The following is a 279418-nucleotide window of genomic DNA, read 5'->3' as shown; positions in this document are numbered from 1 at the left end:
AAAAACAAAAGCCGGGCCCCCTTCTGCGGGGAGAGGTGGGAGCCGGCAGCAGCCCGCACCGGGCGGGTCCCGCAGGGGGACGGAGTTTGGGGGGGGGGGGGGCGGGCGGGCAAACATTCCCAGAACTCGAGCATCCTCCCGGCGCCGGCTCGGGCGGGGGCAGCCGCGGCCGCGGCCCAAGTTCGGGGCAACACTGCCCCCCAGGGGCCGCCGGCGGAGGTGCAGCCGGCCGGCCAGGGGCCTTGAGGTTCGCCTAGTCCTGGACTGAGTGCCTGATGGGTCGGTGGGAGGTTGCAGTGACCGGTGGCCCACGGGATGGGGGGCTTCCAGGCGTCAGTAACGGGGGTGGGGGGGTGGATGTGGGGTGGTGGATGTGGGGTGGGGATTGCATCTTAGCTCAGAATGTGAAACTTTAGCAGGCAGTGGGTGCATCCTACAGGCTCCCCATGGAGGGGGCTCTTAAGGTCACTGGATCTAGTTGTCTCAGTGTGCAGTTGGGGAAACTGAGGCCCAAAGAGGGGTGCGACTTGCCCAGGGCAAAGACCTGAGGTTTGAGCCCAGTCCTCCTGGGGTCCTGTGGCTTTTTGGGTTCACAAAGCCCTTTTCCATCCCTGACCTCAGTGGCTCCTTGTCTGAGAGGCGTACTCGGGCATTTTACACCTGGAAACCGAGCGGTCTTGACTCGCGCAGTCACACCGCTGAGTGAGAGCTCGCTGCACCTCTCAGTCCAGCCTCTGTCCCATGGGGACTGGGGGGCTGGAACCTCAGGCCGAGCCAGTCTGCCCTTCCACTCGGGGCCCCTGAGCCTGGGGTGGAAGTGCCTGCTCTAGGCTGAGGGGTCCAAGCGAAGGGTATGGGCCTACTGAAACCTGCATGCTGGGCCCCTAAATTGCTGCCTCAGTTTCCCCATCTCTACAATGGGGGGTGGGGGTGGGCAAGAGAAGGGGAAGGCGTCTGGCCTCTGCACAGCTCGGGGACACTTAGGCTCCTCCTCCTCTTTTGTCTGTCACGCCCTTTCTTCAGCGCCTCCCCGCTCCTCGGTGGGGGTCGGCCAAGCAGTTTCCGCCACCCGCCCTTCCTCCCTCCCCGCAGGGCTCCTGCGGCCGCCCCTCCCCTGCCCTTCTGGCGAGCGCCGAGCTGGCGGCGGGAGGGAGCGGTGGGCCCGGAGCCAGCCGAGCGTCAAGTCCACCCCTTGGGAAAACTGGGTGGGTGGGGGCTGCTGCAGAGGCTGCAGCTTGGCGCTGGTGGGGGAAGGGCCCATGGGGGTTGTGTCCAAGGGAACTGGTGTTGGAGCTGGCTGCTGGCCGCCTCCCCCTCTCCCTAGAGACCAGGGGAGCTGCACCGGGAGCCCTTTCGCTCCTTCCTCCTTCCTCTTCCTTACCACCCACGAACAGCCAGGCACAAAGTCTGGTCCTTTCTTCTCTTCAGTCTCTCTGCAGTCATTCCCTGCTCCCCCTCCCTCAGCCACCACCCTCATCTGCAGGTCTCCCAGGGCTGTGCCTTCCTCCACAGGGTCCCTCACACTGAGCTTTCACAATCACACCACCCCCCTCCTCTGCTTCAGGCCCTGCCCTGCCTTCCATCGCCCTCAGGGTCACCCTACCTCTCCCCCTCATTTCGGGCCTTCCTCTGACACATCCTTTGTGTCCTAGGGACCCTGCCTGTGACTCCCCGAGCCTGCCCTGCTCCCTGGGCTCCCACAGCTCATCACTCTGAGATGCTGCCAGGCCTTGGGGATACGAAGGCGAACTAGACCACCCATCTCTGCAGAAAGCCCACAGACCAGGGCAGAGACTACCGGCAGGGTAATAGGAAGATGGTTGGTATTATGGGGTCTTGAGAGGACCCTCACCCAACCTGGGGAGAAATCAGGGAAGACTCTCTGAAGCAGGTGATACTTGTGCTGAGTCCCAAGGGAGGAGTAGGAACTGGGCAGAGGTAAAGGGGGGGAAGACAGTCCAGGGAGCGGGAATGATGTGGATAACACCGTGGGCAGGCACAAGTCATGAGAGAGCATGAGTCTTAATGAAACCGGAAGACAGAGCAGCTGAAGTGTAAGGGCAGGCTGGAGAGGGAGCCAGATAGAGGTGGTCCTTGTGTGCTGACTGAGGAGCTGGGATTGCCATGTGCTGGCCTCAGGGAGCCATGGGAGGGCTCTGAGCTCTGGGCTGAATTCACTTTGGGAGATCCTCCCTCCCTCTTGCAACCAGGTTCTGGGAATGCAGAAATGACTATTTTAATTTACCCAACCTATCCTTTTCCCATAAAGGATCTGAAAGGCTCTAGAGCGAACTCAGATATGGTTCTTGCCTTCAAGGAGCCGGTACACTGAGGTACATGAAGAATACACTGGGTCAAGCAGGATGAAAAAAGCACAGCAAGAACCTTCTAAAGTGCACAGCAAATGGACCTGTTCATTCCTGCTGTAAACCTCTTCATTGGCTCTGTGGTGCCCTCAGAGCAAGCCCATCTCCTTTCTGTGGCATTCAAGGCCCTTGTGGTCTGCCCTGTTGGCCTTGCCAACTCATCTCTGCCGAACCCCACACCCTCCCTTTACTCCAGTAGCTGTTACTTACAGTTCCCCAGCTACACCACGTTCCCTCCAACCATCAGATCTGTGCCCATACTGTTTGCTTTGCCTGAAATCTTATCTCCTAGCACCCGGCCTCTTGCCCTTTCTTCATTCAGCAGTTGGCTTTTTGAAGATGCTGCTCAGGCGTCACCCCCTTGAGGAAGCTCTCTTTGATCCTCAAAGCTGGGCTGGGTTCCTTTTTTGAACTCCTGTTGTCCCTTGTGTTTTCTTTTATCACAAAACCCATCACAGCACAGTTTAATAATTCAAAGGATGCCCGGCCAGCATGGCAGTGGTTGAGTGTCGACTTATGATCCAGGAGGTCATGGTTTGATTCTGGTCAGGGCACATGCCTAGGTTGTGGGCTTGATCCCCAGTGGGAGGCATGCAGGAAGCAGCCAATCAATGATTCTCATCATTCAATGATTCTCATCATTGATGTTTCTATCTCTCCCTCTCCCTTCCTCTCTGAAATCAATAAAAATATATTTTTAAAAAATCCAAAGGAGACTGGCAGCCTTCATTTCTGATTTACCCTTTGGTCTCCTGCAGGTCATAAGTGAGTAGATGCTCATTTAAGTTTTTGTTGTTGAAGACTGTGTGCAAGCAGCTTGTGAGGAGTGATAGTGGTAGACATTCATGAGTGCCTGCTGTGTGCCAGGCACTGTGCTAGCCACTTGTAATACTTTGCTCTCTTGCAACAACCCTATAAGGTTGACATTATCCCAGTTGGTAGATGGGGAAACTGACTCAGAGAGGGGAGATGACTATCACAATGACTAAGGTATTTGTCAAAACATTGAATTCCTTGAAGTTAAGATCTGTGCATGCAAGTTATACTTCAATAAAAAAAAAAAAAAGGCACGAAAACTACCATAGCATAATATTCCTTATGTCTGAAAGAACTTGGACAAATAGTTTTCTGTTATTACCAAAGAAAAAGAGAAGGCACAGTTAGTGAGAGGTAGGGCAGCCCCTTGACCCATGTGGTCTGTCTCTAAAAGCCTTTGCTGATTTGAAATCACTCTAGTCCACTGAGCCATCTGGAGGGCCCCAAGCGCTTCCCAGGAGAAGGTGGTCTTTCAGGATTTGAGGGTCCCATTGGCAGAGGAGGGCCGAGGAAGGCGTTCAAGGTGGTGTGCAGGTCCATGGCATGGCAAGTACCAGCATCAGAAGTATGTAGGGGAGTAATGGGAGATGAGGCTTCCCAGATCAGCTGGGCCCAAGTGTGGAGGGCATTGAACACCGGATGGAGTTGGACTTAGTGTATAGGTGGTGGCAGCCATCAGCTCCTAGAGGGCACTGACCTGAACTTCTCTTGGAGGGACACATTCTTGGGGGAGGGGAAGGGTTGCTGGCTAGTGTGGGGCTGGATTTGAAGGGGACAGAGCTGGGGGAGGGGGAAATCCCAGGGCATGGATGAGGCAGAGTCTAAAGAGGTTTGAATGCCAGCAGCTAGTGGACACCCCAAAGCCAAGCCAGACAGAGAAGCGAGGCCAGGCTCCTGGAGCCACATTCAGAGTTCAGCTGAGCTGGGATTGGGGTGACGACAGACAGGGCAGGAAGGAGGTGACCGCCATGGCCAAGGCCTGGGGTGGAAGCCTGGCACTTGTACTCACTGCCACAGTGATGTGACCTTGGATAATAGAATGATGTCTCCTAGCCTCAGCTGTCTCAGCTGAAAAATGGCGATATTAATAGTGCCTACTTCGGCCATGGCCGGTTTGGCTCAGTGGATGGAGTGTCGGCCTATGGACTCAAGGGTCCTGGGTTCGATTCCCGTAAAGGGAATGTACCTTGGTTGCGGACACAGCCCCGGTGGGGAGTGTGCAGGGCTTGGCTGATCGATGTTTCTCTCTCATCGATGTTTCTAGCTCTCTACCCCTCTCCCTTCCTCTCTGTAAAAAATCAATAAAATATATTAAAAAAAAAATAGTGCCTACTTCATAGAATATTCCAAAGATTAAATGAGATGATACATACAAAGCTCTGAACACTGTGCCTTTTCTTCTTCTTCCTAATCCTCCACCCGACTCACGTTCAGTTTTCTCTCTCAGTCTCTTCTTTCCATGAGCACCCCCTCCAGTGAATTCCATACATGACCTTAAATGTGTTTGTAAAACGCGCGCGTTGTTTTGGGTGGGAGAGGTCTCATTTTGTAGCTTCACTACCGCCTCCCCCGATCAACACTGCATGTTTGAAGGCCTCTCTAGGCTGCTTCCAGTTGCTGTCCAGTTTTCTGATCACACATCCACCATCTTTTACTGATCCATTCACCCGGTGATGGACATCTACATTGCCGCGAATTTCTTCCTCTCACCAATAATTCCTTGACAGATCAGCCTTGTACACGTCATGGACATGTCCCCCTGAACCTGGGTGAGAATTTCCTTGGCATACCCCGGGGTCAATGGCTATGTTATGGGACATACACCTACTGAATTTTACTAAATGTTGTTTGGTTGCTTTCTAGCATGACTGAAGCACTTGGCAGCCCACCAGCAGTATGCTCCCGCCCCCCCCCCCCCCACGCGCCTGCCAGCACCCGGTATTATCCACCACTCTAGTTTTTGCCTTTGTGATGGATGTAAAGTGCCAACACGTTAATTTGGATTATTGCTTGGATTGTTGGTGAGTATAAGCAGCTCTCTATGTACTTGTTAGTCATCTGGGCTTCTCCTTCTGTGACTTGTTTGTGCCCTTTGCATACTTTTCTGCTGAGTTTCCTGATCTGTCTTCCTGTTGGGTGCTCCACAGTCAGCAATGAGGACAGCCTACAGCAACGGTCTCAGAGCAGGTCTGTCCTCTGGGGAGGGATGGGTAGGTTGGCTCCAGTGAATTGCATATAGGACCCTAAACAGGGCCTGACTTCCGGCTCAGTGCCATTTGAAGTGCTGTCATCTCAGAAACCTGGCCTGTGTGCTTACCCTGTGTGGGCTCCAACACCCAAACGACTTAGGCTGCTCCGGCTGCTAAGGACTCCTAGTGCAGTGAGGGGAGGCAGAGGAGAGTTTTTCCAAAGATGAAGCGATAGGACACACATAAAGCCCTTCCCCGTTATAGCCCCTGTCCCATTTGATGGTCCTGGCTTGGGAATGGAAGAAAAATCCATGGCTGCATCAAGGAATCCAGGCCAATCTTCTCTCCTCGCACCCAGGCCTCTTCAAGGAGGGTGGCTCTGAACTTGGAAAGCCTTAAGCTTCCAAATGAATGCCCGGGGCCACGTTTATGGCAAGGGGTCTGTCCAGGAGAACTGCTCAGCTGACAAAAATGTGGGTGAGTGGTGGAGTTGAGAGGAAGGGGTGAGGAAGAGAGAGGAGGGCAGAAGAGGAGAGCGGGCAGAGGGTGAGGTGTGCGGAGTGAAGAGGCCCAGAATAAGCCTCCATTACAAGCAGGGATGTCTACTACCCATTTGCAAGTCACGGGAGTTGCTCCTCTGCCTCCTTAAATCTTCAGCAGGGCCCACGGCGTCCTCATTTGCCTTAGGTGATGGCTTCGTGGAAACTGAGGCAGGGGCTGCGTTTCTGTCGAAGTCTTATGGCTTGTGACAAAATTAACACCCGCAGGCCAGTGGGATAGTCCAAAAATTGATCAAATGCAGCTGAAGCAGGAACTTAGAATCAGGGGTGATTATGGGAATGTAAATCAGCGCCTGGGGAATTTGCAGAAATGTGAAATGTGGAGGAGTTAACTTCCAAGGGTGAATGGAGCATTTGAGGCGATCTTATTTAAATCTAAGTGGGTTTTGTAACAGACTGTATTTTCTAAAAATGGCTGCCATAATATCTCCCATCCCATATGTTCCTCTTTCAATGTGACTCGAACACTCCTACCATCAAATCAAGAGACGGGGTCTCAATGTCTTCTTTTTGAGCCTACGTGGACCTTTACAACTGCCTTAACCTGCAGAGCGATGGGAGTGACACTATTTTTATGACTCGGGCTAGGCTAGGTCATAGAAACGCCAAGACTGTCTGCTTTGTTCTCTTGGAGAATTCATTGTGGTGGAAGCCAGCTGCCATGACTGCCCTCAAACCGCCATGCTGCGAGGAAGCCCAAGCTCATTTACATGGAGCGATCCTGTGGAGAAGTCCTGAGTCTAAAGGAAGAGAGGGATGCTCAGTCGTCCAGCTGCTCAGCCCTCTGCTATTCCATCTCCAGATGCTGTCTGACTGTGGGACTCTGAGCCAGAGCCACCCAGCTGTCCCAGTTCCGAATTCCTTGCCCACAGAAATAGTTGGAGGGAAGAAAGTGATGGTTGCTGTTTTTAAGCCATGAAGGTTTGATATGATTTGTTGCACAGTAGTAAATATTCGAAGCAGATTTATACATACGTTATTACTAGAGGCCCGGTGCATGAATTCATGCACCAGTGGGGTCCCTTGGCCTGGCCTGCAGATCAGGCTGAAACTGGCTCTCCAACATCCCCCAAGGTGTCCTGGATTGCGAGAGGGCGCACACCAGGCCGAGGGACCCCACTGGTGCACAATTGGGGCCAGGAAGGGATGCGGGAGGTTGGCCAGCCGGGAAGGGACTGTGGGAGGGCTCCAGGACATGTCTGGTCAGTCTCACTCAGTCCCTGATCAGCTGGACCTCAGCAGCAAGCTAACCTACCGGTTGGAGCGTCTGCCCCCTAGTGGTCAGTGCATGTCATAGTGAGTGGTTGAGGGGCCTTAGCATATCATTAGCATATTACACTTTGATTGGTTGAATGGCTGGCCAGACGACTGGACACTTAGCATACTAGGCTTTTGTTATATAGGATCAGTCTTCCCTGATAAACTGCGACTATTTTGTTTTTAGCTCCATTCCCAGCATTTAGCCTGAAACATACTATGTTCCACAGATGTTTGTTGTCTAAATGGATGAAAGTAAACAGACCAGATAAGCATGGTGTTGTGGGAGCCCGGAGGAGGCCCCTAACTGGGCCTGGGAGACGCAGGCAGGCTTCCCCGGGGGAAGTGATGCTGGGCAGGGCTAGACCCACAAGACTATCGATTCCTCGTCTCTGGGTGCTGCTTGTTTGTTCTTGGCCTAAGTGAGGCTTCTTGGCTTGATGTGTGTCCAGTGGGCCCATCCCATGTCCATTTGGGGTTCCCCCTTCCCTTTCCCTGTTCCAGCTCTCTTTTGTCCCTCCCTCCCTGGGCCTGCAGGCTCACTCTTCTGGCCTCCTCTGACTCTGGGTTTGTGGGAGAAAATTAAGTCAATGGGGAGGGAGGAGTTGACAAATAGATGGTCTGGTAATTGAATTTTCTCTCTCTAGCCTCTCTCCACCCCCCAGAGAGCAGGAGGAATTAGTTCTCTATACGGTGGTTTTCCCTGCTAAGGAGCTCTGGTATCGCACCCCTTCCCTGCCTAGGCCAGCGAAGGGTGGTGGGTGGTGGTAAGCAGGACCTTCTTAGGATCCTCTGGGCTAAGCCTTGTACAGAGGAGGAAACTGAGACCGAGGGCGGGGGGCTTCGCTGCAGGCACCCAGTGGTTAGCAGCTGAGCCAGGACTAGATGGGAAAGGCTGAGGGGCCAGGTCTTGCACTGCCCAGGAAAGTGGGGAGGAGGGACTAGGAAGGATTTGGAAGGGAGAAGGGACATAGGAGTGGCAGGCTGCTGGGAAGCTGGGGCTCCTGGGTCCTGGCAGGAGGGAGCCTCTTTACTATTGGTTGGGGTTTCCTTGGCTGGGGTGGGAGGTAGAGTCGGTAGGGCGACCAGCCCCCCGGGCACCCAAGAGGTAAGCCTATTACTCTGCAGGTCTAGCTATCCCCTAGGACAGTGGTTCTCAACCTTCCTAATGCCACAACCCTTCAATACAGTTCCTCATGTTGTGGTGACCCCCAACCATAAAATTATTTTCGTTGCTACTTCATAACTGTAATTTTGCTACTGTTATGAATCATAATGTAAATATCTGATATGCAGGATGTATTTTCATTGTTTGCGACCTACAGGTTGAGAACCGCTACTCTAGGACCTGGCCACCCTGCACAGTACCCTCTGAGATGGAGGCAAGGCCAAGGATTGGTAGTGACCTTGGGCAGAGGGTCGGCAGGGCTGGAAATAACCAGCTACATGCTCTAACTCTCACCATTCTGAACAGTGGGAAGGCCGCATCATGGGAAAGGCTGTGGTGAGCTGTGAGGGCACTGGCTCTCTAGCCCTCCATCAGCAGTGTCTGTATTGCTTCATTGTAGAGATGAGATGTTGAGGCTCCCAGGAGGCCCTCATGCTAGGTCACAGGCTAGCAAGTGGCAGCACCGGGATTCAAACCCTGGCTGGTCTGAGCTCCCAAGGCCTCTCCACAGGCTTCTTAGTACCATGGGGGGGCGGCCACAGGGAGGGTGTGCAAGCCTGGCCCCTTGAGGTTAGGGGCGCACGCCTGACTCTGAGGAGTGGGGGTGCAAGCCTGGCTCCACAGGGTAGGAGGGGCGGTGCATCCCCTGGCATTCTGAGCTCCTGGCCCCTCCAGGCCCAGCAGGGGTGGGCGCCGAGCCCCTCCTCCCAGAGCAGCCTGGCTGCAGGGCCCCAGGAGCGCTTGATTTATTAAGCTAATGTTCTAGCACATTTTCCCCATCCCATAATGAGCTGTTTCCACTAGGGGGTGTCTGCAGAGCGACTTCCGGCAGCTCCAGGAGGCAGGCAGGGCTGGCTGGCAGCTGTGGGGGGTCAGGAGTGTCTGGCTGCCTGGGAGAGGTGAGGTTGGAAAGTCTGGGTTGAAAAATCACCCCATGATGTGTGTGTGCAGGGGGAGTGGGGAGAGGGGGTGGATGGGAGGGGGACTGCTGAGAGGAGAGGGGAGGTGTTCAGCCCATGCAGCCTGGGGAGATTGCACATTTCCCACCAACCCCAAAGGCCTGAGGCGGGGATTCTGGCCTGGCTCCTCCCCATCCCACCCAAACTTCTGAGCTCAGCCTGCCTACTGCCTGCTTGTTATTCCCCAGAGCCTCAGTTTCCCATTTTAAGAAGCCATGTTTGTGAGGTTGTCCTGAGGGTCAGTGGTGATGCGTGTAGAGCTCTGTACAGAGTGATAACCCCTGCCTTGACCTTGGGGCAGACCTGCTTGCCACCTGGGTATCGCTGGTCTGTCAGAAGCTATGCTTTCTTCACATGGAACAAAGACAGTGCTTGGTGTTTTGACTTAAACCCAGTTCATCTTTTTCCTCACCAAACTCGAATCCCTGAGAGCCTGGACTCTGTGCCGGCTTGGGTGACCTGCTCAGTAGCAACACTGTCCTGCTGGATGCTCATTCTTTGTGGTTTTAGTCTGTTGCTATTTTTTTGTTTGTATGTTTCTTTTTAAGTATTTTTATTGATGTTGAGAGAGAAGGGAAGGGAGAGGGAGAAAGAAACATCATCCATCGCTGCCTCCTGCACACCCCCCTCCTGAGGACCAAGCCTGCAACTTGGGCATGTGCCCTGACCGGGAATCAAACCAGCAACTTTTTGGTGCATGGGTTGACGCTCAACCAACTGAGGCACACCGGCCAGAGGCCCTGTTGCCATTTTTCTTTGGCATGAGCTTGGCGCCTGGAAGGCATTCATCCGGAGGTACCTGTCTCTGCTCTTCACATCGGAGATGATGCTGTCCCACTGGCCCCAGACCTAGGAGGGCAAAAGGGACAGCTGGTGTCTCTGGAGATTGATAGCCCCTGATGTGGCGCGAGCAAAGCCCAGTCACCTTCTCTAGAACCAGAGCCCGTTTCACAGAGCAGGGCAGCTGAGTGGCTTGCCCAGGAATCTGGGACTAAGTGGCAGAGGGAGGACTGAAACCCAGTCTGCTGACTCCCAAACCAGAGCTCCGTCCTCTCCTCACTAGTGCTCACTGAGGGAGCCCCTGGTCGTTGGCAGGTCCTGGGGACAAAGGGGAGTTCTCTCGGCCTCTTTAGGGCTGCGGGCTAGTCAGCCTGGGCTCTGGGGGAACCTGGGAGTCGGTGGAGCCCTGTAGGAAGGGCTAAGTTTAGAGGAAGAGAGGCCGGGGGGCCTGGCCCACTGGGTACCTGCGCCTGTTGTCTTGGTTTTTGTTCCTCACTGAATTCAGATCCTCCCTGCACCCCCCCCCCAAGAGAACCAGCCACCCCAAAACATGAATGAGCACTGGGATGAGCTGCAGGTTAGATCAGACGCCACTGCCGTTCAATGCTTCCTAGCAAAGAACCTACCAGAATCTATGGGGGAGGTCTGCTCGCCCATGACCCGGCTCGCTGCTGCCCTGGGGGTCCCCCTCTCCTGCCCTCTCACATGCTGCTTCCCGCCTTGGTGGCATCCGCCCCGCCCACCCCGTCACCAGCCCTGTACATGCTGTTCTCTCCTTGGCTTCCCTGCACGTGGCTGGTGCTTGAGCGGTTAGTCCTCCCAGTCACCGCCTCAGAGAGGCCGTCCCTGACCACCTGCCCAGAGAAGCCCTCCAGCCACCCCTCGCCTTCCCGGCTTCTGTTGTCTGTGCGTCGTCATCTGAAAGGACCCTGTTTCTTGCCTGCTCCCCGCCAGAACAGCAGCTCTGTGAGGGCAGGGACTCCACTGCCTCCTGCCCAGAATGCAGTGCTGAATGGTCCACTCCAGTTCCTTTCTTCTCGGATTCCCCTGGGCCCAGCTCCTGGCTTCAAATGTGCACACCTGCACTTACCTCAGGACGCTGGTACCGGGACTTCATGTCAACGGCAGCCGCTTTGCTAACACTTGCGGATGTTTGCCCTTACCAGGCGCTACTCTGTGCTTCCTACATATTAATGCACTGAATCCTCCCAATCACCCGCCGAGGCAGTACTGTTATCAGCATACCCCTTTCACAGACCAGGACACTGAGGCCGGAGATCAGTGGTCCAGTCAGTGAGGGGCAGGGCTGCGGTTGAAACGGGTGGTTGGTTCTCTGGAATCCCTACTCCAGGGTGCTGCTAGAAGCAGCGTGACACTCTTGTCTGCCTCTCAGAGGGCAGCTTCCTGCCCCCTTGTGGAATGTGGACCAGCCCTGGGAACGTGTGCCCCCACATCCCTACTGCTCCCAAGTGGTTTTACAGAGTATTTCTTCCAAACACATATGATGCTTGTTTCGAATTATACATGCGAAGGGGAGCAGAACAGGCCTTCCCAGAAGGTGCCACTGTGGCATGTGGACTGAGTCGAAGGCAATCAAGACCCAGGCGATTCAAGAAAAACTTTAACCCCTCCCTCAACTACCTAAAGGAACTTAGATAGGGGGTCTGGCCCAGAAAGCGAGCTATTACAGAGGTAATTTTTAGCTGAGTGACCTATGTGCACGGCAGGGCAAACATCTAGCTACAAACATCTGCCCTTCTTATTGTTGTGTGCCTCACCCCAGCCCTCTGACGCCCCAGGCTCCTGTCCCACTCCTTAGCCCAGGCTGGTACATAAGCCTCATCATGCCCAACTTGCCCTTGAGTCTCATATCTTTGGGTTTGTACAAAATTAAATTTTTTCTCTTGTTAATTTGCTTTATGCCAATTTGATTATCAGACCAATCAAAAGAACCTAGAAGTAGAGGGAAAATTTTCCTCTTCTACTTGTTTGGATGAGCAAAATTTCCTCCATCTTTTTATACATTTATTTATTTATTTGGTTAATCCTCACTCAAGGATATTTTTTCCATTGATTTTTAGAGAGAGTGGAAGAGACACAGGGAGATAAACATTGATGTGAGAAAGACACATCGATTGGTTGCCTCCAATTGAGGCTGGAAATGGAGCCTGCAACTGAGGTATGTGCCCTTGACCAGAATTGAACCTGGGACCTTTCAGTCTGAGGGCCGACGCTCTAGCCCAGCCGTGGGCAAACTACGGCCCGCGGGCCTGATCCGGCCCGTTTGAAATGAATAAAACTGTTGAAATAAAAGACCGTACCCTTTTATGTAATGATGTTTACTTTGAATTTATATTAGTTCACACAAACACTCCATCCATGCTTTTGTTCCGGCCCTCTGGTCCAGTTTAAGAACCCATTGTGGCCCTCGAGTCAAAAAGTTTGCCCACCCCTGGTCTAGCCACTGAGCCAAACTGGCCAGCCTCTTTGTACACATAGAGCAGAAAGCAGAAGACAGAAAGGACATTTAGAGGAGACAGGAGCCTCACCTGACGCCAGAAGGACAGGGTCTGGAATCTTTCTATACCTCTGCGGCCCTCTTCTTTCCCTTCCTCATGCTTGTCCCTTCATTTGTCCTCCCCAAGTGGACGGAGCCTCCCCATGGCTCCTGAGCACTTATACACCTCCCAGTTCCACATCCGGAAGCCCACTTCCCAGGGGCAGAGAGAACATCTAATTGGCTGAGCTTGGACCAGGTAGGTCCAGCTGAGGCCCATCACCTGTGAGCTACGTGCATGGCTATTGTGGCCTTGGCCTGTGTGTGGTCGGGCGCTGTGCAGGCAGCAGTCAACGTGCCTGCTGTGGTCACGAAGAGCCTGGAACACTAGGAACGTATCCCCCAGGGGGTGAGGGCTTTGTGCCAAGGAACAGCAGAACCCGACTCAGTGTTCAGTTTGGAAGCTTGTTTTGGCTGCTGCAGGTGGAGGTGGGCTGCAGGGAGACCAGTGAGGGGCCATTACTCCATGTAAGGTGGGGAGGGCCTGGATGGGGGCACAGGGTCCCTCCAAGGACGAAACAGTGGCTCATGTTGCCTTCTTCTCTGGGCCACTTTAATGTCCTTCCTCCTGAGTCGGCTCTCAGACCTGGCGCTGAATCCACGCCAGGCCCCGTGGTGAGTGCGAGGCCCTGCCCTTAGAAACTCACGGCTGTGGGAGAGGCAGGACATGGCCACTGGGAGTGGTGTGAGAACGGAAGGTCACATGAAGTGCTATGGGAGGTCCCAGGAGGCCAAAGTCACTTGGAGGTGGGGCGTGTGGGCGGGAGAAAGGATCTTGGTCACCCCCTCCTCCCCTTTTTTTTCTGTAAAGCTAGCACTTGGTGTAGGCCTGGAGGACCCAGTAGGAATTGTGTGCATGGAGCTACGGGTGAAGAAGGGGGCAGCCTGGGCAAGGGCATGGGGTGGGGAAAGTCTGAGGCGTGGCTGGGACAGCAGGCAGCTGTGTTGCTGGGGTGTGTGGAGCTGAGTGATGGGAGCTGAAACTAGAGGCCGGCAGGCACCTTCCTCTGGGCGTTCCCTCGTGGAACATTCAAATGCTCACCTAAGGTGTTTAGCCTTCACGCTGGGCAGTGGGGAGCCACTGACAGTGCCCATAAGCAGTGTGGTCCGTGTTTCCCTTCAGGACTGAGGCATGGGTTCTACACGTCAAACCAGAGGCAAGTACTCAGGCCTTCGGAGCGCCAGGGCCTGGGGGACACGCTGGTGCTTCATCATCCCCCACGAAGGGCCCTTCCCGTATCCCAGGGCCTTTGGGAGCTCAGTAGGTGGTCGATGAGGCCAGAGGAGGTATGTGCAGGCACGGGGTGGCCCGGCAGCTGCCACATGGCGGAGGGCCTGCAGGAGCCGCTGATGGCTGGAAGGTAATTAACAATTCCATTGTAATCACTCCTGTCATGACATCATTAAACTCCGATTGCACTGGCTGGGTGGCTGACGGATGAGCCCGGGAGTCACAGCTTGTGGCTGGAAGGCAGGATCATTTGTCAGCAGGCGGAAGACCAGCAGTGGGGACCCAGATCTCTACATGTGGGGTGCTGGTGGGTCTGAGGTGCTGGCTGCCATCCTGGGCCAGGTCATGGCAGGCGAGGCTGAGCCCGGACCCAGAGCAGGTCCAGACGCTGGCGTTTGACGGTAGGTCTGAGCTGGAAGGTCTTGAGAGATCGATCATTCCCTGGAGGTGGCCCAGAAGGCAGAGGGGGCACAGCGGTTGTGGGGCTCCAGGCACCCCCCACCTTACTTCAAACCCCCATTTTCTCTCTAAATGGAAATCATATATGATTATACATGATTGTTGAGAAAGAAATCCAAACAATGTATGGGAGAAGCGTAAGTGCTCCATGATCCCACCCCTAGATGTAATCATTAAAAGTTTGGCTTATGTTCCAGTTGTCAAGGCCCCTGGCACCGCCACCCGGGTTCCTGCCAAGATTCTTCCTGTTCTGTGGGCTATCCCAGTGACCTCCCCAGAAATCCCCTTTTTGGCTTAAAAATAGTTTAATGTCTTTCCTTTTAGGAATAGGACATTCCTAGCCCCCGACCCTGTCCCCACTCCCACCCTGGGCTGGTTTCTCGGTGGCCGGCCACCGTCGCTCAGTTAGCTCGGAACAAGCTGTACCTTCCAGCTCTGCGGAGTCTTTGTGTTCCTCAGAGCGGAGGCTGGACTAGAAGTCTCTGTGTTTAGCCAGGCCCTGTGTTTGTACAGATGCTGGCTAGAGGCCCGGGGGCGGGGGGGGGGGGGCGAGGAGGGGAGAGGAGGAAGAGCTAAGAGCTTGAAAAAGCAACAGCAATGGGGAAGGGTGTGTGTGTGCACAGGAGGCTGGGCAGAGGGGTGGAGACCAGGCACAGGTGGGGGTGTGGGCTGTTAGCATCTCCTCCTGTCTGCGTTCCCCTTGCTGGCCGGCTGGAGTTGATGTGTTGGAATGAAGGACATTCTTGGCCCCTCTCTCTGCTCCTCTCGCTTGTTCTCCATGGGGGTGAGGAGGTGAAGGCGGAGGGGGAGAGGGAGGCGGAGAAGTAGTGACCCATTTGACTGATAATCGCAGGGAGCCTGACAGCCCGGGGCAGACTCACCGCTGTAAAATGCAGTGTATGTGGAGACAGCGGGTGTTTGATGGTTTACTAATGCATATCAAGTTAACCCCAAAGAAGTGGCATCAAACAATCCTGTATTCCCCTCACAGATTCTGGGGATCACACATTCGGGGAACTTCTGGCAGGGCTGGTCTTGTTCGAGGTCCCCTTAGGTGAAGTGCAGGAAGCCTCTAGCGCTGTTGGGATGGGGGAGACCATCACCTTACAGTGCCTGATGACATCTGGGTTAGGTGGAAGACCCCCACCCCATTCCCCAATCTCCCCTCACCAGCAATGAAACTGATTCTTCCATCTGCCCTTCCTGGGGCTTCTGACCCCGTAGGGCAGTCGGTGGTGGTGGGGCTCCCCTCCCTGCCCACCTGGCAGCCGCGTGAGGGGGTCTCCTGAGACGTGGATCCCCAGGCTGGTGAAGCCTTCAGATGACTCCAGCCCTGGCCAACACCTGACTGCCCCCATGGAGAGACCCCACATGAGAGCTGCCCAGCTTCCTGAAATCCTGGCCCAGAACTTGTGAGCAAATAAATGGTTGTGCTCTGTCACTAAGCTTTGATGTGATTCGTTGCACAGCATTTGCTAGCTGGTATTCCCTAGCTCCAAAGACTCCGCAGGAACATGGGAAGGTGAGCCTTGAGAGGGAGGGGGAGGAGGCAGATAAAGGGAGACAGCAAGGTAGACTGACCTCTGACATTCCTCGTGAAGCAGGGGGAAACCAGGCCGCGAGCAGTCTGGGGCCCTGACACATGGCACTCTGCCACGGAGGGTTATAAGAGGGTTTTGGCCCTGGCGGGTGGCTCAGTTGGTTAGAGCTTCTCCCAGTATGCTAAGGTCGCGGGTTTGATCCCTGGTCAGGGCACATACAAGAAGCAACCAATGAATGCGTAAATAAATGGAATAACAATTACCTCTCTCTTACTCTAAAATCAATACTTTTTTTTTTTTAAAGGGAGTTTTGTAAAGTTTCCACAGTGAGAGGGGCTGAGAGCTCTAATAGCATAATTAGGCCAAAGTTACATTATCAGAGAGAATATGTAGACATATGAGAGTTCAATAGGAAACAAATTTTTGAGGTGTGGGATGTGTCTGTTTTTATTTACTTTTATTATTTTTAAAAAATATTTTTATTGATTTCAGAGAGGAAGGGAGAGGAAGATGGAAACATCAATGATGAGAGAGAATCATCATTGGCTGCCTCCTGCACGCCCCCTACTGGGGATCGAGCCTTCAATCTGGGCATGTGCCCTGACTGGGAATCAAACCATGACCTCCCGGTTCATAGGTCAATGCTCAACCTCTGAGCCCTGCTGGCGGGTGGGATGTGTCTGTTTTTAGAAGCTTGGGGAAGGAGCACACTACATCCAATTCCACAACCCACTCCCTCCCTCACCAAGGGACCAAAAGTTTCCCTCTCCCCTTAGCACACAACCTGGTGGAGAATAAAATGGCGTTGGTTTAGAAGATGCCAGGGACTGAGGAATTCACAAGACTCAAAAGGGGTTGTGGAATATCAGGGACTCAATGGGTGACAGGGAGGGAGGGAAGGATGAGGCCTGGATTTCCGGAGGGCAGGGGGTTGAAAGCCAGACAGAGAAGAAGAGTCTTTGAAAAAAGCATTCTACTAGAACAACGGTTCTCAATCTGTGGGTCGCGACCCCTTTGGCGGTCGAAGGACCCTTTCACAGGGGTCGCCTAAGACCATCCTGCATATCAGATATTTACATTACGATTCATAACAGTAGCAACATTACAGTTATGAAGTAGCAACGAAAGTAATTTTATGGTTGGGTCACACCATGAGGAACTGTATTTAAAGGGCCAGAAGGTTGAGAACCACTGTACTAGAAAAAGACTTGAAAATTATGGCTCTATTGAGCCCTCTCCAGCTTCCTCTCCCTCCTTTTAGAGAAGAGTAGGGGGGAGTATCTTACATTGTGTTTTTCCCTAAGCAGATCCCAGGCAAGGACTGGAAACCAAGCCTGGGCAAGAGTGATCCCAGGAAGCAGGGAAAAGAGGGGAGTGAGACAGGGCAGGGAAGGCAGCCAGCAAAGGGTGTGTTAGCAGGCCAGTTACTCCTGTGGGCGACGGGGCAGAACAGGCCCCGCCTCGTCATGCCACCCTCAGGACAGGAAGCTGGTGTGTATCCTCCAATTCCCATTGGTGGTGGCAGGGCTGCTCCTGGGCCCTCTGGGCCGGCCCCTCTCCATACCTGGGCAGAGAGAGCCTGGGGAGAGTTGTGTTGCAGGTTTTCGGCTTTTTCCTGGAGTGAGCACAAAGGGCTATGGGTGGGGCTGTGGTGCGATGTAGACAGAGCAGGCTGGCTTTCCCAGAGTCCCCAGGCTGGGAGGCCTTTCCCAGGGAGCCAGGAGGCCCTGCTGGCCCAGGCTCCTGATTGGTGAACAGCAAGGCCTGAGGAAGGTGGTTCGTTCCTGATTGATGCCTAGAGAGTGCTGCCGGATACTTGTTTTAAGGGAAAGACTCAAGGTGGAAAGGAAGAGGAATTGGTTCAAACTCTGCCTCAATCCCTTACTTACTGTGTAATTTTTATTAGGCGTATCTCCTTTCTCAGCCTCAGTTTCCTTAGCTGCAAAATGGGGCTGATATTCCCTACTCTGCCTGCCTTGAATGCTTAGAACGTTGTAGTGGGTATTGGTAGCTTGCCTTCCCATCCTCGGCCATCCCCCCTCTTTGACAAGTCCTCTCAGTCCAAGTGGTTTCAATGAAACTCTCCCCTTTGATCCAGCCAATCTGAGCAGGGCATTCCCATGGCCATGCTGATTGGTCCAGAGATGAGCCTGTGCCCTGAGCTCAACTAACCAGAGTGAATCCCAATGCTTCTGGAGCTCTTGGAAAGAGCCACCTCTTTCCTGGTGGCCTTGAATTTGGTGCAGCTTTAGACTGAAGTCAAGACGTGGAGAGGGAGGAATGAGAAAGAAAAAGGCAGGTCCCAATGACTGCGCGAGTCCCTGAATCAAGCTGTGCCTGAAGCTGCCTGGTACCTCTCGACTTCTCAGTTATGTGAGCCAATACATTCCCTCTGCTGAAACTTGTTTGTGTTGGATTTTCTGTCATTTGCAACAGGACGCTTTTTAAATGATAAAAGTACTGGACAGCATGTTGATGTGAACTGGGGGTTGAGCTGCAATTTATTTATTTATTTATTTATTTATTTTTTGCTTAGAATAGTGTTTGGGACCATCCATCCAGTTCTAGCCCAGAGGAATGCTCTGGAGTTTATTGAATAGATGAGTAAACGAATCTCCTAACCTGTGGTCCCCCATTATCCCTTTGACAAATGGGCATGGGGGGAGGTGAAAGGAGAGGCTGGAAGAGGGGTGTCAGAATTTTCTTTGTATCCCTTAAATTGGGGGAAATTTCATTCTTGTTTTGTGGGGCAGGCCAAACCCTGTGGTCATTATGGGGTGAGGGAGGGTGTGCCGGTCCGGGATGGGATTCCAAGGGGAAGGACCGATTGAAGAAGCCGGAGAGGAGTGGGGAAATCTTAGGCTTTGGAGCCAGCCTCTCTTGAGGGCAGGAAGACAGAGGGAGCATGGGACATGAGAAAGCGTGGGCGCCCCATCCAGTCAGCTTAAATGCTTGCTCGTCTGGTGACAGCCTGTTACAGCCTCTGTCTCACTTGGCTGTGAGCTCAGACCTCATTCACCGTGTGTCCCGAGTGTTGGGCCTAGCGGAGCGGACTCATGGGAGGAAGCTGAGGCTGATCCCGTCCCCGTTGAAAATGACATTTGTGATAGAGTCTCCAGTGTGTGTCTCTCTCCTCACATCAGTCCTCTTTCCCATGTGTTCAATTTTCTTCTCATCCCTGTGGCCCAAGCCGGTGAGCAGCCCATTTTCACCCCGTAAGCAGTTGGTCCCCTCACCCACAAAGAGCTATTTTCCCAAAAGCCCACCAACTGCAAGCAGATAAAAACCCAGCCGTGTGGCCTTGGGCAAGTGTCTTGGCTCATCTGATCTTCAGTTTCCTGATCTGTAAAGTGAATATAATTCAGCCCTGGTTGGGTAGCTTAGTTGGTTAGAGCATCATCACGATATACCAAGTTTTCAGGTTCGATCCTCGGGGTACATACTACAATCAATCAATGGATACATAACTAAATGGAACAAAAAATCAATGTTTCTCTCTCTCTCTCTTTCTAAAATCAATTTAAAAATGAATATAATTCATTCTTTGTGGGTTAGATGAAGATTAAACGAAGTAATGTATGTGGAAGGGCTAAGCACTGTGCTTGGCGCAACGTTGGATGCAGTAAAAGAGAATTCCCTTTGTCCTGCCTCCACCTAAGGTAGAACTTGGTTAAGAAAATTTCTGTGACTTGACTTTGGGTGATGAACACACAAAACAATACACAGATGATGTATTATAGAATTGTACACTTGAAACATGTAATTTTATTGACCAACTAGAGGCCTGGTGCACAGATTCATGCACCAGTGGGGTCCCTTGGCCTGGCCTGCGCCATCTCTCAAACGGGACCCTTCAGTGAATGTCGGAGAGCTGGTTTCGGCCTGATCCCCGCAGGCCAGGCTGAGGGACCCTACTTTGCACAAATCTATGCACCAGGCCTCTAGTATGCATATAAGATCTTTGGTTAATCTCTTCCCACCCTCCCCCTTCCCCTTTCCCTCTGAGATTCATTAGTCTGTTCCATGTTTCCATGCCTGTGCATTGAATGTCTGCCCCCTGGTGGTCATGTGCATCATAGCTACTGGTCAAACGGTTGAACGACCAAACAGTCGCTTAGGCTTTTATATATATAGATGTTACCCCCAATAAATTAAAAAAAAATTTTTTTTTAAAGAAAAAGAAATGATAGGTAGTATCCATTTTGGGAACAGTAATGGTCAGGGAGTGGTTTCACCTTGAGCTTGAAGTATAAGCCTTAGTCATTTCTTTTCAGGTACATTTCTTCACCCCCATGTTAAATATCCAACCAGAAATACCCTTCTTTCAAAGAACATCTACAATAGATGCTTAACTTAATCATTGAAAAAACAATTTCTGTGGATTGATTCCTCATGACCCCAAGATGTCCACATATATGTATGAGTGTCTATCTGTGTGCGTGTGCATGTGAGCTGTGCTTATGGGTATGTGCATGCTATGTTTGCAAGCTAACAGAGTTGTGTTTTTGTGCATGTGTGCTTGTCTGTGCCCACGCCTGCGTGTTTTCCCAGTGCCATTAGTGGAAAGCTGTAATTCTATTTTATGGCTGCAGCAGCCTAGCCATTAAGCCTCCTCCCCGCACCCATCTGGGGGTGGGGAGGAGCTGCAGCCACCGTGCCTCCCCTGTCCCTGAGTGCTGCATGAGCACCCAGCCACCCCCTCCCGCACCATATGCCTGTCTTTTACAGTTCTTTGGTGCGTGGTGCTCACTGAGTGGCTAATTAGCTAAATGAATTAATTGACATCCATACATGTAATTAGCAAATGGTTATAAGCAGCTATTCTCCTTGGGATGTCTGAAATTTCTCAGGGTCAGATACTGCAGGGGTGTTTTAGGGAGTAAATGAGAATGGGCAGTGTGAGTGCCAAGCACCGGCCTGGGGGACCCTGAGAGCTTGAGGGCCTGGCTGCGGGGAGGGGTGGCAGTGGGAGGAAGGGAGGAGGTGCCCTGAGTCTGGTAGGGGGCAACCCACTCCGAACATACTGGGAGTTGGGAGGCCTGGGATCTGGCTGCCTTCATGCAGGTTTCTGTGACCTTGGTGAAGCCCCCCCTCTCGCTGGGACATGGGCTCCACTTCTAGGAGGGATGGATGGCCCTACCTTAAGCTAAACCTTAACAATAAATAGGACAAAGTGGGGTGATGTGCCCCACTTCTTTGTTCCACAGCGTGGCATCATTGTGGTCTCTCATACCTGTAGGGTTTGGTACAAGCTATGCCCTCTGCCCCAAATACCCTTGTCCATCATCTCTGCCTTTAAGGTCATCCAGGGGGGAGGGTTTCTGAATGATGCACGGAGCTTTCTAAGTCAGGTGAAGATGTGGCTCATTTTAAAAATTTTTTATTTTAATATATTTTTGTTGATTTCAGAGGGAGGGAGGGAGAGAGAGAGAGAGAAACAGCAATGATGAGAATCATTAATTGGCTGCCTCCTGCATGTCCTCAACTGGGGATCAAGCCCAAATAAAGCTGGGCCAAATGTGGCTCATCTTAACCTGCAGATGTGAACTGGAGAAATGACAATATGGTTCCTGCTGCTCTCCCACTTCCAACATAATGGTGGAACTGGAAGATGGTAATTATGATAAACACTGTTATTCTGAAAGGAAAGAGTGGGAGACACACAGTAGTTGATAGTGGCTCCTGGCGATTCTGAAATTCCACTAGGCAGACATGTTTAGGGCCCCCTGCCATGGAGATGGAAACTATCTTTGGGTACCGGCTCCTTTATGCACTGTTCTCTGTGGTCTCTGCAGCGCTCTGTAGGAGGTCCTTCCTTTTTCATCCCCCTCCTTGGCCACATCTCAAAAGAATGTTGGGGAATATACCTAAATCGGTGATTGAGTCATTTCTCAGTCATTTTCTTATAGATGGCTAGGGACCCAAGGGACATTTTATTACTTGAACAGTTACAATCTTTTAGCTCAAGTTGGTAGTTGTTTTGAGACTACAACTCTTTTAAAAACGTAGTTGACTTCTTATCTGGAACTATTTAAAGTTTATGTTTTGCCCTGGTTGGGTAGCTAGGTTGGTTGGAGTGTCATCCTGATGCACCAAGGTTTCAGGTTCAATTCCCGATCAGGGCACATACAAGAGTGAACCAATGAATGCATAATAAGTGGAACAACACATTGATGTTTCTCTCTCTCTCTCTCTCTCTCTCTCTCTCTCTCTCTCTCTCTCTCCTCTCTCTCAAATCAATAAGTTAATAAAAGAAAAACAGAAGAGTTTTATAAAAATAAAAAAAAAATTTATGTTTTAATTATAGTTGACATATAGTTTCAGGCATACAACATAGTGGTCAAAATTTATATAGCTTACATATCTCCTTGATTTACATGTATCTTGGGCCAGCATGCGTTGTTGGGTGTCTGTTGTTTTCCTATGGTCTCTCAGCTCCAAGCTCACCCTTAAATATGTTGGTCTGTGTTGATGGAACTCGGCAAACCACCGTTCCCCAGATGTCCTTGCCTGTTGGCTTCCTGCTAGGTTCTTCCAATGGGAGGAATTGGCAGGAGATGAGAAGGTGGCTGAAGGGGAAGCAGGACTTCCTTCCAACTCCAGCACCTACCAGCATCCCCGAGGAGCAAAAGGCCAGCTATGGCTTCAGCCTCCAGCCTCTTTTGGCCTTTCCTTCCCTTCCCTTCCCTTCCCTTCCCTTCCCTTCCCTTCCCTTCCCTTCCCTTCCCTTCCCTTCCCTTCCCTTCCCTTCCCTTCCCTTCCCTTCCCTTCCCTTCCCTTCCCTTCCCTTCCCTTCCCTTCCCTTCCCTTCCCTTCCCTTCCCTTCCCTTCCCTTCCCTTCCCTTTCCTTTCCTTTCCTTTCCTTTCCTTTCCTTTCCTTTTATTTTTTCTTTCCTTCTCTCTCTCTCTCTCTCTCTCTCTCTCTCTCTCTCTCTCTCTCTCTCTCTCTCTCTTCTTTTTTTCATTTGAAATTGAGGAGGGAACTGGGGAAGATTACATGGAGGTAGGAAAAGCAAGGTGGGGATTGGATTATAGGGTAGTTCACAAGATTATGTGCTTGAGTGTGGTTACAGCTTATTTCAAAGGTGTGTTAACCTAAATACACAGAAACTAAGGACAGGCCTTACTTAAGGCAAGGATAAGCCTTTTCCTAAGAAGTTGTATGCCTGGGGCGTGACTGCCCACCATGACCGGCCCAGATAGGAATCTATGATCAGATCATCCTCGGAGGTTACTTTCCATAGTATTCCTTTTTTCCCATCCACAGATCCCCTTTCTGGTCATAAGTCAGTCTGAAGGTCAGGCAGTGTTCTTTTGGCATTTCCCCAGCCACTCAGAAGTTTGTGGTGTGAAGTGGTGTGAAGACCAGTCCCCATTACTAGCTACTTGGTATCCCCCTTAAGTGTCCACATGTCAGCCATGTGGTACCCCCTCAGAGGTCTGAGTGGCAGCCAAGTGGGCCCTCCCTCCAAACACTTAGGTCTGGTATCCACACCACTTCCTTTTCATTCCTCAGTTCTGAACAGAGTAGCTGCTTTTGGCAGTTACTAGTCACTGACTGCCTCAGCCCTGGGAGCAGTAGCTGCTTCCTGAAGTCATTAGTATCCGGGTTATACCAGCATCCTCTTTCTGTTCTTCCAGACTTCCAACACTGCAACACCGATTCTCTAAATGAAATCCCTCATGGCTTGTCCCTCTAACTGGACCTGCTATGGTGGGAGAGCCCTATCTCTAGTTCCCTTTCCCTCAGTTATTTTGTCCAATTTTCTGGGTGCCATGACCTTTACTGTGAGAGACCATAATGCAGTTAGAGGTTTTAAATGTAAATGCTGTGTGTTGAGGGCAATACCTCTGTTTTCACTCAAAATTCTCAGTTTCATCTTTTATACATTGGGATTGAGAAGCAATCCTGCAAGTCCTTGAATGTTTTGACTGTTTCTCTATTTCTTTTTTTTTAATTAAATCTTTATTGTTCAGATTATTACATTTGTTCCTCTTCCCCCCCCCCCCCGTAACTCCCCTCCTCCCAGTTCCCGCCCCACCCTCCGCCCTCACTCCCCACCCACTGTCCTCATCCATAGGTGCACGATTTTTGTCCAGTCTCTTCCCCATCTCCCACACCCCTTTCCCCCCCAAGAATAGTCAGTCCATTCCCTTTCTATGTCCCTGATTCTATTATGATCACCAGATTATTTATTCACTTGATTCTTAGATTCACTTGTTGATAGATGCATGTTTGTTGTTCATAATTTGTATCTTTACCTTTTTCTTCTTCTTCCTCTTCTTAAAGGATACCTTTCAGCATTTCATATAATACTGGTTTGGTGGTGATGAACTCCTTTAGCTTTTCCTTATCTGTGAAGCTCTTTATCTGACCTTCAGTTCTGAATGATAGCTTTGCTGGATAAAGTAATCTTAGTTGTAGGTTCTTGGTATTCATCACTTTGAATATTTCTTGCCATTCACTTCTGGCCTGCAAAGTTTCTGTTGAGAAATCAGCTGACAATCGTATGGGTATTCCCTTGTAGGTAACTGAGTTTCTTTCTCTTGCTGCTTTTAAGATTCTCTCTTTGTCTTTTGCTCTTGGCATTTTAATTATGATGTGTCTTGGTGTGGTCCTCTTTGGATTCCTTTTGTTTGGGGTTCTCTGTGCTTCCTGGACTGTAAGTCTATTTCTTTCACCAGGTGGGGGAAGTTTTCTGTCATTATTTCTTCAAAGAGGTTTTCAATATCTTGCTCTCTCTCATCTTCTGGCACCCCTATAATTCTGATGTTGGTACGCCTGAAGCTGTCCCAGAGGCTCCTTCCACTATCTTCGTATTTTCGGATTCTTTTTTCATTTTGCTTTTCCAGTTGGGTGTTTTTTGCTTCTTCGCATTTCGAATCTTTGACTTGATTCTTGCACTCCTCTGGTCTGCTGTTGGGTGTCTGTATAATATTCTTTATTTCAGTCCGTGTATGCTTAATTTCTAGTTGGTTCTTTATCACAACATCGAGGGTCTCATTAGATTTCTTGAGGATCTCACTACATTTATTGGCAGCTTCTAGACAGTTCTTGAGAGACCTTAAAAGTGTGGTTCTGAACTCTATATCCTCCATGGACAATTTTGTCCTGTTTCTTTGTCTCTGCATTTTTTATGCTTCCTTGGTGCACCCCCTAGTGGTCTTTGTGCGCAGTCTTGTTGTAGTTAAGCCTTGATTGTTGTTGGCAATACCGGGGGTGATTTGACCTCCAGGCTAACTGGCTATGAGAGTCCGCTGTGTCTGCAGTGGGAGAGCTTCTGTGCTGGATCTCTAGGGCAGTGCTAATCTAGCGTTTGCCTGAGGCTATCCGGCAAATGGCTCTGTGCAGGGCTTGGGTGGGGCGGGTCTCCGGGGATCTACAGGGCGGGCCGGAGCAAGCAGTTATGGCTGCTCTCAGTTCCATCCCTAGGGGCTCTGCCTCACAGAGTCCCAGCAACCGCTGCAAACCTCGGAGAGAAACTGCCTTCGAGTTACGACCGAAGCCAGACAGTCCCGCTTCTCCCGTTTGAGTCTGGGTCCCTAGAGACTCGCCCGGATTTGGAGCTCAGAGTCTGAAACTCCCTCCCGATTGAAAACAACAACCGCGCCCTCTGCCACCAGCCCGCTCCGCGTGCACTTCGCACCTGAGTATTTCACTTCAGCACTGCGCCTCCTCTGAGTTTGGGTATGATATTCTCTTTCCTCCTAGTTGTAGAATTTCCACTCAGCCAGCCTTCCTGTGGTTCTGGATGATGTCTGTTCCGTCTTTTAGTTGTTTTTTGAAGTGGTTGTTCGAGGAAGCAATCTCCGGTGTTAACCTATGCTGCCATCTTGGTTTCTCCTCTCTATTTCATTTTAACTTGCAAACTGGCCAATTCTTTTCTTTTCTTTTTTTATAAACATATTTTTGTTGATTTTAGAGAGGAAGGGAGAGAGATAGACACATCAATCATAAGAGAGAGAAGCATTGATTGGCCACCCCCTGCAAGCCCCCCACTGGGCATGGAGCCCACAACCCGGGCATGTGCTCTTGACTGGAATTGAACCTGGGACCCCTTCAGTCCACAGGCGGATGCTCTGTCCACCGAGTGCCTTGCTAAATACAGCCAACAGCAACCAATGCACATTCCCCATGTTCTATTTCCATCCTCTCTCGTTGAGCTTAAAGTTTATTAGGTCTGTGACCTGTCTTCCCATGCACTGCAGGAATAGTTGTACCAAATGTTTCACCATTACCTCCAATAACAATTTCTTTGCTCCTCCCTGCATGAACTCAAGTCAATGTCACATATTTTAGGTTTTGTTATGGCAACAGTGTACTTCCAGTACCAATTTCCATGTCAGTGGGAGATTCCTAGCATGGCTTGTCTCTCTAACTGGACCTGCTACAGTGGGAGAACCATATCTCTAGTTCCCCTTCCCTCAGTTATTTTGTCCAATTTACTGGGTGCCATGACCTTTACTGTGAGAGACCATAATGCAGTTAGAGGAGTTTGGAGAGGCTAGGTTATGTCGAGGAAACAAACACCCCCAGAGTCCAGTGGCCTAACACAACAAGGGCTTATTTCTTGCTCACATCAATGTGCCCATTTTGAGCCAGCTAGGGACTCGGCTCCATGTTCTCATTCAAGCTGCTATAGTGAAGGTTGCCCCTCAGCCTAAAGAGAAGAGATAAATCATGCACTGACTTAAAGCTCCCAACTAGAAGAAACCATGTAACTTGGTAGAAGCAGTCACATGGCCAACCTAACAATGAAGGAGGCAGGAACATGGGATTCTACCATACATCTAGGCAGAGAACCAGAATCTCTGTGAACCGCACTAATGATCATACTAGTAAACCTATTGAGCAACCGGTCAACTTAGAACAGGAGGATGGGGGGGCTCTGTGCAGAAAAAAAGTGGATCTGTAGACCACCTGATATAATAGAGTGGTGACAGAGATAGCCACAGTGTGTAAAAGCACAGGGCGTTGCAACGGCCCAGATCTAATGGATGAGGATAAATGAAGGAAAACAGTACAAGAAAAAACAAAAATACTTAGAAACTCCAGGAAAAACAAACAGCTCTATAAGAAAGGAAATGTGGCAGAACCCAGTTGGCTCTGATGTAACTAACATTCCCCTAGTCCAGTGGTCGGCAAACTCATTAGTCAACAGAGCCAAATATCAACAGTACAACGATTGAAATTTCTTTTGAGAGCCAAATTTTTTAAAGTTAAACTATATAGGTAGGTACATTGTTATTAACTTAATTAGGATACTCCTAAGGCTTAGGAAGAGCCACACTCAAGGGGCCAAAGAGCCGCATGTGGCTCGTGAGCCGCAGTTTGCCGACCATGGCCCTAGTTGATAATAATGTAAAGACTGTACATTGAAATCAATCTATAGTCAAAGCTTTGAAGATTTAATTATGGTTACAGAACACAATTTAGTGTCAACAACCTTGACAGTTTAAAAATTCAGATAGGGAAGCTGAGAGGTAGAAGCTAAAGGGGGCAGTAAAGGCCCTCATATCCTTATTTTACAAAGTGCAGAGTCAGGCACTGCTGTCTGTGGAGTATGGAACAATGGAAAAAAGTGTATGTGTATTGCTTAACGTTACAAAAGTAATCATGGAGGAGTTGAAAACATTGGCAGGACACTGTTGGGGTGTGGGGAGAGAAGAGTGATGATGGTGGTATATGTTATCACCTATCATGGAAGAATGGCTATAGGTAATGTTTAAAACTGATAAAGCAAGAAATTGCCATATAATCTCATTATTTGTAAAGATGTAGATACCAACCAGAAGAAATAGCTAAAAGAGTTAAGAAGTGTTGCTTCTAGGGAGCTGGACTGGCAGTTAAGAGAAGAGGGATAGAGTACAGTGGCTTTTTAGTATAAATCTTTCCAAATTAAAACTGCTTAATTTTGAAACCATATGCATATATTTCTTTGGTAAAAAAGTCATTAAAGCCCTGGCTGGTTTCGCTCAGTGGATAGAGCGTTGACCTGAGGACTGAAAGGTCCTGGGTTCGTTTCCTGGTCAGGGCACATGCCCGGGTTGTGGGCTAGATCCCCGGTAGGGGGCATGCAGGAGGTAGCCGATCAATAATTCTCTCTCATCATTGATGTTTTTATCTCTCTCTCCCTCTCCTTTCCTCTCTGAAATCATAAAACTATATTTTAAAAAAGTCTTTAAACTAAAATTATGTTTTAGAAAAGGCTGATATAAACAAATGAAGAAACTGAATACCAAAGAAATTAAGTGACATGCTCAAGGTCTGAGAGCTTATCAGTGGCAGAGCTGGATTCAAACACAGGCTCTTTAATGTTAGTCTAGGGCAGGGGTGGGCAAACTTTTTGACTCGAGGGCCACAATGGGTTCTTAAACGGGACCGGAGGGCCGGAACAAAAGCATGGATGGAGTGTTTGTGTGAACTAATATAAATTCAAAGTAAACATCATTACATAAAAGGGTACAGTCTTTTTTTTCAATAGTTTTATTCATTTCAAACAGGCCGGATCCGGCCCGCGGGCTGTAGTTTGCCCACGGCTGGTCTAGGGGCAGTGGTTCTCAACCTTCCTAATGCCGCGACCCTTTAATACAGTTCCTCATGTTGTGGTGACCCCCAATTTCATTGTTACAAATTGAACATAATTAAAGCATAGTGATGAATCACAAAAACAATATGTAATTATATATGTGTTTTCCAATGGTCTTAGGTGACCCCTGTGAAAAGGTTGTTTGACCCCCAAAGGGGTCACGACCCACAGGTTGAGAACCGCTGGTCTAGGGTTTATTTCGCATGCTCACACAAACCATTCAACAAAATTCATTGAGCATCTACTTTGGCTGGATGTGATGTCAGGTGCTAGGGTCAAGATGAGTAAGTCCTCACACTTCATAGTCTAGTGCAGAAGGGCTGACCCTTTAACCAGTCCTTATAATGCAGTGTGGTTTCATGATCATGTGATCATGTAGAATTTGGAAAAGTAAGCTACTTTAACCACAATCAGTTGAGATTGCTGTCTCTTTCCACTTTGACTTCTTCATAAATCTTCCACTTGTGCTGGGTGGTGTTGGAATGGCTGTGGGTTTTTGTGAGGTGCCAAAAGGAAAATTGTGTTGGAAATGCATTTAGTGTGGGTTTAGTGCTATATACTTATGTGGTTCTCAGTCATTTCTGTGTATAGTTATGTTATCACTAATTATGCTAGCATTGGAATAAAGTAATAATTAATGCCCTCTCCCTAAGATCAAGAATAAAGAAAGGATGTTGGGATCTTACTACTACTATTTAACGTTGTGCTGGAGTTTGTAGTCAGGGCAATCAGGCAAGGCAAAAAAATAAAAGGTCTATAGATTGGAAATGAAAACGTAAAACTGTCTTGCCCAGCTGGTGTGCTCAGTGGTTGAGCACCGACCCATGCACCAAGAGGTCACTGGTTCGATTTCCAGTCAGGGGTCATGCCCCGTTGTGGGCTCGATCCTCAGTACGGGGCATGCAGGAGGCAGCCAGCCTATCGCTATTTCTCTCTCATCGATGTTTCTATCTCTCTCATCCTCTCCCTTCCTCTCCCTCTAATAATCAATAAAAACTTAAAAAAATAGCAAAAAACTGTCTTAATTTTCAAATATGATCATCTATGAAAAAATTCTAAGGAATTTACAAAATGCTACTAAAACTGAGTTTAGTAAGTTTCAAGAGATATACTTAATATACAAAAAGCAATTGTATTCCTATATACTAGCAACATTCTGATTGAAATAGAAAAACTTTATTTTTAGTTTTAGAAATTGACAAGCTGATTCCAAAATTGAAAAGAAATTCCACTTATACAGAATTCTAGGAAATACAAACTAATTTAGAGTGACAGAGGTGGCCTGTTGTTTGCCTAGGGATGAGGAGAAGGCGTGTGTGGGACAGAGGGGAGAGATTACAAAGGGCCATAAGGAAACTTTGGGGGTGAAGAATCTGTTCATTACCTTGATTGTGGTGATGTTTTTATGGATATATCCATCTACACTAATAAAAGAGAAAAATGGTAATTGGCGTACAACGCTACCCTTTTCATTGGCTAATCAGGGCAATATGCAAATTAACTGCCAACTAAGATTGGCAATTAACTGCCAAGAAGATGGCGGTTAATTTGCATATGTAGGCACAATGCAGGGAGGCGAAAGGGAAAGCAGGAAGAAGCCCCCTGCCACTGACAGTGATCGGAAACCCAGGGGGGAGCTAAGAGCTGGGGGGCAGCCATGATCGGAGAATCAGGTGCCTTTTCCGCCCTGGCCAGTGATCGCAGGAGGTAGGGGTGGAGCCAGCGATGGGAGCTGGGCACGGTCGAAGCTGGCAGTCCCGGGAGCTAGGGGTCCCTTGCCTGGGCCTAAAGCGGAGCCCACGATCACAGGGCCGCTGCAGCTGTGGGTCCCCACTGCCCGAGCCGGACGCCTCAGCCAGAAGTGTTAGGCCTGGGCAGGGGCGGAGCCTGCAACCGCAGGGAGCTGGGGATCCCCTGCCGGAGGCCTCAGGCCTGGTCAAGGGGCCGATCGGTGATTGGTGATCAGAGGGTGATGAGGGTCAACTCCTCTGGCTGAGGCATCAGGCCTGGGTGGGGGGCGGAGCCGGGGATTGGGGGGATATGATGGTCTCCTTGCCCAGGCCTGAAGCCTGGGTGGGAGGCGTCAGGCTTGGGCGGGGGGTGGAGCAAGCGATCAGAGGGAGATGGGGGTCCCCTGCCCAGGCATGATTCCTGGGCCAGAGGCCTCAGGCCTGGGCGGGGGTCAGAGCCAGTGTTCGGGGGGAGATGGGGGTCCCCTGTCCAAGCCTGACACCTCTGGTGGAGGCGTCAGGCCTGGGCAAGGGGCCGATCAGGCGATCGGAGGGTGATGGGGGTCTACGCCTCTGGCCGAGGCATCAGGCCTGGGCAAGGGGCAGAGCCAGCAATCGGAGGGGTCTGGGGGTCCCCTGCCCAGGCCTGATACCTGGGCCAGAGGCATCAGGCCTGGGCTGGGGGCAGAACCAGTGATGGGGGGAAATGAGGGTCCCCTGCCCAGGCCTGACGCCTCTGTCAGAGGCATCAGGCCTGGGCAAGGGGCCGATCCTGCGATTGGAGGGTGATGGGGGTCAATGCCTGAGGGCTCCCAGTATGTGAGAGGGGGCAGGCTGGGCTGAGGGACTCTCCCCCCCGCCCCCACACACACCCAGTGCACGAATTTCATGCACCGGGCCCCTAGTATCTAAAATAAATGTCAAAACTCATCAAATTATGTGTTTTAAATATATGCATTTTATTGTATGTAATCTCAATAAAGACATAAAAGCAAAAAGAAAGATTGGTTAAATAAATTTGAGTAGATTCATAAGGAGAGATATATGTAGCAATGAAAATTATGGAAAGGAAGGAGAACACCATGTGAATACTCCAGCCGGGTGCCCTGGGCCTTTGTGAACAGCAGGCTCAGCAGCCCGCGGCGGGGGGGGGGGGGGGGGGGGGGGGGGAGGGAGGAGGGGGATGCTCCACCCGCTCCGGTGAGGGGGAGGAGAGGGGACAGGGCTCCTCCAGGAACTCACCCAGCGCCCCGCCCCGCCCCTCCCGTGCCTCTGCCCGACTGCTTCCTGTGCCTCCTTCCAGCCTCCTGCAGCCGCCCCCATGAGACTCTGCTCTGGGACTTCGGATGCCTGTTTCAGAGCCTCCCCAGGGACCGCTTCTCTGTTGTTCCCATTCGGCTCCTCCTGCAAGCTGTGGCACTAGAGTGTCCCACCACTTGGGTAAGGGCCCAACCACCGCAGTGGCTCCCCACCTCCCTGCCTCAGAAGAGCCACCTTCCCTGGGATCCTCCTGCTGCGGGCTCCTGCTCCGTCCCAGCACCCTCCCTAGCGCATCTGCCTCTGCGGGGTCCTGGGCTCCAGGGAGTGCCTGGTGCCGGTGTGCTGGGCGGGCTGGGGCAGCGACATCTGGGGTTTGAGCTGGGAGGGCAGGCTTCTCACTAGGATGGAGGAGGCTAGCCCTGGGGAGGGCCTATGGGCACAAGGCTCAGAGTCCAGAGTGTGTGAAGCCACTGCTGACTCACTGGGCCGTGTGTGTGTGTGTGTGTGTGTGTGTGTGTGTGTGTGTGTGTGTGTGTGTTGGGGAGCACTAGCCCGTGTTGTGAGTAACTTTCCTGCAAGGACCCAATGGAGGAAGTTGGGCTTGGCCCAGACCCCCAGCAGCTGGGCCAAGGAGGGGGTTCAGCCTCCACGGGAGGGGAGGACGTGGTGAGAGAAGGGGAAGGAGGGCGTGTTTGAGCCTGCCGGGCAGCAGGGAGTTCAGGGCTGGCTGGACAGCATCCTGCCTCTGGCCTCCAGGCGTTGCTAGCATTCCCTCCTCCCAATCCTCACCCCTCTGTGTCTTCTTGCCCTGGCATCATTGGACAGGTTGCTCACTGCTCCCCTTGCCCAGCTTCTCCTGAAAGTGCAGTGTGTGGTCTGAGAGAGGCCTGCCTTGCAGCAATGTTTAGGTCACCTCCACTTCCTATCTCGCTGGTATCACTACCTCCTTCCTCTGTTCCTCCCTTCTGTCCTCCTCCCCATTTATCCCACAACTTCCTTTATTGTGTCATGTCATGCCCACGGCCCCCCAGAAAGAACTGGGAGTCTTTAGCTTGGAAAATAGGAGAGGGTGACAACATACCAGCATTCTTTCATTCATTCGTGTATTCATTCATTCATTCATTCATTCATGTATTTACTTCCATTCACTCACACATTCCCTTGTTCTTTCCCATCCAATTACTCATTCCTTCATTCTTTGGACACTGAACATCTACTATTGATCAAGGCCCTGAATATTTAGTAGGAGGGGGGCAGGATACCCTGATGAATCAACACTGCTAGCTTGCTCATGGTCAAGGAGAAATTAACATAAACCAGCCCAATCTAAGAGAAAAAACAGCATGAGTGAGAAAGAAAGGGCTGTGAGGTGTATGTGTGTTTGTGTGAGGGGATTGAGGGCACCAAGGGAGGGGATGTCATTTCCACTTAGGAGGGGCCCAAAAGACTTCTCGGAGGTGGTGCCACTTGAGCGGGCCTTGTTGGGGGCAGGGTTGGGATGTAGAGTTAATAGAATGGAGAGAACAGCAGGAGCCGAGGAAACCCCAGGTGTGGGAGGCACCATGGGGAGCCCTGCTCATGGCTTGAGAAGACTAGAAGTCAGTCTGAACAGGGAGGCCAGGGCCAGGCAGAGGGCAGGGCATGTGCTCCCACATCTCTGCCAGCGTCACAGGCCAGGGAGCAGCTTTGTTCTGGGTGACCTAGAGCCACTTGCCTATGAGAACTCCTTAACTGTACAGGCAGCCTTAGACGGAGTGAGCTCTTCAATCTGGGAGGTATGCAAGTGGAGGTTGGGTACTAGGGGTATGTGTGTGGTGGGTAGAGCTATAGGTTCTGGCTCATGGACGGGTTCAGCTAGGACAGAGCCGAAAGAGAGATGGAGTGGATGATGTCAGAAATCCCCTCCTACCTAGAAAGTCTGTAGTCCTATCTGGGAAAACTAAAAGGCCCAGCAGAGGGAATTCCTTCCTGCGAGTTTATTTATTCACTAGTTCATTTCTTCATTTGCTTCTACACCCCTCCCTCCCTCCCTCCCTCCCTCCCTCCCTCCCTCCCTCCCTCCCTCCCTCCCTCCCTTCCTTCCTTCCTTCCTTCCTTCCTTCCTTCCTTCCTTCCTTCCTTCCTTCCTTCCTTCCTTCCTTCCTTCCTTCCTTCCTTCCTTATCATTTACCTTCCTTATCATTTAGTCACTAAACCCTTGCTCCTGGCAGGCCCTGTGCTGAGAACTCATGACTCAGATGAGGTCCCTGCCCTTGTGCATTCCTAGTCTGATGGTGGAGACAGACTGGTGCCTGATGGTGACCCAATGCAGTATCACCATGGAATATAGATGGAGATTGTTTTCATTGTGTTTTGTCATTGTATGGGGAAGGGGAGTTGGGATATGGAACTGAAGAATTAACGCAAACATTTGTCCTCTAGCCAGGAAGGCCCATTGGTGGGGCCTGATGAAGGATGTAATGTGGGAAAAGAAGTATTTGTGGGAGAAAATACTCTGGGCTCACTGGGCTTAAGAGGCAGGCTTTCTGAAGATGCAGGGCGCCTGAGGACCAGGCCTTTGGGCTGAGTGCCCCACAGCTCATCCCACACCAGAAATGAACCAACTGGAATTGGGAACCTCTAGAGCAGCGGTTCTCAACCTATGGGTCGCGACCCCTTTGGGGGTCGAACGACCCTTTCACAGGGGTCGCCTAAGACCATCGGAAAACACATATGTAATTACATATTGTTTTTGTGATTAATCACTCTGCTTTAATTATGTTCAATCTGTAACAATGAAAATACATCCTGCATATCAGATATTTACATGACGATTCATAACAGTAGCAAAATTACAATTATGAAGTAGCAACGAAAATAATTTTATGGTTGGGGGTCACCACAACATGAGGAACTGTATTAAAGGGTCCCGGCATGAGGAAGGTTGAGAACCGCTGCTCTAGAGAATTCCTTGACCAGTGTTAGCTGTAAGCAGACTGTGTAGAGTGGTGGTTGAACTCGTGGGCTCCAGATACAGATCAGGGTTCTTCAACTGTGTGACTTTGGACAAATGACTGTGCCTTCATTTTCTCCTGTCAGAGGATAATCACAGTACCTTCCTCGCAGGGCGAGGCCCGCGGGTGGTGAGGTTCATGGAGTGCGTGCACAGTGCTGGGCGGGTCAGCAGGGCTGTGGTGACGATGACAGTGCTGCTGCTGCTGCTGCTGCTGCTGATGATGATGATGTTGATATGCTGCCAGGAGCTGCCTTTGAAATCTCTGGGCCTCATTGCCCCGGCTGTAAAAAGGGAGGGCTGACCTAGCTCACTGGATCTCAAAGTAGAGTCCCGGTGCCAGCAAAACAAGCATCCCGTGGGATCTTGTTAGAAATGCCGCTCCTCAGGCTCTCCTGGAGACGGCCCAGCAGGCTGTGTTTAACAAGTCCTGATTCTGATGCTGAAGTTTGAGGAGCATTGACCTAGCTATGGCTTGTGGTCTCTTCTCCGCCTGCCTTCCCAAGGCTGTGGTTCGTGCAGGTGTGTTTCATGTTTCCGGCATTTAGGGCCCTGGTCTGGGGGCTGGTGGGGAGGGGGCACATCCCTCAGGGGGCTCCCAGGTGAGCTGGGAAAGGGAGGCAGACATCCATGGAAATAGCCACTGGGGTGCCACCCTGGACAGAACTGCTGACGAGACACAGGAGTCGGTTTTGTAATAAAGAGCAGAGAGGAGAGAGTCCTTTGTGGGTGGGCGGGGCCTCTGTTCCTCATTCCTGATAATAACACTGATTGCACCTTGGGGGACACCCTCTCAGGAGTCTCCCTGCAGCCTCTCTCACTTGATGCCTTGTCGTGGGAGGGGGTGGATAGGACTCCACATCTGAGGTCAGGAGTGGTGCTTCTGGACGCCCACCTCCCTGGGTGACTTTGGGGCTCACGTTTCATTTCTGGGCCTTCATGTTCCGTCTGTAAGGTGAGGGGACTAGACTGAGACCGGGGAGTCTGAGCCATGACAGTTCCCTGGAGAGGGTAGGGAGGCGGCCAGAGGCTCCCTGGGCTCCCATTCCCTCATCTGCATAGCGAGAGCCTGAGCTTGTCCTGCTGCCTGCCCGAACCCTGTGAGGTTGAAGGACATGAACTGTCCCCTCTCCGTGCTGGTTTCCTCTCCAGTCCAGGGAGGCTCACGACACCTGTCCTGTTCACCTCACATGGCTTTTATCACGTGAGCATGTCTGTCATTCTCAGAGGCTTCTTGCTGCCTAAATCCTGTTGCCTGGCATTCGAGGCCCCCCCCCACCCCCCCCCCCCCCGGGCAGATTCCCCACTTTTTTCTGCAAAACGAGCACCCTCACTGCCTATGACAGCACCCTCTTCAGTTCCTGGTAAGCCTTCCCTCACCCCTCTTCTCAGCCTAGCCAGTCTTTCAATGGAGAATATTCAATGGAGAATATTTTTTCATTGATTTTTATTTATTTATTAAAAATTTTTTTTGAAATATATTTTTATTGATTTCAGAGAGGAAGGAAGAGGGAGAGAAAGATAAAAACATCCATGATGAGAGAGAATAATTGATTGGCTGCTTCCTGCACGCCCCCCACTGGGGATCAAACCTGCAACCCAGGCATGTGCCCTGATCAAATATCGACGTGAGAGAGACACATTGATTGGTTGCCTCCTGAACGTGCCCGGCCCAGGACTGGGGATGGAACCTGCCACTGAGGTACATGCCCTTGACTGGGAATCAAACCTGGGACCCTCTGGTTTGAAGGCCAATGCTTTAATCACTGAGAAAAGCTGGCCAGGGCCCCATCCAGTCTTTAGACCAGCTCTAGCCCTGCCTCCTCCAGGAAGCCTCTTGGCTTGCCCCACCCCAAGTGCCATCCTCGGACCATCTTGCAGTCTTTAAGGTGTGACTTTACTTTCTCATCTGTAGACACTAAGCTGCTGACAGACCATAAACAATTTGAGAGCAAGGCCTGAGCTCATAGGGGTGGACATTGGGGGGTGGACACTGGGGTCCTTGACTCCTAGCGCAGGGAGGCTCCGAGGGAGGAGGGAGCATGCCCATGGTCACATCGTGTGTAGGTGAAAGAACCACGCCCAGAACCCGGGTGCCTCAGGCCTGGGGGAGGCTGGCTTCGATATGTGGTGAATGAAATGGAGGGGCACAGGGAAGGGCAGAGGTCTCAGAATCAGGTGACCTCTGTGCCAGCACAGCTCCGCACTCGGTAGCTGTGCCACCTGAGACACATCGCCCACCTTCCCCAAGGTACCTGTGGTGGGGTTAGAGCGAGGACCACGGTGAGGCCTGGTACACAGAGGTGCTCAGTTATCATAAGGTGTTCATTGTCCATCCAGCTCCCCTGCCTGGATCGCCACCCCTCTTTATCCCTGAACCGCTGAGCACTGTATTTCATTGCCCCGTCATAAGCAGTCCACCATGAGCTTCAAGGCCTCCTCCTCAAGCCTCTTGCAGGAGTGAGAGGGAGAAGGGCAAGTGCTGGTAGTCTCTCAGTTGGTAGTGGCTACAGAGGGGCTAGGATGGGTGCCTAGGGGCTGAGTTCTGTGGAGCCAATGGGGTGGGATGTGGCAGGTGCCACTTTTAGAAAAGTCATGCCACCTATTTTAAGGCAGTGAGGGGTGTGCCCCGCCCCTGGCCAGCAGTGGCTGGAAGCCAGCCGCCTGGAGCAGCGGGGCAGGGGAGCAGCACTCCCAAGGGTGAAGAGTCCTAGCAGGTGGCTCTGGTATCTCTCTGGGACTTGCTGGCAGCTCCCTGGCCTCCTGCCACCTCCCCACCTGATCCCTCTCGCAGGGAGGGAAGCCTGCAGCTGGGTGGTTCACCGTCTGCCAGCCTGGGCCCGGGGATCTGGAGCTTCCAGGCCCCTGGGAGCGACCCCAGAGCCAGGAGACCCCGTGGGGAGGATTCAGGGGCTGGAACCGGGGTGACTAAGTTTGGCTGGAAGCAAAGCAAGTGTGCGGCTAGGAGCCCAGTGGGCGGGCACCGGGCCCCCTGAGGTGGCTGTGCCCCAGCTGGCAGCCTCTTTCCTTCCTGTCCTCGGGGCAGGCACAGGAGCTGCTGTGCGGGGGCTCTAGGAGAAGGGGGGCAGAGGGCAGTCTGCGCGAGGCTGGGGCCTGGGCTCAGCGGGGGCGGGCGCTTGGGAGGAGGAGCGGGAGGAGACTGACTGCCCACAGGCTTCATATGGAGCCGGAGCGACTGTTGCTCAGGTGACTCGCGGCTCTTGGAGGGTGCTGCCACCCGTGTGCCACCGGCTAGCTAGCGGGGTCTCAGCCACCATGATGCAGAATGTTGGATCTCAACTGCGAAAGGTATGGAGTGGGGGCCGGGCGGGTTGGCGGCAAAGGGGAGGGGATGATCTGGGGATCCCGAAAGAGAAGTGAAGTTTCCATTTTAAGTCAGAAGTTCTACGTCTCCTCTCTCATTTTCCACGGGCCGTTTTCTAACTCTCTTTTGGAAGGAGAAATCGCAGGACCCTGGGCTGCTTTATTATAAGCAACACTTCCCACACAAGCCCCAGGGCGGTCAGCTCCCCAGGGCAGGCTGTGCTGACAGCAATCATGCTCCGCTGCTCCGCATGTTCTTTGTGTCTGCGATTCTATGGTGTGTGTGTGTGTGTGTGTGTGTGTGTGTGTGTGTTTCTCCCGGCAGAGGTCTGTGTGGGTTTCTGCAGGACACATGAGCTCTGTGGCTGTGTGGTCTCAGAGTTCAGGGCTCAAAGGCAACGTTACAGGGTTTGGGTGTGTGGGCCAGTGCGACAGGGTGAAGCCAGAGTTTTGGGGAGCTAAAAGCTCTTGGGAGAGCAAGTGTAGGACCAAGTGAGGGCTGGTGACACGCGTCCTGCAAGGTGACCTCGCAAACGTTTCCCCGGGAACCTCTTAACAGGGACTTTGGAGCTGAGATTAGATGCGGAGGCACGAGACAGACCCAGTGCTCAGCGGGCGTTTGATCTGGGGAACAGAGGAGGGGTTCAGGACACACTGGCAAAGGTTGTGCTGGGCGTGGAGTGGGTGGCCCCCGAGGATGTTTTCAGGAAGAGCCTTTTTAAAAGGGGCGGGTGCAAGTAAAGAAATCTCTCATCCACCCCCTCCCTCCATCCGCATGATCACCACTGAGCTCGGACTCCGTGCAGCCTCCTCCCTGGTTCCCCTGTCTCACATCCAGCCCCCTCCAACCCACCTGCCCCTGGAGGGATGCTTCTACAAAGTAAATATGATTATTCCTCACCTTCTCAGATGGCTGCCGTCAGCATAATGTTCACATTCCTCACTTGATACCAAAGGATTGGGCAATGTGCTCTGCCCACCTCTCCCTCCTCCTTTCACCCTGCCCTCCCCTCTGCATCTAGTATGGTGGCCACCCTGCACTGCTTGCCCTGCCTCTGTATACCAACTTAGTTCTCTCCTCGCTCTGTCGTACATACTGTACTTTCTGCTAGAGTGACCCCAGCCTCCCCTCACCCCCTGCTAACTTGTTTCCCGGGAAAGGTGCTTTTGAGCCCTCAGATCTCAGCTCAGATGCTGCCTCCTCCGAAAAGCCTTCCCAGATTTCTCTCAGCACAGTGAGCCTCTGTGTTAGTCCCTTCTCACCCTGGACTGTGTGGTGGACTTGCATGTAAATCTCTTCCATCAGCCAGTGAGTTCTCGGTGAGCCTGGCACAGTGTTGGGCAGGGCCAAAGCCCCAGGGCAGAGAGCACAGGGCAGAGAGCATCTTCCAGGTGGGTGGGGCTGTCTGTGTTTATGTTCCATCATCTTTAACTCTTCTCCCATTGATTTGACTCTTTCCCCATTACCCTTATCAGTAACCGGGGAGAAGGCAGCCGGGGAGGGACGTATCACTGCGACCATTTTGCGAAGATAACAATATCCTATTCTAGCACAATTCCTTACCTAGTGCTGACCATGCTAGGCACCCGACCATGCATACATTAACCCATTCAGCTCTTTGGGAGGCTGGTAAAGCTGTCATCCCCATATCCCAGGTGAGGAAACGGGCGCAGGGAAGTTGAGTGACTTGCCCAGGATCACACTGGTAGGAAGGGGCAGAGCTGAGTTTGAGCTCTTAAGAACCTGAGGCTCAGCCCGATGAAAGCCCAGCGTGGAATTCCAACCCACACATCCTGACTCGGCGCCCCAGGACATTCCTCTTCTTCACAGTCCGCACCCACACTGAGTTGGGGAGTGGAGCTGGCTGTGGGGCGTGGAAGTTGGACCTGCAAGGTGACACGGGTGACCTCGTGCCAGCCGAGAACACTCTGGCCTGGATTGCCACCTTTGAACCATTGCCTACATGGCAGATCTCCTTGGACTCCCTTATTCCCTCCTGAATTCCCTAAGTTCCCTAGGAATACAGGAGAGTTGGGGACTGTTTTCTGGGCTGTTATCAAAGCCATCCTATATAATAAAAGGCTAATATGCAAATAGACCGAATGGCGGAACAACCAAACAACTGAACAACTGGTCACTATGACGTGTGCTGACCACCGGGGGGCGTACGCGGAACATGGTGGGTGTCGGCTGCGGCAGGATGGTGGAGCCGGTGAGTGGGGGTGCCAGATCAAGGCGGGGTGCTGGTTGTTGTCATTGGAGCGAGCCTCTAGTGGTTACTGAAAATTCTTTGCTCCTGAGCGTCACAGTCCCACCTGGCACTTGCACCTGCTGCTGGTGCTGGCCCTGCTTGCACCTGTTGCTGGCGCTGGAGCCACCTCTTGCACCTGCTGCCAGTGCCTGGCACCGGTCCTGATTGCCCCTCAGGGCTTCTCCACCTCCCCCTGCTCCTGAGAGGTGATCAGGGCAGCAGCCGCTGCTCCTACTCGCTGACAGCGCTGTCCCCACTTGCACCCACTACTGGTTCCAGCCCCAGTCACTCTGCACCATCAGCAGATGCGAGTGGGGTGGCAGTGGAAGCGGGGCTACAGGCAGACAGGGGACGGGGCCACAGTGGGAGGGGCCAAGATCTGCCCCCTGTGCTCACTGCAGCCTCACAGCCCACAGTTCGTTTCAAGGTGCACGAATTCGTGCACTGGGCCCCTAGTTTTTAATGAAAAGCAAGCAAACCAACCCCTCCTCCCTGCCCAGCTCTCTTCACTGGGGACTAAAGAAAGCCATGTTAAATTGCGAATAAAAGGGAGGCTTCACATCACAGGGGTGGTGACCCTTGTCAGTATCTTGCGGCTCTGCAGATAGCGGGCATTGTGGAGTTGGAATGTTCTGGCTCGTACCCACCACTGGGTACTCAGCAAGCACTCTGCACGGTGAAGGAGGGAAGAAGGGAGAGAGGGCGTTAGGGAGGGAGTGACTGAATGAGGGAGGTGGTGAGTCTGCTGCCGAGCCAGGGCAGGGTCTGGAGGAGCACTGAGTGTCTGTCCAGTGGAAAGGTCCCTCTGTCCTCCTGTCTCCCATCCAGGGGTCAAGGGTCAGTCTACACTGGACACTGGGCTGGTAGGGACCTGCTGGCAGCTCAGTGGGAGGCTGGGTATCCCTGCTCCGCATGAGTTCTAGCCTGACTCAGGCGGGGCCCAGGAACTTTATTTACTGTCGAAACAGCTCCGCTGTTTGTCCAGTTCCTCTGAGAAGCCCTGTGCTGGTGGTGCTGCTGACATGAACCCACAGATCTACATGCTGTTCCCCATACCCCGTGGCGACCCACTGCTTCACCTTGAACCCGAGGAAGCTGGAGGTGCGCCTCCCCACTCCCAAACTCCAGCCGCATTAGGGGATCTAGTTCGGATATGGGGAGGTTTAGGGTACAACATTTGATCACCCTGGATTAGTTTATCTTCACCCCGTTGCTCTCATATCACCTTGGACCAGGTGTTCCCCATCTCTGGGTGTCCCTGAGGTCCCCACCAGCCTTGACATCCTAGGGGTCTGGATGTTTGTGAAGGGTTTGTGCATCCCCTTGAGGTTGGTCCTGACAATGAATGGCAGGGGTCATCTGATTGAGGAAGCTCCCCCCCCCCCCCGCTGCCCCGTGTGGGGTTGGAAGGGAGAACGATAGACATAAAATGACATGCCCATTATATGTAGGAGTGCAAAAACTACTGAAAGAATGAGTGACAGTGGGAGCTCAGAAGCAGGCTGAAGTGGTCCCAGAAGGCTTCCTGGAGGAAGAGGCAAGGCTCAGACACAGCTTCAGCCTGTTTAGGAGCCACATTTGAACCTCAGTCTCAGCCATGGGCAGATACCCTTAGCGTTCTTAGTCTATCCTGGAGGACTCTTTATCTTTTAAAACCCAGCTTGGCCATCATTTCCCATTCCAATTCCCATCCTGCCTGCTCCCAGAATTAATGGCATTTCCTTAGGATGTTTTCCTGACTTCAGTTGTTCCCTCCACAGGATTAGCATGTGTCAGGTGCTGAGTACACTGGGATGAACCCAGGCTGTCGTGTGGAGCTACAGCTAATGAGGGAGACCAAGTGAAACGGTAGTCAAAGAAATACAGAAGGAAAATCTGTGAATAATAACAGTAGGATGAGTGTCACATAAGTGCTAGCTATGTGCCAAGCATGCCTGAGCTCAGTAATTCCTTATAACAGCTCGGCAGTAGGTAATAGCTTTGTGCCAGTATTAAAGATGAAACTGAGACAGAGAGGTTAAGTAACTTGCCCAAGGTCACACAGCCAGTAAGTGGCACTGCTGAGATTAAACTTGGGCTGTCTGGAGAACAGAGAACAGGAGAGAATAATGAGAGAGGGCAGGAGTTCTCTGAGCAGGTGATAACTGGGTGAAACCTTGCAGTTGAGAGGCAGCTGTGGGAGGAACTGGGGGAAGAGCATTCCAGGCAGAGGGAACAGCATTCATCTGCAGGCTCCAAGTGGGGAGCGGGGGATGGAGCTTGGTGCATCTGAGCAGCTGAATGAGGCCAGTGAGGCTTGGAGTGGAGTGAGTGAGGGCAGCGCAGCTGGAGGGGCTGAGACGCGGCTGCCACGTAGCAGGCTTGGGGGCTAGGCCCTGTTTTGAGTCTGGAATACCCTGAGTTGTATAGTCCTGCCCACCAGACCGTGCGCTCCTTGAGGACTCCCTGGCCCCCCAGGCTTGGTGCCACGGTACGCAGTCCTTGCACACCAAGCTCAGGGACCAAGGCAGCCCATCCTCATGGTTCTTCCCTGAATGGCCAGCACCCTGAAGGTCCCAGCCGCTGTCCCATCCACCCCTGCTGCTCACAATACGGGCAAGAAGTGAGATGATGTGCCCGGGCTTGCATGGCTGGCGAGGGACTCAGAACCTCTACCAATGAGGCTGGGACCCTTTTCCAGCCCCTGTCTTGACCAGAGAGGCATCTGGGACCTCTGCACCCAAAATGTGGTTTCACTGCCTGTCATCCTCAGACCCACCCACCATCCTAGCCTCCTCTGCCACCTTCACACACTGACAGTGCAGATCCAGGCTGCCCACCTTCCCCTACCTCGCGCACACCAGGCCCAGGGAGGCGCTCCACTGCCTTCACCTGTGCCTGATCTGGCGGGGCCCAGCTGGCATCCCTGGTGCCCCTGGGTGGCGGGGCTCACCACCACTCTGCTCACAATGCAAGCGCCCAGAGACCTGCCTTGGAGACACTAACGCACTTCACTCTGGGCCTCCGTTTCCTCATCTGTGAGCCGGTCTTCCTGCAGATCTTGCTAGGTCATTGGTGACATGACAGACTTTGGAGGATTGTAGAACTTGGCACATAATGGGCCCGGTGAACACTGTATTGGCTCTTTTCATCTCATTGGGACCAGTTTCCTCAGTGGGTGGATAACAGGGTCGGCTGGTCAGCTGAGAAGGGAAGAGCTACCTCTTGTGGAGTACCTGCTGAGTGTCAGGCATGTTTAAAACTTCCCACTGCTCTGCCCGCCTGCTGGTATTTTTTTTTCTTATTAATACAGTATTTATATGTCTTCCTTCTGTCAAACCCTGAGCCAGCCACTTTCCCCAGGCTGCCTGGGGAGGTACAGGAAAAGGAGCATACAGGGCAGACAAGACACGGGAGAAAGAACTATGGGAGGTGGAGACAGCTCCTTCACATGGCGAAGAGGAGGAGAAAGGCCACCATCAGGCAGAAGAGCCCCATGGCCTCTGAGAGGGCGAAGCCCAGATGGCGTAGGAGAAGAGCTGTTGCTTCAGAGAAGGGTTCCTGGCATAGCCAATGATGAGGCTCCCAAACACAGGCCCAATTCCAGCCCGAGAGCCTGCCACCCCTACTGTGGCAGCCCCAGCCCCAATGAACTTGGCTGCTGTGTCGCTGTCCCTTGAAATGGCACTGGTTTGGAAGCGGCGGCTAGAAATAAGCGAGGTCAGGGGCCGTGGGGCTGCCAAGCCGCTGAAGCTCTCATCTGTCAGTGTCTCTGGTCGTTCCAGCACCACTGCAGACAGTGACCGGCTCAGCCGAGAGGTGCCCCGGACCAAGGAGCGGGTGGAGACAAACTTGGTGCGGGCATACATTTTCAGGGGATGAGGGGAGCTGCTCCCAGTGCAGAGAAGGCAGAGACCCGCCTGCTGGTATTCATCTGGCTGTACAGACAAGAGCACCAAGGCCCTGGCATGGAGTCGCTTTGAGCCAGTTAGAGAATCCCAGGTCTGACCCCGAGCTGCCGCTGAGCGGGGCGCCGGGGCTGTGGCTCTTGACCTGGGCTGACCTGGCTGGGCGGAGGCACGACAGTGCTGCCCTGTGGCCACCGTGTCCTGTGGCTCCAGGGGCAGATGGTGCTGGCGGGCGACTCGCCTGAAGCTCCCTGGCTGTGGGCCTGTGTGCTCCTCGCGGGTCGGAGGTGGCACCAGGGCAGCGATGGAAAGAACCAGAGTCTGGTGCTTTGGGGACGCAGGGATGAGTCAGAGTGGACCTGTCCTCAGGGGCCCCCATGGATCTTTCCACGGGGAGACAGAGAGGAACAGACTGATGACGACAGCACAGTGTGGCCAGGCTGGGACAGGGGAGGCCCAGAGGTGGCCCCTCACAGCCTCGGGGACAGGCCGGGCTCCCTGGAGGAGAGACAGCTGTGCGAGGAGAGAATGCGGCAGTGACCCCTCAGCCGTGTGATACGTATATCCCGCCTGGGGCTTCTGGAATAGTAATAATTTTCCCTCAGCAAGTCAGACCTTAACTAGTTCATGTCAGATTTAAGCACCTTTTGATTGTGGCAATCATTTCACAATGTATATGTATATCTGGTCCTCAACCTTCCTAATGCCTCGACCCTTTAATACAGTTCCTCATGTTGTGGTGACCTCCAACCATAAAATTATTTTCGTTGCTACTTCATAACTGTAATTTTGCTACTGTTATGAATTGTCATGTAAATATCTGATATGCAGGATGTATTTTTATTGTTACAGATTGAACATAATTAAAGCAGAGTGATGAATCACAAAAACAACATGTAATTATATATGTGTTTTCCGATGGTCTTAGGCGACCCCTGTGAAAGGGTCGTTTGACCTCCAAAGGGGTCGAGATCCACAGGTTGAGAAGCGCTGATGTATATTAAAACATCACACTGTGCAACCTAAATAATACGTATAATTTTTATTTGTCAACTACATCGCAGTAAAGCTGGGAAATTGTAACGAGACATTGGGACTCCGCAGGGACATGGGACTTGCCCCCTGTCCTCAAGGAGCTTCCTGTCTCCTCGTTGGGGCACCACTTACAGCACAGGAAGCAGGTGTACACGCTTTACCTGGTCTGCTTGCTCCTGCCCTGGGGCCGTCACTCAGGATGGGATGCTGGGGTGAGGCATCCACGGGCGGGGCTCAGGGGTCCGCCCCTTGCCCGCTGGGGTGAGGGTGCCCTCAGGGCCGGGGGAGTCTTCTCCAAGCAGGGAACCTGTTGCTCACGGTGGGTGGCACTGCCGAGCCCCAGATCTCCCCACTCCTTGGCCTTGCCCTACTTGTGACCTCTAGAGCAGGCTGTGATCCGCCCCTGGGGGTGTGGCCCTGCTCCCAGGCCTGAATGATTAGAGGTCGGAAGGGTGCGGCCCTGGAGCCTTCCTAGAGTAGCCTCAGGTGCCAGCACACTCCAGGCTGAGCTCCACCAGGTGGGTCTCAATTTCCTTGATTCCTTGGGGAGGGAGGGTGTGGAGAGACTTGCTTCTCTCCTTCTTTACCCCAGTGAGCAGTGGGGGGCACAGATGGGTGGTCTGGAGTCGGAAGACTCCTGCTGGATTGGTGAGTCTTGATTAGTGAGTAGCAGCCTGCCTTTCACAGCCTTTCCTAGCCCATTTCCTCACCTGTAACTTGGGGACTCGGGGCTAATAATGGTCTTTGTCATTTGAGCCTGTTTAGTGCCAAGCAGGTCTATTCCATGCTGGCAGTTACACAGATGAGTTTTATGAGATTAAATGGTGTGCCTACAGGCCTTGAGAGCAGTGGGGTGCGTGGGGATGGGTGGGGGAGAAGAAGGGGCTGAGGGTTAAATGACTTTAGGTCAAGGGGAGGGATTCCCCCCCCCCAAGAAAATGGGGAGGGGACAAGCACAGAATTGCTTCCCCGCTCCCTCCACCGCACCCTGAGGGCCTCCTGAGACTGAGTGTACCGGCTCCACAGGCCACACCTGGCTTCTGAAGATAGAGAGCTTCCGGCAGCCAGGCTCAGGTGTGTCTCGCTGCACAAACCTGATCTCAGCTAGGCAGGTAGGAGGCTGGGAGGCACTTCCAAGCCTGCTCCGCCTGTGGCTAGCCCGCGGTGGGATGACGATGTGGGGGTGCTGCCCAGGGGGGATGGACAGGTCAGAGACCACTCCTTCCAGTTTTTCTCCATACCACCTGGGAGTCAGGGACGCTGGGAGGCAACTCATGCAGGGTCTCCAGAGTGCCAGGCTCTGTCTCAGAAGTCCCCGGGCTGGTGACTGGGTTTCCCTCCAACTGGCATCCCCCTCCGGAGTCAGAGAACACAAGTTCAATCTCGCCCTGTCTTTTCCTGGCCTTGTGTCCTTGGGTGGATCTTTCCATGATCCCTGAGTTGTTGTTTTTTTCCAACTATAAAGTGAGGACTCCTGCTTCAGAGTGGAGCTGAGAATTAAAGGACCCCCAAGGACTAGGCCTGGCACACAGTAGGCACAATGAATGGCTGCCATCGATATCTGAAAAGGGATCTTTGAGCTTCTTCGAGGGCAGTTCTTGGGCAGCCCCTGTAATGTAGGCAGCTCTCCGGCTCAGGGGGACCCCTCTCCTACTTGCTCTGTTCCATTAGCAGGCAAATGAGCTCTAATAGCTCCCAGGTAACAACATCCCTCCCCTGTCCCCATGTCCCCTTCCAACTATTATTTTGTTTCTTTACTCCCCTTCCTCACAAAAATCTCTGAAAGTTTTCTGTGGTCCCTGCTTCCACTTCTTTACCTCTCCGCCTTTCTCTAACTCACTCTGATTGGACTCCTCTCTCTCTCCACCCTCCCTCCTTCTGCTCCCTCATAGCTTTTCTCCCCATCTGCCTTGACTGCCTCTGGACCAGCAGCCCCCTCCTTTGGAACACCCCCCCCCCCCCCCGCCCCTGCTAGGGCTCCTCCCACCTCACCCAGTGCCCCTTCTCAGTCTCCTTCGCAGAGTCCTCCTCCCACCCTACCTCTAAATAGCTCTGTCTTGGCTCTCTCTTCAGACGATGTCTGTCCTGGTTGCTATGTTGTGTGACAAGCTACCCCCAAAACTTAGTGGCTTAAAAACAAGAACCCTTTTATTGTATTTTGAGATTTTGTTAGGAATTGGGTGGGGCTTAGCTGGGTGACTGTTCTGCTCTATCTGGTGTTGATGGAGATGACGCCATCCAAGATTACTTGCGGGTGTTCAACTGGTGGGTGGGCTGGACTAGGGAGTCCAAGATGGCATCGCGGGTATCTGGCTGCTTGGCATGGCCGGAAGGCTGGGCCTCGCTGGGACTGTCATTCCCAGCACCAACGTGGGGCCTTTTTCGTATGACGGTCTCAGCGTGGTCAGACTTCCCACCTGGCAGCCGCTGCATGAGAGCAAGGGCTCCGAGAGGCCTGAGTGGAAGCTGCCAGGCTTCTCATGATCCAGCCTCAGAAGTCACCAGGTGAAATGTCACAACCTGTGACATAGATTCAAGGCGAGGAGGGCTAGCCTTGACCTGTCCCAGGGAATAGCGGCAAAGGATTAGCAGCCATATTTGACCGGCCACAGGGTGCAGAGTCCTGTGGATCTTAAATGCCCAAATACTCTCATGTCTCCAGCTGCAGTTCTTCCCCAGTGGCCTCCAATCTTGAACGTTGTTGCCTCCCTGACATCTATCTCTCTTGAAGTGTTCAATAGGATATCAAAAATTATTGATTGCATCCTCTACTTATTTCTCCCCAGTCACCCCCAGCTCAGTAACCAGCACCGTCACTCACCAGCCATGTGTCAGAACCTGGGTCCTGCCTGTACCCTCCCTTTCTCTCATGCTCAGGTGTGGAATCCGTCAGCACTGCTGGCTCCACCTCCCAGTACTCCCTGGGGCCATCATCTGTCTGCATCTCTAGTGTTACTAGTCCAGCCTGGGCTCCATCACCTCCCCCTGGACGGCACTGGCCCATGAGGAGGCTCCCTGCTTTCTCTCTCAGCCCCTAATCCACCCCCACACAACAGCAGGGTGATCTTAATGCAGGTCAGGCCACCTCCCTCCCCACTTACAGCTTCCAGTTCTTCCCGTCACACTTGGAGTGAAATCCAAATCCCACTGGAACCGACGAGGCTTTGGGTGACAATGGCCTACTTGTCTGTTCCCCTGGCTGCATTTCCCACTTGCCCCTCCCTGACACCACGCCAGAGCCCTGGCCACCCTGCTATTCCCCTGGCAGCCAAGCCCGTCCTTGTCCCAACTTGGGATCTTTGTACCCTCTGTCCCCCTGACCCAACCTTGTGTCCCCAGAGCCTTGCAAAATCACTCCTTTTTGTCATTCATTCAGATCTGGATTACCCAACCCAAATTAGCTCCTCCCATCCACCATCTTCTCTCTTTGTCACATCCGCCATTTTTATTATCTTTTTGGGTAGCACTTTTCACTCTCTAAAATTATTTTATTCCTTTATTTGTTTACTAGAGACCTAATGCACAGATTTGTACATGGGTGGGGTCCGGCCTGATTGAGGCCGATCAATGAGTCTCTCTCATCCTTGATGTTTCTATCTCTCTCTCTCCCTCTCCCTTTCTCTCTGAAATCAATAAAAATATCCTATATAATAAAAGCCTAATATGCTAAGTGTCCAGTCATCCCGTCAACTGTTCAACCAATCAAAGCTTAATATGCTAATGATATGCTAAGGCCACTCAATTGCTCACTATGATGTGCACTGACCACCAGGGGGCAGACAGTTGACCGGTTGACCAGTTGCTATGATGTGCACTGACCACCAGGGGGCAGACTCTCAGACCGGTAGGTTAGTTTGCTGCTGGTGTCCAGCTGATCGGGACTGAGCAAGATGGGCCAGACACACCCTGGAGCCCTCCCGCAGTCCCTCCCTGGCTGGCCAACCTCCCATATCCCTCCCCTCCCTGGCCCGATTGTGCATTGGTGAGGTCCCTCGGCCTGGCCTGCGCCCTCTCACAATCCAGGACCCCTCAGGGGATGCTGGAGAGCTGGTTTTGGCCCAACGGCAGGAGGACCGGTCGCTATGACACACACTGACCATCAGGGGGCAGACGCTCAACGCAGGAGCTGCCTCCTCATGGTCAGTGCACTCTCACAAGGGGAGTGACGCTCAGCCAGAAGCCAGGCTCACAGCTGGTAAGCGCAGTGGCGGTGGCAGGAGCCTCTCCCGCCTCTGCAGCAGTGGGATATACCCCGAGGGCTCCCGGACTGTGAGAGGTTGCAAGTCGTGCTGAGGGACACCCCCCCCCCCCAGTGCACGAGTTTTGTGCACAGGGCCTCTAGTATATGTATAAAAGAAGGATCTGTGTTGATGCCCAGCCAGAATTGGCCTCTCTCTAACCTTGTCCATCCCTGTCTGGTCTTGGTTTTATACCTTACTAAGACCCTTCCTGTCCTCTGACCCAGCCAGACCTTAGATTTACAGCGAGAGGCCTGTCCCCCAGGTCAAATGTAGCCCAGCCCCCTCACTGTCCCTCCTGGGGCATGGTTGTCCTTTTCCACTCCCTGTTCCCTCACAGGGCTGGGCCACACCCCAGTGGGGGGCTGTCTTCTCCCGGCCACTAACCCTTTCCTGCCCTAAACATGCCCCCACCGCTCATGACAGCAGACGCTGCAGCAGCCACAGGGTGCTCCTTTACTCACAGCAGGAGTTGTCACTGTTGAGCTGTGGACAGATGAAGTCATGTGGCTGTTTTTGCATAAACAACCATTAAGTTTGAGCCACCCAGCATGCATATAACTTAAAGCAAAGGGATGGCAATAGAAAAAAATGTAAATGCGCAGGCTGATACCGTAAATCTTGTTTGTTTTCATCTGCTCGGTGTGAGTTTCCTGTTAGGTTTCAGGTGGCCATCAATGTGTCTTTATTCAAGCCATTTGATCCAGTGTTGAACAGAGCAGACAAATGTGCTAGTCCCCAGGAGACACCTCCCAGGGTCTATCGAACACACGTACTGAGCCCTTCACCATGCTCTGGGTCTATGCAAACACAAACGATGTCTACTCCCGCCCCGTGACCTCTACCCTTGTGCCTGGAGGCCTGTTCCCAATGAACCTGAGCTGGTTTCTAGTGGTTGTCTCCTTCCTTCCCAAGAAGCCATTTCCACGGTGAGGCGTCTTAGGGCTCCCTGAGTTGGTTCGGTTGTGTGGACGTCTGTGTGGGAAGCCTCCGTGGAAAGCCACAGACTCCGTCCTGTTCGATGTCTGGATCGGTGGCTGCAGCGAAGCCCTGGTGCTAACAGACTGCACGGTCACCTGGCAGGGTTGTCACAGAGTGGGGATGACAGGCCTGCGCACCCCACCGCTGCCGGAAGCTCCCTCAGCTCTCCCATCGACCCGGAGGTGGGCTTCATCCTCAAGTGGGGCGAGGGCTCAGTCACAGGGGGCTGTGCAGGCTCTTCCTGGCTCCGACGATTTCCTGCGTCGCTCAATAATGCCTTGCTTTTAAAAAAAATGTTTTTATAGATTTTTAGAGAGAGAGGAAGTTAGAGGGATAGAGAGATGGAAACATCGATGAGAGAGAAATGTCATTGATTGTCTGCCTTCCACATGCCCCCTACTGGGGCTCAAGTCCGCAGCCCGGGCATGTGCCCTGACTGGGAATCGAACGGTGACCTCCTGGTTCATGGGTAAACGCTCAACCACTGAGCCACACCGACCAGGCAATGCCTTGCCTTTTATTTTATTGATTATTTATTTTAAAAAATATATTATTATTGATTTCAGAGAGGAAGGGAGAGGGAGAGAGAGATAGAAACATTAATGATGAGAGAGAATCATTGGTCAGCTGCCTCCTGCATGCCCCCTACTGGGGACAGAGCCTGCAACCCAGGCATGTGCCCTTGACTGGAATTGAACCTGGGACCCTTCAGTTCGAAGGCTGACGCTCTATCCACTGAGTCAAACCAGCTAGGGCAGTGGTTCTCAACCTTGGCTGCACATTAGAATCACCTGGGAATCTTTTTAAAATCCTGATTTCTGGGCCTCACCCTCTGGAAATTCTGTTTCTTTGTTATGGGGTGGGGCCACAACATTAGTAACAAAGAAACAATTTCCGGAGGATGAGGCCCAGAAATCAGGATTTGAGAAAGATTCCCAGGTGATTCTAATGCAGCGGTTCGCAACCTGTGGGTCGCGACCCCTTTGGGGGTCTAACGACCCTTTCACAGGGGTCGCCTAAGACCATCAGAAAACATATATAATTACATATTGTTTTTGTGGTTAATCACTATGCTTTAATTATGTTCAATTTGTAACAATGAAATTGGGGGTCACCACAACATGAGGAACTGTATTAAAGGGCTGCGGCATTAGGAAAGTTGAGAACCACTGTTCTAATGTGCAGCCAAGGTTGAGAACCACTGAGCTAGGGCCATGCCTTGCTTTTTAACATGAAGTGCTAACACTTTCCAAGCACTTTCGATGTGTCAGACCTTATTCCAAGCAACTTGCACATAAAATCTCATTGAATCCTCTCTATGAACATTATTGCCACTTTATAGGTCTGAAAAGCGAGGGTCAGCGTGTCTTACATAAATGCTTAAGGTCATTCAGAGAGACAGGGGCGGGACCAGGATGCCCACGCAGCCTGGGTCAGGGGAGCCTGCTTGCCAGTCCCCCGGGCCTTCCTGTTTTTTTCTTTCTTCTCTCTGTGCCCTGCTTATCATTTCTTCAACAAACCTTGACTGTGGCTGAGAGTCCTCAGACAGCATAGGGCACCCATAGGGTGTGATGGGGGGTGGGAGGGGGTTGGGACCAGCACACGTGTCTTGCAGCCAGAGCTGGAGGTCAGGGAAAGACTTGGAGCACGGTAAGTGCCGGTGGAGAGCTTGTGGTGCACCCGCCTCAGAGCGCAGCAGCCCCTGCCACAAATGGTGGGCAGCTGTGGGCCTCACCCTGAGACCTGGTGACTCAGGGCCCCAGAAGCAGCCCTTCCAGGGTTGGTGTCTCCTTGCAAGGCTCATTCTGAGGCCTGGTCTGCTCCTTACTGGTGTAAAGGAATGCGTTCCGCGCACGAAGTCACAGCCCCTGCACTTGCCACTTGGCCCTGCTTAGAAAGGTTTCTTGAACACTTTGTATTTATTTGATTTTTTAAATCCTCACCCGAGGATATTTTCCCATTGATTTTTAGAGAGAGAGGAAGAGAGAGGGGAAGACAGAGAGAAATATCGATGTGAGAGAAACATATCGATTGGTTGCCTCCTGTATGTGCCCTGACCAGGGCCCAGGGCCAGGGAGGAGCCTGCAACCAAGGTACTTGCCCTGGACCGGAATTGAACCGTGGACCCTTGGGTCCGCAGGCTGACATTCTATCCACTGAGCCAAACCAGCGAGGGCCTTGAACACTTTGGGGGCAAAGTCAGTGTGTTGTGTGAGGGGAAGCTGGGAAAGAAGATGAGGACTGAAGACTGGGTAGTCAGGAGAGCTGGGACATCTGGGGCCTCAGGGAGTATAGGGGAGGCCAGTCTGAAGGTGCTGCCTGAGGGGCTGGGGAAGTGGCCTCACCTGCTGGGCTGGGGGTGGGGGTGGGGGTGGGGGTGGGGGTGGGGGTGGGGGGCCCCATGCCTCAGAAGGAGGGGCCTGCAGTGGCTGGAGGAGCAGCTGGGCCTGGAAGGGGCCACCCAACATGTTGCTAGCTTCCTGGGGCAGGAAGTCCCAGCTGCAGCCAGAATCCTATAGGGCTGAGAGGAGCAGCTCAGGCCTGAGGAATGTGTGCAGCCTGGGAGGGAAGAGGGGGCCCCTTTCCTGCTTCCCTTACTTCCCTCTGGAGAGAGAGAAAGGGAGAGATTGATTTTCTTCCACTTGCTCTCTTCTCTCCCAGCTCCTATTCTTGGACCTCATGGATTTTCTGTTCTCTGTTTCAAGTCTTTCTCTGTGTCTCTGTCACCTCTCTCTTCTCCTCCCCTCTTTCCCTCTTCTTGGTCTCTCTCCCTCTCCCTTGCCCTCCTGGAGGGGATTTATGGTACCTGTAGCTGGTGTGCTCATCTTCAAGGTTAAACAGGGTTGTTGTCAGGATGGCCACCTGTTGCCATGGTGACCCAGAGGCGGTGTCCAGCAGCAGCCTTGGCTGTCTACTGGGAGGACCTCGCAGGCGCTGGCACTTGAGCATCCAGCAGGACAAGTGCCTTGACTCTGGACTGTGCTGGGAGGAGGTACTGATAGCGGAGCACGTGGGGGTGGGCAGGGAGGGGAGAATCCCTGTACGGGTCCCGGCCTGGCCTGTGGGGTGAGGAAGGGCTGTGCCTGGCCCAATGCCTGGGATGATGAAGTAACTACCTTGCCCATCAAATGAGAAAGCAGTTATTTATGGCAAAGTGGCCAAGCAGCCTCAGCCTTTGAGTTAAATAGACTTGGTTCAAGTCCCATCTCTGTCCTTTACTGACTTTGTGATTGTGTGTGTGTGCGTGTGCGTGTGTAAGCTACTTTCCCTTTCTGAGCCTCTGTTTTCCCATCTATAAAATGGGAATACTAACAGCATTCAACTAGTAGGACCGTGTGAAGATTGAATGAGATAATGCATAGAAAATGCTTAGCACAGTGCCTGGCACATATTAACTATTTAAGAAGGGAGAACAATTGTTCTCAATCTCACCTACACACCCACCCTTTCAATTTTATAAATGAGGAAGCTGGGGCCGGAGACATGAAAGAACTTGCTCATGCCCCATTGATCATTAGTTATGGGGCATACCGCTGGGACAGCACCCAAGCAATACAGAGAAGTGGCAGTGAGGATGTTGGCTAAGGTTAATTGAACCCCCTGCCCCACAGGCCAGTTCCTCCCCCTGCAGTCTCCGCACACACTCCCACAGGCTCCTGCCTCCCCTCAGTGTAACAGCACCCCCTAGGCAACCCCAGCTCTCCCACTCAGGCTTGTCCCTCTGGCAGGCTCTGCTCAGATGCTCCGGAATAAAAGGAGGGCAGAACCATTGCAGTCGACCTAGCACTTTCCATATGCCCCCTCTCTTTGCACTCTGGACAGAGTACCTATGATCTCATTGTACAGACGAGGAAACTGGCCTGTGGGGGGTGCTCACCTGGGGAACATATGAATCACTGGGTGGAAGGGGGTGGAGGGGCGAAGCAAGTCACCTGTGCCCCCGTGTTTCTGAGGGTAGGTCTGGGTTCCCATGCAGCCTACCTGGCTCTGGAACCCCCGGTCCCATGGTGCATCCTCCCCCACATTTTCATTTTCCCAAAGCTGAGAAGCGAGGGCTACTGGAGTCTCGCGTGGTTTAGGAAAGACAAGGCCCTGTCCAGCCCAACTGCTCTATCCTCTCCAGCCCCTCAAACGGTGCTCCCTAACACGGGCACTCCCTTCATTAGCCGTGCCTCTCCCAGGTCCTCACAGTGCTCTTGGAGGAGATGGGGTGGGTAAGCCCTCCTCAGCTTCTCAGTAACCTTGGACAGAGCTCCCAGTGCCTCAGTTTCCCTAGGCATACGAGCAGGCCGTTGTAATCGACCTCCGACACCCTCCTCACTCTCATGGTGGAGGAAGGGGCTGCAGGGTAGGTGGAGGCAGCAGGCCTGCACTTAAGCTTGAGCCTGGTTCTGTGGTTCAGAACCGGGGGACCTTGGACAGGGCTTGGGACTTCTCTGGGCTTGGGTCCCCTGTGTACCTCGCCAGTGACAACCCCTCCAGTATGTGTCCCCGGGTCAGATGGGACAGGAATGGAAAAGCATTCAGGAAATGCCCTCTCAGCCCCTGCTGCCCCCTGCAGGCTCTTTGTGGGGCAGGGGGAGTTCTCCTGAGGACAGGTGAGGGTAGGTGTAAGATTTCGGACAAGGTTATTTTTACCCTGGGGGTGGAGGCAGGCAGGTGATGCCCAGGCTCTGTTCTAGAATGGGGTGAAGGGGCAGGGAGAAGAGATGGACCTGCAGCGGGGAACCTCGCCTGACCGCATGGCCTGTGTTCTCCCTGCCTTCGTGGGGAGACACTAGTGGGAATCGGGGACCCGCTGAGCAAACTCGTTCATTTGTTCCTCAACGGGCCAGGCTCTGTGGGCCCTGTGGGCACCAGGAGTAGAAGGAGAAGGCTCCTGCCTGGCCGATCTTCTGGTCCAGTGCCAACCAAATGCGGCCATTAAATAAACGCTGTCATTCATTACAGGGAGAGCATTTAAGAGGCGAGGTACAGGTGCCAGGAGCCTGAGGATGCGGGGAGAGAGAATGGAGCTGAGGGGTGAGTAGGCACTGCAGAAATGGAGAGGAGAGGGAAGAGCGCTCTAGCAGAGGGCATGGCACGGCACAGGCTCTGTGGTGGGCAGTGGCATGATGAGTGTGTGGAAATGACAGAGCCGGGGAGGCTGGGGGCACATGGTGTGAGCAGGAGATGTGGCGGGCTGTCTGTGAGGGGCCTTGGGGGCCTTGCTGAGGGCTTCTTCCTGGAAGCCAAGTCTTGGAGACTGTAGGTAAATGCCCCATTTGGCAGATGAGGAAACTGAGGCCTAGAGAGCTAATAATAAAAGCTGCCCACCATTTTTACTATGTGCCAGGTACCATGCTAAACAGTCTGCTTCCAACATCATTTTTTGCTAATGTAATTGGCATTTTACATTTAATTTCATTTAGGAGGCTTACCTGATACTTATCTAAAATGTTTTTCTGAACAGTTAAACATCTTTTTCAAGGTGAAATATAACATACAATTACCCATTTTATTTATTTATTTTATCCTCATCCGAGGAGATACATACATGTGTGTACACACACACACACACACACACACACACACACGTATCTCCTCTCTCTCTCTCTCTCTCTCTCTCTCTCTCTCTCTCTCTCTATATATATATATATATATATATATATATATATATATATATATATATCAATTGGTTGCCTCCTGTATGTGTCCCAACCAGGGATTGAACCCACAACCTAGGCATGCGCCCTGACTGGGAATCAAACCCGAAACCTTTTGGCATATGGGACAATGCTCTAACCAACTGAGCCACCCTTCCAGGGCACAATGACCCATTTTAAAGTGTATAATTCAGTGACATTTAGTACATTCATCATCTTGTACAACCATCACCTCTATCCAGTCCCAAAACATTTCTGTCACTCCAAAGTAAAAGTCCTTCCCTATAAAGCAGTTTCCCCCAAGGATTGGAGGTCAGAAGGGGAGCCCACCGCGTGATCGTCTGTATCAGACTCTGGGCTCTGGACAGGGACTCAGGTCCATGGCCTCTGTTTTCTCCTCGGCCGTTGACTGGGGTAGTTTGCTCCCCTCTCTGAGGCTCAGATGGGAAGAATTCCTTCTGTCTTCCCCATCTCTAAGGCTTATGGAAGTGCTACAGAGATGTAAATGTGGACTATGGCTGGTGGGTCTGGGAGTGTCTTAAATTCTACCATTTCCCAGGTGCTCAGAAGCAATGTACCTGCTTTTCTGTCAGCCTTGGTTTGCTCATCAGTGCAATGGGTAGAGTAACAATGCCTCACAGGGTAAATATGAGAATTACTGAGATAATACATCTGAAAGCTCTTAACATAGAACTTGATACATACTAGGTATTCAATAAATGAGTGATGGCAAACCTTTTGAGCTCGGCGTGTCAGCATTTTGAAAAGCCCTAACTTAACTCTGGTGCCGTGTCACATATAGAAATTTTTTGATATTTGCAACCATAGTAAAACAAAGACTTATATTTTTGATATTTATTTTATATATTTAAATGCCATTTAACAAAGAAAAATCAACCAAAAAAATGAGTTCGCGTGTCACCTCTGACATGCGTGTCATAGGTTCGCCATCACTGCAATAAATGTTAACCAAATGCATAGCATATAGGAGGTCGTAATGAAAATTACTGCTTTTCTCTACCTTTTTCACCCCCAAATTTTGAAAAGTGTCAAATGCCAATTCACCCTGTGGCTAGAAGTAAAACGAGGATGTTTGTGTAGGGCACTGGGGACCATTGTTTATCTTCTAGAATGAAGATCTGACCTGATATTATATGGGAATTAGAAGCCTGGAGCAGCCCACTGGTGCCCCCCCAGCCCTCAGGCTGGCTTCATGGATGGCTGCTCCCTCTTTTCACCCGAGTTTGGAATCCACTGCTACCCGTTTTTGCTTTGTCTGCTGGGACTCTCAAGGCCAAATGCAATTCTCTATGGCAGTATATTTGTGCAGCTGGATTCCTAACATAATTGCGTCTCCCTTATTTGGTTTCTTAGCTCTGTTTGCATCTCGGCTCCCAGTGCACTGTGTCCTGTGTGTGCAGGCTGCCTCAGAGCCTTTTTGGGAGAGAGGTAGGGACCCCGAAGGGGAATTTAGGATGTTGACAAATGTGCCTGCCTTGCTGGGGGGAATCCACCAGAGGCCATCCTGGTCTCTGAGAGGCGGAGCCACCCCTTGGGGACGGGGCAGCTCCCTCGGACAGCTCAGAGTGGTCTCACTCAGACAGCCAGGCCTTTCATGGGGCTGGCCCCCGGCTCTGAGGGCGTGGGTCAAAGTCTGCTTCTCGCTGCCCCCTCAAACCTGCATTTTAGTCCCATGCCTCTAGCGGGAGGGAGGGAGAGTGGGAGGAACAGGGGCTCTCAGTCTCACACCCTGGGCTTGAGTCCAGGCTCCAACATCAATGGCTGTTTGAATTCTCACAGAACCTCACAGATGGGCTAATAATCTTGCCCATTAACAGTCTTGCCCCATGAAGTTCTGGTCAGCCCAGAGGTGAGAAAAGGCTGCGCAAAGTCCAGTGTGGATTATATTTGGGCCTTTCCCAGCTATGTTTCTGTAGGAAGTCAGAACTCAGCTTTAAATACTGACAGTACATGTTCAACAAATGTTAGCCATATGGCGACATGTCCGAGGAACTTTAAACCCCTGATCTCATTTAGTTTCATTTAGGATGACCCCTGGAAGTAGGAACTATTACCCCATTTTTTACAGATGAAACTAAGGCCCACAGAGCAGCTTGCCCTGAGGTCATACAAGTTCCTTGCGGAACCAGATTTGAACCCTGGCCAGGTCAGCTTCAAGGCCTCCCCTGCCCTGGCCTGCTGTTCCTGGTGGTTCCTGCAGCACCAAGCTCTCTCCTCTCTCCTCTGCTGTCCCTGCAGCACTGAGCTCTCTCCTCTCTCCCCTGCTGTCCCTGCAGCACTGAGCTCTCTCCTCCGCTGTCCCTGCAGCACTGAGCTCTCTGCTGGCTGTTGCCTTTTCTGGGCAGTCGCTGTAGGGACTCCCTGGCCCCTTTCCCTCTGTCTCTACCCACACAAGTACCTAGTACTTGGCCCCAGGCTTTCCTTTGCCACGCAGTTCCCATCACCCGAGGCACCACTGTTCCTGCTTGCCCTTTGTGCTGTCTGCACGTCCTCTCTGCACCTGCGGCCTTCCTGTCTTCAAGTCTCAGCCCCTGTCACCAGCCTCTTCCGTAGGTGTTTATTCGGCACCTGCTCTGTGAGGCTGAATTGTCCCTGTCTGGCGGGAATGACTGGCGGGAGAAGCGTCTAGGAATACAGTGACTGCACAGCTTCACTGTGATGGAGGCAGGCGAGGCTGTGGGGGCTGGGGGGACCTAACTCCCTGGGGAAGAGGCAGGGATGGGGGAACTTGAAGAAGGAGGAGGAAGGACTCACCTGGGAGATAGGGCAGATAGAGGGAACCTAGGCAGGAGCAGCCCCGCGTGGCAGAGGATGGAGGAGGATGAGGGTGGTGCTCTGAGGAACCTCCTGGGGTTGTTCTGGGAGGGCAGGTGCTGGAGGCCAGAAGGAGGTGGAGACGGGAGGCCTGTGAACAGGCTCTGGAAACATCCATCAAGCCCCAGTGCGGGGCCCCAAGCCCGAGGGCGGTGGGGTAGGCTGAGAGCGTCCGGGGTTGGATCCCCGTTACTTGGCTCCGTGGGGGAGGGAGGAAATCCAGGTCAGGTGTGTGAGCGTGGGGCTGCGGTCGAACTGCCTTGAAGGAGCCCCTGCGCATCCCAGGAAGGCTCTTGCTGGCTCCCCAGCTGGGTGACCCCGGACCAGCCTTTCTCTCCCTGTGCCTCAGTGTCCCCATCAATGAAGGGATTGGACGAGGGGGCCTCTCCTGCTCTGACCAGCAGGTCTGTGACATGGATGGCCCAGGAGGAGGGACACAGAACCCTGGTGTAGCCAGCTGAGGCCTAGCCTGGCAGTATCAAACCTGGCCGGTCCTGCTGTGTGTGGGGCCAGAGCCTGGCACGGCTGCCTTCTGAGAGGGCACGTCTCTGACCCCATGACCCCATCTGTGGAGTGGGCTCTGCCTCCCTGTCAGCTGTCTTGGCTCAGCCAGCCTGGCCGCCCCAGGACCTGCTCCATCCAGGGCCTCTGTGCTCTCTGTGACTGGCCCTGGGAGGAGTGTCCCAGCTCTAGAGCCCCATTGGCCAAGCCTCCTGTACCCCGGCTGGCTGCCTGCCCACCCTGGGACAAGAAGGAGGCCTGGCCTGGCCGGGCCTGACGTGAGCAGGCTGTCTTAGAGCCAAGGAAGGAGTTGGAGTCTGAGAGGCCATGTCCTGGGCCACTGCTGCTCTGTCCCTTTTGCTGGTGCCACGGACCAGGGCTCTGCACGCCTCTCTCTGAGGGGCGTGGGGAGATATAGCCATAGTGGGGCTTGTCCCACAGCCTGCAGGGGTGGGGAGGTAGGAGCTCAGCCCTGCTGGGAGGAGCTCAGTATTTCCTGTCTGACAGGTCACCGGGCTCCTTAGCTGCCTCACTGGAAATCTCAGCTCAGCACGCCAGAGCCCTGCAGGGTTAAACCCCAGAATCCTGGAACCAGGCCTGGGGATACCTTGGGGGTTGGCAATCTCCCACTGCCCCTGCCCACCTTGTGAGTGAGAGATGAGGTTCAGGAGGAGGGGGGCTTGCTCAGGATCACATAGCACCTGAGGGACAGGGCTAGGATTTAAACTCAGGTCCGGCCCTAGCTGGTTTGGCTCAGTGGGTAAAGAGTTGGCCTGCAGACTGAGGAGTCCCAAGTTTGATTCCAGTCAAGGGCACATGCCTGGGTTGTGGGCTCAATCCCCAGTAGGGGGCGTGCAAGAGGCAGCCGATCAATGATTCTCCTCATTGATGTTTCTATCTCAGTCTCCCTCTCCTTTCCTCTCTGACATCAATATATATATATAGTTAAACTCCAGTCTGTCTCTGCTTGTCCCTCCCCAAACCTTTGATGAGGTCCTACTGCGTGCCAGGCCCTTCTAGACACGAGCACTAGAGCTGAGCTTCTCAAAGGGATTGGCCTGACTTACCTTTGCATTCTCAGTGTTTGGCCCAGGGCCTAGTGCAGAGAAAGGAGATGCTTGGTGAATGAATGAATGAATGAATGAATGAATGAGGCAAAGCTCCTGCCTTCAGGCATGAAGAGTCCATTGGGAAGGTAGGGACTCCTTTACATAGAACAGGAAATAGGAGGCTGGTGGGGGTGGGGATTGACCAGGTGAGAAGCAGAGAGAAGATTAGAACTCAGGTGTCCTGGTCTAGATCTTTTCCCGTCCTCACTTTCCTCAGCTGTAAAAATGGGGTCTGCCTTCCTTGTGAGGATCCAGGGAGGCGGTGGGTGTGAGAATAGGCTTGTGAAGCTGGGACATTGTGTGTGCATGCCCGGAACCGCTCAGAAACCCACGCGTCTGCCCCCTTTCTTCCCGCTTACCCTGTGCATCTTGGCCCCGCCCCCCCCTCCATTTCCCTAGCTTTCTCCAGGCTTCTTGCTGGAATGTTCTGGCCAGGACCCCTGGCTGAGGGAGGGGGTTGGGGAGATTAGGTGAACAGTCTGCCTGCTTCCTCCCTCTCCCGTCTCCCACACCCAGAAAGGCAGCCACCCGCATCCACATCCATGCAGGCCCCCAGTGCACACTAGGCTGGAAGTGCCTTGGCAGTGGTTACCATGGTGATAGCCCTGCTTAGACCACAAGGCCTGTGAGATGCCTGCAAGATTCTGCAAGCCTGGCAGCCTGGCACCTCGAAGGCTTCCGCCCGCACTGAGAGCTCCTGGATCGGCTGCCCTCCTCTCTCTCCCCTCCGGTGCCCAGCACTGTATGTGGTACCCAGGGCCGCTCTGGGGACCTACAAGCTGTTTTGGTTTAGACAGGCCCTGTTCAAATCCCAGATGTCCCATTTACGAGTCAGCGACCTTGAATCAGTCACATCGGTGTGTTTTGAATGTAGTGAATTAGCTACAGAGCCTCATGGGGGGAACTATCCAAGGAGTGCCCCTACCCCTGCACGAGGGCCATCACTGCCCTGAGATGTCGCTGTCCCCATCTGAGCAGTGGCAGGGTCAGCCTTGGGGTCGTATCACCCTTTGCTGCTGAATTCAGGCCAAGAGCTCTGGCTTCCTTCTCATCTGGGCCCAGGAGCCCCTGCAGGCAGTGCAGTGTGATGGGTGGGGCCTCAGACTGCAGCCAGACCTCTGGAGTCACAGCTAAGCTTTGCCACTTACTTGGGCCTCAGTTTCCCCCACTGTGAAGTGAGGATAATCTTGAACCTACCTCAGAGTTTTGTTGTGTGGGTACACTTTAATTAGCACAGGGACGTGCTTAGAAGCACGCTTGATGTCTAATAAGTGCTATGTATATGTTGGCACCAGCTGTTACCCCGCAGTTGGCATTGGCCATGAGAACTGGAACTCCTCCTGCCCCTCCTGTCAGTTTTCTCACACACGCAGGTGTGCCCGGCTCTTGTTCACAGTCCGATTAGGGAGAGAAGGGATGGCGGGTCGACTCCACCTCCTCCGTCCCACCCCAACCAAGGGACTGTACTCGCCACCTCTTCTGCCGGGGACTAAGAAAAGCTGGGCCCTGGGCAGAAACTCCACCTCTAATTCATGAGTTTGAGGGTTTTCTCAGCTGGTTCTCCAGCTGGCAGCTGCCTGGTTCACACAGCTGCTCAGGCCCTGCCCAGAGCCCTCCGGCCAGGAGAGAGAGCTAAGTGCTAAAGACAAATGAGCACCCAGCAGAGGTGTCAACTGCAGAGCAAGAAGCCCGGGGACAAATCCCCAGGCTTGCCTGCGAGGGGCTCTCGGGGCCTCTGCACAGAGAGGGGACATCTTTCGGGCATGAAGGCCAATCAGAAGCAAAACTTTAAAAAGCAAACCCTCAAACTGAAGCTCGGAGAACTGAGTTCTCTGCACGATTCCTTTCTCCCCTCCCCATTCCTCAGGTCCCAGGCCATGTTAACATGGAGATATTGGCTAAAAGGAACCTGAGCCAGAGTGACATCCTGGGTCTGAGCTCTGGGCTGGAGGGCGGTGACCACTCTTGGAGTTGGGGTCTGGAGGGAGGTGCCCCTGGGGCGCTCTCTCCTCTCCCTCTAGTCCTCAGGTCTCAGGGATGGGCAGACTCAGGGGACCCTGCAGTGAGCTGACCTCTCTGGTCCCACCTGTTCCCCAGGGCTTCGCCTCCGTGTTCTCGGGCCGTCAGTCCCGGAAGTCAACCTCCCGCACAGAGAAAACCATGGCAGATGGCGAGGAGTACCGGAACCCCACCGAGGTGCAGATGAGCCAGCTGGTGCTGCCCTGCCACACCAATCAGCGTGGCGAGCTGAGCGTCGGGCAGCTGCTCAAGTGGATTGACACCACGGCCTGCCTGTCTGGTGAGACTGCCATCCTCCCACCCCCTGGCCCACCCCTGGGGGAGAGGCCTCAGTTATGCTGAGACGTCGCTGTTCCCTGAGTGCTACACTCGTCCCTCATCCCAGCCGGCCTGCCTGCAATGCCCTCCAATTTCCTGATGCTCAGCTCTGGCCCACCCTCTCCCCAGAGGTCCCAGTTCTAAGTGCCGTTAGGTCCCTGCTCCAACACAGAGCTGCCTTCAACGCGGCTGCTCCAGGGCTGGCTCAGGAGTGCTGTGAGCAAGCACCGTGCTGTCTGCCTTACAGGGTTCCCTACATTAAGTTGAGGAGTTGAGTTGACTTTTCGTCATTCCTTTGATGTCCCAGTATTCTCCAACCCACAGGAAGCTCACAGTCTGATGGGGGGGGGGGCAGGGGGGAGACAGGTGACCCAACTGCCCCAGCACTGTTTTGTGGGGACTGGGAAAGGGAGGGAGAACAGACCAGAGGCCGTCACCCAGCCCTGGGGACAGAGAAGGGACTCTAGAGGCACTAAGGCAGTGAGCAGGGTCCTGAAGGAAAGACTCAGCAAACAAAGATGCATGAAGTAGACTGGGCAGACCTAAGGGCACTTTACAAGGCCAGGAGCTAGCATAGTATGGTGTGACCATTCATTTATTCAATAGCTGCTTGTTGAGTGTCTACTATGTGCCAGACACTCTTCTGGGACTGGGATACGCCTATGAGCTAGGCAGGCAAAAATCCTCGCCCTCAAGCAACTTGCAGTTGAACAGAAGAGAGAGATACTAGACAGACAAAACTCCGATATATGAAGCAGGGGGCGGCAACTTTGAGGAAAAATAAAGAAGGCCGTGGGTGAGGAGGCACGGCCTGAGCTCGGAGGTCTGACATTTGATCAGAGGCCTGCGTAACGTGGGAGGCTGCTAACGCACGGCTTTCTTCTCCCGGTGCCAGCGGAGAGGCATGCTGGCTGTCCCTGCGTCACGGCCTCCATGGATGACATCTATTTTGAGCACACCATTAGGTGAGTGGCCCCAGCTGCCGCTAGGTCCTTCTGGGCTCCCCACCAAGGCCTGGGGACCCCTCCCCTGCCTCTCCTGCCTGGAACCTGCCAGCCTTGGCAGGTGGAGTGGGGGAAGCCCCCCAGAAGCAGTGACCCGTCTGCAGTGTCTCTGGACAGCGCTGGGCTGGGAGCTGGCTTGCTGCTAGTTGCCGTGGGGTGGGTGCCCTCAGCCAGTGTGGAGCCAAGGAAGTTGCTTCAAGTTTGGAGTTGGATGTTGCCCAGGCAACACCATGGGGTGCAATGTGACTTTGGGGAAGTCAGACATTTTCTCTGGGCCTCAGTTTCCTTATCTGCAGATGGGAGGGATTAGACGTAATCAATGAATGCCTTTTGGAACTTGAACATTCTCTGTGGGTCATGGGTTGCTGGTTGTTGGGGGGTCCCTAGTTAAGGTACCTTGGCAAAGCCTGAGCCAGAATCTTGGGTCATTCAGTCTCTGCTCACATACCTCCAGAGATGAGGCGCTCACTACCTCACAGTGAGCTGTACTGGTTAGAAAGTCTTCATTACACTGTGTTGGGCTTTGTTTCTGCAGAGCTTTGCTGGGACCCAAGGGCCATACCAGGCCCCCAGCTCAGGCCAGGCTGTAGGGACTGCGCGCAGTGCTCTGGCCTGTGGGCCTGCTCCTGAACTCTCCGCCATCGCCCAGGACAGTGGTCGGCAAACTCATTAGTCAACAGAGCCAAATATCAATAGTACAACGATTGAAATTTCTTTTGAGAGCCAAATTTTTTAAACTTAAACTATATAGGTAGGTACATTGTTATTAACTTAATTAGGGTACTGCTAAGGCTTAGGAAGAGCCACACTCAAGGGGCCAAAGAGCCGCATGTGGCTCGCGAGCCGCAGTTTGCCGACCACGGGCCTGGGACATCGAGTGCCAAGGGCTTTCTCAGGGCTTCCTTGGCGCCCAGAGTGCTGTGGTTAAGGAAGAAGTTCGGCCAGTTGCTGTATTCATTGTTCAGTCATTCATCACTACTGGCACTTTTCTGGGCCGGGGCCCATGCTGGGTTTGTGGCACAAAAGGTCCCAGCGCCCAGTAGCTCCCAGACTGCAGGGAGGCCGATTGTAGATTAGTTTTTGATGTACACTCTGGTTGTAGAGAGTACAGAGAGTCCCCATATACCCCACATCCAGTTCCTCCATTAACATTTTACATTCATGTGGGGGTACCTTTGTCACAATTGATGAACCGATACTAATGCAATAAATGCGGAACGGATTCATTTAGTAGGCCACTAATTGTGGAGGAGGAGGAGCTGCCCGGTACCCTGTGCCAAGCCTTGCCCCAGTGGAGCTTATAGGTTGTGAGGTCGACCTGCTGGAAGAAGTGATAGGAAGGTGGACCTTACAGAGCGACAGGGTGCAGGGAGGGCTCCCTGGAGAGGGGACCGGTCAACAGGAGCAAAAAGAAGCTTGAGCCTTCACTGGACAAGGAGGAGTGGGGGAGGGTGGCAGATAAATGCAATCATCCCACTTCTCTCAGCCTCCTGGGAAAGGGGTGCTAGCACTATCTTGCTGGCTTGCTTTGAGGACTCGGTTGACATCCATATGTGAATACGCGCTGTAAAGTAACATTCTCCTAACAGCTCCCCTCAGTAGAGGCTCCCCAAGTGTCTGGGGCCCCTGCTCCCTCCCTCTGTCCCCTCTGAAAGGCTCACCTCTGGCTTTTCTCTCCCAGAGTCGGACAAGTGGTGAATATCAAGGCCAAGGTGAACCGGGCCTTCAACACCAGCATGGAGGTGTGTGGGGCAGGTGCTGCCTGGGGATGCGTGGGTGCTGGGTGGGTTTTCTGCCTCCTCTCCATCTCCGCCCTCAGCCCAGGCATACTCACACTCGCAAAGCCCTGCTTGAGGCGGCAGAGATCTGGACCAGCTGGCAGGGCTGGGCAGAGCCTAAGGATCTTCCGGTTCAACACCCCATAACACAGAAGGGAAAACTGAGGCCCAGGGAGGAAAAGGGATTTGCACCAGGTCACCAAGCCACATAGATCCCAACGTGGGACTTAACTTCTGGCCTCCTGGGTCTTCATGCCGAGACTCAGACCCTGACTTCAGCAGCCTGGTGGCTGTGCAAATTTGAGGATGACAGCCACCTGGAGGCAGTGGGGCTGGAGCCGGGATAGCACTGGACTTCAGTCCTGTAGCTTACCTGCCATGACTCTGTCTTCCCATCTGTAAAGTGGGAGCATGATTTCTGTGCCTCAGGGCTGTTGAAGGACTCGTGGTGATGCACAGGCTCCGTGAGCTCTGGGGGAGGGACTCTATTTGCCACCAATGGACGTAGGATGGAGACAACTTCCACCCAGTGGTTGCTGAGGGACTACTGAGGCTGAGATAGCGGCACCCCATAAATGCACAGGGTCCCTGGGCACCCTCACATGTCTACCCTTTCAATTTAGCCAGCACTTTACTTACACAGTCTCATGTTAATTCTCTCAATAGCCCTTCGAGGGTGGGTTTGGTCATCCCCACTTTACAGATGAGAAAACTGAGGCCCAGAGAAGGGAAGTGACTTGCCTAAAGTTTCCCAGGGAACCAGGGGCAAAATCAGAACCTACCCCAGGGCTCTAGCCTCCTAGACTTGGTGGGTGATACTGGAAGAGCAGAGGGGGACTTCCTATGTCACTAGGCCATGGGCCTCGGGTTTGTGAGCTCTATTTCTTCCTTCCTCACTCCTCCTCCTACTCTTCCCCTCCAGGTGGGCATCCAGGTGGCCTCCGAGGACACTTGCTCTGAGAAGCAGTGGAGCGTGTGCAAGGCCTTGGCCACCTTTGTGGCCCACCGTGAGCTCTCCAAGGTAGGTGGCCACACCTGGCTGCCAGTCACGATGGGCCGAGACCAGGGTGGTGAGGCTGGGGTTAGGCAGGGGAGTGGAGGTGGGGTGTGGCAGGGAATCATAGCCCCTAGAGCAGCTGTGGGCAAACTACAGCCTGCGGGCCGGATCTGGCCCGTTTGAAATGAATAAAACTAAAAAAAAAAAAAAAGACCGTACCCTTTTATGTAATGACTAGGGGCCCGGTGCACGAAATTCATGCACTGGGTGTGTGTGTGGGGGAGTGTCCCTCAGCCCAGCCTGCCCCCTCTCACATACTGGGAGCCCTCAGGCGTTGACCCCCATCACCCTCCAATCACAGGATCGGCCCCTTGCCCAGGCCTGACGCCTCTGGCCTAGGCGTCCGGCCCGGGCAGCGGGGACCTGCAGTGGCAGCAGGGGGTGCCGCGATCGCGCAGGCTCCACCCCTGCCCCTGCAGGATGCCTCTGGCTGAGGCGTCCGGCCGGGCAGCGGGGACCCGCAGCTGCAGCGGCCCCACGATCGTGGGCTTCGCTTTAGGCCCAGGCAAGGGACCCCTAGCTCCCGGGACTGCCAGCTTCGACCGTGTCCAGCTCCCATCGCTGGCTCCACCCCTACTTCCTGCTATCACTGGCCAGGGCGGAAAAGGCGCCTGATTCTCCGATCATGGCTGGGGGTTTCCGATCACTGTCAGTGGCGGGGGCTTCTTCCTGCTTTCCCTTTTGCCTCCCTGCATTGTGCCTACATATGCAAATTAACCGCCATCTTGTTGGCAGCTAACTGCCAATCTTAGTTGGCAGTTAATTTGCATATAGCCCTGATTAGCCAATGAAAAGGGTAGCTCGTACGCCAATTACCATTTTTCTCTTTTATTAGTGTTGATGTTTACTTTGAATTTATATTAGTTCACACAAACACTCCATCCATGCTTTTGTTTCCACCCTCCGGTCCAGTTTAAGAACCCATTGTGGCCCTCGAGTCAAAAAGTTTGCCCACCCCTGCTCTAGAGGAAGGCCCATCCCTCACTGCCACCAGGCCCCAGGCGCCCTCCCTCTCTCCTTTCCCCACCTCTCCCTGTGCTTCTCACATGGGGAGTCTTCAGGTCTCACCATCCTTTCACGCCCTGCAGTGACCCTTACCCCCATCCGCTGTGCCTTTGCCCCAGAAGGGAGCCTAGGGTTACTGGAGGATGAAGATGATGGATCAGTCAACATGGAGACAGGAAAATGTGGGCAAAGAGGGACACAGACTTATAACCATCCAGCAGCCCCGGGTGTGCGACGGCAGCTGGGGGGACAGGCCCTGGCACTATTTCAGGGAACCCCACCCCTGCCCACAGGTGAAGCTGAAGCAGATCTCGCCACGGACGGAGGAGGAGAAGACTGAGCACAGTGTGGCCGCCGAGCGCCGACGCATGCGGCTGGTCTACGCGGACACCATCAAGGACCTCCTGGCCAACTGGGCCATTCAGTATGGTGAGAGGCTGGGGACAGGAGGGCAGCAGGTGCCCCCCTTGTGCCCTGGGCCCCACTGGGTAGAGGGAGGAGAGGCATTTCCTTGGGATGTCTACCCACTGGTGGCCGCAGGCCTGGCTGGCCCTCTTGCCTCAAGGCCTCCTTCAGGGACAAGGGCGTGCCTCTTGCCCAGCTCCCAGCAGCCGGAGGAAAACGCTTTGTTAGCCACAAACTGTGTTTGGGTCTCTAGGACTTAAGGTATTTGGGAAGGTAGTATTGAGCTTGGCCTTGAAGACTCTTGGATTTAAAAAATATATATTTTTAGCCCTAACCGGTTTTGGCTCAGTGGATAGAACATTGGCCTGCAGACTCAAGGGTCCCAGGTTTGATTCCAGCCAAGGGCATATATCTTGGTTGCGGGCACATAACCAGTAGGGAGTGTGCAGGAGGCAGCTGATCGATGTTTCTAACTCTCTATCCCTCTCCCTTTCTCCCTGTAAAGAAATCAATAAAGTATATTTTAAAAAAAGACTACAAGTGTTTAAAAAATATATTTTTATTGATTTCAGAGAGGAAGGGAGAGGGAAAGAGAGATAGAAACATAAATGATGAGAGAGAATCATTAATCAGCTGCCTCCTGCACGCCCTCTACTGGGGACAGAGCCTGCAACCCGGGCACGTGCCCTTGACAGGAATTGAACCCAGGACCCTTCAGTCCCCAGGCCTATGCTCTATCCACTGAGCCAAACCGGCTAGGACATGACTCTGGGGTTTTTAAAAAGCATATAGGTAGGTAGGTTGGTAGGTAGATATAGATGTAGGCATCGGTGTAGGCATAGATCTAGAGCTAGAGATAAAAACAAGACCCGCCTGCCCAGAACCCAGGTCCCCTCCGGAGGCACCTCCTGTGCCTCATTTTTTGGGCATCTTTCCAGAAGCATTCCCTGCACATCCCCCGTGTCTAATTTTGCCCCCCTTTTTTTACCTAAACGGGAAGACACAGTACATACTGTTCTGTATCTTGCTTCTTCCCCTTAAAGTGCATCTGCAGCTTGTTCTGTACCAGGGCCTCACATCTCCTGTGGACTGGCAGGGCTTATCAGGGGGAGATAAGGAAAGGGACTCCTGGTGGAGGGCATGGTCTGGGCAAAGGGTCAGAGGGGTGACCTTGGATTTGCTCACTGATCTGCAGAACATTAGGATGTGGAGCCTTCCTTGAAACTTCAAGGAGGCGATTTTAGGACAAGTCGAAAATAGTTCAGCTGCCAGAGTGGGGAGGGGTGCAGGCGGAACTAGCCACCCCCCTGTGAAAGCAGCTGGCTGTGCTTCGAATTCCGTGCACCCTATTTACTCTGGGCCTGGGGGCTGTGGCTGGGCAGGTCCAGCTCTCCCTCCTGTAGCCAAGGCCCCCTGGAGCCATCCATCCCACTGCAGCCCTCCGAAATCCCTCCTGCCCAAGGGTCAGTCCAGATGCCCTAGGCGGCATCCAGGCCCTTGGCTGACCGCTCAGCCTTGTCTGGCGCTGTCCCGTACTTGCCCTCGGCTCCAGCTGAGCCAAGGCCTGATTCTCCCCGTGACTGTGACTGTCTGCCTCCAGACCGTGGCTCAGGCCTGTAACCTCCCCTACCCGTGTCTGTGGCATCTGAGCAGCCTGCAAGCCATGCAAATTGTTGCCTATTTGATGGGTCCTCCCCGGTGAGGTCTTTCTCCCTGGGAGATGGCGCTTCCTTGGGTTGGGTGGGCATGTCAGCATCCGATTCCCTGACCTCTCTGGCCTCCCCTACTGAGGCTATCCTTATGCCATTGCCCCTGAGGCACAGCGCATGCCAGGCAGCGGGAGGGAAGAACTCTCCTTCTTGAGAGTGTGCCTCCTGAGTTTGGCGCCAGGCACTCTAGAACGGAGATCGCATTTCATCTTCACTGTCCTTTCCGGATGAGTTTGACATCTGCCCTTTACACATGGGAAATTGGGGTTCAGAAAGGGCACTGACTTGCCCAAGGAAATACAGCCTGTATGGGGTGGAGCTGAGTTGTAGACCCAGGTGTATGTTGTCTCAAAGCTAGTGTTCTGCCCTTTGCTCGGTGCCAGCCTCATCTCTCTCATCCAGTTTCCCCCCATTCCTCGTGTAGGTCCAGCACACTAGGTGCTGAGTAAATAAAAGAATGTGGGTGGGGCAGAGAGGCGGTGGAGGGGTCCTGGGCTGCCCTTGGAAAGCCTCTCACCTCCCCCCTCCCTCCCTCTGCCCCTCCTTGGTCAGATCTGGAGAGCAGAGACTGCAGCCATGTGGTGCCGGCCGAGAAGACGCGGGTGGAGAGTGTGGAGCTGGTCCTGCCTCCCCACGCCAATCACCAGGGCAATACCTTCGGGGGCCAGATCATGGCCTGGATGGAGAATGTGGCCACCATTGCAGCCAGGTGAGGGGAGAGTGTCCTGCTTGTGCCTCCCTTCCTTTCTCCCCTCCGTCCCTTAGCCACAATATATCAGCAGTGCCCTATGAGTGCAATAAGATCTCAGAGAAAAGTCAGAGTCTGGATAGTTCGGGAAGGCTTCCTGGAGGAAGAGCACTTCAACTGGGCCTTGAATGACAAGTAGCTTTGGGTAAGGGGAGGACTTCCAGGTAGTAGGGACAGCAGGTGCTAAGATACAAAGGTTGGAAGGGCTTGGTTGGATTGCCCCAAGCCCTGCCCTAGGCTTTCTTCTGTCACCTCAGACTCAGCTGCTCCCTAGCCATGCACATAGACCTCAGTACTCGAAGCTCTGAAATGGGACTCAGTTCTGTTCCTCTGGGCAGGACTGTCACTGAGTGGAGTGGATGGGCCTGAAGGTGGTGCGTGTGGTTTTGGCTAGGTCTGGGGATGGGGGTAGGGGTAGAGGCTGGTTTAAGCCAGTGGCTAAAGCACTAGGGGCATTTCTCCTGTCCCCAACCCCTGGCCTCCTCCAGCCGGCTGTGTCGTGCCCACCCTACGCTGAAGGCCATTGAGATGTTTCACTTCCGGGGACCCTCCCAGGTTGGGGACCGCCTGGTGCTCAAGGCCATTGTGAACAACGCCTTCAAACATAGGTGAGGGGCTGGGATGGGCAGGATCGGGGTTCCTGGGGGCTGAGGGCTCTTCCTGACCTGAGAACGGACTCTATGGCAAACCTGCTCAGTCCTTTCACCTTCATCAAGATTCAGCTCTGATGTTCCCTGCTCTGGGCGCCCCCAGCCCTGTGTCTCCTGCTGTCTCAGATAGTACCACGTGATCATTCTGTCTCTCTCTCCCTGCCTCCTGCCTCCAGGCCTGCACACTGTGGATCACAGACCACCTTTTGCCAGTATTCTGTTGTCATCATACCTTTTCCCACCCTTTGCCTAAAACGAAACTTAGTCCCCAGAGCCCTTACCTTTGAAATGAATCCTGACATCTACACCCATGAAAGCTTATTTTAAATATCTTTTTTGGTGATTCCAAAGATCATATAGTATAGTCGATAAAAGCAAAGGATCTGGAGCCAGGCTGCCTAGGTTCAAGTTTGGCTCACCTCTTACTAGCTGTGTGACTTTGGGCAAGTTACTTAACCTCTCTGAGCCTCAGTTCATGTAAAATGGGGCTCACCACAACTATCTTATAGTTTTAAGGATTCAGTGACCTGTTACTAGTAGAACGCCACAGAACATGTTTAGTGAAGGTCAGCCATTGCTGCTGATGCTATTATTATTATTATTATTATTATTATTCACAGCCTGACCAGCACATATTCTGCTGCCATGCAGGGGGAAAGCTGTGAGGCCTGGTTTCCAGCCCAGATTCTCTCCTGACTGTTGTGTGACTTTACTTACTACCCTGTTCTAGGTCTTAGTGTCCCCCTCTGTATGATGCCTACATTATGGGGTCAAGACCTTCTTAACTGAGGGGGAGGGCGGTGGCTGCTATTTTATAATTATTAAAGACAGTCAGATATAGAGAAACAGCAGCCACTGAGCTGTTATAAAGTGCTGACGATTGGGTGTATAATGAACACTATTTCTAATTGGGCTCAGCGCCTCCCTCTCTGCCTGTATTCTTCCATAACATAGTTTCATAACATACTATCATCATATGTATATATTGTGGCTGCAACCCCCAGCTATTAGTCCATGAGAACATGGATCGGACAGGTTTGTTCATTTCTGAGTCCCCAGTGACTGGCATAGGCCGAGCACGCAGTAGGTGCTCTGCAGACACTGACCAAAGGGAGCAGCTCTGGGTTTCCTGCCAGAGGGGCTCTGACCCAGGAGGAACTGCAGGAGTGCATGTGTGTGCCTGCACATGCGCGTGTGCATGTGTGTTGGGAGGGGCGAGGCCGTGGGAAGGTCTGCCCAGCATGAGAGCAGCCCTCCCTCGCCCTCAGCATGGAGGTGGGCGTGTGCGTGGAGGCCTACCGCCAGGAGGCCGAGGCCCATCGGCGGCACATCAACAGCGCCTTCATGACCTTTGTGGTCCTGGACCCAAATGACCAGCCCCAGATGCTGCCCTGGATTCGGCCCCAGCCTGGGGTGAGTGGGTGCAGCACCCTGCCCTCCCCCCAGCTGCCTTCCCCCCTCTCTGCCCAGGGTGGGGGTGCCTGCCAGCTCCTGATAGGCCCGAGAGCAACAAGCCCCGCTTTGCCCGTCGGCTGGGTGCCCTTGTGTGGCCCCTGGAAATGCCCCTTGTGCCAGGTGGAAACCTTGTTCTGCCTGAAAGAATTCAGACCGTGCATGCGGGCCTGGCTCATCGTGGGTGTTAACAGCGTTGGAAGAGCGCTGGCTTTGGGGCGATGTGTGTTGGAACCAGCTCTGCTACATTCTAGTGGGTGCCTCTGTGAGCTCTGGGTCCTCCAGGTGCGCCTGCAGCCCAGTCCTCACGGGGCTGTGGGGTCTATGGGATATTGACCCCGTGCCTGGGTCAGGCCTGCAGACACTCAGGAAGTGCTGACAGTGATGATGATGGTGACGGGAGAGTAAGGAGGCAGGAAGGAGAATCAGGGCCTGGATTCAAAGGCTGTCCCTTCAAGTCATGCTCCCTTGTGCCTCCACTGGGCTAGGCCTGGCTTTCTCTGGAGGATCAGGGAGTGAGCTCTCACTGGGAAGGTCCCTGTCCTGCCTGCCTCACACGGCTGAGCCTGGCTGTGACATTCCCTGCTCGTAGCTGGGTATTGGCCAGTCGAGGGTGGGCGGTCCGTGGAGGAGTGGGAGCCTAGGAGATGGGCGATGCAGTGCACAGGCCCGCAGATGCTTTCAGGCCTTTGCCGTTTAATGCTCCCGGCTGAGGACACCTTAGAAGTAGAAGTTAAGAGCCAGGCTCTGAGTCAGCCTGTCAGTGCTTGTTCCTGTGTCCTTGGGCAAGTCCCCTAATCTTTCTGTGCCTCAGTTTCCCCCTCTGTAAAGTGGGATTATACTAGTCCCAACCTCAGAGGGTTGCTGTAAGGGTTAAATGAAATTTTGCATGGAAAGCACTTTAGCTGAATGCCTGGCATGTAGTAAGTGCTCAATAAATATGTGTTCTTATTACCATTGTAAGTGCCCTTAGGGATCCCATTCTACTGGGGAGGAAACTGAGGTCTGGTGAGGGCAGTGGTTCCCAGGGTCACTCGGAGAACTTGAGGGGAAGCTGGGGCTCAGTGACCTGGCATGTTCCTGTTCAGGTTGCTTTGACTCTGGCGGCCCCAGTGGGGCCAGAACACCTCAGGGCTGCAGGACCTCCTTGGGCCCTTGGGAGGGGTGGGGGTGGTCAGACAGTAACAGGGACGGGGGGCAAGTTGTTTTCCCATCTGTCCAATAGTCTGTCCCTGCTTCTCTCCCCAGGACGGTGAGCGGCGGTACCGAGAGGCCAGTGCCAGGAGGAAGATCCGCCTGGACAGGCAAGTTGGGGCTGGGTGGTGGGAGGGGACACAGGGTGCAGGGCTGTCCACCTGCTCCCCGGCCTCAGGGACTTGCATTTCTTCGATGCGGCCCCTGTGCTGGGCACTAGCTGGGCCCTTTACATCCGTGACACCTCATTCCACCTCCCATGTCTGACTGGCCCATTGTACAGGCGAGGACACCGAGAACAGAGGAATTGTGGCCACGGGCACACAGGAGTGATTGGCAGAGTGAGAATTTGAACCTGGCCGGGTCTGGCCAATTTAAAATCTTTTGTTCCTTCCATGGACTCTGATGTCCATTTGGCACATGAAGAAAGAAAGGCCCAGAGAGGAGAAGCGATGGCTCAAGGAAGCACTGTATCATCATTTGTTGTTAGTAAGAAAAGTGTGTGTTTATGGAGCATTTATATGCCAAGGCCGTTCTTGTGATGAGCCTCTGAGGCAGGGGTGACTGCAGATCCCATTTCACAGATGAGGACACCGAGGCATAGTGGCGAAGTCGCTTGAGCTCAGCCAGGGTGTGGCGCACTGAGCCTTCACTAGGCACCGGCACCGGCACTGGCACCGGCACCCCTCCCCTCATCCTGTCCTACCTCTGACTGAGTTTGTATGTTCTCGCTGCTGTGTTCTGTGTGCCCATCCCGTCTCCCTGGCCAGACACTGGTCTCTCCTGCCCTCTGGGCTGAGCACAGGGCCTGGCACACAGTTGGCATGCGGTGAAGCCTGTTCAAAGAGATGGGCTCCCGAGGGATCAAGGTTGTCACCTTTCCTCTCTCCCAGGAAGTACATTGTGTCCTGCAAGCAGGAGGAGATGCCTCTCTCTGTGCCCTGGGACCCAAGCAACCAGGTAAGTCCCCAGCTCTGAGGGGAGAGTCCTCAGGCCCACCCGTCCCCGTTGTCAGAGTGGGGTTGGAGGTAGGCCTGAAGGGGACAGGATGCTAATGCCTCAAGATGCATAGTTAGCAAAGGGCTCTCCTGATGTCCCCTGCTTGGCAGGAGGGAGCTGAGGCCCTGAGAGGAGGAGTGGCTTGTCCAGGGTTGCTGGTCGAGTCTGGCGCCCACCCTCCTTCACCACCAAAGCCCAGCGCCCACCCTCCTTCACCACCCCAGCTCCTCCCCCACCCCAGCATGGCCTCGGCACTGAGCCTGCAGGAGGGGAGAAGGCGAGGTTTCTCTGTGTGCCCTGTCCAGGTGTATCTGAGCTACAACAACATCTCCTCCCTGAAGATGCTTGCGGCCAAGGACAACTGGGCGCTGTCCTCGGAGATCAACCAGGTAGCTGACCGCACCCACCCACCATTCTCTTCTGAGCAACCAGAGGTGGCAGACTGCAAGCAACAGAAAGTCTCTCAACTCAGTCCTGTCAGAAGGGCATTTCTTTTTTTGCTTTTTGTTTTTGTTAATCCTCACCCGAGGATATTTTTTTCATTGAGAGAGAGTGGAAGGAATGAGGGAGAGAGAGAAACATTGATGTAAGAGAGACACACTAATTGGTTGCCTCCTGGACATGCTAGGACTGGGGCCAGGGAGGGAACCCACAACTGAGACATGTGCCCTTGACTGGGAATTGAACCTAAGGCCCTTCGGTTCGCAGGGCGACACTCTGACCACTGAGAAACACCGGCCAGGGCAGAAGGGGATTTAAAATATATATATATATATATATATATATATATATATATATATATATATATATATATATATAATATTATATTTATTGATTTTATTTATTGACCCCCACTGGGGGTCAAGCCTGCAACCTGGACATGTGGCCTGACCGGGAATCGAACCGTGACCTCTTGGTTCATAGGTTGAAGCTCAACCACTGAGTCATGCTGGCTAGGCAAATCACTGCTTCTTAAAACACCTTTCTGTCCACTTGTGCTGAATTATCTCAACAGCCACTTTCATAGGGATGTGACTGAGGCTCACAGAGCTTGAGTCACTTAATTGCAGTCACACAGCAAGTCAGAGGCAGTGCTGAGCTTCTAGCCCTGGCCTCCAGCATCCCAGTCAGCCCATCCCACTCCCAGCATAGTCTGGGGAGGGGATACACGAATGAGGCCACCCTCTGTCCCACGCAGGTCGGCCTGTACACCCTGGAGGATGACAAGTACCTCTCCTTCCACATGGAGATGTTGGTGAATGTGGATGCGGCCCACGCCTTCCTGCTGCTCTCAGACCTGCGTCGGAGGCCTGAGTGGGACAAGCATTACCGGTGAGGGCCAGGGCCCAGGTGGGGCCAGTTCCCGTCTCAGGCCTGGTGGGGAGGGCGGGTCCTCAGGTGTCCTTTGGCTGAGCTATTCCTTATTATGCTCAGCCCGGCTGGCCTTTAGTGGGGTTGGGGTTTGGGTGGTGGAGTGGGCATGGAGGTGGAGGGGGTAGGGGACTGTAGTCATGGGTTAGGTGGGAGTCAGGGTTAGGGTCATTCTGAGCCTTCAGAGAAGGACTGAGCCTGGAATTGAAGTTGAGGGCCTGGTCCTGTTTCTGGTCCAACTAGCTGTGTGACCTTGGGCAAGTCATTTCCATTTCATTCCTGGGCTTAGTTTTCTTAAAATGTGTGCTTCAGAGGTGAGTCTTAGCTTTACCCTCAGGGATAGATCAGTGATTTTCAATCTGTGTTCTCAGGAGTTTTCTGTTCCCAAGAGAGTTCCAGATACTGCTTGGGGTGGGGGATGGAAGGCTGAAAGTCTGGCTGGGACCCCCTCCCCGATTCAGGCCAACTAGGAGAGTGGCCAATTTGCTGAATTTACCATGTGTTAGCTCTACATCTGGGTATGGATATAAATAGCCAGGATTTCAGTGTTTAGTATGAATGTTAAATTGAAAGTGGTTTTGTCAAGTGCCTGTGAAATCATTGTCTGTTATGCCAACACCCTGCTTTGGGGGGCGCCCCTTTGATCATTTCTCCACTGGCTTGTTACGAGGAGCCTCTATTCCCGAGTCTGTCCACAAGGAGGACCTGTGCTCTTAGAAATCCAGTGAGCAGGCCGTCTGATTTTCGATAAATTGGCCTTACACACGGGCTTTCTGCTTAAGATTTCTTTGCAAAAAGGGAGGTGCTGCTTTAAAAAAAGCCTGGTCTAGGTGACCCGAGGCCTGCTGGCAGTGCCATTCGAGAAGCCGGAGAGGTGATTTGCTGGTGGGCACTGGGGAAGCTGGCTGTATGGTAGGAAGTGGGCTGGGGTGGGCCTTGAAGGCCAGGTCAGATCTCGCTGTTTGATGGGATTTGGGGGAAGTAGCTTGAGGGGAAAGAGAGCCCCACACTGCTTCTCCCCACCCTGCTCCTGAGACAGCCTCTGTGGAGGGCAGAGGAGCAGGGGAGAAGGTGACAGGTTTGGACATGGTCATGTGTACCTCTGTGTATGTCCTCGTGTGTGTGTGTGTGTGTGTGTGTGTGTGTGCATGCATATGTGTGAGTATGTGTGCATGTGTTGGTATAAGCCAGGGGTGGGGAACATCGGGCCTCTGGGCTGTATAAGGTCCACGAAATTATTTGGTCTGGCCCTGCCAAGGCATTAGGGGTGAGTTAATGAAATGTCTGACCAAATAGAGCAGGCTAATTTTTAAGTTGATAGTTTTGTGTGGCTTGTGAATGATGCCATAAATATCCGCATGGTCCTTGGCGGAAGAAAGGTTCCCCACCCCTGGTAGCCTACATGTATGTACAGGCACACGGGTACAGTGTACCCGACGGCCTGGGCACATTCCAGCTCTGCTTCTCTATTAGCTCTGTGGCTGTGGACAGGTTGTTTCCCCTATGAAGAGGGGCTGCTAAGAGTACCTGCCACCTGGGCTGAAATGCACCGTACACCTGCAGCCCTTAGAGTGGTGCCTGGCACACAGTGGGTACTCACTAAATGTTCAGTACAACCAGGAAATCAGCACACCTCTGAGTCAGCACGTGCACCTGCCCTGCACAGACTGTCCAGACACGCATGGGTCTGTGTGTGTGCGGTAGGTGTCTATCCATGTGTCTGAGCATGCAGCTATGCCCACAGGTTTGTGTCTGTGCAGGTATATTTGTGTGCGTGTGTGGGCGCGCACCCACGTGTGTGTGCATACGTGTGTGTGCGTGCATGCATCTTGGCCGGGCCTTTCTGCCCACCTGTGGGCCCTGCTGAGTGTGTAGGGGCTGAAGTGTCCCCCAAGCATTGGCTCAGGGAGGCCAGACCTGCTTTCCTACAAGGAGCTGGTGTGACCCTCTTGGGCCCTGTGGTCTGGGCCTCCTCACAGGAACGTGGAACTAGTGCAGCAGGTGGATGAGGACGATGCCATCTACCATGTCATCAGCCCCACTCTCGGCACTGACCCCAAGCCCCAGGACTTCGTGATCCTGGCCTCTCGGCGGAAGCCTTGCGACCACGGGTGGGTGCCTGCCTGCTGGGTGGGAGGTGGGCAGGGCAGGGAGGGGACATCAGCTAGAGTCGGCTCTCTGCCGTCTCCTGGCTTTTCAGAGCTGCCATGGAGGACAGGGAACACCCTCCCCTCTGGTTGCTCCCTCTAAAGCAGGGTAATCCCTGACCCGGAGGTGGCAAGGCCATTTCTCACAAGGCGCCGCCTTGGCCGCCATCTCTGACAGCCCTGGTGAGGATGCCGGACAGACGGCTCACTTCTGCTGGACAGGCACAGAAAGAGGAAGCGGACAAATCCCAAAGCCCACACTGCTTCCTCAGGGGCTTTTCCAGAAAATCTGCAGTGAGTCCCGCTGGCTCCTGGCAAATGCAGGGCTAACGTACAGGTGCCTCCTCTCCAGCCTGGCCTGGAGCCAGACATGGGCCCTCTAAGAGTTTACATGACTTTAGACTGGTGTCAGTGCCTAGGGGAGCTCCAGAGGCTGGGTCAGAGCCAGAGGGGGTTCCAGAGCCTGGGCTGGCAAGACAACCCTCATCTTCTTCTGTGCTCCCCTCCCTTCACTGCAGGGACCCCTATGTCATTGCACTACGGTCAGTTACGCTGCCCACCCACCCCGAGACGCCAGAGTACAGGCGTGGGGAGACCCTCTGCTCAGGCTTCTGCATCTGGCGCGAAGGGGACCAGATGACCAAGGTGAGGCCAAGTGACTCCTTCCCCCACCCAAGCCACCCCAACCCACATGCACGGAGCTCAGCACTGCCCGGCTCACAGTTGCCAGCTGTGGGCTCCCACCCCTTGCTCGACAGTGGGCTCTTACAGCTGGGGGGGGGGAGGGGGGGCTAAGCATGTCAGGGGCTAGAAGTGAGCCTTCATTAAAATCTAATCTGTGCGGAAAAGTCCGAGGCCCCTGCAGGGACTTGGGAAAAGCTCTGCCTGCTGAGGGCAGAAGCCTGGTTCTCATCTAACGTTCATTTAGCATATGCTTTCTTGTCTGGGAAGGCTTTCTCTGGTTCTCAGGGCCCACCTGACTCAGCAGGGCAGTCGGTGTTGGAAATGCGGGGGAGGGGCTGAGAGCGAGGAGGGAGGGTCTGCGCAGCTGCCCTCCTTGGCCCAGAGCCGTGGGGGGTGGGGGTGTGTGTGGGGGGGGTGGCCGGTGGAGGTGGGGAGGGGGCCCCTGAGACTTGCCTGGTAACACATTTCCCTGATGAGCTTCTCAGGACAATCTCTGGGCGTAATTGTCATTCATCTCTAAGACCCTAATAGACCTTCACTGAAACAGGATTCTGTTTTGGGCTCTGCTCCTTGTCTCACAGGGCCTCCCTGCTGGCAGGGAGCCACCCGATGACAGGACAGTGTGTGGTGGCAGAGACCCTAGGGTTGTCAGTACCCAGAGGGAGGGGCCAGGGGAACTGCCTGAGGAGGCCACGCCTGCCAGCCACGTAGCCTTTGAAGACCCCAGGCTGCTGCCCTCCCGCTCCGGGCCCAGCGCCCCTGAGTGTGGCTTCCTGTCCTGCAGGTGTCCTACTACAACCAGGCCACCTCGGGCTTTCTCAATTATGTGACCACCAACGTGGCCGGCCTCTCTTTGGAGTTCTACAACACCTTCAAGGCCTGTGAGAAGTTCCTTTTGGACAACCGAAATGATCTGGCGCCCAGCCTCCAGACCCTCTAGGCACCGCAGCAGCTACCACACGCCCACACCACCCCGCCCAGGACACATGTGCAGCGCGCTGAGGAAGGCAGGGCGTTTATTTCTCCCTCCTCCCCCACGGGAAGCCTGGCCCCAGGGACCTCCTGTCCAGCACCACTGGGTGGTCAGTTTCTGCCAACATCTGCCAGCAGGTCTTCGCGATAACTCCGGGGCAGCATGTAGTAGGCCCGGGTCTTGTCCACAGCCCTGGCCGCCAGCAGCCCTTCCCACACAGATGTATAGCTGCCCGCCCAAGGGCTGTGCTGCACTGTGACCGTGGCCCTGGGGGAGGCTGCCAGTAACCTGGCCACCACCCCGGCCGTGCTCTGGCCCAGAGACCTAGCCTGGAGTTGGAAGGACACAGGCTGCCAGAGGCCCTTGCTCAGCTCCAGCATATCCGTGAGCAGCTGCTCCTCGTAGCCATTGCCCAGTACCTCCTCAGGCCAGCCCAGGGCCACTGTCACGTGGGGGAAAACCTCAGCCACAGCGGTGAGCAGCTCCTTGCCGGGCACGTAGCCAGGCACTGCAAAGCTCCCATGGGAGACTGTGGCCCCCACCCACACAGGCAGAGAGAGGCGATTGAGGTTGGAGAGGTGGGCCAGCACGGCCAGGGCTGGCCGAAGGGCCGTGGGCTCTACTATGTGCAAATAGACTCCCCAGCGTCCAGGGTGTGTGGCGAGCTGCAGCAGGCACGACTCCAGCGCCAGGACAGAGTCACTCGAGGCATGCACGATGGGCACGGCATCTCCAGCGCCAGACTCCTGGAGGCTGACGTTCAGCAGGATCATGCCTTCTTTTCCTGGGAGAGGCGGCGGAGGCCACAATGACTGTGTCTGCCTCTCTCATAGCTCAGTGTGGCTAAGGGCTCAAGGGTGCTGGTCCGAAGGCCAGGAACCCCATCCCCTTGGCAACACTGTCCTCCCCCACCTCCTAGCTGCTATGTTCCAAGGTAACAGAGTCCCTGCCCCAAGCAAAGGAAAGCCCCTACAGGTTAGCTGGGAGCACAGGGGCTGCAGCCCTCACCTGAGAGTTGAACTGTTGCTCCTGTTGCATTGCCCCGGATGTCAGGAACCTGCCACTCCACGCTCAGAGCGTCGCCCCCGGGGAGCTGGAGAAGGGGGATCAGGCTGCCTCCTGTATAGTAACTTTGCTTCCGCGTGGCGTTCACTGTGGGACCCCAAATTGTCATAATGAAGCGCTGCCGTTCACAGAGCGCCTTCTGTGTGCCACAGCTAGCCACACTTCTATCCTACAGCCAATGGCAGAGTTGCTGGGATTGGAACCGGTTGGAGCCAGGTTTGTCTGGTTCCCCTTCACCTGGGTGGCTCCCAGGAGAGGAATGTTGAATCTGATGGGTCCATGGCCCAACTGCAGGCTCTCCTAGGTTTGGAGTCAGGGAATGAGGGGTTTGAACAAGGGAACAGGCAGCATCTGGATCATTGGTGAGTGGGTGCAGCAGAGGGGCCGCTCTCTGAAGTGTTAGCGTAACCCACAGAGAAGCTAGGCTGCCAGGGCAGGCACATGGGTTTGGAATTTTCTGGGTTCCAATCTGAGCTGTGCCACGGGCAAGCTGGATGGCTGTATAAGTTCCTTCACTGCTCTGAACCTCCGTTTTCCCGCGTACGGAAATGCAACCTCTGCTCCATGGACAGATGCAGCTTAGGTAGCACGCGGCACCAGGACTGGCACACGATCGGTGCTGAGTGGTTCCTTCTCCCTACTCCACCCAGGACTTCCCCTTCCGATGCCCCTGCAGAATCCAGCCCACCCTCCAGACCACTCCCTACTTGCAAGCTGCTTGAACTGCGACAGGACAGGCTCGAAGAGGTCATAGTAGATTTGGTGGTTGGCACAGTTGTCCCGGATGTAGAGGAGATCGTCCACTGACACGGGGTCCGTGACACCCTGCCACAGTGTCAGGCTGTACCTGGGGCCCAGAGAGCAGGCTCAACGTCGGCCTAGGCCCACCTGGGTCCTCAGACCCTGTGCTCGGAATTGGACCCTAGCTGGGTAGGGGTGGGGCCTCGGACTTCCCACCAGCCCCTTCTTCCAGAGCTACCCCCTTCCTGGGGGCAGAAGAAGCCACAGAGGCTTTGGGGAGGATACCTGGAAGCAGAAGCCCAGAAGGAGGGAGAGGGTGCCTCTTTTCTGTTTTAGGAAAGGGGACGGGCACAGGGGAGAGGGGAGCAGTGTGGATGAAGGGGGAAGCCTCAGGACTCCTGTGGGGAGCTGCTGAAGGTGGGGCTGGGTAGCTGGGGCAGAGGTTGCAGGGACAATCTGTGCAGCCCACAGCTGGCTCCCCTGGGCGGAAGCTGTGGGGAGGCAAGTTATGTCTTAGTGTAAACTCAACAGGCAGGAAGTCAGTTATCCACCAATGGATGGGCTGCCCATCACCAGAAGTATACAAGCAGAAAGGGACGCTCTATAGGATGTGAGTGCCCGTGGGGGTTAGACTAGAATCTTTAAGACCAGCCATGAGCATCTGGGATCTTCCTGGGGGCATCAGTGCCTCGGGGTGGGTTGAGCAGGAGCAGGGGCTGGGCCAGGGGCGGGGCGCTCTCACCTGTCCGACTGGCCCAGCAGCCAGCTGAAATGGGGCCAGGCAGCGCGCGCCATGACAGCCCGCACGGGGAAGGTGACCCTCTGCGGCAGCGCTCCCACCAGCTCCTGCATCTTCTCTATCATGGCTCGGGTGTATGTGCTTTTCGGGAACAGGGGCAGGTAGAGGGTGGTCCAGCCTGGAGACAGGGTGGCCTCAGGATACTTCTCCTGGACCAAGGCCAGGAACCTGCAGCGAATCAGAGACACGTCTTTCAGAGCCTTGCTGGCCCCGTCCTCACCTCCTGGGTTCCCATTGCTGTGCTGGAACGTGGCAGGGCCTGTTGAGTCTATGATGTAAAGGCAGAAGCAGAGTCCTGAAGAGCGGGAGTGGCTTGTTCAAGGCCCCACAAATAGGCATGGATTTTAGAGTCAGGGGGTCTGGGTTCAGGTCCTGACTGTGACCTTGGGCCGCTTTGATTCTCAGAGATGGCATCCCTGGGGGCAGGGCCTCTTCAGCATCCCCTTATAGACAGAGGCAATGAAACCCAGAGCCCCAGGGGTCTGGGCTCTGCCTTCTGTGAGAGTCTCTGAAGCTTCAGATTTTATTTTAAAATTTCACTCGGATTTTGCCCTGATGCAAATTTTAATAGGCAAATAATGTTCCCTTCTCTCTCCTCAACTACTGAGTAAAATCAATACTCCAAGAAGAGAAAGATATATTTCTCTTGTGCCACTGACTACAATTTTCAAACTACTGCTTTCCAAATGCACCTCAGTTTGAGACTCACAAATACTGGATGAATGGATTGTTGGCTGGTTGGCTGGACAGATGGATGGAGAGATGGATGATAAGGAGTGTGGGGCTTAGACTCCAAGGCCTGGCTTTGAATCTTCGCTCTGCCAAGTGCTAGACTTAGGCAGGTCCTTTCACTTTGATGAGATAGTTCCTATACTAATAAAATGAAAATAGTACCTACCTCATTCTCATTGTAAGAGTTAAATGGGCCCTGGCCGGTTGCTCAGTGGTCGGAGCATGAGCTTTAGCCTGCACACCAAAGGGTTGCAGGTTTGATTCCCAGTCAAGGGCATGTACCTTGGTTGCAGGCAGGATTCCCTGCCCTGTAGGTGCGCATGCAAAAGGCAACCAATTCCCCCCCCCCCCCCCCGGCCCCACCTCCCTTCCACTCTATCAAAAAGCAATGAAAAATCCTCCGGTGAGGATTTAAAAAGAATTAAAGTGTATTCTTCAACTAAAGTGCCTGGGGCACATAATAAACATTCAATAAATTAAGCCTCAATTGCTGTCAGCTTTCTTATCTGTAAAATGAGGGGGAATACTCCTAGCCTAGTGATGCTGCATAGGAATTAAATCAGTAATATCCTATCCTTTTATGGGACCCTCTTTTGTGAGCTGTAGAGTAGCATGCAGTGGTGTGAAGGCTGTTGGTGGCAGTGCTGGGATTTCATGGGGGCTGGGCAAGGAGTCAGCAGACTTTCCTAGCAGGTCAAGCCCTGTCCCGGTCACTGGGGATACAGAGCATACCCAGAGGAATCAGGGCTGTGGGAGGAGGAGGTGTGCTTTCAGCCTGGGTGTTGGGGCTCTTTTGGAGGAGGTAATGACTGGGCAAAGGTTCATCAGGAAATGGGAGAAAAGCATTCGAGGCAAAGGGAACAGCCTGTGTGAAGGCTCAGAGGTCAGACTGTATGGTATTTCTGGAGGCAAAGGCAGGAAAGGCCCCCTGAGCACTTCCTGTGCCAAATGTGGAAGGAAGGGGGCTGGGTACAGTTGGGGCAGAGATGGGAACACTCACTGTGTGGCATTGACTTGGATGGAGATGGGCACGTTGGGGCCCTTCAGGATGTCGGCGTTGATCCATACAGGCCTCCGGACTTTCCCAGCATCTGTCAGTCTCCGCAGGAGGTCCAGGGAGGGGCCCACAGCCTTGATACTCTTAAAGTCTAGCTTGATACCTGCGGGAGGAGGCCGAGGGCTTGGGGAACTGGCTTCTCATGCCCAGAGCAGAAGGAACTGGAAGACATGACTTCCTGGGGCTGAAAGAGCAGGTATGGTGTGTGTGTGTGTGTGTGGGGGGGGGGGGGTGGGGGGGGTGGGGAGGGGATTGGGGGGGGGGGAGGGTGAGGATGGGGGAAGAAAGAAAGGGACCGGATTCTGGCTGAGTGTGAAGAAGGGCTTTCAAACAGGCAGAACTAACCCAGGGGGTAAGGACCCCTGCAGGAGGGAGCAACATCCTCCATCTCCCCTGTGTCCAAGAGGTAACACCCAGATCACACCCAGGATGTACCCTTTCACATCCCCATCTCGCCTGGAATTCCCTCGGCCTGGGCCTCTGGAAGTCCGGGCTGGAAAACCAAGGCAATGAGCAGCTCATGACAGCAACTGGACTTGCCTCCCAGGGGAGCGGTCCCTGCTGCCGCTGTCTGAGGACCAGAGGGCTGGGAGCTGGGGAGGGGCGGAGAGGTGCTCACCCTTCTGGGAAGAGGCCAGCACAGCATCCAGCCACTGCTCCAGGGTGTTGTCACTATAGATGAGTGGGGGGTGCGCCATGATGGGGACCCCTGTCTCGTTGGCCGTGTTGAGCCCTTCTAGGTTGACATCCGCCTCCAGGACCATGACGTCGCCTGGATAAGACACAGAACTCAATCAGTTCTTGGTAGTTTTTAAACAGTTGTTTCTCATCATAAAACCTATTGCATGTTTATGATGGAACACTCGGAAAATACAGAAAAGCAGGACGAAGGGAACTGTCCATCCACATTTCCACCATAGTTCACGTTTTGATATATTTTCTTTCGTTTTTGCCACTGTATAGTTTTTACACAGTTGAGACCACACTGCATGTCTAATGTTTAATCTCTTTCAACAATATGACACATTTTCACAAACTTTTATATGCTTCGTTAAAGAAAAAAAGGAGACATAGTTACCCCCTCGATTTAGTTACCCCCTCCTATTCCTGAGACATTCCTATAGTTTCTAATTTTTTCTACTAATAAATAATGATGCAACATTTGGGGACTTTTTACACAGGAATGGCTGTAGGCCATCTGCCACAATGAGCCCTTTCTCCTGCGGGCTCAATATCCACGCCCTGCTCTCTGGGCTGCCTGGTTCTTGGGCAGCAGGGTTCCTGGCTGTCCGCTGCCACTTCAAGGACATGATTCTCGACCTCCTCTGTGCTCCAGGAGGCACTCCCTACACCTCGGATGCCCAGTGACACCCCAGCTGGGATGGGTCTGAGAGCACCAGGGCTAAGTGAAAAAAGTCAGATGGAAAAGGACAAGAACCATTTGATTTCACTCCTCTGTAGGATACAAAATGAAAAGCAACACGTGAACGAAGAGAACAAACTCATAGATACAGACAACACAAGTCTTTATCAGAGGAGAGGCGCTTGAGGGGAGGACAAAGGGTAACGGGGTCAAATATAGGGTGATGGAAGGAGGCTAGCCTGGGATGCTCAGACACAGCAGGGTACACGGATGTTGTATTGCAAAGTTTTACACCTGAAATTCACATAATAGTATTTATGAACCAACATTATCCCAATCAATTTAATTTTTTTTGGAAAAATATTTTTGTTGATTTCAGAGAAGAAGGGAGTGGGAGAGAGAGATAGAAACATCAATGATGAGAGAGACTCATTGATCAGCTGCCTCCTTCACACCCCACAATGGGGATCAAGTGCACAAACTAGGCATGTGACCTGACTGGGAATGGAACTGTGACCTCCTGGTTCATAGGTTGATGCACAACTATTGAGCCATGCCAGCTGGGCTCAATTTAATTTTTTTTTTTTAAAGAAAGAGACTAAAAAAAGTTTGTTGAATGAATGAATGATTAAATAGCCCAGGTCCAGAAAAATGAAAGACTGCCCAAAGTCACAGAGAATTTTCAGATTTCTCTAAAATCTGGTGTCTACAGATTTTAGGGCAAGAGAGACTAAGGAGAAAATAAACAAATGGGACTACATCAAAATTAAAAGCTTCTGCACAGCAAAAGAAACCATCAACAAAACAAGAAAGCCCACTGCTTGGGAGAACATATTTGCCAATGTTATCACTGATAAGAGTTTAATCTCCAACATTTACAGGAAACTCATACAACAAAAGGAAGATAATCCAATCAAAAAATGGGCAAAGAACCTAACTAGATACTTTTCGAAAGAGGAAATTCAGAAAGCCAAGAGACACATGAAAACATGCTCAAAGTCACTAAGCATCTGAGAGATGCAAATCAAAACAACAATCAGGTACCACCTCACACTGGTCAGGATGGCTATCATCAACAAATCAACAAATGACAAGTGCTGGAGAGGAGGCGGAGAAAAAGGCACTGCTGGTGGGAATGCAGACTGGTGCAGCCACTGTGGAAAACAGTATGGTGTTTCCTCAAAAATTTAAAAATGGAACTGCTATTTGACCTAGTGATCCCACTTCTAGGAATATATCCCAAGAAAACAGAAACACCAATCAGAAAGGATATATGCACCCCTATGTTCATAGCAGCACAATTCACCATAGCTAAGATTTGGAAACAGCCTAAGTGCTCATCAGCAGATGAATGGATTAGAAAACTGTGGTAGTCTACACGATGGAATACTATGCTGCAATAAAAAAGAAGGAATTCTTACCATTTGCAGTAGGATGGATGGAACTGGAAAGCATTATGCTAAGTGAAATAAGCCAGGCAGAGAAAGAAAAATACCACATGATCTCACTCATTCATGGATAATAAAGAAATTATAACCTAATGAACAAAAAGATAGATACGGAGGCAGAGAAGCATCGAACAGACTGTCAAATTACAGTGGGAAGGCTGGGGAGGGTTGCGGAGCGGGGAGGTAAGAGATCAACTGAAGGACTTGTATGCATAATCAATGGACACAAGACACTGGATGGGGGCGGGGCATGTGCCGGGGGATTGGGGAGGGGTGTGGGGAAGGTCAACGGGGAAAAAAAGGAGACATATGTACTATTTGTAATACTTTAAACAAAATAAAGTTAAAAATAAATAAATAAATAGAATCTCGGTAAGGTTCCAGGAAGGGAAGGAAGCAGAGTGCAGATGGTCCCTGGCACCAAGCCTGGCACTTTGCATCACCCGCTTTCATCCCACTTTGCATCCTGCCCAGAGCTCCCGTCTCCCTGGTTTCCTCACTGGCATAATGGGGATGAGCCTCCCCAGGCCACGAACACAGGACATGGACATAAAACCACATTGTACCCTGAGGGGCTTCGTGAGGGTAGCCTTAATTTGTATGGCTTGAACACAAATAACTGGTTACCTGGGAATACAGAGAGGTCCAAAGGGTTGGCCTCCAGTGAGGCCCAGAGAAGCCGGGTCCACCGGGACAGCTGGGCAGATACAAGAGTACACAAGCCAATGGATCTGAGGGGTCTCCTACCCCATCTAGCTGCCAGTTCCCATCTGGGGGCAGTGGGGTGCGTCGGGAGGGAGCCGGGACTGGAGTCTGGACTGCTGCTGCCTCCCTGATTTGCACTAGCTGCTTCCCCTGTGACACCGTGAGCCCCTTACAGACAGGGCCACCTCTTACTTCTAAGTCTTCCTCCTGAGACTGGCCCAGAGCAGGGGCCCAGCAAATGCTCAGCAAAGTGGACTAAGAACGGATGGAGAGTGCCTTGTGGCCCTAACCCGTCTCCTTGTGATTGCCACCTGGGTCCAGCTTCCTTCTGGAAAAACCGCCCTTATCATTAAAAGCTGTCACTTGCAGAGCTGTGTGAGCCTGACCTCTCAGGTTACTTGACATCTCTGTATCTCCTTCTCATTTACTAGAATTAGACAATAAAATATCCCTGGTTAGGCATTCACCGAGTGTTAATTATTATTTACATGGAGTAGCTCACTTAACTAGGTGACACTATGTCCCTGTTTGCCTGGGATAGTCTAGTATATTTCTGTTACCTCTGCATAATCCTTTTTCTTTTTTTTTTAATCCTCACCCGAGGATATTTTTCCATTGAATCCTTAGAGAGTGTGGAAGGGAGAGGGAAAGACAGAGAAGTATCAATGTGAGAGAAACACAGATTGGTTGCCTCCTGCACACGCCCTGACTAGGGCCCGGGCCGAGGAGGGTCTTGCAACCGAGGTACGTGCCCTTGACAGGAGTCGAACGTGGGACCCTTCGGTCCGCAGGCTGACACTCTATCCACTGGCCAAACCGGCTAGGACTGCATAATTATTAATAATGATCTCTCCCACTATCCAAAGTGCCCTGGTTGGAATAATAAATGATGCAGTCCTCCTACCAAGACACCTTTTGTAGAGGGAAAAACTGAGCTGCAGGCAGGTGAAGTCACTTACTCCAAATCACTTCGTTGGTAAAGAGCCAAGGTAAAATTTGAATTTAGTTGTCTTGCCTCCTAGGCCTTCACTCTGACCCCTCCTCTCCGCATGGACGTTGGTCATGTCTAAGATGACTTCACCAGTTTAACCCTACCACTGGCTCTCCATCAGGATGCCCGCCCCCATGGTGGCACCGCCCTCCTCCCAGGGGCCCACCACAGGGCTCTCAGGAAGAAGCCAGGCCTGGGGTCCTCGCTGGACCCCTGAAGCTATGCTAAGGGTGCCTCTCCATGCTTCTGAGCTGTTGGCACTGCCTGGGTGGGGCCCTTGGCTTTCTTCTTGGCCAATGTCACAGCTTGGTAGGGCTGGATCTGTCAGCTACTCTTGGGCTGACATGGGATGAGCCCAGGGGTGGTGAGTCCTGTTCACCCCAGGTCTTATCTCCCAGATAGGAGTCCTCCCTCTCTGGCCTGGCTCTCTCATCAGCAGGAGGGATGTTTTTCTTATCACCAAGGTCTGGCAATCTGCCTTTTAACCAGAGGAGATTCCTGAAGCACAGCAAACTGGCTCTTCCCAGCCTGTGGTGGCCTTTCCTCTCCACCACGCCTGCCTCCTCCAAGAAGTGCTCCCTAACCATTCATTCACTCAGCAAGCTTTTCCCAGGCACTCACACCCAGGCCCTCCGGTGTGGTGACCCTATAGGATTAAGAGCTAGAGGCCTGGTGCCTACACCTTGTTCTGTGTGACCTTGGACAAGACTGCCTCCCACTCTGGACCCCAGTTTCCTCTTCTGAAATTGAGAGATTTTGGTTGTGGGGCTGGCAGCATCAGCACTACCTGGGAACTTATCAGAAATGCAAATTCTCAGACCCCACTCCAGACTCACTGATTCAGAAGCTTGGGGTGGGGTCAGCAATCTGAAGCATGCTCCAATCTGAGGGCCATGCCTTTCATTTTGGATGGTTACTGTTTTAGTTTTATTTCTTCCTTATTGAACTGGGTCGGGCGTAGTGCAGTGGCCAGGAGTGTGGGGCCAACCACTCTGGGTTCCTATGTTGGTGTCACCCTGGGTGAGTCACCCAACTTTTCTGAGCCTCCTTTTTACTTTCGCCACATGGTACCCATGAAACTGCTTGCAGATCCAGGAGAACCCACGTGGAACCTGTGTGCCCGTCCCTACAGTGAGCCGTCGCTGACGGGCTGCCATAATCACTCTCAATTGGAGACTCAGAGGAGCTGCACTATTTGCTCGGGTTTTTACAGCTTGGTAGCGCTGGGCCTCAAGCACACGTTTTCTGGTTTCCTTAGGTGTTGAGGGCAAAGGCCTCCTCAGCAGGGACAGTTGTCACTGACGGGTCATGGGAGAGGTAGCAGGGAGGGCGGGCAGGACGTGATGACTTTGGAATCAGACTTCTGGTTCAAGCCCGAGGCTCAGAGCTTATCAGCTGCACAACCTGAGCCAGTCCCTTCACCTCTGAGCCCCCACTCCCTAGTCTGACAAGCCAGGTGAGTAGCCGCCATCGTGCCACGGGATAGGCAGTGCTGTCTAACCCCCACCTCTGCTCTCCCTGAGACAGGCCAGTCAGCCAGGACCAGAAGTAGGGAAACAGATGATAGTTAAACAAGCAGTTTGCAGCCACGAAGTGAATCCTACCTTCCCTAAACCAGGGACACTTCCTCCCCCACCGGCATGCGTCTCCTAAACTCTAAGGGACCCCACAAGGCTTGCAACCAGGGGAGCAGTGTCCCCAAAGCCCCTTTCCTCTGACTTCTTGGGGAGCCAAAGCAGACCAGCCTAGACTCATGTCCTCAGCCCGTTCCTGTTTCGCTCCCCCCAGCTTTAATAGACATCCTCTAAAATTCACCTGGACTCGTGTTGTGAAACGTTTCCTGCACTATGGCAAGAACCCACACACTGCCCTAGCTGGTCTGGCTCAGTGGAGTAACGGTCCTGGGTTCAATTCTGGTCAAGGGCATGTACCTCGGTTGCAGGAGGCAACCAATCGATGTGTCTCTCTCACATCGATGTTTCTCTGTTTCTCCCCCTCCCTTCCACTCTCTCTAACAATCAATTGAAAAATATTCTTGGGTGAGGATTAACACACACACAAAGAACCCACACACCACTGGCTGTCCTAGGCAGACACGCCAAGGGCCAGGTCCCCTTTCGGGGAACACCACCATCTCCCCCACTCCTGCCCTGGCCTGTCTCCGTCCACACAGCTGGACTTACTTTCCAGGGCTGCCCTCATGTCCTTCTGGCTGTTGGCAGCATGGTGCCAGGTGACCAACAGGCCATCCCGCTGGCTGATCTGGCCCAGGCTCAGCAAGTAGTCCAGCATGTCTGCATCTGGGCGACAAACTGCATCCTCCTTACAGCCTAGAAGGAAGGCCAAGGTGATGTTAGCCACAGGACCCCTGTCCACTCACCCACCCTCCCTCTCTGGGCTCCAGGGTGTGCCCAGCATGCCAGCTAGCAGAGAGACAGCGGGACCCCAGTCACCAGTGCTGCGGGAGAGGGCAGTACGTGGGCTCCTGGGTGCAAGGAGGCTCCGAACCAGCCTGGGGCAGTCAAGAAATTTACAGAGAAGGGAACAGGTATGGGGCACAGGACATTAGAAGCAAAGGCTTGACTGTAGGAAGATGGCCGCCTGAAGGACTGAACTTTGGCTTGTTGCAGGTGGAATGTAGAGAAAAGGAAGTGGCAAGAGTGATAAAAGCTTTGTGATCAGGTTGTAAATGGCCTTGACTGACGGCAAAGGAGTTGGGCGTGCGCTGAGGGCAGCGAGTGAGTTCTGTGGTTAGAAAGGTCTCACTGGTGGCAGAGACCGTGCGGGAGGGAGCAGGCCACTTCAGGGGCCCGGGAGGAGCCGGCAGCCTGGGAAAGCCGGAGGAGCCTGGGAAGGCAAGGTGGTAGGCAGCCCATGGAGGGAGAAGGCAGATGCCTCAAGGTGAAGGGCCTGAGAAGAAAGGCCTGAGGCAGAAGGATGAGGGGGCTGCTCCCAGGGGGAAAGGGTGAATTTGGCTCAATGCACCGTTTGAGACGCCCAAATCACTGCTAGGAAGGAATGCCTATTGGGGGCACCGGGAGGGGGGGGGGCGTGGTCTGGGCTGAAGACCAAGATTTAGTGTGATTTTCAGGCAACGGCAGCCTGGTGAAGGAGGGAGGGAAAGAAGGCCAAAGGAACCTTCCTCAGGGGAGCGGTCTTGGGGTGGTTGGGAATGGGAGAGGCAAACGGAGCTGAATCTTGGTGGGGATGTGGGATGGGAGAGAAGGCCATCACGGCTGTGGCTGAGGACCAGGAGGGTGGGTGACGAGGACAGATTAGATCTGCCTTGGTGGGGACAAGGAGTGAGGGATGAGGGGAGCTAAGCTAATGGCATGGTGGGGAGGGACCTACCTGGCTGGCTCACCCCCAGCATCATGTAGCCCAGGACCAATCCGATGGCACACACGAGGATCACACTGGCAACGCCGGCAAAGCACCACTTGTTTGAGCACTTCTTGCAGGCCATGGCAGCCACTCTGGAGAGTGTCTCCCAACTCCTCACGGCCCAGAGTCCCGAGTGCTCTGCAGCTGGGATTGGGTGGGAGGCAGGAGCTCCCAAGAGCACCTTTTTCTATCCAGGGCAGGGCAGCTCCTTCTGGCAGTTGTGGAGGGTGGAGCTCCTCCTCCCTCCCCACCCTCCGCTTCTTCCCTCTCCCTCCCAGGATCTTAACGGGTCAAGCAGAAAATCCTGTCACCCTGAATATGAACTTTGAGCACATGAAGAGGCAGCCGAGGATGTTGGCCTGAGCCCCCACCCCCGGCCTATCTGCCCTGCCTGGGAGTTGGGAAACCAGGGATCTACAGACCTACAACAAGCGCCTTCCCTTCTCTGGCCCTGGTTCCCCATTTGTAAAAGGAGGCAGGTGGATTGTCCCTTCCTCTTTCTGCCCTGCCCTAGGGAGTCAAGAAGATCTGGCCAGGGCTGGTGACAAGGACAGATTAGGTCTGCCTACGGAGCTGACTTTTTCTTCCACCCAGATTGTGGCTGATAGTCTATCTACCTGAGATAAACCGATAGGCCTGGCATGCTGCTGGCCTGGGTCATGCAGGTCACGCCTGGGCCAACAAGTCCATGCGGAGAGATTGAGTTACCATCTCCAGCAGAGGGTGTCCTGGGGCCCCTGGCAGGGGAAGGAAGTTAGAGACTGTCCCGACTTTAGCTCCCTGGAGTTTACATGAGTCCAAAAATCACCTGTAATGGGCACAAGGACTTCAGCTTGCAGAGGTTCACAGAGAAATCAGCAGGGCCCCTGGGGACTGATTCAGGTGTACGTATGCGGGTAAGAGTGTAGATGGAAGAATGAATGACGGGCAAATGGAGGGAGCCTGGGAGTGGGGAGCAAGTTGGGAGTTTGGTTCAGGTCCGGTGGAGTCCCCCAGGAGCTGCCCACGAGGACACTAAATATAGGGGTCTGGGGCTCGGGACCAAAGACAAGGATGTGAGCATCATTTCCTGTCTAAGGCACAGAGAGGAGTGGACGCAGACCACGGGGAACCAGGGAAGCGGTCAAGAAGAGTGGGGCAGAATGAAGAGGGTGGAAAGGGTCCCAGGAGCGAATGCAAGGATCACTTCAAGAAGAAAGGGTGGTCAGTTATGCCAGGAGCAGAGTCCCGTAAGGTCAGCAAAGTGCCGCCAGATTTTTAAAAATATATTTTATTGATTTTTTACAGAGGAAGGGAGAGGGATAGAGAGTTAGAAACATCGATGAGAGAGAAACATCCATCAGCTGCCTCTTGCACACCTCCCACTGGGGATGTGCCCGCAACCAAGGTACATGCCCTTGTGGGACCCTTCAGTCCGCAGGCCGACGCTCTATCCACTGAGCCAAACCGGTCAGGTGCAGTGCTGCCACATTTGACAATTAAAAGATGGATGGCGACATTGGTGAGGACAGTGTACCTGGACGCCTTACAATGGGATGGTGACTTTTGAGGGGTTATAGTATTTAACACCAATGCTGGACGAACCTCTTTTTGAAAGAAAAATCCAGAACTTAGCTCTCACAGTTGAGAATGCTTCTCCATGTACAAACAGCCTTTTATTTTATTTATTTTTTAAAGTATGTTTTTATTGATTTCAGAAAGAGGAAGGGAGAGGGAGAGAGAGATAGAAACATTGATGAGAGAGAAGCATTGATTGGCTGCCCCTTACTGGAGTTCAGGCCCACAACCCCGGCCTGTGCCCTGACCAGGGAATTGAACCATGACCTCCTGGTTCATGGGTCGAGGCTCAATCACTGAACCACCCTGGCTGGGCAAACAGCCTTTGTATTAGAGTTGCTTGTTTATTTAGATGGAGACACTCTTAAAGGGGAGGCAGCATCACCCCCCTTTTCAGCTAAGGGAAGAGGGGTGGGTCAGCAGCAGGGTGGGGATAGGGGCCTGGTCTTTCCTCCCAGTAGGGTGTGTGTTGCCCTTCCCCCCGCCAACCCACTCCCCTCTGGGTTCTGAGGGCTCTGCCGGCTGTGTCTTAGGGAAGAGGGACTTGATCCGGCTCTGGCTTTTGGCAGGAGGAACAGCTCTGAGGCAGACTCCAGGCTGCCAGTGACACATCTCCTCCGGAGACAGACAACCAATTAAGGTTCTGAGCCCTGTGCTAGGCTCTGGGGACCCAGCTGCTGCCCATGACCTATGGTGGGAGAGAAGAAATGGGGGGGTGTATGGAGGCGGTGCTGCTGGAGGGGCTCAGCCTGTAAGGGTGTACAATGTCAGGGCCCAGTGTGGGGGGCATGATGGATTAAAGAGACACAGGGAGTTAGGAGCTCAGAGGAGAAGCCCCAACCATCTGGCTGGGTGGGGTGACTTTCAGGGGAGTCATGGAGACCTTGGGGAATCATGAGGGTCAGAGGCCAGGGAAGGAAGACCAGGGCTTGCTGGGGGACATGAGCAGTGCAGTGTGACTGGGGTGTTGCCGTTGGAAATAGGGTCCTGGCTGTGGTGTAAGAAAAGCATTTTGGGGACCATGCGTGGGAGGATGTGGTGAGTGGTAAGGTTTGTTAACGAAAAAACACACATTAAAACCTGTAAAGAATTTTTGTGAGTTTATCTGAGCCAAACTGTCGACATATGCTGGGAAGCAGAACCTCAATGAATGGAGATAGTGCTCCGGAGAATGGCGGGTTACATTTGTATTTATACATTGCAATCAAAGGAGGGACGTAGGTGGGTGACATGAAATTCACTGGTGATCGGTTAAGGAGGGGGGATAAAGCTAAGCAGGGGAAACCCCTGGGATTGGATAAAAAGTAAAATGATGGACACATACTTAGGTGGATGCAGGATCAATTAACATGATAAGTGTTAGGTTAGGTGGCTCAGGAGGAGGCACAAGAAATAGAGTCCAGTGAATCAGAGAAGAAAGGAAAGGAGAAGGTTTATTCTGCGTCCCCGGGAGACCCACGTACCCCCAGGACAGGGCACGTGGATTCACACCAACAGGGAGGGGGGCGCTTTTCTTATACTGCGGTTGGGTGAGGGGCAGGGACATGAGCTGAGGTACTCCGTTGAGGAAGTTTCAGCTGCAGGGGGTCATGGAGAAGCCAGTATCTGTGTCTGGCACGTTGATCTGTGAGAAATTCCAGGGGAAGTCCATTGTCTCATCACATGTGTGCATGTATCTGATCCTGGGCTCTCTCCGACCTAACAATAAAGAAGGAATTTGTGGTATCTGTCCTGGAGCCCAGCGTATTTGGTTGTGCCCCAAGAAGCTCCAGAAAAAGGGACGTTACAAGTTACCCAGACATTTCAAGTGTATGTTATCATAGATGCAAAAAGACAGATAGGCTCAGTTAAGGTAAAGGTTGACCTTGTCAGTGAAGATACCGGCCTAGGACGTAACTGCCCACCATAACTGCTTTAGTTAAAGTTTAATTTCAGACCATCCTCTGAGTTTGCAAGACCGCCACGCAGGCCTCCCCTGACCTTGTCAGGTCAGCATGTGGCCCCTTCAGGTTTCCTGAAGTTGGAGCAAACACAAAGGCCTGTCTCGGCTTCAGGTCCATGCCTCCTGTGGCCAAGTCCAGTATGGTCTGCACCGGCCCAGAAATAGGGCCGGCGTCCAGAACTTCCAGGCCAGGCTGTGCTGTCCCCATCGGGCCGGCTCAGGCCGCTCGCTCCCGGCGGTGCTTCGGCTGGTGCTGCGCCCAGGCCTGCAGTTGGAGTCTGCGTGGCTGCCAGACCCCAGGCAGCGGCTGGGCCCAGGTGCCCGCTATGTAGAGAGAGCACGTGAGTGCACGGCCAAGCGCATGTAAAGGCAGAGAGCGCGCACGCTCTTTGTTAAGCTGGGATTATATTATCTGGGGTTTGGGAAGGACCAGGCCCCCTTTCAAAATAACCCGTCCATTTCCCAATCCCTCCTGTGCTTGGGTGGGGTCCTTCCCCTCACAACCCATTTCCTAGATCTCCTGGGGTCTGTCTCCCTCATCCAATCTGATCCTTTCTCCAGGCTAAGCTCTGCCCCTTAGTTCCTGCTGCCCACGCCTCCTAGTGGGAGCACCTCCCCTGTGCCAGCGTGGCTTCTACTGCACATGCACCCAGCAGAGGAATTTCCCCTTTACTGTTCACTCCTCCGCCCTCCCCCCCCAAGTCTGGGTGAGTGGACCTACTGTGCCCTGGGAGATGGAAAAGCCAGGGGAGGGAGGGTGTGAAGCCCTTTGGTGGGGCAATGCTGCAACTGCCTAGTAAAGCAAGCCCCATTGGGTTCAGCTCCCCAGGCCATCCAACCCAACCATGTCTAACTACTCACACCAACAGGGGTGCTCTGGGAGGTGAGCCGGCCTGGGTTGCCCCAATAGCGAACTTGGTGCCAACTGTTGGTGGTTAAACAGCACCAGGTGTAAGACTGGTGGAGTCAGACGGACCTCGGTTTGCAATCGGTACATGAGTTCTGGCTAAGAATTCTGAGCCGAGACTCAAACTATAGAGAAAGTCACAGATGTAGAAGTGAGCTGTAGAAGAAATGGGGTCGGGAAACAAGCTACAGAGGCAAAGGAAGGGCTCTTTGAGTTTAAGAGAAAGGCAAGGAAACATGCCTGGGGGGAGGGGGCGGGGAAAGGCGACCCTGCTCTCTAAAGAGAACTCAGATTGGGTTCTTTATTTTGAAGGCTTTTATCTGCTCCCCAGAGGTGGAGAGTTTAGGACGGTCCCAGGGAGGGTCTCAGTGGAATATTCATTAGCTTTCCAGGGGTGTCCCCTCAGGCTCCTGGCTTCCACTGATTGGTCCCTGCTAGGGGAGGGAGTCATTAATCAGTGCAGCTGGTCAGCTGTGGTGTAGCTCCCTCTGGTTTTGCTGCTTTTCTGGGCCTGGAGCTGAATCACAGCTGAGGCCTAGATGTCATCTCTAGGGCTTAATGCTTAAGGGAGTGGTTGTGCAAGGGCTTCTGTGTGTGTGTGTGTGGGGGGGGGGTGTGGGGGGTCCCACAAGGCTATTTCCAGGCCCCCTTGTTCCTCCTCTAAGGGGATCTACCACGTGACTAGCGACATGTGGTCCAAACCACATGACCGGCGACATGAAAGGTGAGGGGGCCTAACCCGCATGGCGAGCGATAGCCAGGGGAGGAAAGGTCACCTTGGGGCAAGGTCTTTGTTCTCCCAGTTTTGCCCATTGCTAGGCACTCAGGGCTTTCCAACCTGGTGACCTTCTGTGGGTCCCTGGCCCATTGTCCTTGCTGTGCTCATGTCTGCCTAACAGCCTGCCACACACCTGGAGGTGACGGGGAGCCTTCGCCTATGAGATAAGCAGGTGTTAAGCAGAAAACCACGGCCCCCAATAACGTCACTCATGCTGGAAGTCCTCGGTACCAAACCTAGATGTAATACCCGATGTAACTGTAATGTCAACCTTTCCCAGAAACATTAAATCTTAATCAACCAGTATGGAATTTTCTGGTCAAGCACCTGTAAGTAAGGTCATCTGTCACCCGGGCCCTCTCCATTCCCCTAGAGCAGGGGTCCTCAAACTTTTTAAACAGGGGGCCAGTTCACTGTCCCTCAGGCCGTTGGAGGGCCGGACTATAGTTTAAAAAAAAACTATGGACAAATTCCTATGCACACTGCACATATCTTATTTTGAAGTAAAAAAACAAAACGGGAACAAATACAGTATTTGTATTTGCATGTGGCCTGCGGGCCATAGTTTGAGGACCCCTTCCCTAGAGAGCATCGGTTCTCAACCTGTGGGTCTCGACCCCTTTGGCGGTCGAATGACCCTTTCACAGGGGTCGCTTAAGACCATCCTGCATATCAGATATTTACATTATGATTCATAACAGTAGTAACATTACAGTTACGAAGTAGCAACGAAAATAATTTTATGGTTGGGTCACAACATGAGGAACTGTGTTTAAAGGGCCAGAGGGTTGAGAACCACTGCCCTAGAGGCAGTCTGCTTGATGAAACCCCCTCCCTTTTCCTCAAAGATCATGGCCCCGAAATAATCCCTTCTTTTCTTTCCCTAATAGCTCCCTTTCCCCACCCTGCTGCCTATCAAGCCTTCCTACTAAGATCTCCTGCCTTCCCCTAAGAAATAATCCACTTCACCTGAAATAATCCACTCTTTTAAAGTCTGAGTCCCACCCTTTTTTTGCCCAAAAAAACCTTCCATTTTGTACAACCCCCTAGGACAGTGATGGCGAACCTATGACACACATATCAGAGGTGACACACGAACTCATTATTTTGGTTGATTTTTCTTTGTAAAATGGCATTTAAATATATAAAATAAATATCAAAAATATAAATCTTTGTTTTACTATGGTTGCAAATATCAAAAAATTTCTATATGTGACACGACACCAGAGTTAAGTTAGGGTTTTTCAAAATGCTGGCATGCCGAGCTCAAAAGGTTCACCATCACTGCCCTAGGAGCTCCCTTCTCTAATTGCTTGAATGGCTGCAGCTGATGCACGAATTGCTTAATCAAGCTAATTAGACCTCAAGTTTACGCAGGCAGATGGAATTCGTCTTTTGACACGAGATGCACTTAGCTTTGCATTTTGGAGGGTGACTCTGGAAGCTGGTATGGAAAAATGGCTTGAGAAGGCCCAACTTTTTCTAGCGCCCTGGCCTTCCTGTTTTAGCACTGCCCAACCCCAGGCCCCACAGAGCCACGTGACTTCCCACACCATTCTGCTCAGAACAACCAAATGCTCAATGATGAAAGAATTGATCAGCTGCCTGAGGTTTGAGCCCCAGGATCTGTTACCTGGGTTACTGCGCGCCCATTCCCTGACAGATAAGGAGGATGTCAGGAAGCACCAATATCTCAGATGTGGGGCAGCCCCTGGGGCTGGTGCTGCAGGAGGTTCTGCCCACTGGGCCCTGAGAGGCCCCCAGCTTCTGTGAGGCAGCATCTCCTTCTCTCCTCCTCCATAGGGAAGCCCGTGAGTATGGGGGAAAGCAGCCTAGAATGATCTCAGGAAAGGTGGTTGTTCCTTATTCCAGCTTATGAACATTCGGCACCCACTAGCTGGGGTCTGCTCCCCAGAGTCGGGCCCTGGCCAAGGCAGCTGGGAGGCACGCGTGTGAACTGGACCTTGAAGGACGGGTAGGATCCCTTAGGGAAAAAATAAAAGCTCATCTTTTCCCCTTATAAAAGTGGTACAAGAAGATATGGGAGAATTCAGAAAAAATGGAAAAAAGAAATTATCATGGTTTTAAATGTATTTATTTATTGAAATATATTTTAATTGATTTCAGAGAGGAAGGGACCTTTTTGTCTAGTTGGGAAACTAGATACTGTGTGCCCTGGCCGGTTTGGCTCAGTGGACAGAGCACCAGCCTGCGGACTGAAGGGTCCCAGGTTCGATTCCGGCCAAGGGCACATGCCTGGGTTTCGGGCTCCATCCCAAGTAGGAGGCTGGTCTCTTCTGGCTCTTCCACAGCCTTCCCGGGCCCTAAATCTTAGCACCATGGATTCTGGAAGTGGACATAGAGACAGAAACTCAGCAGATACATTCAGCCTCTTTGGACCAAGATCCCTCCAGAAGTCTGATCTGGAGGCATTGCCACCAGCCCTACGGAGGAGCCCAGAAGCCTCCAGTGGAACTGAAGCGCATGCAGGCCGTCCGATGGCGGAAGAGCCAGCAACCTTCACGCCACCCAAGATGGACCTCCCAGCGATGGGAGGGAAGAAGCAACCACTTCGGACCCACAATCTCAAACCCCATGACTTGAATGTGCTCACACCCACCGGCTTCTAGAGCTTTCTCTTCCAATGACTCTGAAGACAGGGTGTCTGGCACCCACTTCCTTTATTACCCTGGCTCTGACATAGGGATGGTTTGGGTTTTTTGTTTCTAAACCTCTTAACCTGGGGCTAGAACTGGAGGCATAGTTGATTTTTGAGAAACATTAGTGCAAAGCTTGTCCTTGTGTGGAAGAAGCCATCGTGCATTGCTTTAATTTAAAGTTAGACTAAATACTCTCAGCAGTGATGTGGGGGGCCTCATCAACAATTTTTGCATTTTTAGCCTAGACAAGAACTCGGTCATTGCTTACGAGGTAGAAAATGTTTGTGTTGCTCCCAAACCAAAGCCCCCCTCCCCACGCCACCCCCCCCCACCAAGGCCCCCCTCCCCACGCCAACCCCCCCAAACCAAGGCTTCTTCTTTTTTTCTTTTTCTTTTAAATATCATGGATTTTTACAGAGAGGAAGGGAGAGGAGATAGAGAGTTAGAAACACTGATGAGAGAGACACGTCGATCAGCTGCCTCCTGTACACCTCCCACTGGGGATGTGCCCGCAACCCAGGTACATGCCCTTGACCGGAATCGAACCGGGACCTTTCAGTCCGCAGGCTGACGCTCTATCCACTGAGCCAAACCAGTTAGGGCCAGACCAAGGCTTCTTGATTCCTTTACCAGGGTCAGCGAGGGCATGGACCAGTCGGGGAGCAGAGGTGCTCACTGACTAGTTTCTGGCCCTCTCGGCGGCTGGTGCTGTGTGCTCCAGCCTTGTTGGTGCAGGGACCTAAACTCTGCTTGAGATCTGGGCGTGAAGAAAAGCCAGGCTTGGCAGGGACCCTTCTCCTGCGTGGAGACCGGAGCCCTGGCTCTGGCTGTTGGGCAGAGCCGGTTTCTCTTTTTTTTTTAAAAAATATTTTTATTGATTTCAGTGAGGAAGGGTGAGGGAGAGAGAGAATAGAAACATCAATGATGAGAGAGAATCATTGACCGGTTGCCTCCTGCATGTCTCACACCAGGGGTTTAGCCCACAACCGGGGCATGTGCCCTGCCTGGGAATCGAACCTTGATGCTCAACCACTGCGCCACACTGGCTGGGCAAGAGGCACTTCCTACTGTGGTGCCTCCAGGGCAGTTCTGCGGGGCAGGGCTTCTCTTTCACGTGCCAACAAATAATTAATTATTTGTGTCTTCTGTTATGCTCACGTCTCTTACTTGTTTTGACAATAAAATTCCTTCCTACTTTCTTAAAAAAACGAGAGAGAACAAATAAACTTAACTATCCTGTAATCCAGTTCCTACCTTGCCTTCCCCATTCTTGCTTACATTCTCTCCTGAATTTCAAATTCATAAAGAAACTCCAAACTTTTTCTCTGGAGCATTTGAGATCTTGCTCCCCCGCATATGTCACCACTTTGGGCTCAGATAAACTCTTACAAAAATTTTCTACAGGTTCGGAGATTTCTCACATCTACACTGTCAAACGCTGAGGTGCCCAGTGATGGGGACTTCGTGTGGCAGAAGAGCTCAGAATATTACATGACGTACGCAGACTACTCTGAGATTTCACGATGGGATAACTGGGAATAAAACTTAGTGGACAATTACATTATTGTTTTGGGTGGTGCCCAGTGACATTTTTGTTGTTAATCCTCACCAGAGGATATTTTTCCATTGATTTTTAGAGAGAATGGAAGGAAGCGGGGAGGGGGAGGGCGGGGGGGGGGCGGGGAGTGAGAAACATCAATGTGAAAGAAACACATCAATTGGTTGTCTCCTGCACTTACCTTGACTCCCAACCAGGGCCTGGGATTGAACCTGCAACCCAGGTTTGTGACCTTGACAGGGACTCAAACATGTGACTTCATTGCTCTGGTCGATGCTCCAATCACTGAGCCACACTGGCCAGGGCCCAGTGACGTTTTTCTATCTAGTCGTAGGTAATCTTAATTAGCTTAGTTATTGCTCGTCCTTATCATGGAATCTAGGTTTCACTTCGGAGTCTCCCAGCCCGCCCTCATTCCCTTCCTGCTCCACCTTTACCTGTGCCGGGGGTGGGAGGCAGGGTGGAGGAGGAGGAAGGTGAGACACCCCAGGCAGCGTCCTAGCTCCTGCTTTGGGCCAGTCCTTTACCTCCTCACAGACTCCCTGGTTGGGACGCTCTTTGCCCTCACCCCCCTATGCATGGGACTCCACATCAGGTCTGCTGCACCCCAAGCCTTCATGCTCCTGAGACCCAGGCAAACAGAGGCATAAAGTCAGCGGGGCTTTTATATGGAGAGGCTTGGGCACAGATCAAGGAATTCTGTCTTCACTTGAGTGAGGTCATTTCCAGGCAGTGGTGGAGGGTCTGAAGATAGATCCTTGGAAGTGTAACCAGTGATGTTGGTGATGAAACTGTACCTTGGTTCTTTTTAAAAAAAAATATATATATATATTTATTGATTTCAGGGAGGAAGGGGGAGAGAGAGAAACATCAATGATGAGAGAGAATAATTGATTAGCTGCCTCCTGAATGCCCCCTCCTGGGGATCGAGCCCACACCCCAGGGATGTGCCCTTGACCGGAATTGAACCCAGGACCCTTCAGTATGCAGGCCGACGCTCTAGCCACTGAGCCAAACCGGCTAGGGTCTCAGTTCTTTTAAAATATATATATTTGTATTGACTTCAGAGAGAAAGGGAGAGGGAGAGAGAGATAGAAACATCAATGATGAGAGAGACACATCAATTGGTTGCCTCCTGCAGGCACCCTGACTGGGGCCTGGGGTTTGAGCCTGCAACCGATGGACCTTGGTTCGTGAGTTCAGCAAAGAAAGATTCAGAGCCAAGAACTCAAATACAGAGGTAGAAGGGAGCCACAGAAGAAATGGGCTCAGGAAACCAGTTACAGAAGCAAAAGAAGGGCCCTTGAAGCTTAGGAGAGGGAAAGAAAACGGCAACGTGCCTGAGGGTAAGGAGAGGGGGACCAGAAAGGTGCAGGTGTGTCCTGTGGGGAGAGCGTGCTGGGTCCTGCCGCTTGAGGTTTTTTTTTTTTTTAAGTATGGAAAACTTTACAAATTTGTGTGTCATCCTTGTGCAGGGGCCATGCTAACCTCCGTATTGTTCCAATTTTAGTATCTGTGCTGCTGAAGCGAGAACTTCTTGAGGGTTTTAAAGCTGGGAGTTTCTCTAGCTGGTTTGGTTCAGTGGATAGAAAGTAGGCCTACGGGCTGAAGGGTCCCAGGTTTGATTCTGGTCAAGGGCACATGCCCGGGTTGTGGGCTTGATCCCCAGTAGGGAGTGTGCAGGAGGCAGCCAATCAATGATTCTCATCATTGATGTTTCTATCTCTCTCTTCCTCTCCTTTCCTCTCTGAAATCTATTATATCCTATATAATAAAAGGCTAATATGCAAATAGAACGAACTGCGGAACCACCGGAAAAAACCAAACAACCAGTCGCTATGATGTGCGCCGACCACCAGGGGGTGTGTGCGGAACATGGCGGGCATTGGCCGCCGTGGGATGGTGGAGCAAGTGAGTGGGGGTGCCAGACCAAGGCATGGCACTGGTCGCTGTCATTGGGGCGAGCCTCTGGTGGTTACTGAAAATTCTTTGCTCCTGTGCTCTACAGTTCCACCCGATGCTCGCACCTGCTGCGGCTCTGGCCCTGCTCGCACCCACTGCCAGCACTGGAGCTGCCACTCACACCCACTGCCAGCGCTGGAGCTGCCACTCACACCCACTGCCAGCACTGGAGCTGCCACTCACACCCACTGCGAGCGCTGGAGCTGCCACTCACACCCACTGCCAGCGCCGGCCCTTCCCACACCTGCTGCCCGTGCCCAGCACTGGTCCCAATCACTCGGCACCATCAGCAGGTGTGAGCGGCGGCTGCTGACCCTGATTACCCCTGAGAACTTATCCACCTCCCCCTGCTCTTGAGGGGCGATTAAGGCAGCCGCCGCCGCTTACACCCACTGATGGTGCCGGCCCCACTTGCACCCGCTGCTGGCGCTGGCCAATTGCTCCGGTGGGTGTGAGTGGGGCCGGCGCTGTCAGTGCGTGGGAGCGGTGGTGGTGGTGGTGGCGGGAGCAGGGCTGCCAGCAGATAGGACCGGGGCCGCGGCAGGAGGGACCGGGCGGGGGCGTGGAGGATGGGCTGAGACCTGCCCTTGTGCCTACTGCAGCCTTGCGGCCCACAGGTCCTTTCAAAGTACACGAATTTGTGCACTGGGCCCCTCGAGTATATATATAAAAGCCTAAGCGACTGGCTGACCGGCTGACCATCTGGTAGCTATGATGCACGCTGACCACCAGGGGGCAGATGCTCAATGCCGGAGCAGAAACCACAGGCATGGAAACATGGAACAGACTCATGAATCTCAGAGGGAAGAGGGGAGGGGAGAGGGTGGGAAGAGATTAACCAAAGATTTTAGGTGTATACTAGGGTTCCTTGGCCTGGCCATGGGGATCGGGCTGAAACCAGCAGTCTGAATCCCCAAGGGGTCCCGGATTGTGAGAGAGCACAGGCCAGGCTGAGGGACCCCACTGGTGCAAGAATCTGTGCACCAAGCCTCTAGTCCAGTGGTCAGCAAACTGCGGCTCACGAGCCAGATGCAGCTCTGTGGCCCCTTGAGTGTGGCTCTCCCACAAAATACCACATGCGGGCACGCATGTACAGTGCGATTGAAACTTCGTGGCCCATGCGCAAAAGTCAGTATTTTGTGGAAGAGCCACACTCAAGGGGCCAAAGAGCCACATGTGGCTCGTGAGCCGCAGTTTGCCTACCACTGCAAAACAAGTATACAAGATGAATGTGGACGGGAGAGTTGGAAGGGGTCGACCTCAGCAAACATACCTCAATCAGATTGAGGACGTTCTTAGCAAAGGCCAGCTTAGGAGTACCCTAATTAAGTTAACACATTTTGTACCACTCAGGAGTTTTCTCGTGTTTTGCGCGCCATCTGTTAAGGACTGCTCACGAGCGTTCTTGTTTTTCACGCCCATGGAAAAAGGAGCGAATCTAGATACTTATGTAAATTTTGTTTGGTCCCTCTTCATAGAGGAAAATGTTTTACGCAGTGCCATACGTTAAAAAAGTACTAGGAGCTTTAATTGTTTGTTTTTGTAAATAAAAATGTTATAATTATTGAAAAACAACACCTAAAGTGCATTATGGTGATTTAAATAACGTGCAGTTTGCCCGAAAACGTGCGGTCCCTGGCGTATGTCTTAGAGAATTCTATGCGGTACGCAACGTGTTAATAACAATCTACCTACCTATACAGTTTAAGTTTAAAAAATTTGGCTCTCAAAAGAAATTTCAATCATTGTACTGTTGATATTTGGCTTTGTTGACTAATGAGTTTGCTGACCCCTGCTCTAGTCCATATATATAAAAGGCTAATATGCTAAGTGTCCACCCATCTGACTGGTTGCTATGATGCACACCACCAGGGGGCAGACGCTCAATGCAAGAGCTGCTGAGCTCTTGGCAGTGACTTGGCAGCAGTGGTTCTCAGGTGATACACCCCAAAACCAGAGAGGAGGAAGCCTGATTCCTCAAGGGGCTGCACGATTCCACCTTTGGCCGTGGGTTATGTTGTTGCGGGGGCACTGTTCGCCCTGAATCTGGTTTACTGCACGCTTGCGTTTGCGTTCCACCCTGTATGACAGCAACTTTGCAGAGTGCCCTCTCACACTCCGGGACCCCTTGTGGGATGTCAGAGGGACAGTTTCGGCCCAATCCTCACAGGCCAGGCCGAGGCACCCCACCTGCCAGAGGGATCCTGCTTACTCCGCAGAAGCCCTTTGAGCGATGGTGCCACCCTAGGTGTGGGCAGCGGTTGGCTGTGGGGCGGGTCTGGGCGAGACAGACAGGCCACCTTCTAATTAATTGTCTTTCAATGTGCACAAATCCGTGCACCAGGCCACTAGTACATATATATTAGAGATCTTAGGGGCTGATCTCAATAGAATATTCATCAGCTTTATGCTGATGGGGCAAAATGAGATTTATTCCCTTAACTTCATTGTCCTTGGGTGTGGCTGGCACAAATGGCACTAATTGGATATCTGCTATCTATCTCCCTGAGTAATTTAAGCTATTTATCCTCTGGTTGGGAGGAGATGTGTAAACCATTTACTCTTAAGTGTCCTTGGTTAGGAAAGATAGGCTTTTGTGATTTACTAGATGGCTGTAAACCGCTTGGCCCTTTAACTATGTGTTGTTTCCCTATTCCACTCGCCTGGCTCACCAGCCTGTCTCAGAACACCTAGCTGCTTCTCCCTTCAGTGCCAGGGCCCCATTGGCTGGGAACTCCTGAGTCCTGGTGACCTCACAAAGACGGTGATACCGGGCTGGGCTCAGGGAGCCTAGGTAAGCTGAGAGGTGGCTCTGGGAGAGTCCCCGGGGTGAGGGCCTTCACAGTCCACAGGTTACCACCTAGACCCCACCCCCTGGGTAGACCTCTCTCCCCTCTGGCTATAATTCCACAGTTAGAACTTCATACCTTTGGCTTACAGATACATTTTCCATTACCATGTGGATGCCCCAGGTGGAGGTAACACATTCAACTTCCCATCAGCAGCTCAAGCCTCATGGAGAAAGTTTAGACTTTCAAGTTCTCAGAGAGTGGTGGGTGGGAATTGGGGGCAGGGGAAGGAGAAGAGAGTGAGAAGACCAGGAAGGGAGCATCATCGACCTGGGAAAGAGAAGGCAGATGACCTGGAAGCACCATACAGAGTTATCGCAATATTATTAACCGTATTCCTTATGCTTTATATCCTGTGACTATTTTGTAACTACCGATTTGTGTTGAAAGAAATTTTAAAGGAAGATCTTTGTGGCTCAATTTGGGACCATTGTCAAGAGGGGAGAGGGCAATTCCAAAACCAGCTCCGAGGCAATGGGGGCTTCACTGGGGTCTGGCAGTAGTGAGAGAGACATGGGAATATTAGATCTATCTATTATCTATCTATCTATCTATCTATCTATCTATCATCTATCATCTATCTATCTATCTATCTATCTATCTATCTATCTATCCATCCATCATCTATCTATCCATCTGATATCCATGGGAAGATATTTAGGAACTTTTCTGGAGCCAGAATGAGCAGAACTCGGCTAAATCAAATGCAGCAAGTGAGGGAGAGAGCTGTCAAGGATGATACTGTTTCTGGCTTGGATAGTGGTGCCAGTTTCTTTCAGTGGAAGAGAATAGAAGAATCCAATCTGGGGAAAAGATGGCACGTTCTGGTTTGGATTGTCTAGATCTGAGGTGTCCTCATGCCAGATGTATGTGTGCACTGGCATGCGTGTGTGTACACATACTCACACGAGTGCCTAACATTCTGGGCCCATCCACCTCATAATCGTGTTCTCAGCGAGGAACTGGAAGACCCACTGAGAGCGTCTCCTCCTGAGGGACCAGCAAGGGCTGGAGGGCTCCCTGAGGTGGGGAAGACAGGATGGGAATCAGCCAATGATTCTCCAATCATGGGCAGGACTGGCTGTTTTATGGCCGTCCTCTGCCCTCCCCGTTTGCGGCCCTGGCTTTGGAGCAAAGGCCAAAAGGTAGCATGTGGCTGTCAAGACAGTAGTGAGTTCCTTTCGCTCCCCTGGGACCCACCCAGGTCCCTCAAGAACCATCACTCCTTTCAATGCACAGTGGCCTTTAAAAAAAAATCTTTTAAAATGTTTTTATTTTATTTTATTTTTAGAGAGAGAAAGGGAGAGGGTGAGAGAGATCGAAACATCGATGAGAGAGAAACATCATCAATCGGCTTCCTCCCACACGCCCCCTACTGGGGATTGAACTGGAAACCCTGGCATGTGCCCTGGCCAGGAATCAAACTAGTAACCTTTTGGTGCAGGGGACCATGCTCAACCAACTGAGCCACACTGGTTGGGCCTTTTTAATTGATTTAGATGTAATTGACTGAGAGAGAGAGAGAGAGAGAGAGAGAGAGAGAGAGAGAGAGAGATATTATGGTTGCCTCCCTGAACCTGCCACCTTCTGGTACACAGGATGACATTCCAACCAACTGAGCCACACCTGTGAGAGAGAGAGAGAGAGAGAGAGAGAGAGAGAGAGAGAGAGAGAGAGAGATTATGGTTGCCTTCCTGAACCTGCCACCTTCTGGTACACAGGATGACATTCCAACCAACTGAGCCACACCTGACTGGGCACACATGACCCTTTAATGGAGGGCAAATGTGGGCTGCCTCAGTAACGGTCAGGCTGCTCTGAGGTCCCTGCAGGATGGAGGGGGTTGAAGGAATAGGAGAAAGTGTGTGCGTGTGGGGAGAGAGCTGCTCTTTTCTCATGGAAGGGGGAGAGGCAGCCAGGACTGAGACCTGTGGTTTCCGCCCAGTGACCTGGTCTTGTGCATCTGCTGTGTCAGAGGGTACAGGTCACACTCTCCCACAGCCCACACCAGCTAGGCTTTCCAGCACCTTATTCACTCTCCGGGCTGGATCTGGCTCCTATTTTTTCTAGGTTGAAAATCCTCTCTTTGATAACCACGGTGTGTGTGTGTGTGTGTGTGTGTGTGTGTGTGTGTGTGCGCGCGCGCGTGCACAGGTGGAAGGGGAGATCAAGGGACGATCCAGGGCTTTTTGGAGCCTAAAGTGTTTTTTGTTTTTTTTTTATAATTACGAGACTCCCCTTTAAGTTAAAGAAGACAACATTGTGAATGCAAAATTAAGCACGGCCCCTTTGTAAAGGGGTTGCAGACAAGGAGCCCTGGCATTTTAAACTGAATTAGCTTCAGGGTAAAAGTGCTTCTGGTGCCGATGGTGAGTGAGCCTTTCCTGCTCCTGAGGCAGGACGCAAGGCTGTGCACGAACTGCTTGCTGGGAATGAAGGCAGCTCCCCCTGTGCTCCGCCTCACTTTCCCCACCGCACAACCGGCTTTCCTCCTCTCTGCCCAGTGCCTGGCGGGAGGCACAGAACACCTAGCAACCATTCTAGAAGGCCTTCGGTGGCTGTGTGAGGTGGCTGTGTGAATGACCCCAGGCGGCAGGCTCTGTGCTCCCATCTTAGAGACAGGGAAGAGGGGGTCAGAGGGGGGAAGTCCCTTATTACCCAAGTTCACTAATATTAGTAAGAGGATGAGGTGGGATTTGAACCCGGGACAGCATGACTCCAAATCTATGGTCTTTCCAAAGCCAAGTTATAAAGATGCACAGCAAAGTTTGTGGAACAAATGATTCAGTGAGTGAGTGCATGAATTAATAATGAATGAATAAGTGATCAAATCAGCTAGTGGGAGAATGGCTGGGCGAATGAAGAAGAGATAAGAGGATGGAACAGCAAGCTTATTTGTTGAACCTTTACTGTGTGCCAGACTCTTAGGGATCGTATTGTCCAGTGGGGGAACCAGATGCTGTGTGCCGAGAAGGGGGAAGTGGACCAGAGGCCTTGGGGACTCACAAGTGGACCTCACTTGTCTGGGGGACCTGGGAGGCTTTTAACATTTGATCTGAAACCTGAGGTGGTGAAGCTGTGGGTGCTAGCCAGGGAAGGAGGCTGGAGAAAGGGGTGCCCAATGCCAGAAGGCCCAGACTTAACCCAGGAGCCTGACTCCTTGGAAAAACTAAAGGAGCTGAGTGGGGAAGGGAGTGTGGATGGGCAAGAAGGGTGAACAGGGAGTTGGGGCAGACACAGAATGGCCTTTTGCTAAGGATTGAGGGTGCTGTCCTGAAGACAACGGGAAGCGATGGGGGTAGGCAGATGGGCGGCATAAACAGATGGTCTTGGCTGCCCTGAGGGTCACTGGGGTGGGTGACCTTCCTCCCCTTGGCCGCCACTTCAAGTGTATCGTGCAGCAACAATGTCTAACTTCTGGGACTCTGTGTGTGTGTGCCTGCCTTGTAGGCTTTGCTCAGTAAGTATTGAAAAAGCCACTCTTCACCTGACTTGATCTCCTTCTGTGTCTCCGCCCAGGGGCCCACTCCTGCCTAGGAACACCATGCATGCAGGTGAGCTGTGTCTAGGGGAGGGGGTGGAGTGGGGTGCAGGGGGTGGGGATTAGGGAGTTGGCCCCGCAGTCAGACTGCTGGGTGAGGCAAGGCTGTGCTTTTGACGATGGTCTCAGGGTCTCTTCTATGTAGCCTGCCCCACTCGGAACAGGCAAACTTTTAGGGGGAGCAGGCAGCTCTGCCAAGGCTGCTGTGGGAACCTTGGGCCATAGCCATTTGCAGAGTAGTTTTAGCAAGCTGGGGGTTGGCTGGGAGCAGTGTGACCAATAAGGTGCTCCTCCTCCCCTTTTTCTCCCTCAGGCGGGAGAGGTTCCTCATCTGTCTGTGTTTGTGGACTTCCTACGGTGCACTTGGCACAGTGCTAGGTGCTGGGGATGCCCCAGGGACTAAGATATGCATGGTTCTTGCCCGAGTGGAGTTCAGGTCTGGCAGGGGCGAGACCACTAATTGAATCATTGGAATAAAGTGCACTGAATATTTTGTCGTGGAGGCTGGGGCTGGAAGGGTGGGCTGGGCGCGGTCATGGAGAACCTTGTAAGTGACACAGGGGCCTCATTTTAAAGAGAGCAGGGGTCCTTGGAAAGATTGTAACAGGTGAGGCTTGGCTGAATTTGCCTTCTCTCTCTCAGGAACACTGCGGGGAGCTCAACAGCCAGCTGTCGGAGAGAAGGGGGCAGTGGCATTGACAGACCTCTAGACGGCATGGCTCTGAGTCAGAGGGCTAGTCTGGTCCTCACAGAGGACCCAAAGAAGACACCCAGTTTCAACTCCACTGGGGCCCCAGGTTTAGGCTCTGATACCATCTCTGGGCCAAACCCAGACACAGACCTTGTTCCTGCCCTGAATGTCCCTCCGAGTCCTGGCTTGGCTCTTGTCCCAGACCTTCATCCAATTCTGAGTCCTGTCTCTGAGGAGGCCCCTGGCCTCGTGTCTGATAGCACCCCCAGTCCTGATGAGAGCGGGGCCGTGGCTCCAGCCGCCCTCCAGACCACCCCTTCCCCCTCCGGCGAGGCCCTGGGTCCGAGCTCGGACAACCACTCTGGGCTGAAGTCTGAGGAGGCCTTCAATCCCCACTCAAGCAAGGCTTTTGAGTTGGGTCAGAATAACTCCAATCCTTCCAGGTCTGAATCCAACCCATTTTTAAGGACCTTTTCAAGAGAAGCCCTCGTTCTGGGCCACTGCCTCTCCAGGCCATGCTCCAAAGCGCTCCTTATCCCAGCCTCAGGCTCGATGGATTCCCCCTCCAATCACCTGCTCAGTGTGGGCTCAAGAACCATCTCCAAGCTGGACCTGAAAGGGGCTCCAGGTTCCTGTGGGACCCTCAGCCCAAACACCAACGAGACCGTCAAGTTGGTTTCCCAGGGCATTTCTGGGTCTGTTTCAAAAGGATCCTTTGGTGCAGCCTGGAACACAAGTTCCAAGGGAAACATCAATGTGGCTTTAAATAGCAATTCCAGGTCTGATTTGAACATGACCGTCACTCAGGCCTCCTGCTTGGCCCTGATTCCTGGCTTCCAGGATGATACCAGCCTGCGCTCCAGCACCCATAGACCCAACTCGGTCCTTTCTCCAACCTCGTGCATGACCTTGATAATGGGCTCCAAGGAGACCCTGAGCCTGAGCTCTAGCCTCATCTTTAGCGACACGTCCACCCTGACCCTGAGCAGCCAGCAGGAGGATTCTGAGGACAACACCATCCACACCGTGCCCCTGGAGGAAAGTCAGAGCTGGAGCGAGATGGCCCACGCCGAGATGAGCCGGTTCCCGCTGGTGTTCCCCACCTGCAACACCGCTGACAAGGGCACCGCAGCCTTCCACAGCGTCCCTGAGCGTGAGTATGGCCAGGGCGACAGCCCGAGAGCAGGCACTGTCCTGGGAGCACCTTGTATTCAGACTTGTGAGGCGGGAGGGGGGAGAGGGAGAGGAAGGGAGCGGCATTCAGTGGATAACATGCAACATATTCATTATGCCCGAGAGACCCAGTACTCAGCCTCTGCTTGTTGGGCGACTTGGGACAAGCTACTCAATCTCTCTGAACTTCAGTACCCTTAACTTTAATAATCTCCATAGGATAATACTTTTTTTATGTCCAGATTACAAGTCGACTAACTTTATCTTCTTTTCCAAATGTATGCGTCGTTCTTTCTTGACAAATTTCAGACCTGGCTGTTCGGGTCAACATTTTTTTCCCCATTTCTTTGTTCAGGTCAACATTTAACCCGTGGAGTAGGCAGGCTTAGCTCATCTCTATTGAGTTTGGAGGTTCCTCCCTGAGCAAAGCCTTGGGGTTCTGCCTCGAACCAGCGCTCACTCTGACATGCCAGTGTTCTGTAAATTAATCTCCTAGCAGTTTTTGATGTTGTAAAGATTTCCTTTCATTTATATATACTCCCAAATAGTTTTGTTTGTTCATGGACCAATACCATATTGCAATGAAAAAAATTTACCATGGCTTTGTAAATATGTATTCATATCTGGTAGGGTAAGAATCCCTCTTAAAAGTTCTTAAAACTATTCTGAGGACAACAGCATCCAAACCGTGCCCTGGAGTCTGTTAGTAAAGCCCTCATTCTTCCATACACATTTTAGAATATTTTTGTCTAGGCGTAGGTCCTCAAAAAATTTTTCTATCATTTTTTTTTGGAATGCTATTAATTTATCTATCAAAGTTTTCCTTTATATAGGATACTAGAGGCCCGGTGCACAAAATTTGTGCACTCGAGGGGGTGTGTGTCCCTCAGCCTGGCTTGCGCCCTCTTGCAGTCTAGGAGCCCTTGGGGGATGTCTGACTGATGGCTTAGGGGAGTGGGCCTAAGCTGGCAGTCAGACATCTTTAGTGCTGCTGCGGAAGTGGGAGAGGCTCCCGCCACTGCTGCTATGCTTGCCAGCTATGAGCCCAGCTTCTGGCTGAGTGGCGCTCCCGATGTGGGAGTGCACTGACCACCAGGGGGCAGCTCCTGCATTGAGTGTCTTCCCCCTGGTGGTCAGTGCACATCATAGCAACCAGTCATTCCACAGTTCAGTCATTTTGCATATTAGCCTTTTATTATATAGGATATCCTTTACTAGAATTAACAAAAACTCTCTATGAAAATGTATTGCTGTTTTGTTTTGTGTTGTTAATCCTCACTCGAGGATATTTTTCCCATTGCTTTTTTAGAGAGAGTGGAAAGGAGGGAGAGGGAGAGAGACAAAGGAAAGAGAGAGAGAGAAACATGGATGTGAGACACATCAATTGGTTATCTCCCACATGCGCTCCTACCAGTGTGGGGATGGAGCCTGCAACCCAGGTATGTGCCCTTGACCGGAAATCAAACCTGAGACCCTTCAGTGCATGGGCCGACGCTCTAACCTCTGAACCACACTGGCCAAGGCCTATTGCACTTTTTAATAGGCTAATTCCTAGGTATTTTATTGTTTTTATTTCTATTATGAATCATATCTTATTTTCTAATACAATTCTTATTTTGTACTGATGATGCTAATGATGTAGAGAAATTTTGTTTTTGCATGTTGAACTTTAAAAAAAACCCAGCTTGAGATATAATTTACATATCTTAAAATTTACCCACTTTAAGTGTACAATTTAATGCTATTAAAATATGCACAGAATTGTGCAATCATAATCAATTTTAGAACATTTTCATCACCCCCCAAAGAAACCCCAAACCTAATTTAGGTATCACCACCAACCCATGCCCTCCAGCTCTGGGAACCTACTATTCTACTCTCTGTCTGTAGAGATTTGCCTCTTGGCATTTTATATAAATACCAGAGGCCTGGTGCACAAAAATTTGTGCACTCATTGTGGGGGGGGGGTCCCTCAGCCTGGCCTGTGCCCTTTCATAGTCTGGGACCCCTCAGGGGATGACCACCTGCTGGCTTAGGCCTGCTCCCCAGGGGATTGGGCCTAAGCTGGCAATCAGACATCCCTCTGGTAGCCCAGGAGCCCTCGGGGGATGTCCGTTTGCCAGCAGGGAGCAGGCCTAAGCTGCAGTCAGACATCCTTAGTGCTGCTGAGGAGGCTGGAGAGGCTCCCACCACCACCTCTGTACTGGCAGCTGTCAGCCTGGCTTGTGGCTGAGCAGAGCTCCCCCTGTGGGAGCACACTGACCACCAGGGGGCAGCTCCTGCATTGAGCATGGCCCCTGGTGGTCAGTGTGTGTTATAGTGACCAGACATTCCCAGTCATTCTGCTGTTAGGGTCAATTTGCTTATTACCCTTTTATTATATAGGATGTGGTCCTCTGTGATTAGAACACTTTAACCCTGTTTCATCCCTCCTTCCAATTTATATGTCATCCTGGTGATGCATATTCATTCTTTCTTAACCCTATAAATATTATTTTATGTAGTTAATGCTCTTATATTAACCCCAATATGAGCCTCTTTATTTGCCTTCATTGCTTATTGCATCTCAGACCTTTAGCCTGAAGTATGTCCTTTAGACTTTCCGTTAGTGATTCTACTGGTGATGAACTTGGTCATTTGTCTCTGAAAAATGCCTCTAGTTCCTTTCATTCTTTTTAAAAAATCTAAAACAATAAAAACTTGCAGAAAAGTTGAAAGCACCATATAAAACTTGTGAATGATTGGATAAGTTGCCAAATGATGCCCCATCACCCCTGAATTTTAGTTTTTATTTCTTACAAAAGAGGACAAAAGGTAACCATCAAAATCATGAAATCAGTAATTATACACGGCTCCCATTTCATTCCAGGACCCCACTCTGATGTCACTGACTGTCTCAGGAATGTTTTTCTGGAAAAGGAGATCAGCTCCAAGTCACTCATTGCGCCTTTTTGTCTCGTCTGTTTTGTTTCCTCAGTCCTTAGCCTTTCCTTGACTTTCTTGGTCTTTTCTCTTTTTTTGAACATGAAGCATCCGGCCAAGGGGGCAGCAGCTGACCTGAGCTCAGGGCTTGGAGGGGAGTCACCCATCGCTCCCTTTTGTCACTTCAGGAGGCCTCATCCCCCCCCCCCCCCAACACACACACCAAAACCTGAGAAAGTCTCAGAGGCTTGGTTAGCACTGAGGATGTGCCCGCAACCAAGGTACATGCCCTTGACTGAAATCAAACCTGGGACCCTTCAGTCTGCAGGCCGACGCTCTATCCACTGAGCCAAACCGGTTAGGACTTGGTTAGCAGTCTTGTCGATGGTTTCCTGGCTAGATTCGGTCACTGGTCCGTGGTTGCATCCTGGGCAACCCCTTCCACTTGCTGCTTCAGGCTGGGCAAGCCCTTGCTGGCCATGGCTGCAGGGCCTGCGAGGTCGTCAAGGGGAGCCGGGCGATGGTGATCTCCTGACGTTGCAGATTACAGGCCAGCTGTTTTGTAAGTTGTGCCTTAGTTTGGGTTTGTCTGTTTCCTCATAACCACGCCCCCGCCATGCACGTCTGGCAGGAAAAGCACAGTAATGCTGCCTTTCTCTCATTGCCTGCTATGCAATGGTGGCGCATGCTTTTGACTTGCTCCATTACTGATGATGGTCATTTCAATCACTTGTGTGAGACGGTGGCTGCCCAGGTTCTCCTCTATAAAGTCACTGTTTACCCCTTTGTCAGAAATATTATGTGGGGAGCTACTCTGAAACCATGTAAATATCCCCATCAGACTTTCAATTTACTCATTTACTTATTTACATCAATGTAGAGTCGTGGATTCCTAGTTTATTCAATGGACTATGTCATCTGTTGCTGCCATGACTTATTGTGATACTCTAACCTCCCCCAATTTGACCAGTGGACTCCCTTCCAGCAAGCTTTTGTGTCCTGGTGACAGATCCCCATTGTTTCGTGAGCTCCCTTCCTTATTTCCAGTACAAGAGGCCTCTTTCTTGGTTTCTGGCTGGTCTTATACTTTCTCTGCCCAACGCCTAGAGTCAGCCATTTCTCCAAGGAGCCCTGTCCCTTTTAGTGGAGAATGGTACCCTTGGTGTTAGCTGTTTTCACTGCTATTGGGATACCTCTGTGTTCCCTATTGGCTCCATCTTCCAGCAGCCTCTGGTAGCCAAGATGGCCCTGAAGTTCCAGGCTCATCAGAAGGAGATACACTCTCTTAAATAAAGTGCTCCATTGCCCTGCTCACCCAGGAGCCCATCCTTGGACAAACCCCTGTGGCTGAGGGCACGGGACTCTATTGGCCACGCTTGGGTTGCAGACCCACCCCTATGTGAAGAGGGGTGATGGGTGGGGCTTGAAGAATTCCCCCTCACCTAGCCTCATGGAATGGGTAACCCACAGGGAAGGCAGGAACTCTGTCACCAAAAGAAGGAGGAGGAAGTCTGGGGCTGACAAAACAGCAGGTATCTACTACAACAGATAAGAGTTTAATTACGAAATGTGATGACGGTTGAAAAGAGAGTACGCTGGTGCACAAGAGGGTCACAGGGGGGCCCCTGTTCACCTGAAGGTTAAGGGAAGCCTCTTGGAGAAGTGACAAGCAAGCTTAGACCCGAAGGGCGGCACGAGACCTGGGCGAGGGGGCGTGACAGTGGGTTGGCCCAGGCAGAGGAAGATGCCTGTGCAAAGGCCCCTGGGAGGAAGTGTGTCTGGGCCTGAAAGCCTGTGGCCAGTGTGGCCAGAGCATGGTGAGTGAGGGGAGAGTGTCGGGGCAGGGCCCGGACAGGGAGGGAGGCTGCCCTGCAGGGCCCTGACAAGGATGCTCAGTGAAATGAGGTGCCACCGACGGTTTTAGGGAAGGGAGCCAGTCTGGCTGCTGGGGGAGTCAGGATTGGAGTAGCCCAGTGGGGAGGAGAGATGGGACTATGGCACCCCAGGTGTACTGTATCTTTCTCCCCTCTTCTCTTCTATTGAAACGATGACATGCAGGAACCTTCAGTGAAGAGACCTCATGCCTGGTGAACGCACCAGGGAAGAGAGAGGATGACAACAAAATGACTCTGGTATGCTTCCTGCCCGGCCAGCAGTGGACTTCCTGGGATGCCCCCTCCCTCCCCCCCACCCCCCAGCCCCAGCCCCGACACTCCCTGTTTCTCCCCCGGCTCCTGACTTCATCTTCTTTCTTGTTCGTCTCTCCCACTATAACGTTTCCCCTGCGAATCGGCAATTTCTGTCTGTCTTATTCACATCTGTTTTCCCAGCACCCAGGGCACTGCCTGGCGCACCATAGGTGCTCAGTAAGATATCTAAGCAACTGAATGAATTGTGAGAGGGCCTCTAAAGGAGACAGAAAGGCTGCACACCGGCCGGACACAGGTCTTGGCCTTGAAGCAGGCCTCAGGTGGCCAGAGAAAGCCAGTGTCTGCAGCACTTGGTGAAGGCCAGTGGGGCAGACTGGACAGGCTAGTGGACATGCGTATGACACACAAAATGTGGGCAAGACAGGTTGATGGACAGTCTGGAGGTTGGGGATCCATCCAGACCAGGATTCCTAGGAGGAAGGCCTGCCCCCTGGCAGCTTCGAGGCCAACTCCCGTCTCTGAGGCAATGCAGGGTGAGGGTGGGGGTGGGGAGGTGGTGGCAGGACTAAGAAGAGGTCTTGCATTTGGGGAGCATCCGTCCTTATCCCACGATGCCCTTCTAGTTGTCCACCTTGCTCTGGCCACACTACCTTTTCCTGTTTCTCACTCATGCCAAACCCATTCTTATCTGAGGGCCTTTGCATTTGTTACTTCTGCCAGGAAGGTTCTTCTACCTACAAGAGAGGCATCATAAAGCCTAAGTGCGGTCTATCTCTTTATCTGTCTAAAAGCCTAAGCGACCATCTGACCGTCCGACTGGTAGCTGCCACCAGGGGGCAGCGCTCAACGCAGGAGCTGCCGAGCTGTAGTGACTTGGCAGCTGTGGTTCTCGGGTGATGCCACAGAGAGGAGGGAGCCCAATTCTGGGGTGTGTCACCTGAGAACTGCCCTCTTGCAATCTGGGACCCCTCAGGGGATGTCGGAGAGCCGCTTTCAGCCTGATCCCCACAGGCCAGGCCAAGGACCCCACCAGTGCACGAATCTGTGCACCGGGCCTCTAGTGTTACATAATGTATGCACAGCCCTGAGCACAGTCCCTGCACAGAAAGGGCTTATCACTGCAACCACTCAACACATCTAATCGAGTTCCTACTATGTGCTAGGCACTGTTTCAGGCACCAGAGATCCAATAGTGAAGTGACATTCTAGTTTGGGGAGACAGGTAGACCCTCCTTCTAGTTCTTCACATGGCTATCTCTTGTCATTCAGGACTCGGCTCAAATATTATGTCCTCTGAGAGGCCTTCCTTGACTGTTCAGTCTGAACGAGCCATCTCTCTCCCATCACTTTTGCACTTGAAGTTATCAACCTCTGTATAACAAACCACCCCAAAACTTAGTGGTTTAAAAGTTCACTCTGGCAACTGGGGAAGGATGGAAAGGGCCCAATGTCTCATGATTCTAAAATTTGACTGGTCTCAGCAGGTGGTTCTTCCACTATGCGTGGTGTAGACTGAGATCACCCGGGGAGGGGGGTTGGAGCATCCAAATGACCCCATATTCCAGCGTCTCTCTCCACATGGTGTCATCATTCCATGGCAGCTGGGTTCCAGAGGGGAAGAGTTGCCAGTTCCTTTAAGGGTTAGGCCAGGAACTGCACAGCATTCTATGGTCCAAACAAGTGGTGAGATGAACCCAGATTCAAGGGCCATCTGTCCTGTTGGTAGGAGTGGGAAAGAACGTGTGGGATCTTTAACCCACCACAGTGCCCATCTGATTACTTTGTTTTTCTTTCTTTATTATACGAAGTTACTTTATTTCGTGTTTTCTTTCTTCTTCTGCTTTAAGATAAGGAGAATGAATAGATTAATTGGAAATTGGTTAATGTATTCCCTCTCTCAGGTAGCAGAATACCTTAATCTGACTAGGATGTGCCCTTAAGAAGGTAGATAGCAGAGGCCCTTAAGAGGTATTACTGCCCCTGTGTGGCTCAGTTAGTTGAGCATCATCTAGCAGTGGTTCTCAAACTTCTGGCCCTTTAAATACAGTTCCTCATGTTGCGACCCAACCACAAAATTATTTTCGTTGCTACTTCATAACTGTAATGTTGCTACTGTTATGAATCGTAATGTAAATATCTGATATGCAGGATGGTCTTAGGCGACCCCTGTGAAAGGGTCGTTCGACTGCCAAAGGGGTCGCGACCCACAGGTTGAGAACTGCTAATTAATGCATCAGGAGGTTGCATTGGATGCAACGAGTTCCTGGTCAGGGAACATGCCTGGGTTGCAGGCTCCAGTAGGGGACATGCAGGAGGCAGTTGATGAATGTTTCTCTCTCACAGATGTTTCTCTCACTCTATCTTTGAAATAAATAAAAGCACATTTTATAAAAAGAGGTATTACTCATGGTGAGATTTCAGCTTGAGATATTGGGACCCTTTCTGTCCCCCCAGCTGCGACCTCTTCTCCCTTAGTTGACTGGTCAGGGGGAGAGTTTAGCAGTTGCTCATATCTGTCCTCCCCCAAATGCTGTTCTTCAAGGACTATCCACACCCTCCTGCTGTCACCTTCTCAAGTCTCACCCTGCCCCCCAGGAGTTCCCCTTGTGGTTTCTCATTTCTCTCGAGTGATGCTGGGGGCTGGCAGCTGGGGAGGAGCGGCTGGCATGCCTGCAGGTGGCGGCGGCTGATGCAGGGGTAGGGACAGCCCCTGCAAGCCGGCTCAGTGTGGCGCTCACCCTGCGGCTTTGCCCTCTGTGCCCCCGAGGTCGAGAATGTCATCACCCTCCAGAAGAGCCAGGATGTGCTGGAAGGTGACGGAGAGAAGAAGACCATGATGAAGAAGATGATGGTGTGGGAGCCGCATCCGATCTGTGGCTTTGGGGTGGGGAGGGAGCGGAAGTCCTGAGTCCACCTGCTGATGAGATGGGGGCTGAGGTGGTGAGAGGACAGATGAGGAGGCAGGAACTTGGACTTGAGTCCCAGCTCCACCTCTAGCTGTCCTCTGGCTATCAGGGAGCTCAGGCAAGTCATTCCCCTTCTCCGAGCCTCACTCCTCTCATCCTGATAATACCCGAGCCACTGCTTGTTGGGAGGACACAAGCCAATGGTTAGTTCCCTGGAAAGCATTATACACCCGGGAGCAGTTATTTAATGCCAGCAATTCCTCCTGGTGGGGAGGGAATTTCCTTGTATTTTGCAAAATATAATCACTTCTCAGTTATCCACAGAATGGGCTGGGTTTCCAAAATTGTATTTAGCTTTGGGTCCCTTAAAGAGAGGAAGCATCCTTGCCCTTGATACCTCCGTTTAACTAGCATGAATTGCGCACCTATTGTGTGCAGGTACCAGATCAAAAGTGAGACGTCATTAGACCATCTTTAAAGGAATCCAACTGGACTTCTTTCAGGAGCCCTTCGCTGTGTTTTTGCTTTGGCCCAGTCCATGATTTAAATATTCCTCCCCACGATGAGGCTTCAGAAACGGTTCTTGCTGAGCCCCATGCTGTGGCTAAGCGGATTTCTGGGTGCAGCTGGTTAGAGCGGGGGTGTTCTTGGTGGCGCTGAACTGAGCGCTCAGGGCAGGTTTGGGCAGCGAGCAGGCTCCCCTCACTGGAGGCCTATGGGAGTGGAGGCGGGGAGTTCTGCCCAGACGAGGGGCTCTACCGCCCGCTCCTTGTAAGGAGGGTGGTCACGGCCCTGTGGTCTGCAGCGGCCTGCCCCCCTCATTGGCCCAACTGTGGTTCCCTGTCCAGAGGCAGATCCAGGAGGAGCCGCTGGATTCCCTCTCCAGCTCCGTCCGTCAGGAGGCCATGGAGACCCTGACGCAGCTGAGGTGCCCACACCCCCTCCCCAACCCCATGTCCTTCTTCCCATGGGCTCTGCCTCTCTCCTTTGGGGCCTCCCTGCTGTGCCCCAACCCCACCCCCATGCCTTCTCGTCTCCCCTTGCCCAGTCCCTCCTCCCCCACCTCCGCTCCCCCTTTGTGGGTCTGACTCTCAGGCCCACCCCTAAACCTCCATCATCCCAGCTCTGCATGCACAGCCCAGCCTCCGGCCACAGGGCCCCCCTCATCCACGCCTTTGCTTTCTGTCTCTTCACCAGCCACACCCAGCCGGCCCTGGGTGTCCGGGAGCGGTCCGAGCTGGTGAACACGTGCGTGAGGAGTGTGTTCTCCCTGCCCTCCGTGCAGGCCATGCAGGAGAAAGATGAGGCCAAGGCTGAGAGCATACAGGTGAGCAGGGCCCTCCCCAGCAGGCCGCGCGGCTGCCCAGGGCCCTCAGAGTGAGGCACATTCCAGGGGATGGGGAAGTCCACCCTCCTGCTCAGGCCTCGGGGCCTCGGGCAGTTTGCTGACCCTCTCTTGGCCTGAGAGGGATGTTTGGTGAATGAATGAATCTTTGGAATGGGGACCAGCCCCTCTTCTGGAGTGTTCTGTCTGCTTCTGGGCCCGGCCCTGCCCTGTGAGAGGGATGTGGGCAGATGTTGGCCTGGCCAGAGGAGGTGGCCAGGATTGAGAGGAGGAGGGCTGAGGACTGGGCCACGATGAAGAAAGACTGGGCTGAGACCTGGAGAAGCAGAACCTCCAGGAGCTCATTCACACGACCGTCTTAAGCCTCTGCAGGCCTGTCCTAGGAGGAGTGGGCAGAGGTGACCCTCAGTGTAGGATGTAGGGTCAGTGGGGGAAGTTAAGGAAGAGGTGTTTCAGCTCAGGGAAAGGCACATTCATTCATCCTTTCGTTCATCAAATATTAACCGAGGGCCTACTCCTGAAGTGCAGGGGTGAGATTCAGTAGGGGCAAGGGCAGGGGGAGATAGACATGATCAGGGAATCTTACAATTAATGCAAAATTACAACATGGGCAAATGTTGCAAGCAAGAAGTACTTGGTGCTATAAGAGCCCAGGATGGGGTCAGGGGTCATGGTGCTGGAGCTGAGGTTAAAGAAGAGCTAATTAGCAGAAGGGGGTGGGCTGGCAGAAAGAAAGGCACACCAGGCAGAGGGAACAGCCTGTGCAGAGGCCTGAGGACAGAGAGAACATGGTGTCGGCAAGGGTGACACTGAGGCAGTGTGGCTGGAGCCCAGAGGGCCAGGCTAGAGTGCTGGGAAGCAAGGCAAGAGAGCTGTGGGCACCAGACCAGGTGGCAGTCGGAGGGCTCTGGTTCCAGAGGAGACCCAAAGGAAGGGTGGCTCATTGGGGGGTTGGGGGGATGGTTGGGGAGGGGGAAGAGAGCAGTCCCCTTGTAGTACCAGCCCTAGCCAGCAGAGGTCAGCACTGCACAGTGATAGGTTGCTGATGAGAGGGAAGTTGGCGAGTGAGGTTTGCTTCGTGGTTGCCTTGTAACCCTGAACAGTGACAACATGAGAGACAGACATGGTGACTTGGCAGGACAAGGGAAGACAGGGGAGAGAGGGCCTTCCCAGCGTGGCTGGAATCCACTGCTCAGCCTTGTGCATGTATAATGCATGCACTTACTAAAGCAATTCCAGGGCTGTGGTGTGGCTGACAGAGGAGGAGCCTGGGCAGGGTAGAAATGGCCCCTGAAGGGGCAACTTGGAAAATCGATTTAGGTCTAGGAATAGCAATTAAAAGAAGAATCAGAGACAATAATAAAGTTTATCTAGCTCGTAAGCTCTAGAGCATTTTCCCACCCACCCCTCCTTTGTTGCTTACCTGACCTATAGTAGATTCTCAGTAAATGTGGGGGTCTTTGCTTTCTCCCCTTTAAGGTAAGAAGTGAATGGATAATAATTATCAATTTGTTGATAAGGAAACTGTACCCATGGAGGGGAAGGAATGTGTCCAATATCATACATCAAGTTAGTCTCAGAGGAGGGACCAGAAAGCAGCCTTCCAGGGCCCACACACAGGGGTTGCCCGGGGCTAGGGTCTGCTGCAGGGGCTCCGAGTGGCTTGGTCCTCCCCCTATCCACAGATCCTCTACCGCCAGACCCTGGATGCCCTGCAGACACTGCTCAACGCTCTCTTTGTTGAGGACCCCACTCCTGCTGGGCTGAAGAGCATTTTGGAGGTGTGGGGAGGGGGGAGAGGAAGGGTGGAGGAGGAAGCAGAATTAGCTCAGGAGGAGGGACGGGAGGGGGGGGGGGGGCTAGATCCAGAAGGAGTGATTTGACTTCCCGATGTCATCTTGTGCCAATGTTCTGCCTCCCTGTCTTTTACAGCCCTGTCCCCTCCACCTGCCCCTCCACCTTCTCCCTTTCTCTCATACTCCTGCTGTCTCTATTATTGCCCCTGTCTTTCTCTTTTATCCTCATGACTCTCCATCTTCCATCTCTCTCCTCATTGGTCTTCCAGCTTCATTCTCAGCTTCTGGACCCCATGAGTCCCTAACTTTAAGAAGAGGAGAACTGTGGGGAGCGATCTTTCTTTTTAATCCTCACTTGAGACTATTTTCCCATTGATTTTTAGAGAGAATGGAAGGAGAGGGAAAGATAGAGAGAAATATCAGTGTGAGAGAAACACATCAATTGGTTGCCTCATGCATGTGCCCCAACCAGGGCCTGGGCCGGGGAGTAGCCTGCAACCGAGGTACGCACCCTTGACCGGAATTGCACCTGGGACCCTTCAGTCCTCAGGTCAATGCTCTATCCACTGAGGCTAGGGCGGGAGTGGTTTTTCTGCCCTTCCCAGAAGCTGGTCAATGGAGGCTGGCAGCCGGCCTGTAGCGCTGAGTCTTGCCCTCGTCCTCACAGCCCCTGGGGCCCTGGATGAACTCTGGAAAGGCCCATGAGCGAGCTCGCGCTGTGAACAGCAATGTCTCTTTGTTGAACCATACGCTTCTCACCCTGCCTTCCTTTGTGAGTGTCCCCTGGGAGGCGGGGGGCCACTTCTGGGGAGACTCTTCCCAGCTCTGAGGGTGCCTGTGCATCTGTCCAGAGATTCCCAGGCGATCCTCACCAGCCTCAGAGGGCGGTGCTATCAGGGCAGGTGTCCCAGCCCCGTTCACCATGTGCCGTATAGCACTGTTGAACCTATCAGACTCAGTCCCTAAGATTACAACGCAAACAGATGTCTTCGGGATTCCCTGCGCTGGGGCTTCTGCTGGGGAGACTCATCCTTCGCATCGGGGACCCTGAGGAGGACATAGGCCGGGAGGCTTTGGATGGCATCGCCGTCCTCTACACCATCCTGGAGCTCCAGAAACGTAAGCCTGGAGCACCTCCGAAGCAAGGCTTCCGCGCAGGCTCATGGCCAGGGACTTGCCTGGAGCCTTAGCTACGAGGCGCTGGTGGGAGATCGTGGAGACCAGCAAAGGGTCTGATGGGGTCTGCAGAGGCACAAGCACAGTCCCCACGGGACCAGGGGACAAAGGCACACACAAGCCTGTTTTGATTTAAGCAATCCTTCTATCTAAGCTTTTCCTCATCCTCCCGAGTTTAATTGGTGACTCGTTTTCACGTTCCCAAGGAACCGTATATACTCAGGCATGGTAGCCCTAATATCTTGTCTCCTGGTCTGTCTTTCCCACTAGACTAGACTATAACCCCACATGAGGGCAGGGCAAGGCTGTGTCTGGTTCACCACCAAATCCCCAAGGGCTAGCCATGGGCTGGCACCTGGTGGGTGCTTAGTGACTATTTATTGAATGAACGGAATACAGATTTTATCTTAGGATCAGGAGTGGTTAAAACCTGTTGGTGGAGAACATTCCTGGATTCAGCTTCAGGGAGCTGGTGATGCAGTGTGGGCTGGCACGGGTGCCCAGATGGCACTGCACCTAGAGGTGCACAGTATCACCTGTTCCTTGCATCCTTCTTTTTGCTATCGGCCAAACATCGCCCCAAGCCAAGGGACCTGGGCTTACAGTTTAAATTTCCCTGGCTCTGGAGGCAGAGTGACCTCGGTACAAGATCAGCTCTAGCCCTTCCTAGCTGTGTGACCTCCGGCCTAGATTTCCTCACCCGTAAAAAAGGGTGCAATAGGATATAACTCGCAAGATTTTTGAAAGCTTAAACGAGATCATATATGTAAAGAGACCAGCTCAGTACCACACCTAGACATTTGTCAAATAGTTTTGTTTTCCCCATGCCTACACGGATGATCAGTTTCAGCCTTTTGGGATCTGTCTGGTGTCTGCTTTTCTTGACCTCTAGCATTTGGACAAATATTTGGCCCCTAGGCAATGTCCCCTGCTGCCCAGGAACCACTCAGACCTCCTGAGTGGTGGGTGAAAGTGGTATAAGTCACATTCATCATTAGCCTTAGGGGCAGGAATAGGGTAGACCAAGTTAGTACAGCATTGCTAGAGTTAGCAAACGAAAGGATAGCACACCCACTTAGCTGTGAGTTTCAGATAAACAATGAATAATTTGATTAAATATATATTTGAGATATACTTTCACTAAAAATTATTTGTTTACCTGAAATTCACATTTAACTGGGTAGCCTGTATTTTATCTGGCAACCCGAGGCCAAACCCACTCTGTTAGATTCTCTAGGAGCAGAGTGGTTTGTCCACGCTCCTCCCCGCTGTAGGAAGCAGCCAAGCTGGGATATGAACCTGCGTGTGCCTGATTCTAGGTCTCAAGCTCCTTCCCTTACATACAGCCCACACATGTGGTCCATGTGGTCCCTCCATCCTGACAGACCTTTCCTATGCCCATGTCTTGACTATGCTGGGGGATCCAGGTAGGACCCAGGCCAAGCCACAGTAAGGGCTCAGAAAGTGCACCTGAAATGTGTTTCCTTCAGTAGAAAAAACAGAGCCATCATGTGCCAGAGACTATTCTAGGCCCTGGGACGCAGCAGTGAAGACAAATGTAAAATTAATGAATTAAAGAATCCCCCCTGTTGAGCTTGCCTCCTTGTTGTCAGGAGACAATAAAATAAAAGCATATAGTAAGTTAGATGATGATAAATCCTAAAGGGAAAAAAGGCAGAAAAGGGGGGTTGGGAATGCCAGGGGTAGGGCGATTGTCAATTAAAAGAGGTATTGCCACACCCCCACCGGAATGACAAAAATGAAACATACAGACAATACACATGCTGGTGAGACACGAAGCCACGGGAATTCCCGTGCACTGTGGGTGGGAGCACGTGGTCTCCGCTGTGGAGAACTGTCAGCATCCCCTGAAGCTGAACCTGCGCTTGCCCTAACACATAGCAATTTCTCTCCAGCCACCCAACTAACAAATGTGTACATTTATTCACCAAAAGGCATGGACTAGACATACTGGACTGTTCATAGCAGCACCATGCATGGTAGCTGGAAACAACCCAAATGTCCCTCAGAAGCGGAACAGATACAGAAATTGTAGTATGTTCACACCATGGGAAACCATGCAGCACTGAGATGAATGAAGCAACACTGCTTGCAGTAGTGCCAACGAATCTCACGCACATGATGTTGCATGAAAGGCAGACACCAGGCTATCACATGAGTCCATTCATAGAAGTCCAACAGCAAGGCTGTCCCATCTGTGGGTGAAGGCAGAACCCTGGTTTCCGGGTGCCGAGGGGAGAGCGGACCGAGAAGGGCACAAGAGGGGCTTCTGGGTGCTGATCACGTTCTGTTTCTTGGTCTGGGCCCAGTTAATGGCTAGGCTGCGCATTTGAAAGTGTATTAAGCTGGTGCTATGATGTATGCACTTCCTCCATCTATGTTTAACAAAATGCTCTAAAGGCGAGGTGGTTGGGCCCCACTGAAAAGACCCTCTTCTTGCAGGAGCCAGAGATAAGAGGGAGACCAACAAGAGGGAACTGTATGAGAGCAACAAGCGGTTCTTGGGGCCCTACAACCCTGCCAGCCCATGCCAGAACATTCTGCGTGTCATCGCGGTACTGCTGGCTGCCCCCTGCCTGGGCCTTCCCGGGGATGCGGGAGAAGGGCAGCGCCCATGCCCAATGCCTTCCCCACCCCTCCCATCTTCCCAGGTCCAAGTCCCCTTTACAGGAAGCCTGCCCCGACCACGTGGGCCTCGCTGAGTGCCCCGACCCCTCTGGCCTGTGCCACAGCATATGGGCCACGTCGCCCCTGTTTCACAGCTCCTCCCTGCTGACCTCTGCCCGTCTGGCGCATCTGCGCATCTGTGTACAGCTCATTCGGGGTCTGTCCGTGTGTGCCTGCATCTCTGCGCCTCTGTTTCAGGAGTTCGGAGACTTCCTGGGGCCCCAGCAGGTGAAGGACCTGTTGCTAGCCGCCCTGGAAGGGCTGACAGGCGGCTCAGAGGCAGAGGCTCGGGGGAGAGACTCGGGGGAGATGATGCAGCTGGCCTCAGAGGTGACGCTCAGCTCAGTGCTGGAGTGGTACCGGCACCGGGCGCTGGAGGTGGTAAGACCCTGGGAGCAGGGGCTGGGCGGGGAGACCCTATAGGGCCCGCTCATCCCTCAGGCAGAGCGGAGTGGCGGTGGCTGAGTTCTAGGTGCTCCCAAGTTGGAGCGAGAAAAAACTCACCCGTGCGGTGTGGGGTGGAGGTGGGCAGTGAAGACAAAGGGGCTCACGTTCAGGGAAGGAGCAGGCATCTGCCCTCCCCGTTTCTCTCCTGTGTGCCCCCGCTTCCCTGTCACTCTATCCTGTCACTCCTCTCCTCCTCCATCTCGCTGCCCCCACGCCTCCCCTTGCTTCCCATGGGCCTCCACCTGCTCACGGCCCGCCCGCCGCTGTGCTCCAGATCCCGGAAATCATGCAGGCCGTCTACATGCAGCTGAGCCGCATCCAGGAGCCTCGGGCCCGCGAGGTGGCCCTGCTGCCCATCTCCCTCCTGGCCAGCTCGTTTATGACCGAGGTCGTCGTGGCCCTGCTCATGTGCCCCCTCCCACTGGACAGGTACCAAGTAAGGGGGGCTTGTCGGCCACTACATCTCAGAGGGTCAAAGCAGCTACCCCCTGCCCACCCCCGCGGCCCGGGACTCTCCTTCTACCCCGAGGAGCCCCTTGCCCTTCCAGATGGCCCTCTGCTGTGCTCTGCGGCACTATGGCAACCAGTTAGCACTCCCAAGCACTGCTAGCTGTCTGTGCTCAGCATTAATAGTGCAATAACCCCATTCTACAGATCGGGAAACTAAGGCTCAGGGGAAGTTTTTTTGTTTTTTTTTAAAAAATATTTCGATTGATTTCAGAAAAGAAGGTGGGGGGGAGAGAGAGAGAGAGAGAGGGAGAGAGAAACTTCACTGATAAGAGAGAATCATTGATCAGCTGCCTCCTGCATACCGCCTACTGGGGATTGAGCCCATAAATCAGCCATATGTCTTGACTGGGAATCTAACCATGACCTCCTGGTTCAGAGGTGGATGCTCAACCACCGAGACATGCCAGCCAGGCAGGAAGTTTGTGAGCCAGCAACAGCATGAGGACCTAAACTCAGATCTGACCAACTGCAAGCCCAGAGCTGTGATGACGCCATAGGAAGGAGGCCTGGGACACAGTCCTGACTCAGCTGTCAGCTGCTGCGTGGGCTTGGTTCCCTGCTTGTCCTCTCTGGGCTTAGTTTCCCCGCACAGGCAAAAGCAGGAAGTAATCCCTGCATTCCCACTCCAGACGCGTGGTCGTGACAAGCAGTGCAGCCAGCTGTGCTGAGTTCCTGCCGGGTCCCGGCCTGTGCAGGAGGACGCACTGGGCTCTCAGCCTCCCGGGAGCAGGTGGCCTGATGGGCAGAGAGGACTGAGGTGGCCAGATGGGGCCAGATGTGAGCTTGTAGGCAGGAGATACCAGTCTGACTGCTCCAGCCGCTCAGCCCCGGAAATGCTCCGCACTTGGAGCGGCTACAACAGGGCAGAGAGTGTGTGGTCCATCTCTTAAGATGTTTGGCCGAGAACGACTGTGAAAGAACTGTGCGGAGCTATGCAAACGGGGCGTGCTTCTAAGTAAGAGTTGGTGTCATTCATAGAAACCGAAGACATGGGTGGTGCGGGCTGCGTGACTCGGGTCTGTTCTCCCGCCTGCAAGAAGCGTACCCTTCTGACGGCACTGCCCGCCAGGGGGTCTCTTCTCAGAGCCACGAAACGTTCGGACTCACCAGGCCGCTGGGGCCGCACTTGACATAGAGTCGCTGAGGATGTAGGAGGGGCAGTGTCAGGGGCTCCTCTTTGCAGGAAACCATGCAGCAGCCCATGAAGCCACCAGGCAGAGCTGGAACAACACTGAAGGAGGCCCTGGCTCTCAGGGGCCGGCTTGCACTTGTATGAGCCCGAGAGCGAGGGACTCCTTAAATTTTGTGCCCCAGACGCTTCACTTTCCTCGCTTTCCTCTTGGCCTTGGGTCCAAGAGTGGGTCTCTTGGGCCTCTCAGGTGAAAGGTGCAGGAGCCGCCTTGGCTTAAATGTCTCTGGCCTCACAGGAACTAGTATTTCTTACAACAAATAACTCATAGACTTTGCTTCCAGGGTCCCCACAGGGACAAATCCAGTCGCAAGAGTCCCTGCGCCCCAGGAAGCTCAACGCTACGGCGTCCCCGGCCGGTTCTTACAGTGAATTTACAGTTCCTCCCAGCCCAGATGCAGTTTACCAACTGGGTCATTTTTACCACAAGCAGTGGTGCCTAGCAACATGGTTGGCATGCCGTGTTTATCAGGTTTCCAGGGGAACCGAGCTGGCAAGTTAACGGAAGGTTCAAACCTCACGCAGAAGCACTGGCCCCTCAATGCTTTCAAGTCCCCAGGATAGGCGTGTCCGCAGGCTGTGCCGCCGGCACAGATGCCCTCCCCCTGCCTGGTGGGCGGCCTTCTAAGGGACAGGGGTGGGGCTCCTTGGTGTTACGTGGCAAATGCAGGCTCCAGGCCCCAAAGGGCATAGGCTTTGGAGACATCAGACCTGGTCACTTCTTGACAATACAGCTCTTTAGCTGTGGAGTCTTGGACTGGCGATTTCACCTCCCTGAGCCTCAACTCTGCATCTGTGAAATGGGAATAACAACCCAGCCTGAGGTCATTGTGAGAATTCAGTGACTTTGAATGGCTCAATATCTCGTTCACACCTGTAGCCCCAGAAATTTGCGTAGTGCCTGGCAGACAGCAGACGCTCAGTATTTGCTGGAGTAATAACTTGTATGTAGAGCACCTGGCATAACATCTAGGAAATCGGGTTTTCTATCACTATTGGCCCCTGCTTCCCAGGGAGTGTTTTCTGGGCCGTTCCAGAAATTTGCTGGCATTCTCATGGATACCACTGGAAGGCCAGGTGGGCGCCCTGCCCTGGTCCTCACTAAATATCCCACCCCTGACCTCCCAGCAACGGAGCAGAGATGTGGAGGCAGCTGATACTGGGCAAGCCCAGCTGTGAAGTCCGAGATCTCCTGGACCTGCTCCTGACCAGCCTGAAGGAGAAGCCTGTCACCAAGAAGGGCAGGGCCTCCATCGTGCCCCTAGCGGTGAGACCTGCCTGCCAGCCCCTGTGCCCCTGCCCCTCCCGCCCTGCTGGGCTTAACACACCCGCCGTCCCGTGCCCTGCTCTGCTAGCAGCTAGTTGTGTGGCGTTGGGCAAGCCGCTGCCTCTGGGCTCTTGACCATGGCCCACTGATGACAATGGCACTGCCACCACAGGCCCATCAGCATCCCGTGGTAGTGAACACGAAATGACCGGGGATGGCAGCCCTGCGTCTGAGAACGGGCTCTGCTATGTGACTTTTGTGTGGCCTGAGCACCGTACCTCTCTGAGGCTCAGTCTCTGCATCTATAAGTGGAAAGAAGAGTATGTGTCTCGCGGGGTGGTTGTGAAGACTAACTCATTCCTCATTCGGTGACACAAAACATTTACGCTCTCCTTGCTGCCAGGCTCAGAGCGCAGCCCTAGGACACAGAGGGAACGGGCTCTGACTGCAGGAAGGTCGCTGGTTCAAGAGACAACTTCTCTCTGCCTCTCTCACTGCTACCCTGGTCTAAGGCACCTGCTCACTCCCTGCTCCTACTCCTGCCCCTGTAATCTGTATTGCAGCCAATAGGTCTCTGAGAAATGCACAGCTGCTCTTCTCAACCTCCTCAATGGCCTCCCATTGCCCTGGAGAGTAACACAGTGCTCCTACCCCTGCTGCGGGCCCCACACCCCTCACGGGCCTCACCACACTCCATGCTCCTCTTGCTTGCTCCAGCCTCATGGTCTTGACCAGAATGTCATACATGCTTTGCTATCTTCTATCACAGGGCCTTTGCACATGTTGTTTCCTCTGCCTAGACTACTCTCCACCAAGTTAACGTCTATTCCTTCCCCCAGCTCTCAGCTCAAGCATCACCTCCTCAGGGCAGCCCTTCCCGATCTCCCTGACAAGAGGAAATCTGTGCATATTATACTTTGCATCACATACTTTATCTTGGGAGAATTTACCCCAGTTGTGATTTGACAGCAGTTGGAGGGGGTCATTCGATTAATCTGTGAGGGGCATGAAAATGAATAACTGAGCCTGTTTTGCTCACCATGATATCTCCAATGTCTCACAGACGCCTGGCACATAGTAGACATTAAAAATGTTTGAACTGATATAGTCAACAAATATTTATTGAGCACCTACTATGTGCCATGCACACTCAAAAGCTCTGGGATACAGCAGAGAACAAGATGTTCTGATGGAGGAAAGCAAATACAGGCATGGGGAATGGAGGAGTGGGTGGCATTGTCCTTTGCAGAGGAAGATACTCCCGTTCAGCAGTACAGTCCACGTCTTGCCCAAGGTCACACAGCCGGGGAGCAGTGGTGCCAGGACTCACACCCAGACCTCCTACCTCCAACCCTGTGCTCCCGCCCCCCCCCCCCCATCTCTCTGCCGCTCCCCCCAGCACGGAGTTCTGTGAACAAGCACCAGCACCCACGCCTCCCCTCCCGTTAGTGTGTGCTAGCCTCTTCTTCAGTCAGTCAGTCATGCTGCTTGTTCAACCAGCATGGTAGTGATCGCCTGGACTAATTTAAAATATATGTACTTTAATTGATTTTTTTTTTAAGAGAGAGAGAGGAAGGGAGAGGAGAGAAAGCTGGAAACATCGACTGGCTGCCTCCTACTAGCCCCCTACTGGGGCTCGAGCCCGCATGTGCCCTGACCAGAAATCAAACCGGTGACCTCTTGGTGTATGGGTTGACGTCCAACCACTGGGCCACACCGGCCGGGCTGGACTAATTTTTATATTGTGGTATTGATAAACCATTTGAGCAAGATCAAGCCAAGAGCAGAGCCCTGTGGCACATCCCTAGTGACTTGTCTTACACCACAGACTGTTTTGTCAAAATATAGTCATTGGTTTTGGGGCTGCTGAAACGCGTCAAGGCTTTGAGTCCAGGAGGCTTGTCTTAGCTCTGCCACTGCTTGTCTATATAACCTTGGTCAGTCACTTCCCCCTCTTTATCCTCCATATTTGCATCTGTAAAATGGGTAGTAATAACTCCTGCCCGACTATCTTACCTGTTAAGAGCGAGGTAGTGTATGTGAAGGGGTTTCTTAAGCCGTGAATTACAAATAAGTGCCACTTACGGGAACAAGCCATGGGTTTGGTGGCACAGATTTCAACCATTTCTTTAGAAAGCATTCTCCCTTATCCTCCACTCAATTCCCACCACACCGGTGAGCTGGCTGGAAGAGGACCAGTAGCCTCACTTTATGGAGGATGAATCTGAGGCCTGAAGAGGGACAGGGAGTGGTGGAACCAGAATGAGCTATCAGGTCTCATGACCCCAGCCCATCACTGCCCCCTCCCACCACACATGGTCCTGCAAGTTAGAGAGGGCTTGATGGGCTGAGTGGGAGGGGTGGGGCCAATGTGAGGGGTGGGGCCGAGTGTGAGGGGTGGGCCCAGGCCAGGACCAGAGAGGACTGGTACCCTGAAGTTGGGAGGTGAGTGCAAGGTGGGTCCTTGGGAACCTGGTGGGCCAAACGCCAACAAAGCCGGTTCCCGGGACTTGGGAGGGCTGGTGTGGGGGCAGGAGGGCGAGGCAGGTGGGTTTGGGGTGCGAGAGTCCAGGACTGGTCCTCCCTGGCTCTGCTCAAGGCTGGTGCTTGTTTGGCTGCTGGCTATATGGGGAGGCAGCGGGGCAGTTAAGGGCCCAAAGTAGAGTCAGCTGGTGCCCCTCTTTGTGCCTGTTACAAAGAGGAAGAGGCAGGGCAGCCACAGCCTTATCTCAAACCCTGGGCTCATGACCCAGCTCTGCCCGCAAGAGGTGACCTTGGGCAAGTGCCGTCCCCATCTAGCTTGTCTCCTCACTGACACAGTGCCATGGACACTCCGCCTCCCAGAGATGGGGTGGGATCCCTCCACCGGAATCCTCCAGGGGGTGTGACTAGCAAGAGGCAGGTTCTTGTTGTTGCTCTGGCGCAGGGCTCACCCAGAGAGCCGGGAGCCGGGTGGGGCGTGGAGGGCATCTGGGTTTTCCCAGGCTGGGCCAGAGTAGAGCAAAGATCCAGAGGTCACCCAGAGAGGCGGTGCATCCCCTGCCAGGGATGCCGAGGCAACGGGCAGGACGTCCCACCAGCCTCCCCTCTGCCCTCAGGCAGCCAGCGGCCTGTGCGAGCTCCTGTCGGTGAACAGCTGCCTGGGCCGTGTGAGGCGCATCTACCCCCAGCTGCTCCTGGCGCTGCTCATTCAGGTCCATTACCACATCGGCCTCAACCTGCCTCGCCGCCTGCCGTCCCAGCCTGACCGCAAGGACGCCAAGAAGGACGCACAGCCCTCCGTCTTCGAACCTGTGTGGTATGCCCCTGCTGTGTCCGGCTCGGGGAGGGCCACGCAGCAAGGGCCCTTCTGAAGGCCTTGAGGGCGCCGAGCAATGGGAATTAGCTGTGGGATAGAAGAGAAAACAGAAGCACACTTCTGTGAACGCCAGCAAGGTGTCCAGCACCTTCTGTGCGTCAGACTCTGCTCCGTGCTGGGCCACAGGAGAACCTGCCCCCCTCCCCCACCCCTGCCCTGGGGCTCACCGTGCCGTTCTCCTCTCTCCCCAGGGGTATTAGCTGTATTAGGTTTGAATCCAAGACCCAACCATCGGATTTTAAATTATTAATCAGAATAGGTAATATATGCACATAGCAAAAATCTCCGAAGACATTAACAGGGAGCGTCCTTTCCTCCCCTTACCTGGTTACCCTCCCCAGGAGGACAGAGTTCTTCCTTGCCCTCCCACAGGTGTGTGTGCAGAGATAAGCTCATAGGTTTATTTCTCTATTTTTACACCAATGGGGCTGTGAACCTCACACAGGTGTGCCTTTCTGCTTTTAGCATATGCTATATATTGGAGATCATTACATGTACAGCTGTTCATTTTTTAAAAATATATATATTTTTAATTGGTTTCAGAGAGGAAGGGAGAGGGAGAGATAGAAACATCAATGATGAGAGAGCATCATTGATCAGCTGCATCCTGCACGCCCCCTACTGGGGATTGAACTACAACACAGGTATGTGCCTTTGACCAGAATCGAACCCAGGTCAACCCTCTAACCACTGAGCCAAACTGGCAAGGACACTGCTTGTTATTTTTAACAACTACATAATATTTCTGTGTAAGAAATTTCAATGTACCACAGTTTATTTCACCAGGGTCCTCTTTTTTGTTTAATTTTTAAAATTGATTTCAGAGAGGAAGATAGAGGTAGAGAGAGATGGAAATATCAGCAATGAGAGAGAATCATTGACTGGCTGCCTCCTGCATCCCCCACCCCTACTGGGGACCGAGCCTGTAACCTGGGCATGTGCCCTGACTAGGAATTGAACTGTGACCTCTTGGTTCATAGGTTGATGCTCCACCACTGAGCCACACTGCCTGGGCAGGGTCCTCTTGATTTAGGCCCATTGCAACTGCAGACAATGCTGCGGCAGTTTGCTTGTTCACATGTCTGTGTGCACACATGCAGTTGTCTCTGCAGGAGGAACTCCTGGCAGGGAATGGCTGCACCAGAGGGAACTCCTGGCAGGGAATGGCTGCACCAGAGGGTTCCTGCGTCTAAATATTAAGGTGGAGCAGGAATATGTGGGGGAAAGAGCTCTGGGCTGTGCAGTGATGAAAGCAGAATTGGAGTGCACCCTAAAACACCAGATTTGCCAGGCTGCTGCCCAGGAAGGGCACTGCCTCCAGCATGTGCGAGTGTCTATGTCCTCCCACTTTGCCAGCACAGTGTAGTAGAAAACATTTTCATCCTTGCCAATCTGAAAGCTGGAAAAAATGGCATTGTGCTGTGATTATAGTTTGCAGGTGGCTCATTCTGTTTTAGTTAAAGGTGCTAATGCTTAAACTGGAAGATATAACCTTCCTTCTCCAACAAAAATGTATACATCTCAGCTTAGCCATTCAGCCAGTGCTGGGAGTTTCGGGGGTGAGGGAGGAGGGTGGATGGGAGAGTTGGGAGGGTGAGCCCTAGGCTCTTAAGGTGGACAACATCTGGGGCCTGCCTGCCTCTGTCCCTTCGTGCCTACGTGTGTGTAGGTGTGTGTGTGTGTGTGTGTGTGTGTGTGTGTGTGTGTGTGAGAGAGACTTTACATTCTGGGGGCATTGCTGGTGTGGCTGTCACTGAATGCAAGTTTCAAAGCTTTAGCACAGAGGTTGCATGATTCTGAATGCCCTGGTTCAGAAGCTTGAGTTTTCACACTGGACTAATATTCATTACAAAACCAAAAATGTGAAAATCGAGCCAATTACCTGAGTTCCAAGATACTTGATGCTTCGTCTTGAATCATGGGAACCACCAGCTCCCAGTATCATTTGAGGTCTGTCCACACAACTGCTTCATAAACTCGCTTTTTTATAATCCTCACCAGAGGCTATTTTGCCCATTGATTTTTAGAGAGAATGAAAGGGAGGGAGGAGGGGCAGAGAGTGAGAGAAACGTCAATGATTCGAGAGAGACACATCGATTGGTTGCCTCCTGAAACACCCTGACCCGGGCTGGAGAACTGCACCCGAGGTACATGCCCTTTGCCAGCAATCCAACCCATGACCCTTCGTTCCATGGGCTGACACTCTAACCCAGCGGTTCTCAACCTGTGGGTCGCGACCCCTTTGGCAGTTGAACGACCCTTCACAGGTGTCGCCTAAGACCATCCTGCATATCAGATATTTACATTACGATTCATAACAGTAGCAACATTACAGTTATGAAGTAGCAACGAAAATAATTTTATGGTTGGGTCACAACATGAGGAACTGTATTTAAAGGGCCAGAAGGTTGAGAACCACTGTTCTAACCACTGACCAAACCAGCCAGGGAGCATTATAAACTCTTAAAGCAAGGGTTTGGGTCCCTGGAAAACACTGTTTAAATGTAAACTTTATTCCACACATTGTCATTTTTTTATTTTAATAAAGGTTTATACACACATGTAGATGTATATATATCTATATATATCCATACACATACAGACACACCTAAACATATATATGTGCACATACACATACTAGTACATATACATATACACACATACACACTATATATCTGTGAGCACCCAGTGCTGTGCTGGGCGCACAGTAGGACGACTCCCTGGCAGTGCCCTCCAAGCTCACCCAGGGGCTTCAAAGGCACAGAGGCCGGGGCCCAGCCTGGTCAGGCCGCAGGTTGTACAAGCTCCCCAGGTCCTGTTGTGCATCTAGGTTTGGGACTCACTACTTAAGTGTCCCAATCAGATGAAGGGCTCATGGTTGGACAGGAGACTGTGTCCAAATGAGCAGACAGGACTGTCCCGCAGAGCACCACCCAGCCATGGGCGTGCTAGTGGGGGAGGGCAAGCGTGAGGCAGGGCCGGGAGGCAGGGAGCCCCAGCTCCGACCTCTCCTCCCACTGACGAGGCCCCGGGGAAATGGGAGGGCAAAGCACCAGCTCAAAGGGAGGGAAGTTTTGCTTCTGTGTTCTCTTGCTCTCAAAGCTAATGATGGTTCGTACAAAAGCCACTCTTTGTGGATACGCTGAGCACACTCGCCAACAAGTAGCCTGGCAGAGAGAAGCTCCTCTGGCTAAAATGGGAGCTGCCCGTGGAGGAGGCCTGGGTGGAGGGAGGCCCAGCCTGCTGGGAGCGGGGCGCCATGAGGTCTCAGCCCCCTTGTCTTGGCAGCTGGGTGGTCAAAGTGGTGAAAACCCTGCTGCTGAAGATGGGCTGCTCATACGAGGCCACCTTTCTGGATGACCAGGGCGGCTGGGAGCTCATGGGGCAGGAGGAGAACCACCACCGAGGCGTGTCCCTGCTGGCCAGGTGAGGCCGGGCCCGGGCAGGGGTCGGAGGGAGGGGAGAGACCGCGGCTTCTTCAGATAGACAGACAGACAGACAGACAGACAGACAGGTGTGGGATTGTGTCTCTCTGGCAAACCAGCCCCTCAGTCCACCACCCCTTCTCTAAACCAGGAGAGCACCGTCTGCCTGGCGGGTAGACGGCACAGAGGTGAGGGACGGCACACGCTCTGTGGAGGCAGCATGGCTGCCACAGGGCCTGGCATCACAGGGCACTGAGGGTTGATGAAGCCCCTCGTCTCACTGCGCTATGATTAGCTCCCACACGAGTGCAGGAAGGATGGGGTCGTCAGGTAGTTCGGAGTGTGGCCTGGGAGTTGGTTTGCCTGCGTCTGAGCCCCCTTTGCCATTTCCCAGCTGTGACCCGGGCAAGTCACGTCCCTGTCTGTGCCTCAGTTTTCCCTCCGTCAGTGTGGAAATAATAACAGGACCCACAGCAAGATTTGGGGGGAGGATTAAATAAAGTACTCGGAAGAGCACCTGGCATGTGGTAAGAGCTCAACACAGGTTAGCTTTTACTATCCTTCCGCTGACTGGGGGGTGCGGGGGGGGGGCAGGAATGACTAATGCAGAGGAGGATGCCAGAGAGGGACAGTAATGTACCAAAGTCACACAGCCAGGAAGTGGCAGAGCCGGGAAACGACCTGCTGACCCAGCCCAGGGCTCTTCCCTGCCACCACACACAGCCTCCCTTGGGGCCAGGAGAGGGCCCCTTGATGTCAATGATGTGACCCCTGTGAGAACAGCCTGTCCCTCAACCCTGCACCAAGTGCCCAGGATGGTGCTCTCCCTGGGTCTCAGGACACAACACATTTACTGAGCACCTAATATGCTCAAGTCGGCATGCAAAGGGCTGTGTGTATGTGGGTTATTCCGTTTAATTCTCACCATGGCTGATGAAACAGCACTGTTATTATCCCAGTGCTACCCAGGAGGAAACCGAGTCACAGAGAAGGTAAGTGACCTGCTAAAGCCACACAGCTAGTGGTGGGGCCAGGATTTGAAGCCAGGCTGCCTCACTCCAGACTCTGCAGCTGCCATGCTCTCTGACTCACTGGTGAATGGAGCGTAGCGCAGGGGTCCTCGGACTTGAGCGAGCCGCACAGTCATTCACAGGGCTTGTTGACACGCTGATTGCTGGGCCCTACCCCCAGAGTTTCCGATTCACCCCATTTGGGGCGGGGCCTGAGAATGTGCATTTCCAGGGATGCTGACACTGCTGATCCAGGGGCCACACTTTGAGAACCACTGACTTGGTACAATAAACAAGACAGCTGGAGTGGAGAGCCCGGGGTTGGGGCTCCAGCCCTGCCACGTCCCCAGCGCTGTGACCCTGGGCCTCTGTCTCCTTATCTGTGAAAATGGGGATATAATGGTAATCTGAAGCTTCGGGGTGAGGATCCGATGCAGCCACATGGGAACGCATCGGGCTGCTGCCTGACGCTCAGTGGGCGGCCCTCGCACTCTCCTGCTGTGTCCTCCTGAACCGGTCCTGTGCGGTCGGGAGTCCTGGGCCTGTCTGTCTGACTGATCTGCCCTGTGCTCTTGGGCAAGTCACTTCCCCACTCGAAGCCTCAGTTTCCTCACCTGCAAAACAAAGCAGTTAACCTCGATGGCCTCTGAGATGCTGTCCAGGTGGGGAATCTTGGGAGCACAGAACCCAGGTGACCTGGTCTTGTCCATAGTTTCGAGGGTCATAGCCAGACCCCCACCAGCCGGTCTCTGTGGGTCTGGAGAGCCTGAGGGACTGCCCCTCTGCCCCCCACCCCCAGGGCCATGGTGCAGTACTCCTGCCAGGAGCGGTGCCGCATCCTCTACCTGCTCATCCCGCTCCTGGAGCGCGGCGATGAGAAGCACAAGATCACGGCCACCGCCTTCTTCGTGGAGGTACCAACCGGGCACTGGGTGCCGGTAGGGGCTGCTCCCAGGCCTCCCCGAGCCTAGGCCTCAGGTCACATTATTGGTCTTTTCTCCTGTGTAAACTGTGCTTAACCATTTATAGTATTTTGTGAGCATGATTCCTCTTGAATATGATGAGCTCCCTCTTCCCTCCCTTCTCACCTCCTCTCTCCACTCCTTCACCCGTTCCACTCTGCTCAGACCCCCTTCGTGCCCCAGGCAACCACCATCCTTTGCTGAGCATGTCTGTGTGCCAGGCACCAGATCGGAGATGCAAATATACATTTGACTGTGCCCTGTCTCACGGGGAGCCTGGGCACACGGGGAGCAATGGCCACCCTCCCTCAGCTCTTCCAGATGGAGCAGGTGCGGCGGATCCCCGAGGAGTACTCCTTGGGGCGGATGGCGGAAGGCCTGAACCACCACAACCCCATCATGAAGGTGCTGTCCATCCGAGGCCTGGTCATCCTGGCCCGCAAGACTGAGAAGGTGAGCCGAGGGCAGCGGAGAGCCCGGCCCAGCCCGGCTCAGGGCGGGAGGGAGGATGGAGCGGGCCGCCGTCCGCTCTCGGGTGCCAGCGCTGGAATCAGAGCCCGTTTCTGTCCTGCCCATCAGTGAAACGGATAGCTCTTAATAACTCCCTGAATGCCTTATTCTTCTGAAGCAGTTTCTAATCCAGACTGTTCACAACGATCTTCAAGGCAGTGTGTGTAAGAAGGCCCGGGCACGGCAGTAACTACTCTGGTTTTACGGATTAGGAAACCAAGGCCAGGATTGCTGGGGAATCCTTAGCGTTTTTTAAAGTGCTTTGTTTTTTCCGACTGCTGGCGATTGCAGCTCAGAGTGGATGTAGCAGGAGGAAGTGACAGAATGTAGATTCACAAAGCAAACAACACGAGGCAGCGGGCAGACAGCAAAGGGCTCCGGGCGTCCAGGCCAGGAAGGAGCCAGCAAGGCAAAGGGGGCTTTGGGGAGAGCAGAGCGTGGGTGAGGCCATCCAGGCGGGTGGCTGGCATAGCAGAGCCTGGAAGTAGGACTTGTTCCACCAAGTTCTTCTCCGTGAATCCGGGGCTGGGTCTCCTACCCGTTAGCCCAGGTAGGAGCCCCATCCCAAAGCTCCTGCCCCACAGACCGCCAAGGTGCAGGCCCTGCTGCCCTCCATGGTGAAGGGCCTGAAGAGCGTGGACGGGCTGCTGGTGATGGAGGCGGGCCACAGCCTCAAGACAATCTTCAAGGGGCAGGACCGGAAGCTGAATGACAGCTCGGTCTATGTGGAGTTGCTGCAGATCCTGCTGCCACACTTCAGTGACGTAAGGAACCCCACGGGGGTGGGGGGTGGGAGGTGGGAGGGGTGGAGGTCGGCATATAGAGGGCTGTTCTTTACTACCCTGCGGGCTGCCATACCCCATGGCCCACAGGACCCGGGCAGGGCCAAGTCATTCCAACACGTCTTTTTGCAATAGGTGTGCATAGAGGAAGGTCCTTTTCTAATTGGCTCTCATAGAGGGCGTTCTCCCCAGAGACTTGCTTCATTGCTGTTGTGCACCTACAGGGGGTGCAGTTTTTCTTTTAAATAAATACTTTGTCATCATTTCTTTTTAAATATAGATTTTCATTGATCTCAGAGAGGAAGGAAGAGGGAGAGATAGAAACATCCACGTTGAGAGAGAATCATGGATCGGCTGCCTCCTGCAAGTCCCCCACTGGGGATCGAGCCCACCACCCGGGCATGTGCCCTTGACCGGAATTGAACCCAGGACCCTTCAGTTCGCAGGCCGACGCTCTATCCACTGAGCCAAACCGGCCAGGGCCAGGGAGTGCGTTTTTATCGGTTCTGGCAGAGGGGGGCATTTTTCTACTTGGCACTTAGGCATCTTGTAGGTGAGCGGGAGCCCTGGCTGGGAAGAGCCGGTGGAGCTCCGGATCTAGGCTCCGGCGAGGGAGAGGCCAGCCCCGCCGGGCGGCCTCTGCTGGTCTCTGTCTCCTGCGCCTGGAGGGCCACTCGGAATGAGTGGAAGGAAGGTTGGGTGCCTCCATGTGGGGCTCAGAGGCCCAGGCAGCCTCCTGGAAGAGGGGATGCACCTGAACCTCCGCGTCTGGCCCAGGCACGAGAGGATGTGCGCTCCTTCTGCATCAGCCTGTACGGCAAGGTGGTCCAGAAGCTGCGGCCCCCCTGCACGCCGGCCATGGAGCAGCAGCTGGTCAGCACCTTGGTGCCCCTGCTGCTGACCATGCAGGAGGGCAACACCAAGGTGGGCCAGGTGAGTGCGCAGGCACCGGGCCCTGCGGGCGCGTCTCCCTCTGTGGAAACGGATCCAGAATCACCAACCACCTACCGCGGGGAGTCCCTTTTCCAAACGCGCCCATGTCAGGGTTCCTCTTCCAAACAACCAGCCTGCTTGTACATTTCAGACGGGAATTGGTTTTCCAAAATCCAGCGTCACACCGTCTCTTCTGGGACGCGCTCTGGCTGTCCGGGGATGCCGCCGCTCTGACATTCTCTTCCTGTCGGTCCCCAGTTGTGTGTGAAGACCCTGTTCCGCTGCTCTTGCTTCATGGCTTGGGAATTGCCCAAAAGAGCTTACAGCCGGAAGCCCTGGGACAGCCAGCAGCAGGCGGTGACCAAAATTTGCAACTACCTCGTGAGTGCTTCCGACACTACCGTGGTTCCTTATGAGTATGTTGGACGTGGGCAACTCTTTCCTTTTTTTCTTCTTTCTTTACACACCCTGACTGGCAAGCCCACTACCACCCATGAGCTGCTGGCTCCTGCATGTCCATCTCCGTCTCTGGCTCGTCTCCTCCCTGCTAGTGTTCGCTTCCCAGTGGCCCGCCAGACGCCTCCGGCTCAGCCCCATGCACTGCCAGCTCAGCATCTCTCTCCTGGCCTCCCCATGTCACTTCTGCTCGGTCCCTCTAGATCCCTAGAATCATCCCTAGATGACTCCGTCATCTCCCTCACCTTCCACGTTGGATCAATCTTAAGCAACTGGAATGCCCGAGTCTGTTTTTCCCTCCCCATCCCCAGTCCTTGCCTTTAGTTCAGTCGTGGATGTCCCTCGGCTGGGACAGGGGTCCAGCCACCCAGTGGGTCTCCCAGCCTTTAACCTCATCTTCTGCAATCCATTCCCCACCCAGGCCAGCAGGGTGTTCTGGTTCAAACATGCGTGTGTTTATCTTCTGGAAGGGCCTCCTTGGCTCCTTGTTTACTGTCTGTGACACAGCTCTGTGAGACATGCCATATGGGGGAGAAGCGAAGTTCTCAGATAAGTTTGGGAAATACCACGTTGTCATCTTCCTCTTGGGCATGTGCAATGCCATCAGCTCATTAAAGCCTTGGAGATGTTCTGTGCTAAGGACGTTTCACGGTTGTTTAATGTATGGTTCCCAGGCCTGTGTGACTGCAGAGCCCCTTTCCAGGTGACACTGAGAACACCCTAAGGTAGAAAAGGGCTGCATTGCAGGACGCAGCCCAGTTCCTCCGCATGACAACCAGGAAGCTTTGCCACCCAGTCCCCTTTACTTCCCTGTTGTCAGGGCAGGGTTCCCCGATGCAGACTCTAAGAGATGAGCATGCAGGGGGTTATGAGGGAGGACCCTTGGGGCCAACACCTGTGGGAGGGAAGGCAAAGAGCAGGAGTGATAGAGAAGTCAAGCCTCAGTGTAGCTCAGGGGAGGCTTCAGCCAACACTATGTGAGCTTCTCCGATTGGGGCTGTGGGTAAAGTCTTCGCCCCCCTGTGTGCACCTGTCTCTGGATGCCAGCCCCCCTGGGAAAGGACGTGACCTCGGATCAGCAGTTTTCTCCAGCCAAGGCAATGCCCAAAGCTGGGGGAATACATTTTTCATACCAAAGGGAGAGCTGGACAGAACATGCCAGCACCCCCCATACCAACCTAACAACTATATACAGATTGTTACTGGAATCGAGAAAAGGGCTCCACGCCACCATTATCCATGATGCTCAGAATCCGCTCAATCCAGTGTCTAATGTTATCACCATCATTGTACAGAGAGAGAAAAAGGCCTGGAGGAAGTGTTTGGCCAGGGCACTAATCCAGATCCCTGCCGTGACCAGTGACTAGGCAGATACTGATCATGAGTGACGGGCCGTGGTAGGGCCTGCGGCAGCCTGGAGGCCTGGCCCTTCGGAAAGCCTGCAGGGGGCTCCAGCTCACTGTGCGGCCACTCTTGCCAGGCCTCTGGTTTCACAAGAAACCCCGGTTTTTATAAGACATTAATTAGCAGTCTATTTAGCTTGCTTAAAACCCTGTGCTGGTCACTGCTTGGCTGGCCACTGTGGCCTGTGGGCTGCCAGCTTGTGGCCTCTGTGTGAGACCCCGCAGGATTCCCAGTCTCTTCTTTGGGCTCTGAGTGTCAACAGCTTTGCTCATGTGAAGGTCAAGTTCCAGTCTTAGCTTTAGAAGGGGTGGTAACTAATTCATCAATTCACTCATTCATTCATTCATTCATTCGCTCACTCATTCATCCATCCACCCTACACTTTCATGGTACCTGTACCATGCTAAGTCCTGCCCAGGGTGCTGAGCTGAGTGAGATGGCTCTTTCTCTTTGGGGAGTTCAGAACCCAGGGGAACAACAGGTATGAATAACTACAGCACAAGGTCAAAGTGCAGTGACAAAGTGTGCAAGATGCTGCAGAAGCATCAAGGGTGGTGGGATTGGCTCTGCCTGAGGGTTGAGGAAGCTTCAGGCAGGAGATGGCTTCTGGGCTGAGCTTCAAGGCACAAGAGGGAATTCATCAGATGAGGAAGAGAGGGAAGGCACTGAGATCAGGAGCCATTGCGTGTACCAGGCACAGACCTGGGGGGAGCCGGCGACGTCCTGGGCCTGGAGCACAAGGTGCAGGTGGGTGGAGGCAGTGGTGGAAGTTCAGGCCGAGGAGGAACTTGATCATGAAGGCTTTGCACGCCAGGCCCGGGAGTTTATTCCCTGATGTGCGGATTGTCCACCGAGGAGTGACAATCCTCTCCTTCATCTCCCACAACAGCCTCTTAGCAGGATGCCTGCCCCCAGTTTCCACTGGATCAGACTCATCCTGAACACCACTGTCAGACTATGTTGCCCCCGACACTGATTTGCTTTTGCCCTATCAGGCAGGGAAGCTGGCTGCCTATTTTCTAATGCATGAGTAAGCCCTGTTCCGGTCTAGTTTTTAAGGGTTTTTTAGACCCTCCTCACTCTCCAGTTTACTCCCAACTGCTCTGCAATTGAACCCTTCACCCTGGTCAGACCTGTCTCCGTATTGATCAAGTCCCTCGCTTGCCGCCACGTGCATTCTCACCTCCGGCAGGAACTGCATTTTAGAACGTCCCTCCCAGCTGCAGCAGCGGGGCGGGACGGGCGGGAGAGGAGGAACTGAAGTGAGTGTGTGATCAGCTAAGAGAAGGTGAGGCTGGCCTGTGGGGGCTCAGGCAGGGATATCAGGAGGCAAAGGGCCAGGCTTGGCTGTCCTACAGTCGCCACCCCTGGCACCGGGAGGAGTGGATGAGTCCGGGGGAGGGCTCAGCGCTCTCGGGGTTCTCTTGCCCAGGTGAACACCCACCGAGACAGCGCCCTCACATTTCTCAGCCAGAGCCTGGAGTACTCCAAGAATGCCCGGGCCTCCCTCCGCAAGTCCTCGGTCGTGTTCATAGGTAACCTGCCCTGGCTCCTGGGGCTCTGCACAGTCTCCAGCCCTTTTGGCGCCTGGGTGGGTGCTCCCCTTGGGTTTGCGGGTTAGCCAGCAGAGAGTCATGGTGCAAGTTAGAGAAGTCTTCTCTCCTCTAAGATCAGTGCCTGGGACGTGGCCACAGGCTGCACGCAGCCAGGGGTCCTCGTGCAGGCCGCGGCCTTGGCTCCTGTGCCGGCAGCGCTGCTGCTTCCCGCCTGGGTCCAGGCCCAGCAGGAGGGCCACGCGGCACAGTGGGACAGGGAAGTCAAAGCTCAGCTCCTTGGTCCCCTTTCTGAGCTCGGTTTTCTCATCTGTGAGTTGGGGATCAACTGCTGTTTCAGATGGAGGAGAATTTTTCTTTGTAATGTGAAGCCTGGCTCGTCAAGGTGCTCACTCAACGTTAGTCACCATCATTCTCCTATTTCCCACATACCCGACCTCTGCCTGTGTGGGGAAGACAAGTAGCAGGTTCCCCTCACCCCACAGGACCCTGCTGCTGACACGCCGGGCATGTCTCCTCCCAGCTAGTCCCTGCCCGCCCCCAAATAACCACACACCCTTCTCCAAGGACCAGGCCCTGCTGCTGGGAGGCTTGGAGAGGACGATGCTCCCACCCCACACCGTGTAAAGCGATGTTTCCCGGAGTTCCCTCATTTCATTCACAGTTTTGCATCCATCCACTCAGCCACGAATCCCTTCAGCGGTTTGTTTAGCAAATGGTGGCTGATCCTCTCCTCTGTGTCAGTCCCAAGGCTTAGGTGCAGTGGTTCTCAACCTTCTGGCCCTTGAAATACAGTTCCTCATGTTGTGACCCAACCATAAAATTATTTTCGTTGCTACTTCATAACTGTAATGTTACTACTGTTATGAATCGTCATGTAAATATCTGATATGCAGGATGGTCTTGGGCGACCCCTGTGAAAGGGTCATTGGACCGCCAAAGGGGTTGCGACCCACAGGTTGAGAACCGCTGGTTTAGAGAAACAAGCCTCAGGAGGTGATGCTGATGGCGGAGGGCTGGTAAAGTGATCGGCGATGGGATAGAGGAGCCATGCCCGGGACTGGGGGAGCCCTCAGATGTTTCTCACAGGGAGTGACATTAATTCCTAAATCTTGTTCCAAATTGATTACTTTGTAAAATGTTGGTGTCTAACTCCTGAGCGTCTCCTCTGCGCCAGGGCCTGTGCTGGGAACAAGGCCACGAGTAGCGCCCGCCTCTGCCCGCAGACAGTCCCCAGCGGGGGCAGCGATCCCAGCCTCGGGGTGACCAATCTGAAGGAAGTCATGAGCACTTTCTCTAGGAAGAGGCACACACGCACACAGTTGTGCACATGCTTTGGATCCTCAGAAACTGCCCCAGCCCTCCCCTCCCCCGTGGATTGAAGAGACCTTTGGTCTGGTGGGACATTCGTAAGTCACATGTGAAGTACAACACGGTATCTACAGAGAGAGACGCTCAGGGGCTGTGGGAACCCCGAGAGGGGCTTCCCTTTGCCTGTGGGCAGGGGCAGGAAGGACTTCCTAGGGGAGCAACTCTGTTGAGCTGGATATTCAAGGACAAACAGGAATTAGCCAGAAGGACCACGGAGTCACCAAGACGCAGGACAGCACCCCATCCCAGGGGAGCTTGTCGTGTAGGAAGGGCCTTCCGAGAGGTACAGGCCATGCAAGGAGCTGCTGGCACTTGGGGAGCCAGGCATGCAGCTGAGGGCAGGGGAGAGGGAACACCATGGCTGAGGAGCTGGGTCTCCGCCACTCCAGGGCCCCTGCCAACTGCCTGCCTGGAAGGGATGCCAGGCACTCAGCGTCTTTCATGTTATTGTGGCTCCAACGCCCTAAACCAGGGGCAGCTGAGGCAGCACCTCCCCGAGTCTCAGATGAGGACAGTAAGGGCCAGTCTGACTCAGGGGCCACCTGGGGCTGCCCGTCAGCATTGGCTACAGCCTACATCCTGCCCTTGTCCCCATGCCATCCCCGCCCTGCGAGCCTGCCACCTCTCCCAGGGCCCCTCTTGGGACTCTGTTCAGGGTCAAAATGAAGTTCGCCTTTGTGTCCTCGTTTGTGGGGCTGGAGGAGAGTGGGAAGAGCCTCTCTGAGGAGGTCTGGTCCGAGGAAGGGATGGGGGCGGGTCTGAGTCAGGAGGTGGGTTGCTCACCTCTTGCTTGGATTACCCTCAAGGGTCCCTGGTCCCCTTCATGGATAGCATAATGACGGAAGAGCGTCTGAATGAAGTTAAAGCCGGTAAGTTGTGCCCTGTGTTGGTGAGATTTCAGGGGCCAGTGAGAGAATGAGGAGGCTCACGATGGGTCAGAGGAAAGGGAAGGGAAGGTCCCAAGGCGAGAGTCCTCAGCTCGGTTCAGCTGTGTTAGTCTTCATGCACGCGAGTACATGTTAGGCGCCGTGGAGTCACCAAGACATCACCCCATCCTAGGGGAGCTTATCGTCTAGGAACCCCGGCTCAGAAAGCCAGACCATAAACCACTTAGCTCAGGGCAAGCAGTTCAACTCTTAAGGGGGGACGATTACTTTTGTAACTGGGAAAGCAGATGGGAAAGCTGAAGGGAGGCTGGGGCAGTCCAAGAAGGCTTCCTGGAGGAGGCACGTTTTGCTTCAGCCTTTGAAGTGTAAACAAGTTGAGGAGCTGGGAGACACGTAAGATGAGGGGAGGCTGAGCCGAAAGTGCTTAAGCCAAGGCGTGGAAGTGAGAAGGAAGGATGAGGTGTGAGACCCGTGTGGGGACCTCTTAACAAGTGGCCTCTTTCCTTCCCGTGATCAGCTCTGGAAAACTTGAGACACGACCCGGAAGCATCGGTGTGCATCTGTGCGGCCCAAGCCCAGGACAACATCCTGGCCAGCTGCTGGCAGACCTCCTGGCCAATGCCACATTCGGACCTGTGGGTGTGCGACCCGGCCGCCACGCACCGCTGGAACTCCAGCTGCGAGAACCTGCCCACGTCGCACCAGCCACGCTCCTGGATCATGCAGGCCCTGGGCTCCTGGACGACGTCCTTGAGGCAGTGATGTCCCTGAGCCCCAGCCCTCTGCAGGGCCGGCCCTGGCCCCAGCCATGCTCACTATAAATGCCAAGTGGCTGACCTCTCGCCCCTGAGTGTTTCCTTGTGGGAGATGCCCCGGGGTCTGGAGCAGTTATTGCTCCGCACAGCGAATCTGTGAGAGGAGCCTGGCCTTCCTTGTTGACTCGGTCAACACTAACGGACTCGCGGAGGCTGTTTGTCCACACGTTATAAGTGGGGAAGCCGAGGCTCAGAGAGGTGAAGCGGCTTCCTCAAGGCCACACAGTAAACGTGCTGGGTGTTTCAGTTTCCCTTCCCCCACTGGGAGAGCTTAAGTACGAAAGGAGATGAGGACATGGGTATTTTTTGAGGGAGGAAAAGAAGAGCCTCCTCCCACCTTGTGACATCATGCACAACCCAGAACCCTAATCTCCGAGACCCACCCTCGGGTCTTTACCCAGAGCTTGGTCACCATTCATTTGGGCAGCATTTACTAGAATTGAGCAGCTAACCTGGGCCATGCCTGCTCTGGGTGCCAGGGATACAGACCCAGCCCGGACCCAGGGCAGTTTGTGGTCTGATGCGGTGGTTCCCCACAGCAGGGCCATTTTTGAGCCCCCGGGAATATTTGGCAGTATCTTGAGACATTTTTGGTTTCTACAGCTGGGGAAGGAGATGCTATTGGTATTGTGGGTAGAGGCCAGGGATGCTGCTAAACATCCTCCAATGCACAGGAAAGCCCCCACGGGGAAGAATTATTCATCCCAAGTTGTCAAAAGTGCTGGGGTTGAGAAGCTTCGGTCTAACGGAAGTGTAAGAGACACAGCCACCCATAGCCCAGCAGGTGGTGAAGGGAAGTGTGGAGCTGTGAGGTCCAGAGGAGATATATAGACCAGTTTGGGGTTGGGGTGTCAGGGAAGGCTTCCCAGAAACAACGCCCCCTCCAGGGGGTTTGGAAAGATGCCCGTATGGTAGATGCGTATGGAGAGCAGGGCACATAGGGCCAAGGCCCAAGGGCAGATACATAGGTGCAGCAAAACCCAGTGGAGGGAAGAGGAGGGCAAGGGTTGGTCACTGTGGCCTTGGAGGGAGACCTCACCAGGAGAGCAGTGGGAAGGCGTGATGGGGAGGTGAGAGGCAAGCAGGGGAGACACGGAGATTTCTGCTTTGGAAAGCTCCCTCCTCCTGGGGATACAGGCATCCCCAGGTACTGCTGGTGGGAGGGAGATGAGTGCAGCCACTCAGAACAGGAATCTGTCTGCCTTCAGTCATGTTGTTTATACCCATGACCCTGAATGTGCTGCACTTAGCACAGCCAGGGGTGAACCTGAGGGGGCGGGGGGGGGGCACGGTGAAGGATTAAAGAACACAGACAAGACAATAAAGCTGGTACGAGGTGGGACACTGGTCTTGGAGGGAGAAACAGTGCCACAGCCTGCAAGCCGAGTCTTTATTTTATAGCCAGATTACAGGAGGCAAAGTAAGGGCGTGGTCAACATGTTTACAATGTTCTTGCGGGTTTCGAGTCTACTTAATTACATGCACCTGAACTCTATCAAGCTTTGTTTTGGCAGCACTTGCTGCACCTCCCGCAGCCCACATCACTCAGCCACCTGGGACCACAGGTTCGGACCATAAGGTCAAGCTTACAACCATAGCTTTTTGGCTATAATTGTGCTGGGAGGGCTTTGCCCTCCAAGCTGGGACCTGCACATGGCTTTGCCACAAAAGGACTGTGCCCTCTCATTAGTCCGAGGCTTGAACCTGTCCAAACGCTGTAGCCGCTCTCCACACCTGAAATTCTATGTGGGCACACATCTCAGGGAACTCCTCCCACAGGTCCATAAGGAGCAATGGGTAAGGGAGATGATCACAGTGCTCTCTGTGGTGCCTGTGAGAGGAGGACCTGGCCCTCCATCCTCAGGGAGTGAATGGGCGCCATGGAGTCCCACAAAGCAGAGGTGGTGGGGGTACCATGGGCAGGACCTAAAACCCAGTGCTGAGTGGAAAAAGCATATTAAAAGTGTATGCACAAGAGTTGCATTTTGCAAGAACACATACAAGCTGAAAATACACATATCACTTTAGAGTGGTGGGAGGGGCTGAGGTGGGCTCTGGGGCATAAAAGGGAATAATGGGAAAAAAGGAGTGGCAGAAAGCTCACACTAAGTGGAACGAAAGGGCAGGCAGCGGGTCGGGGGAGTTGTGTGGACAAGAGCACAGGCAGGGAGACCTGGCCGGAGGCTTCGGAGAAGAAGGTAGGGGTGCTGGGCTGCAGTGTGGGATGAGGAGGGTGAGCAGACCTGTGTGAGATTCAGGATAGAGAATTTTCAGAAGCTGGTGGTTGATGAAGGGAGGGGAGGAAGAGCAAGGTACTCAGGTTTCTGGGTGGATGACTGGGTCAGCGGTGTCCCCGCACTGAGTGACCCCTCATAGCAGGAGCAGGTTTGGGGAGGGGTGAGTTCAGGCTGGACCTGGTGAGCTTGATGGGCTTTGTGCCAGGCTAGTGGAGACATCCACCAGGTGGCTGGCTGCACAGGGGTGGAGCTCAGCAGAGGATCTGAGATGGAAACAGACCTGAGACTCATCTTTGTACAGGGGTGAGGTGAGATCCCCGGGGTGAGTGTAGAGTGGGACAAGACATAAGCCCGAGGAGCACCTACATGTAAGCTCCTGCTGCGGATAAGGAACCCATGAAGTTGACCACACGATCACCCTCCAATAAATGGTAGGCCAAGGCCAAGGCCATCAGGAAACTGGGCTAGAGGGAGAGCAGGAAGTGGGATGGTTCTTTTCCATTGCCAAGAGTGTTCACAAGCATGGCCTCCTTGGCATTTCATAGCAGCCATACAGAGTTATGGGGAGGGTAGACTGGCTTCATGGCCTATCGTCAACATATGAGGACAGGGCTCAGACGGTGGGCCTTGTCCAAGGTCACAAAAGGGAATCAAAGTGTGAGTCCCAGAGGTCTCCTACCCATGCCTCAGCCCTTTCCTCTCAGAGACACTGCTGCTTTCATTGGCTAGAACTCAGGTTTGGGTGTGGCCTTGACAAATGACAGCAACCATATTCTAGATCTAGGTGGCCCCGGAGCTCAACAGAAGCTACCAGGCTCAGTTACTGGCCGAAGCCCCCAAGTGGTCTTGAGTTGGAAGGGTCACAGAGCACTGCGAAAGTCACTTCCCTTCTCTGAGTCTCCCCTATCATCACCTTGGTTTTATAGGAATCAAATTTAAAAGTGGAGGTACATCTACACGATGGAATACTATGCTGCTGTAAAAAAGAAGGAACTCTTACCATTTGCAACGGCATGGATGGAAGTGGAGAGCATTATGCTAAGTGAAATAAGCCAGTCAATGAAGGAAAAATACCACATGATCTCACTCATTCAGGGATAATAAAGACCATTATAAACTTCTAACAATAATAAATACAGAGGCAGAACTGCCTCAAACTGATTGTCAAACTGCAGCGGGAAGGCTGGGGAGGGTTGGGGGGCAGGAGGGAGGGGGGTAAGAGATCAACCGAAGGACTTGTATGCATGCATATAAGCATAACCAATGGACATAAGACATTGGGGGGTAGGGGAGGCCAGGGGATTGTCAAGGGCGGGGGAAAAAAGGACACATATGTAATACCCTTTGTAATACTTTAAGCAATAAAACAAACAAAAAAAAAAGTGGAAGCAAAAGGACTTAGTAGGCTCTGTACTCAAGAAGGGAAAAGATAATGAAAAGGTCAAGTATGGGAACCGTAGTGAGGGAGCAAGCTGGAGGAGGAAGTGTGGAAAAGATTTGGCTTTGGAGGGCAGGGACCAGGTGTTCTGCACGTGGGCAAGTTAGAAGCGAAAGACACAGTCCTGGCCCGGAAAAGCTCATGGCCCTCCATTTGTCATCCATAGCCCTGCTGTTTCTCCCATCCTCCACTGCTGTTTTTAGATCTCTTCTCTCCCCTGGTCTCTAACAGTCTCCTTCTCAATCTCTTCACCCAGCCTCCCCTATCAATCTTTCACCTGGCAACCCAGGCCTTCCTGAGACAAATTTGCCCTTGGCTCACTATCCTCTGCCGAATGAAGGCCAATGTGCAACCCGGCCCTCTGGCCCTCTCCCACCTTGCTGGCCTTACGCTCCCATATCCAATATGCTGGCTGCTGTATACCTCCATGCCTCTCTGCATGTGGGCTCCCACGGCCTGAAATGCCCAGCTTTCCCTCCAACCTCCACCCATCTGCAGAAACCTTCCTCATCTCTGCATCACCTCCTCTGTGAAACCTCCTCAAATCTCCCTGTTACCAGAAAGGAGACCTGGCCCTGCCTCGGGCTGGTCTGTAGTTTGTGGGTTCTTGACTTCATGCAGGAAAGATTTCACAGTCCAAGTCCAAGTGACTTTGAGAGTACAGTATGTTTATTAAAGCTGGGGGTGGTGAAACAAGGGAGGGCCTGGGATAGAAGCAGCAACAGCAGAGAGAGCCTAGGCTCCCTAGAAACATTACAGGAAAGAAATGAACCTAGGTGGGCTGCTTTGCCTCACGTCAGAGGAAAGGTGGCCTTAGAGACAGGTTAGGGGGTTAGTCCGGGACAAGCTGTTGCTGCCCATTGCTCCTCTGGTTGCAAGTCTCGTGGGTCCCTTAGCGTTTAGGAGATGCGTGTCCTGAAGGAAGAAGAGGGAAAAGGGAAAGGTGCAGGTGTGCTCCTGGGAGGGAGAGCCTGTGCTGGGTCCTCTGTTTTGAGGATTTTTAAAGGCTGGGAATTTAGGGGAGGTCTTAGGGGAGGGTTTCAATAGAATAGTCATCAGCTTTTCTAGGCGAACCTTTTCGGGATCATGGTTTCTACTGACTGGCCATTAGTCACAGCAGCTGGTCTGGGGTTACCCACCTGGTTTTGCTGCTTTTCTGGGCCTGGCTGAAATACAACTGCGGCCTAGATGTTACCTCTATCGAGATGACCTTCTGTAACTAGCTGTAAATTACTCAGTTGGTTCAGCTATCTGTCTCCGTTTCCTCATTCCACTTGTCAAGGAATTTTCCTAGCTTCTTATTGCCCTGCCTCACCCCCAGTAACACCCACTCCTCTGTGCCTCCATGTGCAGACTTGTAAGCAGCTCCCCGTCCGCTGGGCTGTGGCTGGGCTGCCTTTCCTTCTGGACCAGGCTGTGGGCTCCCCGAGGCTGTAGCACCCAGTGCAGGGCTGGAAGCCATTTGCTGGTAACCCGGTGGCTGCAGGAAGGCTCACCTGGCCTGGAGACCTAGTTTCCATCTCAGCGGTTGGGGTAGGGGGAGGTTAATATTGGAAACCGACACATCTGATCACATCACTTTTTCCCCCAAACTCTCCAAAAGGCCCCGTTGCACTGAGGAAAACCCGGTCCTCGGAATCACGGCCCATTATCCTCTCACTTCACCTTCTTTTTCATTCTGCTCCAGCACCCCATCCCCAAAGCTCCCCTCGCTGGGGCTCCCTGCCCTACCTCGGTAGGGAATGCGCCCCCCCCCCCGCCCCCTTTCACTCCAGGCCTCCTCCTTTGCTTGAATGCCTGTCCACAGGTTTAAAACTGTTCGCCCATGGATCTTGCTACCACCTGATAACTCGCCCATCTTATTTGTTTAGCGTCGGTCTCTCCCCACCACCTTATCGCCTCCTAGACTAGGGCCGGGATTTCATCTGCTTTGTTTCCCCAGCCACTGCAACAGGCCTTCGGCACAGGAGGAGCTCAGGAAACGTGCTAACCGGCTAAACGAGCTAACCGGCTAAACGAGCGACTGAGGGCGTCCTGGGAGCTGGGTTTATCCACCAAGGCTACGCCCGCGGCTCCGCGGAGGGGAAGGTGGGGCGCGCAGGGGCGTGTCCGGGGCCCGGAAGGCCACGCCCCCGGCTCGCGGAACCCAGGCGCGCGGGCCGGCGCAGCCCGGAGGACTTAGGGGAGGGCGCCCGCACCGCCGGAAGCCGCGCCGGGACCGCGGGGCGCCGGGCAGGAGGACCCCGGAGGTGCCATGGAGCGGCCCGAGCCGGACGCCGCCTCCGAGGACGCCATGGACTCGTTCCTGGAGAAGTTCCAGAGCCAGCCTTACCGCGGCCGCTTCCGCGAGGACCGGTGGGAAGAGGTAGGCGGCCGTGGGCTCCGCGCACGTGTGGGCCGTGGTGCGGGCTCCCGCCTCCTCAGCCCCCGGGCCCTGGCGCTGCCGGCGGCGGGTGGTTGCTACTCTGTGTTGAAAGTCGGCTCTGGCGGCTCGAGGGCCTCCTTAACCTGCCAGGACATCCAGGAGCCCAGGCCCCGGAGTCGGACAGCCTGTGGCGCTGGTCCCGGGCCAGTTATTTACCTTCTGGGAGCCGCCTCCCGGGTTTAAAAGGCGGGACCCGGGCGCCGGCCTCCTGGGCTCGTGGCGAAGATGGGGTGAGCGGCGGGGCAGTGCGGACACCGAGCGCCCAGGGCGTGCCGGTCACGGCCGCTCTGGTCAGGATGTGCTGACTGAATAGAGATCACAATTCTGCACGCGTTTTACGGATGGAAGCCAAGGCCGGGTGGGCAGCCATACCGCCAGTCGGGATGCTTTGCAAAGCATGATAAGAAAGGAAACTTGGATGTAGAGACGTGGAGTTGGATCTGCTCCGTGGCAAATCCCGTTTGTATAGTTCATGCTTCTCTTAACAATCTCCAGGAATTTGAGAAGATCCCCCTGTTTATGAAGAAAGCGCCGTCAGAAATTGATCCCAAGGAGAACCCGGACCTGGCTTGCCTCCAGTCAATTATCTTTGATGACGAGCGACCTCCAGAAGGTATCTTCCATGACTCTAACGTTTGTTTTGTGTCTCCGTAGAACTGAGGTCAAGGGTGAGTCGTTCTGATTTATAACAAGTAGTAGTTAGCCAGAGACAACTTGTCACTGTTTATTCCACACAGTTTTTTGGATACCTACTAAGTGCTAGGCATTAGGGATACAGGATGAAGAAGACTGCCCCCTAAGGCCGTGACCCAGTGGGTAGCCAGATTGTCCTAAAGAATCAGGACAAAACCTGTGTGTAAGTGCTGCTGGAACACCGAGGGCAGAGAGGTAGGAGTGGGCTCACACGGACCAGAAACTGGAACTGAGTCTTAACAATTCTGTAGGCTCTTACTAGGGTGAGGAGGGAATTTGTATTCCAGGGAGTAAAAGAACAGAAAGCAAAATGGGGGGAAGTATAATTCCCCCCTCCCCATTTCTTCAGTAACTAAAGAGAAAGTTCTTTAGGAGCTAGGGTAAGCACGCCTTTTTCTTGTATGCTTCTTTGTTGGTAAGCACTTAATAATCTCCCTTGTAAAATATTTGGAATTGATTGTAGCAGTACATACACATGACTATTCTTCCATGTTAATACCCAGTTTTATAGGATTAATTTTTGAGTTTTCTTTCCCTTTTAGTTTATTCTGTTTGGTTTATTACATGTCATTGTTGCATGATTTAGAATATTTCTATCTTGAGCCTTTAAAAAAATAAAATATAGTGATTATTTCTTGTTTTCTTTGCAGAACAGGCCAAGACCTATAAAGATGAGGGCAATGAATACTTTAAAGAAAAAGACTATGAAAAAGCTGTGATTTCGTATACTGAAGGCTTAAAGAAAAAATGTGCAGACCCTGATTTGAATGCTGTTCTTTATACCAACCGGGCAGCAGCACAGTACTATCTGGGTAATTCATTCCATTGTTGCGTGCTTTCCAAAGAGTTAACTTATGATAAAGCTATTATGACGGCTCGTGGAGTTTGAGAGTGTCAGGAAAAAGAGCTACTTATCCCAGACACCTAGGGTTGTTTACTCTAATGCAGCGGTCACCAGCCTTTCGGACCTCACGGGCCACCAGTGGTCCGCGGGCCACCAGTGGTCCGCGGACCACGGGTTGGCGGGACTCTGATCTTCCAGGTAGACTTGGTGAAAAGAGAAACCAGATAGAATGCATACTTTTTGCTATCTGAACCAAATGAGTGGCATCAAATACCTTAATATATGAGTTGATATGATCTGGGATTTTTTTTAGCACACATGCTTCTATTCCCTCAAAAAATGTCTCCTCTTCCTCCTTCCCCCCACCCTGGCCTTCCCAAGGATGCTAGAAGGATCGAGATCTTTGTATGAAACTATATTATCTAAAGGAGAATTTCTCAAAGAGCATTCTATGGGACTCTTGAAAAAAAAATCCTTTGGACAAGTTAAGTTTGGAAAGTGCTGCTTTTCTGTGGGGGATTTGCAGTGTACATGAATATGTTAAGGACTCTGAGGCAACTTACAGCAAAGAACTTTACCTGATGATTCTCAAGTTTTGTAAGCCCCCTCTTCAAGTAACACTTATTAATATGCAGTAGTGTTCTGCAGATGTGACTTTGGGAAATACTGATTATTTGCTGGTGGCTAGTCTTGGTCATTTTAAACCCATGTAAATAAGAGAGGACCAAGGAATGAACCCAGGCATTTCTGAGGGTATGGGAAAGAATGAGCCCTGTAATCTAGCTGGGATGAGTCTGTTGGGACTCATCACCATTAGAGCACAGTTTCTCCCAACCATCGTCTACTCAACCTGTTTTCTCATTTAGCCTGTTTCATTATAAAATTCTAAAAAGTAAGAGTGGTGCCTCGCCAGCATGGCTAAGTGGTTGAGTATTGACCTGTGAACCGGGAGGTCATGGTTCCATTCCCGGTCATCACATGCCCGGATTGCGGACTTGATCTCCAGTGTGGGGTGTGCAGGAGGCAGCTGATCAATGGTTTTCTCATCATTGATGTTTTTCTCTCTCTCTCTCTCTCCCTCTTCCTTCCTCTCTGACATCAATTAAAAAAAAAAAAAAAAGAGTGGTGTAGAACTTTAAAGATTATTTGGGCTAGCCAGTGCCCTCAATTTGTATAAGCCCAGAGAGGGACCCTTTCTTTAATGCCAGGACCTGGACTAGAAACCCAGTCTTCTAACTTCTGGAGGAATACATTTTCTCCATTCAGCGTTTAATACTCCGTGCCAGGCACTGGCATCATAGAGATAAGTAAGACCTGACTTTATCTGTGTGCTAGGCACTGCACTGTGAAGAAGAGCTACACCGTTCCTCTCTCTGGGGAGCTTAAAGGATAGGATTTATAGGGCTAATAAGAACAAAAGCACCTTGCAAGGAAAAAATAAGTGTGTGTGAGGACACCAGAGGAGCAAATAGGTAAATATGAGGAGTCACTCCTTAAATATGTCACTGGTATGGTTTACAAAGCACATTTCCCATTTTGTTTCTCTAAATTTGTTACCCCTCTTGACCTCATAGCAGCTATGTAAGGTAGGATAAATTCTTAGAAGAGTATTGTTAGGTCACAATGTTTCCACAAAGTGCATGCTAATTGGCTCTTTAATTTACTATTAGAGTGCCCTTTTTTCATATCTGGATATTATGTAACTTTATTTTTACCAATTTCATGTTTATTTTAATTTCTCTAATTCCTGATGTTGAGCATCATTTCATGTGCTTACTAGCTAGCCATCTGTAGTTTGGTGGGTTGGTTGCCTGATGATTTAAGCATTTCTAAGGCTTTTGATGAGCACAGTTATATATATTTTAAAAATATGTATATTTTTTAAAAACAGTTGCTTTGATTATATTTATCCAAGATTGTACAAGAGTGTCTTTGTCTCTACACATGAAATTTTGAAAATATTCTGATTTTAAACCATGTTATTTCTTTTAAATGATGTTTCATCAGGCAATTTTCGTTCTGCTCTCAATGATGTGACGGCTGCCAGAAAACTAAAACCCTGCCACCTCAAAGCAATAGTAAGAGGTAAGTCTTGTAGAACTAAGTATGATAGTAATTAAGGAAAAGTTAGCACTATGGAACCAAAAGTTGAGACATCTTAAGGTTTGATAATAAGGTGCTAAGATACTAATGAAATCACCTTATTTTTGCAATCTTGATGTTAATTAAGTTCCTAGTCCTTATCAATAGCAACATGCCATTTTAAAAAGAATTCTCTGGAAAATAATCCAGCCCTTTGTGTTTTAAGAATTTGTAGAGAAATTGAAATTCCTCATTTCATATTAATAAAGAATAAAAATAATAAAAATAAAGCAATCCCAAAAGCCACATTCTAATTTGTTTCCAAATTAGTTGATTGAACAGTGAAATCTTCAAATGTCATGTCAATGTTAATTAAAAGATAACTCTGAGGCTGAGATGTTTCTGATTATTCTTTTTCTTGTAGTCTAACCTTTCTATGTAATAATAGTGCTTTTATTACTTTTTATACTTAACCTTTTTTTTAAAAGAAGCTCAAAGGTGCTTTGCAAACTTTACTAGTAACTTATTCCTCAAATGTTAATTTTCCCTGTATCCTCATGGACCAACTTAAAATTCTTTATCAAAGTTATGCTTCTTCAGATCTTTATGATTGGGGGTGTTTCTCATAGGGAAAGAAGGTACTGAGCAAAGATTGGCAAGTAAGTTGAATGGAGTCCTGTGGAATTGTCCTCGTGTTGGAAGTCTGTAATCCTCGAATTGTCAGTTTTACCTTAACACGTGGCCTTGGCAAGACACCCATTCTGAGTATCAGTTTGTTTATCTTTGGACGATGGAGTTGGATTCTGCTGACATCTCAGCACTTATTGTTCTCATATTTAGACGTTCTGTGGAAAGCCTAAATGGCTGACAGGAGAAGACTGAGCATGATTAAAGGAGAAGCAGCTTAAACTGGTAGCCATCAAGAACAGTTTTAGGAGAGACCTAATGTCTTTGGTCTTGCCACTGCTTTAATTGCTGAGGCAGATTCTGCTTTGTGACGCCATTTAGAAAAATGACCTGAGATGGACTTCATTCTTCTCATGTGCAGATGAGGAACCAGAAACTCAGAGGTGCTCAGTCCTTTGTCTAATGCAGCGCTTCTCAACCTGTGGGTCACGACCCCTTTGGCACTCGAACGACCCTTTCACAGGGGTCGCCTAAGACCATCCTGCATATCTGATATTTACATTACGATTCATAATAGTAGCAACATTACAGTTATGAAGTAGCAATGAAAATAATTTTATGGTTGGGTCACAACATGTGGAACTGTATTTAAAGGGCCAGAAGGTTGAGAACCACTGGTCTAATACCTAGTTGGTAAATGACAGAGCCAGATTTCCAGCCAGATCTGTCTGATTCCAAGGGCTGTGCTTTTTGCCACTAAGCTGCAGCCTTCCCTACTTTAAGAGTCCTTAAGACTGGGGAGTCTCACAGGAGTTTTGAGTTGAGGGCCCTAGAGACCTTTTGAGCTAAGATACAAAAATTGTCTTCTAGTCTTGGGAATACAGTACTAGGGGCTTTATCTGTTTTCTCTTCAGGGTGCTGGCTGGTGGCTGGTAGAGTGGGGATTCCTCCTCAAGGGGGCTCTTTCCATGCATGTTGTCCATGGGCCCTAAGAGTTCTGGGTTCCTGCAGGTGCCTTATGCCATCTGGAATTGAAAAACTTTGCTGAGGCTATGAACTGGTGTGATGAGGGGCTGCAGATAGATGCCAAAGAGAAGAAGCTTCTGGAAATGAGGATTAAAGCAGAAAAACTAAAGGTTAGTGGCAAAATCAGTAGCCACTTGGCATTTAATTGACATTAATAACAAATTTGCATTCCCCAGATTGTGTCTTTTTGGTCATTGTAAACTTTTTCTTCTTTAAAAACAAAAATCAAGAACCAAAAAGTTCTGACCAAGACGTACAAACCCTCATCAGGCAGGTCCACCTTTGGGACCAGCATACAGAGAACCAACAACCTTCCTGGATGACAAACCACAAGAAGTGTTGGCCCAAGGTCTGTCTTTAGCTGCCGCAGAAACAGAAACAAGGATGGAAAGAATGTCAACATGTGCTGACTCTACAAATGACAAGAGTAAAAAGGAAGAAACAGAGCCTCTTGGAAGCGAGTCAAGTGAAGAACTAGAGATATATTAACTGATAGAAAGGAAGTTAGAGATCAGCTACTGGAGAGAATTGATTCTGTCCTAGGTGCAATTGATAGGTTGGCTAAGTTAAAGGAGGCTAAGTTTAAATCACTAGAGACAAAAGTAGGTAAGCTATAGACTGATGTGTCTTTTATGTATTCCAGAGCAAGGCAAGGTACTCCTCTAACTGGGAGGTGGTATCCAAGTCTTACAGGTGTGACCAACCCTCTGCTTGCTGTCACCATTCCTTTGCTCCTCCCTCACATGCGCAAAGCAAGCCTCTTAACAAATGGGATGATTGGTAATTGTTCAACAAACAACAAATGCCTAATAAGATGCTATAATATCTTTACTTCAACTGGACAGTATCCTGCCATGAGATTACATCACCGCTACATGCTGTGTACAGTACCACTATTATGAAACAATAAATTAAATAAATACATAAATAAGTAAAATAAGAATACGTTGTAAAAGGAAGAACGAAACCAAGAGAAGAAAGGAAGCAGTTTCAAAAAAGACCGAAGAAAAAAATCAGAAATTGCTGGAGGAGGAAGAAAAAGACACGCTCTTTCTCTTTGTTGTCTGGAACTTTCAGCTCTACGTATACCATTGGTTTTGTTGTTACTGTTGACATGGAACTACTTGATAATATCAGGCAATGTGGTATAGTAGTGGAGGACATGCTAGAGGATGAGGAGGAAGATGACAAGGATAAGAGACTAGTTAAGCGAAGTGGTATATTCATACCATAGAATATTACTTGGCAATAAAAGGAACAAGCATTCCACTGGTGGGATGGGAGGGAGATTGACTGCAAAGGGGCGTGAAGGTACTTTCTAGAGCAGTGGTTCTCAACCTGTGGGTTGCGACCCCTTTGGGGGTCGAATGACCCTTTCACAGGGTCGCCTAAGACCATCAGAAAACACATATATAATTACATATTGTTTTTGTGATTAATCACTATGCTTTAATTATGTTCAATTTGTAACAATGAAATTGGGGGTCACCACAACATGAGGAACTGTATTAAAGGGTCGCGGCATTAGGAAGGTTAAGAACCACTGAAGGATTGGAGTATTGAGTACTCGGTATAGATTTGTCAAAACTTACTAAACTATACACATAAAATTTGTAAATTACACCTCAACAAAGTTGATTTAAAAAAGAAGGAGCAGCAAGCTCCATAGTTCAGGGCTCCTCTGCTCTGACCTGGTGGTTATTCCACTTTATGTGGGCTGCTGAGACCCCAAATTTCAGGTGAGACAGCCATATCCACCCACTTGCCTCCTGTAAATCAGAACAAAACATGAGAAAGTCCAAGTCATCCTTAATCATCCATCTTAATCATCTTCTAATGTGGATCAGACACTGCGGTCAAATGTAACTCAACTAGGAAGACAGTATTAGACATAGTTCTAGAGGTGTCCATGGTTGGGGCACTTGATAGTGTAATCAAACTTGCTAACAGCAGAAAGGATTTTTGCAGCTCTCTTGGCAGACTCGATTGGAGAAGGAATGACCAAGAATTATCAATCACTGTCTCCCTGAAAGGGTAGGCTTTGTTCACAAGAAGCAAAAAGAATTGTTAGCCTTTGTGAGGCATTTGTGGAGAGCATGAGGAATGGTGCTATATTTTAGAACGGGGCTCAGAAAACTGACCCACTGGTCAAATCCTGGCCTCTTTTGCACATTCAGTGAACTAAGCATGTTTTTCACATTTTTAAAGTGTTAAAAGTGTTATAAATAACAGCAAAACCAGATAGTATGTGATATAAACCATACAAGGTCTGCAAAGCCTAAAATATTTACTCTCTGGCCCTTTACAGAAGGAGTTTGCTGATCCTTCTTAATATACAATCTTGAGGGTAAAAGCAGGGTCAGCTGGTTTGGGGTAGATTAGCCAGAAAAGGAAATCTAAATTATATTTCTGCCAGATTAAGTAGACTGGTGGCACTTTTCTGTCATCCTATATAATAAAAGCCTAATATGCTAAGTGTCCGGTCAACTGGTCGGCCATTCAACCAATCAAAGCGTAATATGCTAATTATATGATAAGACTGCTCAACTGCTTGCTATGATGTGCACTGATGACCAGGGGGCAGACAGTCAACCCGTCAACCAGTCACTATGATGTGCACTGACCACCAGTGGCCAGATGCTCCGACCGCTATGTTAGCTTGCTGCTGGGGTCCGGCTGATTGGGACTGAGTGAGACGGGCTGGATATGCCCTGGAGCCCTCCCACAGTCCGTCCTTGGCTGGCCAACCTCCCACGTCTCTCCCCAGCCCCAGTTATGCACTAGTGGGGTCCCTCGGCCTGGCCTGTGCCCTCTCAATCCAGGACCCCTCGGGATGTTGGAGAGCTGGTTTTGGCTCGATCCCACAGGCCAGGACAAGGGACCCCACTCTTGCACGAATTCGTGCACCGGGCCTCTAGTGGATTATAATTGTGCAAAAGGCAGAGAGCCTCTGGTAAGTTTTGCCCTGGGTTTTCCCAGCCATACCAGTGAGGCTGAAATGCCCCGTAGTGGTATCCATTTGATGTCAGTCTCTCTACCGAGAATGCTCTTTCTCCTTCATCTGGTGGAATGTTCCTCTTATATCTAAACCCACCTCCTCAAAGGGGCAGAGTCGGTTACTCCCTCTTCTGTGGTTCATAGCACTTGGTTCACACCACCAGGGTTACACATCACAGACCTTTTACTTGTCTGTCCACCCCCCACACTCCCCTGTAGACTGAATCTTGGGTACAGGAACTGTAAATTTTTAAATGTTTATTGAACATCCATCTTAATCATTCTCTAATGTGCACCACTGGTATCCCTTGACATAGGAGCCTGTATTGGATAGAGAACAGAGGTAGTGGTTTTTAGGAGCAGACTGGGATAACATGAGGAAGCAAGTTCCTTAGAGCTGATGCATCTGAATTTATTTTCAGCGGACTGAACAGAGGGATATAAGGAAAGCAAAGCTGAAAGAGAAGAAAGAGCAGAATCAGAATGAGGCTTTACTCCAGGCCATCAAGGTAAGCTCTCAAACCTTAGGCCCTTATGCTCTTGCTAAACCCAAGAATCCTGAGGTCTCTTGGGAACCTTTCTTGGGATGCTTTACTTGAATGAATTTGTTCATTTTCTTCCTGCTTTGATAAAATTTCGTGATGAAGGGGCTCTGGAGTCAGACTCCCTGAGTTCAGTCAGCTCTCCCACTTGTGCATATGTTGGTCTCAGGTAACCTATACTGAATAGTTGCTATGGGTTAAGCATCATTTAATCTTCACAGTAGCCTTCTGAGGTAAGATTTCTTGCTCCTGTTTTGCTAGCTGATGACAGTCTCAGAGAGGTGAAGAAACCTCACATGGCCAATGTATCAGAGCCGGTCCTTGCTCTTAGCCACTGTGTTCCACTGCATCCTGAAAGTCTGAATTTTAGGATGATTTTCCTCTAACTATGGCAACAACAGCAATAAGTTCTACCTCCCTTGCCCTCTCTTCACTGTGTTTTAATTGAATGTAGTCTGATCCAAACCCTGCTTTTTACCTGGTGAGCCTTGGCTTGCTTGGTCTTGGTCTTCACAAGGGGACATAAACACCTGCTATGAAAATGTGGGGTAGGCTCTTAGTTTCATTCTTTGGTGAGTTAAATTGTGCACCCATTTAAGTGACTTCTTGATTTTGAGAACTTCACACTACTAAGATGCACTCCACTAGTCCCTCCACACAACAAGCAATCTGCTAGCATGTGTTAACAGGCTAAACAAAATGGAATTCTCCCGATTCTCCATCTGATTCTCATTCATGATGAGGGATTTTTAAAAAATATATTTTTATTGATTTTAGAGAGGAACGGAGAGGGAGAGAGAGATAGAAACGTCAATGATGAGAGAGAATCATTGATTGGCTGTCTCCTGCACGTCCCCTGGGGATCAAGCCCACAACCCAGGCATGTGCCCTTGACTGGAATCAAACCTGGGACCTTTCAGTCCACAGGCTGAAGCTTTATCCACTGAGCCAAACCAGCCAGGACCACAATGAGGGATTTGATCATTTTTAAAATGTAGGATATTGGAATGCCCAGATATTTGCACACAGACCTTACTTTGGTTCTCTCCTTTAGTCTAACACTGCAGCTCAGAAACTTCACTGTACAAAAGACAGTATATACACAAAGCCATACATACTATATTTTAACAATAGCTTAGAGTAGGGGTCAGCAAATGCAGCCCTGCCTGTTTGTTTATGGTACCTATGGCTGTTTTCACACTACAATGCCAGAATTGAGTAGTTAACTTCAACAGAGACCATTTGACCCACAAAGCCTAAAGTATTTCTTATCTGACCCTTTAAGGGAAAGTTTGCCAACCTCTGATTTAGGAGATAACATCAAAGGCAATTTGAATCGCATGTAACTTTCCTCTCGTTTGTAGCCTTAGGGATCTCTACACACACGTAAGAGGTGACTCCATTATTCAGACCTTAGATTTATCCTTATTTCCGTAAGACAGTCAAGATTAAGTCAATGTCCATTATTTTTAGTATTCCATGTCCTGGCTAAACTGAAGCACATGCCACACTCTTCGCTCTTGATCTTTTTGTGCACATGTTCCTTGGGGTGGAATGCCCTTCCACCTTCCCCCATTTCTACTTCTCTGCCTTTCAAAGTCTTTGTTGAAGGCCTAGCTTCCCCCAGTCACCTCCAGCTCCCAGACTGAATTAATTAATTATTCATTGTCGGCAGTTCCAAAGCTTTATTTCTCATTGTATATTGTACTTATTTCCATAGCTAGCTCCCCACTAGACCATGAGCTGGTCTTGAGGGCAGAAACCATCTCTAGCTCATCTCTATTTTTGGTAGATGTCCAGGGAAGTTCAGTTAAACAAGTGATGCCAGCTATGTGCTAGGCCTCAGAGATAATGACAGTGAATCAGGAAGCTTGCAGTGTTATGGTTTCCCTTTTTGTGAAATGGGTTTGCATCCTTCCACACAGTAAGGTTTCTGTCTTTACCCCAGGCTAGGAACATCAGGCTAGTCTCTGAAGCTACCAGTGAGGATGAAGATTCTGCCTCAGATGGTCTAAGTGCACTCCTGGATGGGCTCAGCTTTGAGAACCCCTATGGAGCCAGGCTGAGTGTAGATGACCAGGGCAGACTGAGCTGGCCTGTGCTCTTTCTGTACCCAGAGTATGCCCAATCGGACTTCATCTCTGCTTTTCATGAGGACTCCAGGTACTTACTTGCCCAGGAACCCTGAGCTCTTTCTTGCATGATCTTTTCCTGTAGTCTCTGCAGGAAGGACAGAAGGATTTTTGGTTGAAGGAAGAGAATAGTGTAGAGGGTTTCAGTCTGTCTGGTTTGGCGTAATCTCAGTCCTATAGCTGATTTCTCCCTTTGCTAACTAGCTCTGCAATGATACACACAGTCTCACCACTGTACTGATGGGGCTAGTAAATATAACACTTCAGTACAGTGTTTGTACATATCTGGTGAGATATGAAATCATTGTAGGTAGTAAATGCATAGTAATTTAAATGTGTATTTATTAGAAAAAGTATAACTAGCAGTTTTAACATGTGATTTCCTAAGATTAATGCTTAGAATGTGGCTCAGTATGAGGAATGTTGTTAAGCTTGAGTCAGGCTTAAATGTAAAGAAAATTACTTTAAATTAAAGAAAATTACTATGTCATAATAGGATAAGCGATACACAGACATGTTTTGGGCACTGTTGTCAAAATGGCTTACATCTGCATTTTGTGTTTCATACATTCTTGATATCTCTGATTTGGTGTCTGGGGACTGTGATGTGGGAAAGTAGATCATGAGTTATTGATACCCAGAAAGTGCATGTTATATCCTTAGGTTTATTGATCATCTAATGGTGATGTTTGCTGAAACACCCTCTTGGGACTTAGAGCAAAAATACTGCCCTGATAATTTAGAGGTAAGAGAAATTTTATTTTGTTCCTTTATGGCAGTGGTCACCAACCTTTCGGACCTCACGGACCACCATTTGGCGACTGCTGCTCTATGGAATGTTTTGAGGGGGGAGGGGTTTCATTGCCCCCTTAAAAAAAAAAAAAAAAAAAAGATATTGTTGAAAGTATTACGTATGTCCCCTTTTTACATTCATTGCTTTTTAAAAAAATAATATACAGAACCTAAACTTTATCATTTTATATTCCACTAGTAGCCCCGTGCACAAATCCGTGCACCATAGCTCGCTGCCGCCCTCCAGTAGCTCTTTAACTGCTGCCCCGCCCTCCTGTAGCTTCCCCTGCTACCCTCCCCATAGCTTGCTGCCCTGGCCCCTCCTGTCGCTCTCTGCTGCCCGCTTGTAGCTTGCTGCTCCACCCTCCTGCTGATCGTGATCCAGTCGTTATACGGTCAGTCATTACGCTTCACGGCGTAATGACCATTTGCATATTACCTCTTTATCATATAGGATACTAGAGGCCTGGTGCACAAAAATTCATACATGGAGGGTGGGGTCCCTCAGCCTGGCCTGCCCCCTTTCACAGTCTGGGAGCCCTCAGGGGATGTCCTACTGACAGCTTAAGGCCACTCCCGCAGTCTGGCCTCCCTCTGGGGGCGGGGGGGGCGACCAGGCTGATCAGGGGGAGGCGCCATCCCCATCACCCTGCTGCTGCTGCCACTGCCGGCCACCTGCCCTCGGCCCTTGCAGCCACCGTGGCTTTGTCAGGAAGAACATCCAAAAGACGTCCTGTCTATCCAGTCTAATTTGCATATTACCCTTTTATTAGTATAGATACTTACTAAATTATATATATGTAACTATTATTATTCATTATAGTTAAGTAGCATTAAGTACATTCACATTATTATGCAACCTTCACCACTATCCATCTCTATTTTCATCATCCCAAACTGAAACTGTACCCATCCTATATAATAAAACCCTAATATGCAAATGACTGAATGGCGGAACGACCAGTCGCTATGATGCGCACTGACTACCAGGGGGCAGACGCTCAATGCAGGAGCTGCCCCCTGGTGGTCAGTGAGATCCCAAAGGGGGAACACTGCTCAGCCAGAAGCTGGGCTCATGGCTTGTGAGCACAGCAGCAGTGGCGGGAGCCTCTCCTCCCTCGGCGGCAGCGCTAAGGACCCCTCGAAGGATGTCCGCCTGCCACGGAGAGCAGGCCTAACCCAGCAGGTGGACATCCCCCAAGGGGTCCTGGACTGAGGGAGGGTGCAGGCCGGGCTGAGCAACCCCCCCCCCCTCCAGTGCACAAATGTCTTGCAGCGGGCCTCTAGTTAAACAATAACTGCCTATTTTCCCTTCCCCTAGAAACCACCATTTTACTTTGTCTCTATTAAACTTGACTGCTTTAGGTACCTCATATGAGTGGAATCCTACTATATTTACTGTGGGACTGGCTTATTTTTCTTAGCATAATGTTTTCAAGGTTCATCCATGTTGTAGCATGTGTCAGAATTTCCTTTTTAAGGCTGAATAATATCCCATTGTTGGAATTAAAAAATAATCACAAATTACAGTATAAAGAGTCTGTCTTCTAACCATTTCAGAAAGATTCCAGCTGATCCCCCATCACTTCTGAATACTTCAGTGTCTATTTGCCACAAACAAGGACATTTTCCTTCATAATCCCAATCAAACATCAAAATCAGGAAATTAACTTTGATATATTGAATTGTTAGGGAAGGAAAGGCTCATAGGCCTGGGCTTGAGTCTTGGCTGCTCTGTTTATTATCTGGGTTTTATTGGTGAGTTATTTCCCTTCTCTGATCCTGGTTCTATCTTTGGCAAATGGAGCCGATAATACCCTTCTTAGTATCATTGTGCAGGACTGAGTGCTTTATATTCCACAGCTCTGTGCAGGAGGCATTCAGCTAATAACAATCATCATCTCTTTAACTGTTCCCTAGACTGGGCCTGAACATGCCTGGTGCTGCTGCAGCCATTTGTATCTCACTCCCACTCCTCTGTTAATCTTGCAGGTCTACTTTGAAGATGAGGACAGGGCAGAACTGTACCGGGTGCCTCCTAAGAGCACTTTGCTGCAGGTGCTACAGCACCCCAGGTGAGTCTCTTCATGAGCCTGAGTACAACAGGGAAGATGCTCACCCACCATTCCAGGGATTCAGCCAGGTTCTCATTCCACTGTTAATTGCCTCGTACTTCCTACCTTCTGCCCTGGACATAAAACAGTGAGATGGCAACCATGGAGACTGGCCCAGCCATTTGCCAAACAGGTGGCAGTGTGATGACTGAGCTCATTGCTCTGCAGCCATGTACCCTCAGACTGGGAGATGTGAGTGGGACTGGTCTGAAGAGGAAAAAGCTGCCTTTCTTTTGTATCTGAATATAGCTGGGATGGCCCTACTGCTCCCAATTGTGCCTTGTCCCCTGATTTTGTTATAAGGAAAGACCATTGGTTCTTGAAGCCAGACACCATTGTTTCATGGCTGTGTGATTGTAAGCACACACTGTCTCTCCGGGGCTAGTTCCTCACCTCTAGGATGGGAATAATAACTCTTGCCTACATACGTACCAGGTATTTGAGAGCTGATGAGAGAGTAGGAGACAAAGTGCTTTTGTAAACTGTAAAGGACGGTCTTGCTCTAAGCACCTTCCTTAGTAGCAGTGGCAGCCAGTTGGATTTGGCAGTTGTCACTTTCTTCTGCTTTGGGATGTTCCTAGACTATAAAGAATGCCCTCGGTAGATGTGTAAGTTGATTTTTGGGCTACTTTCCCTGAGCTTTGAGCAAATGCTAGAGGACTGCCCCAGAGGGTCTGGCTAGGTTATAAGGGGGTGGAGTCATGCTAATTTGCCAGATTTTTAAACATCCCAACAAATAAATATGCTAACTTACATTTTAATGTTGATTCACATCCAAAGGTTCACCTTGAATGTTGTTGGGAAAGCGCATGGATGATTAAGACTGCAATTCAATTCACTCCTCTCTTTTGTTGTATTCACTGCAGGTACCTTGTAAAAACCCTGACACCAGCATTTTTGGTCTGTGTGGAATCCTCTCCTTTTTGTAGAAATTATCTCCGGGGGAGAAAGGTGCACCAGGTAAAGTGACTGAGTCAGGCTGCGGGGCCCGGCCACCTGGATCTCCTCCCAGATCCGCCTCTGCCTGGACTACAGCATCCTTGAATCAGCTGGACATACTCCTAGAATCCAACACTTTCTTTCTGTCACCCTGGAGACAGTCCTTCCTCACATTGTGGGTGGGGAAGAGCTGCTGACTTCCCGGAGCTGCAGCCTCTCTGATCAGAGTGCTGAGCCTCAGCTAGTCTTCATTCTCCTCTGTTGATACAGAACTCTGCTTTGGTCATGACATCCTTAAGGACTCTGAGCTGTGCTAACTACCAGCCTCCCTCTCTGAAGGGACCATCTGTTGCAGTCACCACAACAACTGACCCAAGGAACTCACTGGGCTGAGTCAGGATCTAGTGACTTGGTTCTGAACCTTTGTGGAGTTAGAGGCTTTGGAGAAGCTACCCCTCAAACTGCATATATACAAACCATGCAGGTAATTTTAAGGCACTAAAGCTGAGCCTGACCTGCAGTTATTTCATGAGCATGGAGGGTTGCTGTGTGTGGATACTGAAGATACTGTGGGGTAAGATGGGGCCAGGAAAGCTGGGTCCTGTTTCTGCATCTGTAAACACCTACATTCTGGCATCCTCCAGAACCCCTAAAAGGTTTGACAGTTTTCCTATCTTTGCAATATGGAGGGCTGTGATACACTTGGACAGTGGACTCTGCATTCTTCCCCAGTTTTTCACATTTTAGGATATTGTGCCTTTTAAATTGGAAAACTTTTTGGCATGTTGAGTCACTGTCATAGTTGTACCTAGAGGGCTTTGTATGTCCTTACCTGTAGCCTTGTGACTTCTCGCAGTGCCCACCCCTTCCCCCTGAAGAGCCATGGTGTGGAAGGTTCATGTTCTTTTCCTTTTACCGTGAACACATATTTCCCAGATTAGGGCTGTTCCTTCAGCTTGGGTACCAGAATTGTAAACCATGTGGGGCACAGCTGCAGCAGCTGCGCTACAGCCACAGATTGTAACATGAATGAGGAATGAATGCTTGTGGTAATGGCACTGAGATTTGGGGGTTTGTTACTGTGGCAAAGCTAACTAATACATCATTAAACTGAAATCAGCTGCTGTCCTTAAAATGTACTGATGTGAGGTTTTGTGCCGTGTGCTTCCTTGTCTTTGAAGGGCAACTTGGTGTGGATTATTTACAAAGACCACACTGCTTGTGGCCAGGAACTGAAGCTCAGCTTCCATCCTAAGCCGGCTGAGGCCATATTGAGCCATTCTCCCTTGCTTCCCAGCTAGAGACTCCTGCTTAGTTCTCTTTGTAAGAACTCCACACTTTGTGCAAGAGGCCTGACATTTAGTTAGCAACAACCCATGGAAGCTCATAGAAGCCTTGAGAGATGCTGGCCTAACAGGATTGGACACCAAAGTGGTATCTGAATGTGGGGAGCCTAAAGGTACCACCCCCTTCTGCTGGCCCACATGCGCTACCCACCCACCTACCATATGCAAAGGGCTAATTGGCCTAACAAGGGCAGCTGCCACTTACCAAGCACGTGCTGTTAGCCAGGCACTGTTGTCTGTATTTTACTGACCGGAAAGAGCTGGGAGTATGAGGATGGTCATACTTGCACAAGGTCACATGGCTATCAAGTGGCCCAGGAAGTCTGACCTGAGTCTCTACTATGGGTCACTATGATATAAGCCATTATTTTAAATCAAATAACCTTGATTTTCTTCAAATGTTCCCTAAATTTGCAATAACATCATAAAAATATTTTCCATATTATAGAAAACTATCCATAATTATAAAAATATTTTCTAACTTTAAAACAAAGCTTTAGGCCCAGCCACGTTCTCAGTGGTTAAGCACCAACCTACGAACCAGATCACAGTTTGTTCCTGGTCAGGCCACATGCCCGGGTTGCTGGCCAATCCCTGGTAGGGGGTGTGCAGGAGGCAGCCGATCTATGATTCTCACCATTGATGTTTGTATCTCTCCCTCCTCTCTGAAATAAATAAAAATAAATAAATAAAATAAAACTGTACATACCCTTGGATGATGATAACCCATTTGAAAAAGCATTCTGGTGCCTGGGTGTAGAAATGGCAGGTAGGTAAGGAAATGACAATTTCAACGGATTCCTGCAAAGCTCTTTATGGAGAGCCCAGCAGGTGTCTCTTCCATTGAAACACAGAATATTAATGGAGCGCTTGATTTACATCCTAAGCTTGATTTACATGATGGTTTTGTTATGCATCAACCTTTGTCCCCAAGTATTAATTCTGCTAAATATTTCCCAGCCAGTTGCTTCTAGATCTCCCCAAGGAATGAACAATAATACAGCCGGTACTTGTTGTTTTGCCAGCCTTTCCATTTCATCAATTTATGGAAAGGTAACACTGGCAACTTCAGGAAGGAGAAAGGTACACAATTTGAATATTTCAGTCTCTCCTCTAAGGAGAAAAATTCTGCAGGCACTGCTTAGTTCTGGCTGGTGGCATTCCCCAGGAAGCTTGTAAAGCATCACATCAAGAAAACAAGATCCAGGTCTGAACATAAAGTTAACAGCAGCACCTGAGCTCCCATTGGGGGTGTTTCCTAAGTCATCTGGTGTGAGGGAAGTGTTTCCTGAGAGCACAGTAAGGGTTAAGCATTTCATATACACTAGTATCCCATTGCACGATCGCGTGCAGTAGGCCACATACTGCCACGGGAGCTGGCGGGAACCGCAGCGCACCACCGGGAGCTACACTGCTTCCATGGGAGCCGTGCGGCTTCTGCGTGAGGCAGAAGCGAGCCACTGGTGCCCATAGGAGCCAGGAGGGACCCTTGCTGATTCCGCAGGAGGTGGGAGGGAGCCACACTGCACTCGTGGGAGGTGGGCCCAGGCTCACCATCTCCTCTCTGGGCCTGCACTCAGCCGCAGGCTGGCGCCCCTGTCCCTGTCCGTGTCTGCTCCAGCTCCGGCCATCTCTGCTCCAGGCCTCACCTGAGCGTGCAACCTACTCCTGTCTGGCTGTGACCCATTATGGCATCCCAACCTAATTTGCATATTTCCATACACACACACACACACACACACACACACACACACGCATACATACTAGAGGCCTGATGCATGAAAATTCATGCAAGAGTAGGCCTTCCTTCCCCCGGCTGCCGGCACCAGCTTCCCTCCAGCACCCGGGACCTGGGCTTCCCTCCTCTGGCCGCCTGCAGGCACCTGGGACCAGGCCTGGCTTCCCTCGGGTTGCCCACAGGCACCCGGGACCCGGGCTGGCTTCCCTCCAGTGCTGGCTTTGTCAGGAAGGACATCTGGAATGACATCCAGAAGTTGTCCAGTCTAATTAGCATAGTACCCTTTTTATTATTATAGATAAGCTCAGCCAACCTCCAGGCAACACTGGGCAGTAGGTACCATTATCATGAGGGCATCTTACAGATGAAGAATCTGAGATACACTAAGGGCAAGTAATTTGTATAAGGTGCTAGAGGTGGATCTAGGATTGTATCTCTTTAGAACTTTCAACCAAATTATACTGCTCCTGGCTACTACAAGAAACACTGGCTTAGGAGAAAACCAAGATGGCGGCATAGGTAAACACCGGAAATTGCTGCCTCCCACAACAAATTCAAAAATACAACTAAAAGACAAAATGGACATCATCCAGAACTACAGGAAGGCGGGCTGAGCGGAAATTCTACAACTAGAAGGAAAGAGAAAAGCACACTGAGACTCAGAGAAGCTGTGGAGGTGGAGTACAGAGGTACGGAGGCTCGAGCGCACGCGGCAAGGGCTGGCGACTGAGGACGCGGCTGTCTTTTTGAATCGGGAGGGTGCCACAAGCCCCCGACTGCTCTGAACTCCAGTTCCGGGCGAGTCTCTGGGGACCCAGACTCATACGGGGAGAGACTGGACTGTCTGGCAGCAGGCAGAACTCGGAACTCAAGGGCGGCTTTCTCTCAAGGGTGCTTCCAGCGATTACAGGGACACTGAGACGCGGGGCCCCTTAGGGCAGGGCTGAGGATCAGCCAGAGCTGCTTGCTCCGCCCTGTTGTCCCCGAGACCCTGCCCCACCCAAGCTGCAGCAGAGGCTTTTGCATATGAATGCCCTGGCCCTTTGCAATCTGAAAATTACCAAACAAACTGAAGCTGGGCCAGACAGACCCAGAACTTCCAAGAGAAGGCCCAAGGCCCCACAGCAGCTTGCATTGCCTCACAGCTGGGCCTCATTTGGGCACCTCCAAACCCCAAACAAGGAAGGGGAATCTGCAGATCTCTTCGTAGCTCCTGCTGGGTAGCCTCAGGCAGAGGCTAAATTAGCACTTCCTTAGATCCAAGAGCCAGTGTACCCAGTGGTCAGAGTGGGACTATCCAGATTACAACTCCTCAGATCCATAAGGGACACACTCAGGGGGCAGACTCAGTGAGCACCAAAGCCCTACTGAAGCAAGTCTTGCCCCAGAAGGGTGTCTTCAGCACAGAAGTTCTCCCACTGTAGACACAGCTGATTCTCACAGCCAGTAGGCCTGGAGGTCAATTCCTCTCAGTGATACCTACAACAATCAAGACTTAACTACAACAAGACTGTGCACAAAGCTCACAAAGGCATGCACCAAGAGTGTCCACCTCAGGTAATTGGGGAGGCTGAACCACTGGGACCTATAGGACACCTAGCACATAAAGCCACTCTACCAACACAGGGAAGCATAAAAAAAAAATGTGGAGACAAACAGGACACAAATGACAGAAATGGAGGAAAGCAAACTACTGGATATAGAATTCAAAAACCACACTTATAAGGTTTTTCAAGAATATTCTATAAACCACCAATAGATGTAGTGAGACCCTCAAGAAATCTAGTGAGACCCTCGAGATTATGATAAAGGACCAAATAGAAATTAAGCATACACTGACTGAAATAAAGGATATTATACAGAGTTCCAATAGCAGACTAGAGGATTGCAAGAATCAAGTCAAAGATTTGAAATACGAAGAAGCAAAAAACACCCAACCGGAAAAGCAAAATGAAAAAAGAATCCAAAAAATACGAAGACAGTGTAAGGAGCCTCTGGGACAGCTTCAAGTGCACCAACATCTGAATTATAGGGGTGCCAGAAGAAGAGAGAGAGCAAGATATCAAACACCTATTTGAAGAAATAATGACAGAAGACTTCCCCTACCTGATGAAAGAAATAGACTTACAAGTCCAGGAAGTGCAGAGAACCCCAAACAAAAGGAATCCAAAGAGGACCACACCAAGACACATCATAATTAAAATGCCAAGAGCAAAAGACAAAGAGAGAATCTTAAAAGCAGCAAGAGAAAGACAGTCAGTTACCTACAAGGGAGTACCCATATGACTGTCAGCTGATTTCTGAACAGAAACTTTGCAGGCCAGAAGGGAGTGGCAAGAAATATTCAAAGTGATGAATAGCAAGAACCTACAACCTAGATTACTTTATCCAGCAAAGCTATAATTCAGAATTGAAGGTCAGATAAAGAGCTTCACAGATAAGGAAAAGCTAAAGGAATTCATCACCACCGAACCAGTATTATATGAAATGCTGAAAGGTATCCTTTAAGAAGAGGAAGAAGAAAAAGGTAAAGATACAAATTATGAACAACAAATACACATCTATCAACAAGTGAATCTAAAAATCAAGTGAATAAATAATCTGATGAACAGAATAAACTGGTGATTATAATAGAATCAGGGGCATAGAAAGGGAGTGGACTATTCTTGGGGGGGAAAGGGGTGTGGGGGATGCGGGAAGAGACTGGACAATAATCGTGCACCTATGGATGAGGACAGTGGGGAGGGGGGGAGGGCAGAGGGTGGGGTGGGAACTGGGTGGAGGGGAGCTATGGGGGGAAAAAAGAGGAACAACTATAATAATCTGAACAATAAAGATTTAAAAAAAAAAAAAAAAAGAAACACTGGCTTAGGAATCAGGACACCTAGGTTTCCAATTAGACCTTGGGCAAATCACTGCTCTCCCAGTATGGGAAAGCAGAGGACAGATGCCTATTTCAGAGCTACAAGGCTTCTGTAGCTCAAAGGTTGATCCAACCAGACCTCTCTTAATACAGTAAGATCAAGGGGTGTAGCCTAATTTAGGGGATGTAGCACCTGGCCTGCAATCAGGCCTTTGCGAGTTATATGGTATGTGGCAGGTGAATTCCCACTTTGGGCCTGTTCCCATCTGTTAAGTGAGGGTTGGACAGGCAGGCTCCAAGTGCTCCTCCCACTCTAGACTTCCTGAATTCTATATCATTCTATTAACTCATACACTTATGAGAGTGTAAAATTAATTGGTTTTTAAAAGTGCTTACATTTGGCTAGCCTTCATTATAGAGTACAAATTTAAATATAGATGCATCTATTTGCACAAATTCTAATTTCTCATTTATTTTAGGCTAACTTGATTAGATATAAGTAATTCAGTTTTATTTACTGAAATCACTTTTGCACAGGCAGAGGCCATGTGGTATGGTTGAGGGGCATAGGTTTTGTCAATATTTGGGTTCTAGCTCTGATATTTAAAAGCTGTGCATCCTTGAGTAAGTTGCTTAAATTTCAGGTTCACTCATTGGTAAAATGGGAATAACAGCACCCCCCCTGCACAGTTTCAAAGACTGAAAACAGTATATAAAGGGCCTCACAGCACAATGGCACATGGAAAGCCCCCAATAAATAAAAACCAGACCATTAAAAGCAGTGAGCTCACATCAGTCTGATAATGTACAACCGAAATTATTCAAAGAAACGCTCAACTACACAGTGGGCTCAGAGAAGGCAGCTACCCACATACCAGGAGCTCTCAATGGACTTTGTACATTAGAATCATCCAGGGGCTTTTAAATTCCCGACACTGGCCACATCCTACCCCATAAGCAGAACCTCTGAGTAGGACCACGCTCCCGTACCTCACAGCCCAGCCTTTTTAGGTTTGCTGTCAGAATCTGCATCTCCTGACCTACATGCTGGGCCTGGGAGCCATGCAGTGGTTCTCAACCTTCCTAATGCCGCGACCCTTTAATACAGTTCCTCATGTTGTGGTGACCCCCAGCCATAAAATTATTTTTGTTGCTACTTCGTAACTGTAATTTTGCTACTGTTATGAATCGTAATGTAAATATCTTATATGCTATGTGTGTTTTCCGATGGTTGCGACCCACAGCATTAGGGCTTGGCATAGGCTTTGCTGAGGGAACCTAATGGTTGGTGTGTGCTTAGGGTGGGTTACTCTTGCAGTAACAAATTGCTTGGAAGTTGTGTGGCAGGTGGAACAGCTGGTCAAGACATGAACTGCAGGGCACTTGGAATCTGCCTAGGACCCTGGGCTCAGGGAGCTGACCATCAGCTACAAGAGGCTGGCCCACCAAATAAGGAGTTTTGTGGCCCCAAACAAGAAGGGCTGAACAGGAGAGCTCGGGGGAGCCGGAGGGAAAACCACTTCCAGATGTCATCAGGTATGCTTTCAGGAGGTGGTGGCTTTGAGCTTGTCCTTGTCAGAGTCTTGTTGGATTTGGACTTGTCGGGAACCTAATCTGGTGAGCAGGAGCAATGAAAGCAGGTGGCACTGCAGTAGTGGCTCAAGTTTGCTCCTAATTTTCCACATAATTCACGCAGAGACTTTTAGTATTCACCCATCATGGCTCTAGGATCTAACTGCACTGACGATAAGGTCATAGTGGCACTCAAAGCCTGCTATCCTTTATTTGTGGAAGAAACAGTTTAAAACACACTTTCCCGGACACCCATCCCCCTTTTGCAATGGGATGTAGAAATGGTAGAAAAAGAAGGGAAAGAAGACTCTCAAGACAAGGTACCACATACTATTAAGATGACAAATGTCACCACTGTTTCAAATGAACACGCACGGCTCATCCCAATAGTTTGACTTTATTCAGTCGTCTCAACATGATCTCAGTGCAGAGCCACCTCAATAGAGTAGATCTACTGGGGTCATTAGCTGATTATATCAACTTTCTGTGTAAATTAGACTAAAGGGGATTAGAGGAACCAGATCTGTCTGTTATGAACCTCTCGTGGAACCAGCCAGTGACAGACAGCTGTTAAAGACTTTACAGATCTAGTTCCATTTTCTCATGGCCTGCTCTCCAGACTATATGCAGCAAGTGTTCTGTGGTCAGACTATGGAGCCAGGAGGGCCTCGGCCATCAGCCACTCCCACCCTACACATGGGAAACAGCTGAGAGAAGGGAAGTGACTTGCCTCAGGGCCAGGACAAGAAGTCTGCTCTTTCTTGCCTCCTAACAAGATATCAAAGGAATGTTATGTGGCAGCATGGCCAGGCCAGAGAAGGGACCAAGCTAATGACTTTAAATACATATAGTTTGAACAAATGACTGGATAAAAATTGGTTTTCCTAACATGTGCTCATCGTCCATGAGCTGCCCTGTTTCTGAGACCAGCCCCAGAAAGGAGTGCAGAAAAGGGAGCAGCATTAGAATGAACTCCAAGGCTCAACATGAGGAGGGTGGGCTGGGGCATTTAGACAACCTGCACGTGGCTCAGTAATTCTACGACTGCTTCTTTGGTGAGAAAGACCACTTCGCTGGTGTTCTGGCACCAAACCTCAAAATGGGCAGGGTCCTCCAAGGCCCTCTTGCCGGCGATGATCACAAAGGGGTAGCCAAATTTGTTGGCATCCTTCAGTCTGTTTCCAATGGTCAGATGGGTCCTGTCATCCAGTAGGATCTCCCCACGAAGCTGCGGCACTGCCTCTGAGATGTGGTCATACAGCTGCCCCGTGAGCTCTGCAGCCACCTCTTCCTTACTGCCCTTCTTCGGGGGGATGAGGCAGACTTGGTAAGGAGCCAGGAGGCTAGGCCAGCGAATGCAATCTTCTGTAGAGAGAACCTCAATGGCAGCAGCCAAGATCCGTGTCACACCTAAGCCATAGCACCCCATTTCAGCCAGGGAAGGTTTGCCATGGATGTTGATAAACTGGGCATTGAAAATGGAGGAGTACTTGGTGCCCAGGTAAAACGTGTGCCCCACCTCAATGCCTCTGGTTTCAGTCAGTGGTCCCTGGCAAGCAGGGCAGTTCATTTGAGACGAGCCTAGCGTCTCCACGTTGGCCGAGAAGCTGCAGCTGGTGCAGATAGCAAACCGGTCCTCTCCGATCTCCACTGGGAGCTGGAACTCGTGAGACATCGTGCCCCCGATGCTGCCCACGTCTGCCTGGACCTTGACACACCGCAGCCCCAGCCTGTCGAACAGGCCGCCGTAGGCATCACATACCAGGCTGTAGGTCTGCCGGGCGGCCTCTGGGGAGGAGTCGAAGGTGTACATGTCCTTCATGTAAAACTCTCGGCCACGGAGAAGACCAAAGCGGGGCCTGGGCTCATCCCGAAACTTCCTTGTCACCTGGTACAGCAGGAATGGGAGCTGCTTGTAGGACAGTGTCTTCTGGGAGGCGACCAGGGCTGTAATGGCTTCCTCATGAGTTGGTCCTAAGCAGTATTCCTTGCCATGTCTGTCTCTAAGTCTTAGCAGCTCCCTGCCCATCAAGTCCCACCGGTTGGAGGCTCGCCAGAGCTCTGCTGGGCTGAGGCTGGGCATGTTGACCTTCTGCCCGCCAATGGCCTGCATCTCCTGGTCTATCACCCGCACCAGCTTCTCCATGGCACGAACAGTGTAGGGCAGGAGGTGGTAACAGCCGGAGCTTGCTGGGTGGATCAGGCCCACCTGCAGCATCAGCCGCTGGCTCTTACAGGTCAGGTCGCCAGATCTGCCCTCCACTGGGAGCACCTGGTCTTCCCGAAGGTTCTGGGGCTGGAACATGCAGGACAGCGCCAAGCGCTTCCCTCTCCCTGGGGCACAGTGGGAAAACCTGCGGGGAATGTACCCAGAGAGCTGGTGGTTGCAGGTGGCCAGAGCGGGCAGTGCTCTGCATCTTGTCAGCAGCCCTTCCATGACACCCCGGCACAGGGAAGCACTTGTGCCTGGAGAAAAACGAGTGGTGCAGAAATAAGTGTTAACTGTCTGATTATGAAGTAGCCAGCTCAGTTTGGCCCCAACAAACCTCGAAGACAGCCACTGATTCTGCAGATGCAAATCCTTTCATTTTGAATATCCTAGCAGATCCAAGTATACTTCTCTTCCCTCTACTGCCATGTAAAAAATATATTTTCCCACTGACAAAAATACAATAGCGTACTGTGAAGAGACGTGCACAGGTGGCAAATGCACAGGCTCTGACACCAGGCAGCCTGGATTCCAGAGGGCTTCCCGCCAACTTAACCCCTCTGTGCTCAGCTTCTTCATCTGTAAAATGGGAATAGGACCTACCTTAGAGGTTCATTGTGGGAATTTAGAAGAGTTATCAAAAGTTACTGGAACAGTTATCTAGCACATTGCTATTGTTATTATAGAAAACTGGGGGTAAAAGAAACAAAAAAGGAAGCAACTATAATCCCTCGGCTCAGAGACAACTGCAGCTGATGATCCCTTTTCTGTCAGTCCTGTCCTTCGCCCACCCTCCTTAAATGTCTTGTTTTCCGCCCTCCTCACACACACACTCCCTGGGTAGGCCACATGCTAATGGCTCCAAGTCAACATCTACACCCCCATAAGTGTCTCTCGAATTTCAGACCTACCTATCCAACTGCCTCCCGGAGACCACACTGCCTTCACACTCAGCACCTCCCCCCAAACCTGCCCCCCTCCAGTGCGCCCATCACTCTGAATGGCACCAGAAGCCACCCTTTGCCCAAACCAGAAACCTGGGTCCATCCCCTCATCCATGTCTCATATATACCACTCCCCTTGGCCCTGTCATTCCTACCTCTTCATGTACTATTCCATCTATTCCTTCTCTCCACCTTCACAGCCTCCAGCCAGGACTAGGCTACCATCATCTCACCTGGTTATTGCAACAGCCTCCTCACTGTGCATCCAGCTTCCATCCCCTCCTTCTCCAATCCATTCTCCACGCTGCAGCCAGAGAATACTTCCAGAACACGTAATAGTTTCTCTTGCTTAACGTCCTCCAACGGCTTCCTGCTACCCTTAGAATTGAGTCTAAGTTTCTGACCTTCACAGTGCTCATGGCCCCATGTGAGCCGGCTGCTGCTCCTCTGGCCTCATCTTATCATCTCCCTCTCCACATTCCAGCTGCACCATGCTCACTTTTAAACACACTTTCCCCCTTGCATACCAATATTTACCATCCTCCAGGCCTCAGGATTAGCATCTAGTCCTCTAGGGTGCCTTCCTTGTCCCTCTCCCTATACCCCAAAGACCAGCTTCTCCCGCAGCAGCCCCTCACCCCCACCAAACACCAACCACTCTTTGGAGTTACTGTTCAATGAGCTACCTGTCTTCCCCCAGTTGCTCTGCTCTGTGCAGGCAAGGACCACATCTAACTTGCTCTTCATTAAGCACACAGCAAGGGCTTACTAGACATTGTCTGATGAATGAGCACGTAGGTTTCTCTATGATTTTTACCAAATATTCACATACTTCTAATGAGAGTACAACATTTCATTCATTGACTATTAAGAATGATTCTCCGCCCTGGCTGGCTTGGCTCAGTGGATAGAGCGTTGGCCTGTGGAACCATGGGTCCCATGTTCGATTCCGGCCGGGGGCACATGCCTGGGTTGCGGGCTCCATCCCCGGTGGGGGGTGTGCGGGAGGCAGCTGATCGATGATTCTCTCTCATCATTGATGTCTCTATCTCTCCTTCTCCCTTCCTCTCTGAAATCAATAAAGAAATATATATATATATTAAAAAAAAAGAATGATTCTCCTACTACCAGCGAGTTGTTGGTCTTTTCCTTTATACATAATCTACAATGAACAGAAGGTTTTTGTTATATATTTGGAAGAGAATTTTCAGGAATGAAATTACTGAGTAAAAGGATATAAACTTCCAAGGTTCTTGATTTCTATTGTCAAACTTAGTGAGCACCTCTGATTTCAGCATATGCCACGGAGTAAAGCTCCCCTGCAGTATGCCCAGAATGGGTTCCTGACCCCTCTTAGCACTGGGACGCTGGAATTCTCACGGGTTGCCTCCAGCTCTCAGCCTCAAGTCCTCCAGCTGGCCCCTCCAACCTCAGGCAGCTTCATCCACTTCCCCTGCACACTGTACAGATGTCATCATTTTCTATGTGGCCTATGACCTGACAAAGGTTGGGAGGCACTGCTACAGAGGCCTAGTGTGACTGCATGGAGAAGTATGGGTCCTGAAGGCAGAAAGCATGTGCTTCACACCTGACTCCATCACTTGAGATTCCACCTCAGGCCAGCGGCCCAAGCCAGAAAGCCTTCACCCTTGGCTCCTCCCAAAGCAAGATTTCTCTCAAGTCCACCTCCTCCTTTCTGACCCTTACTGCCTCAGCCTTGAGTTAGCCCAGTGGTTCTCAACCTTCTGGCCCTTTAAATACAGTTCCTCATGTTGTGACCCAACCATAAAATTATTCTTGTTGCTACTTCATAACTGTAATGTTGCTACTGTTATGAATCGTAATGTAAATATCTGATATGCAGGATGGTCTTAGGCGACCCCTGTGAAAGGGTCGTTCGACCGCCAAAGGGGTCGCGACCCACAGGTTGAGAACCGCTGATAGCCCCTCAATACCACCTGTTGCATTACAATAGACCAGTGGTTCTGAAACTTTAGGGAGCATCAGAATCACCTGGAGGGCTTGTTAAAACACTGACAGTGAGGCCTCCCACACACAGCTTCTGATTTCGTAGGTCTGGGGTTTAGGCAGAAAACCTGTGTTTCTAGGTGATGCTGATGCCACTGGCCCAGGGACCATACTGGGAGAACTGCAGAAGCTTAACTGTGCACCCACTCTGATTTGGGCTGTGAACTCCATGTGGGCAATACCCACGTCCATTTTGTCCCAAGTTATATTGCAACATCCAGCACGGTGCCAGCATACAGCGGACATTCAATAAACGTCTATCAATGAATGAACTGAACGATCCTTGATTCCTATCTGCCCAGTCTCCGTATTTCAGATGTACTGATTCAGTCACTCCTGTTTATAATCCATTAATCCCCCGCCATAATTTTCTCAGAACGGTACCAAAGCCTGAGGTAGACAAGGGAGTAAGTCCTGACCTCAATTTTCCACGGAGGAAACTGAGACCAGGAAACGAGTATTATCCAAAAGTTTATGTGATGTGACTCCGCCCCAACCCAAAGACAGGATGCACAAGGGAAGGCGGACACCAGGATGCCAGGTGGAGCCCTCTCTTCACGCCGCCGCCTCCCGCGGGCGCCTCAGTCCTCGCGGTCACCCACGCTCACCAATTGCAGCTCCAGCCAACCCCGTCCGCCGGTCTAACACACGGGAGCCTGGAGCAGGCTGCGGAGGGGGGTGGAGGGGAGGTGAGGTGAGGGGAAGTTCCGCCTCCCTCCTTTCTAGCCAATCACAAATCGAGTTCAGGGGACTAGCCCCACCCAACTTGTAGACAAGTGAATGGTTTTCCGGAAGCTCAGCTAAGGGGAAATCACCGTCCCGGAAGTGCTCTCTAGGAGGTAAGGAGGTGTAACTCTATGGTCAAAGCCTTTTTTCCAGGTTTTGAATCTGGTGTTTCCTCCCTTGCCAGGGCTCTCCCCACTCTCGGACTGGGAGAACCAAGGGCAAAAGTGTAACTGCGGGCAAAATGTAACATTGTACAGGTAATCCATATACAAAGGACCAGGTTGTTTCAAATCTACCTTATTATTTTACACGCTTTCCATTTAAATAAATTTAATTTTTTTTAAGAATTGGAAAAAGGCAGTCTTTAAGACACTAAATCAAACTTTAACTCATAAAATATTTTTTAAAATATATTTTTATTGATTTCAGAGAAGAAGGGGAGGGAGAGATAGAAACATCAATGATGAGAATCATTGATCAGCTGCCTTCTGCACGCCCCCTACTGGGGATCCAGCGGCAACCCAGGCATGTGCCCTTGACTGGAATCAAACCTGGGGGCCTTCAGTCTGCAGGCGGAAGCTCTATCCACTGAGCAAACCAGCTAGGGCACTCAAAATATTTTTTGAGCAGCTACCATGTACCAGCCACTGTTGTAGAAACTGGGAATAGTGAACAAAACAAAATTCCCTTCTCTAACCCTTCCCAATAGAGATAGTCGCTTCCTTTTCTGCGCTCCCACTGTACACAACTCTTCAGAGAACACCATACTGGAACAATTTTCAAACATGTATTCAATGTAGCTCACATTCTAGTCAATAAACAAATACAGTGAAACCTAAGGGAAGGCCAAAGAACAGTCATCAAGAGAAGTGGTATTTTAATGCAATTAATTTAAAAATGAATGCAAAAAGTCTATGGTGAACAACTTATCAAAATTTTATATGAAGACAGGATCCACCAGTCAGATGCTGTCAAATACTCTGGAGAAAAATTAATTAGAGAAGGGCACAGGTTGGAGGTCGAGTGGTTGCAGTTTAAAATAGGATGATCAAGAAAGCCTCATTGAAAAGGTCTCATTTTAGCAAAGACCTGACGGAGATGAGAAAGCTTTGCAGAAATCTGGGGGAAGAATATTCCAGACAGTGTGCATAACAAGTGCAAACGTACTGAGGTGGGACCTGCATATCATCGAAGTAATAACAGCAATAGTTTATTGAGTGCTTAAAATGTACCAGACCCGATGCAATACACCGGTGATTCTGATAGTGGCTCCAAGAACCTCTCAGCTCACCCAGGATCTGCCAGGAACAGCACAATGTCATCAGTGGTGTAATGGGAGCTGATAAACCTCCTGTGGGAATGCCAGGAAGGAGGGCTTCGCCGAGGAGGTGAGCTTGGAGCTGAGCCTGAAGGTTGGATGGTGTTTACCAGGACAAGAATGCCCGTGGGAGTGGAGTACAATGTCCAGGCAGAGGGACCAGAACACGCACAGGCACAGGATCAGGAAATGGTGAGCAGGTATGAGGTGGGATTTACATCTTCCTTTCCCACCACTCCTCATTCAGTGCTTGACACATGGGCCAAAGCAGTGGTTCTCAACCGTGACTGCCCTGGAATCACCGTATGCACCCGGGCCCAACCCTGCGGGGCTGGGTATTGATCTGGGTGGGCCTGGGCATCAGTACTTTATAGTCCCTGGATCCTCGTGTGCAGCCAGGTCTGGATTTGCTGGCCTCGAGAAAAGGCACTAGACAACCGGGTTGGGGGGTAGCAGAGATGGTGGAAGCGTGTTGCCATCTCAGCCTTACAACTGAGGAACTGCTATCTGTCCAACCGGTTGGAGGCTGGACAGAGTTGGGCTAGACCTGAGCTCTTTTGAATGTAAGAGTGTGGCTCAGCCTCTGCAGCCTGCACTGTGGTCGAGGCTTTCCCCAACGAGTGCCGTCCCAAAGGCTTCACGGAGGCAATATTCCCCACACTTCCTTCTGGGAGGCAGGAGGTGAATAATCTTTGGTATATTTTGGGATCCAAAGTAGCCTAATAGTTCTCCCTGCTCCCCGCGCACATTATTACATCCCTTCCAATCCTGGAAAAGCCAGCATCCATCCTCTGCACCCTGAGGTGTTAATTATGTCTCAATTAGCAGTTCCCCCGCTATAGAGCTTAGTGGTATGGAGAGGCCTAATGACTTGCTGTGTTTATACACCCCACATCTTCAGAGCACTTTACCAGTGGTAACTAATTAATGCTCACGACCCCCTTGGGAGAACTGCTGCCTTTTACTGCAAGTTTTCAGGAGGCTTTTCAGCCTGGAGCTCCAGAGCCTGCTCAAGCCAGCCATGGTCAGAGTGAGTTTGTTCCCCCACTGAGGAAGTCCAGGGTGGTGGAGACCCAGAATGTAGCCCCATCACTGCTAGCAACTTCCTGTGTGACATGTCAATCAATCAGTTGATCCGTCATTTATTGTGTGCCTTGATTTACAGAGTTCATTCATGGTTAAAACTCCACAAGTTCCCTAAAACAAAAAATAAAATAAAATCCCACAGGACAAATTATTCATTGTCATTTAAAAGAAAGGGAACCTACACTTGCCTTGGTTCCCTTCCCTTTCTCACCTCCCGCTGCCCAGCCCTGGGGACACATCAGGCACTTAATGGTTTCCCTTGGCCCCTGGCCAGACTGGGAGTCCCTGGAACAGGCACAGATTTTGCTCTTTTCTGTACCTTGAATACAGAGCCTGGTCAAGATGGAGGATTAGCAAAAGGTTTTGCTTTTTGTTTAATCAACAAATGAATGGATGGTATGTCTCTCCCTCAGATTAGAGCTCCTGTGAAGACACCCTGAGTCATTCCGGCATCCAGAGCCCATGCCTGCCACAGAGGGGCTCTGAGCGTGTGGTGAATGAACAAGGGAAGGCAGAGTTAATGGTGAACTCCAAGACCTCTGATTGCTCATAACCTCCTGGAGAGGCCGCCCCTCAAAACGGTAGTCCCAGCAGCCTGAGGTCAGAAGCTGTGAATTGGGGAAAGCAAGATGCTGAGGGAGCAGTATTGCAAGGATGCAGGTGCTGAGATCAAGGAGGGCTTCTTGGAGGAGGGGACATGAATTGGACCTTAACTAGGAGATTCCCAGGCTGAAAAGGGCATATAAAAAGACATTCTAGTCAGGGGGAGTAAGTCACAACTGGCTGTAAGTAAGAAGGCTTAAAGGTAGTTCTGGCTGACACACAAGAGTGCTCGGGTGTTGAGAAAGCAGCACAGTGTGGCAGGGCCTGCTGGACGAGGCTGCAAGTTTCTCTTCATCTGAGGCCAGTGAAAGCTTTTCTGTGAAGACTGATACTCCCCTCCCCACCAACACACACAGTGGTAAGATGAGGTCACTGGGCAGTATGAGAAGTAGGCCTGTGGGCAGTGGAAGGGTTTTACATGGGGGAAGGACATGGCCAACTGTGTTTCTTTGTCTGAGTGAGGCGTGAGTGTGAACTCAATTGGGAGGGGAGAGAGGGGGAGAGTCCCAATGGGAGACTCCTCCAATGGCACCGACTGGGGCAGTGTGCCCGAGAGGAGGGGACAGACTCCAGAGGGCCACTGGGACAGTCCATCTGATGGACTTCTGAGACCAACCACACCCAGTTAGCCCAGCCAGGCCAAGACAGACTGGACTGGAGGTGGGAGGGTGGCTTGAACTGGAATCCTGCCCAGCTACTTCCTGGCTATGTAACCTTGGGCCAGTGACTTCATCGTTTCTTCATAAGTAAGACAGAAACCATAATAGCACCATATAGGGTGTTCCAAGGAGTCAATGAAAGATGTAATTGAAAGCAACGTCTCCATCCCTCAGTTCTAATTCTGGGGCCCACATAGCTCCTCTAGCCCACCATAAGTGTCACCAGCAGAGGGGTTTGTGCCCTACCCCTTGGGATAGAAATCAAGAGAGTAGGTGAAACAGATTCAAAAGAGAAGAAGTTTACTAAAAACTGGGTGAGAGGAAAAAGGGAGAGAGAGGGCGCTTGATGCACCAAGGGAGTGCACAGTGACAGAGAGCATGGCTCCCACACTGCGCTGGGGTCTGGCTTATAAAGTGCTGGGTTTCTTTGTGCAGGTGCAGAGTGGGTCTCTGTTTCCAGGTTTCTGAGGTGGGGGTGGGGGGCGGGTGGTGCTTGCATTGACTGGCTCAGGAGCAGATGCATGGGTTTGGGGAGTGTCCAAAGGAAAAACTTAATCTTATCTAGAAGAAGCTCAAGAAGTAACTGAAGGACATTCCCATCCATCTAAGAGAGGCTCAGCCTGTTGCATAAGGAGAGAATTATCATTTTGCTGCCACCTCTAGTTCTAAAGGACCCCCCCACTCTGCCTGTGTGTGGGATGCTAACCCCCTTATGTCTTCAGGGACCTCCTCTCCTTGGGCCCATAGAGCACTACTTGTCCATTGGTTCAATGCCTAAGATTAAGTTGATTAGAGACCAGAAGGGGACTGGAAAGGTAGGCCTCTTTTTATTTTTTTTTAATCCTTACCCGAGGATGTGCTTATCGATTTTAATGAGAGAAAGGAGAGAGAGAGAGAGAGAGAGAGAGAGAGAGAGAGAGAGAGAGAGAGAGATATTGGTGCCTTCCCACTGGGGATCAAACCTGCAACTGAGGTATGTGTCCTGACCGGGAATCAAACCTGAGACCTTTAGGTGTACAGGACGATGCTCCAACCGAGCCACACCGGCCAGGATGAGGTAGGCCTCTTTTTTTTTTTTTTTTAATCAAGATTCCTCATGCCGAAACCGGTTTGGCTCAGTGGATAGAGCGTCGGCCTGCGGACTGAAAGGTCCCAGGTTCGATTCCGGTCAAGGGCATGTACCTGGGTTGCGGGCACATCCCCAGTGGGAGATGTGCAGGAGGCAGCTGATCGATGTTTCTCTCCCATCGATGTTTCTAATTATCTCTCTCCCTTCCTCTCTGTAAAAAATCAATAAAATATATTAAAAAAAAAAAAGATTCCTCAGAATTGAAGTGTGGCCAACAGTCATTGTCATCATCACTGTTCACATTTATAGAGCCCTTGCTATGTGCTAGGGACAATATTAAACACTTTATATCCATGTTTGATTAAATCCCTACAACAACCCCATGAGGTATAAATATCTCTCTTATGTCCATATTACAGATGAGGCAACCAAGGCTTGGAAGGGTTGGCGCTGACATGTCTGTGGTCAACACCACTCGTAAAGGGGGGAGAAAGGATTCGTCTCCAAGTCTGTTTGCTGCACAGCCTGACCTCTGCACTCACAGCCTCCGATGGTAACTTATTTGTAGCAAACATGTGTTGACCCACAACCAAAACTGTGGGAGCCATCCTGCAAACAGTCTTTCTTGTTGGGTCCCCTCTGCCTGGAGGCCTGATCTTTAGAGCCCAGCTCACTGGCACCCTTTTTAAAAAATATATATTTTTATTGATTTCAGAGAGGAAAGGAGAGGGAGTGAGAGACAGAAACATCATGATGAGAGAGAATCACCAACCGGCTGCCTTCTGCATGCCCCCCACTGGGAATCAAGCCTGCAACCCAGGCATGTGCCCTTGACCAGAATTGAACCTGGGACCCTTCAGTCCGAAGGCCAACGCTCTATCCACTGAGCCAAACCAGCCAGGGCAATGGCACCCGTTTTGGTCAGCCTTTCTTGAAGTCCTCACAAGCAAGGACTCCACTCTCCTCAGAATGTTGTCTGAGTATCTCAGTTGGCCCATTTACTCTCTGAGGTGTGTGACAGCTGAGTGTGTACATTTTGTGGGACAAACACACCTGAGTGAAAACACTTGTTTTGCCACCCACTCACCAGGTGCCTATGGACGAGATCCTCAGCCCCCTGAGGCTCAGATGCCACATCTGTAAAGCAGTAGTGACATCTCCCCCAGGGAGTTATGGTGAAGATGCAAAGAGTTGGCCCATGTGAAGGGCTCAGCACGGTGCCTGGCACACAATAGGCCCTGTAGGACACACCCCTCCAGACTGAGCTCTCAGAGGGGAGGGCCCATCGCTAGCCCTGCCAGAATAAATCTGTTTCCTATGTAAAAAAGGTTTTGCTTATAGTAAATCTCAAGGCCTATTTGCTGAATCAATGGCTCTCTACTTAATTCCCTCAATTCTTAAGAATTATCTGCTAAAAATGAAACCAAACAAAACCTCAGTAAAAAGAAACAAAACAAAAACCTCAGTAATAGTTCATCTGGAGACAGCTCCCTTTCGAGCAGCTGCTCTGGGTTAGCTCTGCGGAGCACTGGGCACGGACAGAAGTCGTCATTGATCACCAGAGGGAATGATCCAATGTGAGTTCTGGGTGTGACTTCCGCAGCTTATCTGGGCACTGTGTCCGGAAGATGATGGAAATTGAGTTCCTTTCAACACGACTTTGCCTTTTCTCTTTGGTGCAGAATTCGGGTGAGATCTGGATGGAACGAGGTGGCATTCGTTGCCGTCCAGAGCTGTTGGTTCAGAGAGAGGAATACGGCGTTTGGGTCCAGACAGACCTGGGTTTGCTTTCCGGCTCCAGCACTTACTGGCTGAGTGACTTGGGGCAAGGACTTGACCTTTCTGGTCTTTGGCTATCTACCGTGAGGTCAGGAACCCCAATGAAACGCTGTGAAGAGCAAGCAAACGACATTAGAAAAAGACTCTATAAACGGAAATTTCTGTATGAATATTAGGAATATACTCAGATTATTCTTTTGTAAGATGAAGTGTGTAATGAGATGAAGATTTTAAGTAATTAAGTGAGATTATGTATGTGAAGCACTCGAAGGGCGCCTGGTACTTCGGGCTCATTATGAGATTAACTGGTTAATGCTCCAGTATGGCTCCCACATCTGCCATTCCTCTACCTGCTGTCTCTGCTGCAATGTCACCTTCACAGCCAGGACTTCCTGGCCCCCAATTTTTCACATCAATCCCCACTCCTAACTGCCCTTTGCCCTTAGCATTCCTGATACTCACTACCTGCTTTATTTTTCTTCATGGCATTTATCACCATTTAATATACTAAAAAACTTACCTAGTTTTGCGTTTATTGGTGTTACCTCTCCCCCAACCCAAGTAGAATGCAAGCTCCATCCAGAAGGGTGGGATTTGTGTTTGTTTTGTTCACTGCAGCACGCCCAGTGCCCAGACTAAGGGCCAGATAGTTAATATCGTACGCTTTGCAGGACATACAGTCACTGTCACAACTACTCAACTCTGTTGTTAAAGCCTGAAAGCAGCCATAGAAGTATGTCAACAAATGCGCATGACTGTGTTCTAATAAAACTTTATTTACAAGAACAGGTGGCGGGCTGAATTTGGCCTGTGGGTCACACTTTGCCAACCCCTGGCTTAGATCATTGTCTGCCACATTGTAAATGCTAAGTAGATATTTGTTGAATAAGTTATTCAGTGACTAAATGGATGAATGAGCACAAGATACCTGGTACAGTGCCTGGTGCACAGCTTGTACTCAATAAGTGCGTATTCCTTTCTATTTTATACTTGTCAAAGGAACTAAAAAAGAGGGTTTACTAGAAATAAATGATAAAGACGTATTCTAGGGTCTTATAATTTGCAAACTATGCACACAGCTATGCAAAAACCTAGAAGTGTTCTGAAGAAGAAAGAAAAGAGCCCTTGTAGTAAAAAGTACATTCTTGAGAATTATCTGTCCTGCATTTTTAGCCCTCAGATTGGTCCATGATGGTTATCAGTCAGATGCCAGGGGTCTGGATAATCGATATCAGGTGGACTGGCTCTGTGAGTCCTTCGGGCAGTAACCAGAGGTTTACCTTGAGGTCTGGTGTATGTCCAGATGTGTATCCAGGCATCGGCACAGGATTGGAAAGTCCCGAGCTAGTTAGGACAAGAATAGGATAGCTTCTCATGCACTAACCTTCGTAATGTTAACAATTTTAGCAGCCTGGCTAAGCGACTCAATTTTATGTATTTCCTATATTCACCCTTTCCTCATACTTGATAAATACAACAAGATGGACCATGATGTATTGTATTCAAGGTAGAGAGAAAGTGCCCAGGGAGTACTGAGGTGGGGCACTCCTCCGCTTTGGGTAAAGGAGGACTCCAAGGGGGCCTCAAACTGGGCTCCCCTAGAAGCAGACCCTGAATCAAGGATTCTAAGGCAAGCAGTTTATTTGGGAGGAGATCCCAGGAAACATCAATAGAGGAGTGGGGAAATGAGAGAGGGAAGGGCCGAGAATAAATGCAGGGTGTGATAATGAACAAGCAGGTTACTGCTGTGGGCAACCGGCCTGGATCCCAGTGGGACCTCAGGGGGAAGGTGGAATTTGCCTCAGGATGGTCCTACCTTCCCCCCAATCCTCCTGTGAGACTGGGCTATTCTCCCGTGTCCATCCCCCACTAGTTGAAGGCTGCTCTCGGGGCATCAGCTTCCCATCAGGTGGACAGCGGCCGGTGCTTGCAGTAGGATGCCTTCAGCAGGCACCTGGTAGATGAGGGGGGTGGGCGATGGGCAGGCGCTAAAGCAGTACTTGAGCTGCCTCACAGGATAAACTGCCACCTCTTTAAGTTACTGTGTTCAGGTCTGTGGTGAAGGCTAAGCCTAATCCTAATTGGGGCAGCTGCTAATGGCTGTTTCGGCCGACAGAGCATTTTCTGTCCCTGCACCAGCTGGAAGACTCTCTGGGAAGGTCGCCGATTCGCCCAGCCTGGGTCAGATGTCAGCTGTTGGGGTCTGGGTGTGGGGTGTGGTGGCTGGCAGCCCTCCCCTTCTATGCAGAGCGGGGAAGGGGCAATTCCTAGCCCAGGAAGAAGAGGTGCGCGGTTCCCAGCAGGAAGGGCTCGGGGCAGATGAGACAGTAGATCTCCCCCATACATATCGAGGTGCTTTTGTTTGTTTCTCTTACTCTGTGGACAACAGATACACTCGCAGAGGAGCTGCAGTTTAATGAAACCATTTACATGCCAAAACTGAACAAGCCCCACCACCGAGCTGTTGCTGGGTTTGGAAACATAAACATGAGAAATACAGGCAGATTTTTTTAAAGTGTTCAGTTTATACAGCAACGTATGTGACAGGAGAGAAAGTAATCTAAGCCCCCAGTAGTTAAGAGGCCACTCATTAGCACTCTTTCTCCTGCCTGCCATTCAAGGCGGGTGGAGAGACCTCGGCAGGTCACTGAACCTCTCCCAGCCTCAGTTTCCTCATCTGTAACACAGAGACAACGCTGAATGCATAGCCTATGGGCTTACGAGGTAAAGCGTGTGACTGGCTCACGGCAGCGTCTCATTAATTGTTTGATGGTGATGACGATGGAGATGATTTCCTTTGTCCTCCCTGTGGGAAACTTCCCTGCTCGGTCAAATCGTTCTTTTGTGGCCACCTAGAGGCCAGCTGAGGCTTCCCGCAGCGCCACGGTTTTCTCTCACCACTGCTTGCCAAGAGCATCCCTTTCCCCATCACAATCAGAGAGGTCGCCTTCCAAGCAGAGCTGGGAGGCCGGAAAGGTGCTCCCGGCAGGTAGATTAGGATGAGGCTGTCTGTGGGGAGGAGCTGGGGGCCTGGGCGGGAGCTGGCCGAGTCCTAATCCCCTCCGATCGCCTGGCCAGGACTTCAGCCCCACAGAGCCAGGGAGCGTTTCTCATGGAGGCATGCCCGCCATGGGCGGGGGGGGGGGGGGGGGGGTCTCTTTCCATCCGCTCATTTCACTGCTGATCTGTAAAGTGCTAAATGTCGTTATCTGCCCCTTCCTTAAACAAGAAAAAAAGTTAACAGCCTGAGAAAAGGAGATATTCCACTTTATTTGGTATCCGGCCACCATCGTCCACACGGGGCGCTGCTCCTCGGGGCCGATTAGCCCTGTTCTGTTCTGCTTTCAGCGGCTGGCACCGCTGTGTGCAGGCTCCAGGATGGGTGGACACCAGCAGCTGGAAGTCAGGTCAGAGCTGGGCAGGCTGTCGGCAGAGCAGCCAGCCACCTTCTGAACAACCCAAACCCTGCAACAGGTGCCACAACAGAGAGAGAATGGGGCCAGACAGAACTTGTTCAGGTCACCATGCTTATTAGGGTCTGTTCTATGTGGCCTCAGAAGCTGAACTTGAATCAGAAGATAGAAAGTACAGAAAAGAGTATTTCAACTAACAGAAGGACAAACTCAATAGACAGGCCCATTGAAAAATGGATTGGTTCCTTCAGGAGGTAGTGAGCTGACTGTCTGCCAGAGGTATGCACGTGGTTTAGACCCCCATTTCAGAACAATCACTGCTGAGAGGAGTCCTGCTTTATTTTTAAAAAATATATTTTGATTGATTTCAGAGAGGAAGGGAGAGTGAGAGAGAAACATCAGTGATGACAGGGAATCATTGATCAGCTGCCTCCTGCACGCCCCACCTGAGGATTGAGCTTGTAACCCCGGCACGTGCCCTGACGGGGAATGGAAGAGTGACCTCCTGGTTTATAGGTCAACACTCAACCACTGAGCCACACCTGCCGGCAAGGAGTCCTGCTTTAGATGGAGAAGCTGGAAGAGGCGATGACTAAGGTTCTTTCCAACTCTGAGATTCTGGAGACCTGCAACTGAAAAGTCTCACCTGCGTTCCTTCACCACGCCTTGCTCACACTGGCTAGACAGGAGTGTCGAGCTGCCTGCGGTCTGTGCTAGACGCAGAGGAAGGAGTGGGCAGGCGCACGAGGCGTGATTTATCTTCATTACTCCCATCATGGGGTCATTAAGGCTTTTACTCTGCAGTGCTCCCCTAAGGAGCTCCTGCTGCTTCAGTTGTGTGACACAGTTGTTCCCCCAGCTGCCCAGTGGGCAGGGGTGTTTGCAAGGCTCAAAGTTGTAATTAAATAAAGATCAGCCACCCACTAGCCTCCCCCAACCAGCCAGAGTCACAGTCCTGGGGGCGCAAGGTCTGGCTTCCGCAGTGGCTTGCTGGAGAGGGGTGGCCAAGGACCAGGTCCTGCGGCCCAGGGACAGCCATACTCTCCTCCCCACCGGGCTGGGGAGAGGCCACGAATACAGGGTGCGTATGACTGGTGTGGAGGGCGAGGGTAGCCAGCTGTGGCAGCTAAAATCTTCCACAGCTTCCTGTTAGTCTCCACAAGTCTCCACTGCAGCCCACAAGGCCATGCATAACCTGCTGTGCAGGTCTGGCCTGTGATGTCCCTGAAGGTAAGGGCAGGTCTGTTTTGTTCTCCAATGGAGCCCAGAGCTTGGCACTATGCTTGACACTCGATGAGTGCTCGGTAAGTGCTAGTTGAGTGAAAGAATGGAAGGCCTGTTGTCCTCTTAGACTTGATAGACGTAAACTGGGCAAAGGAGGCAGGCCGGAAAGGGCAGAGAACACTGGCCCACAGGTCTGGAAGTGGGGCTCAAGTCTGAATCTGTGATCCGTTCGTGGCTTGACCTTGGTCAAGTCCCTGCTTTCTTGTCTTTGTTTCCCAGGGGCAGAACTGGGTAACTGGCTAAGGCTGGAGAGGAAGAGGAAAGAAAGCCCATGCTTTGTGGTTGAATTCTGGGCACAAAGGTCCTTGGGCTGCAGACCTGGTCCCAGCCTCAGCCCTGGGGACCTGGTGAGGCAGTTGCATCACTGCTGTGGGTTTACTCAGTCCAACCACCCAGACCCAGCCTGTCTCGGGTGCCAAGCTCAGCGCAGGGCCCCGGGGCTGGATCAGTTATAGTTCCTGCTGTAAAGAATCCAGAGCTGGGGCAGGGTGGACAACAGGCATAGTGACAGTTACGGCCCAAGAAGGAATAAACGCCACACAGTGGGACACAGCGCCCCGAGAGCTCGCCGTGCATGAAACGGAGTGATTAATGAGAGCTGGGAGGATTTGGTAAGACTGCTGGGGGTGGCATCTTTGAGCCGAGAACTTGGGATAGAAATCACAGGAAAAAAGCCAGTGGAGGAAGATGTCCAAGGTCACAGAGGAAAAGCAGTTTGGGAAGAAGGTATGGGGCAAAGGGACAGAGTTTGTGACCACAGAGCCAACTCTAGACATAGATGACACATCTCCCAGGAAGAACTATGTTCCAGGAGGCAGCACAGAACGGGGCAGGTCTGGTCCAAATTCTGGCTCTTCTTATACTTACCCGAGACCTTGGTCAGCATCTGTGTCCACATCTGTAAAATGAGGATTAGAATGCTACTCCCCCGGGCTGTTGAGAGAATTACATGTATGAAGTGCCTAGCCCTGGAAATGGGGTTTCCGATCGCTTTTTGGCTTTTGGTCAATATGCAGATACCCCAAGAGAAGCTACACTAGTCATTCATATGACTGGTGTGAGATTATCAGAAAGAAAGTTTATTGAAAAAGTTTGAGAGGAGGCGGCGGCAAGGGGGGAGAAATGCATTACTTTGGGGGCAGGAACAGCAGGGAAGGAAACAAACAGGGAAGCCTGGGGAAGCAAACGGCACCAACTTCCCAGCTGTGCCAGCAAACTACCTCGGATTCAGTCTGACTGTTTGAGGAAGCAGGAGAAGAAAGAGATGGTTTCCATCATCGGTGGAGCAGGGACGGGGGAGGAGTAGACAGGGCTGCACCTCCATCTGCCACTGGAGACATGAGGAGCAATGTAGGGGCTGGCCTATCCCTGGTTAACATCTGGGGATCAGAGATATGAGGGAAGCAGTGAGTATACTTTTTAGCAGGGGTGGGGAACCTTTTTTTCAGTCACGGGACATTTAGATGTTTATAACGTCATCCACAGGCCATATAAAATTATCAACTTAAAAATTAGCCTGCTCTACTTGGCCCATCATTAACTCACCCCTAATGCCTTGGCAGGGCCAGGCCGAATGATGTTTGCGGGCCTTACATGGCCCGCGAGCCAGACGTCCCCCACCCCTGCTTTAAAGAAAGGAACAAATGCAAAACAAGTCACAAACCATTATGGGGTCTTGCCATGGCAGTTGTGTAAACTAGCCTTCCTGGCGTCTGGCAAGAACTTAATCTGGGATTTTAGGGTAAGCAGTTCTTGTAGGTAGGTCCACAAAAATCCAGGTCGGCCATCCTAAGATTTGGTGGCCATCAGAGTCTGTCTTCGACAACAAAATCCCACATCTAAGATTCTATGTCTACGATTCCAAGAGTATAAAACTCCTTTTTTTTTTTTTTTAGTATGATCCTAGTTATTAATAATTATATGCATACATATATAAACAAACAGATTTCTTGTAGTATTAGCAAGAAATGCTAATAATTTATGGATAGTGGAAATTTGGATAGTGTCTACTTTTTTTTCCTGTAGTATTTTATTCTTTTTATTTTTTATTGTTTTATTGCTTAAAGTATTACAAAGGGTATTACATATGTGTCCTTTCCCCCCCCCCCCCCCCCGCCCTTGACAATCCCCTGGCCTCCCCTACCCCCCCAGTGTCTTATGTCCATTGGTTATGCTTATATGCATGCATACAAGTCCTTCGGTTGATCTCTTGAATATAAAATTCTAAGACACTCTTCATTCTCTTGCTGAAGGTTCAAGATCAGGGCACGTGGCATTTCCTGATGGGTGGGTCCCTCCCTGGGTTCTCAGAACAAGAAGTCAAGCAAAGGTGCTGTTGATGGGCTTTACTCCTTGTCTGGGAGCCTTGCAGCCCACCCTGTGCAAGGATGAGGCCTGCGGAAGACTGCTAGCCAGGTAGGGAGACTGCTAGCCAGGTAAGGAGACTGCTAGCCAGGTAGGGAGAGCCCCGAGCACCCGGGGCTGACCTCGGCCCTGCCCCTTTCCTGTTCACTGGGCAGCTCTGCGCTCGCTCCAGCCACGGCTTTTCCGGCTGCAGGACCCCTGACACCCACTCCACAGCTTGAGTAAGGGCTTCATTATAAGGACCGAGTGTCGCTCATGGGACAAAGACTGGCACTAAGGCCTCGGGGATTGTCCCGCGAACTAGAAACCCGACATAACGAGCAGTCATCTCCTGTATCTCTTAGGAGACTCGCAGCCCTCTTATTTTCTCGGCGCATTTGCCCAAATCTGCCCTTCCGTTGGCGGTCTCCTGGACCAGGTCCTTCTACCTCCATGAGCACAAACTGCCCCGAAGTCTCCAAGTCCCACTCCAGCTCCCGAAAGAATCTGATTGGCTCTGTGCAAGCAGGGCCCAGACTTGGCCCGATGGGCTGTGGGCTGGGCGGGGCCTCAGACGGAGAAGGCGCGGCGGCCCCGAGGCGTCCGGGCGCCCTCCCCGTCGCCTTCCATGGTCTCAAAGAGCAGCCGCACCAGCGCCAGTCGCCCCTGGCTCACCAGGGCCCGCGCCAGCCCCAGCACCTCGCCCGTGTGCCCGCGCCACACGCGCTGCAGCTCCTGCCGCAGGCGCGCCGCCGGGTACTTGTCCTGGGCGCGGCGCAGCCACGCGTCCACCTCGCCGCCCAGCTCGCCGTCGCTCAGCTGCGCCTGGCTCCACTGCGCCAGCAGCGCCTCCAGCAGGCAGCCGAAGCCCTCGGGGTGGCTGCAGCCCGCGTCGTCCAGCTCCACCACGCGCTTGAAGCAGGCCGCCGCGTTGGCCTCCTCGCCCTTGATGCGGAGGCACTTGCCCCGCAGCAGCTGCAGCTCGGGCAGCGTGGCGCCCAGCTCCAACTCGCCCGCCTTGGCCAGGAAGACCAGCGCCTGGTTCAGCGCCGCCTCATCCACCGCCAGCAGCTCCTGCATCGCGTCCACGCCCATGTAGTAGTAGACCTGGGTGGGGTGGCCGGGGTGAGCCTTTCAAACCCCCACCCCACCCCACCCCACCCCACCCCACCCCACCCCCACTCGCCCTGGCTGCTCCCTGCTTCCATACTTATTCACCGCAAATTTTGGTCCCCCTTCCCTGGAAAAGGAGACGCGGTATTCTGATTCCAGTTCCCACCCTACCACTCTTGGCCACATAACCTTGAGCAAGGCAACGTGTGGGCCTAGTTTTCTCATGTCTAAAACATGATCATGTCACCGTTTGGTAATCATTCCCTGGCACACTTCCTGAGTGCTCGGAAAGAATCAGGCCTGTTCTCAACCATGTACGTGCATTTAACCCTCCCCCGTAGGAGGCGGGTACTGTTAGCAGGTAGGGCGATGTCCCCTTCCTGTGTCCGAGGATCCCAGGCCTGGCCTGGCAGAAAGTAAATAGGTCCTGAGTAAGCCATTGGCTGTGCAGCAAGCCAAGAGCTGCCTTACCTGGCCGATGTCCAGGTAGGTCTTGAGGCCTGGGCATACCTTGACCACCTCCTCGAGGTCGGCCTTGGCGCAGGCCAGGTGGTTCCTGTCAGGCATGCCTCCGAGCCCCATCTTGACCCGCTCCAGGTCGTGAAGGTAGGCTGTGATGTGGACCTGCCCAGAGAGTGCGCTCAGGGAAGATGCTCCAAGCAAGGCCCCTCTGCCCTCCTTTCTACCCTAAATGAAGCCGGCCTTCTCAGCAGCGACTCAGGGAGGTGGGTGGTGGAGCAGAAAGCCCCTGAGGTGGGGCCCAGGAGTTCTAGGTTTCAATGCTGTGCCAACCTGGGCTAGCCACTCCCCCTTCTGAGCCTTAGTTTCCCTGTCTGTTCAATGATGAAGTAAAAGCCCTTCATTCATTCACTCATTCATTCAACATATATGTATTGAGTGCCCACCATATGCCAGGCCCTGTGTTGGGTAGTGGGGTGCAATGGTGATAGGACAGATGAGGCCCCTGCCCTGGTAGAACTTAGCATTCTAGTAGGAAGATGATCACGAAGAAGTGAACAGCGCCATTTCGAGTGATAAGTGCTATTAACATCTACGCACGGTGATGGATTGAGGTCCCTGGGGAGAGCTCTGATCGACCACCTCAGGCTGCCCCTGATCTACCTACAGCCTTTCCCAAGCACCTCCCCGCTCCAGGCATGGTGCTTCGGATGGTACCCACTTAGTCTTCTCACCACCGGGCCCGGAGTGATGAGTGGAGATTCCAACCCAGGACGGTCTGACTACGCTGGGCACCAATCAAGAAGAGGCTGCAGGCCGTTGACCACGTAGGTTATTGCGGAACGGATGCTGCAGTGGGTGGGAGGGTCCTTTATTCTTTCACTCAACAGCTGTCCAGAACCTAAACTGTGTGCCTCGTGACTCCTAAGCGCCTTCCTACCAGGAAGGCTTCATTATCTTTGCGCTCTGGCAACAGGGTCTTGGCCCGGGGCCCCTGCTGTCTGATTCCCGAGGAAGGAGGAGGTGGAGTCAATGGGTGACGCACCTTGGCCCGCGTGCAGTACGCCTGCCAGTTGAGCTCCGGATCGCGTAGGATATCCAAGGCCATGTTGCAGGTGCCAATGGCCATATCCTGCTTTCCCAGGAAGTGGAAGATTTTGGCCAGGCGATTCAGGATCGGGGGTTGGTCCTTGGCAATCTCGATGGCCTGGGGAAAGGGAGGAGGGTAAGAGCACACAATTTGTCTGTTGGCCTGCAAGAACTAGCTAAATAGTGCCTGACCTTCAGGAACCCCAACTCTGGACAGAGCCCAGTCTTCGCATTGCTTATTCCCCATAGTCACCTGCCGGGAAGCGCAGTCTTCTTATGGAGCCCAACACTTGGGGTACAGCTCATTGCCACTTAGCTCTCGAGAGCTCGACTCACTGCCATGCTCTCTGCCATGCTCAGGGGTCATGTCCAGTGAACCTCTCCAGACCCCAAGCAAACCCCTTCTCCTCAGGACACATCCAGGGTGCTCCTCCCCATTTCTCAGGGCAGGTGGGCGGAGGGGCCAGAACCAGCCTCGACCTCTCTGTCCCCAGCGCAGTGTTTCTAGCTCAGCCACAGCACTGAGCCCCTGTTGTTACTGATGGCTGCTGTGCGCGTTCTCTGCCGCCCCTGAGAGGGTGAGTTCCTGCAGGGCCGGGGCCCTGCTGGCCATCTCTTTGCCCCAGCGCAGAGTAGGTGCTCAAGGAGGGGTGAAGGCCGTGTTTTTGTTAAATTGGACATAACTCTCATAACACTCATGAGCCAGTGTGAATGCTCTGTCCTAAGATCTCTCATCACAAAATTGCTCACCATCCACCGGCAAGCAACAGGGATGCGCCCTTGCAGGGCATGGTGCTGCGAGCACAGGCCAGTGATATCGCAGGGCCGGCCTCCAGGGAAGACTTCAAAGCTGAGCTGAGTGTAGAAACTGCCACATACACAAGGTGCCAAGAATAAGGCTTGAACAGCACTTGACAGGTCATAATGAACAGTTTTGTCCACTAACTCCTTTGAGTTTCTCAATCATCTAGAAGGCGGACGGACCCCACAGTTAACAGATAAGGAGGCTCGGAGATGAAAGTGACTTGCCTTAGGGTCACCCGGCCTGTGGGCACAGCTGGCACTAGACCCTGGCTAAACGTATCCGCTTTCCACTACTAGGCCACTGCAGGTGGGAGGGATGTGAACCAAGGCCCAAGGGGAAAAGCCTGAGGGTGTATCTGGGAAATGGTGATGAGCATAGAAGACAAAGCTGGACACAGGTTTGGGCCAGACCAGGTGTGGGCAGGGCCTGATTCTTTTTCTTTTTTTAAAAATATATTTTATTGACTTTTTTACAGAGAGGAAGGGAGAGGGATAGAGAGTTAGAAACATCGATGAGAGAGAAACATCGATCAGCTGCCCCCTGCACATCCCCCACTGGGGATGTGCCCGCAACCAAGGTACATGCCCCTGACTGGAATAGAGCCTGGGACCCCTGAGTCCGCAGGCCCATGCTCTATCCACTGAGCCAAACTGATTAGGGCCAGGTCCTGATTCTTTGGCAAAGAGGCTCGATGACAAGGGAGCACTTCTGTTTGTTTGGGACGGAGAGAAAGGCCTGGAGTGAGGGCACTTCCTGGGTGGGCACACAGTGGGGGGTGAAAGTGGGGGGGGGTGACACCCAGAGAAGCAGAGGGTTCCAGAAGAGGAGGTTGGGTGGTAGGGAGGTCCCAGTTTGGAGAGGGGGCGTGGCTGGGGCACATACCTTGCCAAAGCAGTCCAGGGGGTCGGTCCCTGAGTACCCGCAGTCGTGGACGCCCATGGGGGTGGTGGAGAAGGTGTGCTTTCTCTCCAGCAGCATCCCGAGGTAGCACCAGGCCAGGGCTGGGGGGAGGGGAGAGAGGGGTCTCTAGGAGGCAGCAGGGAGGAGAGAGGGAGAGGAGCCACGAGGAGGGAGGGGACCAGCTGCACCCAGGTGTCGGCTCCCAGGAAGACAGAGGGGTCAGTGGCATGAAATCCCCGAGGGCCACTCAGGGTCCCACTGAGAGAAACAGGTGGGGAGAGGGGACGCGTGAGTGAATGGATGAACGCACGGTGGTGCTAACCCGTGTTCACTGCATCCCTCAGGGGACCTCCGAGGGTGCACAGCCTCTCCGGCTGCAGCTTAGTTCTGGCCCCTGTTCTAGCCGCGTGGCCCTGTGAACAACGCCTGCACTGCTCTCCAGCACAGCCTCGTCCCCAGCCAGGACGTGGGCTGAGAGGCTGAGCAACGCCTCTGAGAGGCACCTGAACACGTGCGGTTGTAGTACTTGTGATTGGTGTGCTCACCTGTGCAAGGTGAGTGAGCTCTCGAGGTGAACAAGTGAATATATGAGACAGAGGGTGAGGGAGAGAAACAGGGTCCAAAAAAGGGAGGCAGTGCTGGGGGGGGGGGGGGCGGTAGGCAATGACAGACAGGCTGCTCTCCACCATCCCCGCGCCCTACCTCGGTGCTGGGGGTCTGAGGACTTGAGGACTTGGCGGAGCAGGGCCAGTGTGCGGTTGAAGGCAGGCAGCCTCTTCTGCTCCTCTCTGCCCAGCTCCAGGAAGATGCCATCTAGCCTGTGGCCGAGGAAAGGATGCAGGTGGTTGGTACCCCCTCCAGGCTGTCTCCCAGGTGCTGTAAGTCCTCCCTTTCCCAGGCCACTGGCAGGGAGGGGGGCTTGGGGAGCCCTTGCCATGGAGATGGGCTCAGCCACTTCTCCCCTGGGCTCCAGGCCACGCCTCCCCCCATCCCGTGCCCCCTTCCCAGCCTGACCTGATGAAAAGCGTTGCCATGGTGAAGTACCAGCCCCTTTTCTCCTCCATGGGGATCTGGGGAAGCAGAGAATGGCCGGTGCTGCTGTTATCGAATACTCAGGCTACTGTTCATAGATTCCCACATTTTCCCTGAACCCCGAGAAGCAGCCAGTAGTACAAGGGCTTTGGCCTTAAACATTCTTGATCTAGTCCGGGCTCTGCCATTGACTGGCCGGGTGACCTTGGGCAAGTCACTTCCCGTCTCTGGCCACAGAGGATTTGACGAGATGACCTGTGTGAATGCCCTGCATGAGGAGCCCAGCACAGAGCCCGTGCAGGATACATTCCCTCCCCTCCTGGCTTGCTCTCCAAGCTGAGCTCCCCTCCCTGGCTCCCCACCTGTGCTCTGCATCCCCCCACCCAGGGGCCCACACTCCACTGGTCACCTCTCCCCGCCGTCCACCCGCTCTTTCCCTTGGCACCCCCCTCGGCTCCCACCTTCCTGAGAAAGCCATGCTGAGTGAGCTCAGCTGAGGCCCAGGACCCCCCTGCACCATCTCCCATCGTTATTCTTGCCAACCTTGCCGTGCATTTAGACCGACTTGGGCACCAGATAAAATATTTATGCTGTTATTTATGGGAGTAGCTGTTCCTGCCTCGGGAAGGAATTTTAATGAAAACCAATAAAACCCCCAGTGCATATCAGCAGCTCTGCTCAGGCTCCAGCCCCTCCCTCTGCATTCATCTCCTGTCGATGAGCTCCAGGCTCCTTTCTGCACTCACCCCCACCACACTGCGGCTTCCTCAGCTCAGACCCCCCCCCTCCCTCCCCCTTCCCCCCCCCCGCCCCCCCCCCCCCGACTCCTAGCAGCTGGGGTGAATGCATTCAGTGCAGCCAGCATTTCTGGACATCTGTGGTGTGAGGCCCAGTGTTGGGTGCGGTGGGGATGTGGAACTGAAGGGAGCCGCACCCTGGCCCAGATGGGCTTGCAGCCTGGCCGGGGAACAGACCCAGGCGTAAATAATAGGGCTTGACTGAGTGCCTGCCACGTGCCAGGCTCCCGGTACCGATGACCTCAATCTCACAACACCTGGGTGTCATCACATTTTACAGAGGAACATATGAAGGCTCAGAGGGGTGAAGTGCCTTGCTCACGTTCACACAGCATGCGGATGTCAAGGCTGGGATTTGAATCCCCTTGTTAGTCTCCAAAGCCCATGCTTCCCTCACCACAAGGCAGAGTTTGATCAAGGCCCTGAGAGGAATGCAGGCAAATATAGCAGGATGGAGACAAAGTCTAGCAGAGGATGGGCTGTGGGTGGGTTTTGAATGGCAGTGGTATTTCAGAGGGTGGGGTGGGGGACAAGGGCACTGATGGAGGGCTCAGCATGGAGCTGTGTGGGCAGCCTGGTGAGCTGGAGTGTGGCCTGTGAGGTGTGGTGTGGGGAGTTAAAGCTCGCAAGTTACATTGCAGTTGCTCCGGGGAGGCCATGGATGAGCTTGGAGGGAGGAAGAGAGGAAGGGAACCTGTGAGTCAGATCCCAGTGAGTGAACCAAGATCGACTACCAAGAGGAGGCCCCACTAATTGCATTTCTCAGCGGCTCCTCCCCAGGTATCTTCCTGTGCGGCCCAGGCTGGGCCCTGGGGATAGGAGAGGAGAGAGGCAGGTCCTGCCTTTAGGAGTTCCTGGTCTGGCAGGAAAGTCAGAACCACAGACCCAGAGTAAAGGAACACCAGGGGTATGGGAGAAGGTGCCCTACTAGGCCCAGGGGTACCCCCAGGCTTCCAGAGGAGGGTGAGCCAGAGCAGGGTTCCCAAGGACAAGTAGGAACCAACCCAGTGGGTATGATGTGAGGAGGCATTCCAGACGGAGGGGACAGCGTGTGCAAAAGCTGAGATGAGTGAGCACGGTGTGTCGGGGGCTGGAAGGGGCAGGGGGGTGGGGTGAGCCAGCAGGGCTACCCCAGGAGGAGCCTCTGAGTGCCAGGCTTAGGACCTGGAGCTCATCCACAGGGCAGCAGGGAGCCATGGAAGGGTTAGAGCCGGGGAGTGCCAAGATCCAACGTGTTTTTACATTCACCTTGGAGAGGAATCCTGTTCTGTATGAGGGAGTGTGTGTAGGGGGCTTTAGCTGAAACAGGGCTGTCCGGAGGGGAGAGAAGCAGGTCTCAAGTGTTAAGGGGCATCCTTGAGAGCTCAGGGGGGAACACTGGCCAAAGCCACAGTGGAGGTCAGCTGCTGGGTAACTTTTCCTGCTGCACCTACACAGGACCTGGGATGTGGGACGGGAACTCGGACTCATGGGACAACACTGTGGGCCAAGCTGGCTGAAGACCTGGACTTCGGATCTGGTCCTGACCGTGGAAAGACTGAAGGCATGTGTGCCTCAAGCTCCCTGGCTGCTGGTAGGTGTGATCTCATGACCTCTGACCCCAGGCCCACTCCGAGGTTGGCCAAACTGAGTCATGGCAGGTAGAGACAGAACCTGCTCCCCCGCTCAAGCTCCTTATGAGGAGGTGTGGCCACAGCGAGAGCAGGGGTAGGAGACGTGGGGGCTGGTGGCCGGTGGCTGGCACGGGGCTGGTGAGTTACACCTCGGGCTGTGTCCTTAGCTGCAAAGGAGGATGATAATACCAGCCTCACAGGTATGTGAAGCAGCGCCCAGCCTGGAGTACTTGCTCCGTTAATGTGTGCTCCCGTTCTCCTGGTTTGGGTTAAAGCTGAATGGAGTTAGGGGTGTCTAGGAGGCCACGCTGCCCACTGTGGCCTACTTCAGTTCCCCACGGGGCAATGAGGCCTCAGGCCCTGGAATCCGCTCTCCAACCACTCTCCACTCCCTGCTGTGCTCCTAGGCCTCAGATCCTGAGGGTCCCAGGCACCGTTCTCGCCTCCACAGGTCCCCAGTGTGGGAGAGTAATGTGGTGTCCTCAGGGCTCTCCCTGGCTCATAGCCATTCTCTTGCTTGGTATTCAGGTTGCAACAAATTATGTCACATAGTACATGACAGAGGTGGGAGTTAAACCCATGCCTTCATAGTCCTAGCTCAAGCCTTGTCCACAATACTCAGTTATTTTGACCAACCTCCTTATTATATCTCTGAGGACACTGAGACCACAGAGGTGAAGCAACTTACCAAAAGTCACACAGAAGTTAGTGTCAGGGGTTAAAAATCCAGTGGTTTCACCACCACTCTGAAATGCTCCAGTAATTCAAGAGCTTGGTTATGGTTTGAACTAAGCAAACAATACTACCACCTGGTGGCAGTATGCTCGAATTGCAGGGACAACTCAGTTTCCTCTCCTTCGCCTTCGCAGCCGCTCTCAACCTGTGGGTCCCCGCCCCTTTGGAGGTCGAACGACCCTTTCACAGGGGTCGCCTAAGACCATCGGAAAACACACATATAATTACATATTGTTTTTGTGATTAATCACTATGCTTTAATTATGTTCAATTTGTAACAATGAAAACACATCCTGCATATCAGATATTTACATGACGATTCATAACAGTAGCAAAATTACAGTTATGAAGTAGCAGCGAAAATAATTTTATGGTTGGGGGTCACCACAACATGAGGAACTGTATTAAAGGGTCGCGGCATGAGGAAGGTTGAGAACCACTGGACTAGAAGACTGAAACTGATTTTCAGAAAAGTAGCTAGATGAATGACATCACAAACACAGTCCCTTTTTAGATTCTCGCGTAAGAGTTACACTTGCAGGAGGGCTTATGGGGTGGTAAATACGGAATGGAGTTCATTGTTTAAATGGATCTGATCTGAAACCTTGTTGTGCCTGAGGTTTAATCTTCTAGCTCCGTGATGAAGCTATTCTCTCTGCTGTGCAATTCTGGCCCTGAAATGGGCTGTCTCTTTAAAAATTCTTCTGGTTGTAACTGAAGCAGCAGCTGAAGCTGTTACCAGGGGCAACCTGGCAAGCCATCGTGCGTTAAATTAAATTAAACAGGCCTCTGACTGCTCCCCCCTCCTGGAGGAGGGAAGGGCTGTTCCACCTCTCTCCCGGAGAATAAAGTTGCTGAGAAACCTCTTACGCTGCAAGGAATTCACTTCCAGAGTTGATGGCTCCCAGAGGCAAGATGTTTGCAGGCAGCCTGGGGGTCGGGAGGGGGGGTGCTGACCTTTGCCAGAAGGGCGTTTACTGAGGGCCTGCCTGGCGTGGGATCTGGGCAGACAGCTCACCCTTTCTCCTGTTACATCCTTATCTCGAGCTGGGGCTTCTGGGGCCTATAAGGGGGGGCTGGCCAGTGTGCGAGTCAGCCCAGGCTTCAAGCTGGAGGGCTCTCAGATGTGGCTGCTCCTTGGGGCAGAGCTGTGGGAGGGGACTGGGCAAGGTGCAGGTGCCATCCCTGAACCTGATTCGAAATCCTTAGACCCCGGTGCTAACTGAGGGTGGGAGTGAGGACTAGGCCTCAGAGAGGGGTTCTCAGGACATCCCCCAGCTTCTCTGAGTATTTAAATAACCTGGTGCTCAGGCCAGGTCTCTCGGACGTCAAGTGAACGTTTTCCCAGAGCACCCAGCTGCAAGTGTTCATGCAATGCTTATCGTCTAAGAAGTGCACGCGCACAGATGCCACTCGATCCTCAGCACATCCTGTGTGGAATGTAAGCTGGGTTATCACTACCCTCTTAGCACAGATGTCCTTAAAGTCACACGGCCAGTATGAAAGCCTGGACCGAAACCTAGGAGTGGGGCTTTTCTTGCCATGCTGATCACAGCAAGTTTTATGGAGCACTTGCTATGCACCAGGCACACGGTTTGCCTGTGTTAACGCTTCCCGCCCTCTCCACACTCACCCATGAGGTAGACACTTATTATCCTGATTTTTTATAGATGAAGCAGCTGTGGCACAGAGTAGCCCAGCTAGAAGGTAGCAGAGCTGGGAACTCGGCAGCTTAGCCCGAGTCCCTGCACCCAACGGCCCTAGACTAGTGGTTCTCAAAGTGTGATCCCGGGACCCACAGCATCAGCATCACCTGGGAATTGATAGAAGTGCAGATTCCTGACTCACGAAATCAGAGACTCTGGGGGGCGGGGCACGTTTTAACCGGCCCTCGGCCCTCGTGGGAGAAACCTGTACTGCACTGCGGAGAGCCCAGTGAGAACAGGCTGGCTGGTGGGTCTTTTGAAAATGAGCCGAAGGATCAGAAGTTGTAACCCTCAGAAAAGCCTGAAGATCCTGGAGTTGGGTGTGTAAGTGACAACGGTGGGTGGTTTGGGTGAACCTGCAGAGACTAGTAGGATGAGGATAAGCTATTACAGAGCGGGTTTGTGTTAACTCAGGGGTACAAGGCTGGATCTTAGCCATTCTATTTACTTTGAAAGGTGACCCCCCCCAAAAAAGAAGGAAATGCAGGGGGCTAGGCTATTTTAAAGATCTCAACAGAAGATCTGTTAGTATACCAATGGCTTACGATTCTATGGGCATCTGAATAGGCTAGCCAGGGACCTTGTTGGTTCTTAAGAAAATATTCGCCTTGCACTTTGAACTTTGCCCCTGATGACTGCTGTACTTTACATTTGCCAGTTAGTTCCTGACAGCTGACTCATGTTCTCCCAGGGAAGGGGCAATGAGCAGGGAAGGGAGTGAACATTTCTGAGCATGGACTATCCACTGGGCATGTAGTGCGTCGTGGCCCTGGATCCTCGCAGCAGCCCGAGGTGCAAGGCATCCTTCTCCTTTTACAGGTGAGGACGCAGAGGCTGAGAAAAAGCCTCGGACCAGCCCAGCCCCACAGCCCGGGACAGGGCAGAAGTGTCCGGATCCAGTTCAGACCTGCCTCCCTCCAATGTCCCTGTTCTCCCCACCTCAGCAGGCCAACCCTGTGAAAGCTGACACTGCAGAAAGAAAAGGCACAGCAAGGTGGCTGGACTCAGGAGCGTGTTCTGCCTGCACAACTGGAAAGTCCTCTGTGAGGACACAGCAGCCTCCCTGATCTGCACACCGAGCCCTGCCCCCACCCCACCTCACCTGGGTCTTCCCTGCCACCTGCTGGACGTGCACAGAGAGGCAGCGCAGGGGGCTTCTCCTCTCCGGCGGGTGTGGGGAGTAAACAGAGGGATGGGACTGGAGGCCACCCCTGCCTAGAAAGGCAACTGGCTCAGCCTGGGCCTCAGCTTCTGCCTCTATAAACTGGGATGACCCACCTGGCCTGCCTGAGCCACAGGGATGGCGGTGGTGGTCCGTGTGACGGGTGGAGGGGATTTGAAGGATGGGTGCTATGCCATGGAAGTAAGTCACTGGTGCCTCCCTGTCTTGTGTTCCCTGGAGGGTTCTGTGTGAATCTTAAGATCCAATCAGGTCAACCGCAGCTCCCTGTTGTCACCCTTTCTGGTCCTACCCAGGTCTGCCCTGCAAACCCAGGCCCTGTGGGTCACCTTTGCTTTGCACTGGTCCCCAGACTTGCAGACTGCCTTGAGCCACTTCTCTCTCTATTCCACTGTCTCCAGAGAAAAGGGATCCCGTCTAGTCTTGGGTCCAAATCCAGCTCTGGCACCGGTAGAGGCTGGGTGGGTCTAAGAAGTGCCTTGCCCTCAGAAGTAACGGTAGTGATGCCTGCATTTTCTCAGCTCCTCCCATAGGTCCCACAGGTGCTGTGTGTACCCTTAAATGACTTTATCTTTTCTCCTGTAAAAGGGGCAGTTGGGCCCGATGATGCAAAGGCTTTGGCTCTGGGTCCTGTATCAAATGAGGAGGGGAGACTCAGTTCCCACACTTTGCCAGGTAAGCAGGGAGAGAAGCCAGCAGCAAACTCAGAATATGCTAATATGCAAATGTGAGTGACACCACGGCCATCAGAGGGATGGAGCTAGAGCCTCAGGAAAGCTGTCCCTTCGCCTGGGCTTTATGTCCCAGAGACTTGAATCTACTTCTTTCTCCTTGCTCATCTGTAGAACGGAGTTAATACCAGTTCTGATTTCCCAGCATTTCTGGGACCGAGTGAGCTAATCTATGAGAAGCACATGCGTGCACAGCACCTAGCTCATCAGCCGGCAGTCATTTATCTCCTTTCCTAGTTGAACCAAATCAAACCACTTAGATTTGTGGAGTGTGTGTGTGTGTGTGTGTGTGTGTGTGTGTGTGTGTGCGCGCGCGCTGGGGACCTCGGGATTGCTGACTGGCTGTGTCCTTGGCCTTCCTGCTAGGTCCCCACCCGCTGGGTGTGGAGATGGGGAATGTCCACACCTTTGTTTGTGAGGCCAGCCTGCTAGCACTGCCTGCCTCCCCACCAACCCCTGCTGGCCAGGTGAAATCTGGTACAATGGGTCGCCTTGGGCAAGTTACTTCCACCCCTGAGCCTGTTATGTCCTTGGTACAGTAAGGAATCACAATACTCAGCTGGCAGAGTGTCTGTGAGGTTTGAATAAAAATCAAATGCAACAGTGAATGTGAACTTCTGAGCTCCATGCCTGGGCACGGGCTGGGGCAGAGGGCACCCACTGCAGGGCAGGCCTCCCTGAGCTGTGTGCAGGGGTGGAGAACCTGCAGCCCCGCACGCGTGCATGTGTAAACTACGGGGAAAGGGAAGACACTCAAGTAGGTGAGTTAGCTTGGGACGGGGATATTACTTTAAGAATTATGAATTTGAGTCATCTTATTTACAAAAAAAAAAAAGGGATTTTAAGACTTAAAATGCAGTTATTCAATTACATTAAACTTAACAGTAGTCACAAACTCCTTCTGGGTGCCCAGCTCTGTGCTAGACAGTCGTTGGTGGGGGAAGACAGAGGGAGACACAGGGTTCCCCTCTAGGGGGCAGATCCCTTGAGATAAGCCAGAGGCTGGGAATGGCTCTGCTAACAGCAACAGCAAAGTGCTGTGGGGCCAGAGGGTGGGCAGGGAGACGGGCTGGGCCCCTAATTCGATCTGCATCTGCCTGGAGCCTTTCATGTTCTCTCACTTCATCCACACAGAAACCCTGTGAGACAGATGTTAGAGTCCCACTTTGCAGATAAGGAAACTGAGGCTTAGAGAGGTGAAATGATTTGCTTATGGAGACAGGATTTTAACTTGGTCTAATTCCAAAATATTCTTAATACCCACTCAACCTTGAGATTTGCCACCAAGAATTGATCTGTGACTGTGTGTGTGTAAGGGGGATGGGAGGAGGGGAGGAATGACAGATAAAAGCAATCTGCCTGCTCACATTTTTGTAATTTGAGAAAGAGGAAAGGGAATGAAGAGCTGGGAAAGGAAGTCATAAACACTCACCCACACACACATAAACACTCTGCTTATTTTTGGATCATGGGCCAAATTATCAGCTTTTATAATGTTTTCTCTTATAATTTTACTAGAGGCCCGGTGCACAAAAATTTGTGCACTCGCGGGGGAGGGGAGTCCCTCAGCCCGGCCTGTGCCCTCTCACAGTCTGGGACCCCTTGGGAGATAACGACCTGCTGGCTTAGGCCTGCTCCCGGGTGGCAGAGGGCAGGCCCAATCCCTAGGTGCAGCCCTTGGTCAGGCTCAGAGCAGGGCCGATTAGGGAGTTGGGGCGCTGCCCCTGTCATGCACAGAGCAGGGCGGATTGGGAGGTTGCGATGCCACCCTCAGTCACGCTCAGGGTAGGGCCGATTGGGGGGTTGGGGCACCGTCCCGTCACAGTCAAGGCAGGGTCGATGGGGAGGTTGCAGCACCACCCCGTCACGCACAGAGCAGGGCCCATCAGGGGGTTGGGGCGCTGCCCCCGTCACACACAGAGCAGGGCCGATCAGGGGGTTGGGGCGCCGCCACTCTCACACTCAGGGCAGGGCCCATGGGGAGGTTATGGCTCTACCCCGTCACACACAGAGCAGGGTCCGTGGCGGGCAGGGGGGGGGGTTGGGGAGCTCCCCCCTATCAGGCACAGAGCAGGGCTGCTCTGGGGGTTGGGGCCCCGCCCCCTGTCACACACAGAGCTGCAGGGCGATCAGGGGGTTTGGGCGCTGCCCCCGTCACGCTGATCCCGGTGCCGGGAGGCATATTACCCTTTTACTATATAGGATAGAGGCCTGGTGCATGGGTGGGGCTGGCTGGTTTGCCCTGAAGGGTGTCCTGGATCAGGGTGGGGGTCCCCACTGGGGTGCCTGGCCAGTCTGGAGGAGGGGCTGAGGGCTGTTTTCAGGCTGGGAGTGACTGAAGTTCCCAACCGCTCCTTTTTTTCTTTTTTTATTCTGGGCCAGCTTTACCTTGAGGCTTGGCTCCAGCTCTTAGGCCTCCGGCTGAAAGTAGGTTTCTGGCCTTTGCTTACAATGTTGCCAATCTGCTGGCTGAAGTCTGGCGGTATTTGTTACAATGTTTCTTAAACTGCCGGCTCAGAGGCCTGCAGCCTCAGGCGGGGAACGTTGGTTTCCTCCGTCCCTGAGGCAAGCAATCCTCATGTTAGTTTCAAGCTGCCTGGCTGCCGGCCGCCATCTTGGCTGACAGTTAATTTGCATATCTCGCTGATTAGCCAATGAAAAGGGTAGCGGTCATACGCCAATTACCATGTTTCTCTTTTATTAGTGTAGATTAGCAGACTAGAGGCCCGGTGCATGAAAATTCATGCATGGGGGGTGGGTGTCCCTCAGCCCAGCCTGTGCCCTTTTGCAGTCTGGGAGCCCTTGGGGGATGTCCACCTGCCTGCTTAGGCCTGCTCCCCAGGGGATTGGGTCTAAGATGGCTTAGGCCTGCTCCCTAAGCCACAGATGAACATCCTTAGCATTGCTGAGGAGGCAGGAGAGGCTCCCACCACCGCCACTGCGCTTGCAGCCATCGGACCAGCTTGTGGCTGAGTGGAGCTCCCCTGTGGAAGCGCACTGACCACCAGGGGGCAGCTCCTGATAGTTCCTCCGTTAGGGCCAATTTGCATATTAGCCATTTATTATATAGGATGAGCAGCTGTTCATTGGTTCTTTGGCTGCTCTTCATCCTTTGAATGACAGGGGCTCCTCCTGCCTGGGACAGTCCCACCCCATTAGGATGGAGTCTCTTGGAGCTGCAGCACTGGTGGGTCAGACCATCAGCTGCTCACCCAGCTGTGCTGCTGTGGGTAGTGACCCTCTCAACTGGGTCCCACAACTGCTGCTCTGCAGTCCCATCTCCTCCTCCCCCAGCCCCAACTGTGACTTCATCTCTGCCCTCATCCTTCCAGACCCCCCTAGTGATACATGGAAACCCACCTTTTCTCCCTCAACACTTCATCCACCCTAGATTCCCAGTGGTTTTCAAGGGGTCACCCTCACCACCCGCCAGCCAAAAGCACGGCACTCATCACCCCCCACTTCTCTGACTTCTCCAGAAAGAGCAGAGGGTTTGAAGTCGGGCAGAATAGGTGGATTCAATTGCCACTTACAGTGACCTGGCGGCAAGTTACTTAGCCTGACTGTGCCTCAGTTCCCACATCTGTAAAATGGGATCAGGGGTTCTTGTGAGGACTGCCTAGGATAAAGTCTGGAAGGCACCCACAGAAGATATTTGTGAATATGACTGTGGGAAGCTGTGTGGGAGCAAGGAAGGCTTCAAGGGGGAGGTGACATTTGAGCTGGGTCTTCATGGATGGAGTCTGCTTTCTAGGCAGAGGGCACCATAGCTGTGCAGGGAGGTATGAAACAGCACCGTGTGTTTGGAGAAGGATAAGTAGTTTAGACTCGCTGGCACGTAGGTTCCAGGGGAGTAGGAGGAACTGTGGCAAAGAGGAGGGCGGCACCCAGATTCCAGGGAGCGAGCAGTTGTTCTTCAGGGCCGTCCGGTGCTCCTACCCCTGAAGCTTCTGGCTGCCCCTTTCTGGGCCTAACCCCTGCTCCAGTGTGGGTGCTACCAAAGCCCTGGGGCTCTGCAGGTCCCCCCAGGCCCTCTGCTGGGCGTGCCCTCACCTCCTTCCTGCCAGTCAGCCCACTCCTGCCTGTTCCCAGCCGCCCTCAGCCACTGGAGCCGAAAGAGAGTGCTCCTCCTCCTGACGCAGGCACTGCCCTCCATCCCCAGGACCTGGACTCTCAGGGCACTGCTGACTCCGACACTGGTCCCATGTCCCCAGAGTCCCCGTCCCTTGTCAACCAGGGGGCCTACTTTTGGTTCGGAAAGCATGGTCTTTGGTGTACGGCACGTGGAGATGACTGCCACCCGGCACAGGCCACGCCATGAATGCCTGTGACCTCAGCCAGTCGTAGGTACTTGTCCCTTTGGCTCCTGCTCCCAGAGGATGGGCCCAGGCAAGTCCGGTTAATGAAGAAATATCTCCACCCTTTGTCCGTGAGCTGCTTAAAGACAGGGCCTGGCATGCAGCAGGTGCTCAGCCGTGTTAAGATGCTGAGTACGTGCCTCTCAGACATGCCCAGAATTGACCAGTTTATGCACTTTCACCTGACGATTCACTCGGATAACCAGTAAACCGAGATCACTATTGTTTAATGTTCATGAAGCAGACACTGAGGCCAGAGATGAAAGTGACAGCAAAATAATGAGAGCTGGGGGCTCCACCCCAAGCCCCCTTCCTCTGATTATAATGGAGTCATCGTCATGGTGCTGACTGTAGCTATTTCTTGAGCACCTACTCTGTGCCAGCTACTTTACAAGCACCACTTCTTCTAATCCCTGGATGATGAAATGGGGAGCTCCAAACCCCCAACTTTCTCCTGGGATTTGTTGGGGGAAACTGACCACAGCCCCTCTGTCCAGACCTGGGGAGCAGCGGCTGGGCCAGGCCTGAGGGCACAGCACACAGGCTGGAGGCCACCTCCCACCTATGCAATCAGCTCTCTCCTTGGGGCACTGGGCGGCGCCCTGCTCGCACTCTCTCCTCTGGGAGGTCCCTGACTAGGTAGGTGGCCCCACCAGGGAGGGAGGAGCCAGCCTCCATTCCATCCCTACCCCCAAGCCTCTGACTTCCTGATTCCCTCCTCCAGGAAGCCTCCCTCAGGGGCCCCTTCCGGAGAGCAGGAGGGGACCTTGGAGACCCTCCCCCGCCTCTCTCTTTCACAGATGGGGAAACCACAGCCCAGGCAGGAGGAGGCCTCCTGGCTCCCAGCCCAGGGAGTAGGCCCCACTCTGCTGCCAAGACCACACTCAACACAAACATGCTGGCCATGCCTTCCCACTGAGGGCAGCTGTCACTCAGGGCCTCGGGCTTTAAAACAGGAGACCTGGGCCCCTGTTGCCCCTCGCGTGGCCACAGCTGCACCCAGTGTGGGGTGGAGGTGACCCCCTCAGGCTGGGAGAGGCAGGGGCTGTCTGTGATCCTGCCGTCTCTGTGCAGGCTCTATTCCAGGTGCTTCCCAAATATCAGCTCTTAGCTATGACTTCAGCCAGACGAGAATGTCCCCATTTAACAGATAAGGAAGCCAAGGACCTCAGGACCATTATATCCCTATTTTACAGAGGGAAACAAGTCCAGGGATGCTAAGGACGGGTGGAGGTGAGAGAGCATGGGGGAGCTGGGATTTGGACCGGACCCCCTGACTGAGTACCAACTTCATCTCCACCCTGTACTGCTCCTCAAGTTAAACACCCGTGCTCCACCCTGCACCCCCTGAGGCCTGGACTCCACATTTCCTCTCTGAAGCCAAGAGCTTTGGTGGAAAAGGCTCTAAGGGGATTCACAGAGGCTTTGTGAGTAGAGCCTGTGTGAAGGCGTGTTGTTATTTAAATATCACAAATCTAAACCATAATAAAATGTCATTGTTATCAGTTCAACTCTGCCTGTGCTGTGCCTTCACAGAAAAATCACGATACCGCTCTGAACTGAGGTCCCCTCTTCTGGAGGAAGGAGGACAGGCCTCTACTCGCTGGTCATCCAAAGCAGGCTGCCTCTGAGATGGCGCCCAGGGATCCCTACCTCCTGATATTCGTGCCCCGTGGAATCCCCTCCTTTCAGTGTGGACTAGACCTACCGACTCGCTTCTGCTGAGCAGAATGTAGTAAAAATGATGGCTGTCCACATGGCAAGGATTTGAGGGAGGCCTCTGGCTGCAGCCAGTGAGGAACTGAATCCTGTCAACAGCCATCAGAACGAGCTTGGAAGGAGAGCGAGCAAACCTTCAGATGAGACCACAGCCCAGGTGCACCCAGCTGAGCCACCAAACCCTGCGATAATACATGCTTCTTGCTTTAAGCTGCTACGTTTCGGAGGGTACTAGTATTTGTTATGCAGCAATAGGTAACTAGTACACCTAGTATTTGTCTATTTAGTGCCAGGCCTTATGCTGCACCTACATTCATTCAAGATACATTTAGTGAGTCCGCTGTGTACCAGGCATGGGGTGTAAGGACGGTGGTAAGCCAGGCAAATGTCCTCACTCTCAAAGACCTCAAGGTTGAGCTGGGGAGACAGACTTGTAAATGGACGGCGTGAGCAGTGCTATGGGAGCCCAGGGAGGCACCGACCCAGCCTGGAGGAGTGAGTGGAGGGATGTCTGAGACTGGAGAACCTTCCAGGTTCTCCCTTCCAGGATCCGGGCAACCTCAGAAAGAGGCTGAGAGAGTGACAACGTGGGTGCAAGGGGACCTGGCTCAGGGTGGGCCAGGGGAAGCAGACCACAGGAACAGCCTGGCTGGGAGGGGGCCGTGGCAAAGGGGGCTGTGATCACACAGGGCCTCCCATGCCCACCACAGAGCCTGGGACTTGTCTGCCAGGCAGTGGGAGTCACTGGTGGTTGTAAGCAGCTGCGGAGCATGGGTAGCAAGATTGAGAACATGAACTGGCTGCAGGTGGAGGACGAGGCAGAAGGTCAAACCAGAGGGCAGGAACCCAGGCAGGATGATGGAGGCTGGGCTGGCGGAGGGAGGCTGGAGAGGAGTGGACAGACCTCAGAGATACGAGGAGGCAGAATGGACAGGATTTGAGGTATGAATGGGTGGGGATGGGGGTGAAGGGGAGAGAGGAGGTAAGAATGCTGCCCAAGTGCCTGGCGCGGTGTCCCCGGGGTGCCTTTGGGTGGGTGTGCACATGCAGGTGGACAGTTACTTGCTGGGAGGGGCAGGATGAGAGGGATGAGTTAGTCAAGTGGAGTTTGTGGTGCTGCCAGAATAAAAATCTACGGCAGCTGCCCCACTAGGAAGAGGGCCCGCCCCTGGCCCAGCAGAGAAAAGTGACAGAGCTGGTCTGGGCCCCACGGGCGATGCTGAGAGGCGAGGGACATTGGAAAGGTTCTCTGGAAGCCAAGGGGCCAGGGTTTGCGTTGTCTAGGCCCTAGGCTCTAGGAGGTTGCGGGAACAGCCTTGCAGACTTTGGGGACCACAACCTCAGCGCCCCCCAGCCGGGGAGGAGTCACCCACCTGCTGCCCGTAGCTCAGCGCCTTGTCGTAGAGCGCGATGCCCGCCGCCAGCACCCGCTCGCGCTCCTCTGGGCTGGCGCAGCCCACGTCGAAGCCATGGGCATAGCCCTGCTCCGCCAGGCAGCGCGCGGCGCGGACATGGGAGTCCCGGTCCGCATCGGCGTCGGCGTCGGCCGCCAGGCCCATGAGGCCGGCCAGTCTCCCGGCGCAAGCCTCTTCCTCTTCCTCCTGCCCCAGCCGCCCGTACACGTGTGCCAGGTTGGCCCAGGCGTTGAGGTTGCCGGGATCCTCACGGGCCACCTGGAGGAAGCTCTCGCGGGCCTCGTCCAGCTCCTCCAGGTAGAAGGCAAAGGTGCCCAGGAGGTGGCGCACCGCCGAGCGCCGCGGGGCGGCCGCCAGCCCCAGCTCCTGCCGCAGGCCTTCCCGCTGCAGCTTCAGGTCCCGGGCGCGCAGAGACGCCGGCGAGCGCGGCTCAAAGTTCAGCTGCATCTCCAGGTGGAAGTGGCCCGGGAGGTAGTCCAGGTCGTCGATGAGGGCGTCCAGGTCCTCGGCCACGGCCTCGGGGTCCGCCATGTCTGCCCCGCTGCTCCCCGGACCCGGCCCTTGCGCCGGAGGCTGCGGAAGGCAGTGGATGGGGCGCCCCGCGAGCCAGCCTGGCGCGGGGAGCTGCAGGTCAGCGCGCGGCGGCGCAGGGCGCGGCCACCTCCGGGTCCCGGGGCGCCTCCCGCCCGTGGGTAGGTCCCTGTGGGCGTTTCCGTTTTCGCCACTCAGGTGCACAACCAGGTGTGCCAGACAAACAGGTGCATTGCCAAATGCGGGCGCGCAAAGTCCGGTGCACGGCCAAGGCGCGTTTTCACTCTCTGTGCGGAGGAAACCGAGGCTCAGGAGCGAAAGGACATGCCGAGGTCGCAGAACTGAGTCGCGCTCAACCAGGCCTGGAACCCGGCCAGGCTCTTCCTCCGTGGGCACTGCGCCACCCTCGCTGACCGGCAGAGTCAGGACTGGCCCTTCCGGCCACCTGCACCAGCCCGCTCACCCCTGCTGCGGTCCCATCGCCACCATAGCTCCTCAGTGTTAGTGTTCTTCCTCTGAACAGAGCCTGCCACCTCCCTCCCTCCCTCCCGCTCCTCCGTGGGCCTTATTTACCAGGCTTCTCCACCTGGATATCCCTGCCTTCTCTGCGCGCAGCTGGCCCCATTGCAAAGACGAAGGGGCCCATGTGCTGGTTCTCCATTGCCCGTTGTGCGACCTGCATCATCTCACACTGCAGACTCCCCTGTCTGACATGAGGTGACGTCCCCTCCCGCAGGGGCAGGGTAGATCTCAAGGGTAGACCTGGTAAGTGTCACTCTGGATACTGCCAGCTCCCACTCCTTGCCCTTGGTCCCAGCCCATGCAGCACTGGGCCCTTGGCCTTGTAAGGCTGGGGCGGGCTCCCTACCCTCCAGAAGGCTGGGCGTCACCACCATCCCGGCTGCAAGGCTGTTTGTCCTCCAGTGCTTGGCTCTTGTGGCAAGTCTGTCCCTTTTCACCGAGGCCGGGCTCCTGAGACCCTGTTGCTTCAACATTTTGAAAAATAGAGCAGCATCTTCAAAAGCAGAAATAGAGCCCATTAGTAAACTTGGAAAAAATATTTGACTTGAACAATAAAAAAAGTAAATTAAAACAATATTCTGTTGCTATTTTTCACCTGTAATTTTAATTTAATAATTTTTTTTTGTTAATCTTCATCTAGGGATAGTTTTTCATTGATGTTTTTAAGAAAGAGTGGAAGGGAAAGAGGGATGGAAGGAGGGAAGAGAGAGACAGAGAGAGAGAAACATCGATGTGAAAGAGACATATCAATTGGTTGACTCCTGCACGCACCCCGACCAGGTCCAGGGATCAAACCTGCAACCCAGGTACATGCCCTTGGCTGGGACCTGCAACCCTTTGGTGCGTGGACCGACACTCTAACCATTGAGATACACCAGCCAGGGCTAAAGTTTAATACTTTTCTGGTGATCATGAGATGAAATGTGGGCTCTCACCTTCTTGGAAGGAGAAGGAATAGATTTCAGAGTGTTTGGCTTTTTAAAATTATTTGATTGTGGTAATATATACTTAACATAAAATTTACCATTTTAGCCATTTTTAAGTGTACAGTCAGTAGCATTAAGTATATTCACATGGTTGTGCAAACATCACCACCACCCATTTCTAGAACATTTTCATCTTCTCAAACTGTAACTCTGTGCCCATTAAACAATAATTCCCACCCCCCCCCCCTTCTCTAGTCCCTGGTAACCACCACTCTACCACTGTCTCTTATGAGTGGAATCTATATATACTAGTATATAAAAGCCTAATATGCAAAGTGTCCCCTTGGGAGTTCAACCGACCAGGATAGTGGTCGGCAAACTCATTAGTCAACAGAGCCAAATATCAATAGAACAATGATTGAAATTTCTTTTGAGAGCCAAATTTTTTAAACTTAAACTATATAGGTAGGTACATTGTTATTAACTTAATTAGGGTACTCCTAAGGCTTAGGAAGAGCCACACTCAAGGGGCCAGAAGCCGCATGTGGCTCATGAGCCGCAGTTTGCCAACCAGGAACCAGGAGTTTGATTGCTCGCTGTGATGTGTGCTGACCACCAGGGTGCAGTGCAGAACAAAGGAAGGCCCTGGCCAGCAGCCAGGGAAGGGAGGCCCCAGCCGGCAGCCAGCAGCTGCTAGGGACCCTACCTGTGCACGAATTTTGTGCACTGGGCCTCTAGTAATATAACATTTGCCCTTTTGTGTCTGGCTTATTTCACTTAGAATAATGTCATTGTTCTTCTATCTTGTAGAATACTTCAGAATGTCCTTCTTTTTAAGGCTGAATATTTCATTGTATGTACATGACCCAGTTTGTTTATCCATTCACCCCAAGAGAGTGGCTTCTTTCTCTTGACTATTGGGAACAATGCATGTACAAATCTCTATTTAAGACCTGCTTTCAATCCTTTTGGGTATATACCCAGAAGTGGAATTTCTTGGACATATAGTAGTAATTGTAAGTTTAATTGTTTGAAGAACTGCTATACTATTTTCCATGGAGCTGCACCATTTTACATTCCCACCAACAACGCACAAATGTTCTTATTTTTCTACATCCTCACCAATACTTGTTACTTTTCCTGTTTTTGTCTGTTTGCTTTTCATCCTGGCCTTTGATCTGACTCTGAGAAGACGAGCAGGAGTTGAATGGGGAGGTGTATTTCAGCAGCAGGAAAGGCGTGTGACGGGCCAGAGGCTTGCAGTGCAGGTATGCCTAGGGACAGAGCAGCCTCCTATGGTTGACGCTTACAGAGCATGGGGAGGCGATGGCCAGGGATGAGGACTGAAGGCAGTGCCAGAGCCCCATCACAGAAGCCTGAATCTTGGCCGAGAAGCTTGACTTGACTCCGTTGACATAACAGATGGTTCCAGAATCTGGATGAGTTAGAAACTCTTGCAGCAAGGGAACTCTCAAACCTAGTTGTGAGTTCCATATCCACTGTGTGATCCTACACCTCACTAGGTGTGACCAGGGCAAATTACTCTCCCTGTCTGAGCCTTAGTGTCCTCTGCTGTGTAATGAGGGTAGGAGGGGGGTTGCAGCAGCGCCTACAATAGAGAAAGAGTGAGTTGCTGTGGTGGGGAGGCTGTGGGCTAACTGTAGTCCTTGTTGTACAGCTGACTCACCCTGGCCTGCTCTGGTGTGTCTGGCAGCCAGGACTCCCATCACAGTGGACCTTGGCTTATAGCCTGTGGTCACTCCTCCATGAGTCCTACAGCCAAGAGGCTCAGGCAGGGACAGAAGCAGCCCAGGCAGGTCTGGGACACCCTGAGAGTACTCCCCTTGCACAGGGACTCCCCTTGCACAGGACTTGGTAGTGTACACCGCCACTCCTCACTGACACCCCAAAACAGCTCCTCCAGGAGGCTGCAGTCATATGCCTGCAGGAAACGGAGCCTTGGCCAGGGTAACTTGCCCAAGGCCACCAGCTGGGAAGCAGCATGGCCAGGATTCAAACCCGAGTCTCCTTGAGGACTTATGCACTCTTGGGAAGCTGGGTTAGATTCATTTATTTGTTCATTTGTCGCTCAGCAAAGATTTACTGAGCATTTACTATGTTCCAGGTACGCCCAGGAGTGAATGAGACACAGTCTCTGCCCTGGACCTTCTGAAGGTCCCTTTCCGAGGGCAGTATTGACCTCTTACCGAGCTTCTGCTGCACGCCAGGAGCATACCTAAATTAGCCCACGTACCCTCGCAGCAGTCTGGAGGGACAGAGACTATTCGCTTTATTTACAGGTAAGAAAGCTGAGAATCAGAGAAGGAAGTGGCTTGCCCAGGTAGCACAGTTGGGAAGGGGCAGCGTCTGTGTTTCGGCTCCTCAGTGCAGGGTGGACACTGCCAGCCATGGCCTGGTGCCCGCCTGACCTGCTGCTTGAGTGGCACGGCTGTGCTGGGCATCCAACTTTCCTATTGAAATGCTATGTTGGGATGTCAGAAGGGCATTGGGTGGGGCCAGAAAGGAGACCACTGCCCCAGTAGTCCAGTTCCAGGAGGAGCTAGATGCAGGGAAAGTCCTATTTCTGACTTAAGTCCTGTCACCATAAATGACTCCTTAATGTAGGAGGGGGTATCGTTCTCTGCTGTGCCAGATAAAGGAGGAAGAGGAAAGAGAACTGACCCGTTGGGAGCATATACTCTCAACTCCTTTCTTTACCTAGTAGGTCATACACGTACTTCAATGAGGAGTTTGGAATTCTCCTCCTCCAGGAAGCCTTCCCTGATCTACCCACCCACTGGCTGGGTCAGAGGCCTTCCTCTCTCAGGGGCCTGGCCACACTTTGTGGTCATTCTTTCCCCTGCTAGCCTCTCAGGGCTGGGACCTCATGCGAGTCCCATGTGCCCTGCACAGCCTCTGCAGAGTGCGTGTGTGTGGGGGGGGGGTGCGAGGAGGGGGGGGGGGATGCCTGAAGGACGATGGGTCCTGACGCCATCCTTCCTCCCTCTCTGCAGCCTTACTCACGCCCTCCCCGCTGGCTCTCCTTCTCTCCCCAGAGGGCAGAAGGAACCAGGTGCCCTCTTTGCCCCAGTCGAGCCGTCCGTGGGTTCCAGGATTCCCATGGGCAGAAGGGGAACACTCAGAGGCATTCCCTGATCTGTGCTCTACCTGACCCGTGGCTGAGCCCGGGGACAAAGAAAGAAATCAGAAACGGTTCCTCAACAAGTAACTCTAAAACCCGCCCACGGCATTCATATGAGCCACCCGGAGGGGCCGTTACACCTGCGGGGCCCACGGAAGGCTCTCTGGCACGGCAGCGCGTGGAAATGTGCACAGCGCAATGAGCACGTCGGGGGACAGCGCGGGCAGGCCTGTGGGGCGCCACGTGGGCACAGACGCGCCAGGATTCTCTGGCGAATCACAAATCTCAGGCCCGGTTGCTGTGGCAGCAGCGGAGGCCAGCGGACCAGCGACCAGCGGAGGCCAGCGGACCAGCGACCAGCGGACCAGCGACTGGCGACTGGCGGACCAGCGACCAGCGCGGAGGAGTCCGGGGGAGGAGGGAGGCCCAGCCTCCCAGGACCTCGCCGCTGGGGCCGAGGCTGTGAAGTGGTTCAGCGAGGCGCTTGCCTTTCTCGGGGTGAAGAGCCACAGGTGGTGCTGGGCTGGAAGTTGGAAGGAGGCAGGGCCACCAATGCAGGGCTGCGAGCCTGGGGGAGGAGCGGTAGAAGGAGGGCTGGCTGTGCGGGTGGGAGGCTGGGCTCCCCCCCCCCCCCCCCGCCCCGTACCTTCTGCACTTCCCTGTCCACAGTCTGTTGATCACTGTGATTATTTAAAACCACTTCAAAAGCGCCTACAAGGTGCCAGGCTCAGAGGCCACGTAGCTTGGCCCGTACATAGCAGGTCGCTCAGCCTAAACGTGGTGGGTGGGGTTTCAGTCCAGGGGTCATACATGATATTGAGGTACACATACCGCCTACTCAATATGTTGTCGCATCTGGGGATACAGCCCGTGAACAAAACAGCAAAACCTTGTACTCAGGGTTGGCATTTTTGTGGGGCGGGGTGGTTGGAGTGGATAGTAAACAAAAAAAGAACAATATATAAGATGTTGGGTAGTGATAAGGGTTATGGAGAAAAAGAAAGCTGGGAGGAGGAGGAGGTGAGTGCTGGAGGGTGGGGTGGGGGTTGCACAGAGAAAATGACTTTTGCGTCAAGGCTCCCAGTGTCGGGAAGGGGACCAGGAAGGACGAAGGCCCTGAGGTGGGAGCAGCGCTGTCACCCTTCACGGGCTAGCTCCAAAGTCACCTTCCCTACCCCTAACCTGCTGGTGCAGGGCTGGGGGCCAGGCGCGGGGCTCTCCCACGACCCCTGTCCTTCCCCAGGTTTGATGTCTCTGCTGTTTATCCTGAGCAGAAGCTGAGAGAAGCTTCGTTCCATGAGCTACGTGAGTCTGCCCAGCTTTGCTGACCCTCCCACGCGGGCTGGCCTCTGCCCTCCGAGTCCCCTACTGTGGTGGCTGAGCTGAGCCATCTAGGGATATGTTTTATACCTCTCCACGCCCTTAGTCCTCACACAGAGCTTGGCTAGAGCCAGGGCAGGACTGTTGTGGAAACAGCATGGGTTGGGGCCACAGAGACCTGGGTCCCAGCCCCACCTCTTGCACTGGCTGGCTGTAGGCTCTTGCATGAGTTAATGCTCCTCCCTGAAGTGGGGAGGCCAATGACAGAGGAATTCATGTTGGTACCTTGAGTACCACGCCCCTCAGTGCCAGGCTAGGTGCTGGGGGTGGGGCAGAGAGGGGCAGGTCACGCCCGGGTCAGGGTGCAACTTCGTGAGGACTTGCTGTGGGTGGACTGGGTGTGTTGGCTGTCCTAGCTCTGACTGTGCTCTGACTCAGTCCCACTTAGGACCTGGGACCTATGGCTGCAAGGAGACCTGCTTCAGCAAGAAAAAGGTCAAGAAGGAGGTGGGTTCAGGCTGGGCCAAGGCTCAGAAAGCCATCCGGCTGCCCCAGCTGCCCCACTTCTAGTCCCAGACCATCATGAGAGAGAAGCGGCCGCAGGCAAGGTCCCTGGGCCGCGCGGCTCCCCAGTCCGGTGGAGGCCTCAGTGTCCTCCCAGGCCCAGGAGGGCTCGTCCTTTAAGGACATCATCATCTCCCTGGGCTCCTTCCGTGTGGACATCCCCAAGTTCAAGGTGTTCACCTTCGCTCTTTTCTTGAAGGGGCAGAAGGACAAGCTCGGGCCCGGCTCCTACAACTTCAAAGACTTCTTAGAACAGCTGCGGCAGAAACCGTGCAGCAACCGGGGGCTGCTCAGCTCCGGGGAGCTTCGCTTTCAAGGACTCATCGGGGTAGGTGTGCTCCTAGAAGGACGGGGCGCCCTCCCACCCTCTGCTCTCTTCAGAGCATGGTGCCCGGTGGTGCTGGAAGCGCCCCTCTTGTCCCACTTCCCCCCAGGCGTGGCCCGCCTCACCTTTGGGTCCCCACAGCCCTCGGTTTTCCAGGGCCACAGCCTCAAGCCCACTGGCTGGTGTGTAGCCCTGTGTCTGTCCCCGAACTAGATCGGAAGTTCCCTGCTGCCCGGGATGGGTCTGGTTCATCTCCGAGCCCCCAGCACAGCGCCCGGCACACATTAGGTGCTCAACAAACTCATTCATCTATATGCCCAGCCAATGACGATGGGGCACCCACTCAATGCCATGTACTGTTGGTCCTGGGGATCCAGCAGTGATGAAGACAAGGTTCCTGCTGCCCTGGAGCTGGCGTCCTAGAGCTAGAAACAGCAGCATAAAGAAGCCGGTCATACGCCATCAGGCTTATAGGAAACCTGAGACAGGGGAGGGATAGAGAGTGATAGGAGTGTAATTTATAGAGTGGTCGGGGATGGGTAATTTATAGTGGTCGGGGATGGGCTCTGGGAGGAGGTGAGCAATGGAGATTCACGGTATCTGCGAGAGAGCATTCTGGGCCAGCAGGGCCAGTGCAGGCTAAGGCCCTGAGTTGGACCAGCAGGCAGGAGGCCAGCGTGGCCGGAGAGAGTGGGCAAGGACAGAGGAGGAGAGAGAGCAGAGGACTGGGGCTGGCCAGGAGCACCTGGCAGCAGTGGGGGTTTCTGGTTTGATTCCAAGGGCTGTGTGAGGACAGTGGAGGGTTGTGTTGGGAAAGGCCTGGCTAATATTTTCAGAGGTACACCCTGCTGGTGAGGGTGAAGGTTGGAGGCTGCAGTGGTCCAGATGGGAGGTGATGGCCATTGGGGTGGGGGGCGGGTAAGTAGAAGGGCCACAGTAGTATCACTATGGGCCGGGATGAACGTCCCATGTGGTTATGGGGGGCACACTGAATGGGGTTCAAGCTCAGTAAGGTCATGAGAGAGAAGGCAGGAGTCACACCATACTGAGCGAGCACTCGGTTTGCTGAGTGCCTCGCCTCCCTTGGCCCTCGTGCGCTCTGTGCTGGACACTCTTGGCTTCTCCCAGCTCCTCACATGCACCACACTCTTTCAATGAGGGCTTTGCTCCCGCTCTTCCTGTTGCCAGAAATGCCCTTCTTCCTTTAGCCCTTCACCTAAGAAACTCCTACTCATCCCTCAGCTCTCAGCTCCAAGGTCTGACCTGAGCACCCCTTAGGTGACATCTCCCTTTCCTAAGCATCCCTATTGTGATTGTGTGTTTAGTCTCCCCCTCTCCCCACTGGACTCAGCCCCTGAGGGTGGACCACATCTACCTAGCTGCTGCAGATTCCCAGGTCCTAGCGGTTCCTGGCACATAGTAGGCACACAAGGAGTATCTGTGGACTCTGTGCATGCCTGCCTCCTAAGTACCAGGTGCTCCAAAACATTCTCATTTTTTACATTCACCCCTAATGAGGCCCTGCAGGCTCAGAGAGGGCAAGCAACTTGCCTCCGGCTGCACAGCCGCAAGCCAGGAATGTCCAACCCTACACCCAGGCCCTTTCCCCCACACCTCATCACTGGGAGGCCTTCTCTGAGGCCTGGAAATTACTCCTTGCCTTGCTCAGGGGACACGTACCTGCATCTTCAGGTTCAGATGCTGTAACTGCAACGTACAGAGGGGTTGCCTGCAGGCATTTAAAAATGAGTCACTAGCTTCAAACCTAAAGTAGTAATAGCTGACACTTAACACAGCACTTACCCAGGCCTGGCACTGTTCTAAGCACTTCAGTGTAGTAATTAATTTAACCTTCACAACAACCCTATGAAGTAGTCACTCTCATCATCTCTACTTTCTAGGTGAGAAAACGAGTTCAGAGGGTTTCAGTAACCGCCCAAGGCCACAGAGCTACTGACAGAAGCAGGATTTGAATTCAGGTGTCCATGCATAGCCGCTGCACTGTGCCCATAGGCATGGCTCACTTGGATTTTGTCCCTTGAGTCACTGTGGAGGACAGGGTCTAATGTCAGGGCCCAGCCCAGCTGATGGCAGTGGAGTTGGGGAACACGTCTGACACTGTGTGTTTCCTTCCTGTGTTCCCAAGCCCAAGCTCCAGAGCAGCGGTTCTCAACCTGTGGGTCGCGACCCCTTTGGCGGTCGAAATACCCTTTCACAGGGGTCACCTAAGACCATCCTGCATATCAGATATTTACATGACGATTCATAACAGTAGCAACATTACAGTTATGAAGTAGCAACGCAAATAATTTTATGGTTGGGTCACAACATGAGGAACTGTATTTAAAGGGCCAGAAGGCTGAGAACCACTGCTCTAGGGCATCTGTGAGTGTTGGCCAAACAGAGTGACAATGCCCCGGTGTGTCCCTCCCTCCCAGCAGTCTCCTCCCCTCTGGTCCCGTATCTGCTCCCGCAGTCACCTTGGCCAGGCCCTGCAGGATTTCTCCGAGTTGCTCTCCTAGGCTCCGCCTTGGACAATAAGTTCAAGGAGGTGTCACTGCCCTGGTGGGTGAAGGCAGCGGGGAGCTCACATCCAAGGCCTGCTTTCCTCGGTCATCGCCTTGTGTGAGCCTTGGGCTGGGAACCTGATGGCCTCCCCTTGTCTTTGGTCCCCACTCTTGTCTCCCCACCACTGCAGGTCTATAAACACCACCTGCCAAAGCTGAGGGGCCTGCTTTGGGGTCCCATGACTCCACCTCCCCCCTAGAGGATGGGGCTGTTGAACTCTGCAAAGGCCATGTCTTCCCCTCTGGTTTCTGAGCCCCGTCCCCCACTGGCACTGGGTGCTGCCACCACCCTTCCCTCTGCATTCTCCCCACTCTTGGCTTTGGGCACATTGGGCTCCACCAGCCTCCCTCTGTGGCTCCTCTTCCCCAGCCCTCCCCACTTTGGAGTATCTCTTCCCCTCAGCCAGGCTCCATGCAGATGGCTCCAGAGCCCCACCCCAGGCTCCCTCAGGCACCTCAAACTCTGCACCCACCTACCATCCCCATCACATGTCAACTTCCCCCCCAGGCCTGCTCTTCCAGGGAACGGTTCCACCCAGCTGCCAGAGCTGGGACCCAGACCCCCATCCTCTGTAGTCATGGGGTCTGTGCTCTCGCCTCCTGTCCTCCTCCTCCCATCCTTACTGCCTCTGCCCTGGCCCAGACCACTGCCCTACCCCACCCCGGGGCAGCCTCTGATGGATTCCCTGGTCTCCCACATTGCCAGCACCTTCCTACGCACCCTCACACCTCAGAATCAGGTCTTAATGAGCCTCAGGCCCCACTGAGGATTGGTTGCCTCCTGCACGTGCCCTGACCAGGGCCAGGGATGGAGCCTGCAACTGAGGTGCATGTCCTAGACCAGACTGGAGCCTGGGATGCTTCAGTCCCGGGCCTGTGCTCTATCCACTGAGCCAAACCGGCCGGGGCTAAAAAAAGTCTTACACGTGCCAATTCCTCATTCCCACCCACCCCCTCTAGACCTGAAAGCCTGAGGAAGGGTGGGCGCTGCCATGGAGTGCTGCACTGGGCTGCAGAGGCCTCGGTGGCCTCATCCTTTTACAACTGTTGGTCGCCTTTAAGGTCCTGGTGCGATGTGGCGCTCACTGCCCGCCCGCCCAGTGCCTACATGGTGCCTGACAAACAGTAGAGCAGTGGTGCTCAACTTTCTGGCCCTTTAAATACAGCTCCTCATGTTGTGACCCAACCATAAAATTATTTTCATTGCTACTTCCTAACTGTCATGTTGCTACTGTTATGAATCATCATGTAAATATCTGATATGCAGGATGGTCTTAGGCGACCCCTGTGAAAGGGTCGTTGGACCGCCAAAGGGGTCGCGACCCACAGGTTGAGAACCGCTGCAGTAGAGCCTCAGAAAGGTCATGGATTTGGGGGTTGGAACCCTTGCACCGCCTCTTTCTGGGGGCGGGACCTGGGACACAGGCTTGCCTCTCTGAGACGCGGGTTCCCCATCTGTGATTGCGGACGGCACTGATTTGATCTAGGGGTTGCCTCCAGGACCACGATGTCAGGCTTGTGCAACACCTACCACATGGTGCAGGACCCAGGTTCCTACCTTGGGGCTTTCCTCCTGAACACACCGGGAACCAGGCCCTGGAAGCGGGCAGCGTTCAGTCATGTTCCTCCGAGGGCAAACAGCTCAGATGCCTGCAGAGGCCTGCCTCTCCCAGCAGAGCTCCTGTCCTCTCCTCCCGCCAGGTTGCCTGGTTCTGGCCACTTCCCCAGGGCTTAGGGACTAGAGGTGGGAAGGGCTGAGCCATCATGGAGCAGTGCTGACCCCTGGTGGCTAAAAGATGCAGAACAGCAACGAACATCCCTTTGAGTCTCTGGTCAAGGACCTCCACCCATCCACCCACCCCATGACACTGCTGGGTGGATCTTCTCATTCCATCTACAAAGAACATATTTATTTTAAAATATACATATATTTTTATTGATTTTAGTGAGAAAGGAAGGGAGAGGGGGAGAGAGAAACAGCGATGAGAGGGAAACATCAACATCGATTAGCTGCCTCCTGCACACCTGCTGGGGATGGAGCCCGCAACCCAGGCACAGGCCCTGACAGGGAGTCAAACCCATGGCCTCTTGGTGCATGGGTCAACACAACCACTGAGCCGCACTGGCCGGCCGAAAGACTATTTCTGACCTTGGCAGTCAAGGTCCCAAATGGTCATTCCAGCCTTCCAGCCGTAAGTCTCAGCCTCTCTTACCTCCTCTCACCCCCTCCACGACAGCCACCTCACCCTGACTTACCATGCGTCAGTGCTCAGTATGTGCTGGGCACCATGCCAGATGCTTTATGGACATTTAAACATTTTATCCTCATTACCCTGGAAGAAAGTATTACTATTCCCACGTTACAAAGGGAGCTCAGCACGATTAAGTGGTCTGCCCAACGTCACTCAGCTAGGAAGCAGCAGAGGCAAGATTTGAACCCAGGACTCCAGATCCATCCAGGTCACGGTACGGTATGAAACTCGTGCATGCAAATGCAGGGCTGTGACGTGGATGTAATAGATGGAATTTCTGAGACCACCTAAGCAAGCGACTGTCTGGGCTGACGGGGGAAGGAAGGCTTCCTTTCTGAGAGAGGACAGTGGAGTTGGCTCTGCAGGATTAGAATAATTTTCCGAGGCAGAGAAGGCAGGAAGGGCATTCCGGGTGGCAGTCACAGCACAAGTCAGCACGGGTAAGGAGGGTGGCAGAATGGCATGTGTTTGGGGACCAGCAAAGACCCACGTAGGCTGAAGTGGGGCTGTCAGAAAGGAGCAGCAGAAGATAAGCTGAGAGGCAGCAGGGCCCTGGCGAAGAGTCTGAATGTGGAACCGAAGGTCTGACCGGCGGTGGAGGCTCCTAGGTCAACAGTGCTGTGTGTTGGGGGGCGGTTGGTCCCTGAAAACCTGCTCCCCTCTTGGAGGTATCGCTTCCTCAGGTGAGTGGGACTGATGGCCTTCCTGTCTCCCCCTTTCCCCACAGAACTACTATCCAGGCCCTGGAAATTATGGAGAGAAGGGCAACCCATACACAAAGCTGGAGAAGAAGGCCTGGGACCGGTCTCACTCCGAGGGCCTCATGTGCCGGATGACCAACAAGTCGCACCCCTTGGGTCATGAGGTAGCCCCTCCCCTGGCCGAGCCTGGCCGCCTGCCTGCATAGTCCTGGGAGCAGACTTCCAGAGCAGACGGGGGCCCTGAGACCCCCGGAGGTGAGGGGCCTGCTGCGGCAGCCCTCCAACAGGGCATCTGTGCTCTGTTCCAGGGCAGCGGCCTGGCACCATGCACCTACTCCTTCAAAAGTGGCATAGAGGCATACGTGGCACGCGCCATGGGCACCCGCGGCCCCTACGACACTTTCTCCGGCGACCGAAGCAAGCCCCAACCTTACGGACATTTCTCTGTGCAGGTGTGTACCTTGCAGGGGTTGGATTTCCCCAGCAGGATAACAGGCCTCACTGCCCCCCGCCCCTCCCCGGAACACCACCGGGTGCTGGGCACCATGTCCCTCCCACATCCTGTCACTTCACCCTCCAGCAGGGCGAGATAGGGCTCGCTGTACTAGATGAGGAAACTGAGGCTGGCCACCCGTACGGTGCTGAGCTGGGATTTGAACCCCCACACGTCTGTCTGCCGTCACTGCCAGTCCTCTCGCCTCTGCACTGGCACGAGTTACAGAGGCAGTGCAGACGGCCGCAATGCCGTCTGGATGGGAGACAGGCCACAAAGCCTGCAGGGACTTCCACAGCTCAGGTCTGAGTCCTGCTGTTCTGGACACACTTATTTTCCGGGCATCACAGACCCAGCTAAGCTGGCCGGGTTAGTGGCACGCTGTTAACTGGGCAGAGAACTGGAGGCCTGGGAGGGGAAACTGAGGTATAATTTTACCTTGAGCCTGGCCAGTGTGGCTAGGGGTTGAGTGTCGACCCATGAACCAGGATCCTGGTCAGGGTTCGATTTCTGGTCAAGGTTCGATTCATGGTCAGAGTGACTTGATTCCCAGTAGGGGGCATGCAGGAGGAAGCTGATCAATGATTCTCTCTTATCATTGATGTTTCTCTCTCTCTCTTCCTCTCTGAAATCAATAAAAATACATTTATTTTTATTTTTTTTTAATTAAATCTTTATTGTTCAGATTATTACATTTGTTCCTCTTTTTTCCCCCCCCATAACTCCCCTCCTCCCAGTTCCCGCCCCACCCTCCGCCCTCACTCCCCACCCACTGTCCTCATCCATAGGTGCACGATTTTTGTCCAGTCTCTTCCCATATCTCCCACACCCCTTTCCCCCCCAAGAATAGTCAGTCCATTCCCTTTCTATGTCCCTGATTCTATTATAATCAACAGTTCATTCTGTTCATCAGATTATTTATTCACTTGATTCTTAGATTCACTTGTTGATAGATGCATATTTGTTGTTCATAATTTGTATCTTTACCTTTTTCTTCCTCTTCCTCTTCTTAAAGGATACCTTTCAGCATTTCATATAATCCTGGTTTGGTGGTGATGAACTCCTTTAGCTTTTCCTTATCTGTGAAGCTCTTTATCTGACCTTCAATTCTGAATGATAGCTTTGCTGGATAAAGTAATCTTGGTTGTAGGTTCTTGGTATTCATCACTTTGAATATTTCTTGCCACTCCCTTCTGGCCTGCAAAGTTTCTGTTGAGAAATCAGCTGACAGTCGTATGGGTATTCCCTTGTAGGTAACTGAGTTTCTTTCTCTTGCTGTTTTTAAGATTCTCTCTTTATCTTTTGCTCTTGGCATTTTAATTATGATGTGTCTTGGTGTGGTCCTCTTTGGATTCCTTTTGTTTGGGGTTCTCCACGCTTCTTGGACCTGTAAGTCCATTTCTTTCACCAGGTGGGGGAAGTTTTCTGTCATTATTTCTTCAAATAGGTTTTCAATATCTTGCTCTCTCTCATCTTCTGGCACCCCTATAATTCTGATGTTGGTACGCTTGAAGCTGTCCCAGAGGCTCCTTACACTATCCTCGCATTTTTGGATTCTTTTTTCATTTTGCTTTTCCGGTTGGATGTTTTTTGCTTCCTCGCATTTCAAATCATTTACTTGATTCTTGCGCTCCTCTGGTCTGCTGTCGGGCGTCTGTATAATATTCGTTATTTCAGTCCGTGTATGCTTAATTTCTAGTTGGTTCCCCAATATAAGATCGAGGGTCTTATTAGTTTTCGTGTAGATCTCATTAAGTTTATCGGCAGCTTCTAAACAGTTCTTGAGAGACCTTAAAAGTGTGGTTCTGAACTCTATATCTTCCATTGACAATTTTGTCCTGTTTCTTTGTCTCCGCATTTTGTTATCAAAAATACATTTTTAAAAAAGAATTTTAGCTTGAGCCTCCCTTTCCTGGACCCATCAAGTCCCTGTTGTGAGATCCATCGCACCCTGTGCTTTGCTTTCTTCATGCTCATAGCTACTGGACTTCAGTGTTTGTGTAATTATCTATTTTTTGTCTCCACTATGCATTCGCTCTGTGTGGACGTTTAGGCCAGGTCATGGTCTAGGTGCAGAGAAAACCTGCCCCTTTGGTGGTTACATTCTAATGGAAATGGAAACATAGTCATGAGTGAAAAACAAGATAGAGTGTTAGCAGGTGGTGAGTGCTGTGTAAAGGGCACTGGGTTGCTGGGAAGAGGCTGGGTGGGGAAATGTTGAATGCTTTTGGGTCATTTGGTAAATGGCCACTGAACTGAGCCACCGATGCCAGCAGTCCTGCACTGAGCGTCTGCCCCCTGGTGGTCACTGCGTGTCATAGTAACCGGTCGTTCTGCTGTTCGGTTGATTTGCACATTAGCCTTTTATTATATAGGATGAGCCTGCATTGACACATCATGGCCCAAAGTCCATAGCTGACATTAGCTTCCTAGTGGTGTACATTCTGTGCATTTGGACAGATGTATAATGATATGTACCCACCAGTACAGTATCATACAGAGTAGTTCTCTGCCCCAAAGTCCTCAGTGTTCCCCCATTAGACTCAGTAAATGTTCATGAAACAAGTGAAGGAAAGAAGGAATGGATATCTTCCAAGTGGGCCTGTGGGTGAGGGTGCTAGAGAATGTCCAACTGACCCGCCCCAGCTGGGGCTGCCTTCACCTGCCTCGGGGTGGACACTTGCTTTTCTCCGATTGCTGGGGAGAGTCCAGAAAGGGACCCTTGATTTCCCTGGCTTAGCAGCTAACCTTTCCCTCCTCTCTGTTTCTTAGAAAAAAAAGCCCAGTGAGCTGATGAATGTCAAGAGCTTCATGGAAGAACTTAACTCTGCTTGCAATAAGAAGCGTGGGGTGTTTTCGAAACTTTCCCGCAACCCAACAACCCCTTCAGAGAGGATTTACTGGAGCACCCTCAGCCAGTGTCCCCGAAAACTAGTCAGTGTCTCCTTACTCTCTTGGAAAGTACTCCTGAGGGCCAGGGTACAGTGAGGTGGCTATTTCAGGGGCTCAGGGGGAGAGCTCAGCCTCCTGTCAGACCCATCTGGTTCCCAGTCCTGGTCTTGCACTTCCCAGTCACACTGGGTGAGCCCCTCTCGCTCTCTGAGCCTTGGTTTGCACCTGGATCTAACCAGGAGCATACCAGGTGGCTATGAGCATTAAATGAGGTTAAGGACTGGAGCCCATAAGTGGAGCCTGGTCCGAGAAAGTGCCCGGCCAGCATGGATCTGCACCCTACTTCTCCTCCCCTGGAGAGAAAACACGGGTTGGGGGCGGGTGGGGGGCTGGGGAGGGGGGACACCGGGGCAGGGCAGGGTGCGAACAAGGGCTCTACCCAACCAGGACTGCATGCCTGTTCCCTCTGAGGGAGTCTTGGGCTCCCCTCTGTGGGGTGGCAGACTGTCATCTGAGTAGGTCCCCAACTTTAGCTGGGCCCCCCTCCCCAGCAGGGTCTGGGGAAGGGAAAAGGGTACCGACATTTCCCAAAGGCCTGCTCTGGGCCTGGCACCTTCCAGCATCTCCACCCATGGAGGGACTTCCATGTGCATTTCCCAAAAGGAAACTGAGCCCCAGAGATAGGCTCCCCCAGCGAGGGCAAGAGGGAGCCGGGCGGACCCAACTCATTGAGCTCCCAAGTCTGAAGGCTTCTGCTCCCAGGCTGGGTCTGTCATCTCTCTGCACCCTCCCAGGCCTGGAGGACCCTGGGAACCTGGAAAGAGGTGTCAGGCTAGAGGGTGGGGGTTGGTATGGGTGGCATGGATTTATGAGGGCACCATAGGGCCCTTCACCCCTGGGAGGTGGGCGCCTGGTGAGTTGGGAGGTGGCTGGCCTCCCACTGTCCTTGGCTCAAGGCCCAGGGCTATCGGGCGCCCGCACCTGCCTTGGCCCCAGGCTGACCACTGCTAGACCTCCCCAGCTTTCCGCCTTTATCCCTTACCCCTAGGCCACGTCTGGGCCGGGCATGTGGCTTCCTCCAGAGAAGGAATGCAAACGGGGCACCCAGCCACCGTTCCTGCTGTCCTCCAAGCGGACAAGCGGGAGGAGCACCCAGATGCTTCTGGGGAGCTGGGTGAGTGTCTGCGGGGGTGATGAGCAGCCCCAAGCCCCCTGCCCCTGGGAATGGATGCTCTGAGTGAGCCGTATCCCCCACCTTTCCTCCCCCAGGGACTAACCACTCCCACTATCATATTTCTCTAAGACATCAGTTTTCAAACTTGAGCTGCATTAGCATCCCCGTAGAGGGCTTGTTAAAACACAGATTGCTGGGCCCCACACCAGAGCACCCGATTCAGAGCCTGGGGCGGGGCCTGGAATTTCCACTTCTAACAAGTTCCCAGGACTGCACTTGGAGAACCACTGCACTAAGGGACACCACCCAGAACTGTCTCATTCTCTTCTTTTTTCAGGGGAGCGCGCCCTCCCTTCTCTCTTGTATTTGTCTTGAGGCCTCAGAGGCAACTGGTGGAATTGGCCCATTTCTCTTCCCTGGTTGAGCAAGGACTCCAGTGTCCCCCCTTTTTCCATCTTCCCCCTCTCCAAAGGTAGCCAACCCACATGTGTGAGGTAATCGTCCCCTGTCCTGACTTCCTGTAGCACAGGTTAGTTGTGCCTGGTTTTGAACAGCTGTATTTTTTTAAAAAAAATGTATTTTTATTGATTTCAGAGAGGAGGAGGAGGAGGAGGAGGAGGAGAGAGAGAGAGAGAGAGAGAGAGAAACATCAACGATGAAAATCATTGAATGTCTGCCTTCTGCATGTCCCCTATTAGGAATCGAGCCCGCAACCCGGGCATGTGTCCTGACCAGAATCAAACCATGATCTCCTGGTTCATAGGCTGATGTTCAACCACTGAGTCATGCCGGCGGGCTGAACAGCTGTATACTTTTAAGGCCTCTCCTGGTCTCCCTGGGAACACCTGCTTGTAACTCACTTGTCTTCTCATTATGCTCCCATTGCCTCATCCCCACCCCACACCTGAGCTCCACTCCCGAGGACAGCAGCATGCCAGCCATCCCACCTCTCCACCTCCTCCTTCCTTTTCTCACCGCCAGCCTGCATCTCCTACAGGGAGGGGGGTCTTCCCTCGGACACCCCAAAGAAGATGTTTAGAAAAGAGCCAAATGACCATGCTGCTACCACAGGGCGGGCAGAAGTGGGAGGGGCTGAGGGGGCCCGGGTTCCAGAGGCTGAGCTCGCCCGCACATCTGGCTGGGAGCCTGCTCCCCCAGGAAACAGGCCTTTCTCTTGTTGGCAGCAAGTTCAGCTTCACATTGGACGAGGGTTTGGTTCCCAGCATCCCCCAGCTCACCCTTGGTGCCGCTTCTCCGTGGGGGGCGGGTCCCTGTCCGGAGGTTGCTCTGCCCTCACTCACCGCCCTGGGCAGGTTGACCTCCTCTCTGTCTTGTCTGTACGGCCGACCCAGGTTTCTGGGTGGGGTGGCATCTTTATTTCCTAGGGCTGCCATAACAAAGTACCACAGACTACTAGATGGTTTAAAACAGCAGGAACTGATCCGCTCACAGATCTAGAGGCCGGAGGTCTGAAATCCAGGTGTCAGCAGGGCTGTGCTCCCTCTGAAACCTGCTGGGGGAATCCTCCCTCGGCCTCGCCTTGGTGGCCAGCAATCCTTGGGCTTCCTTGGCTTGTGGATGTATCGCCCCAATCTCTGTGTTGTATGGCTGTCTTCTCCCTACCCCCGCCCCGTCTCCTCTTCTGTACAGACACCTGTCACATTGGGTTAAGAGCCCACCCTACTCCAGGGCAACATCATCTTAACTAATTGCATCTGCAACTACAGGATTTCCACATCAGGTCGCACTCTGAGGGGTTGGGGTAAGGCTTCCACATATTTTGGGGGGACACAAGTCATCCCATCATAAAGACAATAGGGAGGAGCCTGGAGAGGGAGGAGCCTGGGATCACGTCTCCAGACCAGGCATCCACCTGCTCACAGCCTGCCTCCCTCCCTGTGCAGAACCCCGTAGGTGTGGGCTACTACCTCAACACCTGGCTGATGGAGAGCAAGGACCAGCGGCAGCGATATCGGTCCCTGTTCATGGGCGGAGCCAAGCGCTATCCCTCGAACCCGGCCCGGGACAAGTTCTTGCAGTGAGTGCCCCTGGAACTCCAGCAGAGCTCACTTTAGGGTGGGCAGGGCCCTCCCGCAACCTGTGCTCAAGGGAACACAGCTGCTGCCCCAGAGCCTGCCAAACAGCTGTGGCTGTGGAGAGAGTTCAGATCCTGGCTCTGCCGATCACTGGCTGTGTGAGGTGGGGCAAGTCGCTTAACCTCTCTGAGTCTTGTTTTCCTTAACTGTCAAATGAGCAGAGGACTGTGGAGACCCAGATGAGATGCTGTGGTAAGGAACAGAAACTCATCAACACTAACTCCTGCCCCTGCGACCCACACTGTCCAGGCTGGGCCTCGCAAGGCTGCACCCCATGGAATCTCTGTTTCCTGGTGTTCATAGTGGGGTTGGTAAAACGCATTTCAGGATGCTGTTGTGAAACCAAAAGAAAAAAAAAAAAAGCGCTTGAAAACCAGAGCAGCTGTGAAACGGCTTGCAAGTGTTAGCGGCCGGCCGGCTGCCGCATTTTATTGACCTAAGAGGCCATTGGTTACAGTATGTTCTTAGTCTCAGGAATGTGAAAATATGAAGCATGCACTTTAGTTTGTTCTGTTGTTGGGAATCCCGGGGAGGGTATGAGGGCCAGGACTGCTCAGGGAAACCCAGCTTTTAATGGTTTATTTGTATCAAGGTCGTCCTGTGGCTTCCTTGTTTTGGTGGCTTCCTTAGAAAAAGGAACGGGAGGTAACATTTTTGATAGACTGCGTTCCAGAAAAATAATTATATTCCTTACCCGCGCAACTGATTGATGCTTTGATTGGATGTAAACTTTTAGGTTGGAAATAATTTTCCCTTGGGATTTTGAAGACTTTGAGTTTCAGGTGTGGTTGTTGAGAATTCCGGGGCCATTCCGGCTTTCTGCCCTTGGCATGCAGCCTACATCTTCCCCTCTGGACCCTTTTAGGGTCTTCTCTTTGTCCCTCGTGTTCTGAAATTTCACGGCCTTGGGTCTTCGTGTGCGTCTGTTTTCATTTATTGCTTTGGGTACTTCGTGGGTTCTTTCCTTCAGAAAACGCAGGACCTTCTATTCTGGGAAAAGTTTTGTGTTTTTGTCTTTGACGATTTACCCCCTTGTCTTCTCTTTCAGATGAATGGTTTGACGCTGTAATTTTCTTGTCTTTTCCCCTTTATTTGCCTTATCTACCTTTTCTGTCCTACTTTCTGGTAAATTTTCTTTGTCCTCATCTTTCTTCCTTACTATTACCTTTTTATGTGTTGTTATCTTTTTTCATTTCTAAGAGCTCTTGTGTATGTGTGTGTTTTTTTAATCCTCACCTGAGGATATTTTTTCCATTGATTTTTAGGGAGGGAGGGAGAGAGGGTGAGAGTGAAAGAGAGAGAAACAGACAGAGAAACATTGATGTGTGAGAGAGAGGCATAGATTGGTTGCCTCCCACATGCACCCTGGCCATGTGCCCTTGATTGGGAAAGGGACCCACGGACATGTGGTAAGCTGGACTGCCACCTAACCATTGAGCAACACCAGCCAGGCCTCTTGTGTGTTCCTTTCTCCTTTAATAGCACCCTGCTCTGTGTCATGCATGCAGCATGTCTGTTCATCTCAGGATAATGAGTTTTCCGTAAGTTTCTTTTTCCTCTGCATTGTCTCTACTTCCTCCAAGTATTTTTCTTTCACTTGATTTGTAAAAATAAATAATAAAGAAGGAGCACAGAATTAACAAAAACAAATGAGGACTGCATGACTGGAGGTGTTCTCACTGGGTCCTCACAGCTCCTCCATGTTGTGCGGTTGTGCATCCCTGCCTTGGCTCCAGGGCAGCGATCACAGTCCAGTGTGCGCAGCTGTGGGTGAGAGCGCGCAGTGTGCGCAGCTGTGGGTGAAAGCGTGCAGACAGCCATGGGCTGTGGAGCTGCTGAGGAAAGGCAAGGGTGACGACAGTGCTACTTTCCCATTTGTACCTGAGTGAGTGAGGCTCAGAGGGGTGGGGTGATGGGAAAGGCCAGGGTCCTGCAGCCAAGCAGAGGTCGGGCAGGGACGAGGAGCCGGCTCTGACTCCGACCTGTGCTTCAGCCTCTCTCCTCCTGGGCCCATTTGGGGGAGGCTGTGGGTTGGCAGGACACAACATGTCTTTGAACAATTGCTGTCTTCAGTCAGGCAAGGGAGGGCATGTGTGGGAGAGTGGCGAAGTCACCTTCTGGAATGTGTAGTTACAGCTAATCTTTGTCACCCCTCACTCCCAGCCTCACCTCCTCCTTCCTGCCAAACCGGGCCTAGCTGGGCAGCTGGGATTTAACCCCTGCCTGGGAAAGGCGGCCTTCTGTTTGTTGTTCCTTAGAGCTGTGCTTATACATTTGGCTGACTGACCCTACGGAACAGGTTTTCCACCCGCTCACCTTTCTGGCTCGCCCAGTCAGGTCTTTTTATTCCATCTGGCCACCTGTGTCTGTGTGGACATGGGCTCTCTGTGCTCCAACCAGGCCTTGCTTTGTACTACCGGGCTATCCCCTTGCTCTTCAGCCTTTGGCCACGCTGTGATCTGATCTTGGAATAGCCTTCTCCTAGTTTCTGGAATACTCCTATTCATCCCCCACAACTGTGCTTAAACATGAGGCTTCCAAGATTTTTCCATTCTCAGCCTCTTGTGAGTTCCCTGGTTGGAGCACTTTCCCCATTATATTGTAACTAGAGGCCCGATGCACGAAATGCGTGCAAGGGGCTCTGCCCTCGCAGCCCCAACTTCGTCAGAAAGGTCGTCCGGACGGTCATTTGGCTGTTCAGTCTAATTAGCATATTACCTCTTTATTATATAGGATATTTGTTCATATGCGTGTGGTCCCTACTGAACAGAACTTCTCTATTGTCTGGCTCCAGCATCTAGCTGGCATGTATAGGAGGAGCTCAGTGGATATGTGTCAGAGGACGAGTCAGGGCATTCATTGATGAAATGGCCCAGCGTCTGGGTAGCTCCATGAAAGAAACACCTGGGAACTCCTATTTAATTCGGGAGAAATTCATTTTTCCTTAAAATTTTTTTACCTGACGTCTTATGAATTTTTTCAAACATACAGTAAAATTGAAATGATTTTACAATGTACCCCTATTCCTGCCACTTAGATTATATCATTAATGTTTTATTCTTCTTGCTTTATGACATATACCTATTCATCTATTAATCTACTAATCATTCATCCATTCTCATTCTTCTATCCTTCTATTACTCCTCTTATAATTTGATAAATTTCAAAGTAAATGGCAGACATCAGTATGCTTCCTCCTAAGTACTTCAAAATGCATACTGCCTTTTTAGCATTTTAAACTAAAGCCATGTTCCTTGTCCAGAAATCTGAGGTTGAAGTAATAAATATCCATTCTTTGTAATAATGATTATAATTGGAATATACTTATAATGTACAGTGATTTTCTTTCCCTTTTTAAAAATATTTTTTATTGATTTCAGAGAGGAAAGAAGAGGGAGAGAAAGAGAGAGAGATATAGAAACATCAATAGTGAGAAAAAATCATTGATTGGCTGCCTCCTGCACACTCCTACTAGGGATCGAGCCTGCAACCCGGCATGTGCCTTGACCGGGAATTGAACCATGACCTCTTGGTTCACAGGTTGACACTCAACCACTGGGCTGTATAATGACTTTGTATGTCTTTACTGACATAGTAACTTTAAAGGGTAGGTATTATGCGCAGTGTTTTTCAGTTGAGACAAATGAATTTGGAGAGAGAAAGTGTTTTCCTAAAGTCACTGCTAATCAGTGGCATTTGTGCATCTGGTCTCCAAAAATCAGTTGAGCACTTACTATCTGCCGGGCAAACCCTGCCTCCTGGGACATTGCAAAAGAGAACCAGGTAGCTGTTCGGCCCCACAGTGGCTCCCAGCTTCCTGGGGAAGGCACTCAGCCCCCTTTCTACAGTTACGGGGCAGCGTGAGAAGCAGGATGGGGGCAGATGGGACCCAGGACCTCTCTTCATTAAGAACACTTTCCCCGACTTTCTGGAGGATGAGAGCAGGAAGCTAAGGCAGAGACAGGGGAGGCTAAGGCAAAGCCAGCCTTCACCATGACCGTCTTCCTGTCCTCAGCCCACCTGCCCTCACCTGATCACTTCCTTTTACCTCCTGGGCCTGTGCCTGCTGCTACGGTGGAAGTTAGTCAGGACATGGGGACTCTTAGGAAGTTCAGCACAGAGTTCCTGCTTCCTGCAACCCCCACGACGCATTTATTACTGAACACAGAAGTCTGGTGATTACCATGGCGACAGCATGGCGCCAGGGAAAGGCAGGCCTTAGCTCCAAGGCGAGGCCATCATTTTGCCCACCCTTCCTTTCCTTCCCTTCTTCCTCCTTTCCCTCCCTCCCCTTTCCTTCTTTCTCACCTATCTTCCTTCCTTTATTTTTGGCGGGAGTAGACACTTGAGCGTGTTTCTGGGCTGATGGGTTGGGCTAAATGATCTCTCAGGTGCTAGGACCCTGTATTTGAAGTTCTGACAAAGCAACTTGGGGGCTCTGATGAGCTGAAATGGATGCAAAGTAGAGGGATCTCCTCCTCAGAAATAGGCTGCTTTGATAGAAAAGCTCCGGAGGTCAATTTTGGCCCCTCGCCCAGTGTAGGCTCTCGGTACTGGTTCATCCCCTGTGGGCACCCTCCCTGGACGGGGGGTGGGGGGGAGCACTCCCTTCCACAGGACCAGTTCCATTTTCTTTTTCCTCTCTTTCTTTTTAAAGGGAAAGGATCACACCTTTTACTAAGGGGAAGTGCCTCACCACTGTGGATTATAATTCGGATCCTACTCCTTGAAGCCACATGTGAAGGACAGCCTGCGGTGACCAGAGGGCCCAAAGGACTGAAGACAAATCTGGGGATCGGAGGGTGGAAGTGGGGATGGAGGGGTCTTGGAGAGAGGACACTTGGGGATGCCGGGGAGAGGGGAGAGATGTGGTGGTGGGGTCACTTCTGTCGGAGACAACTCCCTGGGTCACAGTATCTGCTGGGACATCTGGAGCCAGGTATCTTTTGATATGAGAGCTCAGTTATCCTGAGAATTCAAACTGGCCAGTGACATGGACATGGGAGCCAGACAGCAGGTGGACCGAAGGGGTGGCATACGGTGGGCACTTTTGGGACCCCTTCTATTCTAAAGCCGAAGTGCTCGACTCCCTGTTCATTAAATTCCAAGAGGCGGCCGAGTGTGGCGTGTGTCATAAGGCAGCTCTAGGTCCCCAGCCGGAGTACTCGGTCTCCATCCATTTTGTAAGCGAGGAAATAGTCTTCACAGGGTTCACTTGCCAAAATTTGTTAGATCACAACCTGGTGACCAAGCCAGGACCGTAGCCCAGAGCTCCTGACAACCAGGTCTGGTGCCTTAAAAAAGATACTCCCCCTCCTCCTGCCCTAGGCGGGTTGGCTCAGTGGTTGGAGCGTCAGCCGGGAATTGAGCTTGCAACTGGTGTACATGCCCTTGACCGGAATTGAACCCACAACCCTTTAGTCCATGGGCCGAGGGAGATAACCAATTGATGTGTCTCTTACACTGATGTTTCTCTCTCTCTCCCCCTCCCTTCCACACTCTCTAAAAATCAGTGGAAAATATCCTTAGGTGAGGACAAATAAAAAAAGATAAAAAAGAGAAAGAACTTATGGATACGGACAACAGTATGGTGATTGCAGGGAGGGAGAGGAAGGTGAGGTGAAAGAGGGTATGGGGGGATAAATGGTGATGGAAAAATAAAACAAAAATAAAGGAAAAAGAAAAACTTGAGAAAACTATTCTCATGCTTAGAATGATTCAGAATTAGTATATTTTTAAAGAAAGATACCCCTCCCCCATCTGGTCACCCATCCCCTCACCTGGACTCTCCCCTGCTCCCCCCTACCCCCTGCAGTTTGCTCTCCACCTGGTGGATGGGAGGTCCTATTAACACCCACACCAGTTCACACTGTGACAAGGACAGAAAGTCACCCATGAGCCCACTGCCCTAATGAACATGGCACACCCCTCATGTTCTTCCAGTCCTCGCTCAGGGGCACGCAGGTCCAGAGGGAAACGGGCCTGGTGGGTGGCAGAGCCTGCACTTGAGCCAGGTCTGACTCCACATCGGGGTCCCCAGAGCAACAAACAACAAAGGCGACTTTCCAGGTCACACTTTTATTTTTACAGAAGCGGCGGCCACACAGCCGCAGGGACATGTAGTAGGCACCGCGCCTGCCGTGCGAGAGCCTGCCAGGGAGACTCATGCCTCTCTCCTCCGGCCCCGCGACCAAGGAGGGAAAAATATCACACACACACCCCCTCCCTTTTAGCAACACCCCATTAAATTATACATCCGCCCAGCCGAAGAAACTGGCTGTAAGTGATTTTACAGGAAACCTTCATGCAGCCACGAAACTCACGGCCCTGGAGGGAGGGGCCTGTCCTTGTACTTTCTACACACTGGCCCCCAGTGCGAAGTTCAACACCATCTGGAACCAGCACACGGACGGACGGTGGTGGACTGGCTACGAGAGAGCTGGTAGCTCACCATGCTTGGAAGACTGCCCTTTCCAGGCAACACATTATTGGAGTAAAACATTAACATGAGGCTGGTGCAATCCCAAGACCTTCCCTGCCCAGCCCCAGTTCCGGGTGAGGTCTGTGGACAGGATTTGGTTTGTGGGACTAAAAACAAGAGGCTGCCGGCATCTCTGGCCACATTCCCAGTGGCGTGTGGATGGAGGTCTCACTGGTGAAATGATGGGCGAGCCTTAGCTGTTGGGTTAATCTGCCCAGGTTAACCATTCCTCTACAGCAAGTAGGATCATCAGTTGAACCTGGAGCACACGGGCCCGCTGAGAGCTAATGCCAGAATTCACGTACTTTGCGTACAAGCTAGAGAACGGGGTTTTTATATTTTCCCTATGCCCCCTCCCAGAGGCCAAAGGGGATGGGAGCTCCTTTGTCTTCTGAGTGCCATGCGTGCACCCAGCACTCACAGGACCACGCTCAGGTACTTTGCAGTGTGCCAAGCCCTGGGGGGCGGGTGTGTGTGTGTGTGTGTGTGTGTGTGTGAGCATCTGTCAGTCAAACCGTGACTCTGAGGACTCTGGCAACCTACAGTGACAAGACCAACACTTCCTGCAAGCCTCTCTGAAGATGAGATGAGAGCCGGCCTTGGGCTGAAGGACGGGCCGTAAATGACAGACCACCCCCAAGGGTCCACTTGTTCATTTACTTTTCCTCTGACTTTCCGCACAAATGAGGCTTTCCACGGGATTTGCAACCATGGGGTCTGAGAGAGCCACGCACTTCTATAGCGGAATGGCCCCCAGGGAACGAGGACAAACTGTAGTTCAGAGGAACAAAGGACTTGCCCACAGCTGCACAGCACACTGACCATACACCAGGGGCTGAAACCCAGGCCTCCCGACTCCTGCTGCAGCGTGCGCTCAGCTTTCTCAGATGCCACTGCCTGGCACGGCTCACTCAACTCCAGCTTCGCTCACAGGGCATAATTCCTCCTCACATTCTGGGTCTCTAGCTGAGGCTGGGCAGGTCTTAAGACAGAGTTGCATAAACAACCAAGTTTTAGTCAGTGGGGGAGGACCTAGGGAGGGTCCCTTCCCTCTGGAACGGAAACGGAGCTAACTTTTCTCTGAGCTTAGAGTTTGTAAGGCACTGAAATTAACTACAGCTAGGGGTGGGTGGGGGGAGAAAGAAACCAAGGGGATGAGTGGTTGGAGAAATCAAGGTGATGCTGTATTCCTTCAGCCCCACATGGAACCTAACAATGGCGGGCTCCACTTTCCTGCGAGTGTGGTCCACCCCACCCCCGATACCAGAGTAACGCAGACGCACCCCCCACAGCTAAGCAGGCGCTTGGGATAAAGGGCATGGGGGCTGGGAAGCAAAGAATGAGCCCAGACCCTCTGGATCCAATTCAGGGCAGAAGCCATTCGTTCCACCTGTGCCGGAATCCCAGGCTTAGGCCGGGGTAGGATTCACCCTGAAATGTCTTCTCCAGGGACATGGTCCACTAGGAGTAGACTCGGTGATGGCCGGGGGGCATGCAAGCCTGAGCGTGAAGGAGGGAGGGGCAGGATCACCAAGGAGGCAGAGAAAACTTTGGGATCAGACCTGGCTTTGGCACAGCACTTCTTGGGCCTGCCTGCCCATCTGTTGCCCTCCTGAGACCCCAGGGATGGAGAGGAACCTTCCTTCTCCCGTGAGGAGCAATTCTAGCTGACTGAAGCAATAGCGGTGCAACTCCAGGGCAACCTTACATCATTCCGGCCACGCCTGTGCCCAGGTGACCCAACATGGAGCTCTCGGGACTCAACCACTGAACCCGGAGCACTTCAGTCAGATGTGATGCTGAATGGGAAGCAATGATAGTTACCACAGCCTGTAGGCAGATACTGTTACCCTCTGTCAACGGATGAAGAGCCAGGATCAGAGGGGCTGAGTGACTCACTCAGAGTCACACAGCGAATGAGTGGCTGAACGGGAATTGGACTCAGGTTTACCTGATTCCATATCCCAAGTCCTTCCCACTCCACTGGGCGGCCCCTGGAAGCTGGGAGCGGTCGGTCGGGGCTGTCTGCGTGGGATTTCTGGAGGGGTTTGCTTCTGGAAGTGTGGATCTGGGAGAGCAGCCAAGTTTGAGTGAAGGGAAGATGCCTGCTGGCCCCGGGGGCAGGGCCCACCACACGTGTCTCTCTGCGGACGGGCTCCGGCTCAGTGCCTGGCGGCCTTGCAGATCTTGTCGTACACCTCGGGGAAGGCGTCCTGGCAATTGAGCTGCTCCCGCAGCTTGTGGTACAGGGAGCCGTCAAACATCTCCCAGAACTCCTCGCGGTTCATGTAGCAGTCAGCGTACAGCATCTGGAACCTGCAGAACAGAGATGAGGGTGAGGACGGGGAGGCGATGGCAGTGGGACAGGGAGGGGAAGCGGATGAGGGAACCCCAACCGCTCTTCTGTGGCGCGCACTTTGCAGGCAGGAAGCGCTTTTGGATTTCCCTTGTTTAATCCCCTCATGACCTAGCAGTGCAGGGTGGTGCGGGAATTCTAATCCCCATTTTGCAGATGGGAAATCGAGGCTCAGGGTGTTAAGTGGCTTGGCAGTGGAGGCAGAATGAGGAGCAGAACTCGGGCTGCGGGCTTCCCCCGTGCTTGGTGCACCACACGGGCTCCCTGACCGGCCGCTGACTGTGCTCTCTGCGCTTTTTCACTGATGTTCCATAAACTGCGCATATTGGAAGTGTACCACTTGCTAAGTCTGACTTATGTATACAAACTAGAAACCATCACCTCGGTCGAGATAATGACCACCCCCCCCCCCAAGGGGTCATTGCTGTCTACCATCCAGGGGTCTGGAATTTTATATAAATGGAAACACCGGCACTCCTTTTTCCTGGCTTCTTTCACAGTTGCCCTGAGGTCTGTCCATGCTGTGTAGGTCAGGAGCTGTTCCAGGCCGTTCTCTGAGCACTGCTCTGACCCAGGCCTCTGTGTAGCTTTCAGTCACGAATTCCTCCCTCCTTAGCTTAGCTTTGGTTTTCTAACCCGGAGTGGCAGCCCCTGAACATATGGGAAACCCCCATCATCTGCCCCAGGGCAAGGAGCGGATGCAGAGAGAAGAGGGACAGGAGCCCGGCACCCCCGCCTCACCTTTCACAAGGTCGGCCGCCTCAGTGAGTGACAGTCCCGCAGCGACCAGCTGGTCCCGCCCCAGAGCTGGCCGCCTGGGCCCTTCCCCCACGTCCCTGCAGCGGTCCCCTGGGGCGGGTGGCCAAAGGGACTGTGCTGCGCTCCGAGCCACTCACCCATGCACGCTGCGGACGAACTTCTCCAACTGCCTCATGCAGGACCTGGCTTCAAAGTGCTTCACACGTGGCTCCCCATAAGCTCCAATGTCCACGTAGAGCTCGGTCTCGTCTCCCTTGGGGTGCACCAGGCCAGGCTGGCTGGGCAGGATGAACGGGCACAGCCAGATGGGGTAGACCTGGGTGGGCCAGGGAGGAGGGTATTGGTGCTCTCTCTCCAACAGGTGACACGCTCATGGCTGGCCCACACCACCCCGACCTAAATGGAGGCCCTGCAGCACTGTCCAGGGGCCCCTCCTCTGGCTGCTCACAGCTTCATCCCAACCCCCAAGACTGGGCTGGGAGCACCCAACTCCCCCACAGTAGAGGGCACAATCTGAGCAGCTCATGGCGTGCTCGTCACTGGGCCCTACTACTTCTCTCCCATCAGGGCCATGGCTGAGCAGGTCCATTTTGCAGTTGGGGACACTGAGGCTCAGAGGGCAGGCATGGGCAGTCCCACGGTTCAGGGAGACCATGGGTTCCACGGGATGGCTCTTGGCCCGCCCTGCCCTGCCTCAGCTCACGTGGATGTCGTTGTGGAAGGTGTGCAGGGCCTGCATCATGCACTTCATGGGCACCAGCATGTCCTGCACCACGTGGTGCTGCTCGTACAGCTTGCGTAGGGTCTCGCCCTGGGTCAGCTTCAGGAGGGAGATCTTGGGAGGCACCATCCATCCAAAGAGGTAGCGGAAGATGGGGTGGTTGCCGAAGGGGATGATGTCCTGAAAGACAGAGTTTGAAGATGGAGAGAAGGAACCAACCGGGGCCAGGAGCCAGGTCCTCGTTCCGTGCTCAACATGTATGACAGGGTCCGCCCCTCCTATTTGGAGGGGCATAGTGGAACCCAGGATTTACCCAGTTGGATTAGGGTTTGATTCTCAGCTCTGGCATTGACCAGCTGGGATGACCTTGGGATGTCACTTAACTTCTCTGAACTCAGTTTCCTTATCTGTAAAATGGGACTTAGGGCTTAAGCAATTTCTTTTCTTTTAAAAAATTTATTGAGAGAGAAACATCAATTTGTTGTTCTACTTATTTATGCATTCATCGGTTGCTTCTTTTATGTGCCCTGACCGGGGATCCAACCTGCAACTCTGGTGTATGGGATGACACTCTCACCAACTGAACCTCCCGGCCAGGGCCTTAAGCCACTTTTCTAAGGTCACACATCCAGGACAGCTCTCACTGTGGTGGGCAAGGTCTGGCTCAGGTTCAGTAATGAGCCCACTGGTTTACAGCATCTCCTGGGAGTCTCCTGGGACAAATCTGGCCCACCCTCTGGTTTTGTAAATAAAGTTTTATTGAAACACAACCATGCCCATTTATTTACACACTGTCTATGGCTGCTTTCAGGCTGTAAGGGCAGAGTTGCTCCTAGAGAGACCTCATGGTCCATAAAGCCTAAACTCCTGCCTGGCCCTTTACAGAGAATGTTTGCTGACCTCTGCTCTACTGTATGGATGTGGCCTCACTTATTTAATCAGTTCTGTACTGACGGGCGAGTAGGTCATTTTCTGAGCATTCCAATGAGTGTCCTTGTGTACATGTGCCCTTGCCCATTTACACGTCTGTTTACCTGCAAGATAAATTCCTAGAAGTGGAAAATTCTGCTTCAGACAGTGTATGCAATTTTAATGGGTTCTATTTTAAGAGCCTGCACCATTTTATACTCTCCCCGACAACGTAGGAGACGCAGTTTCCCACACCCTGGCCAGCATGCGTGTTATCAAACTTGGGCATCTCTCATTCGTAGAGGCAGAAAATGTGAGACTCCTGTAGTCTTGTTTCACCTGCCTTTAGTTCCAAGTGAGACTGCATCACCTTTTTTATGTTTAAAAACCATTTATATTTTTCCCCCTAAAAATAGTCCATTGTTAGCCAAAAGTTATCAGCTGGAACCACTCCTTTTCCAAAATCTCAACCTCGCAAAGTTCAAGTTTAAACACTGTGCCCGGCCCTACTTTCCTGCCTCTGTCTAGCCCCTGATCCGTCCTTCCCGGGTCCCATGGCCCTGGCTTCACTCCTGGTCCTGTGCCGCCAGCACACCACGGTCAGTCACGGCAGGGACCCTCAGCACAGTCTCTTCCCTCCTGGGCCTCAGCCTCCCAGCTGCCCTGGGCTTTTACCTGTGTCCAGCCCCTACTGGCCTCCTTGCTCTGCTGGGCTGCAGGCCCCACCACAGGTACGGGTCCAGTGGGCCCAGCCTGACCCAGGATCTCAACCCCAGGGGCAGCCCCTGTGACAATGGCCTTCAAGAAACATGAACAACCTATCTACCCGTCCTTACGTCCCTGTATCAGCCAACCACCTACACTGCTGAACACGAGGACAGCAAAGGGAGGGAAGGACAGGGCCACGGCCCCTTTGCTTTCAGTCCTTCCTTACTCACCAGTCGCTAAGGTGAGATGTTTGTTAGCAGAATGTGAATGTTATCAAGAAGGGAAATAAGATTTAAATGTTTAACTTTTATTTATTGAAAATAACATGAAATAGCAAATCCTATATAATAAAAGGCTAATATGCGAATCAACCGAATGGTGAAACGACCCGGGCACTATGACACACACTGACCACCAGGGGGCAGATGCTCAATGCAGGAGCTGCCCCCTGGCAGTCAGTGTGCCAGAAGACAGGCTCACAGCTGGCGAGCGCAGTGGCGGTGGCGCCACCGAAGCAGCCCTAAGGGAGCGGGCCTAAGCTGGCAGTCGGACATTCCCCCGAGGGCTCCTGGACTGTGAGAGGGCACAGGCCAGGCTGAGGGACCCTCCCCCCAGCCTGAGTGCATGAATTTCATGCACTGGGCCTCTAGTATTTATGATAAGAGAGAGACCATGGAAGAAAGGAAGAAACATAATTTAAAACCTTTGATGGCACTTTTTCCCTGCTTTCTACAGAGTCCTGAAAATTATGCAGCTAGTTAGCCCTGACCCCAAATATTGCTGAATGACTCTCTGGGTGAGAGGAAGGAACTGGACCAGCCAGGCATGGCCCAGGTGTGAGGGGAATGCAGGGATCACCCGGAATGCTGATCACTCCCACACTGGTATGTGTCACCTCACCTCCACCCTGGAGTCCTGATGTGGAGCCAGCTGCCCACTCACTGTCCTACCTAGATGTCTGAAAGGATCTCAAACTGACATCCCCAGACCAATCTTCCCATTTCCCTTCCCAGACCTCTCCCCGTGTTGCCCATGGCAGTCAATGGCACCTCCAGCCTCCCAGCGGCTTGGGCCTCTAACCTTGGAATCATACTTATGGCCAGTACATCCAGAAGGGGTTAGCCCCACCTTCACGGACTCCCCCAATCTGACATATTTTTCCTCCTCCCCTGTACCACCCCGGACAACAGAAATCTTCCTTCTACTCTTCCACTCTTGTCACCCTCCCCGCCCCCCATCTACCCTCCATCTAGTTGTCAAAGTTATTCTTTTAAAACAACAATCAGGTCAAAGCACTTTTCTGTGCAAAACCCTCCGCCAGTTTCCTATCATACTGTAGTAAAATATAAAGTCCTTCCTTGATCTATAAAGACACGCATGATGTAGGCTCTGGCTGCTGTGTGACCTCATTTTCCACCAGGGTTCTAGCTCAGGGGCTTTCGTGCTGTTTTTTAAAAGCATGCAACCCACTATGACAACTGGATAACCATATATCTTCCACCATATAAAAACTGAACTTTGCCCGGCCAGTGTGGCTAAACCAGGAGGTCCTGGTTCGATTAACGGTCAGGGCACATGCCTAGTTTGTGGGCTCGATCCCAAGTGTGGTGTGTGCAGGAGGCAGCCAATCGATGGTGTTTCTCTCTCAGTGATGTTTCTTTAAAAAATATATTTTATTGATTTTTTACAGAGAGGAAGGGAGAGGGATAGAGAGTTAGAAACATTGATGGGAGAGAAACATCGATCAGCTGCCTCCCACACACCTCCTACTGGGGATGTGCCCGCAACCAAGGTACATGCCCTTGACCGGAATCGAACCTGGGACCTTTCAGTCCACAGGCCAACGCTCTATCCACCGAGCCAAACCAGTTAGACCTCTCAGTGATGTTTCTATCTCTCTATCCTACTCCCCTCCTCTCTGAAATCAATAAAAATATATTTAAAAATAAATATAAATAAAAAACTTAAAATAAATCAATAACCTAAATATCAGAGCTAAAGCTCTTAGAAGAACACATAGGGACAAATCTTCATAACCTTGGATTTGGCAATGGATTTTGAGATATGACACTAAAAGCACAAGTAATAAAAAATAGATACACTGGACTTCATCAAAACTAAAAACTTTTGTGCATTAAAAGATATTATCAAGAAAGCGAGAAGTCAACCTGTAGAATGGGAGAAAATATTTATAAGTCATCGATCTGGTACAGTAAGGATCTAGTATTCAGAATATACAAACTCTTACAACTCAGCAACAAAGATAATGCAATTAAAAATGAGCAAAGGAACTGAATAGACACTTCTCCAAAAGAATATGCAAATAAATGGCCAATAAGAATGTGAAACATCACCCGTCAGTAGGAAAGTGCAAATCAAAATTACAATGAGATTCCATTTCACACCCACTAGGATGGATGGCTATAATCAAAACCCAGAAAATAACAAGTGTGGTGAGAAGGTAGAGAAAGTGAACAGGGCTGCTGGGAGTGTGAAGTGGCTCAGCCACTGTGGAGAAAAGTTTGGCAGTTCCGCAGTAAGTTAGACACAAAGTTACCCTACGAATCAGCAATTCCACCCATAGGCATATACCCCAAAGCATGGAAACCTAGTATTCAAACGAATACTTGTCTATGGATGTTCACAGCATTATCCACAATGCCAATAGGTGGAAACAATCTAAACATCCAACCACAGATGAATTTATAAACCAACTGTGGTCTACCCACACAATGGAGTATTAGCCAGCCACGAAAAGGAATGAGTACTGATACATACTACAACATGGCTAGACCTTGAAAACATCATGCTCAGTAAAAGAAGCCAGTCACAACAAGCTACATATTGTATAATTCCATTTATATGAAATAATCTAAAGCAGGTAATTTATAGGGACAAAACAGATTGACGGTTGGGAGAGGCTAGGGAAAGGAAAAAAGGGAAGCATCTAATAGGTACCAGATTTCTTTTTGGGGTGATCAAATGTTTTGGAACTAGACAGAGGTGATGATTACACAATATCATGAATGTACTAAATGCTACTACATTGTATAATTTTATTTTTATTTGTTTAAATTGTATAATTTTAAATGCTTAATTTTATATGATTTCACTTCAATTAAAAGCAAAAAGGAAAAACGCCCATGCAGCCCCTGAGGAACTGTGCTCACACTTTCTTTGCCTGGCGCTCTCTCCCAGAGCTCAGCATGGCCTGTCCTACCTACGTTCAGGTCCCTGCTCGTAAGTCATCTCCTGAGAGGCCTTCCCGGAGGCTCTTATTTAACATGCTCCTGCTCCCCATCCCTCCTCGCACAACAGCAAATTCTTGCTCACCTGTCCAGGCCAAGCTTAGGCTACCTCCAACCCTAGACTGGCCGCTTCCTCTTTACAAGGTGATGTTTGTCTGCTTGGCGAGGCTACAACTCCTCAACGACGGAACAGGTCAGTGTTCCCCAAATCTCCCACCCAGCACCCCATTCTCAGATGCTCAGTGACAGCCTGTCGCTTTAAGTGAAGATGGTCTGATCCCTCAGAAAGAAGCGACTGTGTTGCTGTGTAAGAGGGTGTTCCGATTCCCCAGGACAAAGCCACGCTTTTCCCCCGAGGGAGAGAGTGTGGCTACGGTGTTAACTGCCCTGGTTCCCTGCCCAGCAGGGCGGGAGGAGCCAGACCTGGGAAACGTGAGCCTCACCTGGAGCTCCCAGAAGATGCTGCGCGTGTGCCGGTGGTAGTAGTGTCTCAGGGGGATGTACTCCAGGCCCTCTCGGTTTGTCTTCAGGTAGTTCTCCACGTGCTTGAAGAACCAGGGCTTGTAGTAATTGCCAATGCTATTCAGCTGAAATGACAGAGGGCTTTGTGTCAGCCCACAGACAAGCACCGAGGGCCAGCAGAGCGTAACAGCGATCCCCGGCTTCTGTTCAGCGCTCCTGGCCTTTTCAAAGCTCTTTCATGTCTATTATCGCCTTTGAGACTCTTGACAGCCTGGCAAGGTTAAGCACAGCGGGAATTTGCTAGCAGCGCGGGCAGAAGCGCAAAGAGGGTAAGTGGTGTGCCCAGGCCCAACAACTAGTTTCTGACAGTCTAGTGGGCTTGGTGACCCGACCTCGTCTGCTGCTCCTTCTCAACGAGAAAACCAAAGCGCAAATGTTTACCAGCATCTCTCACAACGGAACGCTCCATGCCGGTGAATCCCTCCCTCCCTGCCTCCCTCTCCCTGCCGCCCACCAGGCGGGCGCTGGCACCAACACCGAGCACGGGCCATCTCCTCCCTGGGTCCTGGGGCCAACAGCACTAATTAACCTCAGCACTTTCCCTGCCACTGGAGACCAAGCCCCGCGACTCAGCGCAGCGCTCGCCCCAGCAGACCATCAGTGGAGGGAGCTGACAGAGTGAACCAACGTGTTTCTCCAGCACCAGTCCCTGTGGCCCCGAGGCCTACATGGTCTGTTCAGCTGATGATTCCTTCAGTCCTAAATGGTTCAAGACTTCTGTGTGCCCAGCTTGTCTGGACCCCAGCTTCCTCATCTGTGAGATGAATTAGGCAGATGCTAGTGGAGAGCAGTGGGGCAGCACCCCGAAGGAGCACAGGCTCTCAGGCACCAGCTGTGCGACCTTGGGCGGGCCACTCTCTCAGCCTATTTCTTCACGTGTAAAATGGTATTAAAAATATACACGCTGGCCCTGGCCAGCATTGCTCAGTGGCTAGAGCAGCCATGGGCAAACTACGGCCCGTGGGCCGGATCCGGCCCATTTGAAATGAATAAAACTAAAAAAAAAAAAAAAAAAAAAAAAAAAAAGACCGTACCCTTTTATGTAATGATGTTTACTTTGAATTTATATTAGTTCACACAAACACTCCATCCATGCTTTTGTTCCGGCCCTCCGGTCCAGTTTAAGAACCCATTGTGGCCCTCGAGTCAAAAAGTTTGCCCACCCCTGGGCTAGAGCATCAGCCTGCACACCGAGAGGTTGCAGGTTCTCCAATTTGGTTGGGGTGCCTGTGAGAGGCAACCAATTGATGTGGCTCTCTCACATCAATGTTTCTCTCTCTCTCTCCACCCCTCCTTTCCACTCTCTAAAATCAATGGAAAAAATATCCTCCAGTGAGGATTAACAAAAAAACAAACAAAATGTGTATATATACTCTCTGGAAGTGTCTTTGGTGCCTATTGAAAATGATACACACACACACACACACACACACACACACACACTGCAGATGCTCAGGCCTCACACAGACCAGCTTCTCAGGGATGAGAGGCACCCAGTTTTACGGGGCAGGTAAGATCACACCCAGCTGGTGGGCTCAGCAGAGGGTCGGAAGTAGATAGTGGAGGCCACTTAGGAGAGGAAGAACGTTGCCAGGGGACTATCAGGGAGGGACAGAGGCAAGAAGTGAGCCAGCCCCAGAGTAGCCGCGATCTAGGCAGCGTCACCGGCACATAGCGAGCCTGTTCCTTATCTTCTCCATGACCTTGCAGGGCGGGGCTGTCCCTGTTTCATGGATGGGACTGAGAACCTTCAAGGTCGAACAGATTGTCCAAGGCCACAAGGCCGCCAAGAAGCAGCCCAAGGACGCAGCCCATGTTACACAACAAGACCAAGAACCTTGAATGGTGGACTCTGGAATGTGGGCATGTCAAAACAAAACAAAAAGCTATTAATTTCTCTCCTGATTCTAAAAGCAACATATACCCTGTGAAAACTTGAAACACTGAAGAAATATGACTTGGGAAGACAGCTCTGTGGCCTCATCCCTGTAGCCTACTAAAACTAACGTGCATTCATTAGGTTTTATTTTCTATGCACCTACATAGATTTATAAAAGTGGGACCATTCTGCACATACTCCTACCCAATTTGCTTTTCCCCACTTGTAACACACTAGGCTGGCCCTCGGTAGGTTACTTAGCCTCTCTGAGCCTCATTTTCTACGCAGGCAAACTGGAGACATGACTACTCCCTGGGGTGGTTGGAAGACTAAAAGGCAATGCAGATGCCTGACCACAGTGGGGGGCACAGTATTCAGTTCCTGGTCCCCATTGGCTTCCACTCCCACATCCCCTTGCCAACCCCCTTCACCTTGGAGCCAACCAACAGTTTGGGTGGCTGCTCTCTGGGTGTCATCCTCTCGTGCTGGCCACTCTGCTGGTAGGCCACCTTGCAGGGAGGAAACCCGGGCCACGATGTACCGGGAAACTGGGGTGACAGAGCCTGTTTGTCCAACTGTTTCTGAGAGGACGGCGTGGAGGACACCATGTGCTGGCCTCTGCCTGCTGACGGCATGGAGACTGAAGCCCCACGGGCGCACAGCAACCCGAGCTAACCCCCTGAGGGGCCTGGCCGCACTCCTAGCAGTGGCGCCAGCTGCATAATGAAATCGAGACTTGAGGGGACCTGGAGACAGGTGCTCTTCGACGGACTCATCAGGAACCCCTTGTACTAGAGAAGCCAGGTTGCTCACCTCTCCCAGGGCACACGGCTGGGGCAGCCAGGTGGCTGCCTAAGTTCCAGCTCCCACCCTGGCACTTAGATAAGCCACTTCCTGTCCCTGGGCCTCCTCTGTGAAAAGGAGGCGGGCTGCCTCCTCCCAGGGCCACAGTGAGACTCCACGGCACAGTGCCTGCAGGGGGCCTAGCGCAGTGCTTGGCACACAGGGACACGTTCTTGAGCAGCCTCCCACAGGAATATTTGGAAGAACTGTTCCTCAAAGGAAATGTCCACACATCTGATGGCAGCTCTCACTCTCCCCTCCCAGCCCTCTTCCCACTGGGCTTCAAGGTCTTGCTCACAGGACACTTGGCCAGAGGCTGTGGCCTGGGGCCCCAGCCCCTCTGCCAATGACACCAGACGGGCCTCTGGGAAGGTCTCGGTCTTCTCCTTGGGAAAAGGGGTTTGTCTGGGTGTGCAAACATTTTAAAAATTGTACAAACCCCTCTGCCCAATTATCGGCTTAGATGGCATCAAACAGATGACAGAAGAGCTGGTACAGTGGGGGTGGGGTTCCCCATGGCCCCTCCCTCAGCGTCTCACCACTGGCAGCCTCCAAGGGAAAGCTCCAGAGTAGCTGAGCAACCCCTGAGCTAGACGGCCTCGCCAGTGGCGAGGTCACACATGCGGACGGGGCTCGGCCTCGGAAGCACCAGGGCACTGGGGCTCCGTGTCTGGTGTTTCCACTCCTGGTCCAGGCTCTCCACCGTCAGTGCTCACCAGTGTCCCACGGGGAACGGTGCTCAACCAACATTTGTGGATGATGCTAAATTCTAGAAGCTGGCATGGAGGGCAAGGGACACTGAAGCAGGAGTCAGAGACCCAAATTAATAGCTGCCCTGTGCTAGCTGTGTGTCCTCAGAGGAGTCTCTTTCCCCCTCATTTCCTTATTTGGAGAGAGAATTGTACCGAATGATTTTTGAGTCTCTTGCAATTTTAAAATGTTTTAAGTACATATAGGTGTCAATCAAGCACCTTCAGAGTGTCTATCCCTCAATCTACTAATTCTACTCTAAGACAGTGTTTAAATTACAAACAGAAGATGTTCATCGCTACATTAATTTAAATAATGAAAAACTGGAAGCAGCTTGAATTTGCAACTGTGGGGCAGGGGTTTAGTAAACGACAGAGCATGAACTCGAGGCAACGTTCCACAGACATTAAATAGGACTATTTTGGAAGGCAATGTAAGAGCACGGGGAAATGCTTATCACACTAGACAAGGAAAACACATTTGAACAGGTGATCGCAGCCGAAGACAAACAAAACCGAAAAACTGTGTGTGCAGAGAGATGCTCAACCTCACAAGCGACCTGAGGACGGCAAACCAAAATGAGATACTATTTTTAACCCTATCAGATTGGCAAAAGTGAGAGAGCGAAACTACCCGGTGCTGGCAGGAGGGAGGGGAAAGGCATGCTCACGGACCGCTGCTGGGAGAGGACCGGATGCTGCCGTTCTGAAGGGCTGTTTGGTCGTAGCTATCAATTAACATGCTCAAACCCTGGGGTCAGAAACTCCACTTTCTGGACTCGATTCTACAGAAGTGCTCTTACAAGAGGCCAAGGACAGATGTAAGAGAATCAGTGCAACCTTATTTTTCAGAGCAAAACATTTTTAGCAATATAAATACGCATCAGTAAGCAGTGAGGTAGGTCAATATTTACACGCAGCAAGCGGATCCTATGAAATGAAATGAGGGCATGTATACGCGCGCACACACACACACACACACACACACACACGCACGTACACGCACACATGCACACACACACATAGAAATAGGCCCTAAAGAACACACACCAAACTGTCACAAGTGGCCGTGCGCCTGAGGGTGAAGAGACATTTTAATTTTTTTCTTTATATATTTCAACAATATTGTTATATTACCTTTTTTCATTTAGTTACCCCGCACCTGAAGAGTGGAAGGGATGGGGAGAGGCAGAGGGAAACATCGATGTGAGAGAGACACATCGATTGGTTGCCTCCCACAGGGGCCGGGGATCAAGCCTGCAGCAGAGGTACTTGCCCTTGACTGGAATCGAACCCACCACCCTTCAGTCTGCGGGCCGATGCTCTATCCATAGAACCAAACTGGCCAGGGCTGTTATACTATTCTTGTAGTTTAAAAACTTAAATTGAAGAAGTATCCATTTGGATTCGGAGGCATCCAATCAATGACTAAATTGCGGCTTTGCCATCTTGTGGCGTTTTATGACCTCTTAGAACTCGGTTTCCTCCTCTATGAAATGGGGTTGCTGTGAGGATCAAAGCTGACACTTATCAAGAGACAGGCACAGATCTGGCAGGGGGTAAGGGCAGAGGAAATAGGAGCTTCTGTCACCGCCTAAGGCAGCTCTGACTGTAGGTCCTGCTGCCTGAACCCCAGGTGGGCTGACCCAGACTGCAGCCTTGACGGGGGTGGCTGTGAGGCTCAGCGTGGCTCTCAGGTCAGTCCCAGCCCACCCAGGCCGCCCTCCTCCCGCCTGTCCGCGGCCGCTGATGCCCCGCCTACCTTGCTGGGCTCCACCTCGTCTGTCATGACCCCCGTCATGATGACAGCCTCGTCCAGGGAGTAGAGCAGCCCTTCCACAAAGTGGTTCTCCTGCTGCTGGGACTCGTGCTTGAACTTGTCACAGATCGCCTCCAGGCCCCGCACCGGCTCAAACCGCAGCTTGATGTACTTCTTGGCGGGAATGATGCGAATCTCCGCGGTGACCAGGAAGCCCAGGGTCCCACACGACCAGGGCACAGCGTAGAACAGGTCCGAGTTTTCTGACTGTGAGCAGAGTTAACACGTGCTGAGACCTTTAGCCTGGCCCCACATCGCAGCACGTTCAGCAGGAACACAAAGACCCCGGCCTGAGCTAAACTTCTGTCACCATCTTGTGTGAGCCCCAGGCACGTCACAAGCTGTGCTTTCTGGCCTCAGCTTTCCCTCTGCAGCCTCAGCATGACCGTGGCCTGACACGGCCCTTTTGGGGGTGCTCACACAGAGTGCCTCCTCCCTCCTCCACCTAGGCACAGCCCCCAGACCACAGGCTACCCAGGAAGAAGCCAGGACCAGCACGGCCCAAAGACCCTAAACAGGGGGCCAAGGGCCAACCCAGGCTAAACAAAGAGCAGAGCCCTTACTGAGGGTCATGGTCACCAGAGGAACATTAAAATGCCTCCCGTCTGGGCCATTATCCACATTTACAAAGCCTTTCCCAGTCCATTCGCTATGGACCCCCCCACAGCCTAGGGAGAGCATTAACACTCCAGTCAAACAGACAAGGAACATGTGTCAATGTCACAGCCCACCCAAGCCTCCCCACTGTGAGCGCTGCGATGCCATCCAACCCCCAAGCCAGTGATTCCGCGTTCTCCCTGCAAAGCCTCATCTGCTTCCCCAAATCTGCTTCCTAACAGCATCACTTTGTTTGGGCAACTGCCTTAGAGACAGTGACTTTTCAGCTGGCCATTCTAACCTGATTCTTAGATCCTAATAAAGTGCCTTTTGAAAAAGTCCAGCTTTGCCTGGGCTCTACCCAGAGGACTGCTGTGTGGTCTTTGCTGCCCTCAGTATAGCCGGTGGGGCAGGGGCTGGAGCAGGGACGCTCTGCAAGAGGCCGGCTGAAGACTCTGGAACAGCCGAAGTGGGCAACGGTCCCCACCTGGGCCACCCGTTAATCCCACAGTCAGATCACAGCAGCAATTTCCAGGCGTCTGCCGCATGTGACTTTCTCCTGACAGTGCATCTGTCAGACGGGAACCTGGGCCTCGGAGAAGGTAACTCACGAATGTCTGCCTCGTCTCTGTGCTGGTAATAAATAGGCCAGAAGGCAGGGCCCATCTGTTCAGGGAAATGGACGACACTGATGTGAAAGAGGCTGCTCTTGTCCAAGACCTGAGCTCCCAAGCTGGGGATCCTGCCCTGGACTCTTCTGTGAGACCGACACGGAGGCTCCCTGAAACACCCGCTCTAAAGGCTCGCACTGCCCTCCCACCCAGGGGCCCCTTAGACAGGCCCGGGAGATCTGATTTCTCTAAGGTTCAATCCTTTCCTACTCCTGGGGATAAATGCCCTGACGTCTGTATCCCACTTTGGGCAGTAAATTATTTTTTTTATTTCTCCAAAACTACCTCTCTTACCGCTTTTAGTTACCCCTCACAGCATCTGACACAGCTTTGATTCCACTGCCCGACTTCCCTACAGAAGTGGTATAGTGTAATGGACGGCTAAGGACATTGACCTGGGAGCTCAATAACCTGGATTCGAACCCAGCTCTGTGCGATTTACTAGCTGTGACCTGGGGTAAGTTTATTAACCTCTCTATGCTTTACTTTCCTGTCTATAAAATGTGGCTAATAATATACTTAACTCATCAAGCTGTTGAGGGATTAAAGGCCTTACTATATGTAAAGCATTTAAACAGTGTCTGAGCACATAAAGGGGCTATTTAAATCTCGGTTGTTGTTATGAATACAGACCCAGACTGAACCACGGTATTTGAGATGAAGCACCCCCAAGGCGCCACCTCCCCAGTGCCAGGCTCCTGGGTGCCCAGGGCAGGCGGGTGGGGCATCGGACTGTGAACTCACCGGGGTGCATCGCACAAAGCTGCCATCGGCCAGGACCAGCTCGTAGGCGGTGCAGATGTGCTGGAACAGGCCATACTTGTGGGACGATGACTCGATGCCCGTGCCCATGATCAAGCCCCCTGCAGAGACACACGTGTTAGCCAGGAGGAGGTGCGGGGTGTAGGGTGCGAGGGGAGGCAGGGATTGGGTAAAGGGCACTTCACTGGAGCTGGGAGCTCATAGCACAATGATATGACCGGGCTGGCAGAATGGGCTGTCCACTTAGGGGAGATTTCCCATGCCTGTGGATCTGGAGAGTGGGAGAGAGAAGGGAGGGGTCAGGTGGGAGTGTGAGGGCTTGCTCAGAGGAAGGGGACGGATAAGAGACCCTGTCAAGGGCATGCACACCCTCACCCTCACCTCTGGCCAGACCCAACCTACAAACCTGTGTGCATTCATTTTCACAGGGACCTTAATGGAAAGGGGGGTTGTTTGGGTGGCAGGAAGCTGTGTCCCATGGGAACAGTTAAAGGGACTGAAGGTGTGTCCCCCGGAGAAGAGAAGGCTTTGGGGACCCCAAGTCCTCCAGAAGGAAAGAGACTATACATATTCTGTGTGCTCCACAGGGCAGAGTTGGAGCCGTGGATATGTCACAGGGAAGCAGATTCGAGCCAGAGATTGAGAAGTGCTGCCTGAGCTTTTGAGCTGTTTAGAAATTAAATGTCAGGCGGGAGCCTCTGGAACCGGGGGGAACTTTTGTCACAGATGGAACAGTGGAGACTCCTGCACTGGAGGGAAGGGGGGCCAAGGTGCCTCAACTCTGATCCTAACACCGTCTGAGTCCTCACCCACTGTGAGGTCATCGAGCTCGGGCAACACAGGCAGGGTCCAGCCAATGGAGGTCAGCAGGGCGGTCACCTGACCCATAGTCACCAAGGGCTCCACACGGACAATCTGTTGACACAAGAAGAGAAACCCTGAGTCACAAGGAGGCTGCCAGGCCTAACGGGGGCTTCTGCATGCAGGTGTCCTTCAAACCGTCCCAAACAATCAATGCGGACATGCCTACTCAGCCTTTACAGTGTCTTTCCTTCCAGTGAATGGGGTTTCTGGCTCTGGGTTTGCTATGGTTTAATCTTATCCTTTCAAATATCTTCACACTTAATACTTAGTCTATTTTTCTTCTAGATTACAGATTTGGAAGATCATACATGAAGAAAATAAAAGTCATCCATATCAATGCTAATACCGGAGTGTATGTCTTTTCAGTCTTTTTCCACGCATGTTTATATTGCCATTTTGTATGTTTTAATACAATGTATAGACATACAAATACAAACACACACATTCTTATCTTACTTTTAAAATTTAACACAATATGATAACTATTGTCTGTCGTTATTAAAAACTCTCGGAAAATGTGATTATTAATGTGACATTAATATGCCATCGCGTGGACTTCAACGAGATGGAACAAAAGGGACCAGATTTACCTTGCTGCCTGAAAACAAAGAACGAACAAAATATATAAAGCAAGAGTTTTCAACATAGTGGGCATTAGGCAATGAAGTTAATGATCGCTGAGAGGGGGAGCGGAGAGAGGGGGAACACAGGGGCCCCATGGACTCTGAGTTGAGAGCCCATAAAACTGAGGTGGATAGAATTTGCAGGACAGAGTACTGGAGAGGAAACTGTACAGAGAGAAAACTGAAGAGCTGCAAAGGGGGCCCACTGAGTATTCAACCGAGTACAGACCAGTGCATACACAAGGAGATTACCCGAGGGTGAGGCCAGGGATCGAGCCACCAGAAAGGACAACAGGTAACAGTGCAGGGAACAGTATCTGTTCCCACGAGCTGACTGGAAACCTCATGCTTCACACAGCATTGAGTAGAGTCCCCAGAAGGGTCTTGCCTCCCAGAGGGGAATAGCTATCCCTGGATTGAAATGCTGCTCTGACCCCACCTGAAAAATCAAGACCCAACAGCATCAAACTGTTTCCTAGTAACTTAGCTACATCCCAGAACAAAGCTCAAGACGGGTTATAGGAATACAAAGATATCCAGCACCCAACAAGGTAAAATGCACAATGTCTAAAATCCAATCTAAGTTTACTAGGCTCGCAAAGGGGCAGACAAATTCAGCCCACAGTGAGGAGAAAACTCATTAATCTGTTTTGACAAAATGGACCCAGATTTGACAGATATTAAAATTAGCAAACAATGGCATTAAAATAATTACTGCTGTATTCCTTATGTTCAAAAGTTAAATAAAGACATTAAAAAGATAGTAAAAAAAAAAAAAGACCCATATCAAACTTTTAGAAATAAAAACCACAATGTCTGAGATGAAAAATACACAGGCTGGGATTAACAGAAAATAGACATTGCAGAAGAAAAGAGCAGCGAACTTAACACACAGCAATAGAAACTATTCAAAACGAAACATTCTAGGAAGAAAAATTAAAATCAACAGTGTATCAGAGTGAGTTGTGGAACAACTTCAAGTGGCCTAATATCTGTATGATGGCAGTCCTCAAAGAGGAGAGGGTAGCAGACAGAAACATACTTGAAGAAATAACCAAATTTCCAAATTTGATGAAAATTATAATGACTCCCAAGCACAAGATGTTTCTATCTCTCTCTCTCTCTCCCTTCCTTTCATACAATGGAATACTACTCAGCAATAAAACAGAATGTACTTCTGACACATGCTTCAACCTGGATGAATCTCAAAATAATTATGCTGAGTGAAATAAACCAGACAAGAGTACATAATGCATGGTTCCATTTCTACAAAAGTCTAACTGCAAACAAATTTACAGTGACAAAAAGCAAGTCGTTATTTGCCTAGAGATGTGAGGGAAGAGGCAGAGAGCCCGCAAAAGGGATTACCGAGGCGCAGGAAGAAACTTTTGGAGTGATTGGTATTATTCATTGTCTTGATTGTGTTAATGGTCTCACAGGTGTACACATACATGTGTCAAAATATATTATCAAATTGTATGTTATGTGTAGTTTATCATATATCAAGTATATTTCAATACAGCTATGTAGGGGGGAAAGGCACAGGAGATATGTAATTTGGCCAAGGCCTCAAAACAAAATGCCTTCATGTGGATATATATATATATATATCTAATAACTCCCTACTATTGGATATTGTGTTGTCTTGGATTAGTAATGAAACTGTGATTGAAAGAAAGGAAGAAAGCAAGCAAGCTGTGGTACAACCTTTCCCTGTGTGTCTTTGATTAAAGCTTGCTTCCTGTTTCCTTAGCCAGGTTTTAGAATAGAATTACTAGACAGGCCAAAGAGTCTGCATGTGTCCACAGCTATTAACAAGTGGGTCCCCAGAAGCCTGGGACAAGGCCCACCCTCCCAGCTACTTCCACAGCCCCTTGGTTGCCAGCATACTTCCTTACCAGCAGAGGCTAAACAGGTTCCCTCTGTGGCTCATTTTGCCCAGGATTTCCCCATCTGTCTTCCTGTGGAACTGCAGATAATCAAAGAATCCCCTTGAACCCTCAATTTGCCAACCTGTGAGATGGGGCTATAACTAATCTCTTTCAAAGCTGCGAGGCTTTTGAGGCTGGCAGTGGTCAGTAGGGCCTTCTGTGATGGCCAAGGTTCTCAGTCCTATCCACTCTGGGATGCCCTTGGCTGAAATCATCTCGCTGCAAGGCACTTGGACCAGGGACAGTGCCCCGCCCACTCCCAGAGCCAGGGAACCATGCCACTCTCACCTGTTTCTTGGTGTCCACCTCCAGAATGTCCATCAGGTTGATCATAATGTTTTTGTGGGTCTTCTTGTACTTCCCAACCCGGAGCGAGACGGTGAGCCAGCCAGGGCGCCCTGTGCACATGAAGGTCTTGCTGCCTTGCTCCTTCCATTCTCGTACCTGCAACCAGGGGAAAGAGGCTGAGCTAGCTCCACCTGCATCCTCAGAGCAACTCACAGCCCTGTTTTCAGGAAAGGGAGCTGGGAAGGATATCTTCCCTTGTCAGCAAACATTTACAGAGCCCTTGCCTTCTTCTGGGCCCTGGGAGGCCCACCAGCCTTACCCTCTGGACTCTTCCTGATGAGTGAGGCAGACAGGAAAGCTGAGGTGTTGCCACACCACAAGGCAGAATGAAGAAAGAGCTAAATACAGGATCAAAGTGCTTTTTAACTCTAACTGGGAAGGTCAGGAAAGGCTTTGTATTGGTAATAGCAACCATACAAATGATAACCACCTACTGGGTCCTTGCACTGTGCCAGGCACTGTCTCATTTAATTCTTACAACAACACCAGGGGGTTGGGATGATCTCCTTTTGCAAATGAGAAAACTGAGGCAAAATACCCTGTCCACGGTTATACAACCAGGGAAGGGCAGAGCCCAGATTCACAACCAGGACTATCAGACTTCTGGGAGGACAGATGGGCTTGTATTAACAGTCAACAGAGTAACAGCTAACATGTTCAGAGGCTTATGTGCCAAGCTCTGTTCTAAGCATTTGCATGGGTTAACTCAGGTAACAGTTGGAGGGGAGAGGAAGGGCAAGGAAGGACCATCAAGCCAATGGAAGGAAGAGCTTTCGCAAAACCTCTACTGTAAATGACCAGAGCACAAAACAAGGAGAATAAACAGCCCAGGAGATGACAAGTGATCAGGAACATGGAGGAAGTGCCCCCTTCCTACTGAGATGGACAAGGGGCTGGGGGGATGGCTAGTTATTGACCATCCATTTCTTCTTTATTTGCTTCTAACACTCCCATCTTCCTTTGGCCCAGGTGATGCTGATCTCCCCCTGCCCCAGGAGGCAGGCATATGAGTCCATCCTCCTAGCCGTAGTGACCAGTTCAGGGATGGGGCCTATGACCCAAGACTGGTTCCAAGAGAGGCACCCTCGCTCTCCTGGGGCTGCTACGCTGGTTGGAAGTAAGCCAGAAACTGCTGGGCCTCCACAGGGAGACAGCCTCCCTGAGGAGGAAGTCAACCCGGAGGTAGGCAGAGCCAAGAGATTGCAGATGGATGGAAAGGTGGGGATGAGGGACCCTAGATCCAGTCATGCCCGAGCCAGTTTTACTCCTGCACTTATCAGGACCTGGGTCGATAAAATCCCCTCTTTTGCTCACCAGTCTAAGCTGAGTTTTTATCACTTGCAACCAAGAGTCGGGAAGGAGAATGCATTGAAGCTGATGGGGCAAACAGCTCAACACAGGGAAGAACTTTCCTATGATCGGAAGCCAGGGTGCCACAGGAAGTAGAGGTGTCGCGCAGAGGGACGTTATCAAGGAAGGGATCCTGTGCCTAGGGGTGAAGGAACGGCAGGCGGGATTCCATGACCAAGCAGGCCTTGCCCCTGCCCACTGCAGTCCTAGGACACAATGCAAGCTCAGAGGTGTGGGGAATGGATTGGGGGTGCTCCGTTCAAGCCGGGGTGGGCCACAAGGTCTGAAGTGGATGTGGAAGCCATAAGCCTGAAACATGGGTTGAATAGGAGCTAACCAAGAGTTCTGACAGGGAGGCAATGCTGTGGGGAGTGGCCATGTACATGCCAAAGAGAGGTGGTGAGGGCCCAGAACAGAGGCAACTAGTTTGGTAGCTATTACTGGCACATGCCAGGTGTGAGGCAACAGAACCAGACCTACAGGGTGGAATGGAATGGTAAAGAAAAAATGTCAGAGTTCAGGCTCTGTAAACAGCTGGCCTGGGTTCCAGCCCCATTTACCAGCTATATTATCTTGAGCACTGACTTAGTTTGAACCTCAGTTTTTCCCAGTTTTGTAGAATAGGTACAAGACCTACCGGGGTTGCTGTGAGGATTAGAAAGAATGGACACTGCAGGTCCAGGGTGGTGCTCCAGGCTGGCCGGGCCCCTTTGGTTTAGTTTAAATAAACAAGAGCTCAATGGGCTGTTCTGGGCCAGGTCCCATGGGTCAGAGGTGAGTTGGCTAACAGTCCCTGCCCTCCAGGAGCACATAATCTGATGGAGGAAAGAAACAGTTAAACGGAGAATCTGAACACAGGGAAAGAGCTATGAAAGAGGGTACAGCTGGGGAGGGAGGGTAGGCAGGGCTCTGGAGCCATGACTGTGACAGGCAAAACCCAGGGCAGCCAAGCAGAGCACTTGCAGACACTGCCCTCTCCCACTCCACCCACGGGGTTCGCTCTCCCTTGTGGGAATGCTCTGAACATCCATCTTCACATTCTTGCTGCAGCACCCAGCTTGGTGCACACAGAACATGGAGGCTGCTACACCTGTGGCGAGGCGGGTAGCAGGAAACTGAAGCTCTTTGCAACCTGACGCTAGTAAGAGAGGAACATAAGGAAGGGCAGAGGGAGCCAAGAACGTGCCCAGGCCGGATGGCTATGTCAGCCCTGGAAGCAAGAAGGAGCTCGGCTGTGAGCAGCAGCAGGACAAGGCTCTGTGGGGGCCGGCACACGGGGGGATGTACAGAGGTGCTGGAAAGTGGGCAACTGTCTTGTCCAGGACCGAGCAGCTGGCCCAGAGCTGCAAGGCTCCTCACCTTGCCTAAGTGCTCCCTTGTCACTTTGGTCCTTTATTCTAATGTGTCAAAAGCTCCTTGGTGGCACAGAGTAAACTCTAAATTGAAGTCCCCTCCATAACCCAGCTCGACTTTCCTCCCCCACTCCGCCTTCCTTCACACCTCTACCAGCTCCACCTCCAGGAAGCCCTCCCTCCGCAGAAATTGCTCCGGCCTGGTGATAGCTACCAGCTCCCGCCCCCTATCTTACGATTCTTTATATTCCTCGGTATCCGCAGGTGCTCTGCACATAGTGGGAACTCCACAAACATCGCAGCAGTGTTTCATTCTCCCCGGGAAGCCCCCACCATCACATTTCTGAGCTCAAATCCCCCTGGAACGTCATCTCCTCGTGCGGTCTGGGCTCCCCCTGCACCGCAGAACACTCCGCGCCTCGCGACCGGCGGAGCACGCACACCGCTCCATCCCTCGGGCCCGGGCGGACCCCGCCCGGGAGTGCTCACCTGCTTCTGGATGTCCCGCACACGCTGCCCATGGAGGCGCGGCGCGCTGCTGAGCCTGAACACCACCCAGGCGCGCACGTAGTAGTAGATGTCAAAGATGAGCGAGAGCGGCAGCAGGAAGAGACACACGAACACCCAGCGCTGGTGGATGAGCACGAACTCCAGCCCCTTCACGCGGATCCAGAGCAGGAAGAGCAGCGCGCACACGGCCAACGACACGGCGGGCTCCATGGTGGGGCCGACGGCGCGCCGCGCGGGGGAGGGGGTACCGGCTCGCGTCGCCGATCACCGCCACCCGCCCAGTGCCCGCCTGCGCCCGTCGCCCGCTCCTAAAGAGCGGAGGGGGGGTCGCTTCGCTGCCTCGCGATTGGCTCGGGTCGCAAAGGTTCGGTGGGCCGAGACTCGGGTGGCGACCAATGGCGAGCCGCGCGGGAGATCGGACCAGGAACCCGCCGCTTTTATTGGCGGAGGGAGTCAGGCCGCTCCACCCTCTTTGCGCCGACGCGCGGGGAGGGGTTGGTGGGGGACCCAGACGCTGGCGGGTCGACTGTGCTCAGTTTGGCGGGTGTCGCGGGGGCACGAGCGGCGGGATTGGGGCTTCCAGCCCTGGAGGCTGCGGGGACCGCTCCTTAGCCGCCGGGCGCGGCTGCTTCCTTCCCCATCTCCTTAGGTGGCGCCTTCGCGAGGGCGGGCGAAGCGGTCACGCCTTGGGTTACCTTCCGAGGGGAGGGGTGGGTGGGGCGCCCCACGGCCCGGGCTAAATCGCCCTGCAGCTGGGGGATTACGGGCCTGGCTAGCGATCTCCCCGCTTTCCCAATCTGCGGAGGGCGGTGGGGAGGGCTGAAGGGGGAAGAATGATGGAGGAAATAGCTATTGTAAAGCCTCTAGCGCCCACTCCGTGCCGGGCTGTGTTGCAGGCCCTGGGGTAGGGTGGTGAGCAAAGCAGATGGCCCTGCCCTCATGGAGCAGCCAGTGCTGAGGAGCGGTGACTGTTGCCGGCAAAAGCCTAAATATGGTGCCATTTACACCTCGTCTCTTCTGAAATTGTAAGAAGTGTCAGAGGTTTTTATTTTAGAAGCCAGTTTACCAGGTGTGGCAACTGGCACCACGCAGCTATCCACGTCCTTCTTTTACCTTTGCTGTAACATGCACTCCTAGGAGGTCCCCTGGGCCCACTCTCCCTCCATTCAGTGCCTTTGCTCAAGCTGGCACCTCTGGAATGCCGTTCCCACCCCCTTCACAGAGCTAAGGTCACACATCCCCAAGGCAGCTCAGGGCCACTTTTAACATTACACTTTTCGTCACTTCCTTCCCCTCTAAGGTGCTGCTAAAATAGTGCATCTGTGTCATGCATGACTCACAATTTTTTGGTCTCTACCTGTTTCTCACCTTCACAAACTGAGCTTTAGAACAATCAATGTCTGATTCACTTTTATATTTCCAGTTTCCAGCATAATGCTTGGTGCATAATAGATACCCCAGTGTTTGTTGACCAAAGAATGAATGAAGAATGTAGGCAGAGGCTCACATACTCAGTAATGATCAAAGTCCATATTGTGAGAGGCTGTTTGCATTGGGCTTGGCATGTGACTAAACTGTGATGTACTTTTTTTAAAAAATTGATTTTAGAGAGACAGAGAAATATTGATTTGTTCCACTTTTTTATGCATTCATTGGTTGATTCTTCTATCCGCTCTGACTAGAGATCAAACCCACAACCTTGGCACATTGGGATGATGCTCTAACCAACTGAACTACTGGGCCAGGGCCAAATTTTGATGTATTTTAAGTGTGAAACACAGCGGATTTCAAAGACTTAGTACAAAAAAGAGAATGCAAAATATCTCTAATTATTATTTGGATTGCGTGTGAAGTGATAACATTTTGATATATTAGGTTAAGGAAAATATGGTATTAAAATTGATTTCACTTGCTTTATTTACCTTTTTATACTTTTTTTTAAATCCTCACCCAAGGATATTTTTCCATTAATTTTTAGAGAAAGTGGAAGAGAAAGGGAAAGACAGAGAGAAACATCCATGTGAGAGAAACACATCGATTGGTTGCCTCCTGCATGCGTCCTGACCAGGACCTGGGCCAAGGAGGATCCTGCAACCGAGGTACATGCCCTTGACTGGAATCAAACCCATGACCCTTCAGTTTGCAGGCTCTATCCTCTGAGCCAAACCAGTTAGGGCTATTTACTTTTTAAATGTGGCTACTAAAAAAAATTTTAAATTTCAGATTTGTTTGCATCATTTCTCTAGCAGCTCCAATCAAGAGGACGTATGTGATTGGAGTAAGAGGTGAGGCACTGTGAAATGCCTTTCCTCTGGTTCTGTCAGAATTCCAATGTGGGAACTGTTAGGGCTTTGCTTTGCAAGCTCAGCCAACCTGAGTATTGTTGGGGAATGAGGTAACCTGGAGAGTAAAGTTCAACCTAAAAATTAACATTGGACCAAAGTGTTCAGTGTCTTGTAGGAGAAACAACAGGAATGACTGGTAATCAGAAGACCTTCACACTTGGAAAGAGAAAGAGGAAGCCCTAGGAAGAACACAAGACATCTTTAGGGGACAACTCGCCAAAAAGAAAAGGAATAAAAAATACTTAGAACAATTGTTTATGCAGCATGCATGTTCTTATTCTCCCTTCCTGCCTACTCTATTCTTCTCTCGCCACAAACTCCAACCATTTGGGTGGCTATTATCTGGGCAAGACAAACAGTTACCATGAGTTGGGCCAGTTAATTCCTTTTATTTTTAACATATAGTAAAGTTGTTTATCTTCATGTACAGTGTATGAATGTTAGCACGTGTAAGGGTTCTTTTAACCACTAACACAATGAGGATACAGAATAGTCCCATCCCCCAAAAAACTCCCTCCGGAACCCCTTTGTAGTCATACCCTTCCCCCTCCCCGAGCCCCTGGCAACCACTGCTCTGTTCTTAGTACTATGATTTTGTCTTTTCAGAAGGTCCTATGAATGGAATCATGCAATGTGTAATCTCGGTCTCATTAATTGTTTTTAAATAGATATATTTTTTTTATTGTGATAAAAATACACCTAACATAACAATTACCATCTTAACTATTTTTTTAAAAAATCCTCACCTGAGGATATTTTTTTCCACTGATTTTTTTATTTTTATTTTTTGACAGAGTGAAAGGGAGGGAGGAGGGGAAGAGAAAGAGAAAAACATCTAAGTGAGAGAGACACATCTATCGGTTGCCTCCTCCTCTTGCCCAGACCAGAGTAGGGGATCAAACCTGCAACTGAGGTACATGCCCTTGAACAGGAATCCAACAACCCTCACCCTTTGGTCTGCAGCCCGACGCTCTAAACACTGAACAACCAGCCAGGGATTAACTATTTTGTTAAAAATATGTTTTTATTGATTTTTAGAGAGAGGAAGGGAGAGGGATAGAGAGATAGAAACATTGCTGAGAGAGAAACATCAATGATCACTGCCTCCTGCACGCCTCCTACTATGGGTCCAGCAGTCCCGGGCATGTTTCCTGATTGGGAATGAACTGTATGACCTCTTGGTTCCTAGGTCGACACTCAACCACTGAGCCACACTGGCTGGGCCCATCTTAACTATTTTTAAATGTACAACTCAGTGGTATTAAATAATTCACATTATTGTGAGCCATCACAACCCTCCATTCCCATAACTCTTTTCATCTTGTGAACTGAAACTCATTAAACAATAATTGCCCATTATCCCCTCCCTCCAGTGCCTGGCAACCACTATTCTACTTAGTGTCTCTGATTTTGACCACTCTGAGTAGCTCATAAAAGTGGAATCATACAGTATTTGGCTTTTGGTGACTGGCTTTTTTCACTTAGCATAATATCCTCGAGGTTTATCCTTGTTACTGCATTTTGCAGAACTTCCTTTCTTGTTAAGGCTGAGTAATATCCCATTATATGTACTACATTTTGCTTATCCAGTCATCTGTTAATGGACATTTGGGTTGCTTATGTTTTTTAGCTACTGTGAATGATGCTGCTATGAACATGGATGTACAAATATCTTTCCAAGACCCCGCTTCAATTCTTTTGGGTATATACCCAGAAGTAGAATTGTTGAATCATATGGTAATTCTATGTTTAATTTTTTAGGAACTGCCATACTGTTTTGCCATGAACAGTACAAGGGCTCCCATTTCTTCATCTTCACCAGCACTTGTTTTACGTGTTTTTAAAAAATAGTAGCCATCTTAATGGGTGCGAGGTGGAATCTCATTGTAGTTTTGATTTGCATTTCCTCAATGACTAAGTGAGCATCTTTTCATGTGTTTTTTGGCCAATCATATATCTTTGGAGAAATGTCCATTGAAATCCTTTGCCTATTTTTGAACCGGGTAGTTTTTTGTTATTGTTGTCGAATTTTAGGCATCCTCTATATATTATGGATATTAATCCTATATCGGATAAATGATTTGCAAATATTGTCTTCCATTCTATAGGTTGTTGGGCCCATTAATTTTTGTCCAAGTCAAAGGAACTTCCTTCGATAGGGAGTCTACTCACAAATGCACATATTGTTAATAAATGTACATCACGTACATGAAAACTCAGTTAGGATGCTTAGGTATAGGGTGTTCTGGTTAACAAGTTCTCAGGTTAACTGGAAACTAAGAAAATCCCCTTTACAGTTTGACCATGTAGCAATTTTTCAAAAATATGAGTCCCCATTTTTTCTTGATAAACAGGGCCTAATGAACACAAATAATTCTTTTATTAAGGAGCTCAATAAACACCAGAGTTCTGACAAAGAGCATTTTCTTAATTTGTACAGTACACCCACTGGAATCACTTGGTCTTTACAATCAGTCGGAGGGGTGACAATGCAGAGAACTATTAATCCTTGTCATTTTCAATAAATGGGGACATTTAGACATAGACGGCTTAAGTGACATGCCGGATTACAGTCTAATTCTGGTGGATAGATAAGCCAAGATATGGCCCCCATCTTCTGGATCTTCCCATCAGTTGAACCTGCTCCCTTGATTATTGTGTGAAACATCACTTCTTATGGTTCAGTTCCATAGATAGAAAGTGGAAGTTTTAGAATAAGGCTTCTTGAAGTGTGTGTGGTCTGCAGACCAGCCACATCCCCATGCTGGATAAACACAGATTCTTGGACTCCTCCACATCTCTCTGAATCTAAATATCCAGATGGGCTGTTTTAAAAAGGTCTCCACGTTAGGCTCATGCCTGCTAACATTTAGGAGATTGGACTGGATGTGTATTGACGTGGACATGTCTCTAAGAATATTATCTTTGTTTTTTAAATAACACCCTGATAAGAGATTCTTTTCCCTTGCAAAGTGCAGCTTTCACCTAAAAGACAAATTTATCTAGAAAACTGTATATGCTAAACTTCTTGATAATCTAGATTTTATTGTCTTACTGCCATAAGTCTTTTAGGAATAGTAAGCAGTTTTTGAAATCTCCAAGACAAGACATCAACTTGATTATAAGGGAGTTGGCTTTCTTATGCTACTGGATGGAGTCATTCATTCATTCATTCATTCACTCGCTCAATCTCTCACTTGTGATGACTTGGCTGCATGTAACTAAAGAGCTGCAACAACAAGGGTGATTATATTCTCCTGTAGCAAGAAGTCTGAACGTAGGTTGACTCAGAGTTGCTACTCATTGCCTCAATGACATCTTGACAGACACAGTTCTTCCCGTCCTCTGCTTACTCTGTGTTGCCCAGATTAGCTTTTCTGGTGATGGCCAGAGTGGCCACCATTCTGGTGTTCCATCAGATATAGCAACATTCAGCAGAAGACGGAGACTCTGTTTAGATGGAAAGTAACTGTATCCACAGCACACCGATTCAGTGATTAGTGATGTGCAGAAATTGTGCAAAGTAATGGGGATATAGTAGTGAACTAGATACAGTCCTTGCCATGACAGATAATTGTGGGACATCTAGACAAATCAACAGGTAATGATAAATCAATGTGTTCAGTACTCTGAGAAGAAATTATTGGGTACTATGAAAGCACATGAAGACACACACACACCCAGGAAGTCTTCTGAGAGTAATTGATTACTAAGCAGAGTCACTATAGGATGAATAGGAGTTAGTCAGGTGAAGGATTTGGGTTTAAAGGAGTAAGAACATGCCAGGAGAGGAATACTATGTGTGAAAGCCCAGAAGAGTGTGAGGGGATGTGGTATTTGGGAACTGAAAGGAATTTATACTGTACAGTATATACAATGGGCACTGTACAGGAAAGCACAGAGAAGAAAGTAAAAAAAAAAACCCCAAAACCTCAAATTTCATCATCCAGACATAACTGAACTTCACGAGCATCCTTCTAAACCTGCCTATAGATGTACACACATATACATATATAACTTTATAAAACAAGATTGACTCAAACTGAGCTTTACAATTTACCTTTTAAAACGTTAACCAGCCCTAGCTGCTTTGGCTCAGTGGATAGAGTGTCGGCCTGGGGACTGAAGAGTCCCAGCTTTGAATCCAGTCAAGGGCACATGCACAGGCTGCATGCTCAATCCCCAGTAGGGGGCGTGCAGGAGGCAGCCAATCAATGATTCTCTCTCATCATTGATGTTTCTATCTCTCTCCCTCTCCCTCTCTCTGAAATCAATAAAAATAAAAAAATAAAAGCTCTAAAAATAAATAAAAATTAACCATATGCTATTGACACTTTTGGATTCATTTTTTTTTTATTTTTGTTTGTTTGTTTTTGTATTCCAATGTATCAATGTATGTTTGTGTGAGTATATATAGGAGTTTGTGTATGAATAAAGGTGTTTGTGTATGTGTGTGTGCATGCATGTGTAGCTAAATTTATTCAATTAGTCCTCTACTGAAGGACATTTAAATTGTTTTCAGATAGTCTATTCTAGGGGAAAACCAAGATGGCGGCATAGGTAAACACCGGAGTTAGCTTCCTCGAACAACCATTTCAAAAATACAACTAAAAGATGGAATGGACATTGCCCAGAACCACAGGAAGACTGGCTGAGGGGAAATTCTTCAACTAGAAGGAAAGAGAACAGCATACGAGACTCAGAGGAGGCGCAGTGCGGAAAATACAAAGGTGCGGAGGTACATGTGGAGCGGGCTGGTAGATGAGGGCGCAGTTGTCGTTTTCAATCGGGAGGGAGTCTCAGATTCTGAGCTCCAGTTCTGGGCGAGTCTCTAGGGACCCAGACTCAAACGGGAGAAGCGGGACTGTCTGGCATCAGTCGGAATTCGAGGTCAGCTTTCTCCCCGAGGTTTGCAGCGGTTGCTGGGACTCTGAGAGGCAGAGCCTCTGGGGATGGGACTGAGAGCAGCCATAACTGCTCCCTCCACCCGCTCTGTTGATCCCATGCGACCCGCCCTGCCCAAGCCCTGCGCAGAGCCATTTGCCAGATAGCCTCAGGCAAAGGCTAGATTAGCACCTCCCCAGAGGACAGAAGTTTTCCCACTGCAGACACAGCTGATTCTCACAGCCAGTTGGCCTGGAGGTCAAATCCCCCTACTATTAACTACAACAATCAAGGCTTAACTACAACAAGACTGTGCACAAAGACCACTAGGGGGTGCACCAAGAAAGCATAAAAAATGCGGAGACAAAGAAACAGGACAAAACTGTCAATGGAGGATATTGAGTTCAGAACCACACTTTTAAGGTCTCTCAAGAACTATCTAGAAGCCGCCGATAAAGTTATTGAGATCTACAAGAAATCTAATGAGACCCTCGATGTTATGATAAAGAACCAACTAGAAATTAGGACTGAAATAACGAATATTATACAGACTCCCAACAGCAGACCAGAGGAGCGCAAGAATCAAGGTAAATTGTTTTCAAAGTTTTATGATGACGAGCAAAGTTCCAGTGAATTTTCATTATCATACATGCAGGGTGTCCCCAAAAATGTATACACATTTTGAATAATTATTAATTTTAATGGGTTAAATCTGAAAAAATAAAGAAACATCAATTGAGCTATCAACTGTTAAAGTGTTTTACCGGGGTGTTTCTCAGCATCTAGAAGGGTTCAGGAATCTGGAGAAGGGCTGTGAGTAAATTAATAAAGAGGCTAGACATGAAATATAAATTTGGAAGGCATTTTGGGGAGCCACAGGAAACCTAGCTTCAGTAACCAAGTTCTCTCAATCTCTGGACCCCTAGCTCTTTATTATCACAAATTGCCCTAAAGCAAAGCAGATATACATATCAAAGGTAAGGTTTGGTATATAGTAGGCATCGTCAAGTTGGGGGAAACTGCCTTCGGCTGTCAAGCAGCAGGTAATAATATATGCAAATCTTTAGGTTTGGGGAAATGCTTTCAGCTATTCCAGCAAGCAACAATATCATTCAGCCCTGCTGAATATAGAAGCCCATCAACCTTTTGAGGACTTCTTGCATTTTATTATGCCCTGCTGGAATTAGCTTCTAACAGTGTTTATACTTTTTTTTTTTTGGCACACCCTATATTTTTGAACTTACAATTTTTTTTTCAATTTCTTGTTTTCGATTTTTAAAAAATATATTTTTAATTTCATAGATGAAGGGAGAGGGAGAGAGAAATAGAAACATCAGTGATGAGAGAGAATTATTGATTGACTGCCTCCTGCACATCCCCTACTGGGGATAAAACCCACAACCCGGGCATATGCCCTTGACCCGAGTCAAACCTGGGACCTTTCAGTCCGAGGCCGACGCTCTATCCATTGAGCCAAACTGGCTAGGGCTCTTGTTTTCAATTTTTTAAATATTTTTATTTTTGTTGATTTCAGAGAGGAAGGGAGAGGGAGATAGAAACATCAATAATCAGAGAATCATTGATCGGCTGCCTCCTGCACGCCCCACACCGGGGATGAGCCCGCAACCTGAGCATACTAGTATGCCTGACCAGGAATCCAACTGTGAACTAAGCCACGCTGCCAGGCTTCAATTTCTTTTCTTATTTTAAAATCTATTGCCAAACCACAAGATATACAAATAACAATCTCCTCACGTCCTTACTAACAGTATGGTGTCTCGCGTTTGTTCAGATAGTAGGAATTTCAGACACAGTGGCTGGCTACGCCATTTGGCCTGTCAGCATCTCCCACAGCACACATGGAAGTAGTTTGCTGACGACCAGCCAGCCACCACTCTCCTTTGCCAGCTGCTATAATGTCTAGTTCTCAGTGCTTTCTAGAGAGGAAAGATTGAAGCTGATGTTTCAGACTGACCAGTCTTGGCAAATGAGAGGCAGTCAGCAGAAATCGGGGGAGGAGCCATTTCTATTGCTGGCCTTGTTTTCACACTTTACTATGGCTCCCAAGGGCAGTTCTTGCAGCTCCTTTTGGCTACAGCCTCCTTTGTGCTCGGGTCAGCCACAAACTTTCTGACCAATGTTCTCATTCATTAAAAAAAATCAATGGCCCTGACTGGTTTGGCTCAGTGGATAGAGCATCAGCCTGCGGACTGAAGGGTTCCAGGTTCGATTCCAGTCAAGGGCATGTACCTGGGTTGCAGGCACATCCCAAGTAGGGGACGTGCAGGAGGCAGCTGATTGATGTTTCTCTCTCATCAATGTTTCTGACTCTCTATCCCTTTCCTTTCCTCTCTGTAAAAAATCAATAAAATATTTTAAAAAAATCAATGAATTAACCACTGAATATCCATTGCACAGAGTGATCATAAAGCCCCCACGTGTCAGCTTGTGACCCATAATTTATTTGTTTTAATATTTTTAACCTCTGCCTGCCTTGTGCCCAGCACATGGCCAGTGTCCCAAAGTCAACTGGTCCCCAGCTTGATTCTTTTTTCTTCTAATTTTAAAAAAATTGATTTGAGAAAGAGAGAGAGAGAGAGAGAGAGAGAGAGAGAGAGAGAGAGAGAGAGAAGCACCAATTTTTAACAAAATATATTTTATTTATTTTTTTACAGAGAGGGATAGAGTTAGAAACATCAATGAGAAAAACATCAATAAGCTGCCTCCTGCACACCTCCTACTGGGTATGTGCCCGCAACCAAGGTACATGCCCTTGACTGGAATCGAACCTGGGACCCTTGAGTCCGCAGACCGACACTCTATCCACTGAGCCAAACCGGTTAGGGCGAAGCACCAATTTTTTGTTCCACTTATTTATACATTCATTGGTTGATTCTTGTATCTGCCCTGACCGGGAATCAAGCCTACACCCTTGGTGTATTGGGATGATGCTCTAACCAACTGAGCTACCTGGCCAGGGTCCCAGCTTGATTCTTGAATCAGAATCACTTCAGTTTCTTCTAACAAAATCAGAACATCCCTTAAAGAATACTATTGGGAAATTAGCATCATATACAAGGAATAACATCTATATGCCTTCATTTGTTTAACGATCAAAAGTCTTTCCAGCAGCTCACTATTAAAAACCCCAGTGAAGCGGAGTAGAGGGAAGGTTAGCAGTACCAATCTCATTCTGATAGTTCTGGTTTGAAGCCCAGCTCTTTCATATATTAATCTTGGCAAGTTACCTAATTGTTCTAGATAAAGTTCTGGCTTGCAGTAAGTTTCCAGTGGCTATTATCTGCCATTACCATTTCTCAACAGAATGGGGTAAACGTCCCTGATCATTTACTAAGCCTATGCCCTCATTCCCTGGCCGAGATAAAGGGTTCCTAAGTCACAGACTACTGACTTAAATTGATGTGTAAAATCAAATCACTGATTTAACAAGCTTGGTGGTCTGACATTCGGAGGTGGTGGGTGGAGGTACAAGTTGCCACATAGAGAAGGGACAGCTGATGGGTGAGAGGGAACTGCAGAGGCAGCAGGGTGGCTACACAGCAACAGAAAAGCAGCCTGGGTCCGTTCACTGAGGGACAAAGTGTCCTCTCTCAGTGGCCTGCCAGAGGGCATGGTTGTGGGTTTGACAGCTCTTTATAGTAATAGATGTGTATAATGATCATTAGAAGCATCAATAAAAGGTCAAATATGTCTAAGTAAGCTGTTCAGCCAGGCAACGGGGTGTGTAATGTCTTTTTAAAAGACACCTGAGCTTAATTAACTTTGGAAGAGAAACCACTTAGTCTAAACTCTTTCCGGCCCGGGAGCAGCATGTTCTCCAGTTAAGAAGTATATGGTCCAAAAGGATGTTTAAAAATCAAGGACCATTCTAGGGCCAACTTGTTATTTTGTCATGTAAAGAAACCAAGAAACAAACCAACAAAAGAACCACCACCTACTGTCATTATCTTTCCAAAAAAGAAGGGGAATTTCAATGTCAGAAAAAGTCTGAAGGTCACAGACTTGGCATAAAGGGCAACCCTTCGAACTGAGAGCATGAGGCACTGAGAAACACTGGGAGGGTTTCACAGCTCTTCTGTGTTGTGACTTTGGGGAGCATGGTTGTGGACCAACCAAATGGGCCTGGAGTTCAGAAAGTGCTGCGCTCTAAAGCTGTGGTTCTCAAAGTGCGGGCACCAGGCCAGCCCCAGCAGCAGCTCGAGAACTGGTTGGAGATACAAACTCTCAGCCTCACTGCCCCCCAAGCAAGCATTCTGGATGTGATCCCAGCAACCTGTGTTTTAACAAGTCCTCGCGTGATTCTGACACATCCAGGGCTGAGAGCCACTGCTGTAAATTGTCCCTTCTAGACGGATTGCACCCACCTTTTCTGGAAAACCTCCAGTGGCAGGATTCCGCCACCTTGCAAAGAAGGCTGTTCCCATGTGAGTCACCACAGTGGTTGAGTTTGCAGGGGGTTAGAAACTCCTAGACTAGCCTCCTTGGTCCTGTTCTCTCCCCTTGAGAACATAGAATGAGTCCTCTCTGTCTAATCTCACGTGACAACACGGTATGCATCTGATGGTGATTATTAAGACCGGCCACTGCTCTGACTGGCTCTCTGGTGCCTTGTTCTCTAGTTCTCTTGTCAGCCTGATCACCCTCATCTGGATGCTTATTATTATTATTATTATTATTATTATTATTATTATTACTAGTGGCCTGGTGCATGAAATTCATGCATGGGAGGGTGTCCCTCAGCCCGGCTTGCACCCTCTCCAATCTGGGACCCCTTGGGGGATGTCCGACTGCTGGTTTAGGCCTGATCCCACAGGATTCGGGCCTAAACTGGCAGTCAGACATCCCTCTCTCAATCCAGGACTGCTGGCTCTTAACAGCTCACCTGCCTGCCTGCCTGATCTCCCCTAACCACTCTGCCTGCCGGCCTGCTCACCCCTAAATGCCCCCCCCCCCCGCTGGTCTGACTGCCCCCAACTGGCTCCCCCTCCTCCCCCGCTGGCCTGCTCACCCACAACTGTCCCTCCCTGCCGGCCTGATCACCCCTAACCGCCTCTGCCTCGGCCCCACCACCATGGCTTTGTCTGGAAGGATGTCTGCAAGGTCTCCTGGTCTAATTAGCATATTACCCTTTTATTAGTATAGATTATTATTATCATCATCAACTACCATTTACGGACTACTTGTGACTATGTGCCACACACTGCCTGGGATATTCCTTTCCCCCAATTTTTAATCTCAACAACTCTGGGAAGTTGGTCTGCTACCTACATTTTACAGAATGGAAATAAGTTCAGGGAGGTCAAGTAACATCCAATATCACTCAGTTTGTAAGTAGCTGAGCCAGGATTCCACACTCAGTTCTGTGTCACTCCAGGTCTCATGCTATTGCCACTATTCCAGGCTGCCCTTAAATTTCCATCAAAGTCTTGTTAAGTTAGGAGAGGCTGAGCCAGGAAGAGATGGTCATGAGTGCTATTTCTTTCACGAAATAGCAACATGTGGGAAGAGCGTGGACTCTAGAGTTAAGAAATCTGGGTTGAGTTCCATAGTCTGCAGTTACTAAGTATACGACCTTGGATGTGTTTCCTATTCTCTCTGAGCCTCAGTGTCCTTGTCTGTACAATGGGGATAATAACAGCCTCCACCTCATAGGGCCTTAATGAACAGTAATGAATTAGTGCTGATAAAGCACTTAGCAAAGTGCCCGGTACATAGTGCTCGGTAAGTATCTCTGTTATTATTACCAAATAGTTGTACTTAGCAGTTATATAATTATAATATAGAGGAGCTATATACAGACACAGGTGCATTACTGCAATGTAAATCAGTGTCTCCTTTCCAGCTCCACTCCTCCCCGAGCTATTTCTGAACCTGGACTATCTCAGGTACTTCTTAACCAATTCTCTGTCTCCAGCTTCTGACATATGCAAGCCAGCCTACACGTGCTAAAAAATTAATCCTGCTAAAGTTCAACTCTAATTATGGTGTCTTCTCCCTGCTAAAGCACCATCTTCAAATGAGGTTCAAGTTTCTCTTCCTTCATGGACTCTGGTTCCAGCTGAAGCCAGTTATGCCTTTCTTCACACATGGAGTTCCTCCTGCATTGTCTCTGTCCACAATGGCCACCGTCTCCACCTTACCCTCCATGGCTCTCTGTCAAGCTTTTTCAATGACCCAGTGCTATTTCTCTCATGAAACATTTCCTACAACTTCCAAGGAGACTGGGCAACTTCTGGCCTTTATTTCCTGAATAATTATTTTTGAAGTCACTTGGCCTTTATTTTATTTAATTTATTTTTTATATATTTTTATATATTGATTTTTATTTATTTTTTATATATTTTTATTGATTTCAGAGGGAAGGGGAGAGCAAGAAAGAGATAGAAACATCAATAATGAGAGAGAATCATGGATTGGCTGCCTACTGCACATTTCCTATGGGGATCGAGCCATAATCTGGGCATGCGCCCTGACCTGAGAATGGAACCGGTGACTTTTTGTTCATAGGCTGATGCTCAACCACTGTACCACATCAGTCAGGCTGGCCTTTGTTGTTGTTTTTTTCTTAATATTACTTTGTGCAAGTGTTCTGCTCTACATGCATTCTTTTTTTTTAATTAAATCTTTATTGTTCAGATTATTACAGTTGTTCCTCTTTTTTCCCCCATAGTTCCCCTCCACCCGCTTCCCACCCCACCCTCTGCCCTTACCCACCCCCCCCACTGTCCTCATCCATAGGTGTACTATTTTTGTCCAGTCTCTTCCCACACCCCCCACACCCCTTTCGCCCTTGAGAATAGTCAGTCCACTCCCTTTCTATGCCCCTGATTCTATTATATTCACCAGTTTATTCTGTTCATCAGATTATGTATTCACTTGATTTTTAGATTCACTTGTTGATAGATGTGTATTTGTTGTTCATATTTTGTATCTTTACCTTTTTCTTCTTCTTCTTCTTAAAGGATACCTTTCAGCATTTCATTTAATACTCGTTTGGTGGTGATGAACTCCTTTAGCTTTTTCTTATTTGTGAAGCTCTTTATCTGACCTTCAATTCTGAATGATAGCTTTGCTGGGTAAAGTAATCTTGGTTGTAGGTTCTTGCTATTCATCACTTTGAATATTTCTTGCCACTCCCTTCTGGCCTGCATAGTTTCTGATGAGAAATCAGCTGACAATCGTATGGGTACTCCCTTGTAGGTAACTAACTGTTTTTCTCTTGCTGCTTTTAAGATTCTCTCTTTGTCTTTTCCTCTTGGCATTTTAATTATGATGTGTTGTGGTGTGGTCCTCTTTGGATTCCTTTTGTTTGGGGTTCTCTGCACTTCCTGGGCTTGTAAGTCTATTTCTTTCATCAGGTAGGGGAAGTCTTCTGTCATTATTTCTTCAAATAGGTGTTCGATATCTTGCTCTCTCTCTTCTTCTGGCACCCCCATAATTCGGATGTTGGTACGCATGAAGTTGTCCCAGAGGCTCCTTACACTATCTTCATATTTTTGGATTCTTTTTTCATTTTGTTTTTCCGGTTGGGTGTTTTTTGCTTCTTCGTATTTCAAATCTTTGACTTGATTCTTGCAATCCTCTAGTCTGCTGTTGGAACT

General features: G+C 51.8%; 9 protein-coding genes and 1 non-coding gene across 25 annotated transcripts; 4 read left to right on the top strand and 6 right to left on the bottom strand.

Moving 5' to 3' along the window:
* The first annotated feature begins 37248 nt into the window (after positions 1-37248).
* Positions 37249-79751, top strand: ACOT11 (acyl-CoA thioesterase 11). Of its 3 annotated transcripts, none has more exons than XM_059689448.1 (16): positions 37249-37764; positions 62360-62561; positions 63495-63564; positions 65285-65345; positions 66304-66402; positions 67737-67872; positions 70110-70266; positions 70794-70913; positions 72224-72368; positions 73656-73715; positions 74499-74561; positions 74906-74989; positions 75799-75932; positions 77951-78082; positions 78637-78763; positions 79587-79751. In XM_059689448.1, exons 1-16 carry the CDS (start codon positions 37732-37734, stop codon positions 79740-79742), a joined length of 1779 nt encoding a protein of 592 aa, XP_059545431.1. In that variant the 5' UTR covers positions 37249-37731; the 3' UTR covers positions 79743-79751. The 3 variants fall into 3 exon arrangements, with proteins under 3 accessions (XP_059545431.1, XP_059545432.1, XP_059545434.1); XM_059689449.1 differs by having other exon boundaries at positions 37251-37764; positions 73656-73711; positions 74495-74561; XM_059689451.1 differs by lacking the exon at positions 37249-37764 and adding an exon at positions 45373-45471 and having other exon boundaries at positions 73656-73711; positions 74495-74561.
* Positions 43414-43975, bottom strand: LOC132231053 (ATP synthase F(0) complex subunit C2, mitochondrial-like). Its single transcript, XM_059689505.1, has one exon. The coding sequence runs from the start codon at positions 43877-43879 to the stop codon at positions 43490-43492; it is 390 nt and encodes a 129-aa protein (XP_059545488.1). The 5' UTR covers positions 43880-43975; the 3' UTR covers positions 43414-43489.
* A 50-nt stretch (positions 79752-79801) lies between the features above and the next one.
* Positions 79802-92533, bottom strand: FAM151A (family with sequence similarity 151 member A). 2 transcript variants are annotated; one of them, XM_059689452.1, is made up of 8 exons: positions 92028-92533; positions 90860-91006; positions 84789-84941; positions 84113-84272; positions 82324-82548; positions 81548-81687; positions 80784-80927; positions 79802-80559 (listed from the first exon to the last, which is right to left on the bottom strand). In XM_059689452.1, the coding sequence occupies exons 1-8, from the start codon at positions 92140-92142 to the stop codon at positions 79886-79888; spliced, it is 1758 nt and encodes a 585-aa protein (XP_059545435.1). In that variant the 5' UTR covers positions 92143-92533; the 3' UTR covers positions 79802-79885. The 2 variants fall into 2 exon arrangements, with proteins under 2 accessions (XP_059545435.1, XP_059545436.1); XM_059689453.1 differs by lacking the exon at positions 92028-92533 and adding an exon at positions 91130-91263.
* A 10359-nt stretch (positions 92534-102892) lies between these two features.
* Positions 102893-102996, bottom strand: LOC132232086 (U6 spliceosomal RNA). Its single transcript, XR_009452246.1, has one exon. It is a non-coding gene; the product is annotated as a U6 spliceosomal RNA (small nuclear RNA).
* Positions 102997-109786: 6790 nt separating this feature from the next.
* MROH7 (maestro heat like repeat family member 7) lies at positions 109787-147546 on the top strand. Its single transcript, XM_059686091.1, has 23 exons — positions 109787-109827; positions 110457-111658; positions 116659-116732; positions 119518-119601; positions 120505-120584; positions 120854-120983; positions 122687-122782; positions 123465-123569; positions 123781-123916; positions 126437-126549; positions 126860-127042; positions 127383-127537; positions 129936-130074; positions 133173-133372; positions 136721-136858; positions 138667-138781; positions 139142-139282; positions 139924-140103; positions 140899-141054; positions 141313-141435; positions 144347-144449; positions 146645-146707; positions 147243-147546. Exons 2-23 carry the CDS (start codon positions 110530-110532, stop codon positions 147485-147487), a joined length of 3888 nt encoding a protein of 1295 aa, XP_059542074.1. The 5' UTR covers positions 109787-109827; positions 110457-110529; the 3' UTR covers positions 147488-147546.
* Positions 147547-153366: 5820 nt separating this feature from the next.
* On the top strand, positions 153367-169486 carry TTC4 (tetratricopeptide repeat domain 4). Of its 3 annotated transcripts, XM_059689444.1 has the most exons (10): positions 153368-153580; positions 154136-154253; positions 154984-155145; positions 157185-157262; positions 158898-159022; positions 162332-162418; positions 164400-164614; positions 165247-165328; positions 167368-167450; positions 168356-169486. In XM_059689444.1, exons 1-10 carry the CDS (start codon positions 153470-153472, stop codon positions 168456-168458), a joined length of 1164 nt encoding a protein of 387 aa, XP_059545427.1. In that variant the 5' UTR covers positions 153368-153469; the 3' UTR covers positions 168459-169486. The 3 variants fall into 3 exon arrangements, with proteins under 3 accessions (XP_059545429.1, XP_059545427.1, XP_059545428.1); XM_059689445.1 differs by lacking the exon at positions 165247-165328; XM_059689446.1 differs by lacking the exons at positions 164400-164614; positions 165247-165328 and having other exon boundaries at positions 153367-153580.
* A 6100-nt stretch (positions 169487-175586) lies between these two features.
* PARS2 (prolyl-tRNA synthetase 2, mitochondrial) lies at positions 175587-181824 on the bottom strand. 3 transcript variants are annotated; one of them, XM_059689442.1, is made up of 3 exons: positions 181737-181772; positions 178619-178735; positions 175587-178413 (listed from the first exon to the last, which is right to left on the bottom strand). In XM_059689442.1, the coding sequence occupies exon 3, from the start codon at positions 178382-178384 to the stop codon at positions 176957-176959; it is 1428 nt and encodes a 475-aa protein (XP_059545425.1). In that variant the 5' UTR covers positions 178385-178413; positions 178619-178735; positions 181737-181772; the 3' UTR covers positions 175587-176956. The 3 variants fall into 3 exon arrangements, with proteins under 3 accessions (XP_059545425.1, XP_059545424.1, XP_059545426.1); XM_059689441.1 differs by lacking the exon at positions 178619-178735 and having other exon boundaries at positions 181737-181824; XM_059689443.1 differs by lacking the exons at positions 178619-178735; positions 181737-181772 and adding an exon at positions 181548-181678.
* A 5623-nt stretch (positions 181825-187447) lies between these two features.
* Positions 187448-215829, bottom strand: TTC22 (tetratricopeptide repeat domain 22). Of its 4 annotated transcripts, none has more exons than XM_059689457.1 (7): positions 215019-215825; positions 200789-200844; positions 200477-200592; positions 199757-199875; positions 198026-198187; positions 196993-197145; positions 187448-188477 (listed from the first exon to the last, which is right to left on the bottom strand). In XM_059689457.1, the coding sequence occupies exons 1-7, from the start codon at positions 215589-215591 to the stop codon at positions 188394-188396; spliced, it is 1263 nt and encodes a 420-aa protein (XP_059545440.1). In that variant the 5' UTR covers positions 215592-215825; the 3' UTR covers positions 187448-188393. The 4 variants fall into 4 exon arrangements, with proteins under 4 accessions (XP_059545440.1, XP_059545438.1, XP_059545437.1 ...); XM_059689455.1 differs by lacking the exon at positions 187448-188477 and adding an exon at positions 195215-196515 and having other exon boundaries at positions 197032-197145; positions 215019-215829; XM_059689454.1 differs by lacking the exon at positions 187448-188477 and adding an exon at positions 195215-196515 and having other exon boundaries at positions 215019-215817.
* Positions 215830-219174: 3345 nt separating this feature from the next.
* Positions 219175-240302, top strand: CIMAP2 (ciliary microtubule associated protein 2). 5 transcript variants are annotated; one of them, XM_059689435.1, is made up of 10 exons: positions 219175-219339; positions 221425-221486; positions 221940-222008; positions 222265-222393; positions 227937-228074; positions 228219-228362; positions 231176-231337; positions 232344-232469; positions 234374-234507; positions 239223-240299. In XM_059689435.1, the coding sequence occupies exons 2-10, from the start codon at positions 221478-221480 to the stop codon at positions 239293-239295; spliced, it is 984 nt and encodes a 327-aa protein (XP_059545418.1). In that variant the 5' UTR covers positions 219175-219339; positions 221425-221477; the 3' UTR covers positions 239296-240299. The 5 variants fall into 5 exon arrangements, with proteins under 5 accessions (XP_059545418.1, XP_059545419.1, XP_059545420.1 ...); XM_059689436.1 differs by lacking the exon at positions 219175-219339 and adding an exon at positions 220648-220693; XM_059689437.1 differs by lacking the exon at positions 219175-219339 and adding an exon at positions 221179-221201.
* A 325-nt stretch (positions 240303-240627) lies between these two features.
* DHCR24 (24-dehydrocholesterol reductase) lies at positions 240628-264930 on the bottom strand. Of its 2 annotated transcripts, XM_059689434.1 has the most exons (10): positions 264825-264930; positions 264547-264784; positions 261296-261451; positions 258399-258504; positions 257572-257690; positions 255503-255766; positions 250191-250334; positions 244865-245062; positions 244299-244477; positions 240628-243362 (listed from the first exon to the last, which is right to left on the bottom strand). In XM_059689434.1, the coding sequence occupies exons 2-10, from the start codon at positions 264775-264777 to the stop codon at positions 243209-243211; spliced, it is 1551 nt and encodes a 516-aa protein (XP_059545417.1). In that variant the 5' UTR covers positions 264778-264784; positions 264825-264930; the 3' UTR covers positions 240628-243208. The 2 variants fall into 2 exon arrangements, with proteins under 2 accessions (XP_059545417.1, XP_059545416.1); XM_059689433.1 differs by having other exon boundaries at positions 264547-264887.
* Positions 264931-279418: the final 14488 nt, after the last annotated feature.

This window comes from Myotis daubentonii, chromosome 3 (assembly GCF_963259705.1).
Source record: "Myotis daubentonii chromosome 3, mMyoDau2.1, whole genome shotgun sequence".
NCBI classification, from domain to species: domain Eukaryota; kingdom Metazoa; phylum Chordata; class Mammalia; order Chiroptera; family Vespertilionidae; genus Myotis; species Myotis daubentonii.
This window is presented reverse-complemented; position numbering and strand designations above follow the sequence as displayed.

What these genes read in the sequence shown, in the direction of transcription:
- FAM151A (XM_059689452.1), bottom strand. Translation starts at nt 92,142, where the DNA reads ATGGCCTGCAAGAAGTGCTCAAACAAGTGGTGCTTTGCCGGCGTTGCC. An exon ending in CATGAGGGCAGCCCTGGAAA is followed by an intron (nt 84,942 to 90,859) that starts GTAAGTCCAGCT and finishes TGTCTTATCCAG; the next exon opens with GCGACGTCATGGTCCTGGAG. An exon ending in CTGCTGGGCCAGTCGGACAG is followed by an intron (nt 81,688 to 82,323) that starts GTGAGAGCGCCC and finishes TCTGGGCCCCAG; the next exon opens with GTACAGCCTGACACTGTGGC.
- TTC22 (XM_059689454.1), bottom strand. Translation starts at nt 215,591, where the DNA reads ATGGCGGACCCCGAGGCCGTGGCCGAGGACCTGGACGCCCTCATCGAC. An exon ending in CTCAGACCCCCAGCACCGAG is followed by an intron (nt 199,876 to 200,476) that starts GTAGGGCGCGGG and finishes CCCTCCCCCCAG; the next exon opens with CCCTGGCCTGGTGCTACCTC. An exon ending in CCTACCTGGACATCGGCCAG is followed by an intron (nt 196,516 to 196,992) that starts GTAAGGCAGCTC and finishes CACCCCACCCAG; the next exon opens with GTCTACTACTACATGGGCGT.
- DHCR24 (XM_059689434.1), bottom strand. Translation starts at nt 264,777, where the DNA reads ATGGAGCCCGCCGTGTCGTTGGCCGTGTGCGCGCTGCTCTTCCTGCTC. An exon ending in AGGTGGACACCAAGAAACAG is followed by an intron (nt 258,505 to 261,295) that starts GTGAGAGTGGCA and finishes TTGTGTCAACAG; the next exon opens with ATTGTCCGTGTGGAGCCCTT. An exon ending in ACGAGGTGGAGCCCAGCAAG is followed by an intron (nt 250,335 to 255,502) that starts GTAGGCGGGGCA and finishes CTGTCATTTCAG; the next exon opens with CTGAATAGCATTGGCAATTA.
- TTC4 (XM_059689444.1), top strand. Translation starts at nt 153,470, where the DNA reads ATGGAGCGGCCCGAGCCGGACGCCGCCTCCGAGGACGCCATGGACTCG. An exon ending in CTTTACTCCAGGCCATCAAG is followed by an intron (nt 162,419 to 164,399) that starts GTAAGCTCTCAA and finishes TCTTTACCCCAG; the next exon opens with GCTAGGAACATCAGGCTAGT. An exon ending in CAGGTGCTACAGCACCCCAG is followed by an intron (nt 167,451 to 168,355) that starts GTGAGTCTCTTC and finishes TATTCACTGCAG; the next exon opens with GTACCTTGTAAAAACCCTGA.
- ACOT11 (XM_059689448.1), top strand. Translation starts at nt 37,732, where the DNA reads ATGATGCAGAATGTTGGATCTCAACTGCGAAAG. An exon ending in AACAACGCCTTCAAACATAG is followed by an intron (nt 70,914 to 72,223) that starts GTGAGGGGCTGG and finishes CCTCGCCCTCAG; the next exon opens with CATGGAGGTGGGCGTGTGCG. An exon ending in CGGAAGCCTTGCGACCACGG is followed by an intron (nt 78,083 to 78,636) that starts GTGGGTGCCTGC and finishes CCTTCACTGCAG; the next exon opens with GGACCCCTATGTCATTGCAC.
- CIMAP2 (XM_059689435.1), top strand. An exon ending in AGATGCTTCTGGGGAGCTGG is followed by an intron (nt 232,470 to 234,373) that starts GTGAGTGTCTGC and finishes CTCCCTGTGCAG; the next exon opens with AACCCCGTAGGTGTGGGCTA. An exon ending in GCCCGGGACAAGTTCTTGCA is followed by an intron (nt 234,508 to 239,222) that starts GTGAGTGCCCCT and finishes TTCTTTTTAAAG; the next exon opens with GGAAAGGATCACACCTTTTA.
- LOC132231053 (XM_059689505.1), bottom strand. Translation starts at nt 43,879, where the DNA reads ATGTATGCCCGCACCAAGTTTGTCTCCACCCGCTCCTTGGTCCGGGGC.
- MROH7 (XM_059686091.1), top strand. Translation starts at nt 110,530, where the DNA reads ATGGCTCTGAGTCAGAGGGCTAGTCTGGTCCTCACAGAGGACCCAAAG. An exon ending in ACATTCTGCGTGTCATCGCG is followed by an intron (nt 126,550 to 126,859) that starts GTACTGCTGGCT and finishes CCTCTGTTTCAG; the next exon opens with GAGTTCGGAGACTTCCTGGG. An exon ending in TGGCCCGCAAGACTGAGAAG is followed by an intron (nt 139,283 to 139,923) that starts GTGAGCCGAGGG and finishes CCTGCCCCACAG; the next exon opens with ACCGCCAAGGTGCAGGCCCT.
- PARS2 (XM_059689441.1), bottom strand. Translation starts at nt 178,384, where the DNA reads ATGGAAGGGCTGCTGACAAGATGCAGAGCACTGCCCGCTCTGGCCACC.